We start from the raw sequence: 249292 nt of genomic DNA on the forward strand, positions 1-249292 counted from the left end.
GCCATGAGCTCCCTCTGCTCAGTCCATCCTCACCTGGCCCCCAGGGCCATCCATTGTCTGAGGGGCTCAAGATCCCAGCCCCCATCATCCCCTCCTGCCCCCGCTCCCAGGAAAGGTCCTCAGTGTCTGGTCCCGTTGGGAGGAGGTGAGCCCTGTAAGTTTGCTCTTAGGATTGTGCCTGCTTCTTGGATTCAGGTGCACGGTGGCTGTGGAGGGGTGGGGGAGACCCCGGGCAGAGCTTGGTGAGAGCTGGGGTGACACGGGGCTGTGGAATCGTGTGGACCACTGTGGACTGCGGAGCCTGGCCTGGCAGGAGGCCCCGCGGAGGGTGAGTGGGAACCAGGTGCTCGGGCCTGGCTGGGAGGGGCCGCAATGGGTGCCTGAAATGAAACTGTCCAGGAAGATTCACCGTTCTGTGATTTCCTTTTCTTAGTTATAAACTTGTTTCCAAAATGAGCAGCCTCAGAAGCATAACACTTCCTGGGCATGCAGGAGCCTCGTGTGGAATCGAAGTGGTTTCGTAGGGCCCCATTTTCAAAGAAGATTAAAATTAAAGTTTGAAAGCGATTTCCAAAATGCGCAAAGTTAAAGAAACTCTGAGCAAAGTGTCAGAGATGTGGAAAATAATTCAACCCATCAAAGGCTTTCAAAAAGTCAAGAAATGATTCACGTGTTAATCCCTGCTGCGATCTTTCCCACGAAACGGCTCTTTTCTGTCAGATCATCTGTTTTATTTCCTGAATAAGGAAACCAAAGTCAAAAGTGGCTGCTCATCGTTGCTCTGTTTGCTGTGTTGGCCTCACAATATTCTGTTGTCCTGAGCACTTCCGTGAACTTCTGGGAGGTACAAGTCCTTTCTGTCAAAAGTGAAAATGTGCAGACATTTGACCCTGCAATTCTGAAAATCTCACTTCTGAAGACTGATTCTAAGGAAATCATTGTGAAAAACACATGGGCCAGGAGCATCTGTCAAATAGCAAAAAGCTAACTAGAAAGCCCTCAGCACCTGGCTGGGCAGGTGAAGAAATGACCTGCCCGCATGGTGGTTTACTTCTCGGCATTGCGGAGAGCTGCCCACGTAGTTTCAGATGCTGGCCGCGACCTCAGGTACACTCCAGCGCGGCAGCAGCTCCCAGCCCTGGGCAAGGCCCCACCGGCACCCCCAGGGAACATCTGGCAAAGTCTGGAGATGAGACGGTTCTGATAGTCTCTACTGCAGGGGAAGCTACCAGCATCCGTGGGTGGAAGCTGGGGCTGCCAAAGACCCTGCAATGCACGGGGCACCCACACAAGGAATCACTCCAGCCAAAATGCCAACAGTGCCAAGATTCAGAATCCCTGAAATGTGCATATCAAAATATCAGAATGTCACTCCCCACACTATTGACAGAGTTGAAATCTGAAAGAATTGCAATTAGACTCCCTTTCTCTATGTCATTTAATTTTCAATATTATTTGGAAAAGCAGGCCAGGCGCAGTGGCTCACACCTATAATCCCAGCACCCTGGGTGACCGAGGCAGGAGGATCACTTGAGCCCCAGAATTTGAGACCAGCCTGGACGACATGGCAAAACCCCAACTCTACAAAAAACACAAAAATTTGCCGGGCATGGTGGCCTGCACCTGTGGCCGCAACTACCCCGGCTGAGGTGGAATCACCTGGGCTTGGGAGGTCAAGGCTGCAGTGAGCTGCGATCGTGCCACCGTTCTCCAGCCTGGGGGCTGGAGTGAGACAGTCTCAAAAAAGAAACAGAGAGAAAGAAGGGAAAAACAATACAAGATTTGTCTCAAAAAAAGTAGGCCGAGCCCATTTCTCTTGAAGCTCCTGGCTCGGCCCAGGCACATACTGTAAATGACGACCCGCCCTTCCACTGCTGGGTTCGTGTCTTAAATGTTAGGATAAAAACTTGCGCCGGCTGCGCATGGTGACCCACACCTGTAATCCCAGGAGTTTGGGAGGCTGAAGTGGGAGGATTGCTTGAGCCAAGGAGTTGGAGGCCACTCTGAGCAACATAGTGAAACCCCATCTCTACGAAAAAAGAAAAGTTAGTTGGGCATGGTGGTACATGCCTGTATTCCCAGCTCTCAAGAGGCTGAAGCTGGAGGATGGCTTGAGCCCAGGAATCTGAAGTTTCAGTGAGCTATGATCATGCCACTGCACTCCAGCCTGGGTGAGAGAGCGAGACCTTGTCTTTAAAATAATAGAAAGAAAAATAACAAATTTCTTTTAAGTTACATGTGCTGAGGATGTGTTTACTTTTTTACTCCATTTTTAGTGGCCTCGCCCATTGAAAGTATACAATTCAATGATTTTAACATATTTACAGAATTGCACAACCGTCACCATAATCTGACTTGAGAACATTTTCATCATCCCCAAAAGAAACCTTGTGCCCACTGGCGGCACCCCATACCCCCGACCTTCAGCCCCCGGCAAGCGCAACGCTCCTCTCTGTCTCCTCAGGTTTGTCTACTAGGGACAGTTCGTAGCAACAGAGCCAGAGTGTACACGAGCTCTGTCACTGGGTGCCCACCCTTAGCGCCTCGTTCTCAAGGTCTGTCCACATGGCACGTGCCAGCGCTTCACTCCTTTTTATTGCCGAGTCATACTCCAGCGTATGGAGAGGCCACGTTGTACTCAATCACGTACCTGTTTATGGACATTTGAGTTGTTTCTCCTTTTTGGCTTTTATAAATAATGCTGCCAAAAACATCTGTGGACATATGTTTTCATTTCTCTTGGGCCCATACAAGTTGAGAGTCCCTTATCTGAAATACTTGAGACCTGAAGTGTTTGGGTCCTCACATGTTTTTAAGTTTTGGAGTATTTGCATTATTCTGGTAGGTTGAGCATCCTACATCTGAAAATCAGAAATTCTAATTGTTCCAATGAGCATTTCCTTTGAGCCTCATGTCATGTCAGCACGCAACAAGCTTTGAATTTCCAAGTTTGGGATTTGGGATGCTCAGTGTGTTCCTCGGATGGAGTTGCTGGGTGGTGTGGGCACCTGGTTTAGGCTTTAGAGGAACTGCCAGGCTGCTTTCCACCACAGCTGCACCCCGCCCCCAACACACATGAGGCTTCCTGTCCCTCCAAATCAGAGACAGGCCTGAGCCTTACAGGACAGTAATGCTCTTGGGATCAAGGGCTGTGGTTTTAGCTGAGTGGCCACAGCAGGCCCGGCCAGGAGAACATGCCCAACAAGCACTGGGTGAAAGTCACCAACAGCCACAGAAATATCATCATCAATAAGAAGAGCAATAACTAGACGGCAGTGCATACGCGGTTTGTGCAGCATCCTGCATAAGCCAAGGCTGCAGACCCCCACAGCCTCTGCACAGCCCCAACCCCACACCAGGCAGGCAAGGGACTTGCCGGAGGCCACAGCACAAGACAGGCTGATCAGCCTTCTGGACTTTCGGGCCAAGGGGCTGGAGGGCACTACTAGTCCCAGCTGGGCAGATGCTGCTCACAGGCCCCAGGAGGACAGTCAAGCAGAGACATGCCAACCTGGGGCTCTGGGACCAAGCTGGCCCCAGGCCCAAGCACAGCAGGAGGAAGGAATCTTTACCAAAGTAAAAGGGGCCTTGAATGATTGAAATGGCACAGTGGGTCCCAGAGAACATTGTACAGTCAGCATCAACATGTATCCTCCAACATACTTACTGGACTTCTCAAATACAGACAGAATCCTAAAGAAAGCCAGCCTCTCTCCTTCCTCCTGCCCCCTCCAAAATCAAGTCACTAATGAAGGGAAAATCTGATCAGCTTCAGACGGCAATATTCTGTTAGAAGACAGTTGAAATTTAAGTATAAAGGTGAAAAAGATTTTTTAATCATTCAAGCACTTAAGAAACACGGTTTCTATACATTCTTATTGAGAATTTACTATTGAAATGTACTACTATAAATTTCAGCCAAAGCAAGATGTAAGTAGAAAGACCATCGCAAAAAGAATGAAAATGAGCATTGAATCTATTTAATCACAGAGGTAAAATTAAAATAAACACAGAGGTTATTATGGCAAATAAGGATTTCAAACGTGAAATGTTCTCAGAACTTAGAAAAGATGTTGGCTGGGCAAGGTGGCTCCTACCTGTAATCCTTTTGGGAGACCAAAGAGGGTGGATCATTTGAGACCAGGAATTCGAAACCAGTCTGAGAAATATGGCAAAATCCTGCCTCTATAAAAAAATTCAAAAAACTAGCGGAAGGTGGTGGCACATACCTGTAGTTCCAGCTGCTGGAGGGACTGAGGCAGGAGGACTGCTTGAGCCTGGGAGGTAGAGGCTGCAGTGCGCAATGATGGGAGGATGTTAGGTGCATTGATTTCCTCATCTTTCATAGCTGAGGATATTGTTTGACGCTCGTGATATGGTGTGGATTTGTGTCTCCGCCCAAATCTCATCGAATTGTAATCCCCAGTGTTGGAGAAGGGCCTGGTGGGAGATGGCTGGATCACGGGGCAGACTCCTCCTTGCTGTTCTCATGAGAGTGATGAGTTCTCACAAAACCTGGTTGTTTAAAAGTGTGTGGCACCTCCCGCTTCACTCTCTTGTCCATGCTCTGGCCATGTAAGACGGGCCTGCTTCCCCTTCGCCTTCCACCACGATTGTAAGTTCCCTGAGGCCTCCCAGCCATGCTTCCTGTACAGCCTGTGGAACTGTGAGCCAATTAAACCTCTTGTCTTTATAAATTACCCAGTCTCAGATAGTTCTTTATAGCAATGCGAGAAGAGACTAATACAATTCCTAAATTAAGTAAAAAAGATGAGAATATGCAAAAATATAAAAGTAAATATTAAGAATTGTAATATCAATTATGACTACATAGTAAAGAAAAAAGGGAGTAGGAAAAAATAAATATTCTAATTTCATTATTGCTACTAGTAGTGAAGTAATAAATACTATTGGAAGAAATTAGGGGTTCAAATATTCTGTAGATTTGTTGATAATACTTGCACACACTGTACTCACACAAAGAAAACAAGCCACATGGTGAAAGGTTTTGGAAGGTCAAGAAACACGCATGATGGAAACATTATGGCAAAACGAAGAGCAAATGTGTCATCATATCAATGTACAAAGATGAGCTAAATGCATCTATTAGAAAAACGAGACTATAAGGATTAATCATAAAACAATACCTAACCGCCAGCTGAATATTCAGATTCAGACAGGCTGAAAATAAAATAAATAAAAGGATTGACAATGTCAGCAAATCCAAACAGAAACAAAGCAAGCAGCGGTTACAGTCTTCATACCAGGAAAGGCTGAAGTTCCGCCAAATCTCTAAACAAGACCAAGAGAGGCTGAAGGACGGTAAAGGGTGCAACTCACAGTGAAGCTACAAGAGTTGGGAATATTGCGCCCCGCAATGACATGGTATCAGCATTAATGAGGCAATGTCACCTAAGAAAGAGGAAAGGCAGGCCAGGGTACGGGAGTCTTTTCTCACCTCTCTGGGCCAGTCACAGATCAAATGGCCTAAAAATCAGGAGTATAAACGACAGAGGTAAGATCGTAAGAAAGGCCTGATTGATACCTCTTAAATGTTATGTTCTGAAAACTAAAAATTCACCTTCTTTTAAAGTCCTTCTGAAAGAGTCATAAAAATTAACATGTTGCACTGCTTAGGAAACAAATTCCAGAAATTCGAAATTATACAGTCAACTTTACGTACACAAGATATAAAACCAGAATTTACTAATACAAGCAGAAAATTAACAGTCCCTGCCTCTGCCATCTGTACGAAAAAAAAATGTACTTTTCATAAATCCCTGGGAAAATGGAAAAACCCAAACTGAAATTGCACAATATCTAGAAAACAGCAAAAAGAATAAAGTATATTATATATAGAATAATAAAAAATAATAGGATCACACGTTATTCGAATCTATAGGATACATCTAAAACTGTTCTCACAAATAAATGCTAACATTAATTAGGAAGAATAAATGAAAATAAATGCTATATGCATCCACCTCAATTTTTAAAAGAACAAAAAATATGCTACAGGAAAAAAAGGGAAATAAAATTTTTAACCTCCTAAGTAGAATTGATGGGTTGAAGAATTGGTAAAAAAATAACAAGAAATAGTAAAATAGATAAAATGTTAGAAACTCAAAAGAAAGAAATATGAAAATACACAAAAATAAGAAAAGATATGGTGAAAATAACAGAGTAACTTAAAAGAAACATAAGTAAGCAACTATCTTGTTCAACTCTATGCAAATAAATGTAAAAAAAAACAGATAAAACAGATACTCTCCTAGGCAACATAGTTTACCAAAACTTTAGTAACTAAAGAGAGATAGAAATCTGAATAGAGCACCGTAAGAAAAAGAGAGAAGTTGTCAAGCAGCTAGTTTTCCAAAAGAACCAGGCCTAGGTAATATAACAAAGGAATTCTATCAAACCCTCAAGGAACAGGGCATTCCAATGCCATTCAACAATTCTAGAGCATAGATGTAGAGGAAAAGTTCCTGAATTCTTATATAAGGCAATCATAAGATGGATTTGAAAACCTAACAAATATTATGCACAAAGATCAAGGTCTTCTATGAGTATCCATGCAAAAATCCTAAATAAAATACTGGCAGATGGAGTCCAGCACACATTTAGAATATCGACCTCCAAGAGAAGTGGGCTGATCTCAGGGGGAAGTTGCTGGCACGGTTCGTCCATGTTGAAGAAGGCACTAGATTAAATTCAACATTCATTCTCACTTAAAGTTAAAAACAGTAATGAAATAGAAACAGATGGAAGCCTCCCGCATGAGACGGAGAGGCCAGCGTTGCCCCAAACCAACGTCATGCTTAATGGGAAACCCATCCCCCAGTCACATTAAGAGTAGAGTGAAATGAGAAGGCAGCCATCAGCACTATTATTTAGCCTTGCTACAGAGGTGCTGGCCAAGGCCATGAGAAAAAGGAAGAACTAGAGCCTTCAAAACTGCAAAGAAAGAGATAAAATTAGTACTGTTTTCAGATTATATCACAGTGTACCTGGAAAAACAAACAAGAAAATCAACTAAACATTGTTGTAAACCAAAGGAGAGTTTTGCCTGACAGCTGAATACAAAATAAATACAACTAAGTAATAACAAATTCAGAAGATAAAACGGGGGAGAATATCCCATTTAAAATTGCAATAAAATCAATAAAATCGCAAGGAATAAAATTGAAAAGAAATGTAAAAATTCTACATGAAGAAAAACTGTAAATGCTCTGTGAGACACAGATATATTTTAAACAAATGAAAGATCCGATTACACCTGTGAGGAGACAGATTTAACATCAGGAGTATGTCAACCCTCCATAGCTTCATCTAAACGTTGCGATTCCCATAAAACACCAACAAAACATTTAAGACAAAAAAGCAAAAGTTTACGTGAAAACATATCATGAAACAACATCAGTATAATTAAACCTATGAGGTGGCGTCACATGAGTAAACAGATAAATGGCTAGACTGGGATGTCAAGATGTCAACACACACGCATATTTTCAACGTGTTTGAAAATATGACATTTTCATATTGTGAAGAAGGAAATGTCTCAAGTAAGTGCCGGGAAACCTGGGTCATTCAATATAAGTGCTGTAGGGACAGCAAGAGCTATCTGAGGAAAAGGGTCAGATGCGTATCTCACGTTCAACACCAAAACATCAGAGTTATAAACAATGCAATCACGTAGGTATTCAGAGAAGCCATGGGGGGGCTGCTATATGTCTCTATCTTACAAGGAGACCTTTGTGCACAGGACAAAACCAAGAAGCCATTAAAAATGTGTTGCAAATTGACAACTGATTGGGGTTTTTGCTTCTGTGAGGATGGAAGAAGCCACAAGAGACCATCACTCCCACACTGACAAGAACAAGCCTTCAAAGTCTTATATTTTGGAACCCACTGGGGAGCTGAGGGGGGCGAGACAGCCTGGTGAACTGAAGCCCAAAGATGACAGCCCCCAGGAAAGAGGAGACACCGTCCCCCTGGGCAAGCGGCAAAGCAGGTAAGCAGAAAACAGCCGGCAATTGAACATTCATAAGGGCCAGTGTAGAAGGAAGAGCACCCAAGCGAGGGAGGCGGCCCCCACCATGGCAGGTGCAAGGGAGGCGGCCCCCACCATGGCAGGTGCGAGGGAGGCGGCCCCCACCATGGCAGGTGAGAGGGAGGCGGCCCCACCATGGCAGGTGCGAGGGAGGCTGGCCCCCAGCATGGCAGGTGCGAGGGAGGCGGGCCCCCAGCATGGCAGGTGCGAGGGAGGCGGCCCCCACCATCGCAGGTGCGAGGGAGGTGGCTCCCACCATCGCAGGTGTGAGGGAGGCGGCCCCACCATCGCAGGTGCGAGGGAGGCTGGCCCCCAGCATGGCAGGTGCGAGGGAGGCGGCCCCACCATCACAGGTGCGAGGGAGGCCGGCCCCCAGCATGGTAGGTGCGAAGGAGGTGGGCCCCCACCATCAAAGGTGCGAGGGAGGCAGCCCCCACCATCGCAGCTGCGAGGGAGGCGGCCCCACCATCACAGGTGCCAGGGAGGCCGGCCCCCAGCATGGCAGGTGCGAAGGAGGCGGGCCCCCAGCATGGCAGGTGCGAGGGAGGTGGGCCCCCAGCATGGCAGGTGCGAGGGAGGCGGGCCCCCGCCATCGAAGGCCCAAGGGTGCCCCCACCTGGGGAGGACACGGGAAACGAGAGCAGCTGCTCCCCTGAGGGGGTCTGGGGGACAGGAAGCTGCAGGGCTGCGCATTCTCGCCCACGGTCACTTCTGGGGCCTCGCTGCCTATCCTGGGCCTGCACTGTGGGAACCCAGTCCCAGGACAGCGCTGACCACCCACCAAAGAAGTCGGTGTGCAAACACCAGCATTCACTCTGCCACCCTGTGGCCCAAGAGGCCCTCACCCCCCATGCCATCCACCCTTGCCGCTGCCTCACCCCCACTTCCAGGCTAGTAGCTGCATTTTGGGGTCCAGAGCCAGTCCCCGCTCCCTGATCTGTGCCTTTCTAGGGTCTATCCAGCAACCTCCATGACACATCACTGTAGGCAGCCCTGCAAGGTACGGCATGTCCTGCCCCCAGCCCCCATTCAGTCCCCATCCAGCCCTCAGTGGACCCTCATCCCTTCTAGGGCAAAGCACCTGCCATGGGGCAGCTTGGTCCTGCCCAGGTCCCAGGTTGCCAAGAGGGAATAGGGGAGCTAGGAGACGTCTCCCAGAGCCACCAGGGACTTGGCACACCATGACGTTCCAAGGCCCCTGTCCCCTGCCCCATCCATCTGCACTCCGAGGAGACACCCCTACCCTCCCCCCGTTCTCCTTCCCCGCACACAGGACACAGTTCCTTGATATGTCAAAGATCAGGAGCCAGCCACCTTCTCCCGGATCCTCCAGGGAGGGGCCTGCAGAGACTTCCCTCACCATCCCCATGGCTGCTCCTTCCCTCCGGGTCTCAGGCTGAGCCTGAGGGTCAGATACTGGGGAGCAGGGCCTGGACAAAGGGACAAGGCCAGGCCTTGGGGTGAGGTAGGGGTCTGTAAGAGTGGTTCTCATCCCTGGACAGAGCCGCCAGCTCTGACTGAGCTCAGGAATCCGAGCCCAGGGCGGCGGCTGGGAGGTTTTCCAAGCAGCTTCAGAGGAGCTTGTCCCCAAGCCCTGGAGGCCCCACTGGGGGATTCTGGCTCCGCCCCACCCCCCAGGCTTTGGGTGTGATTGACAGGCATGAGGATGAGGCAGGGCCAGGCCAGGCCCGGTCTTCCTCCTTCCGAAGGCTTCTTGCAGCTGCTGCCTGGGTGGAAACCAAAGCCAGGCCAGACAGGCCCCACAGACCTCGGGCAGCTGGACCAGTGGCTGTCCACCCTGGTGGGCCGGGCGCCTCAGCTGGCCAATGGAGCATCCATGTGGGGCTGGCCCAGCTCTGCGGCCGTGGCAATCTAGGCCCTGTTGTTTGCTGTGGCCAGTCCAGGGCCCAGGGTTGGAGATTCAGGTCCCATCTCTGGGCTGTGTCCAGCTCAGACCAGGCACCAGCCCAGTCCTTCTCCCACACCCTGCCTGCCCCCGGCTAGGGTCATCACTGCCCACATCCACCCCGGGATGGAAGGTGCCTCTCCACCTCCCATCCTATCTCTTAAGCTCTCTGAAGATGGAGCCCACTGCCTCATGTCTCTGCCCCCTAGTTCCCAAGGGCCGCAGACCATCCCAAAGGACCGCCTGTCCAGAGTGTCACAGACGTGCAGTCCACCCTGGGGACAGGCACTGTCCTCCCCTGCAGGCCCACCACACTGGCCAGAGAAGGGGTGAGGCCAAGCCTCACCTGGCTCCCGCTGAGGCTGGAGCATCCAGGGAGGGGCCAGAGGCCAGGGGTCAACCTGAATGGACACCAGTGGGGACTGGGGGGTGCCTAAGGCTGCCAGGTGGAAATGGGAGGGCTGAGAGGAGCCAAACCACCCTGGTGGGGGCCTGCAGTACCCCTCAAGTCCGGAGGAGGCTGAGCTGCAGTACCCCCCAAGTCCGGAGGAGGCTGAGTTGGGGAGGGAGCCTGACACACTGCCCGAAGTGGCACAGGGGAGTGGACGGACGCGCAGGAGTGCCACGCGGGGCCAGACAGTCTGTGTTGCGTTGCACTGGGCTCCTCGGCTCCCTCACACGGAGTGGGTGGAGCTGGGAGGACTTGGGTCCAGTCGGGACACCCGGCTCTGGCCTTGCCCTCCCCGACCAGCCATGGGGTCCTCTGTGTCCTCACATGACAGCCAGCCCCACTCGCTTCTGCTATGATGTCTGCCAGGGGCCGCTGGATCCAGTGACGCTGAACCCCAGGGAGGGGTTCTCAGGTGCATCCTGAGACAGCAGGCCTCATGACTCCTCCCCACTCCCTCTCTCTCTCCATCGGCTTTGTGGCCGTGTTGTCATGGGATGGCTGCATTGCCCACAGTCCCGCGTGAGATCTGAGCTACTCTCCATGGTGAGAGGCAGGAGAGGTGCAAGGTGTCAGTGTTGGCGGGGGCGCTCCTCTCCACCCCTAGATGAGGCCACTTGGTGGGTGGGAGCCCAGGTCAGCCTCCACCAAGAGCAGGGTGGGACAAGGATTCCACCTCACTCTTGGGCAGAGTGCTACACAGGGAGGGGCCAGCAGCTCCCAAGACCTCTGCCCATTCTTAGAGAAGCAGGTAACCAGAGACCCTCAGGGTGCCGGGAGCAGAGGCCCCTGCAGATGGATCCTGAGTGCTCTGGAGCCTGGAGGTCCCTAGGGGGGGGCCACCACAAGGGCAGTGGGACTGATAGGGCGGAATGTGGGGTCCCCTTCCATGCTGTAGCCCAAACAGCTTCAGCTTTGTCCACTAAATACACCATGGGTGAGGGGTCTATGTAAGCTATTTGTTTAACTAAGCACGTGCTACTAAAAATAAAGTTCACAAAGTACTCACAAGTCCAAACCTCATCAGTGTCCAAAATGAGCTGAGCTGGCCAAGATCAAGGCTTAGGGAAGCCCAGGCTTACATATTTTTGGTCTCTTATTAAAGAGGAGTCAGAGATATGTGGGTCCGTGGGTAAGTATGTCCTGTGCTATGAGGATGCACAGGCTATTGAAAAATTATGAAATCATGTACTTCCTAATTTTCACTAGATATGAAGGATACTGATGATTAAGAATTTTAAATAATATATGTAATTGAAACTACTAGAAATAATAGGGCTAAAAGAAAACTGTATGTGAAAAATGCACAAAGAAAGTACAATGTGGCTTCAGTAAGGGAAGGTATACAAGGTGTGTGTTTTCGTTAAGGAAAAAAGAGTAATTTTGTCTTAAAGCAAGATAGATTGTTTCAGAATGAAAAAGAAGAAAAAGAGTGAGACAAAAACTGAACAGATATAGAAAGTTGTAGAAGGCCGGCAAAAGAGGAATGTTAGGTGTGGTCAAACTACTAATATTAGATAGTTTTTATTCATAAGATCTTTTTTAAAAAAATAAGTTCAGGGCCAGGCGCGGTGGCTCACGCCTGTAATCCCAGCACTTTGGGAGGCCGAGGCGGGTGGATCACGAGGTCAGGAGATCGAGACCATCCTGGCTAACACAGTGAAACCCCGTCTCTACTAAAAATACAAAAAATTAGCCGGGCGAGGTGGCGGGTGCCTGTAGTCCCAGCTGCTGGGGAGGCTGAGGCAGGAGAATGGCGTGAACCCGGGAGGCGGAGCCTGCAGTGAGCCCAGATCGCGCCACTGCACTCCAGCCTGGGCGACAGTGAGACTCCGTCTCAAAAAAAAAATAAAAAATAAAAAAATAAGCTCAGTAATGTACGGTCCAAAGTAAGAATTAGGTTTCCCCTCTGCTAAAAGGACAAAGCTTTCTTGGACTATTGTTCTGCTTTTGATTATGAAGATATTTTTTGCTTTACTTTTAAGCAACAGGCCCAGGAAACAAAGATGTGTTTTATCAGGATAATTTCTCATGCTGCATGTTGCCTTTCATAAAGTCTTTTATCATTTAAGAAAAGTGAGACTTTTCAATATTAAAAGAGCTGTTTTTTTATGCCTATGTAAGTTTCTATATTTGCCTTTAAAACCTTTTGTATTGGTATTATTTCACAATGACCTGTAATCTTACTTAATTAAGTGTTTTAACCCTTTGGGCATTTTTGACAACTTCCCAAATTCAAATTCTAAATTAAGTCTTTTTTACCTCAGATTAACTTTGTGAGTTTCTCTGGGCTTCTTCTTTGTGAAGGATGTCTGGACTATATCAAAAGCATTTATTTTCTCTCTTAATAAAAAGAGATGTTAAATTAACTAGGCTTATCTAATACATTAAATGTCATGGGAGGCATTGCCAAATAATGAGTGATAGGTACTACACCTTTTTAAAGTTATATTTATTATTGATCTGACTATTCCAGAAATTATTTGAAATTCCTAGAAATATGATATATCCTAGTATGTTATCATCCATAATTCTAATTATGTTGAAATGTTATATATCACCAAAACAACCAAATTTCTCGTCAGTTGCATGATACAAAACTGCAAGAGCTTCATGAAAAAGACTGACAAGTACAGGTTTCTGGTAACCTTAAGCTCACACTCTCACAGGAGGGTAAGATTTTCCAGAACAGTCATGAAAAATTGATAGATTCATAAAACGACTAACCCAATATCCAACAAAACATGGAACTAAATTAGCTGATGACAATAATTATAATTTGTATCACCTTTTGTTAGAAACATTGTTGGTTCTCTAATGTCTTATTTTTCAGATTTTCGAAATCCTTTTTCTCTTAAGCTACCTATAACTTGTAGAAATTTAATAAAATATATTTTGTAAACAAAAAAAAATGGAACATTTATATTTTTCTCCCTATCTGATTGCTCCAGAATTTGGGAACTCTTATTAAATATTCTTATTTTCAGAGCAATACCAGTATTTGCATAAGTTCAATAGGGATCTGTTCTCCTTGTAACAGGGCACAATTGGACAAGTCCTTGGCTTGGCTTCTTAGCCTAGAGAGGTTTTTAAAGGTCTAATCTGAGATTTCTCATTACTAAATAATTCTTTAAAATGAAGGTTGAGTGATACAAAATCCATAAAGCCCCTTAGATATTACCAAAGCTCTGACTAAAATATGATATTTTTGAATATACATAGAATTACTATTCTTGTTGTACTTATATAAACAGTCAGGTCAAGCTTAATGAAATGACTTATTTTTAAAAATTGGCCAGCCTTGTTGCCTCATGCCTGTAATCCCAGCACTTTGGGAAGCCAAGGTGGGAGGGTTTGAAACAGCCTAGATAGGCCCCATCTCAATAAGAAATTTAAAAATTAACCGGGCATGGTGGTATGCACCTGTGGTCCCAGCTACTTGGGAAGCTGAGGGAGGAGAACTGCTTGAGCTCAGGTGTTGGAGGCTGCAGTGAACTATGTTTGCACCACTGCACTATAGCCTGGGTGACACAGAAAGACCCTGTTTTTTAAATATATATATATTATTTTTGACTATAAAAGATTGTATTTCAATAGGAAAGTGTAGTGCACCCATTATCAAATTCTAGTCCTGTTTATTTTCTTTGAGATTTTGTTATCCATCTATAAACTGGATTGAATCCTGAATTCTTCTACTTACACAAGAAAATAGAACTTCCCTTTTCGCATGCCCCGAGGCTGAAACTGGATGACTTCAAACTTCAGAAAAATCACTACAAGAGACCACGTATGGACAACCTTGAGGCCTGCTGCTCTACAGGTCACTTAGAGAGTTCACCCAAACACCCCATGACCTCATCAGAGACAGTCACACTGCCAACCAGGAAAATCCATCAGGACTGCAACTACCATCCCTCACTCCACCATCTAGAGATGTTTTTAGCTCTAGAAACGTAGAAATCTTCTCAACTAGCTGTCCTCTGCACTCAAAAAACTACAATCATATTTCAGTTCAAATATTAACCATTGATTTTCTTTTGTTTTCATAGGACAGCTAAATGAACAATTTAGCCTCAATCATACTACAAAATAAAAGTTATTGATATCTTAACAGCTGAACAAGAATGAGCTTGTTCTCTTATAGATTTAAAAAAATGTTTTTTCTATCTTAATAAATTAGAAATTGTTGCCAAAACTTAAAGGCTTTGGAGAGACAAACACTAGTCTCACCAGACGGGTGCTGCCTCCTCCACTGATTGATTTCATTGGTTAAATCTGGCTTCTGGGAATCTCTGCCCCAGGAAAATGTTCATTCCTGGCTGTGACTCTCCTTACAGTCATTGTATTCACCTCCCAAGTGCATGGTATCCTCTCAAGTGTTTTTTTTTTTAATTATACTTTAAGTTTTAGGGTACATGTGCACAATGTGCAGGTTTGTTACATATGTATACATGTGCCATGTTGTTGTGCTGCACCCATTAACACGTCATTTAGCATTAGGTATATCTCCTAATGCTATCCTTCCCCACTCCCCCCACCCACAAATGCTTTCCAGCAGCCACTCATGCATGGAAAGATTGCCATCAGAATTAGACAACTCAGAGAGTTCCACAACTCAGCAACTCAAAGTCACAATGACTGTGTAATTTTGTATAGCAATGACTGTAAGACCTTATATCTCAATGCAAGTATTGAGATGATACAGGGACTACATCCATAGTGGTAACCTAGAGTAATGCTATGCTGTTTGGTCCCGGTCTCAGCTTGCTGAGAGGGTGCCCAAAAGTTGGGGGGGCATTGTTAAAGTAACTGTTACAGAGGCTAGGCCTGAAGAGTCCCTGAGTAGACAAAGCCAGTTAGGCCTCATAAGTGCAAACTGCTTCATTTGCAGACATAAGTGAAACTTACTGTGAACCTTTTCATGTAAATACCTACATTAAAGAAAAACAAAACTTAAGCTCCACCAATCAGAAGTAGCCAACAAACTTATAATTCTATAACTAGGGACTTTGCAACAGGATGGACCCAACAAGGCACTTGCACAACTGTGAACAATCAGATATTTTATTTGTGTTACTTCTGTATTCATTCTGTAAAAACCTCCCTCTTGTTTTCTCTTGATGGAGCTCCTAAATCATTTCTGGTTTTAAGCTGAGTCATGAGTTGTCTCCTCAAATAAACCTCTTTTAAAAATTTTATGGTTCCTCAGTTTACCTTTTGATGGCTCTACATCATCTCCCTCAAGCTGGGACCCCACTGACATCCCTAGCCATCCATCTAGGACCCTCAGGTGGAGGGTTGGCTGGTGCCCCTGCAGGATGTAAGGGATGCTGCCTGCCCCCCGGGTGGCACAGCACTGGGCCCTCCATGGCCAGCCCTGGAAGGAAGGCCAACCCCATGCCTCCCACTCATACAGTTTCCCCACTCCATCCTCCATGGAATCCAGTGGAGGTGAGGCTTCAGAAAAAGCTTGGAATGACAACTGGGAGATAAACACAGAGTGGAGGGCAAAACCATGCTGTCTGGGGGCCGCAGGAAAAACATGCTCATCTTCAACAGGGTTCTCTGCCCCTGCACACCCCTAGAGCATACCCATATAGGAAAGAATTTAACTTTGTCCAGAAATCAGTGTGGCATTGGCCCCTGATTCCTAGGAGGTGACACTCACCCTGGAATGTCATGCCTGATAGGACTGTCTTTGTTGGCCTGGGGACCTGAGACCATGCCGCATGATCACAATGTGCTTTGCAGAGTGTGGGCGGGCAGTATCTGGATCAGGTGATACCAGTTGGCCTTGGGAGGGGACAGAGACTGAGATAACCACACAGACAATCAATCAGTGGTGCCTGTGAATTGGAGCCCCAATAAAAACTCTGACCACAGAGGCTCAGGTGAGCATCCCCAGTTGGCTACGCTCCAGGTGTGCTGTCCCACAGAGATGCCGGGAGAGTGACACTGTCCTGACGCCACGGGGAGAGGACACAGGAGTCTTGAGTTTGGTGCATCCCCAGATCCCACCTCTGTGGTTCTTCCTTTGGCTGACTTCATCCCTGATCCTTTCCCTATGAAAAACCATAGCCTTGTATACGACAGCTTCTGTGAGTCCTGTGGGTTTTCTGGCAAGCTGCTAAGCCTTGAAAGTGGGGTCTTGGGGCCCCTGAACATACCACTACAGTCAGAAGCAAGGGCAGTCTGGTGTGGACTGCGCTCTCCCACTTGTGCCCGGAAAACTCTGGGCAAGCCTGGCCCCGACCCCCACCTCCCAGAGCACCTGAGCCCCACGAGGAGGCTGGTCCTCCTGGTGCCCAGGGAACTGCAGACATAGGGGCAGCTGGAGACCCACCCCAGCTCCTCTCCACACCCACGAGTGCACTCCCAGGTAGGGAGTGGGGTCTGCACACATCTAAGTGAGCCTCAGCCATCGGCCCTCAGGACCCAGCTTCCTGGGTCCTGCATGGCTCATGTCCTAGGACCATACTGTGGTCACACTGGGGGGCCTAGCCTAAGCCCCCCCCCATGCCAGTGGCCAAGCTTGTCTTCAGGGCCATCTGCACAGACCTCAAATTTCAAGCAGAATCAAAGCCTTTTCAGAGTTTAGGCAAAAATCTTGTGATTTTTTTTTTTTCCAAATAGTTTGGGCTTGGCAGGTCCCATGTTGCACTTTGCCAAGCTCTCCTCCCTCCTATAATTTAAAGAAGAAAAAAGCACAAATTCAAAACCACTGTGCATTCCGGAGGAGACGTGGTCTGCAGGCTGCTGACTCTGCCACAGGCATCAGAGCATCTGCACCATGTCCACACAGCCTCACCCAGCCTCTTCCTGAGTCCTGCAAATTTTCATTTTACATTTTATTTCATTTTGCAATCTGACAATGAGGCAGAATCTCTGCAGGGAGTTAGAGCCAGCCTGGCCCAGGCCACAGATGGCCAAGTGAGGCCCGTGGAGACCCCCAGCTCCCAGACCATTAAGGCCAGTATCTGAGAGCCATAGCCAGGCCAAGCCCCAGCTGGTGGCAGAGGAGCCGGGCAGCCTGCAAGGGGCTCCTGGTCCCAAGGAAGCTTGATGGGGGGGCCATGGACTGAACCCTGCCCCCACCCCACAAGTCCGTTTCAGAGACTGCACACTGCTCAGGCACCCAGAAGACCCTTTCCTGACCCCCTCAGTGGGCCAGGGGCAGACATAGGCAAGCAGACACCACCCACAGTGCCCGAAGGCTCAGCACCCTTGGCACACATTGGGAGGGTCTGGTCCACTTCAGAGTGGGGGGCTGGGGGCATGGAGAAGACCTAGAAAGGCACGGCTGATACTTTGGCCCGAGGCTTGCCTTATGGGAGTACCCGGGAGAATGGGAGGGCTGAGGGATGAAGAATGGAAGGACGACCTCCTGGGCAAGCAAACGGCCCCAAAACCAGAGTTGTGGGCAAGTCCTAGGCTGTGGGACCCCAGAGGGACCGGGAATCTGGTCTGGGCCCTCAGGATAGGCAGGCAGGGTCCTGGGGCTGCTGCCCACTATCCTATCCCCTCAGCACAAATGGCCTGGCTCCTCCGGTTCCTCTGGTGTGCGTGCCCCGACATTAGGGGCTTCCTCGGCCCACAGGGAAGGACAGTCAGGTCCTCACAGGGCCCCACGCCCTCTGCAGATGGGAACCACCCCCACAGTAGCCACTCAGCCACATGCCCATGTGGAATGACAAGGCCATCAATCCTGTTCCCCAGGGCTGGAAGCCACGTGTTGACAATTTTGAGCAGTGGGTTTAGCTCGGTTTCGGAAAGGATAAGAAAATTAGAGGATGGGTGTCTTTGCTTCCAAGAGTGTCCCATTCTGCGGATCTGCCCAGGAACACAGCAGTGGTGCCAGAGGCCTGCCAGGGACACTAGGCCCACAAAAGGCCCAAACTAGCATCCAGGCCTCATGTGAGGTGGCAGCCTCCACCCCAAAACCCCCAGCCCTCAGGCAGCACTCACTTGTGCATTTCCAGCTCAATCTTCCAAATTACCAACTTTAAAGAGATATTGCAGGAGGAACACCCAGGACCCTGGAAGGCAGCTGCTGGGCCTGGATGCAGAGAGTGGTGATTCCTCCCAACTGGGATGCACAAGACCAGGATGCCCCAGGGTCAGGGAGGAAGCCAGCTTTACAAGTATGCTTTTCATGACATAACTCACGGGTGTGGGTGCCTTCTCCCCAAGCAGATGAAGGGTGTAGAATCCCATCAGAAGCACCCCTGTCCATTTCCAGGTCCCCCTGGACAGGTGTGGCCAGCAGGCAGGAAGGCACAGTCAGCAAGCACAAGCAACACTGATGCGGGGACACTGAGCAGGCTACAAGGATCCCAGAGGGGGGATGGAGCAGGCCCTGGCTCCCCAGGGCCCATGCCAGGCCATGGGACATGCAGCCCCAGGAGAAGCTGGCCAGGGCAACCCAGGCCTGACAAGTGTCCTCGTGCCACACAGGCCAGGAAAGCCACTGCTCACGCCTCATCAGAACAGCAGCCAGTGCAAGGCAGAGACAGCATCACCTGTGCTCTGGCCTTGCTGCCACAGGAGTGCTCTGAGCCCAAGGAGACCCCCACAGCAGGAGAGCCCTGCAAGACCATGGAAACAGACAGGGCTTAGGGCCCAGCCTCAACAAATCACATCCAGGATGGCATTGCAAATGCTTCCATTGCAGGTAGGGTTTAGTCCTGGAATGCAAGGATGGGTTAATAGCAGTAATTCTAGATGCATAACTCACTACACCAAGAACTGAGTTGAGGAAAATGATACGATCATGGAAACAGATGTTGAAAAAATTCCATATCCTTCCCTACTAGGACTTTAAAAAGAAACCTTGTAGCAAGGAAAGAATAGGAAACAACTTCCCCAACTTGATAACAGTTTGTTCTAGAAGCCTTTAGTCAATATTGTAATTAATGATAAAACTTTCAAAGCATTAGTCTTAAGGTCAGGAGAAAACATGAGTGTTTTCATCATTACCAATTTTATCTTTACTATTATACTAGAGATCCTAATAAGGATAGTAATGCATTTATTAAAAAAAGAAATGAAAGGCATAAATACCTGGAAATTAAAAGATTAAGTCATCACTACTTTCAGATGCTATGATTGTCTACCTAGAAATCAGAAGGCAGCCAACTGAAAAAGTATTAGAAGTAAGGAAACAATTTAGCAAAGCTGTGACTTGAAAGATCAATGGAGCCAATGACTTCCCTAAACACAGCAATTACCAATGAAAACGTATGCTCAGAAATACTGCTCACAATAGACAAAGCCTTAAAACAACTAAGAATAAACCCCAAAATATAAAAAGGGCTAGATGATGAAAAACGTGAGACTTTACTGCAAAGCAATTTTTTAAATTGAATAAAGGGAGAATTTGAAATACCTAGAATACCTGGATGTCTGAGAAAATATCAATTCTCCCAGAACTAATCTATGAGCTCCAGACAATTCTCATCCATTATTTATGGATCTTGACGGATGAATCCAATGTTCATCTGGGGGAGACACTGGAAAGAATAGCAAGAAATTTTGAATAAGAAGAAATGTACATCCTACAAAACTACATTATTCAAAACAGTGTGGCCTTAGCCCAGCAATATGCAAAAAAGATCCAGGGTGAGTCTAGAAACAGGCCAGTGTATGCTGGAATGAGTATTTACTGGCATTTCACATAAGTGAACAGGGGAAGGAGGAAATATTTGCAACACAGATTCCAGGCAAAGAGCCTAATCTTTAATCCATAAAGACCTCCTCAAAAATCAATACCAAAAAAAAACAACAAAGGTGAAAAATGGCAATGGACTTGAATAGACAGGCCATAAGAAAACCTGACAGTGGCTGGTAAATGCATGAAAAAATGTTCAGTTTCCCAGGGAGCAGGGAGTACAAACGGAAACACTCCCGGATCTCACCCCTCGAGCCTCAGGTCAGCAACATCGAGAGGTGTGATGACCCCTGCTTTGACAAGGGCATGAGTCACCAGGGACTGTGCCTGACTTTGTCTTTTTGAAGGACATTAGGCCACCTCTTTAAAATACTGAAATGTGCACCCTGTAACTCAGCAGATGTGTTTCTCATCATCTGTTCTATAGAAGCCACCGCTGCCATTTTAATATCACTTTGTTTGAAATAAAAACACTCTTGAGCTGAGGCATGGTAAAACAGAGGCTGCAGCCCTTTTCTGGAATAGTGACAATGGGTTGGAACAGAGGTGTGGGCGGAGCTTTAGGCCCTGATGTGGAGAGGCCACCAAGGCTCGCTCAGGGTTCAGTTAGAAAAACAATGCCGCACACAATGGGCATCAGATGCTTGAACAGGGCCATTTACGAACCAGAGAAAGTTCTAGAAAGATGCGCCCACAGTGGCTCACCCTGATCACTCTGGGTGAGGGTGTGAATGGGAACCCTCTTTTTTCTTTTTCATATATTTCAGAATGTGATGTGTTCTATTTTAACCACTACTAGAGATTTTTCAAGCTTTTCAAAAGCTTCCAGTTCTGGTTGTTGGTCCCAAAAACTGGATCCTGTGGGACAACACGGTCTTCAGCTGATCTAGCCCTGCCTCCAACCAGCGACAGTCCCTGGCACCTGCGTCTCTGCTGCTAACCCTCCTGATGAGTGCGCCAGGAGTATTCCGACCAGTGACAGTCCCTGGTGCCGGCATCTCTGCCACTAACCCTCCTGATGGGTGCACCAGGCATATGGCCTCCGACCAGTGATAGTCCCTGGCACCGGTGTCTCTGCCACTAACCTTCCTGATGGATGCACCAGGCGTACGGCCCTCGGGCCTCTCGCGTTCAGCCCAAGCTCATTGAGTGGAAATCCCCGGGTTACCAGCCCTCCCACTACCCTGTACCCAATGCCACTCCGGGTGCCACGCGCCAGAGTCAATTTCCGCCCAACACCACGACTGTGTGTGGCTCTGGCATTTCCAACCACTAGGAGGGCAGGAGGGCTGGCCAGCAGGCGAGGTCTCTGTGTGTGATTTTGAAATGCCTTTTCCCACAATGGCAATTAAAGTGCAATGCCTAATTCTGGACAGCTTCAGAACGAGCTTTAGAAATGGATGAGCTTTAGAAATGGTCACGTAGCAAGAAAATCTCCTTCCAGAAAACCTGCAGGCATGGAGGGAGACTGAGGTGGGGCTAGGGCTGGGGCTGAGGGCTGGGTCTTCCTGAGGCACTGTGGGGGCAGAAAGCAGGAGGCTGGCTGGTGACTGACGCTGCAGAGGAAGACAGAAAGCTTGCACTTTCTCCACGATTGTGTTGAGCAACATTCTAAACACAGTCCTGAGGCTCTCAGTGAATACAGGAGTCTTCACGTTGGGGACAGAATCTCGGAGGGCAGGCCTGTTGGTCTGGACCAGGGGCATGGGGGAAATGTCCAGGCCCTTGGGGCCACACAAGTGCAGTGCCCGGCTCCGCCAGATTCACACTTTTCCAAACACCCCTGCTCCTTCTTAGCTTGAGGGTTAATGGCAATGCCACCTCACGTGGTCATTCATTCATTCAACAAGCATTGGTCACTCCTACAACAACCACTCACCACCCAGCCGTGAAGACCCGAGTCTCAGCGGGCACTGCCCCACCAGGCACATTCTGGTGCTTCGGATACAGCAGAACCAACAGCTGCCCTTGCCCTGGTGATGCAGTTACCTTCCAGGGAGAGGAAGCCAGCTCATCCATGAAGAGATGATTTCTTAGGGCAGCTGGTGCTGGTGAGGACACCAGGCGGGAAGCCCAGCCAGCAGTCACTCTGTGAAGCGGCTTAGCGGACTCTGCCTAGCCTGGTGCCCAGCACCTCTGACCCCGCAAAAACACGCACCCATGTGCCCCTGGTGGCAGAGACAAACACAGCTACAGCAGCGCTCTTGAAACCACACGATTGTCCAGCCACGGTGGCCTGGGCATGGAGACCACAGGCGCTCACAACGGAAGGCCACCTGAGGACGAGAAGTGGGCAGCAACGCAGGTGGTGCTCAGGATCGAGAGACCGAGGTCAGCGCCAGGGAGAGTGCCAGGCCCGGCGGCCCAGTCCATGGGTCAGGGTCGAAGGCAGGGCACCTGTCCTGTGGCAGGGGAGCTTTGGGCAGGGGGACTTCAGGGTGCAGGACAATGTGGAGAGGACGTGAGGGGTCCCTGGGGCAGGGCATGCTCTGTTTCTCAATCTGGGTGCACTTTAAGAGATGCAAATTCATCAAGCCCTACCGTCAGGCTTGCACACTGATCTGCGGTATACCACACAGCGTGGTGACTCACACCTGTGATCCCAGCACTTTGAGAGACCAAGGCAGGAGAATTACTGGAGGCTAGGAGTTCAAGAGCAGCCTGGGCAAATAACGAGACCCTGTCTCTACAAAAAAAAAAAAAAAAAAAAAAAAAAAAATTAGCCAGATGCGGTGGTGTGCACCTGTAATTCCAGCTATTCAGGAGGCTGAGGCAGGAGGATTGCTTGAGCACTGGAATTCAAGGATGCAGTGAGCTATGATCGTGCCACTGCACTCCAGCCTGGGCAACAGAGCAAGTTCTTGTCTCTAAACAACAACAACAAAAATGGTTAAAATATCACGGGCAACACCTTGGAAACCAATTCATGCACAAGGATTGAAGATGCTTCCAGTTCACTCAGACCTCTGTAAACTGTGGCAGTTCCACCTGTCCAGAGTCAGCCCAGTGTTCCTGCTGGGTGGGAGGGAGCCAGGGCTTGCCTGCTGGAGACCTGGCGCCTCCCCTTCCAGGTAAGGGCTCTGTCTTCAGGGTCTGCCCACCTTTTCCAAGGCATGAGATGATGGGAGGGGAGGATGTCGCTGGAGAACGTAGTGATAAACAGGGAGGTGACAGGGCAGGGACGATCACAAGCTGTTGTGAACTTGTGTGAATTGTTAATACTTAACCTCCCTGAGCCAGGTGCTTTTCTATAAGCTGGATGCAAACAGACCCACCTCTCAGGGAGACTGTGCACATCTGAGACAGTCTTCAACTGCGTTCCCCCAAGAAGCAGATGCTGAGACAAGGTTCGTTTACTGGATGGTCCCAGGAAACAGCAGCAGGGGCGTGAGGAAGAGATGAGGAGGGAAGTAGCAGGATGGGTGATCGGTGCAGCTCACTGTGACCTGGCTCAGCCACAAGAAACCTCAGGAGACAGCGTAGAGCAATGGTCAAATAAAAACGACCGTGGCCACTGGTTCAGAGAAGCTCCTGCCCCAAACCCAACACCCAGACCAAACCAGAATGGAGTCACTCATGCTTCATGTCACATCATCAAACTGAACTTAGAAAGGGCCCCTTTTCCCAAAATGAAGAGATTCACCGCAGCCAATCAGTCTACCTGAGTCAGGAGACTCAGGAAGTCCCTCCGTGTTAGTCTGACAAGGAAAGTGACCCCACAATGCCCAATCACTTGCTGTCCTCTTATTTCTGTTTCTTCAGCCTTTTCTGCCTGTAAAGCCCACCTCTTCCACTCAGCTTATGGGAACACCCTTCCTAACTCTCCAAATGCGATGCTGCCTGATTCGTGAGTCACCAGGGATAGCCAATTAGATCTTGCGCGAGTCGGCTCTTCCATTGCTATGAAGAAACACCTGAGGCTGGGTCGTTTATAAAGAAAAGAGGTTTAATCAGCTCAGGCTGTAGAGGAAGCACAATACCATCATCTGCTTCTGGTGAGGGCTCAGGAAGCTTCCACTCATGGTGGAAGGCAAAGGGGGAGCAGGTGCGTCAACGGCAAGAGCAGGAGGAAGAGAGAGAAGGGAGAGGCCCTAGGCTCTCTTAAACAACCAGCTTTCTCGTGTGAACTAACTCAGCGACAGCTCACTCATCGCCAAGGGGATGACGTCAAGCCATTCACTAGGGTCCCACCCCTGTGACCAAACACCTCCCACAGGGCCTCACCTCCACCACTGGGGATCACATTTCAACAGGAGATTTAGAGAGAAGAAACTTTCAAACCATATCAGATCTTAACTAAATGTGTTGAAAGTTTGTTTTGTAACAGCACACACATGCCTGGGTTTCCAGCTGTGTAGCAGGAACTGGTGCCTGTCCACCAGCTAAGGGATACGTCTAAGTCATTTTCTTTCTGCCACTTCCAGGTTACTCTGCCAGGGGACCCAGGGAAACCCAGCAGGCAGCGGTCACTGGCGACCTTGAGTGTGGAGAAGGGAGCGAGGAGGAGCCTGGGTGGACACCTGCAGCACCTGCTTCAGAGGCGAAGTGGGTACAGGTACTCACTGCACTCGCCTCCCTGCACTGGGTGGGTCCTCATGGGTGGGCTGCCATGGTTCTGTTGCAGGCACATGTGATGTGTGGTGGCAGTGGGAGGTGGCCAGGTGGCTGGATTGAGAAATGCAGCTCCCAGCCACCTGGCCACTCCAGCCTCATGATGCTGAGGTTAAGACAGGGTCGCTCACTGGGGGACGGCGCCTTGCCTCTTTCTCTGCACCTCCAGCAGCCTGAACTATGCCCACTTGGGAAGGACGAGATCGTCGGACGCTGGGAGAGGCTCCCTCCATGTCAGGCCTGCTCTCGGGCTCCACGTGGATAATCAGCTCCACACCTCATCCCTCATGGCAATTCTGCTTGGCTTTGGTTTCTACTGAGGTAAAATTCATGTAACATAAAATTAACCACTTTAAAGTGTCCAATTCCGCAGCACTTCATCTGCTCACAGTGCTGTGCAGCCTCACCTCTGTCTAGTTCCGAAACATCTCATCTCCCCACAAGGAAACCACTAAGCAGGCTCTCCCCATCTCTCCGTGCCTCCAGCCCCCACAACCACGCACCTGCTGTCTGCTGCTGTGGGTTCAGGGGAATGTGAAATGCTGGTTATTTCACAGAAATGGAGTCACATAGCCTGTGACCTTTGATGTCCAGCTTTTTTTACTTACCGTGATCTTTCCAAGGCCCCTGCACACTGCAGCAGGAATCGGTGCCTGATTCCTTTTTATGGCTGGAGAACATTCCCTTGCATGGATAGGTCAGTTTTGTCTGCTCATTGGGTGGATATTTGGGATGTTTCCATATTTTGACTACTGTGAATGGTGCTGCTGTGAACATCCATGCAAAAATTTTTGTTTGAATACTTGTTTTCAATTATTTTGTCCATACCCCTAGCTGTATGTTAATTCTGTTTTACTTTCTGAGGAACCACCAAACTGTTTTTACAGTGGCTAAGCCATTTCATGTTTCCACCAGCAATATACAAGGTTTGTCATTTTCCCACATCGTCGCCGACACTTATTTTCCGATTTTTGGTGCTAGCTATCTCGAGTGTGGTGTGTGACATCCTGTTGCTCTGATTTACATGTCCCTGATGACTAGTGATACTGAGCATCTTTTCATGAGATTATTAGTCATTTGCATATCATCTTTGGGAAGGTGTCTATTCAAATTCTTTGCTATTTTTAAAACTGACTTTTTGCTGTTGTGTTGAAGAGTTTTTTTTTTTTCTTCTGGAAACTAGACATTCATGAGATATATGATGTGCAAAAAAATCCTACCATTCTGTGGTTTGTCTTTTCACTGTTTTGATAGTACCCTTTGAAACACAAAGGGTACTATCAAATTTTCATAAAGTCCAATTCTTCTGTTTTTTTCTTTTATTGCCTGTGTTTTTTGTTTCATATCCAAGAATCTCTTGCCAAATCCAATGTCATGAGATTTCCCCAATATTTTCTTCTAAGAGTTTTTGCTCACTGGGGGTTTTGGTCCATTTTGGGTTCCCTGTTGTGTATGGTGTGAGGTAGGGTCTAGCTTCATTTGTCCCTGTACCACTTGTTGAAGAGACTACTCTTTGTCTCATTGAATAATCTTGGCATCCTTGTCCCAAAAAATTGACCACAGGTGTGTGGGTTTGTGTCTGAACTCTTCTATTCCATTTGTCCACATGTCCGCCTTCATGCCAATATCAAACTGTTTTGATTACTGTAGCTTTGTACTGTAGTAAGTTTTGAAACTGGGAAACTGAGTCCTCCAACTCTGTTTTTGTTTTTTAAGACTATGTGGCTATTCAGGGAATATCCTTGTTTCATGCCCATTTTTCCTCCGAGAAAATGAAGAGAGAAGAAGACTGAGTGACCTAAGGGGGTGGCTCAGCTGGTCAGCACCAGCAATGACAGAGGGAGTGACGGGGCTCAGGGGCCAGAAAAGGAGCAGGATGTCCATAGGGCAGAGGTCCTGTGGCTGTGCCTGGCCCTGACCCAAATCTACTGTCCTCACCTGGCTGACAACCCTGCCCTCACAGGCTGCAATCACTCTGCTCATGTGACACTTACTCAGGAAGCCCTGCACCTGCCTGAGAGTCACCTCGCCTCCCTAAAATGAGGCCCAGAGGCCAGGTGTCTAAGCCTCCCTTGGCCGCCCTCCCTGGGCCGCAGCCCCAGGTCTGGGGAGCACTTTGGCCTGAGGCCCTCTGGAAGGGCAGGGCTTCCCTCTGTCACCTTCTCAGGATGCCTTTGCCAGACTTTCGTTGAAGGTAGGGGACCAAGGCCAGGTGGGCTGGTCAACGCCACCTTTAGGGAGGGGCCTCGCCACCACTAGTGCCTGCCCACTCCCCAGCACGGGTGGGCCAGCCAGAGCTGACCCGATGTGGCTGAGCTTGGCTGTAGGTGTGACCCATGGGCCAGGCCATGGTTGCAGGGTGTGGTCAGGGCCTCTCCTCCTCCCTGGTCCTCAGCCGTTGTCTACGGCTTCAGCCTCTCCTCCTCCCAAGTCCTCGGCTGTGTCTTGTTCCAGCCCCCCTCCTCCTTCCCTCCCTGGACACTCCCACTGTGTCCAGGAGGGCCCTGCAGCTGCCTTCACCTCTGGTTGTGCCGGTGGCTGCAGGGCAAATAAAACCAACCCTTCCCCCATCCCCCTCCCCAGGGACCAGGCAGCCTGTCCCTGTCCCCAGAAGAGGCCTTGCACCACCCCTTCCCTCCCACAGGCCTCAGGGGCTCCCTTGCCCTTCAGCCGTCCAACGCTCAGGACACCTGTCCCCTGCCACCTAGCGGGGCATTACTATTGCACAGAGAAACAGACACTCGGATGCGGCAGTTTCGCCTCCTCAGGAAAATAGGATTCCCAGAGAGGACCAGCAGGCCAGGGAGGCTACAGTCCTCCCTCAGCTGCACCATGCAGGTGCCTCTCTCGCCTGTGACTCAGCCTCACCTGCCAAGGTTGCAAGACCCTGCTCGGTGGGCCCTGGCAAGGCCTCCCCCTTAGGAGACGGCTCTTCCACTGAGCCCCTGGATTCCCTCCCACCCAGCGCAGGCCGGCGGCACACAGGGCAGGCCACTGTGAGCACTCTGGCTGCTCTAGGCCCTGACACAGTACAGGCCTGTGTCCTCCGCAGCCAGGTGTGCAGGCCCCCAACCCCCCCCACCCCCAGCCCATGGCTTGCCAGCCAGGGCCATGGAAGCCACAGCCACCTCCCCACATGCAGGCTGGTGGCTCCTGCCCAGGAGGACAGATGCCTGCTGTCTTGTTCTCTGGTCTTCCAGAGAAAAGGTTGGCTGAAGAGGGTGCCCCGGCCATGTTCCTGTCACCAACTGGACAACTCCCCTCAAAGGGCCTTGAGCATCCCAGGACACCCTCCCCAGGAGCAGGGAAGGTTGGGAGTGTGGCGTGGACAGTGCCACCCTTCCAGGCCAGCATGGTCCAGAGGCAAACCCTTACCTGCAGAGCAGCTCAGAGGATGCCTCCAGTTGGCCTCACCCTGGAAACGGCTCTTTGCTTTGGGGACCAAGCAAGCTCTTCAGACAAGCCTGCAGAAGGGCAGTGGGAGGCGGGACAGGGCCACAGTCCGACCCCCTCAGACCTTAGGAGCCTCATCTACAGGGAAATGAAACCCTTCAACTCCAGACCTCTGGAGCTGAAGGCAACTTTAGGCCTTCCCTAAGCTTAGGGGAAGGTTTGAGGTGACCCTGGAATCTGAATGGGGAGGGGAAGAACGTTCAGCTTCCTGGACCCCTTGAGAGGAGGGGGAGGCTCAGGGGCTCCTGCACTGTGGCTGAGGGCAGCTGCATTCTGATCTTCAGAGTCCTTGCAGGCTTCGGATTGAAGCTGGTTTTCAAATGATCAGCCAGGCAGTATGGACTGCAGGAGGAATAGGTCAAAAGCCAGCAATGGTCCAGAAGGGGAGAGGTGGAGGGAAGGGCAGGAGCCACACACAGAGCAGACAGGACCTGGCAGGAAAGCCATGAGCTGCTGGTGCTGGGGACACCAAAGCGTGCACGTGGGTCTCTGAGCTCCAGGTGTGTGGGGTGCTTTGTCCTAACATAGCAGACAGTGCCGGAGTGCCCCCATCTGCTCCCTCTCCTCAAGGAGACCAGGCCAAGAGTCAGGGTGGGGAGGGGCAGGAAAACAGCCACAGGGAAGGCCAAACCCAGCTCAGCCCAGAGTGGAGTGTTTGGGGTCATCTCTTGCTACCAGGGTCCTCAGACTAGAGAAACAGGTGCCAGCTCTTGGAGGGGCCACAGGTGCATTCTTCTGACCCCACCTACCACACGGGTGACCCAGCCTCACTGAAAAGGCTTGCTCTCCTCTGACCTGGATAAGGGAGGCCAGCCCAGACTTCTGCTGATCAAAAGGACCCAGCAGAGCAGAGCAGGCTCCAAACAGCTTCACCTTCAAGTTGACTGCCCCACGGCAGGGGCTTGGAGAGAGGTGGAGGGAGGTGCAGGTATGACCTCCTTTGAGAATAATGGTGCCAGGTTTTCTCAGTCCTGCAAACTCTGCCCAGCTGGCGCCCTTGTCCACCCACCCTCACTGCCCAGTGGCAGCCCCTAAGTTGGGGAAGCCAGGGCAGCCCTAGGGTTCAGACTCAAAGCCGAACTCCTGTAGATTAGGGTCCTGGCTCAGGGCTGGAAGACCTTCCAGGGTACCACTGAGTGTCCAGGCAGAGCAGGGACCAGCACCCCACCTCACAGACCCCACACGAGTACAATCCTGCAGGGTCGTCTGGAGCCGAGCTCCTTCATGAGATGACAGCGGCTCCCTGAGCCAGCACCAGAATGAGAGACCGGATGAATGTTCCCCAAGTGTCACCACCAAAAGGCAGGGCAGGAAGCACGGGGTGAGCTGGAGGTGGAGTCCATGGGCCAGAGCAGGCCCTGGGGCAGATCCCCTCCCCATCGCTAAGCCCTGTAGAGCTGCCCAGAGCCCCGCTTCTTTCTGGCAGGCACCCTGATTACCATTTGCAGAAAGATCTCCAGCTCTGCAGGCAGGCTGTCCTGCCCACCCTGCTCTGCCCAGGGCTGCCAGCCACTCCTGGGGACCATGTTCCCTTCATCAGCCACATGCTGGGGTATCCACTTCCTCCTTCAGGCTGCTGCCCAAGGGGTCCCCAGACCCCCACAGAGGTGTGGGGACCCTACATCCTCCACTATGCCCCAGGGCACCAAAACACCTCCTGGGTGCTCTAACAGATCAGATGCCACATCCCAGCCAGCCCTAGTCCACGCCCTTGAACCCCTGCTGTCTGCAGGCACACGCGCGCACTCCTGCCTCCCACGGCCAGTAGGACAGGGCTCTCGTAGGTAGGGATGCTACAGGCAGTGACATTCACAAGAAGGCAGCCATGGATGGCAGCGACAACAATCGCTCAGTCTGTTTGGAAACTTACTTTTGGAGTCTCCGAAAGACAATCCCTGAAACCAAACAGAAAGGGAAGCTGTCCGTCCATGGCAGCGGGCAAGGGCGTGCACACTCACGAGGGTTCCACGGAGCAAAAGTAGGATAATTTCTGGGCAGACCTGCCGTCCGAACGGCTGGGAGCTGCGGGCCCCCCGGCGCTCCCTGTGTCTTCTGAGCAGAGACCAGGCTCAGCATCCCGCAGACCCCCACCCTCCCTAGGCAGAGGCAGGAGTGGGCCCTAAGCCAGCAGTACACGCCCTCCAGGACCTGGGGTCCTCCACAGAAGATGGGGGCATGGAAGGGAGGCCCCCACGCCCTGGCCCAACAGGCACTGCCTGCCTCAGCCCGTCAGACAATGCTAAGTGTCCTCTGCCCTCACTGCACCTGTGGAAGAGCAGGTCCAGGCTGCGCCACACGCCCACTCTCAGGGACAAACTTTTCCTCTCAGGTGTTTCCTCACTTGCTCATTCATTCCTTCTTTGTGTCGCATACGTGTGCCCCCACTGTCTAGCCAGGCAAAGACACCAAAGCAGGAGGGGGTGGTCTTGGTCAGAGCCACAAGGGTCACTGTGGTGGCTGGGATTCGAGGCATCAACTATGTCCTCAAACCCATCCACGTGTCCTGTGTGGAGCGGCCCCAGGGACAGCGGTGGAAGAGGGGGCTGATCAGCCTTGCCCATCCTCCCAGAGTCCCAGTCTGGACCCTGCACCCGACTAGCACGGGCAGCCTGGCGGCTCCTGCCCTGGTGACAGCGGGCGTGTGCAGCATTGCCAGGAGGGAAGCAGGGGTAGCTGCAGCTGCTCAGGATCCTGCGGCTCCTCCCAGGTGCAAACACGGCTTTTGCTTCCAATGCCCCCGGCGGCATGTGCATCCTCTCCAGGGAAGGCCCTGGCTACAGGTCTCCTGGCCTGCGGAATGGGAATGATTCCAGGACCTGCGATGGTGGTAAGGACTTCCTTAGGAGATGAAGCCACCCAGGGGTCACCAGGGCCAGGCAGAGGCTGCCACCATCGCGTTCTAAGCCCTGCTGTCCACACTGCCATCCAGAGGCCCAGAACTAGGCTGGAGGAAGGACTTGCCTGGAGGAATAACCCAACCTGGTCAGATTAAGAGGAGGCGTAGACAGTGACGGGGTAACTATAGAGCCTCAGGCCGGGTTAACCTCAAGTCCAGCTTCCTAGGCCCAGGCAGCCCTGCCTGATCCCGCAGTGCGTGAGACCACACAGAGAGAGAGCGGGATCGTGGGCCCAGGCTCCTGACCGTGCTGGATAAGGTGTGCAGGCAGCCACGCCAGGCCCAGGCAAGAAGGAGCAAGCCTGGAGCATGTACTGAACAGGGGTCTGTGAGTCACAAAATGTGACGCAGCAGAGGGTATGTGGGGGAGGGCAGGGAAATGCACACTTGGATTGGGTCCCCAAAGCCTCCCTCTCCAGCAATGACTCAGTGTCTCTGGGTGAAGGAGCAACCTTCTCTGGGAGGCAGGGCAGGAAACCCCAAGAGCCCAGGGGGAGGGCACCCCACCTTCCTGCTCCAGCCCCACACAGCGGCTGAGAGCCCCAGGCACAGAAGGGGTAGGGAATGTTGCCACCACCCCCACCACGGACCCCGCTGCAGCTTCCAGGTGATGCCACAGGCCCTGAAATCAGGACACCCTTGCTGTACATGGGGGTCATCTTGAGGTTCTCTGCCAAGGATACTGACCTCTATGCCTGCCCCCAATTCTGCAGCTCAGGCACCTGGCTTCACCGCCAGGCCTTACCATGTGGAGAACAGGGGGCCGGGGTGGGGGGTCTGGGAGCCAAGGAAGGAGTGAAGCCCTCCAGACACCAACATCGCAGTCCTCGCCCCCTCCCTACAGACCCCATCCAGCCCAACTCCCCATGTGCAGCTAAAGCCACGCGCCCTCCTACCATACAAGGTGCAGGCAGCCCTCCCGCCTTCTTCAAAGAGGCATCTGCTCCGGCTCACTCCACCCTCCTCCCCCAGTGGCCTAACTAGTCGCCGGGTTCCAACCCTATCCCTTCTCCAGAGGTCATCTGGCCCCACCCAGCAGCCCAAACCAGTAGACCGGCCCTGCCCCATCACTTTGGTTTCTCCAGCATCCAAAGAACGTGGAGGGTCACCCCCCCAAAACAGCTGTCAAGGTCCAACAATTAAGCCATCTGTTGCCGCTCCCTGGGACTGGGAGAGGTGAGGTCGAGTTTCTTGGCGAGTTTCCTGCGTGCAGCCCCCACACCACAAAAGCCCCCGGTGCGAGCCGGAGCCCAGCGCGAGACGGCTGGAAGGGCGCGGGGAGGGAGCCGCTGCGGGGTGCAGGCGGGGAGAGGGGCGGCGGCTCGAGGCGCGGCCGGCGGGCGGAGGGTACGGAGGCGCCGGGAGAGCGTTCTCGGGGCGCGCTGCCAGGGTGCAGGAAGCCGGAGCGCGCGGGAGGGAGCGGGGAGCGGGATGCCGATTTCGGCTGGGGGCGGGGAGGCCCCTGATTGGGGCGCGGGAGGCGTGATGTCACGTCCGGCGGGGGAAGCCCTGCCTCGCGCACCCTCCGCCCCCGTCCCCGCCCCCACAGGTGGTGCCACCGCCCTGGGCGCTGGGCGTGGGGGGCCGCCCTCGGGGACCCCGGCCGCGGCCCCGCGCTGCCCGGCTCCGCCGCCTCCCGCCGGGGATCGATAGAGTCGCGCGGCCAGGCGGGCCCTCTGGGTCCCTAAGAGCCAGAGGAGCGCCCAGTGCGCCCCGGCCCGCGCCCCCGCGCCGCGCCCCGCCCCGCCCCGCCCGGTGCTCCCAGTCCCTCCCCCACCCCTGCGCTCCCACCCTGCCCCGCCCCTCTCCTCTCCCGCGGCCGCCTAGGGGCCGGGCCGGCGGCGGGGGAGGCGCCGAGCCGGGACTGCGCTAGCCCGCCGCGCTCTGGGCTGCCCGAGCGAGCGTTCGGACCTCGCACCCCGCGCGCCCCGCGCCGCCGCCGCCGCCGGCTTTTGTTGTCTCCGCCTCCTCGGCCGCCGCCGCCTCTGGACCGCGAGCCGCGCGCGCCGGGACCTTGGCTCTGCCCTTCGCGGGCGGGAACTGCGCAGGACCCGGCCAGGATCCGAGAGAGGCGCGGGCGGGTGGCCGGGGGCGCCGCCGGCCCCGCCATGGAGCTCCGGGCCCGAGGCTGGTGGCTGCTATGTGCGGCCGCAGCGCTGGTCGCCTGCGCCCGCGGGGACCCGGCCAGCAAGAGCCGGAGCTGCGGCGAGGTCCGCCAGATCTACGGAGCCAAGGGCTTCAGCCTGAGCGACGTGCCCCAGGCGGAGATCTCGGGTGAGTGAGGGCGCGGCGCCGGGAACCCGGGCCTGGCCGGGCTTTGGGCTCCGGACCCTGGTCTTCCCGACGCGGCTACTCGCCCCCGGCGCGGGATCCTGCCGCCTGCGCCCCGCCGCCCGGGCCCCGAATGGCTCCCTGCGCTGCGGCTCCTCTGCAACCCCACGGCCCTCGCCTCCAAGCCCCGCGCCGCACTCCCTCGCCAGGGTCTCCTCCGCCCCGCTCGGTCGTCCTCCGCCCCTCCCCGCCCCCCGCACGCCGGCTTCTTCCCTGCGGAGCTGATCTCGCCGGGCTGCGGGCTCGGGGCGCTCCTCCCGGGCCACGGCTGGAGCTGGGCGTCTTCTGCCCGCCGCTCGGCCCAGCGCGCCTGCAGGCCGGGAGTCCCAGCCCCGGGGCCGGCTGTCGGGGCGCTGTGGGGCTCGGCGTGGCCGGGCTTTCGGGGCGCCGCTGACGGTGGCCGCGGACCCCTTCTGCTCTGTACAGACCTCTCTGGGAGGCGTCTCCGGTCCTGCCCGGGGATTCTCGTAGGGTCTCCAGCAAAGGCAGCCTAGGTGGGTTTTATAAGCTGACCCCCTCGGGGGGTAGTGCGGAGGGGTGGGGAGGGAGCTGGGCACTTATCCGCGGGCGGAACGCCGCCGCCTCGTAGAGATTCCTGTCGAAGAACTTGTACGCGCCGGCCCCCGCCTGGCGCTTGGGCAGCCTCGTGCCGCGAGTCCAGCTGCAGGTGGTCGGCGCGTTGGATCCCGCCCAGGGGCCGTGTCATTTCTTTGTAAGAACAGCGGCCCTCTTGGCGCCCCCTAAGCCCTGCAGCCGCCTGCGGCTCTGCCTCTTCCCTCCCTGTGGTCCCGGAGGAGCTTTGGGGACAGAAGTGTACGGGTGGGTGGAACGGTGGGCTCCGTGTGCTAAGGAACTCTTGGAACCCAAGCTTCACCTTTCCACGTGTGGGAACCAACCTCGGTCTGTACCGCGTGCCAGGGACCCAGTGGGCAAGAACAAAACAGACTAGGTTCCTGCTCTGGGGGGCTCCTCTGAAACCAGGGGAGTGGGAGTGCGGGTGGAGGGCTACTCAGATGGGGACTCAGCGCAGAAATGCCCATGGTCCTGGGGATTCTGAGCAAGAAGGATCCGTGCATCTGGGTGAGGGGGGTCTGTGGCCATGCCTTGCCGCGGGGGGCGGAGTGGTGGGAGGAGGCAGTCGGGCTCTGGACCCCTGCCCCTCCAGGAGGAACAGAACCCACAGACAGCCCCTTGCCCTTGGTGGATCTCCCGATGCCCCCAGCCTGAGGTTCTTGTAAGGGCCCCCTGACCGCCCCCCACAGAAGGAACAGAACCCGCAGACAGTCCCTTGGCGGATCTCCCGATGCCCTCCCCACCAGCCTGAGGTTCTTGCAAGGACCCCTCCAAAGTCCCCAGGACAGGCCTTCCTGTGCCTCTGCAGAGGCAACCCTGTCATTTCCAGGCTGCCCCCCTCACCCCACTGGGCTCTGTCTGTCCCAGGTAGGGGGCACACCTGGATGCCAGGCAGCACAAGGCCCTCGGCACAGTTGGGTTCGTTCTCTGCCCCTCTACTCACACATAAAGAGGCATCCCTGGCCTTCCTGGTGAATCCCTCCCCAGGCACCAGGGTAGCAGAGTGGCTGAGTGGCTGCCCCTCCCAGCCCAGAGTCTTGAACCCTGCTCCTTTGGAAACCATTAGCCCCCAGCCCTTCTTAGCACCTCCATGTCCTCTGGGCAGTTGCATCCTTAGGAGCCAACCTAACCTTCCTTGCATCCACAGGCCACTGTTGCCAGTTAGAGAGACAGAGTGGCAGAGTTTGGCCATCTCCCAAGGGTGAGAAGAGAGGGCAGGACAAGATGGAGAAGTTGATGTGGGGCTGGGCCAGAGAGTGTGGGTCGTGCTGCTCTTGGGTTGGGGAATGCAGTGGGTTAGGGACCCAGGACAGGCAGATTGTGTTGATTTCTCTGTGTCTGATGGGGCAGGGGATGCTGTCCACCCCGCGTGGGGAGTACGAACGCCCTGCAGCTGTCTAACCACGGTGCCAGCCATGGGCCAGTGCCTGCTGCCAGGGCTCGGGGTGCCACCCTCCTCCAGACTTGCAAGGCCAGGACTGCACTGGGCAGGATTACTGCCTCTCCAGTCGGTGCCCCTCCGACAGGAACCTCTCTCCCTGCACCCCCTATGGCTGCAGAAGTGGGGAGTAACCTTCGGGACCCAGGGTACAGAAGACAGTGTGGGAGCCACGTGGGCTGAGGGAAACAGGGTGACTCCCTCGGGTCGCAGCAGTCCTGGGGCAGCCAAGCCCAGTGTCCCCTCCTGCTTTGTCGGCTGGGCCTGGGCTCCGTGGAACGGGCGCCCTCTGGTGGCCCCTGGGCGGCAGATCCTCCCAGGAGCCCTGGACCCTCTGTGGCCTAGTAGGCACCATTCTCAGTCCCCTCTCTCCTGCATCCAGACTTCTCCAGGGGGACCTCCTCAGAGGGAATGCGAACCCCCTGGGGTTGGGCACCTCGCTGGCCCGGAGCAGGTGGGGTAGAGATCTGATACTTCCTCGTGGGAAGGAGAGCAGTTGGCCCTGGGTGTGTGGCGGGCCTTCCCAGCCTCTGCCCCAGGGACCAGAAAAGGCAGTGGGTGACAGGAGACTTAGCTCATGAAAGAGGGCAGTGTCGGGACATATTGGGCTCCCTTTTGAGACTTCCTTTGTCCTCTGGACAGCCAGGCCAGGCTGCAGTGACAGCAGTGGTCATCCCATTTTATGGGCAAGGAAGCAGGCCTGGGTGCCACCAGCTGGACGGTGGCACTGCAGCAGGGCACCCGGCCACCCTCCCTTTATGCCAGGGCACGGCACAGAAGGCAAGGGCGGAGCCGAGTGGCACCCCGGGTGCCCCTGCGCTGCCAGGAGCCCTCATGCTGAATCACTGCCCGCGTGCCAGCAGGCCTCCTGCTTTTGCTTGCAAGGTTGTGTCTGGGCATAGGTGTTCCCAGAGCACCTGTCTGGCCTCCTGATGTCTGATGTGATGTGATGTGTGTCTGTTTGCTCCTTTGCTGGGGTCTCAGCGCCCCACCTTGGCACCTGAGCTCCCTGGTCGCTGGGACCACCTCTAACTGTTTCCCTGTTGTAGCCACAGAACCCGGCTGGCTCCCGGCCCAGGATAGCTTCTCGGAGGACACCCCCAGGCCTTCCTGGCTTTATACCTGGCTGTGCTGGGTGGGGAGCGGGACATGGAGGGTAGAGGAGGGTCTCCTTGGAGCAGACACCCCTGTTCTCAGGGTCTCCCAGCCTGAGGCAGAGGAGGGGCCCTAAGGTCTAGTTTTGGGGGCAGAAGTCAGAGTGGGGCATGGGACTGTCGGTGGCACAGAAACTGCCCAGCCGCTCCTGTGCCCAGAGTGGCAGCCCGCCTACCAGCTGGAGCGGGCACCAGCGTGCCCTGGAGCCTGTACCAAGCACCCACTCGTTGGGCCCCTCCGAAGGAATCTTTTCTTCTCTGTGCCACTTTTGACCGCCTGGGTGGTTGGCACACAGACTCTGGGGAACCATCCTCAGAGGGCCTGGACCTCTCCTTCCCACATCCCTGAAAGGGTGTTTCCGGCTGGGCCCGGGAGAGCCCACCAGCATCTGCTTCTCAGTCCTGCTCAGCGGGCCTCTCGGAGGCTGCCTGGCACACAGCCCCTCACCAGACCAGACAGTTCCCTGTGCCCTGTCCTGTCCAGGTGGCTCAGCGTGGTTCCCAGGTGGTCCTCAGCCTTTGCTGTGTCGCTGCTCTTCCCTCCATGAGAGGAGCTCATCATCCCCAGCGTGAGGACCGAGCGGAGCCCAGGGGAGCCCTGATCCGACAGGGCCACCTGCGTGATGCAATGGCCTGGGTCCCTGCTGGACCGCCAAGCCTCCCATGCCAGGCAGGCCACAGCACTCCTCAGGCACAGATGCCCCCACCCCCATCCCATCCCCGGTGTCCCCGGGCCTTTTCACAGGAGAGAAAGGGAATAATCGTGACCTCCTGTGAAGGTGGCCAGGAGGGAGAAGGTGCTGGGGCTGTGCACCTCGTGGGCAGCCTCGGGCTGTGTCCCCCCTCTCCCCGGACACCCTCTGCAAAGGCCCACACACACCCCTCTCAGTTAATGGCATCCGGTACCCTAAGAGCACTCATGAACCCGGGTGCTCTTAGAACACGGGGAAACCCGGCTTGTGGAGCGTTTCCCATGACTGTCTGGTTAACACATCAGACGGAAGGGGTCTTTGTAGACCTGTTTTACAAATGAGTAAACCGAAGCCTGGTGAAGCGCTCCTCTTAGGGCCAGATCTGGCTACAGCATTGACCACTGCCCAGTAAAGCCAGGCCAGGCTGCTTGTCCCAGGCTCTGCACTTCTTGGAAGGCTCGTGCTTTTCCCAGCCCGCTCTCCTGTCCTGGGCCTGGGCTCCATCTCTTAGGCTCATTTAGAACGTTTAACCGGGACTCCTCCTGGCCTCCCTGCCTCCGGTCCTGCCCAGCTCCTCCTGGCCTCCCTGCCTCCGGTCCTGCCCAGCTCCTCCTGGCCTCCCTGCCTCCGGTCCTGCCCAGCTCCTCCTGGCCTCCCTGCCTCCGGTCCTGCCCAGCTCCTCCTGGCCTCCCTGCCTCCGGTCCTGCCCAGCTCCTCCTGGCCTCCCTGCCTCCGGTCCTGCCCAGCTCCTCCTGGCCTCCCTGCCTCCGGTCCTGCCCAGCTCCTCCTGGCCTCCCTGCCTCCGGTCTTGCCCAGCTCCTCCTGGCCGTGCCGCCCAGAGAGTCGTACTTCCACACAGCTGGGCCTCACCCTCCGGCCTGGCTCCACTGCCTGTGGGGGGCAGGACTGCTAGGAGGGCTGTTCCCAGCGTGTGCCACGAAGCCCTGCATGTCCCCAACAGGGCAGACCAGCCACCCACACTGGGCCAAGTGCCCCAGGATTAGTGGACAGGTACCCTATTCAGGTGCCCACAGGTGCCAAGCCAGGGAGATAAGGCAGTCCAGTCTGTTGGGGCTTGTACCTTCACACCAGCAATCTCTAGGGACAGTGTGAGCCTGTGGTTAACGCGCCTTCCCAGGTACCGAGGACGCCTCCCTACAGCAGGACGGGGGGCATACCTACCTGGTGGCCGAACCGCAGGGCTGCACATCAGACCTCGGAGGAGAGCTTAGTGGGTGTCTGAGCATGCCCATGTCTGTTCTATGGCATCCATGTGCATGGCACAGGTGTCAGCCATGGGCTGGCACTAGACAGGAGACGAGCCAGGGGAGGGGCTCACCCGAAGCCACACTGGTCAGGTCTGGCCTGGGGCCCCACATCTGCCGTGCCCGGGCCAGTGAGAGGCTGGACGCCTTTTCTTAAGCCAGACCGTCCTCACAGGGCCTGGCTCAGTTATTTCAGATCAAGACTGGACCCGTGGTGGAGGCTGGGGTGGGCACTCCTACATGCGGGGCCTCTGCCCAGCCCTGGCCCTGTCCAGTGTCGACGTGCCCAGAGCCCTGAGCCGGCCTGGATCTTGCCAGTCGCCAGCACAGCCCTGTGGGGCCCGGGATCTTGCCCACTTTACGTGGGGGCTCCAGACAGGAGCCGCCTGCCCGGAGCCTGGGCTCCTCGCTGCCGTGCCTGTGGTGGCTTTTCTTTGTCTGGGAACAGGCCTGGGCAGGTGCCCTGAGCCGCTTGAAGTCTCCTGACGGGGTGGGGGGTGCAGTGTAGGGTGTTGAGGCTTGGGCCAGGGAAGCGGGCGGTTCTCCCTCCACCTCCAGGCCCCACACCCAGGCGGGAGCACGCAGCAGCCAGGTGTTGGGTGAGGGCTATGCTGAGGAGCAGGGCCCAGAGCTGCAGCCTCCTTGGCTGCCCTTGGCCCGCCGTGGGTGGCGGGGAAGTACAGGTGTGAGGGGCATACCCCACTGCCCCAGGCTCGGTAGCAGTCTGGAATCCGGGTGGGTTTAGGAGCCCCTGAGAGGGCCAGGCCAGCCTCACACCATCCCCTCTCCTGCCTGTGGCCTCAGCTCCATCTCCCGCCAGCTCCTGCTGACCCACCTTTCTGGCACACCTGTCCCCTCCCTCCACGGTGTCCTCCCTGTGCCCACCCACAGCACCCGCCTCCTCCGGCCTTTCCCCACAGCTTGACTTCCCGGGCATCGGCCAACACGTACCCTCCCTGTTGCCGGGGCCCCCGCCTGGGCAGGCCTGAGCTCCACACAGGGTGGGGAAGGCCCCGAGTCCCTCCCGGTACCGGGTGGGGCTGGGTGCCGGGGTTGGGAGCACAAGTGTTTCCAGGGCTGTCGGAACAGTGCCACAGGCTGAGCAGCTGCAGCTGCAGACATGGGTCGTCCGTGGTTCTAGAGCCTGGAAGCCTGAGATCAAGTGTGCGTCCACCAGGCTGGCCCCTTCTGAGGCGTGAGGAAGTCTGCTCCACACTGCCAGCTTCCAGGTGTTCCTTGGCTGGTAAATCCCACCTTGGCCTCCACAGGCCGCTCTCCCCGTGTGCGCTTCTGTCTCCGAATTCCCCCTCTTCACAAGGACACAACTCTAATTGGGTCAGGGCCCACCGGTACCATCTCTTCTTAACGAGAGGTGTCACACAGACTCCACACCCAAAGTCACATCCTGAGGAATCGGGGTTAGGCCTCAGCCATGTGGGTTTTGGGGGTACAGTTTAGCCTGTAGTGGGGAGCTAGCCCAGCCCGGCACACCTACATCTTCCCATCAGGTGGCAAAGACCCCGAGGCTCTGGGTGTTTTGTGATTGTGGCCTCCTGAGCACTGGGCCGTGTTTCTGTAATGGGCTTAGAGCTCAGCACAGATGTGCCCGAGACCCTGGTGACAGTGTGAGGGAGTGACCACGCCCCAGCCTGCCACTCACCCCCGTCCACCTGAGGCGCTCTCTGGGCACAGCCTGGTCCCCACAAGCCTGGGAGGCCTCAGCGTCAGGCCCTGCACAGCTACTGGGTCCTTGGCCAGCCCCTCCTGCCGTGGGCCTCCGCTTTTCCCTCAGGTCCGGGTGGCAGGGCCGGGCCACTCAGGTGATGTTCCAGGTCTAGTGGTACAGCAGTGGCTGAGGATGCCGCCGCCTGTGCCGTCACAGAACTGGGGTGGGGGGCAGTGGCCAGGCTGGCCTGAAAACCTTCTCCAGGTTGCGTTGCGGGAGCCCAGGCTGGGAGAGTCGTGGTTCAGTGGTGTGAGTGTGCCTTGGACAGGCCCCAGTCTCCCACTTGTCAGGGGGCAGAGCCCTTCAGGTGGACTTTGGGCGGGGAGGCAGTGGGACTGCAGGGCGAGGGTTTGGAGATGTAGAGATGAGGGAGGCCTGGGGGCCAGGAGGCTGCACCACTGCTGTCTCCTGAGGCGGTGGCTGGCCGAGGAGGCCCGCTGCTCTCTTGTGCTGAGTGCCCCTTGGGTCCTGCAGGCTTGGCAGGGTGACAGGGCAGCCACCCAGGGGCTCCACCTGTCCTGCTCCTTCAGGAGGAGGAGACCTCCCAGGGCTGTGGTGGGGAGGAGGGCCAGCCACAGAGCCACTGCAAATCATCCCTGAGGCCAGGCGACTCGGAAGCAGAAACCCTGAGCCCAGCACGGGGCAGTGGGAGGTGAGGCCCAGCGGCATCTGTGAACTAGGCCTCCTGGTGGGCTCTCAAGGTCTTTGATGGGGCGCAGCCGGTGGACAGGGAGAGAAGGGTCCCTCTTTCCCCAGGCCCTCCCTCCCCTGGTCCTCTCCCACCTTTGAGGTGCCCCAGGAGTTCCCAGAGTCGGCAGCACCAGGGGCTGTCTACCGGGTGGGCTGAATACCACTTAGTTTGCAGATGGGAAAGCTGAGTCCCAGAGAGGGGTTCCCAGGGCTCAGAGCTGAGAGGCCTCGCCGCCTGGGGCCAAGCCCCACACTTGCTTGCCGAGTGACTCACTCCTGCTCTGGGCCTGGCTAGCAGGGGTGAGGCTGGGTCAGAGGATGGGGAGCTGGGCCAAGGCCACAGACTACCCCGCAGGTGCAGGCACCCAGAGGCCTGAGGGGCACCGGGAGCGCACAGGAGGGGAGGCTGTGAACACGGCCCGGCTTCTTTGCAGCTCCGTGTCGGGGCCATGTGAGGACACACACCGCAGGAGGGCCCGGCCAGCCTCAGCCCAGCCCAGCCGCCACGCCCGGTGGGTCTCCTGAGGTCAGAGCCAGCCCCACAGTGGGCACCACATGCCCGCCTGCTGTCCTGGCTCCTCCTGAGGGACAAGGGTGAGCTGGGCGGGCCAGGAAGTACAACGCTGCTAGGCTTCTGCTCTCGCCCCACAGAAGTTCAGGTTCTACTGAGAAACTTGGCTGGGGCTTCCGGGGACTCCCAAATCCAGCCGCCCAGGACCCTGCGGCACTGTCCATCCTGAGCCCCGTCCTCACCCGCTGGTCCATCCTGGGGTGATGGATCTGGCTGCAGTGACCCCGATGCTCTGAGGCCCAGAACAGCACGTCTCCCTCCTGGGAACAGCCAAGCCTTAGGCCCATGCAGCAGCGACCGGATCCCTAGCCTCCCCGGCAGGGGTGCTTCCTGGGTGCGCCATCAGCAGTGGGACCTGTAGGGAAGTCTGTGGCCTGTGCGCACCTTCAGACGATTTCCCCAAACACCGACGACAGCTGTCCAGTGCGTCACAGAGCTGTGGCCTATGGGTGATCGTCTCAGCCTGTCCCTGCATCTGGTGCAGCCTCAGTGCCCACTGTGGACCCCGCAGCCCACCCGTGTCTGGCGCATCCTTGGTGACTGGGGCTCCCTGTGGCTGTCTGATCCCATCCCTGTGGTAACCCATGTGTGACGTCCAAGTGTCTCCTCAAGAACCGGGGCCAGGAGGCCCATCCTTGGCTCTGGAGACTGCAGGGAGAGCATCCCACCCACCTGTGACCATCTACCAGGCCCTGGGGACAAAGCTGATGCCACCTGCCACCAGGGTTGGCTCAGGCGTTTACATGCATCTCCAGTTGTCATGGAGCTTGGGACACACTGGACCCAAGGAGGTATTTTAAAAGGACAAGTCTCTCACGTAATCCAGCCCCACTGTTCCTGAACGCGATGCCCCCTCCCCGAGCCTGGCGGGGGGCTGTACACAGAACACTGCTCAGCATCTTCAGTCTCCCTCCTGTGGCCTCACACCCAGGATGGTAGGTGTTAGAACAGGTGCCTCCCTGTTCTATGTGCGTGGCCTCATCCTGTGGGCAATTTGGGGTGAGGGGTGGCTGCAGGTCAGACAGATACCTGGGAAGGTCCCCTGGGATAGGGTGGCTCCCAAGCGGGAGCAGTTGCCCTGGGCACTTGTGACATCCCAGTGATTGAGGAGTGGGGGTGCTCTGGTGTTTAGTGGGTGGGGCCAGGGAGCCCAGTAATCCTGCAAGATGGAGGTGCCCTTCCACAAACGCCAGTAGCACCCCCAAGAGAAATACTTGAACTGAAGCTATAGGCAGAACCACGCCAGGGGAAGAGGGAGCTCAGGGGAGGGGGCACCACTCAGCGCCAGGTGCTGGGATGGGAGGAAGGGCAGACTGTGGTGGCCAAACACCAGCATGCAGGAGGGTTGTTCTAGATGCATCCATCCTTCTGTGGGTGCACGGATGAGGTTCTGGATGTAATTCATGGGCTTCATGAACTTGGCTGAGAAAGAGATTACATCTCCATCGTTGCTAACCTCTAACCAGAATTTAGCATTTTTTCTTACTCGGAACGATGGTGTTCCGGGACCTGGGGCTTGGTCACCAGTAGACGTCGCCGCTGTTTATGCCCCTCCACGTTCGTAGCAGACAGCTTGGAAAACGGCGTCCTCTCACTGTGACTTTGAATTGTAGTCAGTATTAGGCCCGTTGCGGCTCCTGTGAAACGGCTTCCCGGGGAAGCACGTGCGTTGCCACCTCACAATTCGTTGTATCACATTCTGGTAACTGCTGTGTGATGAGTGCTTCCTCCATGGTCCTCTGTGTAGTTGTATGCTTCAGAAACAAGCATCGTCCTGAGAAAGCGTCTGCGGCTTCACCAATGGGCAACGGGGCCCACGGCACAGAGAAAGTCCGGCTGACCTGAGCAGCAAGTCGCCCTCGCAGCAGAGAAGGAGAGGCTTGGGGCCCAGTGTGTCTGCGCCCAGGAGGGCCCACGGTGGCCTAGGGTCCGAAACGGGGGAACGTCGTGGGGAGTCCCCAGGCACCTTGGGCGGAGCAAGGAGCAGGGCCATCTGCCTGCCGTGCGAGTGAGAGGGACACATCCCAGGTCCTCTGCATCATTGGAGGCTCCGTGAGCTCCTACTGGGTGCTGTTCTGGGTGCTGAAACGCAGCTGCAGACAGAGCCCTTGCTCTCTGGACGCAGTTAGCGCAGAGACAGGGCACGTATGAGAGGATCCACACAAGCTGTGCCTGTGCTTGGCCACCATGAGTGTGTAGCTTGTGTGAGTTACAAGTAAAGGGGTGTGACATGCAGGAATCTAGGCATCTGCATGTGAGGTTTGCAACCACTCACCCATTTGAGTCATGTGAACCCTGAGGGCCGAACCCTAAAGACCACTCCCTGGCTGGGGACTGGCCCAGGGCTCCCAAGTGCAGTTTGGCCCCTCTCTTGCCATGGCCATCTCTTGTCCTGTCCTCGGCCTCCCATGCTGCCTTACAGGACCCTCAACTGGGGCTGGCCACCTGGGGCTCCTCCCCAACCCAAGGAGCCTGGAGCATCTGGGTCCTGGAGCACTGGGGGCCAGCTCATTGAGAGGACCAGAGAGGAGACTTGGGGAGCAGATAGGAAGGGCTGGGTTCTTCCAGCCCACATCATTCGGCCCGCAGAGGACGGAGAGGGGACCAGGGTGGGCAGCCCCTGGGCAGTGTGGAGAGACCTGCCTGAGGGGAGCAGTGGAGCTGCACGGCTGGCATCAGAATCCGGGGTGGACTGGTGCCCCGAGCCCGAGCATCTCATCCATGGGGGGATAAGGGGTGTCCATCCACAGCCGTGTTGGGAGCCCAGCCTGGCATGGCCGAACCCCTGGCGTCTGGCACCCAGGGATGCCCAGAAGGGGTGGGCTTCACCCCGTTTCTGAGTAGCAAAGGCAGTGAGTGGGCCAGGCAGAGACGGGGCTGGGGGCTTGGTAGGCAGGGTCTGAGGGCATTAAGGCTGGACCCCAGAGCCAGGAGGGGCGTGACCAGAGGTCTGAGTCGAAATTGAGGTGTCGTAGATGACCCCCATGTTCGTTCCTCCCTCAAGCAGAGATCCCTCGAGCTATGCCCCGACACAGAGGCTGTTCTGGGTACCGGGACACAGCAAAGTCCCTGTACTCCCTCCGGGGCCTCTGTGTGGTTGGGGCGACATTGACAGTCATTTCGGAAGGTCAGGAAGGCTCAGCGCCGTGAGGAGGGTGTGGCAGGGCTGCTCTGAGGCCGGCGTGGAGCCGGCGGATGGAGGGGGAGGGCACGTAGGTGTGCACACACTGCCTGCGCCCCTGTCCCCATGGACCTCGGGTTCCCAGGGAGGCGGCCTGCCGGGCCTCTGGGGAAAGCCACACCCTTGGCCGAGGGCTGGCTCTCTTGAAGATCATGGCCGTTCCTGGTGGCCGTCGTCTTAGCAAAGGGGCGGGTCCTGAGAGAAGCCAAAGCCAACCTGCTGGGGGTCAAAGGGGGTCAAGGGCCGGCTCCACACCGGCTGTGTGCCCCTGGCCCTGCCCACAGTCGCTGTGTACCCTGGCAGAAGGCTGGCCCGCCCTCTGCCCAGCGTGTGTCATGTCAGGGAGGCCTATTCTTTCTCTAAGTCCCATCTTCCAGAAGGTGGGCTGTGGATGAGGGCACTCCATGGGGAGGGAGGAAGGCCAGGCTGGGGAGCCACATCTGCCTGGACAGGAGGCCCCGTCATTGTCACCGGCGCAGCTGCTTCCTGGTTGTCACCCTGAGCGCTCACAGCACGCAGTGTCGGCGCTCCCATTCGCTGGCTCTGGGTGTGAGATGGTGGAAATGGCAAGAAGAGTTGCTGCCAGGCCATTCTGGGTGGAACACAGTGTCCCCAGGGCACAGTGACAGTGGAACGGCCGGAGGCGCTCTCGAGCCCGCCTTGAGGGTGGCAGCTGGTTTTCAGGAAGAGAGTCAAGGGTGGAGAGTTCAGGAGGCACCGCAGGCCCTGTGGAGAGGCAGGAAGGGCAGGAGATGCTGGCCCCGGGTCTGGACAGCTGCCCTCATAGGGGCCTCTCCCTTCCCCTACGGGATGGGGCTGGTTCGTTCCCCCAGGCTGTCTGCCTCCTGGATCTCATGTGCCCGCCCCAGGCAGTGTCCCCAACCTCTGCCCAGAGCCATCTCATGGGATCCTGGCATCCCTCTGTCTGCCAGGCAGTCCGGGTGTAGATAGTCCCTGCCAGGCAGTCCAGGTGTAGACAGTCCCTGCCAGGCAGTCCGGGTGTAGATAGTCCCTGCCAGGAAGTCTGGGTGTAGACGGGGTGGAGTCAGGACTCCAGGTGCCTGGGGGTGGAACTCTGAGCCTCCGGCTCTCCTCCGGCAGGTGGCTTCGGGAAATGGGTGGGAGTCACGGAGGCAGGGGGCCCCCATTCCCACCTGCTCCAGGACCCGCAGGGCCCACAGGAGGTCGAGGTCGGAGCTCACCTTTGGGGAGGCGATCAGGCAGGCACATGACAGGACCACCTGCTCAGAGTCTCCCTGGGCTGGGAGCCCTGGGCGTTCTCGGTGGTGGGCTGTGTGACCAGCAGCGTGACCGGCAGTTATCCCTCCCCGGACGTGGCCTTGCAGACACCAGCCCAGCTGCCTGAGGCCCAACTAGGTTTCAGCAGCACCTGGCCAGCAATGGGATAGTCAGGCCAGCGAGGGTGGCCAGGCCTGACCCTAGTTTTGCAAGAGTGGCCTAATCTCCATACCTGGGCTCGGGGTGCCCAGGTATCAAGCCTGGGCTTCTCATTTCCTCCCCTTCAGTGAGGACAGGGGGACACTCAGGCCAGTGGAAGGAGATCTGCCTTAGGGAGAAGTCTGAGACCTGGGGGGGAAGCCACCTAACCTCCGTGAGCCTCAGTCTTCCCATCTGTAAGCTGGGGGTGGTCCTGTCTGCCTGTTAATTGAGATAGTGCTGATTTCAGGAGAGACCCACTGCTCTCCAAGGAGGCTGGGGACAGTTCAGAGTTGAAAGCGGCCTTAAACCTCCTGCTGACAGCCTGGACGGGGTCTGAGACCTGAGTGGGGGAGCCAGGGATACGTGGGTGCGCAAGCATGCATGGGTGCCCAAAGGTGGTGGGCTGCTGCGGGTGGGGAGACCTGTGTGATTCCGGCAGGCGCCCCCCCCCACCCCCACGCTGCAAAGGGCCGCCGGACTTAGCGGATGCAAAGACAGGACACGAGGTACATGGGAATTTCAGGTAGACCCTGAATCATTTTGTAGTGCAGTGTGTCCCAAATACTTTCATTTCAAATAAGGAAATAAATGTTGAGAGTAAATATGCCCTACATATTTAGTGTAAGTACACCCCAGATATTTTTGGGGAGAAGAGTTGTTTGCTTTTTGTGGCAAAATATGCATAACAAAATTTGCCAGTTTAACCATTTTCAAGAGTTCAGTTTTCAGTGGCGTTCAGTCCATTCATGCTGTTGTGCGGCCGTCACCCCCATCCAGCTCCAGGACCCTTTTCATCTTGTAAAACTGAAACTCTGTCCCCATTAAACAGTAACTCCCCATTTCCCCTCTCCACCGCCCCTGGTGCCCGCCATCCTTTCAGTCTCTATGAATCCGACTCCTCTAGGGACCTCACATAAGTCGAGTCTTGCCGTATCTGTCCTTTCGTGTCTGGCTTCTTTCACTCAGCGTCGTCCTCAAGGTTCCTCCACGCCGGAGCATGTGTCAGAATTTCTTCCTTTTCACGGATTAATCCTATTCCATTGTATGCACCTACAGACAGTTTGTGGAAACAATCTATTCGACTGTGGAGAGACATCGTTTCTACCTTCCGGCTCTGGTGAATAATGCTGTGAGCATGGGTGTATGAGGAGCTGTTCCTTTTCCTGCTTCCAGTTCTTTGGGGCCAAATACTTTCATACTGTACTAAAATAACAATTCATTGTTTATCTGAAATTCAGATGTAACTGGCCCCCGTGCTTTATCTGCACTCGTCCCCTAATTGTGGCTGTGGGGCAGGGCTGGGCAGAAGCTCCAGCCCACACACCTGCCATGCTGGGCAGGCAGGCAGAGGTGCCTGGGCGGCCACCAACTCATCAAAGCCCTAGGGAGACGCCCTCCTGGGACCGCCCAGACCTCTCTGGGCTCAGCAGGGCTTGTCAGCTCCTGCTTCAGCCTTTGCCTGCAGCTCAGGAATTCCCCTGGGATTGGAGTCAGGGCAGGCTGCAGGGTTGGGGAGGCGGGGGATGCTAAGGCTGTTCCTCGTGCTGGGCCCCGTGCTGCTACTCCTAGCCTGTGACCTTGCACAGGTCACTTTAGCTCTCTATGTGTCAGCTATGTCAGCGGGACCTACAGCTGCTGTGAAGATGAAATGACTCGGCTTAACCCCCTGCGAGGCCCATAGTGAGCTCTGCATCTTAGCAGGGAGACAGCTAGACCTCTGGGAACAAGGGAGCCCTCACCATGTGTGACCTCCCATTCAGGGGCGTGCCCCGTCGAGCCCCGTGCTTCCTCTGGGGAGGAGGTGCTGGCTTGGGGGGGTGTGGCTCGTGGGCCATGCTGGCAGTGGGTCGTGTTCGCTCCAGTGCCAACACTGGGCAGATTCCCCCCGACATCATTTAGACGTGTGCCTTTATTCAGTACCAGGGTACCAGGGCCGGCCTGGGTGCCAGGTAGGGAGGCAGGAGCAAGAAAGTGGAGGCTCCCCTGGCAGAGGTTCCCTCTGGAAGGAGCATGGCTTGTTGGGACTGGAGGCCAGAGGCTGGGGAGGCTTCCTGAGGGAGGTGAGGGGAAAGCATGTGAGATGGAGGGAAGTGGCAGGTCACAGCTGGGTGGGGTGACTGGGTGGAGTGACTGGGTGGTGGGGGTGGGCGCAGGGAGAGCCAGGCCTGGGACCACCATGACCACAGAGATGGCTTCTCGGGAAGTGGTTGGGTCGGAGGTGAGCGGCCGAGTTCCTTTGCTCCCTCCCCTTCTGTTCCTTCCCCAGTGTTTATGAGCCATCCCTCTTGGCGGGCTCCCTCCAGAGGCACCCAAGGGTTTGCTCTGGGATCCGGCCCAGCCTCAGCTGTATGTGTGTCTCTGCCTGGTTGGCATTCACGGGGCAGATGGACGGGCCTGCGCGGCGTCTTTGTGGACTGGAATGTGGCTGCTGCGTCCCCTTCTGCGTTTCTAGCGTGCCCCCTGTGGGTGTAGCAGACAGGGAGGGCCAGTCCATCTTCCAGGCCTCCTTGGGTGCCTGTGGCCCCTGCAGTGGGTGTACGGGAAGCTAGATGGGAGAGCTGGGCAGAGCCCCAGGAGGACAACCCCACCCTCCCACAGCCTGCCTGAATTTCCACCCTGCTGGCAGGGTTGGGCATAGAGATGTGAGTGCCCTCTTCAGCTCCACCAAGCCAAGGAGGAGAAAGGCTGAGCCAGGCCTGGGGGCACGGCCTCTGGGGAGCACCTCATCCTGGGTTCGAAGAGTGGGCTCTGCCTTACAGCCAAGACACCGGGTCCTGGGTGTGGCAGGAGGTTCGTGACACAAATTCTGAATCCCCTTTCATCCCCAGTCTGAGGCCACAGCATGAGCCTCAGACAGTGGAGCAGGCTGGCATGGGGGGAGGCCTGCACAGGGCACGCGGCTTCTTGGCCCGAGCTGTGACTAGGCTCCCATCTGATGGACCCCTGCCGTCGTGCCATGCCAGGGCCGGCACCGCCCAGACCTGGCGTCTGCCGGCAGGATGGCCTGCTCAGGGGTTCCCCAAGCAGGATCTGGGCAGCTTAGAGAGCAGTCTTATGAGTTGCCTGGTGAAAGCCCCGTCTTTGGGGGTCTCCGGTGTTGTGGCCTGCCTTGGTGGTCTGTCCAGCAGCTCTCAGTGTGCCCATTGCAGACCGGCCGAGAGGCCGGAGTGCGGCCAGAGGGGAACTGGTGTGAGTGGGTGGTTTTGTCTGGCTGGGTCAGCAGGCCTGGGGAAGGTGGGGAGCTGGGCCGGGACAGTGGGAGCCACGCAGGACCTGGGCTGCAGGGAGGGGAGGGTGTTGGCGGGAGGCTGTCCCTCTGGTGTCCAAGGAGGGGCCAGAGGCGCACAGCATAGACCTCCCAGGCTGGGGGCACCTGGGTGGGAGACTTGGTGGAAGGATGTGGCCTGTTGGGTTTGGTATGTCAGAGGGAAAGCAGGTCAGGATATAGGGGCAGGGGGGTCTGGAGTCAAGGCCCGGGTGCCATTGGACTGGGGGCTGGAGGGGGCAGGTAGAGGATGTGGAATGACCATGGCAGCTTTGCGTGAGGACAGCGGTGGTCAGCTGCCACCTTCAGCACAGAGAGAAACCCGACACCCCGCCCCCATTACCCTCCGGGGAGGGGCCCCGGCTCCCCCGAGCGCCGGCCCTGCTGAGACCCAGGAGCCCCTGCACCAAGGCCTGGGCCCGCTTAGCTGCAGTGGGGAGCCTAGGAGGCCCGGACTGCCCGCGGAGAACAGGAGCAGCACCCGCAGGCGGGAGGGAGGGGCCCGGCCTCGGCGGCGGGCAGGAAGGCGGGCGCAGGGCGGCGGGGACCTGGCCGGAGGGGCCGGGGCGGCCGCCTGCGGTTTCCAGGGAGACGGGGGCGGTGCCGAGCGCGGCGGGGCGGGGGCTGCGGGAGGACGCTCGTCCCCGCGCCGGGAGCCACCGCCCTCGGCCGTGCGCGCCAGTGCGGCTGCGGCGCTGCCCGGGGTGGCTGCGGCCAGAGTCTCCCGCGCGCCCGGCGGACCGCAGCCCGCCCTCGTCCCCCGCTGGCTTTTCGCCTCCTGCGAGCCCTTCCGCCCGGCCCCGCTCCGCCGCCTTTCCCCGGCCCGAGCACCTGCACCCAGAGCCCGCGCGCCGCCCGGAGCCGCTGGAGCCGCCGCTGCGAAGGGGGTCCCGCGTCCGCCGCCGCGCTGGAAGCCAGGCCCGAGGACCTCTCCCGCAGCGCCACCGTACCCGCATCCGCAGGCGCGCCACCCCCATCTCCACCCGCTCCTCGTCCCCACCGCCTCTGTCCCATCCTCCGCTCCGTCCTGCCCCGCTTGGCCGCCGCAGCCCCATCCCCTTTCCGCCCCTCCTGTCGGGAGTCCGTGGCCCGTCCCCAGTCCCACCCCACCCGTCGCCCCAGCTGCACCTACCCCTACCCCTCCCGGGCCGCATCCCGGCGTCCCCGCCCCGCTCCCACCGCCCGCCCCGCTCCCACCGCCCGCCCCGCTCCCACCGCCCGCCCCGCTCCCTCCGCCCGCCCCGCTCCCTCCGCCCGCCCCGCTCCCTCCGCCCGCCCCGCTCCCTCCGCCCGCCCCGCTCCCTCCGCCCGCCCCGCTCCCGCATCGCCTGCCGCCGCCCCGGGGCCCCCCTTCCTCTTCCGCCAGGCCCATCCCCCTCCCCGGGCCGTCGCAGCCCTTCGAGCCCCCTCCCCCACCCCCGTGCCTGCCGCACCCGCTGCGACAAGCCCCTTCCCCGCCAATCGCGGCGCCCCCCTCCCCTCGCCTGCCCGCCGCAGCCCCCTCTCCCCGCCCGCCCCCTTCCCTCCCCGCCGCGCCCACTGCACCAGTGCCCCCTCCTCGCCGGGCCGCCGGCGCTGCTGCGTGTCCAGACCCCTGCGCACCCGCTCCGGCTGCGCGGTTTGCCGTCTTCGTCCCTGGCCGCGGCGGCTGGCGACTGGCATCGGGGCGCCCGGGACCCCCAGGGCGGCGACGCTGCCGCCGGTGCCGCCGAGCCTTTGTTCCGCCGCCGGGGCCGGTTTCACGCCTGTCGCCCTCGCAAGCAGCCGCGGGTGACAGGAGCCTTAGCCGGCCTGGGGCGCGGACCCTCCCACCCGGGGCAGAGGTGTCCCTACGACGCCCCTCGGTTTCGGGTCGCAGTGCGCGGCGGAGGTTCTGCGGCGGCGGAGGGGCTCCTTGGCGACGCTGTCATTTGGGTGAAATGGTGGCGGGGGGGCTTCGGGCAGACGGCAGGGGTGTGGGGAGGGGAGGGAAGCACGATGGGGTGAGTCTGGGGGCCGTGGATGCCGTTGACGAGGAGCTGAGATGCCGTGGCCGGTCCACCTCGCAGGTGGGGCCAAGGCTGCCTCTGGCTCAGACGTCAGGAGCCCAGGCGGACAGGGACTGGCCAGGGGCGCAGGCTTCTTAGAGGATGGGGCAAAAGTGAGGAAAAGATCCTCTGCAGCCTGGGCAGTGGGTGGTCCCCAGGAAACCCCCTGGGTCGTTTGTCCAGTGCACCCTCACCCCAGGAGGCTGCTGGACGTGCCGGAGGATGCCACAGCCACCGGAGCTGGTTGGGGTCCGAGAGCAGATGGGCCAGGGGCTGGGGCAGGCTTCGAGAAGAGGGTTCGGGCTTGGGGAAAGCCTTCGCAGCCATCGGCCAGCCAGGAAGGCCCCGTTGCCGGGTGCAGAGCTGAGTAGAGGGCAGGAGCGGGGAGGCCTAGGCTCTTCCCTTGCGTGTTGGGGGGCTGCGGTGCCTGGAGCTCTGCACACAGCCCTACTCCAGCACCGTGGGAGGCAATGCAGGCTGACTGTCCACGCCAAATTCCGGTACCTTAGGCATTCGAGTCTGTTGACACTGAGTGTCTAGGACGAGGCTGTAAAGGTGGATAAAGCCGGCTTTACAGTCTGCACCTCCTGTGTGAGCCGTGGAAGCTTCTGGAGGGATGGGCGTGGCGTGGCGCCATCATCTCTCTGCATTCTCCTTGGGAGGGCTCCAGAGCCACTGGTCACGGGCAGCTGCCAGGCTGGGTCTGGACAAATGAGGTCTGGGTCCATCATTGGGGATGGGGGCCACTGTCAGGATGGGAGTCTCGCCTAAAGCTTTGGGGTGAAGGTGCTGATGACCAAGAGGAAACTGCGGGGTGGGGACATGTCAGCAGGGGACGAGAATGCATGACCTAAAAGGTATCCAAAGTTAAGGCTGGTGGGGGCTTAGTGAGGAGCAGCAGAGTGGGGTGGTCCAGAACCGTCAGGATCGGGAGGGGGAAGATGGAACGAGACAGCAGCTGCCTACGAGCCAGGGAGCAAGAGCTCTGTGCTTTAACCTGAGGAGCAGGAGCCTGGGAACTGGAGACTCTGGGTTTGAGGTGGGGGATGAATCTGCCATTAAACAAATAATCCCCTTCCCCCCCAAAAAAATCCTCAGAGCACTGGGGAAGGGAAGTGTCCCAGTGACTGAGGGAGGGGAGCGCTGTGGAAGGATGGGTCGGCTACAGCAACTTCAGCCCAGGGATCAGGGAAGAGAGGGTCCAGTCCCTGGCCCAGCGGGGAGCAGGCCCGGTGACCTTGACCTGAGCAGCCCCAGGGCCAGAGGGAGGGGTGGGCCGGAAGGGCCCAGATGCCTCCCTGCACGGGGGGAAGGGGATGGGCTGCCGGGACTCACCCCCTAGGTTGGAAAATGCCTCCCTCTGGGTTGGAGGAGGAGAAAGGCCAGGAAGGAGAGGGAGAGGGACATGGGGAGGGTTCCCTCCTGGCCTGAGGCCTCTCTATCCCCAGGTGTTGAGCTGAGAGAAGTGGTGGGGAGGCCCCTGGGGGTGGGGAGGCCCCTGGGTGGGGAGATTTAAGATGACAGCTGGTCTTGGGCACATTGCTCTCCATTCAGAAAGGCCCCAGCCCCTGGCATTCTTCCAGGAGGGGGCTTGCTTTGCCGCCCTGCAGGGGGACTCTGCAGAGCCGGCCTCTGCCATCTCATGTCCAGGACCACAACCTGTGGCCCCGGCCTGCGCCGGGCCGGAGCTCCGCAGAAGGAAGCCAGCGGGAGGCCTCCTGCCTTTGACTGCCGTGCGTCCAGCCTGCAGCGGGCCTCAGGGGGCCGCCTCGATCCAGCCTGCCCGAGGCTCCCAGGCCTTCGCCCGCCTTGCGTCCAGCCTGCCGGGGGCTCCCAGGCCGGCGCCCGAGCTCTGGCTCCGTGTCTTCACTCCCGTGCTTGTCCGAGGAGGGAGGGAGGGACGGGGGCTGTGCTGGGGCAGCTGGAACAACGCAGGTCGCCGGGCCGGCTGGGCGAGTTGGCCGGGCGGGGCTGAGGGGTCGGCGGGGGAGGCTGAGGCGCGGGGGCCGGTGCGCGGCCGTGAGGGGGTGTGAGAGGTGGCTGACGGCGCCGAGGAGCCCCTCAGAACCTGCAGGTGGGGGGAGCTCCCATATCTTACGGGTGTTTCGGGCCTCACCTCTCCATGCCTCTCGTCAGCCTCTCCCGTCTGCGTGGTGGGGGCTGGGGAGTGGGTCCGCCGGGACCTCGCGAGGGAGGGGCACAGGAGGAGCCGGCGGGGGACGCCACCCACCCTCCTCCCTAGGAGTGCTTGAGCCCTAGTCCTGAGTCTTGGACCAGCTCACTCGGTTCCTGTGGCCCAGCCAGCCTGGCCTGGGTGCCCCGTCACAGCTGAGCCCATCTCAGCTGAGCCCAGGGTGTGTCACCGGGAAGCTCAGCTGGCACCTGCCACCCCCTCCCCCAGGCACGTTTCCCTCCCACTGCCCAGCCCATTACCATCATGTGTCCGGCTGACCTGTGCTCTCCTGGTCTGGGCAGCCTGGATGGGTGCACAGGGCCCCATCACAGCCCACACCCTCGGAGAGACGCCTCCTGAGTCTGCTCAGCCTGGCACAGGCCCCAGGAAAGGACCCGGAGGGGCGGTTCCTGCTCTAAATCCTGCCCCCACGGGGGTGGGACTGGGGCAGAATCCCATCAGTGAATAAAGGCTGCAGAGTGAAGGATGGTCCCTGGCGAGTGTACCTGTGTCCCAGTCTTCTTGCCTGAGGGCGCCTTCCCACCCATGTGAGGAGTGGGGAAGGAGCACCCCTTCTCTACTAGGCCCCAGGGCTCTCAGAGCCGGGCTCTGTCCTCACCCCAGCTGGCTCCCACAAGGCCCTCCTGGCCCCAGACTCTGTTGGACCCCCAACTCCCCCTCCAGCAGGCATCTGGAGGTAAGGAGGGGCGGGGGGCGCAGGTGCACTTGCCATTCCCGCTCTGTCTGCAGCATGGGCACATGTAAGTCCAGGCCCTGGGGAATCCCTGGACCTGCAGCCCCTGCGGAGGACTCCCTCCCCCTCTAGCTCAAGCCAGAGCCCCCTGCATCAGTACATTCCAGAACTCAGACAGGAAAAGAGGGCAAGGAGGGAGCGCTCCAGGATAAGAACCCCTACCTCGGCCCTCCCTCGCTCTCCCAGGCCCCTCTGACAACCTGTCTCCTTGCTGTCATGTCAGCAGGCACAGAGGCTACAGGGGCCAAGCGGCAGCCGCCCAAGCCCGGATTCGGGTTCTCTGTTCCCTTCTCTTGTCTCGGGCTCCTCCCTGAGTGTGTGTACTTAGAGGGTGCGGAAGATCAGCAAACTCAGTCTGACCCAGGCATTCAACCTCTGGGTAGTTACCTAGTCCTGGGTCCCCACCCCAGATGGCCTCTAGTGGGTAAGGGCTTCCTGGACCCCAGGCCTGAGGGGTGACTTCTCTTGCAGTAAGCGGGTAGGGCACTGCCTGCGCTGCTCCAGGCCCTGCCTGCAGTGGGGCTACAGATCCCTGCTCCCACCTCCAGGCAGGGCTGGAGCTGCTGCCAGCTCCCCCAGGACAGCCTCGAGCCAGGTGCCTCTGCCCGGGCTGACCCCGCCCTCGGTCCCGGTCCTGGCTCCCTCTCCTGCCTCTCCTCCCTGGCCTGGCCTTCACTTCCTGCTGACCCTCAGGAGGGCGTAAAAGAATGCAGGACCTGCTGCATTCCAGCCACCCTGGCCCAGGGTCCCAGAACAGGATGAGACAGGCCCCTGAGGCGGCAGTCCTGAGGAAAGTTGCTGGAATTCCTGCTGACAACGCCCCCCCTTGACCCCACCCCTCTGACCAAGCCAGGCTCCTGCTTCCACCTCTCCACTGTGCCTGACCTAGGCCAGCACCAGGAGGGCCTTAGAGGCGGGGGACGAGGCCCAGAAGGAACAGTGTGGCCCCGTCAGTGTGGAGTCCTGAGCTTAGGCAGCCGGAACCACTTGCCCCCTCACTGTATAGCTGGGACGAGACCTCATCCCTGTAAGCCCCGGTTTTCTGGTTAATAAAATGAGGATTGCGGCAGCCTTCATCACAGTGCGATGCACACCCTTTAAAAAATGCAGTTTTTCCTGATGCCACACACCCATTCCAGGTGGGCCCTGAGGTGTGCACAGCAGGGCTGAGAGCTGACTCAAAGCCTGTCCTGTCCCCACTCCCCACAAGGAGGTGAAGCTGTCTCTGATGGCAGTGCCGCTGTCACTGCCTCGGACGCTGGAGCAGAGTAGCTCATGGCAGGCTGCAGAGGAGGGGACTCCACAAGGACACCAGGAGGCACAGGGTGCACCCTGCAGGGCTTGGGGCATGGTCCAATGACCCTTTCATGGGGCCTGCCAGCTGCACCAGAGCACACCTGCCCCCATACCAGACTCGTGCCTGGGGTCCTGCAGGGCCACTGCCTCTGACCAGCCCACTGTTGGTGGGATCTGCCGTCCTTGCAGTGGGAGCTTGGTGCCCCCCAGGGCTGGTGTGGGAAGAGAGGGGGATTGGATTCCTTCCTCCTTCCCCATCCTCAGACATGGGCCCAGGCAAGGGGTGCCTTTCGGGCCTGGGAGCCTTCTCCACACTTGCACACAGGAACCTGAGGCCAGTTCTTTGCTTGCAGCTGCTGGGACAGCAGGCTGGGGGGCAGGACTTGCCCAAGGGGCCTCCTGCCCTGTAGAGGCAGCCGTGCTCTTGTGTCACGTGTGGGAAGCTACGGGACCGAAGCCAGGCCTTTTCCTCCCTCCACACCCCGACCACTTCTGCCTTCACCCAGGGCACCCCCCAGGCTGGCCCACCCCTGAGCTGTGCTCCACCCTGGGTCTGCCATCCTGCCCAGGAGAGCCTGAGGGTGCCCTCCTGGCTCCCAGTGCTGTCCCAGCCCCTCTCCCTCACACTGGCCTTTCCCCACAGGTGAGCACCTGCGGATCTGTCCCCAGGGCTACACCTGCTGCACCAGCGAGATGGAGGAGAACCTGGCCAACCGCAGCCATGCCGAGCTGGAGACCGCGCTCCGGGACAGCAGCCGCGTCCTGCAGGCCATGCTTGCCACCCAGCTGCGCAGCTTCGATGGTGAGTGCCTCCCACGGGCGCTCGGGGCCCGCAGGGTGCCGGTGCATCGGGGGAGGGGCACACTGGGCCTTGCCTGGTGTGTCAATGCCAAGGGTGGGGGATTGGCAGGAGGAGGTGGGGGAGTTAGTGCTTTGGGGCTAGGGCGCTGGGTTGAAGCCCCAGCTGGGATTTGGGGGCTGCCCTCAGGCAGGGATCTGCAGGGTTTGACACCCCCCTGGGAGTGTGCACAGCCCATTCCCAGTGCACATTTGGGGACAGAGGGCCTATCCCATCAGCCCCTCAGAGGCTCCTGTCACCAGCAGATTCTCCTGAGCACCTGCAGGGAGACAGGCCTTGGCCAAATCCTGCCTGCAGCTCGTCAAGTGCCCCAGGCCACTGCCCCTGGGGACCAGGTGGCCTGGAGCCAGGGAGCTCAGTGCAAGGGCTGAGACTGGGGCTGGGGACAGGGCTGCAGAGTGCAGGGCCTGCCTGGGGTGGCCGCCACTCAGCCCTTTATATCGGGGCAGGAGTCTGGGGGCCGCGGGGAGTGACCCCTGCAGGCCTTGAGGCCCCGCCAGCTGCTGCATTAGAGCCACGTACTCCTCGGCCCAGGCTGGGCCTCGCCTTGTGTCTGGGCAGAGAGTGGCAGCCACCCCCAGGGGGACAGTGTGGGGTCAGGAGGTCCTCCATGAAGTGACCTCTGATCAGAAACACGAGGACTTGGTGGAGGGAGGCGGCCCGGGCTGAGGTACTGCCCCTGTGTCCGGGCGGAGCCAGGGCGCCGGGACAGTGAGCCTGGGCAGACAGGAGGGAGGGAGCGCTGAGGCTGCAGGGCTCCATTGTGGCTGTGAGGGACGGCAGCTGCTGCTGGGGCCCTGGGGTTTGTCTCAGCGTTCCTGCTTCTCCGGCTCCTGGACACCTGCTGTGGCCTCCCAGGCTCCCGGGAGAGTCTGCCTGTCCCCAGGAGCCCCCAAGGCCATTTCCACAGGGCTGTGGGACCTCAGCTGTTGGCGTACACCTGGGTAGCAGTGGGTCAGAAGCTCCCTCTCTGTGACTTGGACATCGATGCTCAGAGCTCAGCCCTCCCCGCTGGTGTGGGGCCCGTGGGATGCGCGTGGCCCCTCTGGGACTCTCCTTCCTCCTGCCCAGCTGGACCCGGGGAGCGAGCCCCTGCACCCTGAGTCAGGAGCCTTCCTGAGCCACTTGGTTCTGTCCCATGTGTAGGGACCCGGCTCACCTCCTCCACTCTATCCTGGGCCTCAGTTTCTCCCCAGCGCCGCTGAGCCCTGGCTCCCGCCCCAGCGTGCCACCCAGCCCTGCCCCTTCCCCTCTCCTGCTAATACCCTTGCCCATCACACCATCCTCCTGGCCTGGGGACATCCTGCCCGCCTGCTTCCTCCTGGCTCTTAGGGGGTTGGTGTCGCTGCCCTGCTCTGGGGCCTGTCCCGTGTCAGTGCCCTGCCGCCGCCCTCCCTCTGCTGCCCTCTGGAAGCCTCCAGCCTTCCTGTTCAACTCTCCTATCTTTGACCTGAAAACACAGACACCCTTTGGGGACATTTGTATTAAAAATGACCCACTATGTGATGTGCCCAAGGCCCACCTGTGCCCCTACCCCAGGGAGTCTTGTCCAACCCCCACCTCCTATGTCCTCCCCTCCCACCCCTGCCCATGGCAGCTGCTGTCCCCTCCCAGCCTCCGGGGCAGCTGAGGGCCCCTGGGTCTTTGTCTGCAGTGCTGGTGGGAACCAGTGGGAGGCGGTAGGAGGGGAGCCTGGCTGGACCTCTGGTTGCTGTGTTCAGGGATTTGGAGCCCTGTGTCCGCCCCCCCACCAGCCTTCAGGAGCAGCTGAATGGGTTCTGGCAGGAGGTAGAGCTGGGGACTGCACCTGGATTTGGCCCATGGCCCTCTAGGTGTGTCTGGGCTAATGCATGAACCACAAGCCGCCCCTTTCCGGGACAGGCCAGGGCGTTCCAGGCGCCAGGACCCAAGGTGGACACTGGACAGCTGTGTGGCCCGTCCACCCTCCCCACAGCGGCCTGGGAGCTCTCTGTAGCCCTGCCAGCCCTGAAGCCCCAGGCCTTGCCAGGGGTCAGCGTGGGGGCTGATCCAGAGATCTCAGGCTTGACGGCCCCCGTGCCTCAAAGGAGAGCCTCTGCCCTGCTACCCTGGAGCACCTTGTGGTGGGCCATCGAGCCCCCGGTACCTGTGGGGCAAAGCCGGCCACAGCCCTAGGGACGCTCTGAGCAGTTACAGACCTGGAAGTCCCACTTCCAAATGGGATGGGGAAGTCCAGGGTCCCATCTAGGCCCGGGGTACGGGGGCTTTTCCCTAAAGCCCCTGCAGCACATGTGGAGGTCTGAGGGTGAGCCTGTGCCTCCACACCCCCTGCCCAGCAGGGGAGATGTCTGGGGTTCTAGGCTGCAGGAGGCCCCCCAGAGCCCTCAGACAGGCCCGGGGTGCTCACAGCTGAAGCTTCTAAATCGCAGAAGCTGAGAGAAGACAAGAAGCCTAGGAGAGCAGCCGAGACAGGGTGGCGGGAGGGGCAGCAGCCCTGGAGACTCGCAGGGCAGGCGGCTGGGGCCACGGGGAGCACAAGTGGGGACCAGTGGAGAGAAGGAGCGGCTGGCAGGGGGGCACAGACCGGCCCTGCCCCTCTTACCCCAGTGAGTCCCCATCTCCACCAGCAGCCCCTCCCTGGGTGTTCTCAGGGGGTCACTGAGTCACAGAGCATCTGTTCTGCCCAGGGCTCAGCTCAGAAACTGCCACTGGAGCCCCAGTCAGAGGCCCTGAGACCCGAGAGGACCCCCTGCCACCTGGGCCCCTGCTCCCCAGGCCAGGGGGTGAGGTCTCGGGGCGCCCCATGGATGCCCACAGGGCCCACAGCCGCTGCAGTGTGGCGTCCGACTCCGAGGTCCTCAGAGTGTATCCTCAGAGCTGAGTCTCCCGGGCTGAGTCCCCTGCTCTGGTCCAGCTGCCACGGCGGGGGAAACATGGTCCCGATCACGCCCCCTCCCTGTGCGCAGACCACTTCCAGCACCTGCTGAACGACTCGGAGCGGACGCTGCAGGCCACCTTCCCCGGCGCCTTCGGAGAGCTGTACACGCAGAACGCGAGGGCCTTCCGGGACCTGTACTCAGAGCTGCGCCTGTACTACCGCGGTGCCAACCTGCACCTGGAGGAGACGCTGGCCGAGTTCTGGGCCCGCCTGCTCGAGCGCCTCTTCAAGCAGCTGCACCCCCAGCTGCTGCTGCCTGATGACTACCTGGACTGCCTGGGCAAGCAGGCCGAGGCGCTGCGGCCCTTCGGGGAGGCCCCGAGAGAGCTGCGCCTGCGGGCCACCCGTGCCTTCGTGGCTGCTCGCTCCTTTGTGCAGGGCCTGGGCGTGGCCAGCGACGTGGTCCGGAAAGTGGCTCAGGTGCGCACAGCCACCCAGGGCTCTCAGAAACCCCTCCAGACCCCCATGCTCTGCCCAAGGGACTTCCTCTTCCCCCTACTTTAACCCTGTGCCCCTGGGCCTCTGGGCCAGCCTCTGACCTCAGCCCCACAGCCTCAGTCCCTCCTGCATTGGCTGCTGCCCATGGCCTGCTAACAGCGTACCCACAGATGTGAGCCTTGCTCTGGGCAGGCGGCTCTGGGCTGGCCCATCCCTGCCCAGAACCATCATGGGCCAGGATGGGAAGGGCCAGGGGCTGGGGCTGGACGCTGAGCCAGGCTGTGGAGTGAAAGTGCAGAGGAGACAGAAGAGAACAACATGCGTGGGGGCCGGGCAGGGTGGGGCCCCAGAGCCTCGCAGGCCAGGGGGATGCCTTGGTCCCTTGCGGGGCACGTGTCAGACCCAGCTAAGCTGGGACATAGGGAGGGCGTCAGCCTCAGACCCACATGCCCTGGGTGGGAACTGCCCCCACCTCCAGGCTCCTGGGCAAGTCATGCCTTGGTTTCCTCAGCGGCATGCGGGTGAGGATATTCTTGCCTCCCTGTGACCCTCGAGATCATTAAAATGAGGGCCGTCTGGGCTGGCAGGCCCTGCGAGTCAGGCAGCGACCACCACGAGCTGGGGCAGAGCAGAGGCCTCCCCTGACTTCCCTCCAGAGCCCCCTACCCTGGGGCTTCGTTAGGGGCTGGCCGGGGCCAGGCACCCCCAGGGCCTCGGGGCCTGGCTTAGGGTCCCTTGCTCCCCAGGTCCCCCTGGGCCCGGAGTGCTCGAGAGCTGTCATGAAGCTGGTCTACTGTGCTCACTGCCTGGGAGTCCCCGGCGCCAGGCCCTGCCCTGACTATTGCCGAAATGTGCTCAAGGGCTGCCTTGCCAACCAGGCCGACCTGGACGCCGAGTGGAGGAACCTCCTGGGTGAGCCCCCACCCGCGAGAGCGGCCTGGAACTGTCTTGGGGAGTGCACGACTGGGGGTCCTGGGGGGCGGGTGGTCCCTAGCTTAGAGCTTGGACCCAGGGACCTGATCAGGGATGCCCTGACCCGGGCCAGATCTGGGTGGTGCTGCAGGGTTGAGGGGCCAGGGTGCCTTTTGAATGTCCTGAGTGATGTGTGACTTGGGGCAGCTGCCAGGGAGGGAGCCCTGTGGGGTCATAGTTTCTTGTCCTTCCCCACTTAGCAAGCACCTCGGTGTGCATACATGCCAACACGTGTGACTCATCGAGGACCGGCACTTGTTTAAGCTAACACATACATGCACCGTCACATGACAGGCTGACACATGCGAACTGGCGTGCTCACTTGCTGACACACAGTGGGCCAGTGCCCACCAGTACAGCGTGTGCTCCTGGGCGCATGTGATGACATGAGCTGGGCTGACCCGCATCAATGCCAACACGTGTGTGGTAATATGTACATGCTTATCCAGATCCACTAACATGTACACATGCTTACATGAGGGGGGACAGCATGCATCTGTGCCAACACGTGCTAGCATGTGCTGACACGGGGCCAACAGGTGTGTGCTAACGTGATGGGAGCTGACAAAATGCATGAGCTTTACTTGTACATGTGCTCACCGTGCACGCAACACACACATGAACTAAGGTGTACATGGGGGGGGCATGAGGTAAGCCAGCATGCATACACACCAGCTCACACGGGCTCATGTGCACACAAGCTGGACCAAGGTGAGCCAGCGTATGTACATGTCAACACCTGCATGAGCCAGCGTGGACATACGAGACACGGCAGGCCAGCAAGCATGCAGAATGGCCTCTGTGTATGTGCGTGTTCACCTGTGCCCGTGGCACAGGTGCACACGTGGGTGTGGGCCAAGCTGAGTGCACGTGGCCTGCACATGTCACACGGGCCAACCTGAGTGCACACGTGGGATCTCCCATGCTGACCCGTGCTGTCAAGACTGCATTAACATGCACACGTGGTGACGCCTGCGTGTGCGTGTCAACGCCTGTGTGCGCGCGTTAACGCCTGTGTGTCCGCGTGTTAACGCCTGTCCTAGACTCCATGGTGCTCATCACCGACAAGTTCTGGGGTACATCGGGTGTGGAGAGTGTCATCGGCAGCGTGCACACGTGGCTGGCGGAGGCCATCAACGCCCTCCAGGACAACAGGGACACGCTCACGGCCAAGGTGCGGGCAGGAGGACGTGACGAGCACAGCGGGGTGGGGGTCCTGGATGTGGCCCCATTGGGCTTGAGGGGCCCCACTACCCCCCAAGGACCCTGCAGTGTCTCTCCAGGTCATCCAGGGCTGCGGGAACCCCAAGGTCAACCCCCAGGGCCCCGGGCCTGAGGAGAAGCGGCGCCGGGGCAAGCTGGCCCCGCGGGAGAGGCCACCTTCAGGCACGCTGGAGAAGCTGGTGAGTGGCCCCTGCGTGTCCACTGGACCAGGCATGAGGGAGGCAGACAGGCAGAGGCGGGCGGGCCCTGGCAGCCCAGTGGCCTGACTGCTGCCCCACAGGTCTCCGAAGCCAAGGCCCAGCTCCGCGACGTCCAGGACTTCTGGATCAGCCTCCCAGGGACACTGTGCAGTGAGAAGATGGCCCTGAGCACTGCCAGTGATGACCGCTGCTGGAACGGGATGGCCAGAGGCCGGTAGGTGCCCACCTGGCTGGCACAGCCCTCCCTCCCATGCCGCCTCCATTGGGCTGTGCCTGGGCCAGGTGCTGTCTGCACGGGGCCACGTCCCTTGCTGGAGGGCTTGAGCCCCACTTCTCTGCGGCCTGTGTGGGCTCTGCTCGGTCCCTGGAAGCTGCTGGGCATCTCAGGCTCAGAGCGTGGGAGAGTGTCCTGCTCAGGTGATGGCCCTTTGCAGGGGCTGGAGCAGTGACCTGGGCTCTGCCTGCCTTTCCCCCAGGTACCTCCCCGAGGTCATGGGTGACGGCCTGGCCAACCAGATCAACAACCCCGAGGTGGAGGTGGACATCACCAAGCCGGACATGACCATCCGGCAGCAGATCATGCAGCTGAAGATCATGACCAACCGGCTGCGCAGCGCCTACAACGGCAACGACGTGGACTTCCAGGACGCCAGTGAGGGCAGGGCCTGGCCGGGCGGCCAAGGGGCCAGGGTTGGTGGGGGTGCCACAGGGGTGTGACTGCCCTCCGGGTTCCCCCACCCGAGGGGCCCTCTGCTCCGGCATCACCACAGTGAGTCTGAGGACGCTGTGCTGCCCAGGCACGATCACCGAGCCCTGCACCTCTGCGGCGCCCTGGAGGCCTGGCCGGGATGTCTGTTGGCTTTGGCTCCAGGGACCAAGGGAGGCAGCCCCAGGGAGTGAGAGTCTCCCAGCCTCAGGGGTCAGCGGGGATCAGGTGCTGCTGGTCCTGGGATTCCACACCGAAAGGATGTTGGGGTCACCTGGCACGGGCCCTTACAGGGTGGTGCTGCACTGGGGTCTCCTGTGGGGACCTGCCTGCCGGAGCCTCCTCTCCTTCCCAGGTGACGACGGCAGCGGCTCGGGCAGCGGTGATGGCTGTCTGGATGACCTCTGCAGCCGGAAGGTCAGCAGGAAGAGCTCCAGCTCCCGGACGCCCTTGACCCATGCCCTCCCAGGCCTGTCAGAGCAGGAAGGACAGAAGACCTCGGCTGCCAGCTGCCCCCAGCCCCCGACCTTCCTCCTGCCCCTCCTCCTCTTCCTGGCCCTTACAGTAGCCAGGCCCCGGTGGCGGTAACTGCCCCAAGGCCCCAGGGACAGAGGCCAAGGACTGACTTTGCCAAAAATACAACACAGACGATATTTAATTCACCTCAGCCTGGAGAGGCCTGGGGTGGGACAGGGAGGGCCGGCGGCTCTGAGCAGGGGCAGGCGCAGAGGTCCCAGCCCCAGGCCTGGCCTCGCCTGCCTTTCTGCCTTTTAATTTTGTATGAGGTCCTCAGGTCAGCTGGGAGCCAGTGTGCCCAAAAGCCATGTATTTCAGGGACCTCAGGGGCACCTCCGGCTGCCTAGCCCTCCCCCCAGCTCCCTGCACCGCCGCAGAAGCAGCCCCTCGAGGCCTACAGAGGAGGCCTCAAAGCAACCCGCTGGAGCCCACAGCGAGCCTGTGCCTTCCTCCCCGCCTCCTCCCACTGGGACTCCCAGCAGAGCCCACCAGCCAGCCCTGGCCCACCCCCCAGCCTCCAGAGAAGCCCCGCACGGGCTGTCTGGGTGTCCGCCATCCAGGGTCTGGCAGAGCCTCTGAGATGATGCATGATGCCCTCCCCTCAGCGCAGGCTGCAGAGCCCGGCCCCACCTCCCTGCGCCCTTGAGGGGCCCCAGCGTCTGCAGGGTGACGCCTGAGACAGCACCACTGCTGAGGAGTCTGAGGACTGTCCTCCCACAGACCTGCAGTGAGGGGCCCTCCATGCGCAGATGAGGGGCCACTGACCCACCTGCGCTTCTGCTGGAGGAGGGGAAGCTGGGCCCAAAGGCCCAGGGAGGCAGCGTGGGCTCTGCCAATGTGGGCTGCCCCTCGCACACAGGGCTCACAGGGCAGGCCTTGCTGGGGTCCAGGGCTGTTGGAGGACCCCGAGGGCTGAGGAGCAGCCAGGACCCGCCTGCTCCCATCCTCACCCAGATCAGGAACCAGGGCCTCCCTGTTCACGGTGACACAGGTCAGGGCTCAGAGTGACCCTCAGCTGTCACCTGCTCACAGGGATGCTGGTGGCTGGTGAGACCCCGCACTGCAGACGGGAATGCCTAGGTCCCTTCCCGACCCAGCCAGCTGCAGGGCACGGGGACCTGGATAGTTAAGGGCTTTTCCAAACATGCATCCATTTACTGACACTTCCTGTCCTTGTTCATGGAGAGCTGTTCGCTCCTCCCAGATGGCTTCGGAGGGCCGCAGGGCCCACCTTGGACCCTGGTGACCTCCTGTCACTCACTGAGGCCATCAGGGCCCTGCCCCAGGCCTGGACGGGCCCTCCTTCCCTCCTGTGCCCCAGCTGCCAGGCGGCCCTGGGGAGGGGTGGTGTGGTGTTGGGAAGGGGTCCTGCAGGGGGAGGAGGACTTGGAGGGTCTGGGGGCAGCTGTCCTGAACCGACTGACCCTGAGGAGGCCGCTTAGTGCTGCTTTGCTTTTCATCACCGTCCCGCACAGTGGACGGAGGTCCCCGGTTGCTGGTCAGGTCCCCATGGCTTGTTCTCTGGAACCTGACTTTAGATGTTTTGGGATCAGGAGCCCCCAACACAGGCAAGTCCACCCCATAATAACCCTGCCAGTGCCAGGGTGGGCTGGGGACTCTGGCACAGTGATGCCGGGCGCCAGGACAGCAGCACTCCCGCTGCACACAGACGGCCTAGGGGTGGCGCTCAGACCCCACCCTACGCTCATCTCTGGAAGGGGCAGCCCTGAGTGGTCACTGGTCAGGGCAGTGGCCAAGCCTGCTGTGTCCTTCCTCCACAAGGTCCCCCCACCGCTCAGTGTCAGCGGGTGACGTGTGTTCTTTTGAGTCCTTGTATGAATAAAAGGCTGGAAACCTACAGCAGGGCGAGGCCTCGGGGGGAGAGAGAATGTGTGCGTATGTGTGTGTGTGTCTGTCTGTCTGGGGCTTGGGCATGGACCACACTTCCGTGTTTGGGGTGAACGTGCAGCCCCTGCCAGCTGCGCCCTTCAGCCTGTCTGCAGCTCCACCTTGCCCTGGACAGACTCCGGTCTGTCCGCCCCTCTCCTTGGTGCAGGGGAGAAGGAAAAGGCCAGGGCACGGAGACCCAGATGGCCTCCAGCAGGCCCCACCTCCCATCTACCTCTTCCTGCCTCCTGCCCCTGCTCTGGGCACACACAGCACAGAGATCCTCTACCCCTGGAAGGTTCTGGTTCCTGCCAGGTGGCCTCAGAGATGCCCAAGGGGCTAGAGAGAAGGAACCAGCATTGTCCCAAGGATGCCCTGGTGGTCCAGTTTGTCCCCAGCCACCTTTCTCTCGAGGCGGAGGGTCCTGTATAACCCTAGGGGCTCCCTATAGCCCCGCTCCTGTTCCTGTGGGGTCATGGCCAGAGGCTAAGTGGCACGGCGGCACTGGCAGAAGCGCCCACTGTTCTGGGTGTGTCCCTCAACTGCTTTATTGAGAATTGCAGCCAGTACAGGTTGGTCTGGTGAACATTTTTAACATTGCGTTTCCATCATCTGGGACCCAGGAATAGAGGGCCCCCTAGCAACTGGGACCTCCAGGCCCCTTGTGAGCGTGAGAGCACAGAGGGGTGGGTGGGCACCCCAGGAGGGAGATGCAGCTCCACCCAGCCCTGCTGAACTCCACTGCTTAGTAGGTCCCAGCTCCGGGCAGGACGAAGGGCTGCACACAGGCCTCCCACAAAGCATCTGCAGCCGCCAGGTCCCTGGTAGCCACGGTCCTCACTTGCAGGCCCCTCCGCAAGTCCCAGAGGCCCGGCTCCTCCCCTGGGAAATGAGGGTGGGGTGGAGTCCTCTCCGTGGCGGGCCAGGGGATGCAGCCTGGGGGCTCAGCGGGGCCCCTAGGGGACAGGTGAGCAGCCAGACACTCATCAGCGGCTGTAGTTGTGGACAACGCATTTGGTCCAGCCGGCAGGATCTCAGGCTTCCAGGCACCACCTTGCCCAGCTGCTTCAAGACTTCCACAAGCCCTTTTTGAACCTGGGCAAATGCATCTTTCATGTCAGGGAAAGGAGGACACAGGTGCGTGTGCACTCTGTGCAGAGCCGACACCACGCCAGGAGTGGGTGGGCAGGGGCACCCGGCTGGTCTCAGCCCTGCCTTCCCGGCCACACCTCAGACCACCAGGGAGCTCCCAAGTTCTGCCCACCCTAGTGCTGCCCCAAGAGGCTGCTCAGGGAGAGACCCCTTCCAGCCAGGGCTGGCTCTCAGTCCCTCTCGGTTCCTCACAGGAATTCCAGAAGCCACAGACAAACTGACCCACCCACACTGATGGGCAGAGAGCAGCCCCTCAGTCAGCCTCCCTTGAGCAGCTCAGCCCAGCCGTGGTGGGTGGCCCCAGCGTCTCCCACACCATCTGCAGGCAGCCCCGGCAGGCCAGCATGGGTGTCTGCTCCACACGAACATACACCCATCACACGGTGCACACACATGCACATGTGCACTCCACATTTACACACACAAACGAACACATACAACACCCTGTACATGCACACACAAGCACACATATCCATACACGTGCACACACTTCTGCACATGCACGTCCTCACATGCCCACATGCCCATGCACATGTGCACACTCCTACACATGTACACACATGCACACACATAGGTATGAACACGTACAATGCCCTGTGCATACACACACAAGCACACATATCCATACACGTGCACACACATCCTCCTGCACATGCATGCACTCACATGTACACATGCCCATACACATGCATGCACATGTGCACAGGCCTATGCACGTGCACACATGTAGACAGGTACACATGCCCATACACACATGCACACATTACATACATGCACAGTATACACGCATGCACTCACACAGAGACAGACACACCCGTGGGTGCACACACTGCTCCTGTCCAGGTGACCCTAAGTATTCTTTATCTGGGGACAAGGCCCTCTGTCGAGAAACACCATTTATAATCGCAGTGCTCCCTTGAGTTTGGGACAGACGACTAACTCCCACCTCTCAGTCCACCTTCCTCCTGCCCTAAGCCACTACTGAAATCATGGAAGGACCATAACTGGGCGTCCATCTCTCCAACAGACAGCATGTGTCACAGCCATCAAAGAAGTGGGTAGAGTCTAGGGAAGGTGGGATTCTGAGAGACCCCAACAAGGCCACCACAGCTTTCCTGAGGGGAAAGCACACAGGCTTCACAGACGCCAGGGCTGTGGATGAGCCGGAGGCAGTCACTGCCCAGCAAGCTCTCCCCGTGTGCACAGCAGCCCCTCCCAGATGAGACCACCCCACAAAGCAAAACCAGTGAGTCTAAACATTTCCCTCCTTCTTTCATATGGCCTGGAAATATGAACAGGAACCCTCATGGTTTCTAGCACAAACCCATGTTTACACTCAATCTGGGAAAGCACAAAAAAAGAGCCAGTAAAAAACTCATAGGAGACGTCAAAATATGCAGCATCGGCCTGGGAAGTCAGACCAAGCGTCCTGATGTGAGAATTAAAAGAAACAGGAGGAAACACTGGGAAATGTTGACTTTGAAAAGATCACAGCAACACAGTAGACTCAGCTAAAATAACCCCCTCTCCTCACAGACACGTTGAAATTCTGGAAAAAGTCAGTTTCGCAAAGTTAATACCTATCTGAGGTCACAGGAGAGCTAAAAACCTCATGTGCTGAAAAGAAAAACAAAGTGAGAGGCTTCAATGAATGGGAAGTGGGGAGAGTGGTGTATCAGGCACAGAAATACCCTCTCAGGATAGAAGCTTGGGGTGAGGGGTACCCACAGACCTGGGTGAGGGCTGGGAGCTGGAACTGGAACCCCAGGTGACCTGGAAACCGCAAAGAAACGAAGTTCTCCCTATTGCCAGAGATGGGCCAGGGAAGCTTTTGCTGCCTAGGGATCTGGGCAGGAAAAAAAAAATCCTCCTTTTTGAAGAATCAGTGGCTGGTGACAAAAGATAATGAGTAAATACAAAAGTACCTAGAGGGTTTGTCCACAGTGAGGAAGTGAGATTCCCTCAGAGAAATCACAACGCCTCAGGGACAGGAACTCAAATTCTTTTTTTTTTTTTTTTTGAGACAGAGTATCTGTCTGTCACCAGGCTGGAGTGCAGTGGTGTGATCTCAGCTCACTGCGACCTCTGCCTCCCGGGTTCAAGCGATTCTCCTGCCTCAGCCTCCCAAGTAGCTGAGATTACAAGATTCTTTAAAATTTCAAAATGAAAAAATAAAATAAAATCTGCCACCAGAGCCAGCAGCACCCTGAGAACTTTAGATGACAGAGCAAACTGAAATGGTCTATAAAATAAGTATTTTGTGTTATCAAAGCGAAAAGGGGGAGAAATAGAAACCATAAGGATAGAACAATTCCATTTTTAAAAAGAAAAAACAAGGAGATTGGAAAAAGTACCAAGTGGAAGTAATGTCAGCAAGATGGCAGAACAGGGGACCCCCTGCTTTTAGCCACCCATTGCAACAAGAATTTGGCAGCCATCCACACACAAAAGTGCCTTCGTGGGAGCCTCAGGACTCTGGTAGGAGGCTGGGAAATCCTGATGGAGCCCAACTGAGAAGGGCTGTTTTAAGAGGGCAGGTTTGCACCCAGGTTGCAGCTCGCCAAATGGGGTCCTTTGCAGATCCAGAAATGGCCTCATCCCCCTATGGACTCAATGGCAGCCTTGTTTGGCTCTCCTGACACAGGAACCATCTGCCCAGGGATCTCCTGGAAGATACCCCAGTCCATCCCCCCTGAAGGCAGGCCCACCAACCTTGGTTCCACTGCAGATCCCGAAATAGCCCTGTAAGTCAGCTCCAACCCCTCAGCTGCAGTCTGAAAGCAGTCCTGCCTTCCCAAGGACGTGCTGGGAGACACTCGTCTGAGTTAGGCCACAAAATCCCAAAAGAAGTGTTGAAATGGTTCTGAGTTTACTCCATCCTTCCCCAGTCACAGTCCTGGAGCGGTCCTGCCCACCCAGGGATACTGAGACAAGCCCAGCTGTACGCTGGGAGGCAGGCCTACCAATCCACGGCCGCACGCGGGGAGGCAGGCCTACCAATCTACGGCCGCACGCGGGGAGGCAGGCCTACCAATCTACAACTGCACAGGCTGAAGGAGCCCTGTGACCCAGCTCCAGCCCCACTCTGCCATGGTCTGAAGGCAGTCCTGCCCTCCCCAAGAACCTGACAGGAGGCATGCCCATCTGTGCCCCCAAAGGCAGGCCTACAGACCTCAGTCTCAGCTGTGAGCCTTAAACCAGCCTTGTGACTTGGTTTCATCTCCTTTTAACCACAGTCTGGGGTCAGTCCTGCCTGTCAGGGACTCACGCAGTGACTGAGTGCACCCTTGTCCCAGAGCTAGCCCTGTTCCTCAAGGTCTTAGAGGCAGTCCAGTCTGCCCAGGGACCAGACATGTTCAATGCCTGCTCCTTCCCTGAATAGACTCACCAACCACAAACCCCACTGTAGACTCAGCAGCAGCCATGTGACTAAACTAATCCTGGAGGCAACCCTTCAGAGACCCAACAGATCTTTATCTGCCAAAAATCAGTCTGTAAAGGCTGAAAGAGGTGTTTGCTGCTTCAAATTGAGACACCAATGCAAGGCTCTATGAATAATAAAGAATCAGGCCAACATGATGCCACAGCTGGGCATGGTGGCTCATGCCTGTCATCCCAGCACTTTGGGAGGCTGAGGCAGGTAGGTTGCTTGAGGTCAGGAGTTCGAGACCAGCCTGGCCAACACGGTGAAACCTCGTCTCTACTAAAAATATAAAAATTAACCAGACATGGTGGTGCATGCTTGTAATCCCACTACTCAGGAGGCTGAGGTGGGAGAATCTCTTGAACCCGGGAGACGGAGGCTGCAGTGAGCTGAGATTGTGCCACTGTACTCCAGCCTGGGCGACAAGAGTGAAACTCTGTCTAAAAAAAAAAAAAAAACAAAAAAAACCACCAAAAGAAACTAGTAAAGCTCCAGTAAGTGATCCCAAAGAAATAAAGATCTATAAATTGCCTGACAATTCAAAACAATCATCTTAAAAAAACTCAATAACATGCGAGATAACTGAGACAACCAAAAAAATAAGAAAAACAAATGCATAAAATGTAAAGTTTAATAGAAAAATGGAAACCATAAAAAAGAACCAAATAGAAGTCCTAGAGCTGAAAAACACAATGACAAAATTGAAAAATTCAATAAAGAGCTTCAACAGACTCGATCATACAGAAGAAAGAATTGGTAAACTTGAAGACAAATTATTTAAAACTAACCAATTAACCAAAAAAAAAAAAAGAATAAAAAGGAGTAAGTATTAAAGAGTGAAAAAAGCATACGGGACCTACGGAGACCAACAAGAAAATAAATATGTGAATTATAGAAGTCTCAAAAGAAGACAGAAACAAAGGGGCAGAAAGCTTATTTAAAGAAACAAAGGCGGAAAACTTTCCAAAGTTGGGGTAGATATGGACAGATTCCATATGGATGTGGATATATGTTGATGCAAGGTTCAACATATGAAAACCTATAAATGTGATACACCATATTAACAGAATAAAGGATAACAATCATATGGTCATCTCAATAGATACAGAAAAAGTATTTGACAAAATTCAACATCCTGTTTCGGTAAAAACTCTCAACAAACTAGATACAGAAGGAATATACCTCAACATAATAGAGGACATATACAACAAGCCTACAGCTAACATTACACTCAATAGTGAAAAGCTGAAAGCATTTCCTCTAAGATCACGAACAAGACAAGGGTGCCCACTTTCACCACTTCTATTTAATGTGTTATTGGAAGTCCTTGCCAGAGCAATTAGCAAGAAAGGAAATAAAAGGCATCCACATCAGAAAGGAGGAAGTTAAACTGTCTCTGTTTGCCAATAACATGATCTTTTTTTTTTTATTTGAGACAGAGTCTCACTCTGTCGCCCAGACTGGAGTGCAGTGGCGCAATCTTGGCTCACTGCAAGCTCCGCCTCCCAGGTCCATGCCATTCTCCTGCCTCAGCCTCCTGAGTAGCTGGGACTACAGGCGCCCACCACCATGCCTGGCTAATTTTTTTTTTTTTTTTTTTTTTTTTTTAGTAGAGACGGGTTTCACTGTGTTAGCCAGGATGGTCTAAATCTCCTGACCTTGTGATCCACCCGCCTCGGCCTCCCAAAGTGCTGGGATTACAGGCGTGAGCCACCGCGCCAGGCCAACATGATCTTTTAAAAAACAACTTTTAGGTTCAGGGGTACATGTGCAAGTTTCTTATATAGGTAAACTCGTGTCATGGGGGGTTGTTGTACAGATTGTTCCATCACCCAGATACTAAACCTAGTACCTAATAGTTATTTTTTCTAATCTCTCCAACCTCTTACCCTCCACCCTCAAGTAGGATTCAGTGTCTGTTGTTCCCCTTTTTTGTATCCAAATGTTTTAATCATTTAGATCCTACTTAATATAAGTGAGAACATGTGGTATTTAGTTTTCTGTTCCTGCGTTAGTTTGCTAAGGATAATAGCCTCCAGCTCCATCCACATTCCTGCAAAGGACATGATCTCATTCTTTTTTATGGCTGCATAGTACTTCATGGTGTATATGTACCACATTTTCTTGATCTAATCTACCACTGATGGACATTTATATTGATTCCATGTCCTTGCTATTGTGAATACAACTACAATGAACATATGTGTGCATATATGTCTTTATGGTAGAAAAATTTATATTCCTTTAGGTACATACCCAGTGATGGGATTGCTGGGTCAAGTGACAGCTCTGTTTTTAGCTCTTTGAGGAATCACCACACTGCTTTCCACAATGGCTGAACTAATTTACATTCCCACCAGCAATGCATATGCATTCCCTTTTCTCTGCAATCTCACCTGTATCTATTAATTTTACTTTTAATCATAGCCATTCTGACTGGTGTGAGATGGTATCATATTGTGGTTTTGATTTGCAGTTCTCTAATGATCAGTGATATTAAGCTTTTTTCATATGCTTGTTGGCTAGATACATATGTCTTCTTTTGAAGAGTGGACATGATCTCTTACATACACAAAATTCTAAAAGTTCCACCAAAAAACCTGTTAGAATAAATGAATTCATTAAAGTTGCAAGATACAATATCAACATACAAAAATTAGTTGTGTTTTTATGCACTAACAATGAACTATCTGAAAAGGAAATTAAGAAAACAATCCCATTTACAATAGCATAAAAATAACAAAATACTTAGCAATAAATTTAAGCAAGGTAAAAGATCCTTGCTTAAATACTTAAATAAAATACTTAGCAATAAATTTAAGCGAGGTAAAAGAACCTTGCTTAAATACTTAAATAAAATACTTAGCAATAAATTTAAGGGAGGTAAAGGATCCTCACTTAAATTTATTGCTAATTATTTTATTATTTTTATGCTATTGTAAATGGCATTGTTTTCTTAATTTCTTTTTCAGATAGTTCATTGTTAGTGCATAAAAACACAACTAATTTTTGTATGCTGATATTGTATCTTGCAACTTTAATGAATTCATTATTACGTCTAACAGGTTTTTTGGTGGAACTTTTAGAATATATACTGAATACCATAAATATATAAATACTATAAAATATAGAATATATACTGCAAACTATAAAATATTGATGAGAGAAATTAAGGTACAAACAAATGGAAGACATTTTATGTTCATGGATTGGAAGAATACTGTTAAAATGTCCATACTACCCAAAGCAGTTTACAAACTCAATGCAATGTCTATCAAAATTCCAATGGCATTTTTTTTTACAGAAATAGCAAAAACAATCTTAAAATTTGTGTGGAATCACAAAATACTCTAAACAGCTAAAGCAATCTTGCAAAAGAACAACAAATCTGGATATATCACACATCCTGTTTTAAAGTATATTACAAAGCTGTAGTAATCAAAACAATATGATACAGTCATAAAAACAGATACAATGAAACAGAATATAGAGTCCAGAAATAAACTCACACATATGCAGCCAACTAATCTTTGACAAGGGGACCAAGAATATACAATAGCAAAAGGAGCCTCTTTAGCAAATGGCGCTTGGAAAGTCGGATATGTACATGCAGAAGAGAGAAATTGGACCCTTATCTTACACCATATACCCTTATCTTACACCATATACCAAGTGACCACAGTATCATCTCACAAGCCAGAAAACTCTGCTCAAAAGATGCCAACTGTCTGCCAATCAAATGAAACAAGATAATTGCTAAGTCCCAACGAGACATTTTAGAACTTGACACACACTGCACAATTCATCTGGAAGAAAAAGCACATGGTCACCGCAGGGCCTTTCACAGGGCCGGTGAAGAGGAGGGTGGGCCTGTCCTGGCAGATGTGAAAAGGCCACAGAGCTGCAGGTGGAGACAGCAGAGCACAGAAGGGGCCCCTACGGCAACTAAGAGGCAGGCATATGCCCACCAGGGAAAAGAAATGGATTACTCGATCACGCCCATTGTTTGGGGATAGATCTAGATAGCTGGCTCTCAAACCTTACACAAAAATTAATGCTAGATTGGTTATACAATTACAGGTTAAGCAGTAATTCATTAAAACGGTGGTGAGAATCTGGGCAAAGGCTACCCTTGCATACATAAGCCCAGCAAGGGACTGCTCTCTACGCACTCCAGCAAGCCAGGCCCTGAGGAAAGGACACGTGGATTTCACAACACGAGAAAAACTTCCACGTGCAAACTGCAAACTGCAAGACAGTTATTTGCACACAAGGCATAGGAGAAGTTGCTGTGCTTTAGAGAGTTCCCATCCATCAGGAAGAGCAAACATCTCCAATGAAAAGGGACCAGTGGAGGCCGGGCGCAGTGGCTCACGCCTGTAATCCCAGCACTTTGGGAGGCTGAGGTGGGTGGATCACGAGGTCAGGAGTTTGAGACCAGCCTGCCCAACGTGGAGAAACCCCATCTCTACTAAAAATACAAAATTAGCTGGGCGTGGTGGCGCATGCCTATGATCCCAGCTACTTAGGAGGCTGAGGCAGGAGAATCGCTTGAACCCAGGAGGCAGAGGTTGCAGTGAGCCAAGACCCTGCCATTGCACTCCAGCCTGGGTAACAAGAGAGAAACTCTGTCTCAAAAAAAATAATAAAAATAAAGAATATGTTCCCCAAAATGCTCAGAATGCTTATCCCTGAATTTTAAGATTAAGATGATTTTCTCATTTTTAAAAATTAGTTGTTAGCATCTTTCTCTCATCCAGGCCAGAGCACAGTGGTGCCATCACAGCTCACTGTAGCCTCACACTCCTAGTTCAAGCAATCCTCCCACCACAGCCTCCTGAGTAGCTGGGACTACGGTGTGTGCGACCACACCTGACTAAGATCTTTTTTTTAGAGACAGGGTCTATGTTGCCCAGGCTGGTCTGGAACTCCGGGGCTCAAGCAATCCGCCTGCCTCGGCCTCCCAAGTCACTGGGATCACAGGTATATGCCACCTCCCCCAGTTATTTTTATCACTCTTGTCTTTGCTGTCTTCTTTCTTAAATAAGCGTATATTGCATATATAATAAAAAATAAAGCTATATTCATTTGGGGAAATTATGTTGCAGAAAAATATTTAATAACATAGATGTTCATGGCCTAGTTCAGAACAGAGAGGATGCTCCCACTTTTAGATACACGTCTGTCTGTGTGCACTCATGCCTGTAGAGATCAGAAGGACACACACAAAGCGTTGGCCATGGTAATATCCAGGTGTCTGTGATACGCTTTGGATCTATGTCTCTGCCCAAATCTCATGTTAAATTGTAATCCCCAATGTGGGAGGTGATTGGATCCCGGGGGCAGACTTCCCCATCTGGTGCAGTTCTCGTGGTCATAGAATTCTCACGAGATCTGGCTGTTTTGAAAAGTGTGTGGCAGCCCCTCCCCTTCCTCCCGCTCCAGCCATGCGAAGTGCCGGCTTCCCCTTCTCCTTCCGCCATGATTGAAGCTGAGCACATGCCGCCATGTTTCCTGTGCAGCCTGCAGAACCCTGAGCCAATTAAACCTCCTTTCTTTATACATTTTCCGGTCTCTGATATGTACGTGTAGCAGTGCGAGAATGGACTAATACAGTGCGGATAATTGTCACTTACAGGTTCTTTCTTTTGCTTTGTAGATATTCTCTAACTTTTATAGAATTAAGTGTACCATCAAATAAGTATCCATTAGCAGCTTTTTCCTTTCTAGCAGAGGTAGTGGAAGCCGGGGGTGCCTACACCCACCCAGCATCCCAGACCCCCCTGAGCAGGAACAGCTCTTGGCGGCAGGGAGCCAGCTCACACAGTTACGACCCTCCCAGGGGCAGCCTGTGGCTGGTGACCAGCCGATGCAGGGGTACAAAGGCCTGGTCCCTGCGTCCGTTGGGAGCCCCTATGAAGAGCCACCCAGCGGTCAGCTTGTCCCTCTGCCCAGGCTCACTGCTGACCCCTTACAGAAGCCTTTCCCAGGGCACCCCCAACAAACCCCCAGCATGGAGCCCATCTTTGGCGAGACCAGGAAAGTCAGTAAAAAAAAAAAATCACTGCAGGTGCAGCTGCTTTGACAGCCACAAGCCAGCCTGGAGCGGGGTCTCACCTGCTTGGCTCCAGCCCCGACACAGGCTCCCACCCCCCACACTCCCAGCTATTCTGCCCTCAGCAGCAAACCCCCATCGTCCTCATCCCTGGACGCTGTCCCCTTGTCTCCGGGGATGCTGTCGTCCTTCTCCAGGTCCGCCCCTCACTGCGCATCTTCCCCTGCCCTCTCCGTGAATTTCCACGCAGGCCACCCTCGAAGGCAACACTGCTCCCTGTCATGTGCTCCAGGCCCTCCTTCCTCTCATTCCCAGTGATTTCCACAAACACCATCGTCCCCAGAACACTCAGCACACAGCAGACACTCCGTAAGTGCACGGGGAACAAACGAGCACCGCAAACCCCAGTAGGAGCCTTGCACCCATGGGCACCTGAGCAGGGAGTGGAGCCTGCTGCCGCGGGCTCCTGGCAAGGTCCCAGAACAAGCTCCAGAGACCCAGGAGCTGCCCCCACCGCCATCTCTGCAGCAGGCTCCGAGTCCTGACCCTCACCTGCCTCGTCCATCAGGATGGCCCAGGCCATGCCCCATGGGAGGCCAAGCAAGATCAAAGCCAGGGGCAGAGGCAGGCACGGGCTCCACAAAAGCTCTGGGACTTTGCCCAGCTAGGGGCAGAGCACAGCACAGACTGTCAAAATCACCCCGTGGGGCCAATTTATTGCGAGGTCGCAAGGGAGACACTGCTACAAAGCATGACCCCAAAGGTGCAGAAATGCCTGCATTAGGCTGGAAGATTCCCTGAGGTGGCTCAGGCAGGTAAGAAACCCACACAGTCCTGGGTCCTCCCCAAGCCTCGGACGTGCAGCTGCTGCTTCACTGGAATTCTTCTCTCCTCCTGGAAACTTGCTCCAGTTGTGTCACTGGAGGAGGAAAAGGTGTGGGGGAGGGGGAAGAGGGGGCTGGAGCTGGCCTCCCCCGAGGCCTGGCTCCAGAACTCGGGCTGTGTGGGGCGGCTGAGGACTGTGCTCTGTCTAGAGCTTTTGCAGGCAAGGAGTCGGGATGCAGCAAGGACTGAGGGCTATCTGCCGTGACTCTTCAAAGAGGGGCCTGCCACACCCACCAAGTCCCATCCTGGAGTCTACAAGCCAAGGAGCTGCGACCTCACCGAGGGCGCCTGTTATTAAAAGCCCCATTGGCTGCGCGCGGTGGCTCATGCCTGTAATCCCAGCACTTTGGGAGGCCGAGGTGGGTGGATCACCAGATCAGGAGATCGAGACCATCCTGGCTAACACGGTGAAACCACGTCTCTACTAAAAATACAAAAAATTAGCCTGTAATCCCAGCTACTCGGGAGGCTGAGGCAGGAGAATCACTGGAACCGGGGAGGCGGAGGTTGCAGTGAGCCAAGATCATGCCACTGCACTCCAGACTTGGCGACAGAGCAAGACTTCGTCTCAAAAGAAAACAAAAAGCCCCATTTTATGGAGGGGGAAGGAGGTCAGCAGCCATTCACTTCAGGGCACAGGCCTAAGGGGGCAGGGGCTTTCCCAGACCCACTCCCGTCCCCACCAGGCCGGGAACCCAGCCAGGTCCCAGTAGAGCGGTCACCACTGCACAGCTTCGCACACCAGCCTCGGCAATGCCCGCCACCCTTGCGGCACCGGGCCCTGTTCACACCAAGGAGGTGAGGAGGGGCTTGCGGGAGACCAGAGTGTTTCTAGAAGCAGACACCTGTTGACGTCCACACTAAGACAGACATCTGAGACGGCAGGCTGGGAGGAAATTTCCTGAAGGAGCCCCAAGGCCAACTGCCCTGTGGTCCAGAGGCACTGGTGACCAGCAGAGCCCCCAGGTGTCAGTGAAGCCTCTGGATGTCAGCAGAGCCCCCTAGGAGTTCAGTGAAGCTCCCAGGTGTCAGCAGAGCCCCCAGGGGTCCATGTTCCAGCTCTGCAGGGATGGGGTGGTGTCCCCTTCCAGGACGAGGACAAGCATTATGCTGCCACAGTAGGTGAGGAAGAGCCAGGCTGCCTCAGTGGCCCCGATGCCCACCTCCCAACAGGCCGATCTGGAAATGTTGGGAAAGTGGCCTGAATCTGGAGAGATTTTGGGAAATGAGGGTGCCCCTCACCAGCACCCCAGGCCTGCGCCTTCGCCCTCAGCAGCAGCGGAACCCTTGCCTCCCAGCCTGAGGGCCGACCTACCGATGGCCACCAGGTCCCCGCAGTCCTTCTTGTGGAACTCGGTCCAGGCCTTGGTCTTGCAGTACTTGCTGCAGGTCAGGATCCCGTAGCAGCGAGGGCAGGGCAAGAGGCGGACCCCGATGGAGCGGCCACACTGGTAGCAGAACTTGAAGAAGGGAATTCTGCAACAGAGCCTCACCGTCAGCAGGCGGCCACTCCAGAACCTGCTTCCCCACAAACAGCCGCTGCCTGGGAGCTGTGCCTGGCCCTGAGCTCCTGGGCTATTCCCCACCGTCCCGCACTGTCCCCTGCATTGGGCAGCCTTCACACACAGACAAAAACCCCCAAGTCCTCGTCCTGAGGATGTTCAGCACAGTGATATTTAGAATAGGAAACCAACACATTCCGAGCTCTGGGAACCACCTGTGCCCACCAGTAGGGGCTGGTTCAGTGAATGCACATCCATTCAGGAGACCGCCGTGGGGCCACACACACGATGGTGCGGAACTCCTAGGCACATAGGGAAATGTCTGTGGTACAGTGTTGCATGGGAGAAGTGACTCTTCGAGGGCAGGGCATGGAGGCTGCCTTTGGGGTGAAACTCTAAGCACCAGTCTCCTCTGCTTTAGGAGGAAAAAGAGCCTTCCTGTCCTGCACCAGTCCCCTCTCCATCACCTCGATGGGTTGCTCAGGGTTTATGAGGTGGGGATGCCAACAAGAATAGGGCCTGGTTCCTGCCCTCTCATCTCAGAGGGGCACACAAGCATGTAAAGAGACTGTTCTGGAACAGCAGAGTGAGTGCAGGGTTGAGACTCCAAGGAGAGGCCAGTGGTGGAGGGAGGGGCTAGGAAGGTGCAGGTGTGCAGGCTCTGCCGCATAGCCAGCAGGCCAGGCAAGCCTCCACAGGACATCTTGCAGAAGCAAAGCCTGGGCTCAAACCCCACTCAGCGGCCGTCTCTGGGATGGGAGGTGGCCACCCTCCTGCAGGACATGGAACCCCTGTCTGTGACCCACTCGGAGCAGCCCAGGGCAGCTCCATGAGTGTGCCCTATGACTCTGCACCCTCATCTGCAGGGTGCATCATCTGCACCTCATCTTGGTTGAAGCCCACAGCCTGCAAGCAGGACTTCCTAGAGGAGGCCATGCCACTTGGGGGTCAGATGGCATGGAGGCTGTCCCGGGATGAGGTGGTCAGGCCAGGCACAACAGCACTGTCCAAACCACAGGCTGCCATCCTGGAAAGAACCCAGCCTGCAGACACACTTACTGCCCCTGCTCCTTCACATCCAGGCCCCTGGGCAGGCTGGGGCCCTTCTTCTTCATCCTGTGGCTGGGGATCAGCTCCGCTGCATGAGAGAGGGTCCCGCATTAGTACCCACGTGGCAGGGTGGGGGCCACCACTGCAGAAGCCACCTCCTTGCGCCCTCCCTGTGGTGCCTGCCTGCACTACTCGGGAGGCGGATAGGGGGAAGCAAGCCTTTGATGGCTCCATAGTGGGTGCGAGGACGCAGAGCGGGATGTGGACCTGGAGGCGCAGGGCAGTCCACAGGCTCCAGGGAGGGGCTTCACTCTTCAGTCTGCTGCTTCGCCTGTGTTGTGTCTTCTTTTTAATTCATTTCAAAGTGTTTCAAATTTCCCCTTTGGGTTCTTCTTAAACTTGTTATTTAGACATGTGTTATTTTATGTGAGTTTCCCAAATGTCCTTCTGTTAGTCATTTCTAATTAAATTCTACTGTGGTCAGAGGATATGAAATGTATTATTTCTATTCTCTTAACATGATTAAGGGATTATGATCTATATACAGTCTGTCCTGGAGAATGTCTCCAGTATGCTTGAGAAGAACACAGGTTCTGTTCCTGTTGGGTAGAGTGTTCTAGAGATCTGGTAGGTCTAATAGGCTTGTATGGTTCAACTTCCTGTTCCTTGGTGACCTTCTGCCTAATTTTTTGATCAGTTGTTGAAAGTGAGGAGTTGACATTTCTGACTATTATTGTTGAGTTATCTGTTTCTCCATTTCTGTGGCTTTTTGCTTCATGTATTTGGGTGTCTGTGATTAGGTGCATATGGGTTTATAATTGTTACATCTTCCTAACTGATGATCCTTTTATCATAAAATGTCCCTCTTTCTCACCAGTAGCATTTGTAAATCTATTTTTTCTGATATTAGCCATTCCAGCCTTCTTGTGATTGCTGTTCCCATGTTAGTTTTTCATCCTTTTACTTTGTCTGTTTGTATCATCGAATTTTTTTTTTTCTTTTTGAGACAGTCTTGCTCTGTCAGCCAGGCTATAGTGCAGTGGCATGATCTTGGCTCACTGCAACCTTCGCCTCCTAGGTCCAAGTGATTCTCCTGCCTCAGCCTCCTGAGTAGCTGGGATTACAGGCTTGCACCACCACACCCAGCTAATTTTTGTACTTTTAGTAGAGACAGGGTTTCACCGTATTGGCCAGGCTGGTCTCAAACCCCTGACCTCAGGTGATCCATCCTCCTCGGCCTCCCAAAGTTCTGGGATTACAGGCGTGAGCCACCGCATCTGGCCTGTATTATTTAATTTATCATGTGTCTCCTGTAAACAGCACATAGATGGATCTTGTGTTTTTATCCAATGTGACAATCTCTGCCTCTTGTTTAATCTCTTCACATTTAATGTTATTAATGATATCCTGTAGTTGGATTTACATTTGATATTTTGCATTTTGTTTTCTATATGTCTCAGAATTTTCCTCTTCCTTTATTCTTCCTTTACTCTTCCGCATCAAGTGGATTCTTTTTCTTCTTATTATTATACTTCAAGTTCTGGGGTACATTTGCAGAACGTGCAGGTTTGTTACCTAGGTACACACATGCCATAGTGGTTTGCTGCACCCATCAACCTGTCATCTACATTAGGTATTTCTTCTAATGCTATTCCTCCCCTAGCCCCCCACCCACCAACAGGTCCCAGTGTGTGATTTTCCCCTCCCTGTGTCCATATGTCCTCATTGTTCAACTCCCACTTATGAGTGAGAACATGAGGTGTTTGGTTTTCTGTTCCTGTGTTAGTTTGCTAAGAATGGTGGTTTCCAGCTTTATCCATGTCTCTGCAAAGGACATGAACTCAGCCTTTTTATGGCTGCATAGTATTCCATGGTGAATATGTGCCACATTTTCTTTATCTAGTCTATCATTGATGGGCATTTGGATTGGTTCCAAGTCTTTGCTATTGTGAATAGTGCTGCAATAAACATATGTGTACATGTGTCTTTATAGTAGAATGATTTATAATCCTTTGAGTAGATACCCAGTAATGGGATTGCTGGGTCAAAAGGTAGAGCTTGTATAGCGAAGACAATCCTAACCAAAAAGAACAAAGCTGGAGGCATTACGCTACCTGACTTCAAACTATACTACAAGGCTACAGTAACCAAAACAGCATGGTACTGGTACCAAAACAGAGATATAGACCAATGGAACAGAACAGAGGCCTCAGAAATAATGCCATACATCTACAACCATCTGATCTTTGACAAACCTGACAAAAACAAGCAATGGGGGAAATGATTCCCTATTTAATAAATGGTGTTGGGAAAACTGGCTAGCCATATGCAGAAAACTGAAACTGGACCCCTTCTTTACACCTTATACAAAAATTAACTCAAGATGGATTAAAGACTTAAATGTAAGACCTAAAGCCATAAAAACGCTAGAAGAAAACCTAGGCAATACCATTCAGGACATAGGCATAGGCAAAGACTTCATGACTAAAACACCAAAAGCAATGGCAACAAAAGCCAAAACTGACAAATGGGATCTAATTAAAATAGGGCTTCTGCACAGCAAAGGAAACTATCATCAGAGTGAACAGGCAACCTACAGAATGGGAGAAAATTTTTGCAGTCTATCCATCTGACAAAGGGCTAATATCAAGAATCTACAAAGAAGTAAACACATTTACAAGAAAAAAACAAACAACCCCCTCAAAAAGTGGGCAAAGTATATGAACAGACACTTCTCAAAAGACGACATTTATGCAGCCAACAAACATGAAAAAAAGCTCATCATCACTGGTCATTAGAGAAATGCAAATCAAAACCACAATGAGATACCATCTCATGCCAGTTAGAATGGTGATCATTAAAAGCCAGGAAACAGCCAGGCGCGGTGGCTCATGCCTGTAATCCCAGCACTTTGGGAGGCTGAGGTGGGTGGATCATGAGGTCAGGAGATCAAGACCATCCTGGCTAACACAGTGAAACCCCGTCTCTACTAAAAACACAAAAAATTAGCCAGGTGTGGTGGCATGCACCTATAGTCCCAGCTACTCGGGAGGCTGAGGCAGGGGAATGGCGTGAACCCGGGAGGTGGAGCTTGCAGTGAGCCGAGATCGCGCCCCTGCACTCCAGCCTGGGCGACAGAGCGAGACTCCGTCTCAAAGAAAAAAAAAAAGAAACAAAAATAGTCAGGAAACAACAGATGCTGGAGAGGATGTGGAGAAATAGGAATGCTTTTACACTGTTGGTGGGAATGTAAATTAGTTCAACCATTGTGGAAGACAGTATGGTGATTCCTCAAGGATCTAGAACAAGTGGATTATTGTTAATGTAATGTCTTAACTTATCCAATAATTTTAAACTATATTTCGAGTTCTTTCCTTAGTGGTCACATCAGCCTTTACCACATGAATCTTCTTTTTTTTTTTTCTTTTCTTTTTGAGACAGGTTCTCACCTTGTCACCCAGGCTGGAGTGCAGTGGCATGATAGTGGCTCACTGCAGCCTCAACCTCCCAGGCTCCAGTGATCCTCCCACCTCAGCCTCCTGAGTAACTGCGACTACAGGCCCATGCCACCACGTGGGGCTCATTTTAAAAAAAATTTTTGTAGAGACAGGGTCTTGCCATGTTGCCCAGGTTGGTCTTAAACTCCTGGGCTCAAATAATTCTTCTGCCTTAGCCTCCCAAAGTGCTGGGATTATAGATGTGAGCCACCATGCCTGGCCTACCATATGAATCTTGACTGGTCATAATCAGCTTCAGACCTATACTAACAGCAGTGAGATATTAAAAAGTTATTCCTATATAGGTCTATTTCCTTTTCTGCCTTTTTGTGATATTATTACACATTACATCTATAAAGGTTATAAATCCAACATTATAAGATTATTACTTTATATAATTTTATGTATTCTAAAGAAGCTGAGAGAAGGAGAAAATGTATATATTTATAGCTTTGGTTATATCAAAATCATTTACCATTTCTGGATCTCCATTTCATCTTCTCAATTTGAGTTACCACTTGGAGTCATTTCTTACCACAACAGAACTTTCCTCCTGCCCACTTCCTTTGTACTGTTATTGCCAAATATAATACATTTCTATATGTTACAGGCATACACACATATGCAACCACACACGCATGCACACACACACATAATATATAAATTCAATGCATACATATATATATACAAATTGCTTACATATAAATTATTTTTAAATTGCTTTTAAAGTCAATTAACAAAGAAGAAATATGCATTTATATTCTTCTTTACAATTAACTTTTCCAATGCTCTTTGTTCATGTGTATCATTTAATTCCTACCTTAAGTTACTTGCTTTCAAAATACCTTTAGTATTTCTTGTAAGGGAAGGCTATAACAACCAATTCTCACAGGTTTTATCTGGAAATATGTCAATTTCACTTTCATGTTTGCAAGTTAACTTGCTGGATATAAGATTCTCAGTTAACAGTTTATCTAACTCTGAGCACTTTGTTTTTTGTTTGGTTACTTTTAATTTTCTTTAAATAGAGACTGGGTCTCACCATGTTGCCCAGGCTGGTCTCAATCTCCTGGGCTCAAGCAATCCTTCTGCCTCAGTCTCCCAAAGTGCTGGTATTACAGGCATGAGAGCCACCATGTCCAGCCATCTTTGAGCACTTTGAATACGTCATCCCACTGTCTTGAGTCTCCTCTAACAACCCTCCATTGCATCCTTTTATTATTATTTACACAAATATTATTATTATTATTTACACAAATTTGTGGAGCACATCAAAAAGTTTTGTGACATGTATATACTGTGTAGTGATCAAGTTAGGGTATTCGGGTGTCCATCACCTGAATAAAATACATTTTTGTTAAGTATAGTAATTCTACTCTGCTCTAAAACATTGACTTTATTTCTTCTATCTTACTGCATCTTTGTACCCTTTAAACCTCTTCTCTTCATCCTACCCACTTTCTCTACTCACCCTTCCCAGTCTCTGTTATCTATTTTTCTAGTCTCTACCTCCATGTGTTCAAAATGTTTAGCTCCCACATATAAGTGAGAACATATGATATTTGTCTTTTTGTGCCCGGCTTATTTCACTAAGATACTAATCTCCAGTTCCACTTGTGTGGCTACAAATGACATGATTTAATTATTGTCTATGTCTGAATAATATTCCATTGTGTATATATACCACATTTTCTTTATCCATTTATTTGCTGATGAACATTTAGGTCAGTTCCATATCATAGATAGCTATTGTGTATTGTGCTGCAATAAATAGGCAAGTGCAGATACTCCTTTGATATACTGATTTTTTCCCCTTTGGGTAGATAGTAGTGTGACTGCTGGATCAAATGATAATTTTTTTTTTTAGAAATCTTCATACTGTTTTCCATAGTGCCTGTACTAGTTTACATTCAACCAACAGCATATAAGAGTTCCCTTTCCTTGGCATCCTTTCTACCGTCTGTCATTTTTTGTCTTTTTATAATAGCCATTCTGACTGATTTGCATTTCTCTGATGATTAGTGATGTTGAGCTATTCTTTTGTTTTTTTTAGGCATAAGACGAACAGATGAGCATTTTTTCATACACCCACTGGCTGTTTGTACGTCTTCTTTTGAGAAATGTCAATTCATGTCATTTACCCAAGTTTAATAGGATTATTTTTTCCTGTTGAATTGTATGAGTACCCTGTATATTCTGAATATTAGTCTCCTGTCAGGTAAATAGTTTGCAAATGTTTTCTCCATTCACCAGGTTCTCTTCACTATGTTGATTATTTCTTTCATTATGCAGAAACTCTTTAGTTTTATTAAATCCCATTTGTCTATTTTTGGTTTTGTTGCCTGTGTATTTGAAGTCTTAGTCATACCTTCTTTGCCTAGATCAATGTCCAGGAGAATTTGCCCTAAATTTTGAATATTTTTATAGTCTCAAGTCTTGTGTTTAAGTCTTTAGTCCATGTAGAGTCTATTTTTATATATGGTGAGAGATAAAGGTCCACTTTCATTCTTCTGCATGTGGCTATCCAATTTTCCCAGCACCATTTACTGAAGAAAGTGTCCTTTCCCCAGTGTATGTTCTTATCAGCTTTGACAGAGATCAGTTGGCTGTAAATATTTGGTGTTATTTCTGGGTTCTTTATTCTGTTTCATTGGTCTATGTGTCTATTTGTACATCAGTACATGCTGTTTTGGTTACTATAGCTTTGTAGTATATTTTGAATCCAGGTAATGTGATGTCTCTAGCTTTGTTCTTTTTGTTCCAGACTGCTTTGGCTATTTGGGATTTTTTTGGTTCTATATGAATTTTAGGATTGTTTTTTCTGTTTTCGTGAAGAATGGCATTGGTATTTTGATAGGGATTGTATTGACTCTGTATATTGCTTTTGGTGGTATGGCCATTTTCACAATATTAATTCTTCCAACCCATGAACATGGGATGTCTTTCCATTTTTTTGTGTGTCCTCTTCCATTTCTTTCATCAGTGTTTTATAGTTTTCCTTATGGAGATCCTTCAACTCCTTGGTTAAATTTATTCCTAAGTATTTTTTTGTAGCCATTGTAAATGTGATTGCCTTCCTGATTTCGGTCTTGGCTAAGTCATTATTGTTGTATATAAATGCTACTGATTTTCTTGTATTTTAGTTTTGTATCCTGCAATTTTACTGAATTCATTTATCAAATCTAAGAGTGTTTTGGTGGAGTCTTTAGGTTTTTCTAGATATAGAATAATATCATCAGCAAAGAGGGATAATTTGACTTGCTCTTTTCCATTGTGGATGCCTTTTATTTCTTTCCCTTGCCTGATTCCTCTGGCTAGGACTTCCAGTACTAGGTTGAATGGGAGTGGTGAAAGTGGGCAACCTTGTCTTATTACAGTTCTTAGAGGAAAGGCTTTTAATTTTTCCCTATTATGATGATGTTAGCTGTGGGCTTGTCATATATAGCCTTTATTATTTTAAAGTATATTCCTTCTGTGCCTTGTTTCTTAAGAGTTTTTATCAGGTGGGCATGGTGGCTCACACCTGTAATCTCAGCACTTTGGGAGGCCACGGCAGGCAGATCACCTGAGGTCAGGAGTTCGAGACTAGCCTGGCCAACATGGCAAAACCCCGTCTCTACTAAAAATACAAAAAAATTAGCTGGGCATGGTGGCAGGCACCTGTAATCCCAGCTACTCTGGAAGCTGAGGCAGGGAGAATTGCTTGAACCTGGGAGGCAGAGGTTGTAGTGAGCTGAGATTGTGCCACTGCACTCCAGCCTGGGCAACAGAGCAAGACTCTATCTCAAAAAAAAAAAAAAGAGTTTTTATCATGAAGATTTGTTGAGTTGTATCCAGTGCTTTTTCTGCATCTATTGAGATGGTTATATGGTTTTTGTCCTTCATTCTGTTGATGTGATGTATCACATTTATTAATTTGCATATGTTGAACTATCCTTGCATGCCAGGTAGAAGCCTCACCTAATCTTTTGAAAGTGCTGTTGGATGTGGCTTGCTAGTACTGTATTGAGAATTTCTGCATCTAGATTAATCAGGAATATTGACCTGTAGATTTTTCTGCATGTGTCCTTGTCTGCTTTTGATATCAGGGTGACACTGGCCTGATAGAATGAGTTAGGGAGAATTCCCTCCTCCTTAATTTTTTGGAATGGTTTCAGGAGGATTGGTATTAGTTCTTCTTTATATATTTGGTAGAATTCAGCTGTGAATCCATCTGGTCTTGGGCTTTTCCTTGTTGAGAGACTTTTTATTGCTGATTCAATCTTGCTACTCATTATTGCTCTGTTCAGGTTTTCTAGTTATTCCCCATTCAATCTTGGTAGACTCGATGTTTCTAGGAATTTATCCATTTCCTCTGGGTTTTCCAGTTTGTCATATAGTCTCTGATGATCTTTTGTATTTCTGTGGTATCAGTTGTAATATCTCCTTTTCCATTTCTGATTTTATTTACAGAGATTCATTTCTTCAAATAAGATATGGAAGGAGAAATTTATTCTCTCTTCTTGGTTAGTCTAGCTACCAGTTTATCAATCTTGTTTTCAACTTTTTAAAGAATCAACTTTTTATTTCATTGATTCTCTGTATTTTTTCTCTATTTCATTTAGTTCTGCTCTGATCTTTATCTATTTTCTTCTAATTTTGGATTTGATTTGTTCTTGCTTTTCTAGTTCCTTGAGGTGCATTGTTAGATTGTTAGTTTGTAATCTTTCTACTTTTTTGCTGTAGGCATTTATTGCTATAAAATTCCCCTTAGCCCTGTTTTTGCTGTATCCCACAGGTTTTGGTATATTGTGCTTTTATCTTCGTTTGTTTCAATACTTTTTTATTTCCATCTTAATTTCTTCGTTGACTCAATATTAATTCAGAAGCATGTTTAATTTCCATGTTGCAAATTTGTATATACATAGTTGTATATATTTGTATAGTATACATATTTAAATAGTAGAAATTATGCATTTGTATAGTTTACAGAGTTCTTCTTGGTACAGACTTCTAATTTTACTCCATTGTGATCTGAGAAGATACCTGGTATGATTTTGATCTTTTAAGTTTGTTGAGACTTGTTCTGTGGTCTAACGTATGGTCTATCCTGGAGGATATTCCATGTGCTGATGAAAAGAATATATATTCTGCATTTGTTAGATAAAATGTTCTGTAAATGTCTGTGACGTCCATTTGGTCTGATGTCCTGTTTCAATTCAATGTTTCTTTGTTTATCTTCTGTCTAGATAATCTGCCTAATGCTGAGAGTGTGGTATTGAAGACCCCCATTATTATTGTATTGCAGTATATCTATCTGTCTTTAGATTAGTAATATTTGCTTTATGAATCTGGGTGCTCCAGTGTTGGGTGCATATATATTTAGCATTGTTATATCCTCTTGCTAGATTTATCCCTTTATCGTTATATAATGACTTTGTCTTTTTTTTTTTTTTTTTACTCTTCCTGACTTAAAGTCCATTTTATCTGATATAAGTATACCTAGTTACTCCTGCTCACTATTGGTTTCTGTTTGCTTGGAATATATTTTTTCATCCCTTTATTTCAGTCTATATGTGTCTTTAATGATAAGGTGAGTTTCTTGTAAGCAGAATCATTTTTTGATCATGGATCATTTTTAATCCACTTAGCTATTCTAGCTTTTAAGAGGATAATTTAATTTGTTCATGTTCAAGGTTATTCTTGATATGTAAGGCTTTGTTCCCGTCATGTTGTTTTCTCATTGTTTCATATACTTCTTGTTCCTTTCTTATACTTTGGCATTGTGCTTTGGTGGATTTCTGTAGTGGTAGCATTTGAGTTCTTTCTCTTCCTCCTTTGTATAACTGCTTTGCCAGTGACTTTTATACTTTTGTGTGTTTTCATAATGGTAAATGTTGTCCTTTAGCTTCTATGTTTAGGACTCCCTTGAGCATTTGTAGAACTGGTCTAGTAGTAATGAATTACCTCACCATTTGTTTGTCCGGGGTGACTTTATATCTCCTTCATTTATGAAAGATAATTTTGCTGGATATAGTATTCTTGGGTGGCAGCGTTTTTTTTCTTTCAGCATGTTGAATATACCACCCCATTCTCTTATGGCCTGTAATGTTTCTGCTGAGAAATTTGTTAGTCTTAAGGAATTTCCTTTATGGGTGACTAGATGCTTTTCTCTTGCTGCTTTTAAGATTTTCTCTTTGACTTTAGACAGTCTGAGTATAATGTGCCATGCAGAAGATCTTTTATCATTGTATCTTCCTGTGGTTCATTTGAACTTCCTTTATCTGACTGTCTATATCTCTTCCTAGACTTGAGAAGTTTTCATCTATTATTTCATTAAATTAGTTTTCTTTTAAAAAAAAAAACTGATTTATTTTTAGAGATAGGGTCTTGCTCTGTCACCCAGGCTGGAGTGCAGTGGCACAATCCTAGCTCACAGTAACCTAAAACTCCTGGGCCCAGCCTCCCAAGCAGCTAGTACTACAGGTGCATGCCATGACACCCAGCTAATTTTTTTCTTTTTTGTAGAGATAGGGTCTTGCTATGTTGCCCAGGGTGGTCTCAAATTCCTGGCCTCAAGCAATCTTCCCACTTGGCCTCCCAAAGCACTGGTATTATAGGCATAAGCTACCACACCTGGCCCTACTTCATTAATACATTTTCTAATCCTTTGTTTCTTTGCCCTTAAGGATACCAATAATTTGCAAATTTAGTTGCTTTATGTTGTCGTAAATATCATGAAGCCTTTGCTTATTTGTTTTTATTCTTTTTTCTTTACCTTTGTCTGATTGGATTATTTCAAAAGACCTGTCTTCAAGTTTTGAGATTTCCTCTGTCTCATCTAGTCTATCGTTGATGCTTTCAAATGTATTTTGTATTTCCTTCCATGAATTCTTCAGTTCCAGAATTTCTGTTTGGTTATTTTTTAAAATGTCTCTTTGATAAATTTCTCATTCATATCCTGAATTGTTTTTCTAATTTATTTGTATTGTTTGTTCAGTATTCTCTTCTATTTCAGGTCCTTTTAAAATCAATTATTTTGAATTTTTTTTTAAATTTGAGACAGAGTCTCACTGTGTCGCCCAGACTGGAGTGCAGTGGCACGATCTCGGCTCACTGCAACCTCCGCCTCCCGGGTTCAAGCAATTCTCCTGCCTCAGCCTCGCTAGTGGCTGAGATTACAAGCATGCACCACCACACCCAGCTCATTTTTGTACTTTAGTAGAGACAAGGTTTCACCACGTTGGCCAGGCTGGTCTGGAACTCCTGACCTCAAGTGATCTGCCTGCCTCAGCCTCCCAATGTTGGGATTACAGGCGTGAGCCACCTCACCTGGCCTAAAAATCAGTATTTCAAATTCTTTATCTGAGATCTCAAAAGTTTCTTTTTGGTGACTGGGTGTGGTGGCTCACACCTGTAATCCCAACACTTTGGGAGGCTGAGGTGGGTGGATCATCAGGTCAGGAGTACGAGACCAGCCTGACCAATATGGTGAAATCCCATCTCTACTAAAAATACAAAAAAAAAATTAGCCAGGCATGGTGGTGCATGCCTGTAATCCCAGCTACTCAGGAGGCTAAGGCAGGAGAATCATTTGAACCCAGGAGGCAGAGGTTACAGTAAGCTGAGATTGTGCCACTGTACTCCAGCCTGGGTGACAGAGTGAGACTCCATCTCAAAAAAAAAATTCTTTTTGGTTAAGACCTATTGCTGGATAATTATGATATTCCTTTGAAGGTGTCATATTTCCTTGCTTTTTCATGTTTCCTGTGTCCTTATGTTGATATCTGTATGCCCTCTTTAACAGTTGCTTTTTCCTATTTTTATTTTTATAGGAGAGGACTTTCCTGAAGATGCATTTATGGTGTTGGTTGGGTAGGGTACTTTGGCTTTGCTTCTCAGCGTGTGCAGTAGTGTAGTCTCTGTGTGGTTTCTTTGGCTAGTATCTGTAGCCAAAGCATTGGTAGTATCTGTGATTTTCTTGGTGGGTTAGGGTGTGTTTATCAGTGGAGGCTGTGGCAAGGTTGTGTGCTAGGGCCTGGGATGCCAGGTAGGCCAATCTTCAGGCCCCAGAGGTGGCAAGGATGGGGTAGGCATGCCTATCTTTGTGCCCCAGAGTGGTGTACACTGGCACTTGTGTTGGCAACTACTGGCAGGTCAGTTCTTAGGGCTCCAAATGGCTTGTTTAGAATGCCAGCAGTGGCTGCAATGGAGTAGGTGGGCAGGCAAATTCTTGGATCCCTGGGCAGCTGAGCTGGCACAGCATGGGCAATGGCAATACCAATGGCATGAAAATTCTCTGGGTCCCAAACAGTGTGTACTGATGTTGGCGGCTGTGATGAGTTGGGTGGATCAGTCTCCAGGCCTGCAAGTGGTGCTGGCAGGTAGGTGCCAGCTGAGGTGGTGGTAGCAGGGAGGTTAGGTCCAACCTCAGGCCCCCAGGAGGAGTGCTCTGTCTTGAAGCCAGGCTGGGTGGGCTTGTGCTCAGGCCCCCCACTGGTGAAAGTAGGCACCAGCTGTTGTGAGTGGGCATGGAGTGATCTTCAGGCAGGTGGAGTGCTCAGGTGAGAGATGGTAGTATCCACACTGAGGCTCTGCTACTGGAGAGGGTGGGGCCAACTTTGGTGGCCACAGCCTGGACCAGTGGTGGAAAATGCATGTCTCCTTCATGCTCCAGCATCACTGGGTCTCACCCCTGCCACCCTGACTGCATCAGCCCATGCCCAGCTCACAACCAAGTCCCAGAAGCAACTCAAGCCCCACTTACATCCCTGTCTCAGATCACAGCAGTGCTCACTTCCCAGACCCAGCCACTGCCACTCAGGCCTTGCTCACTTCCTAGCCCCTACTGTGGGAGCATACCTGGCTTGCTCCCCTGTCCCAGCAGTGACAGCTTGAGTTTCCATAATACTCCACAGTCCCAGGGCCACTGGGTCCCAGGACAGCATGTAGTTTTCCAGAGGCTAGTTTTGAAAATGGTGACTTGCTGAGGCCACTTAGGTCTCAGAAAGGGTGTGGAACCCAGTGCAACCTTCCTTCCTGGAGCTCTTCCATCCCACAGTCTCCTGGAAGCTTCCTATATTCGCTTCAAGGGTTGGGAGGGTCAAGGGGTTGTCTTGCCAGGATTGCATGATTCCATGGTGAGGAAGTGGGCCATTAGAAATCTCCTACTTGTGGGTGGCAAGCCACCCAGGTGCCGAGGCAAGAGACAGAGGGCACAAGCTGTTCCAGTGTAATAAAACATATAAAATAACAAGAATTATACTAGATACAGATCATAGATATGATTATATATAAATATCATTAATCATTACTTGGTAGTAATTACTCTTTATTCCAATATTGTAATAATCCTCGATCTACAATCATAACCTAGAAAAAACGAGGCCATACAGAGATAGGAGCTGAGGGGACATGGTGAGAAGTGACCAGAAGACAAGTGTGAGCCTTCTGTTATGCCCGGACAGGGCCACCAGAGGGCTCCTTGGTCTAGCGGTAACACCAGTGTCTGGGAAGACGCCCGTTACCAAGCGGACCGTGGTCTAGCGGTAGTGTCAGTGCCAAGGAAAAGTACCCACTACTTAACAGACCGGGAAAGGTAAAGGGAGTCTCCCTTTCCCCAGAGGAGTTTAGAGAAGACTCTACTCCACCACCTCTTGTGGAGGGCCTGACTGATGTCAGGCCCGCCCACAGTTATCCGGAGGCCTAACCGTCTCCCTGTGATGCTGTGCTTCAGTGGTCACGCTCCTGGTCCACTTTCATGTTCCACCCTGTACACCTGGCTCTGCCTTCTAGATAGCAGTAGCAGAATTACTGAAAGTATTAAAAGTCTCTGAAATGCAGAAATAATGGCGTAAGCTGTCTCTCCTCTCTCTCTCCACCTCGGCTGCCAAACAGGGAAGGGTCCCCTGTCCAGTGGACATGTAACCCATGTGACCTTACCTATCATTGGAGATGGCTCACACTCCTTACCCTGCCCCCTTGTCTTGTATCCAATAAATAACAGCACAGTCTGGCATTCAGGGATGCTACCGGTCTCTACGTCTTGGTGGTAGTTGTCCCCCGGGCCCAGCTGTCTTTTATCTTTTTGTCTTGTGTCTTTATTTCTACAATCTCCTGTCTCCACACATGGGGAGAAAAACTCACAGACCCTGTAGGGCTGGCCCCTACACCTACTCACCTCTTCCCTATATTGGGAATTCACTCCTGATGCCCAGCCGAACCCAGCCAGAGAGGCTGCCTCTCCTCCTCCTTCCCCACTTTTGGTGTTCCCTGTCACTTCTCTGTTGAGTTCCAGCATTCTCTCTTGGATAATGTACTTTGAGTGTGACTGTCTGTACACTGCTCTGGTTCTACTAAGTGGAAGAAGTGGGCATGAAATGCTTATCAGCCATCTTGACCACCCTCCAACCAATTTCTTCTGATGAGATGCTGGCTAGCTGTTAATCTTACTGGGATTCCCTTGTAAATTTTGAGTTATTTTTCTCTTGCTGCTTTCAATGTTTTCCCCTTGTCTTTGACTTTCAGTATTTTAACTCTGATGTGTCTGTTTTACAAATCTCTGTTTTATCCTACTTGAAACTCCATTAAGCTTCCTAGATAGATAAATTATTTTTAAATATGTTTAGAAAGTTTTTATCTATCATTTCTCCAAATATTCTTCCTGCTTCTTTCTCTCTCACCTCTGCTTCTGGTACTCTAATTAGATAGATAGATAGATAGATAGATAGATAGATAGATAGATAGATAGATAGATAGATAGATGTGCTTGATGGTGTCCACTTTCCCCTGATGATCTCTTCATTTCTCATCATTCTTTTTTCTCTCTTAGTCTCCCACTTTTCTCTGAGGACATGTTCATTTTCCTTCATTCTTCTCCCTTGGGGCTGGATATTACTATCTGTTTGCTTATTTGGTTAATGACCAGCTGGGTTAATTGTGTGAAATCCATTTCTCCCCTGCATTATAAAGCTTCTGAGGTTCCTTCTCATGGAAGGCAGCCTTGGGTTTGTTCACAGTGACCCTAAGGTGACGGTGGTTTGGACAAGGATCTCTTTGACTGTCTCCTTCCATGACCAAACGCTCCTGTTTAGTTCTGATAATTGCTGGCTGATTGTTCATAATTTGCAACAGTGCCCTGGGGTATAAATGGCTTCCTAGACTGATCCAATTAGAATTCGATCAGAGCTCATTGAAGGGATAGTTCCAAAGGTCAGTATTGAAGATTGGTTCTGACTACAGGAGGGCTCTTCCCAGCTATCTTTCCTTATTTTTCTCTGGCATAATTTATAGTTAATACAAACCATGGTATATAATTGCTGGCAGATTATAGTTTCACCTATATTTCCAGTAAGTTTACCAATCTTCTTAATATTGCCCATCATAACCTCCAGTAATTCTGAGTGCACCACTTCCTGGCCATCTTGGAAGCTGAGGATAAGAATGGAGCCGCCACCTCCTCGCCATCTTGGAAGCTGAGCATAAGAATGGAGCCGCCACCTCCTCGCCATCTTGGAAGCTGAGCATAAGAATGGAGCCGCCACCTCCTCGCCATCTTGGAAGCTGAGGATAAGAATGGAGCTGCCACCTCCTCCCCATCTTGGAAGCTGAGCATAAGAATGGTGCCGCCACCTCCTGGCCATCTTGGAAGCACAGTAAGTCTGAAGCAACAGGAACTTAGCCTCAGCAACAGGTAGCTGGGGGCAGGATGAGAATTATTGACATCCATGCCCTCTTCTACTGTGTTCTTGGCTGTACTGGTCTGGAATAGAGTTTCTGCCTCCCTGAGCTGGGAGGGTGAAAAGGAAGGTAGACCTTGGTTTAATACCACAGACATTCTCTGTTCTTACTGAATTTTAAAAGATTTTATTGAATAAATGTTTCTTTGTATGCTGTGTGCTCTTTAGATCAGTCCTTGGGGTGTGTGAGACTTGTTATGACCACAGGAAGGCTTCTCCTGTCTCTCTTTTCTTAGTTTTCTCTAGCAATTAGCCAGTCTATAGTTTAGTCTGTTACTCCAGTGAATTTACCAATCTCCTTCCAAATGCCTCTCAACATTAGGCTTGAAACTGTCTTTGCTCTGTTAAAAATGAAATCGGTTTCTTTGTGATGAGGTGTGAAGCTCACTGTTTTATGGTGTGTCTCTCCCCTGGGCAAAAATCACTGAGCCAAGGCTGTGGAGCTGGGGGTCGGGACAATGGGATACTTCTCCGTAAGTGACACCTCCGTTTTAGGACCTAATCTCTGATGGAAAGGAGGAGGCAGTAGACATGGGTCTTCGCAACTTGCCTCTCCCTGCCTGGTCCTCCGCTCATGGGCCAGTACAAGCCTGATTAGAACCCCAGTATCCTCAGGGGTGTCATGCCCAAGGCAGAGCCTGTATCCCCCAAGTGGGGCTCTACACAAATGGAGGCCTCACCTTGCAGGAACCCTGGCCAGGAAGTAGCCTCAGCAAAGGTGCATTCATGTGTGCTGGTGGGCGAGCCAGGTGGGAAGAAGTTTATGTTTGTGTCGAGGGGAGGTTAGTATGTTTGTGTTGGGGGGGGACATATGGGAGTGGCTTGTGGCTGTGTGCATGTGTAAGGCATGGGTGGCAGTGGGTGAGTTGGTGAGGGCTGGGGTTGGATGGGGCAGGTGTTGGGGGTGGGGGGGGTTTATGCATGGGTGGGCACATGTGTGACGGCACATAAGTGAGTTTGGGAGGTGGGTGTGGGGTGTCCGTATGTGTGTGGAGATGTATGCAGATTGTGGTTGGGTGGGATGCGGGGAAGCAGTGTGCTGTGTGGGTGGGGACAGGCACGTGTGTGGGTAGGTGTGCAGACAGCTGTGGGGGTGGAGCTGAGGGGGGTGTGCGGGCAGCTGTGGGGGTGGAGCTGAGGGGGTGTGCGGGCAGCTGTGGGGGTGGAGCTGAGGGTTTCAGGGCGTGTGTCCTGAGGAGTATGCAAGCGTGTGGGTGGGCCTGTGGCTGGCTAAATATTTGTGGGGACACAAGCATGCCATGTAGTTTGGATGTGTGTCCCCTCCAAATCTCATGTTGAACTGTGGGCCCCCCTGTGGGAGGTGGGGCCTGGTAGGAGGTGACTAGATCGTGGAGATGGATCCCTCATGAGTAGCTTAGTGCCATCCCCTTGGGGACGAGTGAGTTCTCAGTTAGTTCACATGACAGCTGGGAGTTTAGAAGAGCCTGGGACACCCCCGCCTTCTCTCTCTCCCTCTCTCTCTTGCCATGTGATGGACAGGCTCCCCTTCGCCCTCCACTGGGAGTGGAAGCTCCCTGAGGTCTCTCCAGAAGCAGATGCTGGTACCGCACTTCCTGTGCAGCCTGCAGAACCACAAGCCTATTAAACCTCTTTTCTAATTACCCAGTCTCAGGTGTTCCTTTACAGCAACGCAAACGGACTAACAGCACGTGGAAGTGTGTGGGGCGGAGCACTGTGTGCTGGGAAGGCACCTGGGGTGTTGCTCAGTGGGGGACTGTGTGAGGCTGCAGGAGGCTACTGCATGCTGAGGGCTCGGTGTGGGGGCGGGATCAGCAGGTTCCGGTGTGTGTGTGCACACACGTGTTAACACGTGACAGGTTTTTATGTGAGGAGAGGATGGCTGTGGGTATCAGTGTGTGTGGATGTGTAAGTGGGTCTGTGTGTGCGAGGTAGACAAGAGTAGGTAAATGTGAGGGTGGGAACATGAGGGGGTATGTGGGGGTGGGGGTGAGTAGGTGGGTGGGGATGTGGGGGTAGGGAGTGACTATGTGGGGGTGGGGGTGACCAGGTGGGTGGGAGGTGGGTATGTGGGAGTGACTAGGTGGGTGGGGTTGAGTACGTGGGTGTGGGTACATGGGGGAGTAGATGTCAGTAGGTACTGCGTTTGTGGAGTGGGTGCATGTGGGGAGCTGGGGACATGTAGGGGTGTGCAGGATGCACCCTGTAGGGAGGGGTGTGACCATGCAGGGGAGCAGCACCCCAGGCCTCGGGCCCACAGTCCCTGTGCCGGATAGACTGGCACTCCTGACAGGGCTCCCGCAGCAGTGCCTAGTTCTCTCCTGGGCGTGGGGCCCCTCTGACCTGGGCCCTGGCCCTAGGCCACCAACTCCTCTTCCCAGGGACATCTCCCCAGTCCAGACCCCACTTCTCAGTCTCTCCTGGACGAGCTCCTTGGACGACGGGACACAAAGGGGACAAGCCGACGAGCCCAGCCCCAGGAAGGCCCCTCCAAGAGCCCCAGGGGGTCCAGATCTCCAGGGATAACAGCCCCAGGCACGAGGCCGGAACGCCGCCCTGTGGAGCAGAGCAGAGCAGGGCCCACTGCTCACCTCTCTTGCACAGGTACAGCCACGTGGGGTCCCACTGGCTCTCCTTGGCAAAGACAGCCTGCCGTAGCTGCAAGCCCATGTACTCCAGGAGCCGCTTCCGCGCCAGGAACGTCTCGCGCTCTGCTGGCATCAGCGTGTGGAAGGGGCAGCGGGCAATCCTCCGGTCCTGCGGCACAGCACCAGGGTCACCACAGGGTCCCGGGCCCGCCCCTCACTGCTGGGGTGACTCTCGGTGATCGAGGGCTCCTGTCAGCTCTTGTGATATATAACTGAGGACGAACCCAGACAGACACACAAAGCTGGGAGCACATACAGCTGCACCTGGCATGAGCTCAGCACTTTGGGGGGTTCACCTCTGCAGCCAAGGGGCTGCTCTGGGGGCGGCGCTAGGAACCTTGAGCCCAGCTTTGCCCCAGAGAAGCTAATGCCCCAGCCGGGGGCCCTGCACGTGACCCACACTCCCCCTCCTTCCTCATGGGAGGCTCACCACCTACCTGGAAGAATCTGAAGTAGCCATAGTCCACGGCTGTGCCCACTGCCTCCTTTTCTCCCTGCCTGAGCATTACAGGCTTCAGGATGTCGGCCCCGTGACTGATGAGTCGGTCAATCTGTGGAGAACAGAACCAGGTCAAACACGCAAGGACATCCCGGCTACTGGGAGCAGCGGAAGCACCGCCTGAGAAGGGCCATGGTCACCTGCAGTCCCCACCAAGGCCGCCCTTGCAGTGTGCGGGAATGCCCATGAGACAAACGGGGAGAGGGAGATGGAGACGGGGCTGACCTCAAGGACAAGGAGTTGGGGCTGAGCCTCGCCCTAATGATGTCACAGCGAAGTCAAGGCTAGGCCACGCCTCGGGGAGCCCTCCCTGGCACCCGACTCCCAGCACCATAGAATCGACAGAGTCTGTGACATCCATTACAGTCCTGCTCCCCTCAGGCTGTCAGTGACATGAGGCAGACACCGGGCAGCTCTTGTTCTTCATCAGATCCCAACACGCCAGGGGGCATGTTGCTCAACAAGACAGCGAGTGCACGCGTATGCTTGTATGTAGATGTGTGTGGGGCGGGGGGCCAGTGTGTGTGCATGCATGGGTATGTGTATGTGTGTTCATGGGTGGCTGGGTGTGTGCCTGCGTGTATGTGGGTGTGTGGATATGTGTGTGTGTGTGCAGGTGTGGGGCTAGTGGGTGAGCGTGTGTGGATATGTGCATGCATGTTCATAGGTGGGTAGGTGTGCAGTATGTGTGCGTGCATGCGTGTCTGTGCATGAGTGGGGGCCAGTGTGTGTGCATGTATGAGTAAGGGCATGCATGTGTGTTTGTGAGTGAGTGCAAGTATGCCTGACAAATGTGTGAATGCATGCACCTATGTGCATGTGTGCCTGACTTGTGGCAAATATACCACAGCAATGGTCTCTGGCTCAATAGGTACAACAATCCCATCCAAAGCAAATATCATCTAAAGAGGCTGCCCCACCTGACATGGGAGGAGGCAAGTTCTATCAGGGGGCCTGGCAGGCTCAGGGCAGCCTGTGTGAGTGGATGGAAACCAGGCCATCATCTGTGGAAGGCTCACTGCTGTGTGCGTGTGTGCCTTGCTAGCCAAGTGCAAGCACGGCCAGAAATCAGGGATACACAACTCCCCCAGTGAGATCCTCACACTCTGTGACATGCGTAACACACATTCCACGCAAACACTGGAGCCCTGCATTCTCAGCAACACATGAGCACAACGCCTCGGGCATGGCACCAGGCACAGTGCGGGACGGTGGAATGGCCAATGCCACCAACACTAGTGGCCAGCCTGGCCTGAACGGCTGACTCCCTGGCACATGGGGGCATGGGTGGAGTTTATACAGATTCCTCAAGGCCAAGTGAGGCCAGGCAAGGCCTACGCCAGGCAGAGGAGGAGGCTGCTTTCCACTGCTCCTGAGGATGGAGCCAGCCAGATCCACCCATGAGACCCCCATCGTCTTCACTCTCCTTCCTGCGGAAGCCATGATAACTTGCCAAAAGTCCCATGAGTCGGTTCCCTGCTGGACATCCCTCCGAGGCCCCACCACCTCATCAAATCTTTTTCAGGAAAAGGTGGGCAGATGGTTGGTAAGCGAGGGCTGGGTACAGGCTGCCACAGGGGTGTGGTGATGGACAGGTGGGTGGATGATGGATCGACCTTTCCCTGCCCAATGTTGCTGGGGGACTTGCCAGCCCACCCCCACCCCCCAAGTCTTGTCTACGTAGGGCACCCAGGCCTCACTCAGTCCTGGCACCGGGACGGCTTCTCTGGACAGCTCTGCCAGGGCAGTGATGCAGCCACCTACCCCACCCCACCCCCAGGCTCCCAGGACTGGCTACTCAGCAGCACCTGGGATTCACCTCTTAGTCTCACCCTGCTGGGCACCTTCTCCCCTCTGGCCCAACATCTCAGCAGAAGCCTCTGCCCAAACATCATTCCTGGGAACCTCTGCATCCCCACAGCTCCCACGTCTCCACAGACCCTTCCACACTGACCCCAACCCCTGGGAGTCACTGGGGACAGCCAGCCCCAGCAGGGTATGCAGTGTGTGCTTTGGCCTGAGGCTTTCTCGCCCCAGGTCCCATGTCCTCACCCCTTCCTCCCCAACCACAGCCCCTCCCCATCTGCTGACCTGCCCGTCGCTCACCAGGAGTGTCTTCCCACCCTGGCCCTGGCTGCCCAGAGTGACCACCTCATCCACGGTGAGAACTGAGATACACTTTGCTGTCCCAGTGCTATACCATTCACTCACCAACGCTCTCCTCCAGACCCTCCCCTCCCAAGCCCCCACATCTGAACTATGACATCACTGCATCCGCCCCTCACTCACCAACACTCTCCTCCAGACCCTCCCCTCCCAAGCCCCCACATCTGAACTATGACATCATTGCCTCCGCCCTACACCCCCAGGCCCCCTGCCCCACCTCCACGGCCCAATGACCCCGTTCCCCTGCTGAGGCTCCCCAGGCATGCCCTCGGCTGCAGCTGGATGAGCTGGCCCCTCCATCCCCAGAGCCCGTCTCTCCAGTGGCCCTGTCCTCCACACCTCTTTAGACCCCAGCAGCATCAGCACACTCTAGAAACCAGCCCTGCCCAGGGGCTCTGCCTCTGAGACCACAAACCCTGCTGAACGGCACCGGGAGGGAAGGCTGGGACCTTTCCGGTAAGAGGAAGGGGCGGCCTGAGGCTGACCAGCCCAGCGTGTGTCTCTGAGGAGTTTCTCAGGATCAGTGGGCTTGAACATGGATCTTTCAGTGGGATTTGCTCTGCTCTCAAATTAGGGAAATTTGGGGCCCCATATCTCAGCAGAGGCTGCCCAGTGAGAGGAGCTAGAAATGTTCGTGAGAAGAGGATTTTGTCCCCCTGGAGGGGACTTTCTGAAGGTCCCCTGGCTGATGAAAGCTCCTTTCTGCAGTGGCTTTTCTCCAGACACTGCTAACCCATGTTCTGGCAGCCCCTTCCTTGGCCGTTCAAAGACAAATGTGGAACCCATGCCTGGTGCTGCAGCCATCCAAATGGCGGGGCCCAGGGAGTCAGGGGGGCCCAGGGTCAAGGTTCGAGCTTCACGCGTTCATTTCTGGGACAATCTTTAGAAAGTTTAGTGTGAGAATATTCAGGAGGCCTGGTGACCCCAGACCCTGAACAAGCTCCACCTCAGGCCTGTGCATCCCACAAGCTCACCATGGGCCGAGGCCAAGAACAGTAGCCAAGGAGAAAGGAGAAGAGGACTGAAAACGCCGAAGCCATGTGTGGTGGGTTCACCTGGGTCCCCTAAAAAGGTAAGTTGAAGTCCTAAACCCCGGGATCTGTGAACGTGACTTTATTTGGACATAGGGTCGTTGCAGACGATCAAAGTAACATGAGGTCCTTAGGGTGGTACCTGGTCCAATATGACCATTGTCTTTTAAGAAGGGACTTTTGGCTGCAGAGACAGACATGCATGCAGGCAGAGCACCATGAGCTGAGGAGGGCAGAGGTGGCCACCAAGCCCCCAGAAGCCACAGCGAGGTCTGCACCAGGGTCACAACCCTGCAACACCTCGATCGCGGCCTCCATCCTCCAGGACCAGAGCCAGCTCATTTCTGTGGCTTCAGCCGCCCAGGCTATGGTCTGCTGCAGCAGCCACAGGAGTGCCCAGAGGAAGAGCCCCTGAAACAAGGTTCTGCCACAGCCTGAACAGCAAGACGTGGTGGGAGATGGAGGCTTCGCCAGGACCCAGGCAGCCCAGGCCTCTAGCAGAAGGGTCCTGCAGCACCATCATTTATGTATACCCCCAAGCCAGGGCACCCCTAGGGTTTCAGGGACTCTCTGGACTCAGATCCCATGAAACCATCATAGAGAAAAGCACCAGATTCTCCAGGAGGCTACGGAAAAGTATTCGTGAAAGGTCCTAGCTGAAACTATAAAACTCTTAGAAGAAAACACAGGAAGAAGCTTCATGACGTTTCTTGGCTATGACACCAAAGGCAAAGGCAACAAAAGAAAAAATAGACAAGCTGGACTTCATGAAAATTAAAAACTTTTGTATATCAAAATATTTATAAATTACATACCCGATAAGGGATTAACATCTAGAATAGATAGAAATGTCCTAAAACTCAATAATATTAAAAAAAAAGATTCAAAAATTGCCAAAGGAGTTGAATAGACATTTCTCCAAATAAGATATAGAAATGGCCAATAAGCACATGAAAAGATGTCCAACATCACTAATCATTAGGGAAATACGAATCAACAAAACCACAATGAGAAGGCCGGGTGTGGTGGCTCACGCCTGTAATCCCAGCACTTTGGGAGGCCAAGACAGGTGGATCGCTTGAGGCCAGGAGTTCGAGACCAGCCTGGCCAACATGGCGAAACCCCATCTCTACTAAAAATACAAAAATTGGCTGGGTGTGGTGGTGGGCGCCTGTAATCCCAACAAGAATCACTTGAACCCGGGAGGTAGAGGTTGCAGTGAGCAGAGATCACATCACTGCACTCCTGCCTGGGCGACAGAGTGAGACTCTGTTAAACACACACACACACATACACACAATAAAATACCATCTCGCATCCATTAGGATGGCTACTATCAAAAAAACAGAAAATAACAAGTCTTGGTGATAGTCTGGAGTGACTGGAACTCTGTGCACTGTTGGTGAGAACATGAAACAGTGCAGCTGCCGTGGAAATAGTATGGAGGTTCTTCAAAACATTAAACGTATGGCCGGGCGCGGTGGCTCAGGCCTGTAATCCCAGCACTTTGGGAGGCTGAGGCGGGCGGATCACCTGAGGTCAGGAGTTCAAGACCAGCCTGACCAACATAGTGAAATCCCGTCTCTACTAAAAATATAAAAATCAGCCGGGTGTGGTGGCGCACACCTGTAATCCCAGCTACTCGGGAGGGTGAGGCAGGAGGATTGCTTGAACCTGAGAGGCGGAGGTTGCAATGAGCTGAGATCACACCTCTGCACTCCAGCCTGGGTAACAGAGTGAGACTCTGACTCAAAAAAAAAAAAAATTAAACATAGAATGATTATACCATAGGACCCAGCCATCCCACTTCCAGGCAAGTTCCCAGAAGAACTGAAAGCAGGCTCTTGAAGAGAAACGTGTCCATTGGCTGAGGGGGAGGGCAGGGGAGACAGAGACAGAGACAGACAGGGCCAGAGTTGGGGGCATGGTCAGGTACTCAGAAGTGGTGAGTCTAGGTGAGGGCTCAGGGTGTCCTTGTACTGCTTTCAACTTTTCTGTGAGTCTGAAAAGAATTAAAATTAGTAAATAAACAAACAGTAATGAAATAAAGAAGTCGAAGCCCAGTCAGCTGATTTCAGGTCTGGGGTGAGAATATACGTGGTATGTAGGGGTCACCTGGATGCCCCAGAAAGCCAGGCAGGAGTCAGGGCCAGGATCACAGCAAAGGACCAGGAATCAGCTCACAGCACACAACAGTCAGAGATGAGACCATTTAAGGGAGGTTTAAAAAAAGGAGCCCTTCCCCTTCCTAAATATCCAGTGGAAGCAGACAGCATGGTTAGGGTTGGCAGCACTACCAGGTTCCCTAACCCCGGATGAGGCACCGGGGAGCCTCCTAACCCCGGACAAGATGCTGGGGAGCCCCCTAACCCTGGACGAGGTGCTGGGGAGCCCCCAACCCTGGACAAGTCGCTGGGAAGCCCCCTAACCCCGGATGAGGCGCTGGGAGCCCCCAACCCCGGACGAAGGACTATTCTGTATGTTCAAGGCACATTCAGCGTCCACACACAACAACGCTGCCCCCTGAGCTGCCTCTCCCGTCTCGCGTCCTTTCTCTATTTACTCAGACTTAGATGAACAAGAGACTGGTCATCAATCCTGGGCCCTATGAAGCTCCGAAAGAACATTAGGGGGCCCCTCCCAGCCCCCAGGTCCAGAAATGGTGCCGACTACCCACACACACTGTTTCATTCCATCCTCTGCCGCCTATGGAAAACTGACTTCTGCGTCCTCACTTAGTCTATCCAGACAGAACAGGGTCTTAGGAAGAAGGACAGGAGACTTAAAATCAGATCTGGAAACAGCATCTCAAGATAAGTCTCAGTTCTTTTAAGTAAAGCTACCCTTTTGTGACGTCAAACAACCTTCCAGACGCCTGAGTCTCGCCCTTCCCCTTCCAAATGCCTGGGTCTCGCCCCCCATTCCAGACGCCTGAGTCTCACCCCCCTCCTCCTTCCCCCTTTTTCTCCCTCAGACAGGTAAGAACCAAAGTGTGTACCAAGATGGATTGAGGAAAGCAAGGTCGTGGGTGGTGCCCACAGCGGACACAGGAAGGGCTGGCATGGGCGGAGGGCAGCAGGCAGCAGGGCACAGAGGGAGGCCCTGCCTGAGCCAAAGCCACTGAGAGTTTCCCAGAGCCACATGGGAGGGACACTCCAGGGACGTGCCTAGGGCTCAGGACAGAAGGTGTCTCCAGCGCGGGCAGGATTTCCCGACTGTGAGCTTCCACCTAAGAAAGCCGCTCCCTGTGGCCAGGAGACAATGCCCCAAACCCCCGCCCAGCAGCTGCGTGGACCACTGAGAAAGCCAGAATTGTGCAGCTGGACCAAGGTGAGGTCTATGTCTATCCTGAATCTTGTTTTCACCGAGACAAATTTCAGGGAACTTTTTTGTCTGGTCTGCTGAGTGGATTTGCCACTTCATATTTTTTAAGGCCTGTAAAATACTAAAAGCAGACAATATTTTGTCCTTTCTCCACTATTTAGACCACCAAGGCTTGGAGAACACAGAACAAATGACCCACCGCCCGCCAGGAATGACAGCCAGGCAGAGAAGTCCATGAGGACCCCACCCCCAGACCCCACATTCCCCATGCTCAGGGCCAGCCCACCTCACACTCCTCCCTCCCCTCACCCAGGGCCACCCCAACCTCCCGCCCCCCCTCACCAGGGCTACCCAGCCCTCACACCCCTGCCACCCAGGGCCACCCAGCCCTTATACCCCTCACCCAGGGCCACCCACTCCCCTCCCCGCTCATCAGGGCCACCCAGCCCTCACACCCCTCACTCAGGGCCACCCCACCACCCTCAAACCCCCTCACCAGGGCCACCCCAGCCTCCTGCCCCTCACCAGGGCCAGCTTGCTGTCCATGTTCCTCTGGTGCTCGTAGGTCAGGTCACAGGCAACACACAGGGCACTGCCCAAGCCTTTGGTCAGGGGCAGGTTGGGGTCAGCTCCCTGGGTCAGGAGCTCCTTCACAACCTGAACATACACAGACAGTCTCATCAGTGGCCACCATGTCACTTCCCCTGACAGAGGGGAAGGCCCCAGGGCTGGGCCACTCCAGAACTAACCCCTGAAAGCAGGGGCTTCACGGAGGCCACCGCTGGCCCTTCCCACGGATCCTACCCACAGTGGGTCCCGCTGCTGGCCTGTCCCACAGAGGATGATGCTGGGCGGGGAGGGGTCCCATGGCTGGTCTGTTAGGGAGGAGCTGGAACTCCACCCAGGTGGGCCAGTTCCAGCACTTTCTCTGTCCCCTGACAAAATGGGGATTCTCCAGCGTGGTTCCCAGCTCCCACCTTGCTCTTCAGCCCCAGACAGAGCCAAGCCCAGGGGCCAGTCCCAGCACAGGGTTAGGAGCACATTTGCCTGGTGCCCAGGCTATCTGCCTCTGCACCGGGGCACCAGTGTCAATGTGACCACTCGGCCAGGCACAGAAAGAGGCACACCTCCCTTCTCCCTGCTGTGTGCCCAGCCGCCAGCTCAGATTCCACCCAGGAAGAAGGACAGCCGTGGCCAGACACGGGTCCTTAGTGTTTGGCTCTCACAAGCTTCTGCCCCTCAGAACAAAGCTCTCTTCCCTCCACACCCCTGCCTCTAACAGGGCCTAGCCCTGAGCAGGGGCCCCACATGACTTATTGAATGGATGACTCCGTGCAGGAGAGAAGAAAGCAGGGAGCAGAGGTGCTGGCCTCTGCAGAAGCACCTGGAAGCCCCATTCTACGTCAGCTTTCACAAATTCTATGAATGCCTTCAGCTTTTGCAGACCTCTGCTGAAATGTCACCTCATCTGAGAAGCATTTCATGCCACCCTGCTAAAGTAGCCTGCCTTCCCATCACTCTCCATCCCCTCACTAAGCTTTATTTTCTTTATAATACTTGTCATTTCCTGAAACTGTGTTACATACTAGTTTATGGCCTGGCTCCTCCAACGAGAATATAGGATCCTTGAGAGCAGAGACTGTTTAATTCAACACCTAGTGCCTAGAATGGTGCCTGCCAGGTACGTAGCAGATGCTCAGTAAATAACAGTTAAATGATAGATGGATGAATGAATGAATGAATGAATGAATGGGTGGACGGTAGATCCTTCCAACTGGGTGAATGAAGGATGATGATGTCTAGGTAGGTGGGTGGGTGGGTGGATGGATGAATGGATGGATGGATGGATGGACAGACGGATGGGTGAATAGGTGAATGAATGGATGGGTGAACGGTTGAGTGGATAGGTAGTTGGGTTGATACATGAGTGACTGGTTAAAAGGATGGATGTATAGATGGATGGATGAGAGGATGAATAAGTGGGTGGGTAGTTGGGTGGAAGGATGGATGAATGGATGAGTGGAGGGTAGATGGATGGGTGAGTAGATGGATAAGTGGATGAGAAGTTGGGTGGACAGGTGGATGGATGGATGGAAGAATGGGTGGATGGGTAGACAGGTGAGTGGAAGAGTGAGTGAATGGGTAGTTGGGTGGATAGATGGGTGGGTGAGTGGATGGGTGGATGGATGAATGGATGGATGGATGGATGGATAAATGGCCAACAACTTCAAATCCCAATGACGGACTGGTGGGGTGGGCACTGGAGACGGAAACACATAGGTGCACAGGTCTGTGGGTACAGAACATGCTCACCAGCTCATTCCCACTGGCAATGGACAGGGAGAGCGGGGAGTGGCCACTCCACAGCAGGTTAGGATTTGCTCCGTGGGATAGAAGGAGCCGGACTATGTCCCTGGCACACTGGGTGGGGAGAAATGACAGGTTAGAGAGGCACCCCCACCCATAAGCAGCACCTGATGGTAGTCATTAATTTAAATGCCATGAAATCAATGTAGTCACTCAACGGCTACTTCCTGCCAACCATTACCTTGCCTGACACAAGGTGTTCAAAATTGTGGATGCATAGATGGATAGGTGAATGGGTTGGGAGGTGGATGGATCTTCAAATGGAGAAGATATTTTCTAAGCATTCATCACTTCCAAATGAAAAGTAGGAGGACATTGATGCATAAGTTGATTTAAAGTTTGTTTTCAGAGGACAAGGGACAGTCCAGACCACATGACCACGTGGCAGGTCCTGGCATACAGCAGGTGTGACTGGAGGAGCACCTCCTCCACCAGGGCTCAGTGATCGTAGAGGACGGCCTGAGTGTAAAGAGCCCCACCCTCGGCTGGTGGAGCACTCTCTGCACCAGGAGGGCAGCCCCGTCCATGCCTCCCTGCCCTCCTCCCCCATCCATGCCCTCCCTGCCTCCCTGACTCCTCCCCTGTCCCTGCCCTTTGTGCCTCCCTGTCCTCCTCCCCCGTCCCTGTCCTCCCTTCCTATCTCCCTGCTCTCCTTCCCCATTCTTGCCCTCCCTGCCTCCCTGCCCCCCTGCTTCCCTGCCTCCTTGCCCTTGTCTTCCCATCCTTGCCCTCCCTGCCCTCCTCCCCAATCCGTGCCCTCCCTGCCCTCCTCCCCCAGTCCTTGCCCTCCCTGCCCTCCTCCCTAGTCCGTGCCCTCCCTGCCTCCCTGCCCTCCTCCCTACATCCTTGCCCTTCCTGCCTCCCTGCCTCCTGCCCTCCTCCCCACATCCTTGCCCTTCCTGCCTCCCTGCCTCCTGCCCTCCTCCCCCGTCCCTGCCCTTCCCGCCTCCCTGACTCCTCCCTGGGAACCCCTCTGTTTTCCTGTCCATTCTCTCATCCTTGCTCCCCTGTCAGAACGTCCCATTGTGCAATCCTCAGCTGCTCCCTTCTCTTCCTCCTCTTCTCCCAGAAGTGTTCACTAGGACCTGACCTCTGCGACTCCTCCTCCCCCACTGCAGGGACTCTTCTCTGGCCCAGCTCCCTATCCCAGTGCTCTGCTGGGACTGTGCCCCTCAGATGCGGCAGACCCTGTGTCTGGCTGGCCCAACCACCATGCACACTCCCCTTTCCCGCAGTCTTGCTGGCCAGGCCAAGGAGGTGCCCACAGAAGTCTGCTGAGGGGCTCCTGGGAAAGGGACCCCTTTCCCCTCCCTTCTGGGATACAGATGTGATGGCTGGACTGCTGCAGCCGTCACGCCTGCAGCACTGAAGTTCCACCTGCCAGTCTGTCCTGTACCCAATGATAGTGTCACATTCAGTGTCTCCTTTTATTTCCCCACAACTTTCCCAATCTGTCATCAGGACACAAGTGTGCGAACAGAAAGCCCTGTGTTCACTGCCCAGGCCTCGTCCTTCACGGTGGGAGCCTTGACCAGCCGCCTTCCTGGAGCCTCACTGTTCATTCCTAACGTGAGTTCCTGCCACCCTTCAGGTGGTCTACTCAGGGCAGAGCGCCTGGCCCCAAGAAGACCCAACAGACCTGCTCCTTCTCCCTACCCTCCAAGGAGGCTCTGACCAGACAGGGATGTTCTGAAGCAGGGAGGCCTGTCAGTGCCCCCACCTCCCCACCTCCCTGTCTGCCCATCCCCATCCCAGTGTCACCCGCATGCCCACTAGCACACATGGCACTCCTGCACACTCATCCTCACGCTCATGTCAGGACCACACAAGTTACCACCTTGCTGAAGGCCCAGGATCATTAATTTCATTTGTAAGTGGGTAAACTGAGGCTCGGTGTGCCATGTGCTCCGTGGCCAACTGGCTTGGGCTGCATCTGCTGCCACACGGCAAAGCTGAGACTTGGCCTCAGTTTCCCCGCATCCACCCCAGCCGCTGGGCATCCTCGGAGTGGTTCCCACACCCAATTTGGTAGGAATTAACCCTCGAGGCAGGCAGGAGGCAGCGGCCACAGGGCCAAAGGGGCACCGCCCAGGGCTCTGGAAGATAAGACCAACCCTGAGGTCCTGAGTCAGAGACACATGAGGATGACAGAGGAGGGTCAGCAGCACCAGACGGTCACAGCCCAGGCCAGAGGCTCCCAAACACGTCTGACCAGGCCCTGTGGTAAGAAGTAGACTTCATGCCGCCACCCAGGCCCCGTGCGCAGGCGTGCGTGTGTGCATGTGAGTGGGAAATCCCGTCCTCCCGCCTTGCCTTGCTTCCCTCCCCATCCTTCCAAGCTCCCTGGCTTCTGCCTAAGACTCAGCATGAGAACACATGCTTCCGGGGGCACAAGGCCCTGGAAGGTGGCCCCACCGCTGGGCAGCCCTGTGCCCCCGCCAGGCCCTGGCTGCCCTCACCTTGTTGTCATCCTCCCGCTCGCAGGCCATGTGCAGAGCCGTCCTGCCCCCCTCCTCCGGGAGGGCTGTGTCCGTGCTGTAGTAGGCTTGGGGAGGGCCTGGCTCATTGCTGAGCTTCAGACTTGAGGGCAGCAGGTCCAGCTGTGTAAAACGGAGGGCTCCGCCAGCGCCCACGGACCTGCCGTGTGCCCACGGGAAGGCAAACGGAGCAAGGGAGCTTCCTCCCCAGCCTGCGGGTCTGGAGTCTCACCCTGCGAAACCCTCTTGAAGGCGGATGCCTGACTTTGTTCGAGCCTCTCCCTGCATGCCTGTCTCTGAGACACCCCAACATCCACAGAGGTCAGAGCCATTCTGTGCCCTCCCCTCCCACGTCCCCCACGCAGTGGGTGAGCTGCGCACACCATGTCCAGCATGTTCGTGCGCTCAATGGCTCCTGCTGTGTGCTGGCGACTGAAAGCCTCAGAGCTCCTGCCCTCAAGGGGCTCAACCCCTTGTGGAGGAAGGAAGACATGGCCTTGCGGCCCATGACTGGGGGTCTTTTGGAGCTTGGCAGGGCCTGGTGGGACAGGATGGCTTCGGCCTGGAGGAGGCCCTGGGGACATGGAACTGGCCTCTGTCTGCAATTATGAACCTTCGGAAAGGCGTGAGATGGAGTTACCTGCAAAAGGTCCGCATGGGGACCCCCACGCCCTGTGGACTGCCTGAATAATCAAGTTCTTAACTCATTCCAATCAACAATTTTTGCCTCTTGATATCAAAACAAGCCCACTGGCTAAGGTTCTCATCTGGACGGGTTGTTTCTATGCAGGATTTCCACTGCCCAGGCCCCAAGCCAGGAGGCCCATCATGCTCGGCAAGCACAGGCTAGGCAGAGTGTGTGAATCCATCCAGGCACACCTGGCCAAGGCCCCATACCCCTATCCAGGTCGCGAGGTACACACCTTGCCGGGCTTGTAAGTGTCGTCCTCGTCGGATGCCTTGGCGTCCACATCGGTGATGGCATGCAACAGCAGCTCCACAATCTGTACCCCCTCCTCCCCAGGAAGGGCGGCAGCGATGTGGAGTGGTGTCAGGGTGCTCAGCTGCAGAGGAAACACCGGGGCGGGCAGTGAGGCACATTCTCGTAGGGAGAGACAGGTGAGGTACCTGAGGGACCCAAATGCCAGGGAAATGGCTGAGACTCCAAGGGCACCATTCTCAGCCTCACCTGCCTCACAACGTGCAGGCTACTGGTCCCTGAAGGCAGTGTGGGCAAACTCCCAACACGCTGAGCAAGACATACATGTTGCTTCCAATGCCTAATATGCCTCTGTCTGCCAGGGCCACAGGTAGGAAGGCCCACCCTGAACCAGTGTGATTTTAAGCCACTGTCCACAACTTCCTCTAAGAAAAGCCTCTCCCTGCCCTGCCAGGCCCACCACATTAACAGCCGTGCAGCTCCTGAGTGGCCTCCTGACTCCAGCCCCTGACCTGTCCATTCTCCACTCACAGTGTCCCCAGCCATCAGCTGACAGCATCCATAGAGGCCACTGCTGTGCAGCAGTGACGCAGAGGTGTTCACAGGGGCCCTGGCCTCTGGAGGCAGCCCTGCCGTCCTAAGGGAGAGCCCGGCTGAGAATGGACAGTGGGCTTTGGGTCAAGAGATGCTCCCCAGTCCCTTAAAGACCAGCCTCGCTCCAACAGGAAAGAGAAAAGAACCCAGGAGGGACCCCTGAGGGGGAGACAGGTGAGCCTGGATGGTGGGAAGAGCCACCAGCATGAGGACCAGCCACAGGAACTTGGGGAGAGCAGCCGGGTGTGCCCATGCATGCCCATCCACCGGTGACCAAGGGACATGGCACCTGAGGCAGAGGGCAGGGCAGGTTCCAGGCAGCTGCTGACTCCCAGGAGGAGCAGTACTATCCCAGCTTGACAGCAGCCCCTGCGACCTCCACACAGCCCAACACCCACAGCCTCAAGCATGACCAGGGCCAGCAGCGTCCATACCCAGCAGAGGCATGCAGTGAGAGGACAGAAAAGAGAATATAATGCAGGCATCGCCTGATGTTGGGGAGGCCGGTGCTGCAGGCAACAATCTACTGACCCCAGAGGGACGCAGACCCAAGCAGGCAAGTGGAGAATGGGCAGCCCGCTGCTCCATGGTAACCACAGCCCAGGCCACCAGGAGGCGCACGGGGCCGTGCATCTACAACAGTCAGCCGGAGGCCACACCCTCCTTACATGTTATGTCACCCCTAAAACAGCAGCAGCAACAGCAATAACTGAGCTAATAACAGAACCAACCCAGCTGAGGGGTGAATCAGGAAATGATTAAGCTGAGGAAATTCCCCAAAACAGCAGAAGCACAAAGACATATAAAGCACTCCAAAACAAAATCAGGGTACATGAGAGAGAGAGCTGGGGTTCTAACGTCTCTCAGGTAGGAGCTCCAGGCCAGTAGGGAGAGCACAATAGAGAGAAATACTAGAGAAATAATGCAAGAAAATTTCACAGACCCACAGCTCTGACCCAGTGCTAAGGTGACTTAATAAGGAGGGAGGGAATTAACCCTTACACAGACACAGGAGGCAGGGGGGCATCACACTTCTCATTAAGTCCCACGAGTCCCAGAAGGACAGAAGACAGTGAGACAGGACCTTCAAAGGTCTAAGGGAAAACAGTTTGGAACCAGAATTCTGTATCTAGCTAATCTATTATTCAATCAAGAGGGTAACATGGTGACATTTTCAGTAACATGAGGGCTCAGTTTCCCACCACGGATCCTCTCCACGAGGATGTCCAATGACACTCTGCAGAGAGCACAGAAGGAATCCAAGAGGAAGCTGCAAGGTGCAAAATGCATTGAAGAGCAAAGAAACCCCTGGACTACTGCCAGGTCCAGGTGAGACTGGCAGTTAGAGTGGGACTTGAAGCCACAACTGCGCAGCATGGTGGAGGGAGGCAACCCCGAGAGTCCCATTCCTCCTGGGAGTCAGCAGCTGCCTGGAACCTGCCCTGCCCTCTGCCTCAGATGCCCCAGCCACCTCCCTGGGTTACCAGTGGATGGGCATGCATGGGCATGAGCACTGGGACTTGTGTCTGCCACAGTGCTGATGTTCTGCTCTTGCTGGTCTTCAGACCTGGGAGAAGGTGTCAATCAAGATGAACTGCTCTTGTGAGACACAGGGCCAGAAATTAAAACTATTCAATCCCTCTAGGCCCAGAGACTATCGTAAAAGAGGTGAGCACATGAGATTGCAAGGGGCAATTCTGAGGGATAAAACTAGTTCAGAGTTTTTCTATAAATTAACATTAATATCAAAAGTACGTGGTTACAAGGCCAGTGTCTGGGCCCCAGTGTCAAAATAATAGGGTTTTCTTTGAGATCTGATTTGCTCTTTAATAGAAAATTGTTGGCTGGACGCGGTATCTCACACCTGTAATCCCAGCACTTCGGGAGGCCAAGGTGGGCGGATCACTAGGTCAGGAGTTCAAGACCAGCCTGGCCAACATGGTGAAACCTCGCCTCTACTAAAAATACAAAAATTAGCTAGGTGTGGCGGCAGGCGCCTGTAATCCCAGCTACTCAGGAGGCTGGGGCAGGAAAATCACTTGAACCCAGGAGGCGGAGGCTGCAGTGAGCTGAGATTTTGCCACTGCACTCCAGCTTGGGCGACAGAGTGAGACTCAGTCTCAAAAAAAAAGAAAAAGAAAATTGTAAAAGGTTATAAACGTTTTATGGAAGTCTTACCTTGTGATGTTTAAACTGACTAAAATAGACTCGTTTACAAGGTTTTATTAAAATTAGCTTTAACATTCATAATACAAGGGTAAAATTTGTTTTTCTCTTTTCAACAAAATTTTTGTAGAACATTAATAAAAGATAATTTTTTTTTGAGACTTAGTCTCACACCATTGCCCAGGCTGGAGTGCAGTGGCGCGATCTCGACTCACTGCAAGCTCCTCCTCCCAGGTTCACACCATTCTCCTGCCTCAGCCTCCCGAGTAGCTGGGACTACAGGCACCCGCCACCATGCCCGGCTAATTTTTTTTTTTTTGTATTTTTAGTAGAGACAGGGTTTCACCGTGTTAGCCAGGATGGTCTCTATCTCCTGACCTTGTGATCTGCCCACCTCAGCCTCCCAAAGTGCTGGGATTACAGGCAATAATAAAATATTTTTGTTTCCCTTTTGAGTAAACTGCAGGGAAAAAAAAAGGAGGGACAGATTCAGTTGGCCTCATGCTGTCTTTATTAGGTCTTACTGTTTGGGAAACTGATTCTCCAATCAAAGAGTAAAGGTTTTTGTGGGGTTTTTTTTTTTTTGAAATATTTGAATTATTTTGGCTAAAGGATTGGCAATTGTATAGTGACCTGTGAACCTGTTTTATAATATCAAGTGTCTTTAACCTTTGATATATGACAAACTCCAAAAGCAAAATTTCAAGTTTTAAATTCAGTCTTCTTTACCTCAAACTACCTTTTTGGGGGGTATTGGGTCCCTAAAGTCCTAGAGAGACATATTAGGCTTATTTGGCACGTTAGAATTTTACAGAAAGTATTGTCAAATGCAAAGTGGTGTTTAACCTTCTCTAGGTTATATGTATACAGATACGTTGTTCCTATGTGTTCCAGGATTGCATGACATTCCTGAAATTCTGATCTGTCTTAATATATGTTGCCAGTGGTTATCCTAATTATTGTTAAGTTGTTGTCTGACACAGAAATAACCAAATTTCCTTGTCAACTGTGTCTTTAACTATGGCTGTCCTAAAACTTTTGTCATCCACAATTATTGTTTTGTTTTCTTTTCACAAAGTGACTTACAATCAATCAGCTACCATCCAGGGCTTACTTCTTTGGGGGAGTTCATGGAAAGGACTATTGAATGCATGTTTCTGATAACTTTGGAGATTGTGCCATTGGATTAGAGAGGAAACTTCCAGGACTCTAACTAAAAAGCTGGTGTTAACCCGGTATGACTGCTAACCCAGTGTGAAGCAAAGCAGGAGGTGACTGCATGGACTGAGGTAACGGAGGACCGAAATAATTGTTAATGGCTTCTTTTTGAAACACTGCTGTTTCTTTTTGTTTCATTTTTTGGAGTCTGGAAAGCTTTTCTCTTTTAAGCTGTTTATATCCATTAAAAATTGAGTAGAGTATATACTCTTGCAAACAGAATTTGAAGCTTTTTTCTCTGTCTTCCTGACTTCTCCAGAATTTGGAAACTATGCAAATATTTTTAATTCATGGCAATGTATTTGTTTGCATACATTTATTAGGAATCTGTTTTTTATAATGGGACAAAGTTGGAAGAACTGGTTATTCTCCCAGGGCTTTGACTGGAATGGCACATTTTCAGAATAAGCAGATTGCTTTGAGAAATTGAGATTGACTTTATAGAGTCAATGAGAACCTCTTAGAATAACTGGCCTCATACCTTGTCTATGCAATTCCTTTGCACACTTCCGGGCATGTGGTAAGTGGACCGTGTCACTTTCTGTCAGGCCCAGGAACCTCAAGTTGTTTTGGGACCTTGAGAAGACTGGTTCTCCCAATTCATGCAGGGATCTGAAGGTACAGATGGATCCTTGGCTTGGCCTGAGAGGTCTTTGAGGTAGAGTCTGAGATTCCTTGTGAAATATTCCCGCAAAGCCAACTTAGGATAGCCTGTATAGGCAATGACTCTTGGCCGGGCACAGTGGCTCATACCTGTAACCCTAGCACTTCGGGAGGCCAAGGCGGGAGGACTGCTTGAGTCCAGGAGTTTGAGACCAACCTGGGCAACATAGTAAGACCCTGTCTTTACAAAAAAATTTAAAAATTAGCCAGGCCTGGTGGTGCCTGTAGTCCAGCTACTCTGGAGGCTGAAGTAGGAGGATCACTTGTGCCTGGAAGGTGGAGGCTGCAGTGAGCCATGATTATACCACTGCACTGCAGCCTAGGTGACAGAGTGGGACCCTGCCTCAAAAGAAAAAAAAGGACAATAATTCTTTCTGCACTTTGTGTGGGTAATCAGGCCACTGAAGCTTATTTTGCAGGTAGGTTGTTCTTGCTGTGATTTGCCTTTGGTGGAAGTGGGGGATTGGAAAGAAAGATTGCATTTTAGAAAAAAACTCTAGTATCAGATTAACCTTTGATTCTTGGGAAGCCGCAGGGACACCCATGGTGTGCAGCTGCCCACGACGCCCCTCCTCAGCATGAAGCAGCGAGACGGATGCGTGGCCTGATTCCTCATGATTGAGGAATTGACGAATGGGGGGGAAGGGTGTTGAAACGGGCCCAATTGTCCCATAGAACTGATGTCTATGGTTTCTTTTAAATAAACATAGAAATTGACCCTTCCATTCTTTAAAACTTGGGAACGTTACATTTGTCTTATCTGAGCTCCTTCCTCAGGAAACCAACCAGCAGTCCTCCTAAATAGTATCAAGGAACAGAGACTCACTAGATCACAGCATCTGGACAGTGAGACCCTAGACCCCTCACCCATCATGCCTGCCTCTGGGACCACCAGCTTCTTGCTGACCAACTCTTTTTTCTTAGCCCTCCTAATTCCTGCTTTCCCACACGTGGTTATATTTCTTCCCTGCTATGAAACCCCCAATTTTAGTCGGTTGAGGACAGGGTTTGAGAACAATCTCCTGCTCTCCCTGGTGCAGCACCCAATTAAAGCCTTCTTCTCTGGCAGTACCTGTCATCTCACTGATTGGCTTTCTGTGCAGTAAGCAGCAGGATCTAGACCGAACCCCTGGCGTTTTGGTGACATGTTCATTTCTGAACCCACTCAAATATTTTAATTTTTAAAAACTTTCTATTTGAAAGATAAATGTGTAAATAATACATTCCTGATCAGCTATGAACAGGTGAATAAACATGTGACACAGTGAAGGATGTCCGTGCCCAGTTTAAAGGTTGTGACCTTAATCAGTTTCAAAGACGGAGTCCAATCAGTAAACCTAAAAAGGTATGAAATTATCCTGAGTCTTAAACCAAAAATTCTGTTTTCTGTGTAATCTTACACTTGGAAGAAAAGTTTAATTTCCAAGCTGAAAGGCTGTGCACTAAGGGGCCTGGACAGTGAGACCCGCCTGCCCTCAAACACTCAATGCCGCCTGAGTGACAACTGGCAAGGCTGGTGCCCAGAGAGAGCCATCAGCTCTCACCCCATCAACACCCTGTGAAGAAGGTAAAGTGCTGAAACGATGGACGAGTGTTTACACAACCGGAGAAGAAAAACAAAATCTACAAATAAATTTCACAGCCAAGTGGACAGAAGCCCATCATGGGTCTGCATAATGGGCCCCCTGTTCTGGGGGCACCCAAAGGTGGCCCTGGTGCCAGTTCGTCACCCATCTGGAATCTTCACAGCCACTGTGGACAGCAGTGGTTTCTTGAGTGTGGATGGGTGGATGCACTGAACGGAAAATTGTGATGGGGTTGGTCTAGATGTTAAATTAGAGAAATGATTGTAGGGTCCTTCAAAATACAAAGAGAAAGAATGACAACAAGGGTTCAGGCAAAGGGATGAAATACAACAGATAACGTCACGTTAAAGTGAACAGGAAACGCCGCAGTGAGCCCACGCTTGCTGTCATACTTCCATCTCGCCCCATCCCCTGTGAACCTAACGAGGCCCTCATGGACTGACGGAGCTGCGAGAGAAGCCTGGCCTCACCCCAGACGCCTCTGAGAGGAGGAGCAGTCATGGGCAGCGACCGATTCCATTCCAGAGCAGTGGAAATTCGGGAAGGAAGCCCTTCCAGCAGCTGTGCTGTGGGAAGGGCTGCAGGAATCTGGGGCCAAGCACGGGGGTACACACTGCCCAGGGGGACAGGTGGGAAAAGGAGAGTTGTTTGAACGAGCTAAGCCCATAAAGCCCTGAGTCCCCAGTGAAACTCAGCAGAAACACTAAACTTTCTTCGAAGAACTAGCAGGCTAATTTATTCCAGAGCAAAATGCCCTGTGAAGCCGCTTGCTCACGGGTGGGTGTGGCCTCAGAGAGGGAAGAAGCCGTCCGCTGGGAAAGGCACTTCTTAAGAAAAAAAATATAAAATCAGATTCCCCTTCGAAGATTTTTTCTCAGCTAAATATTTTGCGGCTGGATCTGTTGAGCTAAAGATAAAACCTCAGCACCAAAACCCTTTGCCTCTCCTGCCTGCGTCCTTGTGATGCTGAGCGTGGGTTGAAAGGAGGCCCGCCTCCTCCTGAATATAAGTCTCCCCTTTCCAAGGGGCCTTCAGGATGCGCTTCCCCTTAGTTTGCTTCAACACTGGGAAAAAAATCACACGGATCGTGAAGTACTCTAAAAACTAGCTCGGTGTCCAAATCCTGTCTGGGGACATGGGTGAAAGAGCGGGCTGTGGGACCCCCCACTGCGGCGCGCCGTCATCACTCACAGCCCAGGTGGTCGCCTGCAAGAGCCCACCCCTCTCTTCCGCGCCTAGGTGGAGCGAGGAGCTTCCCGGCCAGTGCCCGGGAGTCTGCTGCGCTCGTCCCGGCGCCCGCCCGCCGCGGCTCCTACCTGCGGCGGAAAGCAGATGTCGGTCCTCGCCCCGTGCTCCAGCAGCAGCCTCACCCCATCCACGTCCCCGGCCTTCACAGCAAGGAACAGGACCTGCATGGGCACGCAGCACAGGTTGGGGTCCGCGCCCCGGCGCAGCAGCAGCTTGATGGTCCGCCAGCGCTTCCTCCGCCTGAAAAAGACGGTGCGCCCGTGGGCCCCTGGAGGGCAGGCACCTGCACTGCGCCCAGAACGGGGCCATGCCAGCGAGGAGGCTGGGGAGGGGCGCGTAGGGAGTATGTGTGTGCCGCAACTACACAATCACACACACAGCACACACCCACACACGCAGACACACCACACAGCACACAACTACACACAAGCCACACCAGAGCGCACACACACGGCACACACAGCACACCACACAGCACACTCACAACCACACCCACAGCACACCACACAGTACACACAGCACACAACCCCACACACAAGCCACACCAGAGCGCACACACCATAGCACAGCGCACACCACACAGTACGCACACGGCACACCACACACCAGAGCACACAAACCACACTACACATACAGCACACAACCACACAAACCACACACACACCACACACACCACTCACACCACAAAGACACAAACACACAGGCGCACACACACCTCTGAGGGGTCACTGAAAGGCTGGCCAGGTCAGGAGTAAACTGTGCCTCCAGAGAAAACTTGGGCCTCAAGAGAGGCTGGGACCAGGTGGGTGGGGGTTGTGCAGCCGCGCAGGGCTGAGGGAGGAGGGGACTGGGGGTAGGGGGCCCAGATGGCAGCGGGAATGACCATGAGGGCAGGGCAGGTGTAGGATCGAGCCAAGCCCACTGGCCCTGCAGTAGGCACAGAATCGGAGCCGCGGGAACTAGATCGTCCTTGAGCACTTGAGCAGCAGCCTCCAGCCCAGTCTCCAGACCCGTCTCCAGACCCTGACCACTCGGAAGCCCAGGGAGCTGCGTTGACGTGGGTGCTGGCTCTCCTTGTCTGCCGCTACCATGTAAAGCTCAAAAACTGTCAAAACATGTCCAGGATCTATGCCTTTCTGGTGGGTTGTTGGTCTCGCTGACTTCAAGAATGAAGTCGCGGAACTCGCGGTGTTACAGCTTTTTTTTTTTTTTTTTTTTTTTTTTTTGAGACAGTCTCGCCCTGTCGCCCAGGCTGGAGTGCAGTGGCGCGATGCCACTCACTGCAAGCTCCGCCTCCCAGGTTCAAGTTATTCTCCTGCCTCAGCCTCCCAAGTAGCCGGGACTACAGGCACCCGCCACCACGCCTGGCTAATTTTTTGTATTTTTAGTAGAGACGGGGTTTCACCGTGTTAGCCAGGATGGTCTCCATCTCCTGACCTCGTGATCCACCTGCCTCGGCCTCCCAAAGTGCTGGGATTACAGGAGTGAGCCACTGCGCCTGGCCCCCCTTTACAGCTCTTAAACATGGTGTGTCTGGAATTTCTTCCTTCCGGTGAGTTCATGGTCTCACTGACTTCAAGAATGAAGCTGTGGACCTTCACTGGCAAGTGTTAACATCTCTTAAAGGTGATGCGGACCAAAAAGTGAGCAGCAGCAAGATTTATTGTGAAGACTGAAAGAACAAAGCTTCCACAGCACAGAAAGGAAACTAAGCAGGTTGTCGCTGCAGGCTGGTGGGGAGCCTGGCGGTGGCCAGCTTTTATTCCCTTTTTTGGCCCCGCCCACATCCTGCTGACTGGTCCATTTTACAGACCACTGATTGGTCCATTTTACAGAACGCTGATTGGTCAATTTTACAGAGTGCTGATTGGTGCATTTACAATCCTTTAGCTAGACACTGAGCATTGATTGGTGCATTTACAATCCTTTAGCTAGACACAAAAGTTCTCCAAGTCCCCACCCAACCCAGAAGCTCAGCTGGCTTCACCTCTCAATAATGCTCACCAACTTGTTAACCATAACAAACCCACTGCATGTTACTAATAAGTAACACTGTCACAAAAAGTTATTTTACAAAACAAAACCAGTTGGGGAGAAGGATGGCACTGTTTTCCACCTTTGCTGGATTCCCCTATCTGCTCTGCACAGCCTTGGTGGAAGTGAGTGGAGATTCAGCCTCCCCCAGGTACGCGGCTGGACGAAGGAGTATTTGAGCAGCCTTTCTGATCATCGTGGTCTTCCTATTTGAACTACATGAACCCAGGCTGGGGGTGGTGAGCTAGCTACCTGGCGGAGCTGGACACTCATGAACCAGCCTTCTGCGCCTGGCTGCACTGAAGCCCACGGGCCCACCTCTCACTGTCAATGGATCTTCACCCACCTGGCAATGGTTCAACATCAGAACTTGGCCGTGTGGGAAAAGCTGGCTCACCAATAGAAGAGATCTGGGCACTGTCGGCATGTCTTCAGGCAGTATCACAAAACTGCGCTGCTAACGCCATCTCACGTGAAAAACCTCTGAACACCCATGTCTCAAAGTTAAGGGAAGCTATGAAGGTCTTGGTGGTGGTGGCAAGTGTCCAGAATTCTGCTATTCACTTGAAAATGTAAATTTCGCCAGCAACAAATAGTGTCATATGTTTTCCTTAAAGTGGCAGGCTGTGTTCAGGAGAATGAACAGCCACATACCAGTGGTCATTCTTCCAATCAAAAATGGGGCAGGAGGTTGGGAAGATGCCGCATTCTGTTGCTACTCTGGCCCTGGGGGAAGCGCTTCTTGCGGGGAAGCGGTGTGCCTTGGTCTGTGGCAGACACACATCAGTGTCCTTCCCATGTTTTCCGACCCAGAATATTCGAGGGGTGTGTACGCAAGGAGCAAGATTTAATGCAATTTGTCATTGCTTTTCTGCTTTGTCAAAGGCATTCTTCAGTGAGACAGGCATCCCCGCAAGTGCACACCGTGGTGAAGGAATACCATGCCCCCAAGCAGGCCGGGCACTGCTGCCCTGCACGCTGGGGGCTGGTGGTCTGCACGGCCCTGTCTTCATACCATCCACCAACATCAACACAAGGAGAAGGCTAACAGAGTCTCAGGGTTATCAAGAGAATCATTTTGACCCCACAGACTCCCTGAAAGGGTCTTGGACCCCCGGGGGTGCATAGACCACATTTTGAGACACACTGGTATAGACAGGGTGGACAGCAGGGGTGTGAGAGCTGCCCAGGCAGGTGTCACTCACGTGCACTATGGCTAGGATAGGACCCCTGACAGTGGCCCCTGCTGAGGCTCCCACAGAGACACTTCAGGCCAGTGCCAAAGGCCAAAGCAGGGCTGGCGTGGTACTGAAAACAGCCCGTCACCGTGGCACCCCCACAGGGCTGGGGTGGCACTGAAAACAGCCCGTCACCGTGGCACCCCCACAGGGCTGGCCATGGCGTGGAGCCACCGACACAGGGATGCTCACACATTCAGACACACATCTCCAGACACAACGCCTCCCACTGGCACAGGGAAGAGACGTGGGTCTGCTGAGCATAGGATTCAGCCCTGATGGTGGCCCTCCACCCCCACCAGCTGGTGCCAGGACCTACTCGATCATGGACAGCGCCATCCTCCGCATGGTCCCTTTGTCGAAGCTGCTGGTGCACGGTGAGGGCGAGGCCATCTTCAGCAAGCTGTGGGACTGGGCGCTTCTCTCCAGCATGGCCTGCGAGAGCTCGATGGAGAAGTCGCACACACACACGTTGGACTCAAATTTCGTCTCAGCACTGCACAGACTGCCCCGGTCTGTGTTTCCCAACACGTCCTCAAGCCCGCTTTCCACATGGCCAAGGCTGCCCTTCACCAACGGGGAGTCCCCCTTCAGAGAGCTGCTCCTGTGGTCTATGGACCCCCCACACTGCCCGGTGTCCTGGAAGTGGCCGCCCTCGTGGCTGCCTGAGACGCGTGGCAGGAGCAGTGGTGCTGGCGGTGGCCTCAGCTCATAGCTACCCTGGGAAGGCACGTTCACCTCATAGTACAGAGACTCCAGGTTTGTGTCCATAAATGATGATGAAAGGATTGGAACAACTGGGAATTTTGGAGGTTCCTTTGGAAAGAACCAAAAAAGTGTCATTAGAATAAATTGGAGTGATAACCTCATTCTAGGACCTTCTTCAGCAAGGACCAATGCCCGTGGCCTAGAGCTGTCTTCAAAGCAGCTAGGCTGAAAAGACCAGGGCAGCTTTCCCCAAACCCTCAAAGAGAAAAGAACACCCCTGTGAAGGCATCGGACAGAAGCCTGCACCTGACCAGGCCACACCTCAGGCTGCATGGCCCTATACATGGCTGCTAAGCTCACAAAATGTGGCCTGTCCGCACCCAGGTGCTTAGAAGTGAAGGAGAGGTTGGAAAACGAAGGCAAATGCCTTAATGATGCTGCTTATATTGATCACACACCAAAATGATAGGATTTTTAATACATTAGGCTAAATTAAATATATTATTAAAATTAATTCCACCTGTTTTACTTTTTCATGTGGCTACCTCCCAAATTTTAATTACACGTTTTATTTCTGTCACATGGCACTGCCCTGGATCTGTTTGTGTTTTGAGCCATGGTTCCCAAAGTGTGGTCCCTGGACCAGTGGCATCAGTGAAACCAGCCCAAGAGTCCCACAGACAGTTGTTTTTGGATAAACATAGAAATCGACTCTTCTGTTAAAGCTTGAAAACTGTATTTGTTTTATCTGAGTTCCTTCCTCAGGAAAGGACCTTCAGGAAGCACCAGACAACTGCAAGCCACAAGATCACCACACCAGATGCCTCCTTGCCTTGTCCTAGTTCCTGTTTTCTTACACATTGTTACATTTCTTTCCTGCTACATAAACTCCCAGTGTTAGTCAGTCAGGGAGATGGACTTGAGACTGAGCTTCCAGCTCCTCAGCTGCAGCACCCGATTAAAGCCTTCTTCCTTGGCAATACTTGGCATCTCAGTGATTGGCTTTCTGTGTGGTGAGCAGCAGGACTGAGACCGAACCCCTGGTGTTTCAATAACATCGGTACTGCCAGGAAACGGTTAGGCATGCAGATTCTCAGCCCCACCTTGGGGGCATTGTCATGGATGCCCACTCTCCCTCCACAGCACCCCTTTCCTGCACAGTGCTGGCAGGGCAGGTCTCGGGGCCCCAGGCTGCTATGCAGGAGATGAGTAAAGAACACACATACCTTGGCATCTGCTCAGGGTCCCTTAGGGGATGCCCAGGCTCTGTCTCTCTTGCCCACTCCCTGCCTTATAACTCACCCTGTACAAGCCTGGTCCACACAGGAGGGAGGAGGCTTGGTGGACATTTACAGAGACAGAGAAGACTACAGGAGACAGTTGGTGGTGCAGTGGCCACCGGGGGGCTTACCTGGGGCTCAGGTATGGTCCGTTCAGCAACATTGGGCTTGAAGGACTGGGCGGGGTAGTGGAGGAGGAAACACATGCTGAGTGCCGTGAGACCCTCATCTGAGCACTTGTTCACGTCGGCCCCACAGTCCAGGAGAAGGTTGACAATGTCGTTGTGGCAGTGAGTCTGGAGGGAGATGAGGCAGGACTCAGGATGATGCACCTGGCCCTCAGGGGTGGGAAGGGTCACTGGGTGTCCTGATGCCCTCATGAGGCCACCCTATGGCAGGGCAGGAACCAGTGCTCATTCGGGAGCTTGGCAAAGGGACAAGTGTGGGACAGAGGAATGGAACAGGCACTCTGCCCCAAACCCTTCTGCACTGGACCACGAGTGTCACACTCAGCTGAGTGGGTTTCTGCTGAACGGCGAGGTGGAGGTGTGGACAATCAGTGTCCCCATGTACCTCAGCTCTGCTCCTGCAGAGGGGGCCACAGAGGGCCACCCACATGTGTGACCCTCACAGCTAAGCTCCTGCGGGCACCAGCTGGGAGGGTGTGGGGCTTACAGCAGCCGCAGCAAGCACAGTGTAGCCCTTTGCGTCCGCCACGTCAGCACTAGCAAAGTTGTCCTTCAGGATCCTACAAATCCATTCGTGGTTCCCTTCCTCAGCCTTTAGGATCATCTCCATGGAAAGTTGCTCTTTGGGCCCACAGGGTGCAAAGCCACTGCGCTTCCCCTCCAGGATGGCGCCCATGTTCCAGCTGGTGTGAGCTGGCTTGTTCCTGGCAACACAACAAGTTTCAGTGGTCCTAGACCAGGTTCTGCACCTCCCACGAGAAAGGGTCCAGCTGGACCACCTCCCTCCAATGCCTCTCCCTCTTGTGGCTCAGCCCCCCACTGTTCACTCCTCAGGTACCCTGAGTGCTGGCAGCTGCACCCGCAGCTGCTCACAATCCACTAGGTTGCACACGGTGGTGCAGACATGCCACCTGGAGGTCAAGATGCTTGGGCTATATGTCTGTCCCGACAGGAATGTGCTGGCTGCGAGTACATCCATGCATCTCTGATTCATCTGGGTGTTTGCTAAGAAATGGGCTGTAACAGCAAAGGCCCTGGGTAGGATGGAGACCAACATACATGTGGTTCCAGTCTCAGCACCAACACCCACATTCCACCCTCTGCTCATCCATTTTTGTCTGAGTAGACAACATGCATTATCTCATGGCTTACTCATCACACAACACTGATGCCTCCTGGTGTGTACACAACCCCTTTTCACAATCGAGAACCTGTGCATTATAGATGCTTCTGTACCTAACAGTCTTCAACAATTACAAGCCCAGTTGATGTCTGCATGATGGATGGATGGATGGTTGGGTAGGTGGATGTATGTTGCATGAGTGAATTGATGGATGAATGGATGGGTGGGTGGATGAATGGATGGGTGGGTGGGAAGATGGATGGATGGGTGGGTGGATGAATAGATGGATAAGTGGGTGGGTAGATGAATAGATGGATAAGTGGGTGGGTGGATGAATGGGTGCCGCATTGGTGGATTGATGGATGAATGGATGGGTGGGTGGATGGATGAAAGATGCATGAATAGATTGATAGATGGATAGATGGGTAGGTGAGTGGATGACTGGGTAGGTAGGTGGGTAGATGAATGGATGGTTGGATGAATGGATGGTTGGATGAATGGATGTTGCATGGGTAGACTGATGGATGAATGGATGGGTGGGTGGGTAGGTAGATGAATGAGTAGGTAGATGGGTAGATGAATGGATGGCTGGATGAATGGATGTTCCATGGGTGGACTGATGGATGAAGGGGTTGGTGGGTGGATCAATGTTGCGTGAGTATACTGATGGATGAATGGATGGAAAGGTGGGTGAGTGGGTGAATTAATGGGTAGGTGGGTGGGTAGATGAGTGGATGGCTGGATAAATGGATGTTAAGTGGGTGGACTGATGAATGACTGGACGGGTGGGTGGGTGGACAAATGGGTAGGTGGGTAGGTAGATGAATGGATGGCTGCATGAATGGATATTGCATGCATGAATTGATGGATGAATGGATGGCTGGATGGGTAGATGAATAGGTAGGTGTGTGGGTAGATGAACAGATGCCTGAAAGAATGGATGTTGCATGGGTGTGCTGATGGATGAATGGATGGTAGGTGGGTGGGTGATTGGGTGGGTGGATGGATTGATGAATGAAAAAGCAGCCACTTATTCTCAGAAAATATGCATTCTGAAACAGTTTAGTGACATCTGAGGTCAATATTTAGGAAAGGAATTAAAGTGTTCTTGAATATTTTAACTTTTAAAAATTAAACACTTCAACCGGGCACGGTGGCTCACGCCTATAATCCCAAAACTTTGGGAGGCTGAGGCGGGTGGATCATGAGGTCAGGAGTTCAAGACCAGCCTGGCCAATATGGTGAAACCCCGTCTCTACTAAAAATACAAAAATTAGCTGGGCGTGGTGGCAGGCACCTGTAATCCCAGCTACTCGGGAGGCTGAGGCAAAGAACTGCTTGAACCCAGGAGGCGGAGGTTGCAGTGAGCCAAGATCACGCCACGGCACTCCAGCCTCGGTGACAGAGTGAGACTCTGTGCCTGCCCCCACCCCCCCCCCAAAAAAATTAAACACTTCTCCTTAGGTAGTGGCTGACTTTTCTGGAGCTCTGGGTAGGGTAGGAGGGTTTTTGGAAGACCAACAGAGCAGAGCATCTTTTCACGCCATCCTTGGACAAGTCAAAGGCCTGCCTGGGCCCCAACACCACTACTGCCCTGTGCTCCCACCCTTAGCTCTCATGCAGATCCCTTACCACCATATAACAGTAACAACAAACCCTGCTCTCCATGTCAACCGAGAGGAGACTTGGCCCATAGAACACCTAGGCGCTGATGCAACGGTGGGGGCAGGGCACTAGCTATGGCCTGCACAAGGGGAAACGCACAGGGCCCAGGGCCAGGACTCACCATTAGCTCCACGGGCTCAGGAGATTCTCCCCAGCCACATCCCCCCACCAGGTTCTACACCAGCCTCGGGACTCCCCTGGCTGCATGTTCACCAAACCACCTTCTGATCACTCCTGTCCCCAAGAGTGGGCAGGTGGGATCCTGAGACCCTCATTCCCCTGCACAGACGTCCAGGGCCCCAGGACCCGGCCTGCCTCCCAGCTCGAGTCAGCAGGGGCTTTCCCTCCCTTCATTATCGCCCACATCAGTCACTTAATGGGAGGAGTGTGTTTAGGTCACCCTGAGGGAGCACTGTCAGTGGCAGCTGGCCGGGGACCTCAGGAACCTGCCTAGGGCAGCCTGCACAGTGCACGGCCCTAGGGGAGGAGCAGTAGCAGACTAGTCACCTGAACTTGTAAGTTTGCTTCTGGATTTTGACCAACAAAGGGGTCTCATTGATTATGAACCATGGTTCTCCATCCTCAACGAACGGAGGAATTTCATTGAGGAAGATGCGGGCGTCCAGCTCTTTGCGGAAAGAGCTTGTCATGGGCAGGTGGTCACTGTTGGTCGAGTAGACATACATTTCTGGAGGCAGCGTTAGGTTGTCATTCAGAAGAAACCGCTTATAGTCATAGAAAAAGGGATCCTGTCCCTCCTGCAGTCCCCACTCCGTTTTCTCCTCTTCTGAGAGGCTGATCCTGGCAGGGCTGTGGGTGATGAAGCTGGAGAACTCAGGGTATCTGAGGAGGGAGAAGCCACTGGGGATCTGGGTGCACAGCTTGATGAGCTGCTCTCGGAACCACAGCCCCACGTCCTGGCTGCCATCGGGGTAGGTCTCGACACCTGGCCCAAACCGCTGGTCCGCTTTGTATAGCCCCTGCCAAGGAAGCGCAATAGACCGAGGAGAGATAACGCGACCCAGCTGCACATGTGATCATGTTTGTAACGTCAAAAGAAATCCCAAAAAAGAAAACTTTCCCAAGAAATGCATGCATTCAGCCAGTAAACATCTCTGGAGGCTTAGGCTGTGCCGCCCAGGGACCGAGGCGGACCAGCTCTCCCGAGGAACAGGAAGGAGGGCACTCCAGAGAGTGCATGGAGGGGCAAGGGGGCAGCCAGGGAGGTCTCAGTGGCCTCTGAGGTGAGGACATGATGGAAGTCTCATGGTGAAAGCGTGTCAGAGGTACCAGGTCTGGGTTCAATTAGGGAACCCAGCCCAAACACCCCAACAGGCTGGGGCAGCAGTGGGTGGGGAGGAAGTATGCAGGCAGCAGGTCAGGTATGACCCAACAAGGGGCAGGAGAAGGAGGAGGAGATAGAGGAAAGGAAGAGGAGGAGGAGGAAGAGGAAGGAGGGAAGAGCAGGAGAGGAGGCCAAAGGGAGGAGGGGAGGAGCAAAGGGAAGGAGAAAGAGGGGGACAGAGGAAGAAGGGGAGCCAATCCTTGCTTCCAGGAACCCAGCAGCTCCCACGCCTTTGCCTGTAGGCAGTGGAGGCCACAGTGCAAGAGAGGAAGAAAGCATCCAGGAGGGCCTCACAAAACAACCAGTGAGCGGCCACTGCCAGGTGCCCAGGGGAGGGAGCACAGTCAGGGGCCTGCTGCCCAGGGGAGGCGCATCTTCCTGAGATGGCATTGTCCCCACCCAAATCCCAACCCACCCAAATCCCATGTCAAATTGTACTCCCCAGTGTTGCAGTGGGGCCTGGTGGGAGGTGACTGGGTCACAGGGGTGTGTCCTTCATGAACGGTTCAGCACCGTGCCCTTGGTGCTGCCCTCCTGATAGGGCATTCTCACGAGATCTGCTTGTTTAAAAGCATGTGGCACCTCCTCCCCCACTTGCTCCTGCTCCCACCACATGATGTGCCTGCTCCCCGTTCACCTTCCAACATGACCGGAAGCTTCTTGAGGCTGTCCCAGCCATGCTTCCTGTACAACCTGCAGAACCATGAGCCAATCACACCTCTTTTCTTTATAAATTACCCAGCCTCAGGTATTTCTTTGCGGCAACGTGAGAATGGCCTAATACACCACCCATGCTACACACCCGCCTGAGCATCCAAAAAGAGAAACTAACACTCTGATCGCCATTGAAGGGTGTCAGGAGACCCAATCTCCACAAAAAAATTTACAAATTGTGCTGGTGTGATGACGCACACCTGTAAGCCCAGCTACTCAGAGGCTGAGTTGGAAGGCTCGCTTGAGACCAGAAGTTCAAGGCTGCAGTGAGCTATGATCACACCACTGCACTCCAGCCTGGGCAACAGAGTGAGACCCTGTCTCAATAAATACATAAATAGAATAATAAAATAAAGTAAAAAAAAAAAAGTCATTGTTAAGAAAAGTGAAAAGGTAAGCCACTACTGGGATAAAATATTTATAAGTATCAGAATATATATAAAGAACTCTGTAAGTCCATAAGAACATAAATAACCCAATTAATAATCAGTAAAACAAATAAACACTTCACCATAGAAGATATGTAGATAACAAATAAGAATATGAAAAAATGTCCAACATCATTAGTCACTGGAGCACTAAAAATTCAAACCATAATAACATACCACATACACCCATGAGAATGGCTAAAATAAAAAGACTGGCAATACCAAGTGTCGACAAGGATGTGAAACAAGTGGAACTTTCGTATCTTGATGACTAAATGCAAAACGGCACAGTCGCTTTGAATGACAGTTTGGCCATTTCTTATAAAATGTACCATACACTTACTGTTTTGACCAGCAACCCCACTCTTGGGTATTTATCCAAGTGAAAACAAAGATATATGTCCACTTCCAATCAACCGTTCTGGGCAGCTTTATTCATAGAAACCAAAAATTTGGAAGAAGTCAAATATGCATTTATTGGTGAACCAATAAAAATTTTGTGTTATATCCATGCAATGGAATACTACCCCATAATTTTTTTAAATTGACTGAAATATGTAAAACATGTATGAGTCTCAAAAGAATCATGCCGTAAGCAAAAGAAATCAAACATAAAATACTACACCCGGTAAAATTGTATGTATATAAAATTATAGAAACAGGGAAACTACAATGACAAAAAGCAGATTAGTAGTTGTCAATGGCTAGAGGGTGGAGGTAGGGGTTTACTATAAAGGAGCTGGAAAAAATTCTGGGGGATGATAGAAATATTCTAAATCATGATCAAGGTGGTAGTGAAATGACTATATGCATTTGCTCAAAATTCACTGAGTTGGTTACTTAAAATCAGTAAATCATGTTGCATGCAAATTTTATCTCAATAAAACTGACTAAAAAATGGAAAAAATACTAAGAAAATAATTTTAGTGGAAGAATAGCATGTTCAATATATAAAAATGGAAGACACAGAAATGAGACATAGAGGGTATTGTGAGTAGGTCTAACATACCTGCAATTCGAGTACCAGAGAGAGAGGAGAGAGAATGAGGCACAGGCAATATTTGAAGAAATAACAGTTGAGAATTTTCCAGATCCACAAATGGAAACATCACATTGAAACTGTAGAAAACCAAAGAAAGACAAAACCTCAAAGCAGCCAAAGAAGAGACAGAATATATTCAAAAGAGCAATAGGCTGACAGCTGACTTCTCAACAGCAAAGATGGAAGCCAGGAAACAATGGAGTAGAATCTTCACTGTGCTCAAGAAAATAACTGTCAACCTAGAACTCTGTCCTGTGGGGATATTCTTCAAGAACTGAGGCAAAAACAACTGATTCTCAGACAAGCAAAAACTGACAGAATACCATCTTCAAATACACATTCAAATTCTAAGGGTATTCTTCAGGCAGAAAGAAAGTGACACTTTGGGGAAGGCAATTGTACAAAAAAAGTAATTAATTAAATTCAGGGAGAGTGACTCTTGATAAAAGACCAGAAACACAAGAAGGAGTAAGGGCAGAGAAGGTGACAATACCTGGGTAAGTCTAAAAATGCTGACTATAATAAGTTCTCAGAGAGACTAGATAGATAGACATAGATATAAAGCCACTCTTATTAGGGGTATGACTAACATGTAAAAAGCTGCACATACATGTATACACTTGATGAGTTTAGGAGTAAGTTTACAGCCATGAATCCATCACCACCATGAAGGCCACAGAAATATCCATCACCACCCAAAGTTTCCTCCAATCCCCCCTATATATGTCCTCAAATTCCTGGGCTCAAGCGAGCCTCCCACCTCAGACTCCTGAGTAGCTAGGACTACAGGTGCACGCCATCATGCCCAACTAATTTTTCTTATTTTTATTTTGTAGAGATGAGGTCTCACTATTGCTCAGGCTGGTCTTGAACCCCTGGCCTCAAGCGATCCTCCTGCCTTGGCCTTCCAAAGTATTAGGATTACAGGCATGGGCCCCCACACCTGGGCCCCTTATATATTTTTAATGGATCCCAGTAGCAGCATAGAATTCAAAAAGGGATAAATGGAGTTAAAAAATAGTCTAAGTTTCATACATTTTCCTGGAAAATTAAACGTATCTATAAATACTAGAATTAGTGTATCAAGAATGCATGCTGTAATTTTTAGGGTGTTGCTAAAATAATAGAAAAAGAGTGTATAACTTTGAAACTGATAATGTGAAAACAAGATTTTTTTTAAAATACCATATCGACCCAAATGAAGATGAGAAAAAAGAGAAGAAATGTATAACAGGTGGAACAAAGAAAAACTGCATAATAAGATAGCAGACGTAAAGCAAGTATATTACTATGAGATGTACATGGTCTAAAATCAGAGTTGTACAAAAGAAAAATCATGAGCTAAGTATATAATTTAAAATTTTTACACAGTAAGTAAATGGAAGCTGGTAGAATTATTTTTTAAAAATATTTTTATTTAACTCAATCTTTCTAAAATATCATTTCAACATATATTTAATATTCAAAATTGTTGATGTATCTTACATTCTTTTTTCTTAATAATTCTTCAAGATCTGGTGTGTGGTTCACATTCACAGCACCCCTGAACTTGGCCCAGCCACATTTCAAGTGCTCAGGAGACATGCATGGCTAGTGGCCACCACGTTGGACAATGCAGGTCTAAATGACCAGTGACAATTATTGGGCTGGATTTCAATAAACACACACACACACACACACACACACACACACACACACTTTTTTTAGGTAGAGTGATGCGTCATGAAAAAAATACAAAAAATGTAAAATGAAGAAATATCTAAAACATAATGAAACAGAAAGGTTGAAAGTAAAGTTACAGAGAAAGACGCATCACAGGAAAAATACTGGAGTCCTTCCGTATCTGCAGTTTTGCTTTCCACAGTTTCAGTTACTCATGGTCAACCATACTCCAAAAATAATAAATGGAAAATTCCAGAAATGAACAATTCATAAGTTTTAAATTACATGCCATTCTGCGTATTGAGATGAAATCTCACAGCATCCTGCCTAGTCCTGCCTGAGATGTGAATTGTGCCTTTATCCAGCTTCTCCATACTCCACACACTGTCCACCCACTCGTCACTTAAACCTAGTATATATAAGGCTTGATGCTATCCACAGTTTCAGGCATCCACTGGAGCTTATCCACAGTTTGGGGCATCCACTGGGGCTCTTGACATGCATCCTCGCCTAGAAGGCAGGACTTGACTCCTGTAATCCCAGAAAGCTAATGTAGCCTTGTTAATATCTACAAATTAGACTTTGGGTCATAAAGCATGACAAGAGATTTTTTTAGTGGCTCATGCCTGCAATCCTAAACCTTTGGGAGGCTGAGGCAGGAGGAACACTTGAGCCCGGGAGTTTGAGACCAGCCTGGGCAACATAGTGAGAACTCTACAAAACATAAAAGAATTAACCCAGCATGGTGATGCATGCCTGTAGTCCCAGCTCCTAGGGAGGCTGAGGTGGGAGGATCACCTGAGCCCAGGAGGTCAATGCTGCAGCGAGCCGTGGTCACACCACTGCACCCCAGCCTGGGCAACACAGCAAGACCCTGTGTCAAAGATGATCACTTCATCATAATAATAGATTCAACCTACAGGGAGATATACTAATTCAAAAGTTTGACTCTTCTAACAATATGGTCTCAAAATAAATAAAGCAAAATTTGACAGAATTATAAGAATAATAAATCCACAATCACAGTGAGAGATTCTAACATACCTTTCTCAGTCATCAATGGAATGAGCAGTCAAAAAAAGCATATCGGATTTAGACAAGATGGGGCATGGTGGCTCACACCAATAATCCCAGCACTTTCGGAGGCTGAGGTGTGAGGATCACTTGAGCCCAGGAGTTCAAAACCAACCAGGGCAACATAGCAAGACCCCATCTCTACAAAAATAAAATTATCAGGGTGTGATGGTGCATGCCTATGGTCCCAGCTACTCAGGAGGCTGAGGCAAAGGATTGCTTGAGCCTGGGAGGTCAAGGCTGCAGTAAGCTGTGTCGATGAAAAAAGTCAAACTGTGTGAAATGTTTTAAGAGATTTATTCTGAGCCAAATGTGAGTGACCATGGCCCATGACACAGCCCTCAGGAGGTCCTCAGAACATGTGCCCAAGGTGGTTGGGGTACAGCTTGGTTTTATATGTTTTAGGGAGGCATGAGACATCAAACAAATACATTTAGGAAATACATTGGTTTAGTTCAGAAAGGTGGAACAAATCAAAGTGGGGGCTTTCAGGCTGCAGGTAAATTTAAATATTTTCTGGTTGACAATTGGTTGAGTTTATCTGAACCCAGTTTACTTGGGATCAATGGAAAGGAATGTTCAGGTTAAGATAAAGAACCAAGTTTTATTGTTCAGAGAGAGAGCAGGTTGTAAAATGTTTCTTACGGGACCTAAAAGGGTGCCTGGCTCTTAGGTGATTATCTCCTGCATCTGGAAAGAAAGGAAGGAAAACAAAGGGGAAAGGGGATTCTCTAGAGAACGTGGATTTTTCCCACAAGAGACTTTGCAGGGCAATTTCAAGGTATGACAAGGAAATGTATTTTGAGGATAAATATTCTTTTCTTGTCACATAATGTTATACCAGAGTCAGATTGAAAGTAAGTCATGATATATAGGGTCAAACAAAACCCATCTGGTAAGAATTTATGGTTTGTAGGACATGACTCCCTAGACCCCTTAGGTAGGAATTTGGGCAAGATTTTTAAAAAATCAGAGTTTAGTCCTCAGCTGTGATCATGCCACTGCACTCCAGCCTGGGTGACAGAGCAAGACCCTGCCCCCCAACCCCACCACACCCCCCTAAATAGTAAAGACTAACACAAATAGTAAAAGTGACCCAAGCACATATAAAGACTATGCTCACTAACTGCAAAATGCATATTCTTTTCATAAATACAAAAACATTTAAAAAGTTGGCCAAAGTCTGGGTCATAAAGCAAGTCTCTAAGTTTCAAAGAACTGCAACCATACAAGGCACACAAGAATGCAGAAAATCAATAACAAAAAACTATCTAGAGCCTGAACACTAAGCAATACTCCTATAAGATAAACCATGGGTCGAGAGGAAATCACAACAGAAATGAGAACATATTTTGAACTGAATGAAAATAATATAACCAAATTTTGGATTACAGAGCCATGCTTAGAAAGAATATATATCATTAAATATGTACATCAGGTAAGAAGAAAACTAGAATATCAATAAGTGAGAAAAGAAAAGAAAATTCTTTTTTTTTCTTTTGGAAAAAATCGATGAACTGGATAAGAAAATAGAATCAAATGGCATGCTCAACTGAGCTGAAGGCTGTTTCTTTGGGGAAAATGAATAAAATTGACACCTCCCTGGCAAGACTAGCCAGAGGAAAAACGGAGGGCACAGAAACATGAAAAGGGGCACAGCAGCGCCACTCATTTAGGGAAAGGCCATTTCAGGCCACAGTGCAATGCCACTGCATGACTACTAGAGAGGCTAAAACTAAAGTAACAGTGACAAGACCAGGTGGTAATAAGAATTCAGAGATTCAAACCCTTGAAGCAACAGAGCAAGACCCTGTCTCTAAAAACAAACAAAAAACAATTGAGCAGTAACATAAGATGTATCGCATTGCCTTTCTCTTCTCTACAAGAAAATATTACATATGAAGAGGCAGCTAAAGATTAGACAGTCAAAAAATATACAAGAAGTCTTATAGAGGTGGATCAGGCAGTTAATAAAAAGACTATGCTTTTTCCCTGGATTCTATAATATTTATTGAATGCAGCCACTTTCTTAAATGTATAATTTATTGTAATTTTTTCTCATGCTAAATATTCATTTTGATTTTTTAAAATTATTTTTCTTTTTAAAATAAATAGAGAGAGGGTCTCACTATGTTGCCCAGGCTAGTTTCAAACTCCTGAGCTCAAGCAATCCTCTTGCTTCAGCCTCCCAAAGTGCTGGGATCACAGTCGTGAGCCACCGTACCCATCCAAATATTCACTTTCAACGAAAAAGAAAAAAAGAAGAAAAAGAAAAGAAAAAAACAGCACAGCAAGAAAAACTGTATCTCACAGCAGCCTGAGGAATGTGAGGTTGGCTAAAGTGATGAGGCCCAGAGAGACCAGCAAGAGACTTCAGTCAGGCCCCCACCCTCACCTGCAGCCAGGCCCAGGGTAATTGTTTCAAGGCCTTTTGTTTTTCCTTTCTTTACCTATAGTTTCCAGATTTGCTGATAAGTTACCCAAAATGTTATCATAAGTTCCATAATGTGACCCTCGCCTATTGTCTTCATGTTCGTAGGATTTCCGATACAAAAAACAATATCCAGTCAATAGCTCCTGTGATTTTAATGTAAATTCTTGGTAAATAACTTAAGAATTTCCCCTTTTCCTTTAAAACCTCACTTGTAACTGCTGCTAATTGGAGCGTCTATTCAGGGCAACTTGAATGTATTTCTCTCTGGCTGCAGTCCTCAAACCTTGCAGTCCTCAAAACTCTACTTACATTAAATTTTGCCTCAGTCTCTTCCTTTAGGGTGACAACAACCATTTGGTTAAGCAGTCACCACATGACCCCACAGTCCCACTCCCAAGTATCTTCCCAAGCGACACGGAGGCCCGTGTTTCATGTTGACATGTACAAAACAACGAAGTGTGCATGTCTATAATGGTGTCAAATCAAGTGTAGCCTCAAGCTGCCTCCTTACCTGTTTCAGTTTGGCCTAAAGGTTCTTCTGCACGCTGTAAACCACAACAAGTGGAGGTGTAAACTGGTCATAGCCCACACCTGCGCCAATCGCTGAGTTTTGGCCAATCAAATGTAGCCACTGTTCAAACCATGTTCAAATAAGGCAAACACTGAGCTGCAACCAATCCAGCTGCTTCTGTACCTCGCTTCTCTTTTCTGTATTTCACCTTCCTTTTGCTGTCCATACATTGTCTTCCACCACGTGGCTGCGCTGGAGTCTCTCTGAATCTGCTGTGATTCTGGGGGCTGCCTGATTCATCAATCGTTCATTGCTCAATTAAACTCCTTTAAATTTAATTTGGCTTAAGTTTTTCTTTTAACAATGGTGAGAGGTGACAACGTGCTAGCAGCCCTCGCTCACTCTCGGCGCCTCCTCTGACTCCGCGTCCGCTCCCGCCGCGCTTGAGGGGCCTTTCAGCCTGCTGCTGCGCTGTGGGGGCCCCTCTCTGGGGCTGGCCGAGGCCGGAGCCGGCTCCCTCTGCTTGCAGGGAGGTGTGGAGGGAGAGGCGCAGGCGGGAAATGGGGCTGCGAGCGGCGCTCAGGGGCCAGCGCGAGTTCTGGGTGGGCGTGGGCTCGGGGGGCCCACACTCAGAGCCACCAGCCGGTGCCACTTGCCCCGGGCAGTGAGGGGCTTAGCACCTGGGCCAGAAGCTGCGGAGGGTGCGCCAGGTCCCTCAGCACTGCCAGCCCGCCAGCGCTGCACTCAAATTCTCGTGGGGACTCAGCTGCCTCCCCACGGGGCAGGGCTCGGGACCTGCAGCGTGCCATGCCCGAGCGCCCCCACCTCCTGCACTGCCCCAGCCTCCCCGACAGGCGCCGCCCCCTGCTCCACAGCTCCCCAGTCCCATCCACCACCCAAGGGCTGAGGAGTATGGGCGTGCAGTGAGGCACTGACGGGCACCTCCCCCAGTGGCCCTGGCGTGCGATCCACTAGGCAAAGCCAGCTGAGCTCCTGAATCTAGTGGGGTCTTGGAGAACTTTTGTGTCTAGCTAAAGGATTGTAAATGCACCAGTCAGCACTCTGTGTCTAGCTCAAGGTTTGTAAGTGCACCAATCAGCACTCTGTGTCTAGCTTGGGGTTTGTGGATGCACCAATCAGTACTCTGTATCTAGCTAATCTGGTGGGGACTTGGAGAACTTTTATGTCTAGCTAGAGGATTGTAAATGCACCAATCAGCACTCTGTGTCTTGCTCAGGGATTGTAAACGCACCAATCAGCACTTTGTCAAAATGGACCGATCAGCTCTCTGTAAAATGGACCAATCAGCAGGATGTGGGTGGGGTCAGATAAGGGAATAAACGCAGGCTGCCTGAGGCAGCCAGTGGCAACCCACTGGGGTCCCCTTCCACACTGTGAAAGCTTTGTTCTTTCGCTCTTTGCAATACATCTTTCTGCTGCTCACTCTTTGGGTCCGCACTGCGTTTATGAGCTGTTAACACTCACCGCAAAGGTCTGCAGCTTCACTCCTGAGGCCAGCGAGACCACAAACCCACTGGGAGGAACGAACAACTCTGGACCAGAGGAACGAACAACTCCGGACCGGAGGAACGAGCAACTCCAGACGCACCACCTTAAGAGCTGTAACACTCACCGTGAAGGTCTGCAGCTTCACTCCTGAAGCCAGCGAGACCATGAACCCGCCAGAAGGAAGAAACTATGAACACGTCCAAACATCAGAAGGAACAAACTCCCGACACACCATCTTTAAGAACCGTAACACTCACCACGAGGAGTCCGCGGCTTCATTCTTGAAGTCAGTGAGACCAAGAACCCACCAATTCCGGACACAATAGGATTATTCATAATTGCCAAACACTGGAAACAACTCAAATGTCCTTCATCAGGGGAATAAACTATGGTAGCTCCACACAATGAAAATGTATTAAGCAATAAAAAGGAACCAACTCCTGGAACAAACAGATGAATCTCAGATGCATGATGCTAAGTGTCAGATGCCAGACTCAAAAGGCTGCACATTGTGTGATTTCATTGTAAACTAAAAGTAAGATCCTAATCCCTCTGAACAGACTGAATGGACCCCTCCTGGCCAAGAGGACCCCAGAAAAACCGGAAAAACTGTGTGCTTAGCCATAGCAGGAAGGGAAGTCAGACATACCTTGCTATACCCCCTCCCTTTTGGAGTTTAGACACAACTGACCAGCACTAATGTTAAAATAGAGACCAGAAGGCTGACAAAACAGACTCTCTATAGCAATAAGATACCCAGTTATAAACAGGACCTAAAGCCATGCATGGCAAGGCCACACCTGCAGGCCATCAATCTTGCTATGTAGCATCCTTAACTTAAAACATTCCTTTGTGCTGACTCCAAGTGTTAGAGCCTTTAACCAACTGTAAATTACAGAGTCCCTGAATCCACCTATAACCTGTAAGCCTCCTCTTCCAGACATCCCACCTTTTTGGACCTAACCAATGTGTGTTTTCCATGTATTGATTTAGGTCTTTGCTGTAGTTCTTGTCTCCCTTAAACACATAAGACTGATCTGACTGCCTCAGGCACACTTTCTCAGGACTCCCTGAGATTGTGTTTCCCTGAGCCATGGTCATGAAACCGACCCAACAGCCCCATAGACAGTTTTTAGGATAAACACAGAAATTGACCCTTCTGGTCTTAAAGCTTGAAACTTTGTTTTATGTGCTTCTTTCCTCAGGAAAGGAAGCCCAGGTCTCTCAAAAAGTGTCAAAGAACTGAAACTCACCAGATCACTGCATCCAATGAGACTCCAGGCCCCTCATTCACCATGATTGCTTCCTTACCCCTCCTGAGTTCCTGTTTTCTTACCCATTGTTACATTTCTTCCCTGCTATCTAAACCCTTAGATCTAGTCAGTCATGGAAATGGATTTGAGACTGAGCCCCAGTCTCCTCCGCTGCAGCACCTGATTAAAGCCTTCTTCTTTTGCAATACTCCTGGTCTCAGTGACTGGCTTTCTGAAGGGTGAGCAGCAGGACCTAGACTGAACCCGTGATGTTTCAATAACAGATTTTGGTTCCCTGACAAGGAACGCATTGCTCGTGCATCAGCATTGCTGAAGGCCTGAAGTCTCAGAAGCCCTCCTAAACAGCTGCCAGCCCAATTTTGGCTGGAGGTGAGAGTCTCCGTCTCTCTCTGCCAGCCCCAGAAGCGTTCCTGATTGCCTCAGAAGCACTGTCTTTGAAATTTGACATCTGCATCAAGATAGGTGAGTGTCCTTTGTGGGCCCAAACAGCAGGATCTGCTCCTCTCAATTTGGGAAATTTTTAAAGGAAATTCCATTTGCAGGTTCAACAAGCCCAACTGACTAAGAGAGGAAAGCACCCCAACTGTTTCAGTATGGACACTCCTGAGGGCTTGTTTGTAACTGTGTGTTGTGTGTGTGCCTGGGAAAGTGAGTATCTTTTGTGAGTGCCAGACAGTAGGATCGGCTCTTCTTAATTTGGGAAATTCCAAAGGAATTGTTGTTTGCAGGGTGACCAAGCCCAATCCATGAAGAGAGGAAGCACTCCAACTGTTTCAGTTGGGACACTCTTGGGGCTTCTTTCTTGCTGCAGCAGTTGGATTGTGTTTTGGTGATTGTTTGTGTGTGTGTCGTGGGAAATTAAGCTTCAGTAAACTGATATTCTTTTGTAATACTTTTTGGCCCCAATATTCTTTGGAATTCAGAGTTTGCTGTTCAATGGGAAAGCAAGATTGAGTTCCATGTGGCTTTTATGTTGTTGCTTTTTTTTTTTTTTTTTTTTGAGACGGAGTCTCACTCTCGCCCAGGCTGGAGTGCAATGGCGCCATCTCAACTCACTGCAAGCTCCGCCTCCCAGGTTCATGCCATTCTCCTGCCTCAGCCTCCAGAGTAGCTGGGACTACAGGTCTGTGCCATCACACCTGGCTAATTTTTTGTATTTTTAGTAGAGACGGGGTTTCACCATGTTAGCCAGGATGATCTTGATCTCCTGACCTCGTGATCCACCTGCCTCGGCCTTCCAAAGCACTGGGATTACAGGCGTGAGCCACCACGCTGGGCGTATGTTGCTGTTTTAAGCAGGGTTGGGCCAGATTAGTCTGTTTCAGGTGATGTTCTTCTGGGGTGCTGTTTGGCCCAAGTGCTCTTTGGGGTCTGGGGAGGTTTGGCCTTTAAAAATCAAACTGCTGGCCAGGCACAGTGGCTCACGCCTGTAATCCCAGCACCTTGAGAGGCCAAGGTGGGCAGATCACCTGAGGTCAGGAGTTTGAGACCAGCCTGGCCAACATGGTGAAACCCCAACTACTAAAAATACAAAAATTAGCTGGGCGTAGTGGCGTTCGCCTGTAATCCCAGCTACTCAGGAGGCTGAGGCAGGAGAATTGCTGGAACCCAGGGGGCAGAGGCTGCAGTGAGCCAAGATTGTACCACTGCACTCTAGCCTGGGTGACAGCAAGACTCCATCTCAGAAAAAAAAAAAAAAAAAGGGCCAGGCATAGTGGCTCATGCCTGTAATCTCAGCACTTTGGGAAGTCAGGGCAGGTGGGTTACAAGGTCAGAGTTCAAGACTAGCCTGGCCAAGATGGCAAAACCCCATCTCTACTAAAAATACAAAAATTAGCCGGGTGTGGTGGCAGGCGCCTGTAATCCCAGCTACTCTGGAGGCCGAGGCAGAGAATCACTTGAACCTGGGAGGTGGAGGTTGCAGTGAGCTGATACCGCGCCACTGCACGCCAGCCTGGGCAACAGACCGAGACTCCGTCTCAAAAAAAAAAAAAAATCAAACTGCCATGGAAACTGCTTTACCTAAAATTTTGGTCCACAGCCTTCACTGGATTACCTATTGAGGCTAATAGAGTTCAGACATGTAAACAAATTCGTAGACTGGTGAGTTTGTATTGCTATCTCACGGAGTTCCAAGGTAAGAGCTATTGAATCTTTGTATCTGTGTGTGTGTATACATGTCTAGATATGTTTATATCTATATATATATATATATATGTATAAATTTATTATGTTATAGGTTGAGTCTACCAAGTTGGTTTATAAATAAAAGAGCACTTATAAATTAAGTAAATAAGTCCAAGCAATTTTCAACTCATAAATTAAGGTAAATTTATGAATTGAAATTAAGTAAATTATTTAATTACTTAAGTAAATTATTTACTTAATTTTCATTAAGTAATAAGTAATTACTTATAATTACTTAATAAAAATATAATTAATAATTAGTTAAGTAATAATTAGTATTAAATAAGTCCAAGCAGTTTTCACGAGATTTAAGTAAATCTTCACTAAACAAACTGGCTTTGAAATTATAGGTAAAATAGGCTGGGCACAGTGGCTCATGCCTGTAATCCCAGCAATTTGGGAGGCCAAGGCGGGCAGATCATGAGGTCAGGAGATGGAGACCATCCTGGCTAACACGGTGAAACCCCGTCTCTACTAAAAATGCAAAAAAAAAATTAGCCGGGTGTGGTGGCGGGCACCTGTAGTCCCAGCTACTCGGGAGGCTGAGGCAGGAGAATGGCATGAACCTGGGAAGCGGAGCTTGCAGTGAGCCGAGACCGTACCACTGCACTCCAGCCTGGGTGATAGAGCGAGACTCTTTCTCAAAAAAAAAAAAAAATTATAGATAAAATAAAAATAGAAATGTCTTCAGAATTGCCAGCATATATTTTTATCTGGGTTTTATATTTGTCTTTGCTAGACATTTTGAGATATCAGGGTTTGGCACAGAAGGTTATAAAACTATATACCCAGCCAAAACAAAATTATCTTTCTGTGAATTTTTTGATAAGTACGACTAATTTAATGTTGTTACTTTAATGAAAGCAGCTGAATCTTCTGAGTTATTGGTGAAAATACCCATGTAGTTAACTTTAAGGTTCTTATTTAGATGAATACCTAATATTCACAGGTTATAAAATGGTTAACAAGGAAATAAATGATACATAAATAATCTAGATAAACTGCTAAAAATAAAATATATTTATATACATTATATAAGTGCTATAGGGGAACTTTTTGTGTAATTTGAAACCTTATAATTATTTTTAACGTTCATTAGATACCTAAGTCATTTCCAATGAAGAAAAGGTTATGATATGGGGAAATATGTTTCTAAAAATTGTGGAACTGTTCTCATCTATAAAATGCTAACATCTGATAGTTTGGGATTTCTTGCTTCCTAGGGTTTCACTAAAATGTAAGGTTACTAAGAATAAAAGTTGTAGTTAATTATAATTCTGTATATAAAATATACCAAAGAAGATGTGCTGTGAGAAAAAGAATAATTTTGTCCAACTTAGACGTTATCTAAAGGTTAGTTCAAATTATAGAGTTAAAAGGTTATTCATGAAACAAAGTAGAAAGGAACCAGTAAGTAGGGGAAAGAGATGTGAAGAAAGTTATGAATATGAAGATATATATTTGTTAAGGAAGGTTATAAAGAAAAAATAATAATTTTTCATGAGAAAGAAATCTTGTGCGGTAAATTTTTGTCCTAAAATGATTGGTTACTTAAAAAAGAAAGAAAATTTAGGACAAATCAGAAAGTCCAAGCATGTCACAGATGGTCTTGTGTAAAGCATATGTAATTTTTTCCTGTTTCTCTGTGTATCTATCTTCATGCACATGCAGAGAAAATAGAAAGTTGAAAAAGTTTAGATAGTAAAATATTCTTTAAAACCTGATAGAACATTGGAGAAGTTTGGCTAATTAACATTGCTCAAAGTTAAAGGTCTTACTCTTGGGGGGGGAGGAGCCAAGATGGCTGAATAGGAACAGCTCTGGTCTACAGCTCCGAGCATAAGCGACGCAGAAGATGGGTGATTTCTGCATTTCCACCTGAGGTACCGGGTTCATCTCACTAGGGAGTGCCAGACAGTGGGCGCAGGTCAGTGGGTGCGCGCACTGTGCGCAAGCCGAAGCCGGGCGAGGCATTGCCTCACTCAGGAAGCGCAAGGGGTCAGGGAGTTCCCTTTCCTAGTCAAAGAAAGGGGTGACAGACGGCACCTGGAAAATCGGGTCACTCCCACCCGAATACTGCGCTTTTCTGACGGGCTTAAAAAACGGCGCACCAGGAGATTACATCCCGCACCTGGCTCGGAGGGTCCTACGCCCACGGAGTCTCGCTGATTGCTAGCACAGCAGTCTGAGATCAAACTGCAAGGCGGCAGCGAGGCTGGGGGAGGGGCGCCCGCCATTGCCCAGGCTTGCTTAGGTAAACAAAGCAGCCGGGAAGCTCCAACTGGGTGGAGCCCACCACAGCTCAAGGAGGCCTGCCTGCCTCTGTAGGCTCCACCTCTGGGGGCAGGGCACAGACACACAAAAAGACAACAGTAACCTCTGCAGACTTAAATGTCCCTGTCTGACAGCTTTGAAGAGAGCAGTGGTTCTCCCAGCACGCAGCTGGAGATCTGAGAACGGGCAGACTGCCTTCTCAAGTGGGTCCCTGACCTCTGACCCCCCGAGCAGCCTAACTGGGAGGCACCCCCCAGCAGGGGCAGACTGACACCTCACAGGGCCGGGTACTCCAACAGACCTGCAGCTGAGGGTCCTGTCTGTTAGAAGGAAAACTAACAAATAGAAAGGACATCCACACCAAAAACCCATCTGTACATCACCATCATCAAAGACCGAAAGTAGATAAAACCACAAAGATGGGGAAAAAGCAGAGCAGAAAAACTGGAAACTCTAAAAAGCAGAGCGCCTCTCCTCCTTCAAAGGAACGCAGTTCCTCACCAGCAACGGAACAAAGCTGGACGGAGAATGACTTTGACGAGCTGAGAGAAGAAGGCTTCAGACGATCAAATTACTCCAAGCTACGGGAGGAAATTCAAACCAAAGGCAAAGAAGTTGAAAACTTTGAAAAAACTTTAGAAGAATGTATAACTAGAATAACCAATACAGAGAAGTGCTTAAAGGAGCTGATGGAGCTGAAAACCAAGGCTCGAGAACTACGTGAAGAATGCAGAAGCCTCAGGAGCCGATGCGATCAACTGGAAGAAAGGGTATCAGCGATGGAAGATGAAGTGAATGAAATGAAGCGAGAAGGGAAGTTTAGAGAAAAAAGAATAAAAAGAAACGAGCAAAGCCTCCAAGAAATACGGGACTATGTGAAAAGACCAAATCTACGTCTGATTGGTATACCTGAAAGTGACGGGGAGAATGGAACCAAATTGGAAAACACTCTGCAGGATATCATCCAGGAGAACTTCCCCAATCTAGCAAGGCAGGCCAACATTCAGATTCAGGAAATACAGAGAACGCCACAAAGATACTCCTCAAGAAGAGCAACTCCAAGACACATAATTGTCAGATTCACCAAAGTTGAAATGAAGGAAAAAATGTTAAGGGCAGCCAGAGAGAAAGGTCGGGTTACCCTCAAAGGGAAGCTCGTCAGACTAACAGTGGATCTCTCGGCAGAAACCCTACAAGCCAGAAGAGAGTGGGGGCCAATATTCAACATTCTTAAAGAAAAGAATTTTCAACCCAGAATTTCATATCCAGCCAAACTAAGCTTCATAAGTGAAGGAGAAATAAAATACTTTACAGACAAGCAAATGCTGAGAGATTTTGTCACCACCAGGCCTGCCCTAAAAGAGCTCCTGAAGGAAGCGCTAAACATGGAAAGGAACAACTGATACCAGCCGCTGCAAAATCATGCCAAAATGTAAAGACCATTGAGACTAGGAAGAAACTGCATCAACTAACGAGCAAAATAACCAGCTAACATCATAATGACAGGATCAGATTCACACATAACAATATTAACTTTAAATGTAAATGGACTAAATGCTCCAATTAAAAGACACAGACTGGCAAACTGGATAAAGAGTCAAGACCCATCAGTGTGCTGTATTCAGGAAACCCATCCCACGTGCAGAGACACACATAGGCTCAAAATAAAAGGATGGAGGAAGATCTACCAAGCAAATGGAAAACAAAAAAAGGCAGGGGTTGCAATACTAGTCTCTGATAAAAGAGACTTTAAACCAACAAAGATCAAAAGAGACAAAGAAGGCCATTACATAATGGTAAAGGGATCAATTCGACAAGAAGAGCTAACTATCCTAAATATATATGCACCCAATACAGGAGCGCCCAGATTCATAAAGCAAGTCCTGAGTGACCTACAAAGAGACTTAGACTCCCACACATTAATAATGGGAGACTTTAACACCCCATTGTCAACATTAGACAGATCAATGAGACAGAAAGTCAACAAGGATACCCAGGAATTGAACTCAGCTCTGCACCAAGCAGACCTAATAGACACCTACAGAACTCTCCACCCCAAATCAACAGAATATACATTTTTTTCAGCACCACACCACACCTATTCCAAAATTGACCACATACTTGGAAGTAAAGCTCTCCTCAGCAAATGTAAAAGAACAGAAATTATAACAAACTATCCTCTCAGACCACAGTGCAATCAAACTAGAACTCAGTATTAAGAATCTCACTCAAAACCGCTCAACTACATGGAAACTGAACAACTTGCTCCTGAATGACTACTGGGTACATAACGAAATGAAGGCAGAAATAAAGATATTCTTTGAAACCAACGAGAACAAAGACATAACATACCAGAATCTCTGGGACGCATTCAAAGCAGCGTGTAGAGGGAAATTTATAGCACTAAATGCCCACAAGAGAAAGCAGGAAAGATCCAAAATTGACACCCTAACATCACAATTAAAAGAACTAGAAAAGCAAGAGCAAACACATTCAAAAGCTAGCAGAAGGCAAGAAATAACTAAAATCAGAGCAGAACTGAAGGAAATAGAGACACAAAAAACCCTTCAAAAAATTAATGAATCCAGGAGCTGGTTTTTTGAAAGGATCAACAAAATTGATAGACTGCTAGCAAGACTAATAAAGAAAAAAAGAGAGAAGAATCAAATAGATGCAATAAAAAATGATAAAGGGGATATCACCACCGATCCCACAGAAATACAAACTACCATCAGAGAATACTACAAACACCTCTACGCAAATAAACTAGAAAATCTAGAAGAAATGGATAAATTCCTCAACACATACACTCTCCCAAGACTAAACCAGGAAGAAGTTGAATCTCTGAATAGACCAATAACAGGAGCTGAAATTGTGGCAATAATCAATAGTTTACCAACCAAAAAGAGTCCAGGACCAGATGGATTCACAGCCGAATTCTACCAGAGGTACAAGGGGGAACTGGTACCATTCCTTCTGAAGCTATTCGAATCAATAAAAAAAGAGGGAATCCTCCCTAACTCATTTTATGAGGCCAGCATCATCCTGATACCAAAGCCGGGCAGAGACACAACCAAAAAAGAGAATTTTAGACCAATATCCTTGATGAACATTGATGCAAAAATCCTCAATAAAATACTGCCAAACCGAATCCAGCAGCACATCAAAAAGCTTATCCACCATGATCAAGTGGGCTTCATCCCTGGGATGCAAGGGTGGTTCAATATACGCAAATCAGTAAATGTAATCCAGCGTATAAACAGAACCAAAGACAAAAACCACATGATTATCTCACTAGATGCAGAAAAGACCTTTGACAAAATTCAACAACACTTCACGCTAAAAACTCTCAATAAATTAGGTATTGATGGGACGTATCTCAAAATAATAAGAGCTATCTATGACAAACCCACAGCCAGTATCATACTGAATGGGCAAAAACTGGAAGCATTCCCTTTGAAAACGGGCACAAGACAGGGATGCCCTCTCTCACCACTCCTATTCAACATAGTGTTGGAAGTTCTGGCCAGGGCAATTAGGCAGGAGAAGGAAATAAAGGGTATTCAATTAGGAAAAGAGGAAGCCAAATTGTCCCTGTTTGCAGACGACATGATTGTATATCTAGAAAACCCCATTGTCTCAGCCCAAAATCTCCTTAAGCTGATAAGCAACTTCAGCAAAGTCTCAGGATACAAAATCAATGTACAAAAATCAAAAGCATTCTTATACACCAACAACAGACAAACAGAGAGCCAAATCATGAGTGAACTCCCATTCACAATTGCTTCAAAGAGAATAAAATACCTAGGAATCCAACTTACAAGGGATGTGAAGGACCTCTTCAAGGAGAACTACAAACCACTGCTCAAGGAAATAAAAGAGGATACAAACAAATGGAAGAACATTCCATGCTCATTGGGAGGAAGAATCAATATCGTGAAAATGGCCATACTGCCCAAGGTAATTTACAGATTCAATGCCATCCCCATCAAGCTACCAATGACTTTCTTCACAAAATTGGAAAAAACTACTTTAAAGTTCATATGGAATCAAAAAAGAGCCCGCATCGCCAAGTCAATCCTAAGCCAAAAGAACAAAGCTGGAGGCATCACACTACCTGACTTCAAACTATACTACAAGGCTACAGTAACCAAAACAGCATGGGACTGGTACCAAAACAGAGATATAGATCAATGGAACAGAACAGAGCCCTCAGAAATAACGCCGCATATCTACAACTATCTGATCTTTGACAAACCTGAGAAAAACAAGCAATGGGGAAAGGATTCCCTATTTAATAAATGGTGCTGGGAAAACTGGCTAGCCATATGTAGAAAGCTGAAACTGGATCCCTTCCTTACACCTTATACAAAAATCAATTCAAGATGGATTAAAGACTTAAACGTTAGACCTAAAACCATAAAAACCCTAGAAGAAACCTAGGCATTACCATTCAGGACATAGGCATGGGCAACGACTTCATGTCTAAAACACCAAAAGCAATGGCAACAAAAGCCAAAATTGACAAATGGGATCTAATTAAATTAAAGAGCTTCTGCACAGCAAAAGAAACTACCATCAGAGTAAACAGGCAACCTACAAAATGGGAGAAAATTTTCACAACCTACTCATCTGACAAAGGGCTAATATCCAGAATCTACAATGAACTCAAAACAAATTTACAAGAAAAAAACAAACAACCCCATCAAAAAGTGGGTGAAGGACATGAACAGACACTTCTCAAAAGAAGACATTTATGCAGCCAAAAAACACATGAAAAAATGTTCACCATCACTGGCTATCAGAGAAATGCAAATCAAAACCACAATGAGATACCATCTCACACCAGTTAGAATGGCAATCATTAAAAAGTCAGGAAACAACAGGTGCTGGAGAGGATGTGGAGAAACAGGAACACTTTTACACTGTTGGTGGGACTGTAAACTAGTTCAACCATTGTGGAAGTCAGTGTGGCGATTCCTCAGGGATCTAGAACTAGAAATACCATTTGACCCAGCCATCCCATTACCGGGTATATACCCAAAGGACTATAAATCATGCTGCTATAAAGACACATGCACACGTATGTTTATTGTGGCATTATTCACAATAGCAAAGACTTGGAACCAACCCAAATGTCCAACAATGATAGACTGGATTAAGAAAATGTGGCATATATACACCATGGAATACTATGCAGCCATAAAAAATGAGTTCACATCCTTTGTAGGGACATGGATGAAATTGGAAATCATCATTCTCGGTAAACTATCGCAAGAACAAAAAACCAAACACCGCGTATTCTCACTCATAGGCGGGAATTGAACAACGAGAACACATGGACACAGGAAGGGGAACATCACACTCTGGGGACTGCTGTGGGGTGGGGGGAGGGGGGAGGGATAGCATTGGGAGATATACCTAATGCTAGATGACGAGTTAGTGGGTGCAGCATACCAGCATGGCACATGTATACATATGTAACTAACCTGCACATTGTGCACATGTACCCTGAAACTTAAAGTATAATAATAATAAATTTAAAAAAAAAGATCTTACTCTTGATGAAGGTAAATTTTTGATCTTAAATTAACTTTTTTTGGATATTAGGCTTCCTGAAGTCCAAGAAAGACATATTAGGCTTATTTGTTATATTAGAATTATACCGGAAGCATTGTAAATTGTGAGGTGGTATTTAACTTTCTTTGGGTTTTATTTATATACATGTTATTAATATGTGTTCCAGGATTTATGACATTCTTGAAATTCTAATATGTTTAAATATATGTTGTCAACAATAGTTAATGATTATTATGTTAAATTGTTGTATGACACAGAAATAACCAAATTTCCTTGTCATCTCTATCTTTTGACTATGGCTGCCTTAAGACTTTTGTCATCCACAATTGTTTTGCTTTGATCTTTCTCAAAAAAAGTGACTTGTAATCAGCTACCGTCCAGGGCTTGCTTCTTTGGGGGAGTTCCTGAAAAGGACTATTGAATTCAGGTGTCTGATAACTTTGGCGATTGTGCCACTGGATGAGAGAGAAAACTTCCACTGCACTAATTGGAAGGCTGATGTGTTCATAAACATTGCTCACCCAATATGACACAGGGCAGGAGCTGACTGCATGGACTCAGCTAACAGAACACTGGAATGCTTTTTATGTTTTTTTTTTTTTTGAAATATTGCTGATTCTTCTTTTGTCTTTCAGAGTCAGGATAATTTTTTTCTTTTGAGCTATTCATAACCTTGAAATATACTTTAAGTGTACTGAGTAGAGTATACATTTGTAAACAAAATTTGAGTCATATTTCTCTCTGCCTAATTTCTCCAGAATTTTTAAACTATTTGTGAATATTCTTAATTCATGGCAACGTGTTTGTTTGCATATGTTTAATAAGAATCTGTTTTATTTTATAATGGGACACAGCTGGGGGAACTGGTTATTTTCCCAAGGCTTTAACTGAAATGGCCTTGCGAGAGGTTCCGGCAAAGCCAGTTTAGGACAGCCTATGCGAACCACAGTTCTTGCTGTGCTTTGTGTGGGTGATCAGGGCACCAGGAAACTGAAGCTTATTTTGCAAGTAGGTTGTCCTACTGTTATTTGTCTTTGATGCAAGTGGGGGAATGGAAAGAGATTGTCTTTTAGAAGAAAACTCTATTTAGATTAACCTTTGATTCCTAAGTGACCACATGGTCACCCATGGTATGGAGCTGCCCACAACGCCCCTCCTCAGCATGGAGCAGCCAGAAAGACCCACAACCTGATTCCCCATGGTTGAGGAACTGATAAACAAAAAGGGGGGACTGAAACCAGCCCAGTAATCCTACAGAGAGTTGTTTCCAGATAAACATAGAAATTGACCCTTCTGGTCTTAAAGCTTGAAACTTAAATTTGTTTTATCTGAGTTTCTTCCTCAGGAAAGACCTTCAGGCCTCTCAAAAAGTATCAAAGAGCTGAAACTCCTCTCAGAAAGTATCAAAGAACTGAAACTCACCAGACCATGGCATTCAATGTGACTCCAGGCCCTTTGTTCACCGTGACTGCTTCCTCACCCCTCCCAAGTTCCTGCTTTCTCACACATTATTACATTTCTTCCTTGATATATAAACCCCTAGTTTTAGTCAGGGGGATGGATTTGAGATTAAGCTCCCATCTCTTCAGCTGCACCTCCAAATTACAGCCTTCTTCCTTGGCAATACTCATTGTCTCAGTGATGGGCTTTCTGTGCAGGAAGCGGAAAGATCTAGAGCGAACCCCTGGTGTTTCAGTAACAGCCACTCATATTGGCTCAGAATAAACCTCTTTAAAATATTTTGCAGAGTTTGTTTTTTTTCTGTTGACACCATTAATATGGCATTCTCACAAGGGCAAAATTCTAGGCCAAAATAGATCAGCCACAGTTTGTTGAAGGAGACATTTATTACAAAGGCCATGGCAATATTTTGAGGGTGATGGAACTGTTTGTATATCCTGACTACAGTAGTAGTTACACAACCCTGTAATTGTCAAAAATTTCAGAACTATATATTAAAATGGGTGAATTTTACTGTAAATTATACTGTAATAAAAGGGGGAAAGGCATCTGTATTTGAAAGACTAGGCATGTTCTCCATTTAAAAAGGCACATTTCAAACATTATGTGTACAGTGATCCAGTTTACATATTTAAAAATAAACACGTGCGTTTCTTAAATCTAAAGGACATGTAACAATTTGCTGGTATCCCTCTGGGGAATAAAATGCAAGGAGGCTTTTATTTTCAGTCTATATCCTTATTATTGGTACCATTTTAATCATTAAAAGTAAAAAAGCTACTTGTAGCTAAACAAATAAACTTCCCCAGGACCGAAATATCTTTTTGTCCAGTGGCTTAGACACACACAGCCACTTCGACCCCAGCTGAACACATGGCAGCCCCCTCACCTGGAAAAGCCGTGTCTTCATGTACATGGTGCCGTAGCCTTCTCGGTGGCTGAGGTAAAATGTGCCCGTGAAACTGGAGCCATCTGGCCACATGTAGGTACCCAGGCCATGGCAGTGGTCCCGGTAAAACTGCCCATGGTATGACTGTGAGATGGAGAAGTTGGTGAGAAATTGCTGCTCTTCCAGAACCTGACGGGATGCCCTTGAGGCTGAGCCACCATGCCTGGTTGGCAATGAATGGGGACCACCCAGGGCTGTGGCAGAACTCAGGGATGCCTGGCATGCGACTATTAGAGTCGGCAACTGAAGCACCCAGAGGGGTTACCAGGCAGTCAGCCTGATAGCCAGGCTCCCTCTCTGTCTTCTCCTCAGGTGGGGGACTGTGGGGAGGCTTAAAACTACCTAGACATCCTGAGTCAGGAGAGCACGGACATGCCTTCTCCCTGGTGACCTTGATCTTAGGTTTGGAGGGTCCTGTCCCCACTCAGGAGCCCCATGCTGCTGAGCTCCCTGCCAGGTTCACAGGTGACAGGCTGGCCCTGGAAGGCTGGCTGTAGGCCCCAGTAGGCACAGGGGAGGACTCTGATTTATAACTCTTCAGCACTGGTTGGACACGTGAGCTCCACAAACAACAGGAGTGAGTGTATCAGAGCCTGCCCCTTTACCAAGGCCCCCAGAGGGAAAAAGAATGTGACATTTGGCCGGGTGTGGTGGCTCACATCTGTAATTCCAGCACTTTGGGAGGCCGAGGCAGGCGGATCATCTAAGGTCAGGAGTTCAAGACCAGCCTGACCAACATGGTGAAACCCTGTCTCTACTAAAAATACAAAAATTAGCTGGGCGTGGTGGTGCATGCCTGTAATCCCAGCTACTCAGGAGGCTGAGGCAGGAGAATCACTAGAACCCTGGAGGCAGAGGTTGCAGTGAGCCGAGATTGTGCCATTTGCACTCCAGCCTGGGCAACAAGAGTGAAATTCCATCTCGAAAAAAAAAAAGAATGTGACATTCATGACAAGGGCTTCCAGCCAGGAGACCTCATGCTGAGTGCCAAGCACCACCTTTTTCTCAGAAACAGGGTGGGCCTGGAGTGCCCGCACAGCCATCCATGCTCACAGTCCACCCAGACCTGACCCCGACGTGAAGGGCATGGCAGTTTTCACAGCTTAGTGTCCCTTCCCTTTCTTCTGACAACAGATGCCCTCTCCCTACAGAGAGGATTCCCCAAGGGACCCAGCCCCAGTGCCTGGGCCAGGCCTGGCCAACCAGAGGACGCCTTACCCCTGCCCCATCTTGATGCACTTCATGCATCCCCAAGTCAGACCAGCGTCCTGCTGGGGCCTTTCTCTTTCCCAGGGGTGTTTGATGCCACCCCCAGGGGCTGGGCAGATGGAACAAGGTCAGTCTTAGAACCCCCTCGTGGAGATGGAAAGAGAGAGGACCTAGTTACATCATTAGAATCCTGGATCCAGCCAGGCCTGAGGCTACCTTACCCCTGGACTTTCCATGGCAAGCGCCAACAGAGGCCTTTTCAGTTTCAGCTGCATTGAATGTGGGCTCAGGACCTAGCCTGGGGGTGCAAAACTTGTTCTCATTTTGTCTTTTAGAACATTCGCTGCCTTCTGCTTAAGCCTAGACACAGGCAATTTCACCAAGGTAAATATACGAGTTGCTATGGCAATTCATAATTTTAAAACGTCTGCCCAGAATAAGAACTTATCTTCTTAAGTCACAGCTTCCCAAACCTCATCCTGGGACCCCAGCAAACCATGGGTGTGATTTTGGAAGTTGGGAAAGATGCTTTTCTCTGGACATTTCTCAAGGAGGAAAAACTTTAGCCTAGCACCCTTCCTGTTGATGGGCCTAAAAGTTCCCGTCCCATCACTCTTGGAAGGATAAAGGCCAGCCACCAGAGGCCCTAGGGGAGGAGGCGGAGAAAGTGTGGAAGCAGTTACCTCGCCTGTGGGCCAAGAGAATTTGCCATATCCAAGCTTCATGTTCAACCCAAACTCCCCCTGGTACATGCAACCATCCTGCCACTCCTGCACACCCTGGACGAGCTGGATGTAGGACTCCCTCAGGTCCTGCGCCCTCAGCGGGCCCTCAGCTTCCTCCTCTTCCTTCTCAGGGGCTGCTGAAACATCCCTAAAAGGACAGGAGCAGAAGGAGGGAAGAGTGAAGTGGCTGCAGTGCCTTCAGTGACTGCTGAGCACAACCCCCGAGCACAACCCAGCATCTCATTTCATCCCACAGTCCCGGGGCAGGTGCCGCTGCATCCCCACTCCACTTGGAGAGAAAACCGAGGCACAGAGGGTGCAGCGATTGCCCAAGGCCACACAGGAAGTGGAATGCACAGTAAGGCTGCCAACGGATAGGAGAGATGCTGCCAGGCTCTAGAGGCAGGACCAGTCGGCCTGTCCAGCCCGGGCCTGCTGGCGGCATCTCCTGAGATCGATGGCCCTCTGTCCCACTCCAGCTGCCTGCAGGACGTGGGTGCCCACAGCAGGGTCCTCATTCAAGGGCCAGGAGTGCCAGCCCCAAGCTGGACAGAAAACAGACTGCCCACACATGTGGACCCATGGAAGGTCGGAAGGCAGCTCGAGAGGCAGCCAGCTCATACTAGGATGGACAGGTGGATAGGTGGACAGATGGATGGATGCAGGGCTGGGGAGTATGCTGCAACAGCGGGGAGCACAAACCAGGGTGGATTTGCCGTAACTCATAGGGCGTCCACAGACAGACAGGGCATGTCAGACCCCCCACAGATGGACAGGGCGTCTCAGACCACCACAGACGGATGGGGCGTCTTAGACCATCACAGACGGACGTGGCATCTCAGACCACAAAAGGCGTGGTGCCTCAGACCTCCACAGATGGATGGGGTGTCTCAGACCCCTACAGAAGGACAGGGCATCCCAGACCAACACAGGTGGATGGGGTGCCTCAGACCATGAAAGATGGACAGGGCATCTCAGTTCCCCCCCAGACGGACAGAGCATCTGAGACCCCCACAGATGGATGGGGCGTCTCAAAGGGCCTTCCGTTCTCAGCTGTGCAGGGCGGCCGTCCCTGGCCAAGGTGCCAGCAGCGTCCCTGCCTAGGGAGGGTCCTCTTCCTGGCCTGTGGAGCCGCCTTCTCATTGGCTCCCCACATGGTAGTGAGAGAGGATGGGGGAACTCTGGGCTCTTCTGCTTCTCATAGGTACACTCATCCCATCATGGGCTCCATCTTCACCACCCCATCTAAACCCAGCCACCTCCCAAAGCCCATTGTTGGGAAAAGGGCTTGTGGGAAAAGGGCTTGTGGGGTGCCTGCATAAACAGGCCATGAAAATATGGGACAATAAGTTGTGGAAAGCCACAAGAGGCCTCTGAGGAGGAAAGCCTCCTAATTGCCATCATGTTCCCATGCCCAGAGCGAGATCCGCTCTCTTATCTGTAAACACTGTGTTCAAGGAGAAAGACTCTCCTTTGAAGCCCTGGACTGTGGACAGACATGCAGGCTCCTAGCTAAGCCCGCTCCCACCAGTTACTCTCCGATAAGTTAAAAGATATGCTGTTTGAGCACAAAGGAGATTCACTGAAACCAATATTGCTATAGATTACACCTATGACACACTGCCACCCTTTCACTGTTTCGCCCTGAACATCTGCTTCTCAGATCTAAGTGTGCTCAATAAACAGTGTGGAGACCAGAACTCTGAGCCCTTTGCAGCCTCCATTTTGCAACTGGCCCCCTGGCTCCCCACCTTTCAATTCTTAACCTGTCTCTTCTCAATCCTTTGTCCCCACTAGACTTTGGGCACTCTACGGGTGGTGTTGAGGCTGGTCCCCAACACCCATCACACTGGGCCAGGGCTGGGACTGAGTTTTGGAGGCCCACAAACAGGGACAAGCACGATGGGGTGACAGGGGGACCTCGTGAGATGCTGCAGTGAGACTCCAGGGCAGCCCCTGGCTGTGAACAACAGAGCTGTGAAGATGGAGACAGCTTGGGAGCCCCATCTCGTGAGGGAAACGTTCCCTCCCTCCACTAGGCGGCGACACGGGTGGCAGAGTGTGCAGGCAGGAAGGGACATGAGAAGGTTCCAATTACCATCTATTGTCGTTTTCCTCAGTAGGTTGCTGACACAGTGTTGAGGCTTTCAGATTTCTCCAGAAACTAGTTTCTCAGGGAGTAACACAGTTCAGGGATTTTTACTGCTTGCCTTAAGGAGAATCCCGGCTAACCCTGGGCCCCAGGTCAGGGTCGGACCTCCCCGCTGGAGGGTCCCCCGCACCTTGTGGCGAAGACAGCGTAGTTCTTCAGGGACCCCGGCTCCTCGGCAGCAGGGGTCTCGCCGCCCTTCCCCTCTAGCGGGCGTTGGCGGCTGCCAGCCCCAGAGACTTCGTCCTCTAAGCTAAGGGAGGCATGGGCCCCTTCCATGTCTGTGGTCTTCCAACCTGCAAGCGACGTCAGGACCGCACATGTGCCCCCAGGGCTCCCGCCGCGAACTCAGAGGGCGCCCGAGGCCCGGCCCGCGGCCCCTGAGCCTCAGAGAACCCAAGCCCCTCCCTGAACCGCGCCGGAGCCTGGGCCGCCACCCACAGGTCCCGGACCACCATCCCTGGGAGTCCTCAGGGAGACCTGTCGGAACCATGGGTAAACTTCACCCGCGTCCCCAGGTGTCCCTGTCCCTTCGTGGGCGGGAATCACAGCAAGGGCGGTCGCGGCCACGTGGCCAGGCCAGGCCCGCACCCACTATCGCCCAGGAGGCGCCGCTAACAGCGGGTCTCAGCCACGGGCCTCTGAAGCCAGCGCTCGAGGGTGGGCTCGGGAGACGCCGCGCCCACCTAACCCCACGCCCCCAGCCCCTCGGCCCCTCCCTGGGGTGGGGACCGCGAGCCTGGCGCCCCCCCGCACCCGCCGCCCCACGGAGCTCCGGGATCCCCCTAGCCCCGGCTCCCAGCGCTCCTGTCGCGAGACCGCACCAAGCAAGACTCGAAGAGCTCGCGCCGGACAGCAGGGAGACCGACGGGACTGCAGCCACCGCGGACGCCCGCGCTCCCGTCCCGACTGCTTGCCAGCCCTGCGCCTACGGAGAGCGTCGCGTTTCCCTGGAGACAGCCCCGCCCCATGCCCGCTGCCACTCTCCGGCTCCGCCAATCCCCCCGCCAGGACGCACCCGGCCCCGCCTCCGGGCGTGCCCGCCCTCTGTGACTTCAGGGGCTTGGGGCCGACACCCCGCGGGCCTCGGTGCCAGCCTCCCGCTTACCCGGTCAGCCCCTGGGCCGAGTACCCCTGGGAGAGAAAGCGCTAAATTCCCCCAACACTCCCGTGATGGGGGCACAGGGAGCGCCGTGGGACACCTGAGGAAACTGAGGCCCAAGTGTTAATTAACTTGCCCTGATCACCTAGCACGTGGAGCCACGACTTGCTCAAGCCCTGCCTGATTCCAGCCCCGGCCTTTGTTCATTCAGTAAATGTGGAAGGCGCAAGGGTAACTCGAGGCCTGCGGAGGGAACGAGATGAGGGAGGCCGCAAGAGTCACCGCAGAGAAGAGGGATTGGCTGTCTTGGACCCTCCGAGGGCCTCGGGGAAGGACTGCAGGAGAGCGGATTCTTGATGGGGCTTCACAGGATGCGCAGGAGCTCTCCAGGCTACAGAGCGCATTTCAGGAACTGGACTGGGATGTACAGAGGCACCATGGTGGGAAACAGCTGGGCCTTCCTGCAAAGAGGGGAGAGGCTCTTGGAGGTGCAGGGCTTGCGTTTTCTCAACCCAGACTGCCTCTGAGAACAGGGCAGGGGGTGTGAAGAGCTGATGCCCTGGCCCTCCCCACTGGCTAGCTTTCCGGGGACTAAGGACTAAGGCTGGGCCAGGATTCTGGGGTTCTAGGGGCTCTGCCTCCACACGCCAGTGCCTGTCTGTTGAGTTCACTTCTCTCTAAAATCTCATTTTACACCACGACCCAGTACAAACCACTCAGAAAAATGTTTCATTAAAAGTTCGGCATACTACATGCATGCACTCTAATATTTTCATGTAGTCTATTATTTCTCTAAAAACTAAAATGCTGATCATGACCCACAGAATTGATTTCACAACCCACATTAGTTGTGAATTACAACTTGCTAAGGAGTCAGAACCAACATGTAGAAACCCTCTGTTCTTAGCAAGCACATTCTGGTTACACTGTGGGGGACTAGCACCAAGTCCAGGAGACAGAGGCTGGCCCAGACTAAGTGTGGCAATGAGATGCAGAGACACTTAGGATGAATTGGTTCCCAATCCATTACCTCAATGGAGTGGGAGCATGATGGTTCAAGTAGCAGGCTTTGGAGCAGAAAACCCACCTCAACCATCCTCCAACCGTAAAGGGTGATGATGATTCATGAAACAGTCCAGGAGGAGGAGGGACTTCAGGTTTTGTTTGATTCATTTCAGTGGCCCAACAGTGGCATCAAGGACCTTGGCTCTCCCATCTCCTCTGCTTTCACCCAAGGCTGGCTTCCCCTTATGGCCATGAGAGAACAGAGGAGCCTTCCAAAGTGCTCTCTCCTTCATGGGTTATTAGACACCAAGCTCATTCCCAGAGCAGTCACGGGAGTGTGGCCTTCACTTTTGGCCAGAGACAGAGCCAACTCCTAGAAAGCGGAGGGAGACAGTGTCCCAACCTAATCAATGGCTCCCATGAACGCCAGGGAAAAAAAGGGAATTCCACTCCTCCATCCTAGGAAAGTTGGAGTCCTTCCTTAGGGTGGAGGAAGTGGGAAACAGATGCTGATAAGACCTCCACGGAGGTGATGTCTGGAGCTGCAACCAGGGAAGACCTGGCTGCAGACATATTTGAGTCTTTAGCTCAAGAGTGAACCCCAGGCTGCAATAAAGATCTGACAGTTACCAATGCTAGAAGGCTGATGGACAAAGCAATGACGATAACCCAGAGAGAGACTGTATGCAACTGAAACTTCAATTGCTAAATGTCTGTAGGGCTGTTGAGACAGTTGCTTTTCAGTGTATCCATTGCCTGAAAATTACCAGATGTCAGAAAAATTGAAGGAGTCTTAAATGGCAATTTCATGGACATTAAGTGATATTAAATTTTTTAAAGTTACAATGCTGACCCCAATAAATTACTTAGAAACAGCAAAAGGAATAGTGTGGTCTATGAAGAAGTGATGAAAATAGAAATTAGTTTTATTTTATGAGCCATGTGTTATAATACATAGAAAAAAATGCACCAATTACAAAGCGGGCCACAAAAAGGAATAAACGTAAAGCCGACAACGCAGTCACTAGGGAAAGGGTGAAGACACGGGAACCACGCAGCCCGCCGTCCACGTGCACCGGGTAGCCACGGGGCCCTAGCCGAACGACGCGGACGCGAAGTGGGCGGGCCCGGCCAAGCCACGCCTCCGCGCCAGACGCCGCAGTAGAGCGGGCAGGGCGCTGCGCCCAAGAGCCACAGACGCAAGCCCAGTGCCACAGGCCGCGGGGGCGGGGAGGACGGCGCCCGGGGACAGAGAACATGGGACGCAGAGCGGTCCAAGGCCCCGGCGCCCTGGTGAGGCCCAAACCTCCCGCCATGCCCCGGCCCCAACGAGACCCAAGCCCCCTGTCCCGGCCCAGCGCCCGCGGGGGACCCAAGCCCCAGCCTGGTCCACCTCGGAGGCCTCTAGGACCCGGGGGCGCCCGGCGGCCCGCCCGGCTCCCACAAATAGACTCCTGGGCGGGCGCCTGAGCCCCCAAAATAGATCCTCAGGGCCCAAAAGCAGACTCTTCGGCGGGCGCCATGGGACCGGCAGAAGCTGGGCGCCGCGGGGCCGCCTCGCCCGTACCTCCACCGTTGGTGCGCGTCGCGCCCTCACTCTTCCTCGGGAGCGCGCGAGCCGCGGGCGCGGAGGAGCAGCTGGCGCGCGCGGGAGTCACGCTGTGCGTCAACGTCTCCCGCCAGCAGCCCGGCCCGCGCGCGCCCGGCGTGGCAGAGCTGCGCGTGCCCGTGTTCGACGACCCGGCTGAGGACCTGCTGGCGCACCTGGAGCCCACGTGCGCCGCCATGGAGGCCGCGGTGCGCGCCGGCGGCGCCTGCCTAGTCTACTGCAAGAACGGCCGCAGCCGCTCGGCCGCCGTCTGCACCGCGTACCTCATGCGGCACCGCGGCCTCAGCCTGGCGAAGGCCTTCCAGGTGGGCGGGCCTTTAGGGGGGCGGTGTTTCGAGAGGGGCGTGTCTTCCGGGGACGAGTTTTCCGGGCGGGGCCGGCTTCGGGATTGGGACAGGCACTTCCGGGAGGGGCGGGTCTCTCTCGTGAGGGCGGGCTTAGGGAAGCAGAGAGGCACTTCCGGGTTGGGCGGGGCCCACTCTTACAGCTGGGCCCGCCTTGGCCCCTGCTGGCCATTAGCGCGACTTGGGGTTATTCAGTACACTTCTTGTTTGCAGATGGTGAAGAGCGCTCGCCCGGTAGCAGAACCGAACCCGGGCTTCTGGTCTCAGCTCCAGAAGTATGAGGAGGCCCTCCAGGCCCAGTCCTGCCTGCAGGGAGAGCCCCCAGCCTTAGGGTTGGGCCCTGAGGCTTGAAGCTTGAAGGCCTGCTGCCTGGAGGAAGGATGTCCCTGCACTGATACAGAAGGCTGGTCTTTACCCTTCTTCCTCACTGTCATATCGAGTTTTCCTTTGTGTGTGTGTGTGTGAAACATAGTGCTTTTAATTTTATATTTCCGGCTGAGGTGATGCACAAATTATCTTACAGACACAAAAAGAAATACATTTGGTAAAACATCGAAGACAAATTAAGAAAAAGCAAATAGGGATCCTCCATTATTTACACTCCAGAATCTTGAGTGTTTGGGGGTGCCGGCGCATTCTACCAGTCTCAGGGAAGGACATGAGTACAGACTACAGTAATCAGAATCTGAGTCATAGGTGAAATCAGGAAAAGCAACTCTTCTTGTGTTTATTTTTAGTAGTGTCATAAGAACGGACTAGTTCTTCCTGCGTGACCACGGATGCTTCTGTTTGAGAAAATGCATACCCACGTGGGACATTTAGATCAAGAAAGCTGTTGATGAAGACATTGTTGAAGGGCAACTTGGGTGATTGGGGAATTATTCTCTTCATCAGCCCCTCTGCAATACAGCTGGAGCTGTCCCATAGGAGTTCGGACAATTACGGACATCCTTTTTCTTTCTCTCTTTCTTTTTTTTTGTTTGTTTGTTTGAGACAGAGTCTCTGTTGCCCAGGCTGGAGTGCAGTGGCGCAATCCCGGCTCACTGCAACCTCCGCCTCCCTGGTTCAAGTGATTCTCCTGCCTCAGCCTCCTGAGTAGCTGGGACTACAGGTGTGTGACACCAGACCCGGCTAATTTTTTGTATTTTTAGTAGAGATGGGGGGTTTCACCATGTTAGCCAGGATGGTCTCAAACTCCTGACCTCGTGATCCACCCACCTCAGCCTCCCAAAGTGCTGGGATTACAGGCGTGAGCCACCGTGCCCAGCCTCCTTTTTCTATTACTAGAGAACTCCAGGACATTAAGAATTTCAAAAGTGATTTTTTCACCCATGGCTTCTACGGTGACAGAGTATGGTGTTCCTGTAGGGAAACAAAGCCAAGTTTTTTTGCTCCTTTCACTAAAGCTGCTTCATCCGGGGAGGAAGCCTGGTAGATTATAATATTTCCAGGGATAACAGTGTGGCACACAGATAACAGGGTAAGAAATTGGTCTATATAGTTTTCTGTGGGATGGCCATTCTCAATGTTCTCCAATAAACTGGGGTAATTAAAATATCAGGGCTCGGATGGAAGGTGTTGCACCATAAATGACACCTGCAGTGGTACTTGTTAAATGTCTTAACATTGCAAGTGAGGGTTCCCATTTTATCAGAAAATAGAAATTTTACCTGCCCAAGTTCTTCACTGAGATTGAATGTGCTGGCCATGGTGTGGACACTATTTACTTTATAATGCACATCTTGATCCCAGTTTATAAACTGGGCCTGAATATATTTCACAATTTCCATAGTGACCAGCAGACTAATGGGGATGAGGTACTGTTATAAGATGATGAACACCAGTATGTCAAACACAATGCTGTGAGCTGGAATCCTCTTTCAGGTACCAAATGTCACCATACTTTTTATTCCATAGCACGGCTCCCACGCAGCTCACTACAGACATGACCAGAGCAGCAGGAACCAAAGGGAGACCCGCCCATTGTCACTTTCTTAATCTCTGATCTCTTGAGGTGATTTGACAGAATTCTGCAGGAATTTGGTTTCAAAGCCAGTGTAAACAACTATGCCAGTGATCCACTGAGCATTTCTTTTTTTTTTTTCTTGAGACGGAGTCTCACTCTGGTGCCCAGGCTGGAGTGGGCGCCATCTTGGCTCACTGCAAGCTCCGCCTCCCGGCTTCATGCCATTCTCGTCCTTCAGCCTCCTGAGTGGCTGGGATTACAGGCGCCCGCCACCACGCCTAGCTAATTTCTTTGTATTTTTGGTAGAGACGGGGTTTCACTGTGTTAGCCAGGATGGTCTCAATCTCCTGACCTCATGATCCTCCCGCCTCGGCCTCCCAAAGCGCTGGGATTACAGGCGTGAGCCACCTCGCCCGGCCAATCCACTGAGCATTTCTAAGCTGTGTATCTCTTAACAAGACCCAGTCAGGCCCTATTGGAACAGGGCTTTTACCACCTAGGCGGAAGCTCAGCCATTGAAATGACGATCAGGTGCTTCACGGTCTATTTTTCCAGATAGGCCTAACAGCTGGTTTTCTGTTTGCATTTCAGCTGTTTCTGGCAAAGCCTGCCGTGTCTTACATTTGTCTCTCTATCCGGATTAGATGTTGCTATATGAACACATCGGGACTGTGTCTGCAGGAAGGAGCTCCCCATTCGAGGCCTTCACAGTGTCACCCACATTCACCTCTTTCCACTTAAACGTGTCCCATGAATCTTGTCATAACAGTTTTGTGTTCCTTAACTATTTTGTCTGCCATGTCATTTATGATGTATATAACCTCTTTAATGCCTGAAATCATAAGAATAATCATCAAAGGCAAGAGGGTTGTATATTTTCCCGTTGGAGACACATCTGGAATTTGCTGCAATAAAATAATAATAAGAAAGCATTGGCAGCTTTGGTAAACTGCAGATTCAAAAATCGAGGGAGAAATGAGCACACGCTGTACTTGGCTGTACATATAATTGCTGACTGTGGGTTGCAGAAATTTCTCTCAAGCATCATCACCACTTTTGCTCAGTTATCAGTAGTAATAACAGCAATCAAAACTGAAACTGCTCCAGATGCCTGTCTAGGAAGTATGGTTTTCCATCCTTCCTACTGCTTTCTTCACAAGAGAATCCTCCACCTCAGTGGCCCTGAAGTGGCCTGAAGGGCCCGCTCTGCGGTCCTGCCACCAGTGCCCTCTGAGGTCCATGGTCCCACGGCACCACGGCCGCCCAGTGCACTCGCCTCCACACTGAGTTTTCATTTTTCCCAGTTAAGCCCCATCTTCCGGAAATGCAGCTCCAGAGGGTCTCTGTCCCCTCTTGCTGGTGGGGCAAGGGTCTGCGCATCAGACCACATGGACCCCTGCACCACCATCTGCTCCGTCCTCTCCCTCTGGTCAGCTCAGCTTATTAAACAAGCCTTGGTCAGGAAAATCTAAACCACTTAAGGAACTGGGCAGAAAGAAACTGAATGCAGGGAGAAGAAGGCTGGGGAGCCAAGGACAGGAGAGGAGACATAGGGGAGTCACAGGGACCTGCCACCCAGATCCCCACTGCCTGATGTCCTGGCTGTGGAGGGCACCTGGAGCTGCCAGCAGAGCCTCCTGCCCACCAGCTGCTGAAGCCACAGTACATCTCCTTCCTCCCACCTCCCAGACCTCTCACTGGTCTCATCTGGGCACCGAACATGGGAAGCCCCTCCTGTGACAGGCAGGGGAGAAGGAGGCTGTGCTGACAGACGGCCTGGTGAGGGAACCCGGGAGGCCTCCAGCATCTGCACCCCTCTCCTACTTTGATCTCTGTTTCACCAACATTGCACCCCAACTTAAGGTCACATAGCTACTGTCAAGCCAACAAGGTGCTGCCTCTCCCGCCGTGTGAGGGTGGAACCCCATAAGCCACCACTGGAGGCATCCAAGCATGTTGATTCCTTCTCTAGTTCAGACACCACCTCTCCTGGACATCCTGTGGCCTAAAGACTATCCTAGAATCAACACTCCTTAAATAGGAGTGGGGAAAGAAAAGGAAAATGTGTGTAATACATGTGAATCACAGATAACGTAGTCATTGGTTAATATATACAACTACGCGTATTTACATTCTGTATGCGTCAATGAGTAAAATACTGTGGTTGGTGCTTATCTGCCTTTTCCAATACTCGTTCCATGTTCTACCCTCAGCCAGTGCCTAAGCTGCTTATGGCCTTCACCTGGTGGCATGACTCGATCCTTCATTTTTAAGGCCCCAGGCCCTGCATGGCTGCCCACACAGGTGCTGTGGCCTCCGTTACCTGTACTGCACCACCAGAGAGAAGTAGGAGGCACCACTCTTCCTGGCCCCCAAGCCTCACAAAGCCTCATGCCCACCTGCCAGAGCCAGCCCTGTGTTGTCTCATGCTTCCGTGGCTGGGCCGTGTCTGAGCCACCCTCCCAGTGAGACCCGATTGTGTTCCTAAGCAAAAGCATCCCACCTGGGGACCGAACATCTCTGATGCGGCAGAGCCCAAAGCTGGGGGGATGGGAAGCACGGGTTTTGTCAGCCAAGCGTGGGGGTGGTAGTGAGAAGGGCCTTCTCCCTCCCCACGCCTTGTGTACCTGGGCCTCAAGCATAGGCCACACCTTGTTGGTCGCTGCCCCTCTATGCCGTGTCACCAGCCGGCACCACCCATCGCTGTGGACCGCGGCCCCCATCACAAGCTGGTGCCCAGGGCAGTCCCCATCTCTGTGGAGGGCTTGCCTGCCGCTGGCCTCTCTAGATAAGCTCCTCATGACTCATGCAACCTTTTCATCAACCCGGAAGGAAGCAGCCGCCGGTCGCCACTAGTGGGTGAGGAACAGTGGCTTGGAGAGGAGGGAGGACCTGGGTCTGCGGTTTCCCCCGCGGCTCAGCCCTGCTCACAACACCCTGATGAAAACCTCGGCTGCCCTTGCCTCAGGGCAGGGCACACCCTTTACCTGCTGACCTGGCCCTGGTGACAAGGGGACAAGGGCAGCAGGGCCCCGGCCAGGTTGAAGGACACCTGTGGGTCACATCAGACCTTTTTAGCCCACCAGCTCCATCTGAGAACTGGTAGCTCCCTGGTCCTCTGTCGGGGTTGGGCGCGGCCCTGTCTGAACACTGCTTCTTCCTGGAAGCTTTGCTGCCCTCCCCAGCCTGCTAAAACGCTCCATGCCCACACCCACCTCCTAGTGGGTGAAGCCAGGAACCCCTCCCTCGGGTGCATCAGGGGAAGGCTGGGGTGCAGATGCCGCGCAGCCACTTCACTGCGCTGATCACCAAAAAGCTGGAGTATGAAAACTCCTGTGGGAGAAAGCCAGGGCTGACAGTCGCGACGTCCAGGCTCCTCTGCCAGGGTTAGAGAAGTCAGAGGTGTCTGCCCAGGCCTGCATGCGGCGTAGCCTCCCGCCGCCAGGGGGCGTCAGGCCGGCGGGGGCGGGGCCTCCTCGGGCGGGGCGGGGCGGGGCGGGGCCGGCGCGAGAGGCTCCCGCGGCTCAGTTGCAGACCCCGCCCCCTCGGCTCAGCCGCGCCTCCCGCTCCATGGGGTGCAGTAGGGCAGCTCCTCACATACGTGCGCGGTGGGAGGCGCTCCCTTGGGCCCCCGGGGAGGAGGTGCCACAGCAACTCTGGACTCCTGTGTGCAGAACTGGCCGCGGAGAGGTGCCCAGGGCGAGACCCCAACCTCTGCTCCCTGAGCCCAATGCGGGGCTCTGGGTGGCAAGACCCCAAGCTCCCTGTGGTGACTTGCCCCCCGGACGGCCAGGCCCAGCTAGTGTGGCACCGCGTGTGCAGAACTGAGGTTCTTCCAGCCAGGAACATGGCCCGGTGGGCTCTGGAGAGCCCCGTAGAACTGGGGGTGCCATCGAAAACAGTCTGCCCTTGGCACTGCAGGGCCCCACCGGGCAGGGCGCTGGGGGCAGTGAGGAGGGTCCCATCTCAGCTGTCTTCCCTGTCAGCCTTGGATGCGAGGCTGATCCACACCTCTGAGTGACTGTGTAAGCCTAGGGGTTCCTGGTGAGTTTGGGATGGGTGCCCCAAGATCGTGGCCGTGTCCCTAAAGAGGGCACGTGGGGACCTGAGGTCCTACGGGAAAACTGAAATGATGCCTCAGTGCTCTGTCCCGCAAACGTGAACGCACACTCTCCCTCTCAGCCTTCCTTCCCGCCCCACGGAAGGAGGGTAGACACAGAGGGTTACACAACGAGGAGACTGAGTCCAGACACAGGAAACACTACTCAGGGCTGACGCTGAGTCGAGTGCGGTACCCGAGTCCAGCCCTGCACGGCCACACCTCAATGGAGCAGAAGAGAGAGGTGTCCTGGGTTCCTGGATAGTTCCCCAGCCCCAGAAGCCCCTTGTCCCTAGGAATTTGAATTCTTACTTGATGACAACAGCGACATCATGGTGGCCCCTGTTATTCCACAGCCTCAAAATTTAACCGCTGTGAGCTCACTAGCAGCTTCTGCCAGGCGAGCACCCCTTCCCTCGGGGCTCAGGCTCCTGGACAGGCTCAGCCTTGGGCAGCCTTCGCCAGGTCCACAGAGAATGGCGTTGGGAAGGGTGGACCTGGCGGATGGGGTGGGGACAGGCGGGCCAGACCCTCCTTCGTACCCCAGCACAGGGCTCCCAAATGAGAGGTCCCCAGCACTGCCCAGAGGAACTTCTGCGATTGTGGAAATGATTCCTGCCTGCTTTGTCCATTAGCCACTCCTCCCAGGAAGACACACACACTCACTCACTCCACCTGCCACGAAGGAACTGAACTTCTAACTGTATTTAATTCGCATCTAAATGGCCACACGTGGTTGGTGGCTGCTGTAGTTGACAGCGCTGCGTGAAGGCTCCGGCGCTTCTCGCACCGCAGGGCCCACAGCACAGACCACACCTGTAGACTTGGAGGAGTGGCAGGGGTGCCAGGAGAATCCTGCCCTGCCCGTAGCCCCGGATGAAAGGATGACATTGAGTTCGCGACGCTGCGCTCCTCGGGAACACGAACCACACCTGGAAGCAGCCTGCCCCTGTGGCCCCAAGGTTCCCGGGTCCCTTCAGCGGCTGCCCCAGGGGCCTGGCCGGCAGTGTCTGGGAGGGAGCAGCGATCCCGCCTCCTGGGATCTCCCGGGCGCCGCCCGGGGAGGAAGCGAGGGGCTGGGGGTGCTGCTCACCCGCTCCGCGCGCCTCGGCTCCCAACACAGCGCCCCGGCCCCGCGCCGCGCTCGATTCCCCGGCTCCCCGCGCCCCTGGCTCCTGGCCCTCCCCGCCCGGCGCCCCGGCCCCGCGCCCCGGCCCCGCGCACAGCGCCCCCGGCGGCGGCCGAGCGGAGCCCGAGCGGGGCGGCGCACGGCGCGGGGCCGGGCCGGGCGGCTCCCGGCGCGACTTCCTGTTGTGCCCGCGCCCCGCCGCCGCCGCCGCCCGGCGCCCCTCGCCCGCGGCCCGGCGCGGCCGCCGCCCATGGATTTCACCTAGTGCCGGCGGCCATGGCCGCGCAGTGCTGCTGCCGCCAGGCGCCCGGCGCCGAGGCCGCGCCCGTCCGCCCGCCGCCCGAGCCGCCGCCCGCCCTGGACGTGGCCTCGGCCTCCAGCGCGCAGCTCTTCCGCCTCCGCCACCTGCAGCTGGGCCTGGAGCTGCGGCCCGAGGCGCGCGAGTTGGCCGGCTGCCTGGTGCTCGAGCTGTGCGCGCTGCGGCCCGCGCCCCGCGCGCTCGTGCTCGACGCGCACCCGGCTCTGCGCCTGCACTCAGCCGCCTTCCGTCGCGCCCCCGCCGCCGCCGCCGAGACGCCCTGCGCCTTCGCCTTCTCCGCCCCCGGGCCGGGGCCCGCGCCGCCGCCCCCGCTGCCCGCCTTCCCCGAGGCGCCCGGCTCCGAGCCCGCCTGCTGTCCGCTGGCCTTCAGGGTGGACCCGTTCACCGACTACGGCTCCTCGCTCACCGTCACGCTGCCGCCCGAGCTGCAGGCGCACCAGCCCTTCCAGGTCATCCTGCGGTACACCTCGACCGACGCCCCCGCCGTGAGTCCGGGGCGGGCGCCGGGGCTGCGGGCCGGTCCGCAGGGCGCTGCTAGCGGCCTCTCGCCGCACGGCCAGGCTGAGGGACGCGAATCTGCGCCCTACAGGTGCCCCCCTCCCCCCACCCCGGTGATTCCCAGCTGTTGCCTGTGAGCCCTTAGGACCCTCGGATAGAAGCCGGAGTCCTGCGGGGACACGGGACAGCATGTCACTCCGGGAAGCCTCCCGTTCAGGTGTCTGGTCCCTGCCTGGGGACATGAGCAGCTTCTGTCACCCACCGAGGTGTACATCTGCAGGATCCTGGCACCAAGGGTTGGGCTGGAGTGTCAGCTGCGGAAGGGCCTCCATGTGACCAGTGCGTGCAGATGAGTCCAAGCCAGAGGCAGAGGAAAGGGCCATGGAGATTGTGATGCTCGGTTTGGGGCTTCCTTGGCCAGCACTGGTGGAGTGTTGAGACCAGTGGGCCCCGCGACCCCAACATAGACACACATAGGCTCTGCAGGGCTTGCACACTGGGTACCCACCACTCCAGAGACTCTGCAAGAAAGGCCAGGTGGCTGAGGCTGGCGCTGTGGCTGCAGCACCCCCTCCACCTCCACCAGTGGGGATGTGTACAGGATGGAGCAGGGCCTTTCCTGCCTACAGCATGGGGGTTCATACTGCATCCCTAGGTGGTATGGACGGCACACATGTGACACCCGACATATGCAAGACACACACAGCTGTGGAGGCGCTGGGAAGTCCAGCTGTCACTGGTCACGGCACATAAATGGACAGGGTGGTGGAGAGGTGGTCGAGAGGCTTCAGGCCACAAAGAGCCAAGGTGACATCTGGGCAGGAAGAACCCAGACCAGTGCACCCCTATGGGCTTCCTGTACATTTCCCAGGAGCCCTAAGCAGGACCTGCCACCTCACCTTTTTCCCAGAACCCCTGTGGGTGTGCAGGCCGCTGGCTAGCCGGCCCCGCCCCTGCTGTGGTATTCCAGGGCTCTGACCGGTGGCAAGTATGCCTCCCAGTATGACAGGTGAGAACTGAGGGATGGGCTTCTCCTTGGCCTTGATCCGTGTTTGGAGCCCACGTGTCTGGTCCGCCCAACACTGGCCTGCAGAGTGGCCGGACCAGGGCCCTCAGCAGGCTGCTGTGAACGGGGCCCAGTGAGCAAGGGTGGCCATTGTCTCTTGGCTTCCTATGGCCTACTGGGTGGCCCTTGGGTACTCTGGGCAGGGAGAGTGGCATAGTCCCCCAAGTCTGCGTGGTGTCAGGGTTGGCAGGCTGTGGACAGGGGGCCTAGCGTCACCTGGCCTGTGAGCCGCCCTACTTGCAGAAGGCAGAGTATTCGACTCTAACCTCAGGCATGCACCTTTGTATGTGAGCGCCATGGGGCTGGGGCCACACGTAGAGTCCCCTTCTCTTCCTGCATGTTCCAGGGACTCAGGCCCAAATCCCTAAGCCTGTCCCTGTGCCAGGGAGGATGCAGCGGAAGCTCCCTGGGAGGCCCTGCCAGTGGGCCCCAGGCCCCCAGAGGCTTTTTGGAGGTGCTGCAGATGCTTGGGCCCATTCCCGCACCCCCACCCCACCCCAGCAAGAACAGCGTTCTTCCTGCCCTGCAGCGTCTGGAGCCCTTCAGCCTTGTTCCTTTTCCACCAGCCCATCAGCACCTGTGCCCGGGTGCCCTGACGGGGATTGGTGCCCCATCTGTGGGGCAGGGCCTGTCCTGTCTGGGGGTCTGCCCCAGCCCCTCACTTCAGGGCAAGTGGGGAGCTGTGGGCCCTGCTGGTATCTGGGAAGACACCCAGGCTACTGAGGCTGTGGGGTGGACATGGGGCAGTAGGGAGAGGTGTGAGTGGGCAGAGCCTGAGAAGGGCCTCAGGAGGGTGAGGCAAGGCCACAGGAGAGGAGTAGTTGTGAGGGGGCCGTGCAGGCTGAAGGGTTGGGGAGACTCCTGCAGGGAGGTTCCTTCATACAGATTCCCAGGTCCCAGCCCCCCCCAAGGGGGAGGCTGCGTTTGTGAATGGCTCCCCAGGTGGGCCCTGAACACCCTGGCAGCCCAGGGCTCAGCAGGAATGGGAGACGCCTGTGCTACCTTGCTGCCCAGCAGGGCCAGGGCACCAACAGGAAGTTTGGAAGAGATCTGAGAATGCTGGCAGGGGTCTGGCCGGGACTGCGGGGGAGGCAGCCCTCCTGGTCTGGGATCCTCCAGGCCTCAGCTGTGGATTCCACTTGTCCAGTCTTAGAAGCATGTTGGGGGCACCTTCTACTCATGGTCATGGGAGGGCCTCTGCACGAAGAGCAATTCAGTTTGCCTTGACTATCTCATTCCGGCAGAGGGGAGGGTGGATACGACGTGCAGGGCTGACTTGGGACGAAGGTGATGTGGCTGTGGTTGGAAGAGGGTCCCCCTCCCAGACTCTGAGCTGCCCTCACTGGAGAGGTCAGAATTCCTGGAAGGAAGATGAGACGGGTGCAGCAGGATAGTGGCAGGAGGGCCCCGGGTGTGCAGGCTTCTCAGTGGGGCTGGGGCCTGGCCTCGGCATCTAGGGGTGAGGAAAGCCTCAACAGCTTTGGTGCAGATGAGAGGTTTGCCGGGGGGGTGACCTTAGGTGGGTAGCAGCTGCTGTGAGCGCACCCATTCCACAGCACTCACCGCAGCCCCCGGCCTCCAGGCAGCGGCCCCAGCCATCCTTCCCTTGGCCGCTCCTGTCCCCTGCCAGCAGGGTCCTCTGGCCTGGCCTCCACTCCCTGCTTGCTGTCCCCTGGCTTGGAGCCTGTCTCTTGCAGGGTCCCTCCAGGCGAGGCTGCCTGGGCTCAGGGTGGCTCTGGGCCCGGGCGTGCTGCCTGCTAGTGCGTAGCCATCAGGAGGCTCTGGCTTCCCAGGTTCCACATCCCAGCCTCCTTTTCCTGACCATGACCAAATCAACTGCTGGGAATTTGGACTGAGTGTGTCCCTACTGTGCCTCAGTTTCCCTATGGAAGCTAAGATAATGCAATGATGGGCTATTCCCTTTTTTCGCCTTGGCGTTAGCTGGGAGATGCCCCTATCGGCTACCTGACACAGGGCCTCCTGCCTGGGTTGGGGTCTGGCCCTGATGACACAGTGCAGGCCACACCCTGGGTCACCTGCCCTGGATGTCTCCCTGCCCAGGCAGGCAAGTGAAGGCTAAGGGGTGGCTATTGGCCCTCGAACCCAGCAAGATAATCTGGCCATTGTCCCCTCCCAGAGCCTCCTGCCTTCTCTCAGGCTGCTGCCCAGTGGCTAGGGCCCAGCACCCTAGCTGGGTGGCCGTCTGCTGATGGGCCATCCTGCCCACAGATCTGGTGGCTGGACCCAGAGCTGACCTATGGCTGCGCCAAGCCCTTCGTCTTCACCCAGGGCCACTCCGTGTGCAACCGCTCCTTCTTCCCGTGCTTCGACACACCTGCCGTGAAGTGCACCTACTCTGCCGTCGTCAAGGTCAGGGGCCGCCAGCTGCCGTCACCTTGCTCCCAGGACAGCCCAGTGGCCTGGCCACGCCGCCTCCCCCTTGCTCCTACCTGCCTGGGCTGTGGCCCCAGCTGCCAGCAGGCCACAGTGCTAGCAGGAGCCCACCCTCCCTACTCTATGGGAGGAGCCGCTTTGCAGGGAACGGGGGAAGCCGGGCTGCCTCCAACGGGCCTGAGGGGTCGGGGTCCTGGACCCGGGGTGAGTCCCCAGTGGCACTGCAGGGTCCCCAGACAAGGGGTCTCCCGACAGAGCTGCTGATCCCCAGTGGGGTCTGTGGGTCACCGGGCCCGAACTTGGCAGCACCCTCTGTGCTGGGACGAGGTTTGCAGGCTGGGAGCTAGGGGTTCCGAATGGAGGGTGGCAGTTCTTCGGAGAGAAGTTCTCTGACAGAAACGTTCCCTGATGGGGATGTAGGGTTTCCTGCTACGAATATGGGGCTGCCTGACAGGCTCCCCGGCCGGGGCTATGGGTGTGCTGACGGTGGGGCCACCCGGTCTCAGTCCGGCCTCCTTACAGGCGCCATCGGGGGTGCAGGTGCTGATGAGTGCCACCCGGAGTGCATACATGGAGGAAGAAGGCGTCTTCCACTTCCACATGGAGCACCCCGTGCCCGCCTACCTCGTGGCCCTGGTGGCCGGAGACCTCAAGCCGGCAGACATCGGGCCCAGGTAGGGCCTCCTGCTGGGGCCTTCTGGGGCTGCGCAGGCCTCGGGGAGAGCCCCACCGGGGGTCTGTGGCCTGTGTCCACGGCTGCCCTGCTGAGGACCCCCACTGGCCTCTGGGTGCTCTGGGCCAGCCCTGCCCCTGCCTTGGTGCCACCGCCAGGGCCCTGCCACCCATGTGCCCTCAGACCCGGCAGCCTGGCCCACCCAGTGCCTGCCCTGCAAACTGGTCCTTCCTGCCAAGGCCCCCGCACAGCCTGGCACCCTCATACCTTCGTTGGTCCCTTCAGCCCAGAGATAAAATGAGCTACGTGGCCCCTGGAATGCAGCTCTGCCCTGCTGTGGGAAGGGCCAGGGTGGCTGCCCATCCAGTGAGGCAGGGCGGGCTGTAGGCTGGGGTGGTCAGCCAGGCTGGGTGAGGTGTGGGTGTTACTGGAGCCCCAGGGCAGTGGGAGAGCCTGGTGGGGTGAGCGGGGCTGGGGCTGCTCGGCCTCAGCTCACCCTCTCTGCATGCACCAGGAGCCGCGTGTGGGCCGAGCCATGCCTCCTGCCCACGGCCACCAGCAAGCTGTCGGGCGCAGTGGAGCAGTGGCTGAGTGCAGCTGAGCGGCTGTATGGGCCCTACATGTGGGGCAGGTAGGCCCCGGGGACCTGTGGACCTGGCTGGCTGGAAGGAGGAGTCAGAGGGGGAGCCCCTCGTCTGACCCCTGGGGTGTCCTGTCCCCATCTCCTGGGGAGGAAGCGGAGCTCACCGCAGGGGCTGGGCTGATCCCTGCTGGGTGGAAGGTGGGGTGCGGGTGTGCAGGGTGGGAGTCTGAGCCCCGAGGTCTGCCACCCTCACCGCCCTCCCGGTGCAGGTACGACATTGTCTTCCTGCCACCCTCCTTCCCCATCGTGGCCATGGAGAACCCCTGCCTCACCTTCATCATCTCCTCCATCCTGGAGAGCGATGAGTTCCTGGTCATCGATGTCATCCACGAGGTGGCCCACAGTTGGTTCGGCAACGCTGTCACCAACGCCACGTGGGAAGAGATGTGGCTGAGCGAGGGCCTGGCCACCTATGCCCAGCGCCGTATCACCACCGAGACCTACGGTGCGGCCAGGGCCGGGGAGGGCAGCCACGGGGGGCCCTGGGCACTGGTCCAGGGGCAGAGAGCCTAGCCTGGCCCCCCTGCCATGCTGCAGGTGCCCACACCTCCTGCTTCCCCCGACGACCCCTACACCCCCTCACCTCTCCTCTGTCTCCGGACCCCATCCAGGTGCTGCCTTCACCTGCCTGGAGACTGCCTTCCGCCTGGACGCCCTGCACCGGCAGATGAAGCTTCTGGGAGAGGACAGCCCGGTCAGCAAACTGCAGGTCAAGCTGGAGCCAGGTACCTGCTCCTCAGGACCCGCTCCCACAACTGGGGATGTCACCCCTCAAGGCCTCCTTGCCTGCCCTTCGTGTGTTCTGGCTGTGGCTTCTCTGTCCTGCACTGTGCCTGGACCCCTGCCAAGGCCAAGCTGGGAGCCCCTGGCCAGGGCAAGGCCTCCCCAGGCTCCCACAGCCACCGCCGCTTCCCTGGCTCTGAGCAGCAGTCACAGTGGTGTGTGAGTCCTCAGTCTTCCCCGAGGCCCTGCCGCTGCACGCCCAGGGCATCAGTACACATCTGGACATGTGAGGGACAGTGGCGCTTGGCCCTTGCTGCTCCTCGGAGCCTGACCACTGCCCCTCCCTATTCCACGGGACACTGGTGGTTTCGGACGCCAGCCCAGGTGGGTGTTCACCTTGCAGGAGTGAATCCCAGCCACCTGATGAACCTGTTCACCTACGAGAAGGGCTACTGCTTCGTGTACTACCTGTCCCAGCTCTGCGGAGACCCACAGCGCTTTGATGACTTTCTCCGAGTGAGCAGCCCCCTGCCCGGGACGGCCCTGCTGCCATCTGCCCCCAGCCCCTCCCCGGCTCACAGGGCTGCCTGCTCTTGCGGCAGTTGGGGTGGAACTGGCAGGGGCCTGTGAGCCTGGCTGGGACCTAGTCTGCCTTTCTTTGTGGGGAGTGCCTGGGTTGCCACCTCCCCTTCTGCCACCCTGTTTGCTCCCTTGGCAGGGCCTGCGTGCCAAGTGCTGGCTCCGCAGTGCCCACTAGCTGCCCCTGTGCCCAGCACGTACCTTGGCGCACGCCCTGCAGTGCCCTGCAGGCCTCTGGTGGGGCTGCCTGTGCCCCACCCTTCCAGGCCTGCTGAGGCCCCACCTCTGCCACACAGGCCTATGTGGAGAAGTACAAGTTCACCAGCGTGGTGGCCCAGGACCTGCTGGACTCCTTCCTGAGCTTCTTCCCGGAGCTGAAGGAGCAGAGCGTGGACTGCCGGGCAGGTGAGGCTGACCCCCAACCCTGCAGCCAGGGAGCCGTGGGTATGATGGCAGGCGGGGCCTCTGCTGCCTGAGGGGCCACTCCACCTGGAGGAAAGCCCTGTCAGTTCACTGTCTGTCCTTCAGCCAACCCTTGCTGGACCATGTGGGCCCCAGGCTGGTATGCTATGAGAACAGGGCTGGGGTTGGGGGCCTCCCTGGGGCCGGTGGCACAGGCTAAGCAGGCCGAGTCAGGCACTCCCAGGAAGCGGGCCATGGAAACCAGGTGTGCAAAGGGCCTGGTGCAGGAAGGGCGGGTGACGGGGGTGTCCTGGAGCTGGAGAACAGCAGCCAGCCCTGTTTATGTGTCACTTGTAAAGGTGTCCCTGAGGGTCTGAGGGCTTGGGGCCCAGGAAGGCACTGCAGGGTTCAGACATTGAGGGAGAGGCCAGAATTGCTGGAGGGTGGTGAGGTGCCACTGGGAGGGCTGTGCATGGTGACACCAAGTTTTGGAAGGTACAGCAAGTGCATCAAGAGCTTTTTGTGGGTAGGGAATGGGCACTGCCCTTTAAGAGCAGGAATATCATCTTAAGAGCCTGTTGCCCCCATCCCGCCCCTGCTGGTTCATGGCGCAGGTGGCCTCCACCAGCACTGAGGTTGGGTTTAGACTACTTCATTGTCTTCCACCCAGGAGAGGCGTGGAGTGGGTGCGAGTCCCTTGGTCACCAACCCAAGTCTCTGCTTCCCTGTACCCCTTCACAGAAGCCCCTTCAGTGGCTTCAAGTGGCAGTGCTGGCTGGAGCTGACTCCGCCTTCCTGAACAGCCCACGTCCCTGGAACAGGCCACCTGCCTGGAACACACTCAGGGTCTGGGGTCTCCTGGGCAGATTGCTCAGGCAGCCCCTTCCTAGCCTGGGCAGGGACCCCAGGGTCACTTCTCCCCTCTAGGGCTGGAATTCGAGCGCTGGCTCAATGCCACAGGCCCGCCGCTGGCTGAGCCGGACCTGTCTCAGGGATCCAGCCTGACCCGGCCCGTGGAGGCCCTTTTCCAGCTGTGGACCGCAGAACCTCTGGACCAGGCAGCTGCCTCGGCCAGCGCCATTGACATCTCCAAGTGGAGGACCTTCCAGACAGCACTCTTCCTGGACCGGCTCCTGGATGGGTCCCCGCTGCCGCAGGGTGAGTCCCTGCAGCTGATGGGGGCGGCCCAGGGGCTGGGGTGCAACAGCGGCCCAGCCCTGACCTGCCCCCTGCGCTGCAGAGGTGGTGATGAGCCTGTCCAAGTGCTACTCCTCCCTGCTGGACTCGATGAACGCTGAGATCCGCATCCGCTGGCTGCAGATTGTGGTCCGCAACGACTACTATCCTGACCTCCACAGGGTGCGGCGCTTCCTGGAGAGCCAGGTGCGGTCACCTGCCCAGGGGGCCAGCCTGGAACGGCCTAGCCGTGCGGACTGGGAGTCCCACCCGACTCCCTAGTCTGAGCCCTTGGGGCAGGCCAGGCACATTCTGGAGAATGGGGCGGGGAAGACGTAGGGGTCTGTTGGGAGTGGGGGCATGCACCGGGTGCAGGTACCAGAGGGCAGCCTGGACTCCACCAGTTCTTGGAGAAACTGTGGAAGGGACCAGCTGGGAGCAGGAGTTTAGGGTCCAGGCCACCACAGCCTGCTGGGCCCTGGGCCTTCAGCGTCCTGGTCTGGGCAGAGGGGACGTCCCAGCTCCTCAGAGGGAGGCCAGAGCCCTCAGGCCCGTGGGCCCTGGCTGCCCTGCTCCCTGTATGTGCTCCCTCCAGCCCAGGTTCCCTGGAGATGGGGCCTCCATGGTTGGCCTGGAAGGGCAGGGTGGAGGTGGGAGGCTAATGGTAGGCCTCCTGGCCACCGGAGTCCAGGCCACAGCCCTAATGATGAAGCTGGGAAGCCAGGGGCAGGAGGGCCGCCTGGCCGGGCTGGCAGGGTGGGCTGGCTCGAGGGGCCTGGGGAGCCCACCAGTGTGACCGAGTGCCCCTCCTGCAGATGTCACGCATGTACACCATCCCGCTGTACGAGGACCTCTGCACCGGTGCCCTCAAGTCCTTCGCGCTGGAGGTCTTCTACCAGACGCAGGGCCGGCTGCACCCCAACCTGCGCAGAGCCATCCAGCAGATCCTGTCCCAGGGCCTGGGCTCCAGCACAGAGCCCGCCTCAGAGCCCAGCACGGAGCTGGGCAAGGCTGAAGCAGACACAGACTCGGACGCACAGGCCCTGCTGCTTGGGGACGAGGCCCCCAGCAGTGCCATCTCTCTCAGGGACGTCAATGTGTCTGCCTAGCCCTGTTGGCGGGCTGACCCTCGACCTCCCAGACACCACAATTGTGCCTTCTGTGGGCCAGGCCTGCCATGACTGCGTCTCGGCTCTGGCCATGAGCTCTGCCCAGGCCCACAAGCCCCTCCCCTGGGCTCTCCCAGGCAGGGAGAATGGGGAGAGGGACCTCCTTGTGTCTGGCAGAGACCTGTGGACCTGGCCTCCCCACTCCCAGCTCTCTTGCACTGCAGGCCCTGGGGCCAGCCCGCACACACCATGCCTCCTGTCTCAACACTGACAGCTGTGCCTAGCCCCGGATGCCAGCACCTGCCAGGTGCCGCCCCGGGGCAAGGGCCCCAGCAGCCCTATGGTGACCGCCACACTGTGCCTTAATGTCTGCCGGGGGCCCAGGCTGTGCTGTCCCTGCAGCACGCCTCCTTGCAGGGATCTGAGCCACCCTCCCCGCACAGCCCTGCACCCCGCCCCTGGGGTTGGCAGCCTCAGTTGGCCCCTGGCAGAGGAACAAGGACACAGACATTCCCTCAGTGTGGGGGGCAGGGGACACAGGGAGAGGATGGTTGTCCCTGGGGAGGGCCCTCTGGCCCCAGGCAACCTTAGCCCCTCAGAACAGGGAGTCCCAGGACCCAGGGAGAGTGTGGGGACAGGACAGCCTGTCTCTTGTAGCTTCCTGGGGTGGGAGGCACAGGGGCAAAGCAATACCCCAGGGAAAGTGGGAGGTGGTGCTGGTGCTCTCTCCAGGCCCACCATGCTGGGAGAGGCGGCCAGAGCCTGGGGCCTCCAGCCTGGGACTGCTGTGATGGGGTATCACGGTGATGGTCCCATTAAACTTCCACTCTGCAAACCTGATCTCCTGCGCTCTTTCTCGCGACTCTTGTCCTCTGCATCTTCCTGGCTGTGTAGGGTGGGCTGGCCTGCCGGGACTTGGGGCCTGGAGCTGGTCAGGAGCTGGGTGTGGCCCCCTCCTCTGATACATAAGCCCGAGAGCAGGCTCCCCGAATCCTGCCCAGCCCCTTGGCTGGACCCCCTGGGCCTGAGTAGCCTCTGGATGTCACAGGAAAGCCATGTGTCACCTTCACTCTGGGCCTTCACCTGTGGCTTAAGCCAAATCCCGGCCTCAGTGGTGATCCTTTCCCAAGATGGGTACAAGGTGACAGGCATGTTTTGTTTTGGAGAACTGAGATTTCCATTTTCCCAGGCGATAGGTGTCGCTGCCCTTCACAGTCCCCAAGGATGTGGCGCCACCATCTCAGTGCCACGCACACCTGGCCAACATGCCGTGGCCCAGAAGCAGCACGTCTCTTCTCCCAACCCGCTGGCCAGGCCCAGTCACAGCCCCACTCCACACATGGCAGCCAGGAAGTGGGGAGGGCAGGAGGTGCTGGGCAAATAACCCTGATACCATCACTGTCCAGTCCCCAGTCACCAAATGTCCCACTCACCCTCCTTCCTGTTCTGGATGCCCCGCCCCTCCCCTCCCCTCCCAAGGACATATGAGTCCCCTCCAGTGGCGGTGGCAACTCTGGTCTAGGGTCTGGGGCCGTCTCTACATGTGTTGCTTCATGTACCTTCTTCACATCAGGTCTGGGGGAGGCGCCACCCCATCCAGAGACCTAGGAACTAGAAGACTGCCACTGCCCCTCACACCCAGGGATAGGATGACTGCAGTAACCCCTGTGAAAGCGGGTATGGAGGGCACCTGGCAGCCCCTGCTGCATGGCCATCTAAAGTCTTGCCAGGCAGGCACAGCTAGGGCCCCTGCCTGGGAGTGGACACCCCACTCCCCCAAGTCATGTTCTCTGTGGCCTGGGGCTCCAGCCTTGGGAGGACCCCTTTCCTGTTTCTTAACCATGCTTGATGGTGTCCTCAAAGGAGCCCTGCTCAGTGGCAGAACTGCTTTCTCAGCCTCTTCCCCGCCAAGGTTGTTTTCAAGTCCCAGCAGTCACAGACTTTCATCCTGGGCTCTTCTTTCTTTTGCAATTCAGCTCTCGAAATGACTCTGTGGTCTGCGGGTGACTCCACTCCACGTGCCTACAGCCACGCCCACAGCGCCACCTCCGGACGCTGCTGAGCTGCGCACCTGTGCCTGACACCTGGCTTTGGGAAACTCAGCAGCAGTGCCCAGCGTCATGACCCTGGGGGCAGGAGGGCATCTGGATCCAGGATGGCACCCTCACCACAATCTGTCTTGGCTCTGTGCCCGCCCGTGGGGTACACAGGAGGGCTCTTTCAGCCCTAAGTCCTTGTGTTCCTGACCTTTGTTCCTCTTCCACCCAGCTTGCAAGTGCAGAATTTTTTTTTAGCTCGTCGCTTCCCTGCAGTCCCTTGTCCAATGCAGCCTCCGGCCGATACTCAGGCCAGTGTTGTTTCCCAACCTCTCCACTAGATACGCACACTTAGCTCACGGTCTGCCTCATGAGTCATCCCAGTTGAGCTTTACCAAATGTTTTGCCCCACCTAACAGCCTGCCCACATTCCAAATCCTGGCAGGTCGCACGTTTTATTAGCACAGCACCCCTCTCCTAGCGGCCAGCTTCTCTATTAGGCCACGTTATGCTCCAGCCACACAACTATGAAGCGCAGACGTCTCACACAACAAAGCTTTCTCATGCTGCAGGCCCACCTCAGGCTGGCAGGGGAAGGGGGGATTCTCTTCAATGTGACCACTCTCGGACCCGTACCGATGAACAGAGATCTCAAATGTTTCCAGGCACCTTGCCAGGGATAAGAGAGCTGTTGAGGGGCTCACACTGGCAGTGGAAGTTCTAAGGGGCCTACAACCACAGGGGCTGCAACCCCACCATATGCACAAAAGCGGGGGCAGATGGCAAACAGCACTAATGACAACGACGGAGCTGAGGCCAGAATGTGAGAGAGATCTGCATTTTGGGGATTAGGGCCTAGTCAGGCAGGTAGGAGATGATGTTCAAAAAGGGAAAAGAAGCGTGATGAAAGACTGGTTTCTACAGAGATAGATTAGAAAGCTGAAGCCTGAAAAAACAGTGAAGGAGACCCATGCAAATTTCTAGGCCCTGGAGGTCCAAATAAGGTTTTCTAAGTCCCTCAGGCCATGACAGGTTCAGTCCAGACTTGTCTCCCAGAGTGTTTCTCTGCCATCCCTACTCTAACTGGGACTTATTGGTGGTGTTTCTCTCCTAAGGCCAGATGCTTTGCACAGAACATTAGGAAACTCCAGATGTAAAGGTAAGGCACAACTGAGAATCACCTGCCCAGGGCAGCAACACAGTGTGAAGGAAAACAGGCCACTCAACCCAAACTTACACCTGAGACAGAGGCAACAGAAAAATCAGAAAAGGACTTTAGAACACATATAATCAAAATCTCAGACCTAAAGACGACTTTTGAAATAAACCATAACATATGAAGAGGCACTTATGAAACAAGAACAGGTAGTTTATAAAAAAGAACCAGTCAGAGACCCTGGAAATTTTTTAAAAAGCAATTACTAAAATAAAAAATGAAAACTCAGTCAACAGTGCTCTGGTTTGGATGTTCCCTCCAAAATTCATGTTGAAATTTAATTGCCATTGTGATGGTATTAAGAGGTGGAACCATTAAGAAGCGATTAGGCCATGAGGGTTCTGCCTTGATGAATGCATTAATGTCATTATCAGAGTGGGTTCGTTATCATGAGCATGTGTTGTAAAAATGAATTTAGCTGTCTCTTGCTGTGTGTCCTCTTGCTCTTCCATCTTCCCCCATGGAATGGTGTGGCAAGAAGGCCTTTACCAGATGCCAGCCCCTCGCCCTTGGACTTCCCAGCCTCCAGAACTATAAGAAATACATTTATTTTCATTATAAATTACCCAGTCCGTGGTATTGTTATAGGAACAGAAAATGCACTTGGGGATATTAGGTCGTGGAGAGTAAAAAAAAAAAAAAAATAAGTTCCAGTCAATCAAGGCATCCTCATTCTCAACATTGCCTGCATTCTACCCTCCAGGGGTCCCCTCCATGGCCCTTCATCTGCCCCCACCCCGCAACTCAGCCTCATTTCTTCAGCCATTTTCTCCCCCACATCTCTCTTCCCTTCCCATCAGACCTTCACATCCTGCAAGCTAAGCCACCTCAACTAGCCATGCCCTCAGGGCTCTTACTCAAGCACCCACCAAGATGTTTTTCCTAACAAAGACTGTCCTTTTACTAAGAGGAATCTGATGTCAGCTGTTAGTCTCCGCTCCCCCCCACCCCCCATCTCTCGGAATAATCACCTGGTCAGAGAGAAGCCCAAGAGCACGGACATGCCAGCTAAAGGTGGAGCTTGGCAAGGGTGTCCACAGAGTGGCCAGGCCCAGCACAGATCCGAGGGGCTTTTAACAGGCACAGGCAGAGTGCTAAGGAGATCACTACCACCCACCCACCCATCCAGCCAGGCCCAGATAAACCTCTCCTTGTTCCAAATGAATGAGCAAACAGAAAAATTCCAGTGTGGAGGGAATACAACACCCACAATGCAGAAAATAGCCCACATCCAAAATATGCTCCCCTCAGATAACTAGTCAACTGTGCAAACTATCTGCATAATCCTCACAATAAAGTTGAAGAACACAAAACCACTTCATACAAAGAGTTAGGAAAAAAATTCCTATAAGGAGGAGCATGTACCATATTTATTCCCACTCTGTTTACTAAGCATGTATTATAATGAGAAAAAAAGCTCAATCTAAAATATTGCCAACAAAGAATCCATTCCTCACGTTGCAGTAAATGAAGCGGGCTGAGGTCAGCCTCCTTTTATGCTGGCTGCCCCAACTCTAAGGAGTTGATGCGTCCTACTGTTAACAGCGGAGGATGTCCAGGTTCTTGGCGTCTTAAATAAAGAATTGGACAAAACACACACAGAGAGCAAAGAAGGAATGAAGGGATTTATTGAAAATGAAAGTACACTCCACAGTGTGGGGGTGAGCCTGAGCATAGGAGCACAAAAGCCCTGTTACAGAACTTCAGAGAGTTTAAATACCCTCTAGGTGATTCCATTGGTTACTTGGGGCACACGTTATGTAGATGGAGAGCCTGTTACAGAACTTCTGAGAGTTTAAACACCCTCTAGGTGATTCCATTGGTTACTTGGGGCACACGTTATGCAGATGGAGAGGATGAAGTTACAAAGTCATTTGCTTGGCCTATGTCCTATGGAGAAGGTATTTCCTATCATAACTGAAGTGTGAATCAGCCTATGTTCCCTGCACTCAGACCCTATTTTCCTGCCTCCTACCTACAGCTGTGTGGTCCTGAGCTGTCACCTCTTCCCTTTGAAGCTCAGGTTCCTCATCGGTAAAATGAGGCAGAAATACTCACTGCTGAGATGTGTGGGGATCGCACAAACTCAGTGTCTCAACATGTTGTACGTGTGTTTTGGCCCTCTGAGCCCTTGAGGGCTGCCCCAGGTGGAACCCTCTTCACTTTTCTTGGAGAACTGACCATGGGTTGCAGCAAAGCCTAAAATGGTTCCTGTTTCAGCCCTGCCTGGGAAGATTCAGCTGGAACCTTTAGGCTAGGAAAAGGTTCGAGAAGGACCCTACCCCCACTGTGCCCGACCTGAGACAAATCCACAGAAAAGCAATCCTTGCTAACTCTGGGCAGTATGTGGACAAGATACTAATTTTTAATCTCTGCATCTCCATGAGAATGCAAGGACCAGCACAGTGAAGTGCCCAATGATTGCCCCCTGAACAAACGGAGATGTCAAGTTCAGAAAAAATCCTGGCTGAGGAAGACAGGGAACATTCCCTTGAAAAACAAGGGCAGTCATCCAGACAGAGCAAGAGGAGTGGCAGGATAAGAGGAGGCAGACAGGGTTGATTCCACAGGGCTCCTCCTCAACACCCATGAACCTGAGAAGTGGTCAGATGCGTTTCAGGCCACTGGCCAGCAGTGGGGTCATGGCGGGAACTAGTCCCACCTGAAGGACTCTCATCTCCCTACAATCCCCAAACGCTGAGGCATGGGGATGCTCTTCCCTCCTTGAAGTGAGGGCCCCGAGGCTCTCATACTTTAATTACAGTACTTCAGACCAAGAGCCTGCAGTTGAGGAGGCCAGGGTCATGAATCAGCTGCCCCCCAAACTCCTTATCTCACCAACCCAAGCTGCTTACAACCCCTCCAGATATCCCAGGAGCCGGGGGGAATGTCATTCTTCAGGGCTGAGGGAACATCTTTGCACCCTGGGGTAGCAGATGGGACCACAGGGCATGTGGAATGTCTTAGTCTGTTTCACACTGCTATACCTGAGGTTGGGTTTGTTTTATTTATTTATTTATTTATTTAGAGACGGAGTCTCGCTCTGTCGCCCAGGCTGGAGTGCAGTGGTGCGATCTGGGCTCACTGCAAGCTCCGCCTCCCGGGTTCACACCATTCTCCTGCCTCAATCAGCCTCCCGAGTGAGGGGCTGGGACTACAGGTGCCCGCCACCACACCTGGCTAATTTTTTTGTTTCTTTTTTTTTTTCAGTAGAGATGGGGTTTCACCGTGTTAGCCAAGATGGTCTCGATCTGACCTCGTGATCCGCCCGCCTCGGCCTCCCAAAGTGCTGGGATTACAGGCGTGAGCCACTGCGCCCAGCCAAGGTGGGGGAATTTATTTTTTTAAAAAAGCAAAACAGGTTTATTTGGCTCAAAATTCTGGTGGAAATTTCAAGATTGGGCAGCTGCACCTGGTGAGGGCCTCATGCTACTTCAACTCAAGGCAGCAAGTAGAAGGGGAGAGGCATGCACAAAGAGATTACGTGGCCATATGGCGAGAGAGGAAGCAAGAGACAACCGCAGGAAGGCTGACTCTCTAACCAGCTCTCATGGGAACTCACCCCTCCACAAAGGACACTAACCTATCCATGAGGGATCCACCCCTATTACCCAAACTCCTCCTACTAGGCACCACCTCCTAACACTGCCTCATTGAGGCTCAAATTTCAATACCATTTTGGGCAGGGGCAGACCACATGCAAATCACAGCATGGGGTAATAGTGGGGGCAGGTTGACACAGGGCTGCTGCCTACCCAGCACCAGCTGTCTCTTGGCCCCTTCCAGATCCTGGCAATCTGGCTACAGGCATGGGCCCAGCCTTGGACACAGATGTGGCCACAGGAAGCTGTTAGCTCTCCAGATCTGATCAGCCTGGGAGAGCGGCACAACAAAGGCTCCCAAAGGAGAGTCGGGATCCTCAGCTAGCCTCAGCTCTGCTACCCACCCATATGTGCCCAGAACAGGAAAGATACGTGTTTCTTACTCCTCCGGGACTCCTAGGTGAAGCTGAGACCAGGCTCTTCTTGAGTCCTCTCAGCTATGGTGCAACCACCAGCCTAGCAAGGAATCAGAAACATCTTCCGGAAGAGTCAGCACCATAGAGGGTGCTGAATGGGCAATGAAGCATCCCGGAGATGAAACATCTGGGCAGTGAGGCATCCCACAGGTGTTGGGCTATGCAGTCACTCCCTTTCTCAGACCGAGGCAAGTACATAAGCACTCTGGGCCCCTAATCAGGGGCCTGGGGCCAGGTGGGATGAAAACAGCAGTGTCCTGCCACCTGAACAACTGCTACTCACGCAGGCCCCACCTGGCCTCTCAGAGGGAGGAACCTGGGACTCCTGAACCAGATTCAGTTTCTCCTTCAACAGCCGGGACTTTTCGCTCCTGACTGCAGAAAAACAGCTTCAATGTGACCATCCTTGATAGTCCGAGGCTGAGTAAAATGGCCTGAGGAGGCAAAATCTGAAAAGCTCTATTAGGTGGCAAACTGCTGTCACTAGAAGAGTTGAGGCCCCCTTCTCCTCCCCTGCCTGACCGCCTTCATTCCTGGGAATGGAACAGGTTCTTGGGGCAAGGGTGAATCCTCGAGCAGGTCCCAGGATCACTATCCTCACCTCCCCGCGGCACTGAATGGCTATAGCTGTAAATGTGCGTCCACGGGGTCACTGTCCAGCCACCAGGACCAGGTGCCTGGCCATCTGGGGAATCGGAAAACGCTCAGCGGGATGCTCTGGCCACCTCCCCTGCCCCCAGTTAAGATGTAGAGCGTTCAACCTAAAATGCCTAGAAACAAAGCCCAGGCCCGGGAAGGTCGAACGAGTGCGACGCCGCTCCCTCAAGCTCTTCCCTCGGAGCCGTCTCATTTCCCAAAACTCCCAAACACATCACAGAGAGAGGTGTTGAGCCAGGTGGTCACTCCCTTTTCCAGAACCACAGCAAGAAGTTGAGCCTGCTGGGCTCCTAACGAAGGCCCTGGGGCCCGGTGGGATGAAAAGCCCTATTAGGTAGCAAACAGCTGTCACTAGAGGGGTTGAGGCCCCCTTCTCCCCTGCCTGACGACGACGGCGGCAGGAACTCGACCGGCGCCGGACAGCTCGCAACTTGCCTTACCAAGCGTAAATCTCGGTTCCTCCCAACTACCCGCGGCCACGGCCTCCGCAGCAGAGCGCCGGAAGCAGAGACGCGTTTCGGGAGGAAGGTGCATGCTGGGAGCGGCGGCGCATGCTGGGAGCTGTAGTCTGCGACGCAACTCGGCCGAGGTGGCTCCCTGGTCCCTGAAGCTCCCAGAGCCCGCGTGTTCAGGCGGTCCCGACACCCCGGCCCGAGCCTCACCGGCTGGAGGACTGAACGCCTGCCGGCCCTCCGGGTATGAGCGGAGGCCGGGATAGCCCTGGGCTCCGCCGCCCCCGGAAGGAAAAAATACAGTGCGGTCCGCCGCCCGACCACGAAAGAGCGGAGCTCGGGAGCCCCGCCCCCTGGGCCTCCGACGTCCGTGGCGCTTTCCGTCGCGCGAGTGCGATTGGGCCGCCTGTCACGTGACCCGAGACCCCACGCCCGGTTGGCTGCCGCCTGGTTACCAATGGGAGACTAGCGGGCCGGCGTACTGGCCTGGTCCAGCACCTGCGGGGCCCTCGGGCTTGGAGGGCTGGGCCGGGCGGGGAACGGGCGGGGCGGGCCGGAGGCGGCGGCGGCTGACTCGCCTTCTCTCCGGGGCTGCGACCCCGAGGCAACCGGCTGCAGATGGGAGCCCGCGGAGCCGAGGATGCGGGCGGGCCGGGGCGCGACGCCGGCGAGGGAGCTGTTCCGGGACGCCGCCTTCCCCGCCGCGGACTCCTCGCTCTTCTGCGACTTGTCTACGCCGCTGGCCCAGTTCCGCGAGGACATCACGTGGAGGCGGCCCCAGGTGGGGCCGTGTGGGGTGCGGTGGGCGCCGTTTCTGGTTTCTGAGATCTCCGCTCCTCGCAGGGAGCGGGGCGGGGTGGGCGGCCAGGGTAGCTCCGAACGCAGGGTCCGCCGTTGTTCTCCTCAGAAGTGGGCGCCCGGCCCCCTCTTTTCGTACCTCCTTCATACCCCCGCCCAGAACGAGCAGGACTCGGCGCTACCCTAAGGACGCTAAACTAGGTCGTGGCCTCCGCCTGCGAGAGCTCCAATCCAGGAGGCTCAGAGCGCTGCGAGAGGCGTTTTAACAGAGCCCCAAACCCCGCCCCACCTGTTTGCTTTCGCCCTGAAGAGCGTTTGTGTCTGCTCCTCCCGCAGAGAGGGCCGCTCGTGCCCCTCTGAAGTGGCTAGGCCGAGCCCACAAAGCAAAGCGTGATAGAATTTCAGTTTTGGATTTTGTGCACCTGCCTTTCCAGTTGTAACACCTAGAAATGGCACCTCCAAGGGATGCCCTGGCCGAGTGCTGTGTTCATATTTTTAGAAATGGTTTATCTGCTGAATAAGACTGCCCAGGGAGCAACCTTGCCCTAAGTGGATGCGGTCTTAGCGGAGACAACTGATGGCCGCCAGTCTTCGAACAGAGCTGGAACTTCTGGGCTCTCGTGACTGAGATGGCTTTGACAGGCCACCTGGTTTCCTTGGACAACACTGAAGGGCCTGGGAGGAGGCAAGGGTCAGACCATGTAGAGCCTTGTCATTGGAATTTGGGTTTTATTTTGTTAAAAGATTGATTTTAGGTGCAGCTGGAGGCCACTAGAGGGTTTTGGTAGAGGAGTGGTTCTCTTGGATGTGTGTTTTTACAAGCTCACTCTTGCTGCTGGGTGGGAAGTGGGTTGTCGGGGCAAGAATGCAAGGGTCCATTGTAGTGGTCCTGGAGAAAGATGAAGGGGCTCAGATTAGCTTGACGACTGTTAGGATGTGGGTTTGGAGTAGATTGGTTTGAGACGTACCTTGCAGGGGGGATCGAGAGGCCATAGTGACTGATTGAAATAGAGGGTGAGGATAGTGGAGGGATCAACATGCCTTCTGGGTTTCTGGCCTGAACAGGTGGGTGGATGGTGGTCCTGGGACAGAGCCTGGGGGTGACCTAGAGTTGGGCTTTGCTCTCACGTCTTCAGGTGGAGCTGTCCTGGAGGCAGGTGGATCTGTCCTGGAGGCAGGTGGATACGGAGCAGGGATAGGCTAGAGGCATTCTTCTGGGAGGCGGAGCATATTAGATGGTTTACAGTCCACAGCCTGGGAGAGTGTCTCGGGGGAGTATCAGTAAAGAAGAAGGGGGCCTTGGGGCTGAGCCTTGAGGAACCCTAACATTTCTTGGGGTCAGGCAGGTGCCCTGACAGATAGACTTGAGAAGCAGCAGGCAGTGAGGGAGAGGACACCCGGGGAGCATGCGGCCTCACAGAAGCTGAGTGGGGACCACCTCAGGGGCAGCAGATGGCTGTTCTGCTGTTGTGAATGCTGCTGAGTAGTTGGGGAAGAGAGTTGGGACCAAGAGAAGCCCAGTGGGTTTGATAACATAGAGGTGACAGCGACATTGATCGAGGCAGTTTAGGGGCCATGATTGGCTCAGAAGCTAGAGGAGCCTGTGTGGAGAGTGAATGGGAAGCAGGTAGTGGGCATGGCAGCTCTTTCAAGAGCTGTAATGAAGAGAAGCCTGAAGGAGACTATGGTGCTGAGAGATAATGTCTTAAAGAACATGGGGGTGGGATTCTGCCCGGGGAGCTGGAAGGGAAGGAGTTGTGAGAGGAGCCCAGGCTCTGAGGGCAGGAGAGAGGGTCAGGTCCAGAAGCAGGAGGCAAGGTCGAAGCTCAGAGGGGTGGGCAAGGGCAGTGTGGATGTTTTGAGTAGACGGGGAGAAAGGGGAAGGTATATGATAGTTAGGGGGTGTGGGAAATGGAGCCTGCTAGAGAAACAGATTTCCAGCAGGATGGAGGACACATTTGAGATTTACCAGCATGAGTAAAAAGTGAAACTTTTCGAAGCCAACATTTAGCTGTTTTGAGAAGGAGCTTGCTAGAGTTTGGGATTTTTCCAGTAAGGAAGGAAGGCACCCCAGAATTAAGCTGGACAGAGGCATTTGAAGCCAGGAGCTGAAGGACACCCGCTGCAGGAAACCACCTTCCTGTCCCTTTTTGGGTAACACTGATGATCGGAAAAGCTCCACCCCAACTCCTGTCATCTAGAGCCTTGGGTTCTTAGTTTGAAGGGTTCCACAGCAGGCATGATCTAACTCTGGACAACTTTCTGTATCTCAGGAGATTTGTGCCACACCCCGGCTGTTTCCAGATGACCCACGGGAAGGGCAGGTGAAGCAGGGGCTGCTGGGGGATTGCTGGTTCCTGTGTGCCTGCGCCGCGCTGCAGAAGAGCAGGCACCTCCTGGACCAGGTGCGGGGCCCCTTCCCTGTGTTTGTCCTGGAGCCGGTTTCTTTTTGCGTTTCTCCAGCCTGCTGAGTACCAGGAGGCCTTGCGAAAGCAGAGCTGTGCCGCAGCCGGATCTCCTGCTGTGTTGGGGGAAGGCAGGAGAGTTCCAAGGCAGAGGCTGAGGACTGCACTCTGTCCCTCTGCTGCAGGGGGGGGTGCCTTGGCCTCGCCAGAAGGCTCCATCAGGGAGGTTCGCCCTGCTCTGTGCTCTCCTGACCCCCGGACTCCATGGAGTCAGATCACCACGTTTAGAATAAAGAGACAAATGTGCCAGCTCACAGGAGGACGGGGCTGGCTGGCAGCCTCTGCCTCAGATCTCTCCTCAGCTAGCTCGCTGGTTTTCTTACAGGTTTTGAATATAAGTTTGCAAAAAGTTATTAAACCTGTTTCTGTGGGTAGACAGATACTCTGGGAGGAGAAGGCCTTCTCAGGTTTTCCTTACCTGGGAGTGTTCACCGTTTTATGCTTGGCTTGTTGCTAAGTGTTGCTGATTAATGCAGCGGCGTCAACAGTGTGACCTCATTCAGAGTTTCACTCATGTCCCAGGCCCCATGGTAAGCGTGTCACAGTCACTGGCTTTCAGACACATGGTCTTACCAGCTTTGACTTTTTTTTTAAACGAGAGTGCTAAAATCACTGCCATTGTGTTTCTGGCCGTAAAGTGGCAGAGCCAGGACCGCACCAGGTGCCTGGTGCCCAGCCTGCACTCCCCCGATGCTGGGTCAGAATGCTTACCCCTGAAGGAGCCCTGCGGTGGACGCTGTGGGTGCAAGCAGCTGGCCCAGTGTCGGGGCGCCAGGCTCCCAGCAGCAGGAGGGGCTGCTGTTCCTGTGGTGACGTGTTGCTTGCAGCCAGCTCGGTCAAGAACTGGGTCACTCATGCCCTTGAATGTCACATTTGTTTTGGCTTCAGGTCAGATGCTTTTAGTGAGGGCAGCAGAGTGTGTCCCGGGATATGTGGCTCCCTCGGTGTGGTCCTCAAGTTTTGCAATGAGAGGTCTGTTAATTTCATGTGGGTGATGCAGCCCTGTGCAGGCGCCGACATCCAGGTGTGCCGAAGAGTTCTCTGCGACATCCAGGTGTGCCGTAGAGTTCTCTGCGACATCCAGGTGTGCCGTAGAGTTCTCTGCGACATCCAGGTGTGCCGTAGAGTTCTCTGCGACATCCAGGTGTGCGTTAGAGTTCTCTGCAGACCGCGGTGCCTGTGGAGCACTCAGCTGTGGCCACACCGCGGCCGGGACACTGGAGTAGCGCCGGGTGGTGCTTATATCACGCTCGCCTTTTGCTTCTCCCTGTGCATGGCAGGTCATTCCTCCGGGACAGCCGAGCTGGGCCGACCAGGAGTACCGGGGCTCCTTCACCTGTCGCATTTGGCAGTTTGGACGCTGGGTGGAGGTGACCACAGATGACCGCCTGCCGTGCCTTGCAGGGAGACTCTGTTTCTCCCGCTGCCAGAGGGAGGATGTGTTCTGGCTCCCCTTACTGGAAAAGGTCTACGCCAAGTGCGTGTGCTGGGGGCTGAAGGGCCTGGCCTGGGGCAAGTGGGAGCTGCCACTACCATGGGCTGCCCCAGGAGGGTCTCTGCTCACTCTGGGCTGCAGAGCCCCCTTCAGTTCTGAGGGTCTGGCAGCTCATTCTGTGAGTCAGGCTGACAGGCCAGGTGCAGAGATTCTTCTTTTGGGCCTGTGGATTGCCCACTCCCTGCTTTCCCTTCCCTTGTTCCAAAGCCCAGCGTGGAGTCGTTCTCCACAGAGAACATGTGTGCCGTCCTCCTTATTTTATCGGCCCCAGCAAGAAAGATGCTTCTTTATATTTGTTGTGGAGTGGTTGGGACAGGCAGACTCATTGTGTAGTCGTTGGGGAGGAATGAGGCTACCCCAGCATACCAACACTTGTGTATCACGGTGCTTGCTGGCTCAGGGGACCAGGACCCTCACCATGAGTCATAATTGAATAGCCTTCCCTCTTAGAATGCATTTGTCTTCTTGCCAAAGGCAACTGGACTGACAGGCAGGCAGGGAAGCTGGTGAACATGGGAAGGCTGGCTGGTGACATCAGTGCCCAGTGAGCCCTTCCATCCCAAGGGCTGTTTTAGGAAAAGCAGGGTTGGAGCTTGAGAGCCAAGGGATGTGGGCATCCATAGCTTCCACGCCTCCTGCCCTGCTCCTGTGCCCACACCGGATGCCAGAGAGTTTCTGTGTGTGGGCAGAGGACTGCAGGGCGCTCACGCTTGCTGTGAAGTAAGGCGTTTGAAGGTGAGGCTAAGCCTTGACTTGGTGAGGATGAGGAAGAAGGCAGAGGGGAGTAAAGAGGTGGGATTGAGGCAGCGGTTGGACGATTTGGGGTGCTACAGACCATGGGAATCAGAGAGGGGGCCATGCTCAATGCCAGAGGCTCACTCCCATGGTGATTGTGTCCCCTAGGGTCCATGGGTCCTACGAGCACCTGTGGGCCGGGCAGGTGGCGGATGCCCTGGTGGACCTGACCGGCGGCCTGGCAGAAAGATGGAACCTGAAGGGCGTAGCAGGAAGCGGAGGCCAGCAGGACAGGCCAGGCCGCTGGGAGCACAGGACTTGTCGGCAGCTGCTCCACCTGAAGGACCAGTGTCTGATCAGCTGCTGCGTGCTCAGCCCCAGAGCAGGTGAGGCACGTGGCCAGCATGGGAGGGCTGCAGCCAGCGTGCCCCCCACTGCCAGGCCTCAGGCACACTGTAGCTTTTTATGTGACTGGCTACACAGCCCTGTCAGGACTAAGTGGGAAGAAGTAAGCTTGTTCTCAAGGGTGGTGTCCTCAGTTTGTGACCTTCCCCTACTGTCCTCTTCCAGAGGGACGTGGCCCTTCTCTCCCCTGACCAGTCCTTTCCACTAGTGCGAGGCAGGAAGAGGTGGCACCGAGTCAAAGCCCACTGTCTGTGCCATCCCTGGCCCAGCTGGCAACCTGGCAAAATCAAAACCTGTTTTTTATTTTAGTGATAGATAACATTCGTTAAAAACAGTTTGTCTCCAAAAAATGAAAGGGGCCAGGTGTGGTGGCTCACACCTGTAATCCCAGAACTTTGGGAGGCTGAGGTGGGAGTATCGCTGGAGCCCAGGAGTTCAAGAGACCCGCCTGGGCAACATGGCAAGATCTCATCTCTACAAAAAATGAAGGAAAAAAATCACTTAGATGGAACCACATGTGACTTTTGAGTGCGCTCTCAGTTTTCCATGAGCACGCACGGTTTACGTGTTCCCTTCCGCACCGCTTCTCACACTGCCACACACGCGCTGTCAAATGTTCGCCCCATGAGCGGGTTTGCCACAGTCTCTTAATCATTCCCCTGATGTTGGATATTAAGATCTCTCTGGTTTTATATAATTATAAGCAGTATCAATGAACATCTTTATCATTTTTTTCATACTTAGGATTATTTTAAAAATATGGGTTAAAGAATATGAATATCACAGTAAACTGAAACAAGTTGTCATAGGCCTTGGTCTGGGTCCCCCATAAGCAGACCCTGAGATGAGGTTCAGGAGCACGTTGAGAGGTTCAGAGAGCCTGGAGGGCGTGTACTCCCCGCCAGCCCCGCTGGGGTGCCAGGAAGGACGCTGGCCTCAGAGCCTCCCACCTGGGAGTGAGGGCGCTGGTCTGGTGGGCATTAGCTCGGGGAGCTGTTGGTTTTGGGTGCTCCAGGGTGGGGTAGCGCTAAGTCCTAGCACTTCAGGCTTTAGAGGAAGCCCCCAGGCAGAGAGAGATGGCAGCTGGCACTGACTGGAGGTGCATTGGAGCCTGCTGAGGTGGCAAGGGGCCGCGGCGTGGGCGAGACTGAAGTCCTTCCAGGAGACCCTCCTCTCTAGACCGTTGCCCCGCCACAGATGTGGCCTTCCTCTCTGTTTGGCTCTTTCTTTTCTATGCCCATCTGTCTCAAGGTCTCTGGCCAGGTGGAGCTGTTGCCCCCCTGGGCCTCCATGCCTCCAGTGGGCTTCTAGCCAGGGCACTATCTGAATGTCCTACCTCTAGCAGGCTTTGCCAAGAGAAACACTCTCTAGATTTCTGGCAGTTGCAGATGCATCTGTGCAGCATGTTTGAGAACTGGTGCTGTGCCAGGCATCGTGCACAGATGGGTACGGACGATGACTGAGGCCTAGAGAAGGGGATGACTTACCCAGCACCAGACCCGGATGGCAGCCGAGTCAGGCCCCGTGTGCTTGCTCCTGGAGATGCTCCTGAGCTGATGGGTCACAGCTGCTAAGAAAGGAGCTCTCGTGGTCCATGGGGATCTGGGGTCTCCCGTGTAGCCATAGTGGGGTGGGCTGGAGCATCTCCAGAGGAGGAGGCAGAGGCCTGTGTGTCCTTGTCAGTTTGGGACTCCATGGTGCCCTTCCTGCCTGTGCCTGCGCCATTCCTCATGCAGGTGCCCGGGAGCTGGGGGAGTTCCATGCCTTCATTGTCTCGGACCTGCGGGAGCTCCAGGGTCAGGCGGGCCAGTGCATCCTGCTGCTGCGGATCCAGAACCCCTGGGGCCGGCGGTGCTGGCAGGGGCTCTGGAGAGAGGGGTGAGTGCTGGGGCCTGGACCATGCTGCTGTCGGGAGGGGGGCCCAGTGCCAGTCTGGCCTGTGTCCTGGTCACCTTCAGCTGTCAGGACTGTACTTGGCTGTCTCCAGCAAGGCCCCTGAGTCCCTGCTCTCGTGACACCATGCTTGTCTTGGCTCCAGGCAATCCTTGTGAGGCCTGGGACCAAGGTGGCCATTGGGCCTGGGGTTTCAATAGGGCAGACATCATCACGGGCTCGGGCAGCAGTCCTGGGAAGACGCATCCAGAGGCGTGAAGTTCCTCTGGGAAAAGAGAGGGCTCCAGGGTGGCCGCTGCCCAGAAGGCCCTGTGCTGCAGAGCTGCTTCGGGTGTGGGAGGGGCTGCAGAGCTGGGGCACGGGGTTGCTGGCAGGAACTCAGGGCTCTCTGGGTCCCCTCCAGGCTTCCCCCCAGCCTGCCGGCAAGTTGACACTACCAGTTCTCGGGAGGGGCTTCTGCTGAGATGAGGTTTCTTCCAGGGGTGAAGGGTGGAGCCAGGTAGATGCAGCGGTAGCATCTGAGCTCCTGTCCCAGCTCCAGGAAGGGGAGTTCTGGGTGGAGGAGGAGGAGTTCCTCAGGGAGTTTGACGAGCTCACCGTTGGCTACCCGGTCACGGAGGCCGGCCACCTGCAGAGCCTCTACACAGGTAGTGCCCCGAGGGGCTGTGCTGGGCACGTGCTCTGCCTGCCGAAGTGAGGAGGCTGGGCAGGTGCCTGGGTTCCCCCTGCCCAGGCCCAGTTTGGTTCTCTTCAGCGTGGAGAGATGATTCTGTCCCAGGAGCCGGGAGGAGGGTGATGATTCTGTCCCAGGAGCTGGGAGGAGGGTGGGCTTGTGGGAGGGGCTGGCTCTGTCTGTGGCCGTAGCTGCTGCTTAGACCCTGCCAGGGTTCATGAGGCCACCATGGCGGGAGGCCAGCGAGGAGCCGTGTCCCACAGCTGATGCCTGGTGTTTTCTCACTAGAGAGGCTGCTCTGCCATACGCGGGCGCTGCCTGGGGCCTGGGTCAAGGGCCAGTCAGCAGGAGGCTGCCGGAACAACAGCGGCTTTCCCAGCAACCCCAAATTCTGGCTGCGGGTCTCAGAACCGAGTGAGGTGTACATTGCCGTCCTGCAGAGATCCAGGCTGCACGCGGCGGACTGGGCAGGCCGGGCCCGGGCACTGGTGGGTGACAGTCATACTTCGTGGAGCCCAGCGAGCATCCCGGGCAAGCACTACCAGGCTGTGGGTCTGCACCTCTGGAAGGTAACTCAGCCCCGTCTGGCTCACGCTCGGTTCAGCAGGTGGTGTGGAGGCCCATGGAGGTCTGGGTTCTAGGACTGGCTCTGCCGGGACACATGTGACTCTGCCACGGGCCCCACCAGTCTCCCCCCTCCTTGGGCTGTTGCACGGGGTTGACGTCTGCTGGTGCTCCCAGACCCGGCTCTGACCTGAGACTGCAGGTCTTTCTGCCTTGCCGTGTGCCTCATTGGCCAAAGGAAAGCAACAGAGTCTGCAGCCAGGGCAGGACCCGCAGGAGGGGCCTGGACCCGGGGGGCTCCTGGCAGCGCCGTGCCTTTCTGAGGCAAGGAGGTAGAGCCAGCGGCTGAGGACCTGTCAGGGCCAGTCCCAGCTCTGCAGCTTGCTGTGTGACCTGGCACACATCCTCTCCCTGCCTCCCTCAGTCTCTTCCCCTGCAAGACGGGGTCCTGACACGGATCTCATGGGATTGCTCTGAGGCCCAGGCAGTCCCAGGCTCAACCACTGGTTCACAAAGTGTGTTGTTTCCAGGAAGAACAGATGGGGGCGCCTGAGGGCAAAGGGCCTGAGTGTGGGTCGAGGATATGCCGGCTGCTCGCTCAGGGGCTGGGTTTTCATCTTGTGTGTCTTGACAGGGTGTGACACTTGGCACCACACTGTTCCCTGTCCCTTCATGGATGTGGCCCACATGATGTTCCTTTCCTCTTGCAAAAGAAGTTGCTGGAAGGCCCACTGTCCAGCAGCCCCCAGGTTGCCTGGGCCACGGTGCCTTTGTGGGCCCAGCTACAAGGAGGACTTGCAGGCTCGTGTCTGGGACAGATACTGGCGCCAGGGCCAAGTGAAGCCCGGGATTGGTGGGCATCTCTAGCTGGTCCCTGAGAGAGGGTGGAGGGTGCTGACAGGCCTTGGCGCTTTCATCTGTCAACTCCAGAGGCCCTTGTGCTTGCAGCAGGGAGGTCAAGGCCAGGGCGTCTGACCCCGGCCGCTCCTCCACACTGAGCCTCCTGCACGTGCTCACAGGTAGAGAAGCGGCGGGTCAATCTGCCTAGGGTCCTGTCCATGCCCCCCGTGGCTGGCACCGCGTGCCATGCATACGACCGGGAGGTCCACCTGCGTTGTGAGCTCTCACCGGGCTACTACCTGGCTGTCCCCAGCACCTTCCTGAAGGACGCGCCAGGGGAGTTCCTGCTCCGAGTCTTCTCTACCGGGCGAGTCTCCCTTAGGTGAGAGGAACCGCGCAGTGCTGCTGGCTCTCCGAGGCCACAGGCCCTTCCAAGGCAGGATTTGGGCACTTTCCCTCTGTGGTTGGCAGGTGTCCATGTGGGAACTGAGGCCACCGGGAACCTGCTGCCAGCGCCCTCCCATGTTTGTCTTCTTGGCAGCGCCATCAGGGCAGTGGCCAAGAACACCACCCCCGGGGCAGCCCTGCCTGCGGGGGAGTGGGGGACCGTGCAGCTACGGGGTTCTTGGAGAGTCGGCCAGACGGCGGGGGGCAGCAGGAACTTTGCCTCATACCCCACCAACCCCTGCTTCCCCTTCTCGGTCCCCGAGGGCCCTGGCCCCCGCTGCGTCCGCATCACTCTGCATCAGCACTGCCGGCCCAGTGACACCGAGTTCCACCCCATCGGCTTCCATATCTTCCAGGCAAGCTCCTTGCCCCAGGGAGGGAGGGGGAGCAGAAGGGGCCCTCAGAGAATTTGCATCTTGGCCTCCATTGTCCCAACAGAGGGCTCTGGGCTCAGTCACTTGGGCTCCCCCTGCCCTTCGAGGCGCTGCCTAGAACCCGCACAGGGCCCTCTCCCATCTCCAACCTCTCAGAGGCAAGGCCGAAGATGGCCTCTGGAAGGGCCGGGGGCCTGGGAGGTGGGCAGGGCTGATCCAGGCAGGGCAGGTTTCCAGAGGAGGTGGTGAGTGGGGAGGAAGGGAGAAGTTTGGAGAGGACAGGAGGCCGAGGTTGAGACCAGCGGGGGTGGGTCGAGCCCTGGCTTGGGAACGCAGGGGGCTGATGGACTCAGGAGTGAGAGGAGGGGAGGCCCAGGCTGGCTGGCCACAGCAGCCCCTCGGGTGTGAGGAAGTCCACAGTCACTGAGCTCAGCCAGCAGCCCCTTGTCCACTTACCCTGACTCAGAATGACTGTGTCCCAAGGTTCATTCTCTGCAGACATGTGTCCCCTGGAATGCAGGGGCCCTGACGAGGAAGGCACTGCAACCCTCGGTTCACAGTGGGCTGCCTGGGGACCCTTGGACCCTCGCTGTTTGCCCTGGGCCACCGGCTCAGGTCCCCTAGAGCTCTGAGGAAAACACATGCCAGGGCCAGTGGGAGCCCTTGGGGCGGGCTGGGCAGTCACAGGTGTTAAAGCCCCTGATGATGTGACAGGCCTCCAGGCGGGGGCCCCACTGCCGGCACCTTCTGGCAAGGGTGGCCAGGCCTTGGTGAGGAGGCGAGTCCAGTGTCCAGGCCTGGCAGCCCCTCCTCAGAGAAGGGGCTGTATGTGACTCAAGAGGGCCAAGGGCATCCGAGCAGATGGCCCTGGGCTGGGCTCCCTACCCCAAGGCTGGCCCCCTCAGTCTGAGCCTGCGCTTTCCTCAGGTCCCAGAGGGTGGAAGGAGCCAGGACGCACCCCCACTGCTGCTGCAGGAGCCGCTGCTGAGCTGCGTGCCACATCGCTACGCCCAGGAGGTGAGCCGGCTCTGCCTCCTGCCTGCGGGCACCTACAAGGTTGTGCCCTCCACCTACCTGCCGGACACAGAGGGGGCCTTCACAGTGACCATCGCAACCAGGATTGACAGGTGGGGCTCTGGGACTTGGGGGCGGCCAGCTGGAGGCTGGGGTGCTGGAGTCTTAGTGCTCGCCTGTCCCCCCACGTCTCCTGCCTGCCCCTCACCCTCAAGCCCCTATCTGTCCTGGCAGACCAGGGCTGTCCTGCCTACCTGGGGACCCTTCCTTGCTGGTCTGAGCCTGGAAGGAGAGTCTAGTGGGAGGTGGGCCAGGAGCACACAGCCACTTGTGTGACAAGTGCAGTCTGGGAGCGCTGATCTGGTGTCTCTCCACAGGCCATCCATTCACAGCCAGGAGATGCTGGGCCAGTTCCTCCAAGAGGTGTGTATGCAGCCCCGCCAGCCCGGCTCACCTGCCTGGGGCTGCCTGGTGGCCTAGGGTCTACCTGCAACCTCAGGCAGGTGGTTTCTGCCTGGGACGTGAGGTGCCCTTGACTCTTCCTGTGAGAGCCCCGGGCGGTGCCTTGAAGGGCAGGGGGAGCTGAGGCTGCGTCCCATTCCCTGGCTGCACTCGGGGTGGGGTGTGAGAAGGGGCGAGTGCCACCGCTGCCCGGGCCCCCCATCTGTCTTTGCAGGTCTCCATCATGGCAGTGATGAAAACCTAACAGGGTGGCCCCCTGTGCCAGCTCAGGTGACTGGAGCCCGAGGGCCTGACAGGTTCCCAGCAGCTGGGCCGGCCAGCCTTGCACTGTGGGGGCTGGTCCTGAGTCTTGGCCTGCCTCCCAGCCCTGCCAGGAGGCTGCGGCCTAGGGGTCCACGGGAAGCCTCCGTCAGGAGAGACGCAGCCCTGGGGGCCAGCTGGTGCTGCAAGGAAGGGTGGGAAGCTTGCTGGCTTCTGTTGCGCCACTGAGACGGCAGAGACCCCAGGATCCCAGAGCTTCCCAGGATCCCTCCCAGATCCTCTGCTGACTCCATATGGAGGCCTCACACCCAGAGGGTAGGGCAGCAGATCTTCTTTATAACTATTTATTGTTCGAATCACTTTTAGGATGTAACTTTATAAATAAACATGAGCGCTGATGATTTGCAGATCAGTCTTGCTCCAGGTAGTTCCAGGCTGTGCCTGCTCTTGCCAAGCAGGCTGTGGGGAGGGCTGGGTGCCTGCCGAGATGGTGAGGATGAGGATGGCCTCTGGAGGGGCTGGGGGCCTGGGAGGTGGGCAGAGCCAACCCAGGCAGGGCAGGTTTCAGGGGGAGATGGTGAGTGGGGAGGAGGGGAGAAGTTTGGAGGGGCGGGCCCAGGGCATGCCCCAGGCCAGGGGGCTGAGGTTGAGGCTGGCCGGGGCAGGTCAAGCCCTGGTCTTGGGGGACACAGACTGATAGACTGGGGAGTGAGGGGTGGGGAGAGCCAGCGAAGGCACTGCCAAGGCTGTGGCGAAGAAGGACATCTCGGAAACGGGTGTTAGAACCGGAGTTGCGCAGAGGGAGGAACCCCAGGTTCACATGGACTGGGAGCCTTGGATCTGGACGGCTCCTCTGCCTCCAGCCAGGGTTCACCTGCGCAGTGTCCTAGGATTGTTTATTTCCCCAGGCCTCTCTCCCTCGTCCCTCACACCAAATGCTGTGATGAGAGCTGTAGTGTCACTGAACGGTGCAGAAGACAGTTCCAGACATGGGTGGGGAGGGCTGTCACTAAGCCCTTTTGTTTTAGAGACAGGGTCTTGCTCTGTTGCTCAGGCTGGAGTGCAGTGGCATGATCATAGCTCACTGCAGCCTCGACCTTCTGGGCTCAGGTGATCCTCCCTCTTCAGCCTCCCAGGTGGGTAGGAAAACAGGCGCACACTCCATGCCTGGTTAGTTTTTTCAAGTTTTGAATGCTTAGGGGTCTTAGTATGTGGTTGCCTAGGCTGGCCTCAGTGATCCTCCTGCCTTGGTCTCCCAAAGCACTAAGATTGCAGGCATGACCGCCAACCCCAGCTCTAATCCCTTTTAAATTCCATTCGCTTCCTGAGTCCCTTTGTGCCTGGGGAGACCCCGTGTATTGGTCCTTTTTCACATTGCTGTAAACAACTCTGAGACTGGTAATTTATAAAGAAAAGAGGTTTGATTGCCTCAGTTCCGAAGACTGTACAGGAAGCATGGCTGGGGAGGCCTCAGGAAACTTAGAATCATGGCGGAGGGAAAGCAGGCAGTCTGCAGGTGTCTGGAGAAGGAGGAAGAGAGCGAAGGGGAGGTGCTGTGCACTTTTAAATGACCAGATCTTAGGAGAACTCACTATCACCAAAACAGCAAGGGGGATATCCGCTCCCATGATCCAATCATCTCCCACCAGGCTCCTCCAACACTGGGGATTATAATTCGACATGAGATTTGGGCAGGAACACAAATTCAAACCATAGCACCCAGTGAGCCTGATTTGGGCCTTGCTGCCGGATCACGACCATCTCTGGAGTCCTGGTGTCTGTTCCCACTGGGACCTGTGCCGCTGTCCCCCTCTCCACGCCCTGGCCACGCCAAGCCACCCTCCTGACTCACCCACAGGAAGCTGCCCTGGCCCTGGAGCCTGCCCCGTGAGCCCCTCTGCTTGCTGGTTCAATGGCCCTCCAGCAGCAGTGGCTGTGGCAGCTGGGTTCTCGGCATCTTCAGACACGGATTCTTGAGCAGCAGGATGGGGCTCCATCTCCCTGCGTGCAGAGCCTGCCACAGATCTCCCTCATCCACTGGCTTCTGTGCTGACTTCGGATGAAGCCAGTGGTGCCGCCTATTGGGGTACAGCAACTCAGGGCGAACAGTGAGGGGCGGCTCACCAAAGAAATACCCCGCAGGGCAGTGCCCAAGCCAGAGGCTTGAGCTGGGTCGGAGCTGCCCTAGATCCCTGGGTTTGTGGGCGGACAGGTCCTGTGCAGGGCGCCTGATGGTGCAGGTTGAGGTGGGACAGTTGGGGTCAAGGTATTTCTCAGGCACAGTGCCTATGAAGGGAAGACAGTTGCAGGGACTGTGTCCATGTCAGGATAGACTGGTGGGGACCCCGTGAAGAGTTCTGGAGCAAACCCTGCCTGCAGGGCCCCACCTGGGCTGGCCAGGCCCTTATGTTGAGCATCCCTTCCCCCAGGCCCTCAGGAGCCACTGTCCCCGAGGCAGGCCCTGAAGGTGGCGGCCACACCCTCCTGCTGGGCAGCTCTGCCCAAAGGCCACAGCCAGGACCTGCTTCCCGCGTCCCAGGCTACTGCCTGAGAGGAGGCCTCGAAAGCGCAGGGTTCCGTGACTTTAGAGGCCATGGTTGGCACCCATCATCGCCCCAGTGTAGATTGGCTCCACTCGACCTGGCTGCTTTGGCCATTTGGTCTACCAGCTGGAACCATGTTCCTGGGTGTGGAAAACGCTCCCTCCGAAGCCTGCGGAGAGCCCTGAGGCCTTGTGCTTCCTTCTGATGGGAGGTTCCAGATGCAGTTGGAGGGGATGTCTGGCAGGGCTCTAACCCCCAGCCAACCTAAACATTTCTGGTGCAGAAGGCCCCGGCCTGGTGTTGTTTGTCCCTGGCTGCCTCCTGCTCTGACACCATCAGCATCCTGTTGCCAAGGTCATGGATCAGTGCGGTGCTCTTCAGGGTGTCCGGCCAGCTGGGGTCTCTGTCCTGTATTCCGGCAGAGGCCCCAGGAGAAACAGCAAATGCCTTTGTCCATTCCATACAAATTTCATATAAATGTGAGCAGCTTCTGATCTTCCGTGGCGTATTCGTCCAGTTGATGGCCAACCCTGGGTACCTGGACCTCCAGGACCTGCTGCACTGGGCTGCCCCTCGGCTGTGTGTGCACTCGCCACGTGGCCCTCCAGGAATCCCATCCCACGGGGCCACACTGAACCAAATGGAGAGAGCAGGGCCACCACCCTCTCTCCGCATGCCACGGCTGCTCTGGGACCCGGGCAGGAGGGGACAGTCTTGGCCTTCCAGTGTCCCTCTTGGCCTTCCCACGGCCATCTCTACCCCAAGGATGCAGCAGAGATATCGGTCGCTCCCCAGGTGTCAATCCCAGTCACAGGCTCAGAGACCGGGACATGGCCCCGGGTGGGTCTGTAGGCCCTGTGGGCTCATGTGAGCTGGTCCTGGGCAGGACTCCATTATTAACTGCCTGTGATGTGTCCCACTGTCATGGAGCCCTGGTGACTCTTGGGGACCAGCATCAGCTTGGGGCCTGTGTGCTCAGTGGCTCCCAGATGCCTGGATATTCTCTTCCTGGTGCACATAGTCCCCGGGGAGGTCCTTGTCATGCACACTTGCTGATGTGGGGAGTGTCCTTCATCTTGCAGGCCTGGCCACCTCTTCAGTCAGCAGATACCTGGGCTGAAAACCGACTCGGGCAGTGTGGGCCCAACTGGGGCTCTATCGGAGTGACCACCCTCAGCCCTCCTGGACCCCTCTGCCGGCTCCACCTGAGCGCTGCCCTCGCTGGCAGCCCTGCCTTGCTCTGCTGCCATTCCGTAAGCCCTGCAGGCAGGCCCCTTGGCGCCCTTCAGCCGTGTTCATGATTGTCTCCTGGCCTCTGCTGTTTAGAGGTCTAATGCCCTCCGCCCCCGGCGAGCCAAACCCAGTGATGGTGGTTCCTGCCACCAGCTTCCTGTGGCACCGCTGCCACTCCCGCCAGGCTCCTGGGGCACCGCCACCACTCCCGCCAGGCTCCTGGGGCACCGCCGGCCACTCCCGCCAGGCTCCTGGGGCACCGCCGCCCACTCCCTCCAGGCTCCTGGGGCACCGCCGCCACTCCCGCCAGGCTCCTGGGGCACCGCCGCCACTCCTGCCAGCCTCCTGCGGCACAGCTGCCACTCCCTATTAACCAGCATGGCACAGGTGAGCGGTGTGACCTTGGTCTTCCCAGGGAACCAGTGCTTGGCAGCTCACACCACACACGCCTACGCCTACCCTCCACCAGCCACAGCAGTTGTGGCATCTCTACCCTGCCCAGCAAAAGTGGAAGTGTTGCCTGTGCCGCTAGGAACCTCCAGGTTTGCTCCACCTCCAGGGGCCTTGCCAGGGTGTCAAACCTGTGTCTCGGGACACTGCTGTTAGGTCTCCAGCTTCCCTATCAGGCGCCTCAGCACCCAGTCCTACCAGTGCTCCCGCCTCCCGTCCCCAGCTGGCTGGGCCTGCAGCCCCCTCCTGTGCCCCGAGCTGGCCGGGCCCGCAGCCCACTCCCTGGTCACTGGATGTTGCTGACACTTCACTCGGTCAGAGCCCTAGCACCCAAGGGGGGCCAGGGCCTGACGGGGGTGGAGCGAGGGGTGGGCCGCGTCTGTGCAGGCTCAGAAGCTTCCTAAGAGGCTGGAGAGTGGAACCTTCAGGCACCACGCACTGCCTCCTCCCTGCCCACGGTCCTGGTTTCTCCAGATGGGGCCTTGGCCTTGGCTAGGTGTTGATCAGGAGCTGGGAGTGCTGCGCCCCGCCCAACTTCTCCAAACTCCAGCCAGGGCACCTCAGTGAGGCCTCAGCCACCTGCGCCTTATTTGCTTCCTCCTTGGAGGCCCTCGTGTCTGTTCATTCATCAAACAGCAGCTGGGGCCCCCAGCAGACCCCCTTCCCCAACTTTCCCACTGGACACTGGAACCAGTTTCACAACTGGACTGGACAGGACGACCACCTTGTGCCAGGCGCCAGCTATCTCCCCTGACCAGTGATGGGTCCTCATTGCCCGTGGGCCGTGAGTGACCCAGTTCCAAATCCCAAATTAGTGACTCTCTTCTCCAATGGGGGTTGGATTCTCCAGAAGCAGAGGCAGACATAGAATTTGGGTGCAAGGTATTTCGGAGGGAAGGTGGAAGAGGTGGGGTTGGTGAGGGAGAAGCCTGGAGTGTCGGTGGCCGGGGTGCCCCCACCTGGCTGAAACGCCTGGTCTTTGTGCCCTGCCTGGCTCAGCCTCCCCAGGCAGACTACCCCATGGCATCCCTGGACAAGGCTGCCCCCAAGAACGCTGCCCACAGCCCAGCCATGGGCCTTCCCTTGGGGCTACCGCCCCGGCTCACACCTGCTGGCCAGCGTATTTACTCCTTGCTGGCTGCACCCTCTCAGCAGTGGCTGTGTAGACCATAACCCTGGGAACACCTGCGGGGAGAAGCGCCCTTGGCCTGGCGGCTTGGGGGAGACACCTGGGGTGTCAGGAGGGAAGGAAGGCAAGCAGGGGTGAGGCACTGTGGGACTTTTCCTGCTTTCTGGGCCAGTGGCCACAGGCCACCCAGTGACATTTCTCTCTCAGCGTCTGCTGGGGTGGACTCTGCAGCGGCTGCAGCCAGCCTGGATCGGCTCCTCGCACAGCTCTGCTTGAGGGTGAAGGCCATCTAGAAACCCTCAGTCCCCTCTCAGCCTCAGAGCTGATAGCGCTGCCTGACCATCAGCAAGCTTGTAATCAGCACCACCTCCAGCATGCCTGCTCCTGGATCTCCGTGAGGCTCCCCTGCCTGTGTCACCCAGGGGCCTCTAGGGGTGCTCTGGAGCTGGGAGCCACTGTCCAGCACTTCCTGCCCTCTCCGGCCTCTCTTGGCTGTCTGCCAAGCAGTCACTCAGTCTCCTATTGACCACTCGTTTTGCCGCAAGGCTGCTGGTTTACGTGAAAATAGAGAAAGCCAAAGAGTTTCCTCACCCCTGTAAGATTTACTGGCTCTTCTGGCATTGCACCTGCCTGAGTTCCTTGGTGGGGCCCCTCTTTGAGTTCCTTTGGGCTGCTGTAACAAAGCACCATAGCCTGGGCAGCTCGTAAACAGTGGAAATGCGTTGCTCTTTGTTCTGGAGGCTGCAAGTCCAAGATTGAGGCACTGGAAGACCTGGTGCCTGGTGAGGACCTGCTTCCTGGTCCAGAGACAGCACCTTCTCTCTGTGTCCTGATGTGGTGGAAGGGCAAAGGAACTCCCTGGGGCCCGTTTTATGTGGGCACTCATCCCATTCGTGACGCCTCTGCCTTCATGACCTCATCACCTACCAGAGGTCCCCACCTTTTCATTCCTCACCTTGGGGATGAGGACTTCAGTATGTGAATTTCGGGGACATAAATGTGTCATCTATAGAAGGGCCCATCTCTTACACAAATGCTGGGTCCCCAGTGGCCTGTGTCCTAGCAAATGAGAGCCACCCTGAAAAATAAAATCCTGTCTCCCCAACGCCAGCCCTGGCAAGGCACCCAGAACTCTCCGGAATGCTTGAAGGCAGGGCCTGGCCTTTCCATGGGGTCCAGGGCTGTGGGGTCCCTGGCGGTACTGTGGGCCTGCAGAGTGGGGCATGTGGGCTGAAGACCGTCTCCCCACCATGGTGGGAAGGGACAAAGGGTGGCCCTGGCAGATCCGGACGGGCAGGACTGGGTGTGTCCCATGAGAGCACCTCCTTCCTGGCCTTTCCTGTGGACTTTGTCCCACACCACCTGCCTGGGTTCCTTCCTTTAGTCACTTCCAGCTCCAGGCACAGCAGTTGGTGACTCCTTGGTGGGAGCCGTGTCCCACCCGGTCCTGATACTGCCGTCTTCTCTTTCACAGTCCTCCAGGCTTGGGCCAGCCTTGGGGGCAGCAGAGCTTCTGGGGTGAGTGTCGAGATCCTGTGTCCTGAGAGCGGTAGTCAGGGAGAGGGCTGGTCGGGGCAGGGCTGCCCGGGCAGGACACAGGATGCGGCCGGCCAGGCTGGGGCCAAGGTGTTCAGACCTGGACTTTGGGCTCGTGCTTTCTTCATGGTTGCGCCTTGCTCGCTGTCCCTTGGAGTCTTCATTTGGTTTTGCTTTTTTTGTTTGTTTGTTTTCACCTAATTTTTGCCAGACTTAAGCTAGTTTTGCTGCCTTTTGAAACTAGTGGAAGAATCATTTTATTCCTGGGGATAATTTGGGGCCTTTTGATCCCAACGTGAAGCCCTGCACATGGCTGCTTCATCAGGGGAAGGGTCTTTTCTGCTTTGGAGGAAAGGCTTTGGCAGGCAGGCTGACCTGGGAGTCTCCGGAGCTCTCGGCTCTCTGTAGCATCCTGGGGAGCTCAGACCATGGCTGCAGGGCTCTGGCCATAGCTTGCAGGCCATCTGGTTAGTGCTGCCCCCCAAACCCGGCCATTCCTCTCTAGTCCCCAGCAGGTATAGCCAGTGTCCACATAGACAGCACTGCCTCAGATCTGGGCTGGGACCACAACACTCACTCAGGGATCCCAGGGAACATGGCACCAGGTTTAGTAGGTTTAGTCGGGCATATGCAGTGTCCCTTACCCAGGTCAAGGCTCAGGCTGGGCCCATCTTAGCTGCCTGGGACACCCAGTCCTTTTATGAATCTGCCAGGGGAGGAGCAGCCAGGCTTGGGCTGGGGCCTGGATGGACGTGACATCGGGCACTGTGGCATTGTGTGCCTGTCTCTGTGTTGCAGCTGACATGGGCTCATTGCTCCTTCTCCAAGCCCTCTGAGGACATCAAAAGCGTGGACGCATCACTTTCCACCATCTTGCTGCCCACTGTCCCTCCATCCTGAGGCCTCCTAAGCACATGTGTGGGGTGGCAGGCACACTGCTGATAGCTGTGGATGCGGCCGTGACATCCTTCACCCCTGCCCCCATGGCATGCATGATCCATTAGGGAGGACCGTCTGCACAAAGGTAATCCATTGACTCAGACAGGGGGTTCATAGAAGAACAGGTGAGAGTGGCAGGGGGGGTATTCCTTGACCAGCTGAGGGTCAGCCAAGGGCAGGAAAGGGGCTGGGCACCCTCAGGGAATTGAAAGAAGCTCTCTGTGCCTGCAGTGCGGGGAGTGGGCTTGGAGAATATGGCAAGAGCTGAGGCTGGAGATGTAAGCAGGGGCCTTAAGTGTTGTTTAAGGAGCCTGAGTCTTATCTCCTGGGCAATTGGGAGCCACTACATAGTTTAAAGCAGGGCCTAACATACATATGTTTGAAATCTTTCTCTGGCTGAAGTCTCGAGGATGAATTGGAAGTAGAGGACCAACTAAAAAGTTGTTGCAGACATTAAGGTGGTGTCCTGGGTTAGGTGGGAGGTGATGGAGAGGAGAATAGGCTAGTGTTGACATATACCCAGGAAGCAAAACCATTGGGGCATGGTGCTTAATGCTTGATTGGATTGATCACATAGATGACTATGAGGAGGACTGACATATTTCAATCTATGAACGTGGTATACCCATCCATTTACTTATTTTTAATTTTTTAAAAATTTTTTTTTTTTTTGAGACAGGATCTCACTCTGTTTGTCCAGGCTGAAGTCCAGTGGCAGGATTTCAGCTCACTGCAGCCTCAACCTCCTGGGCTCAGGTGATTCTCCCACCTTAGCCTCCCGAGTAGCTGGGACTACAAGCACAGATCACCACACCTGGCTAATTTTTTGCATTTTTGTTTTTTAGTAGAAACAGGGTTTCGCTATGTTGCCCAGGCTAGTCTCAAACGCCTGGACTCCAACAATCCACCCACCTTGGCCTCCCGGAGTGCTGGGATTATAGGCTGGGGCCACTGTGCTGAACCCTGTCCATTTATTTGGATCTTCTTTAATTTCTCCCAGCAATATTTTGTAACTTCAAGCATACGTTTCCCACTTGTGCCTAGGTACTTTGTTTTCCAATGCTTGTAAATGGTATTGTATCTTTAGTTTTATTTTCCAATTGTTTTTTGCTAGTATATAGAAGTGCATTTTTTGGTATATTAATCTTGTATCCTGTAACCTTGATAATGCATTTATTAGTTCATAGTGTTTTTTGCTTCTTTTGTTCTTTTCTGGTAAATGCCTTAGGATTTTCTTTTTCTCCCGACTCCCCGCCTTCCTCCTCTTCTTTTTCTTCTGCCTTAGGATTTTCTTTTTCTTCTTTCTCCTCCTTCTCTTCCTCCTCCTCCTCCTCCTCTTCTTTCTTCTTTCTTCTTCTTCTTCTCTTTTTTGTTTTTAAATTGAGACAGGGGCTCACTCTGTTGCCCAGGCTGGAGTACAGTGATGCAATCTTAACTCACTGTAGTCTCAAACTCCTGGGCTCAAGTGATCCTCCCACCTCAGCTTCCCAAGTAGCCAGGACTACAGGTGTGCACCATCATGCCTGGCTAATTTTTATATGTTTTGTAGAGATTGGGTCTTGCTATGTTGCTCGGGCTGGTCTTGAACTCCTATCTTCAAGCGATCTTCTCACTTCAGCCTCCCCACATGTTGGGATTACAGGCCTGAGCTACTGTGCCAAGCTGAATTTTCTACATGCATGATTATGTCACATGTGACCATAGGTAATTTTACTTCTTCCTTTTCTATCTGCTTTTTTCCCTTGCCTTATTTCCTCTGGCTGGGACCTCCAATACCGTTTTTAATAGAAATGTGAGAGCCACTTCGTTTGTTTCTGAGTATAGTGAGAAAGTTTGGTCTTTTACCATTGCCCAGCTTGAAGTTTCCTATAGTTTATCTATAGGTGATCTTTATCACGTTGAGGAAGTTCTCTTCTCTTTCTAGTTTGCCGAGAGTTTCTATTATTCATGGATGTTGCATTTTGTCAAATATTTTTCTGCATCCATTGAGATAAATATATACATTTTACCATTTATTCTATTAATTGATGTTCTAATGCTAAAATAAACCTTTTATTTCTTGCATACTTTTTCATGATGTGTTATTTGTTTTATATATTGCTGGATTTGATTTGCTAATATTTTATTAAGGATTTTATGTCTATGTTTATGCATGATATTGGCCTGTAGTTTTCTTTTCTTGTAATATCTTTGTCCAGTTTTGGTACAGGGTAAAACTTGACTTAGAAAATGAGCTGGCCAGTGTTTCTCCTTTTTTCTGATGTGGTTAAGATTGGTATTATTTTATTCTTAAGTGTTTGATGGAATTCATCAGTAACACCATCTGGGTGAGGTATTTTCTTTGTAGAAAGGCTTCAAATTATGAATTCAACAACTTTAATAGATATAAGCTTGTTACATTTTATTTTTCTTGTGTAAATTTTGGCAAGTTGTGACTTTCAGTAGATGTTTTTCCATTTCATCAAGATGTCAAATGTAATTTCATGATGTTCTTACTAATATTCTTGTATTATTCTTCTGATGTCTGTAGGGTCTGAAGGGATGTCTCATCTTTTATTCCTGATATTAGTAATTTGTGGATTTTTTTTCTTTGATCAATCTAGCCAGAGCTTTCTCAATTTTTTTTTCTTTTCAAATAACCAATCTCCATTTTATTGATTTTCGTTTTTTTCTGCTAGTACATCAAATTTTCACTCTTTCTTATTTCTTCTGCTTACTTGGGTTTCATTTGTTCTTGGTGTTGTTGTTTTCTAGATTCTCAAAGTGGAATCTTAGGTAATGATTTTAGACCTTTCTTCTTTCCTAACATGAACACTGAGAGCTACAGATTTTCCTCTAAGCATCACACTAACCTTATCTCACAAAGACCGGAAAGTTGCATTTTTATCATCACTTAGTTCAAAGTATTTTCTTATGTCTCCTTGATTACTTCTTTGATCCCTGAGTTATTTAAATGTGTTGCTTAATTTTCAAATATTTGGGCATTCTTTGTGTGTCTTATACCTTGTTGCTATTGATTTCTAATTAAGCTCTGTTGTAGTTAGAGAACATATTCTGTATAACTTAAATCTTTTTAATTTTATGGAGGCTTAATTTATGGCCTAGCAGATGGACTATTTTGGAAAATGTTCAATGTGCACCTGAAAAGATTATATATTCTGCTGTTGTTGGGCATAGTGTTCTATAAACATCAGTTTGGATAAGATGATTGGTGTTGCTCAGGGCTATCATATTCTTACTAATTTTTGGTTTACTTGTTCTGTGAGTTACTGAGATGAGGGTGTCATAATAACCGATCACAATCATGAATTTGTCTGTTTATCCTTTCAGTTCTATCAGCTTCCTTCATTTTTTGGATTCTTTGTAATTAGGTACATACACATTTAGAATTGTTAGATATTCTTGATGAATTGACCCTTTTTTCATATGAAATATCCTTTTTTTTTTTTTGAGATGGAGTCTCGCTCTGTCAACCAGGCTAGAGTGCAGTGGCGCAATCTCAGCTCACTGCAACCTCCGCCTCCTGGGTTCAAGTGATTCTCCTGCCTCAGCCTCCTGAGTAGCTGGGATTACAGGTGCCCACCACTGCGCCTGGCTAATTTTTGTATTTTTAGTAGAGACGGGGTTTCACCATCTTGGCCAGGCTGGTCTCAAGCTCCTGACCTTGTGGTCTGCCCACCTCAGCCTCCCAAAGTGCTGGGATTACAGGCGTGAGCCAACACGCTGGTCCGTGAAATGTCCCTTTTTTTATTTTGCAATATTCCCTATACTAAAGTCTACTTTGATGTTAATATTTTTATTCCTGCTTTCTTATAATTAATGCTTGCATTTTATAAATTTTTCCATTCTTTTACATTGTTTTCATTCTTTTACTTTTAACTTTTGTTTATATTTAAAGTATATATCATATCAGGCAGACAGCATATTGTCATTTCTTGCTTTCTTTTCCCCTAAGACGAAGAGTCTCCTGTCACTCAGCCTGGAATACAGTGGTACCATCAGGGCTCACTGCAGCCTCAAACTCCTAGATTCAAGCAATCCTCCCATCTCAGCCTCCCAAGTAGCTAGGACTACAGGCATGTGGCACCACACGTGGCTAAGTTTTTAACTTTTTTTTTTCTTTTTTTGAGACAGTCTTGGTCTGTCACCCAGGCTGGAGTGCAGTGGCATGATCTCGGCTCACTGCAACCTCCACCTCCCTGGTTCAAGTGATTCTCCTGCCTCAGCCTCCCAAGTAGCTGGGACTACAGGCGCCCGCCACCACGCCCGGCTAATTTTTTTTTTTTTTAGTAGAGATGGGGCTTCACTGTGTTAGCCAGGATGGTCTTGATCTCCTGACCTCGTGATCTGCCTGTCTCGGCCACCCAAAGTGCTGGGGTTACAGGCATGAGCCACTGCACCCGGCCTGTCTTTTTGTTTTTTTGAGATGAGGTCTCACTGTGTCACCCAGGCTAGTGTGCAGTGGCATGAACTCTGCTCACTACAACCTCCACTTCCCAGGTTCAAGTGATTCTCATGCCTCAGCCTCCTGAGTAGCTGGGATTACAGGTGCGTGCCACTACGCCCAGCTGTGTTTTTTTGTTTGTTTGTTTTTGTTTTTGTTTTTTTTCGGTAGTTTTAGTAGAGATGGGGATTTCCCTATGTTGGTTAGGCTGGTCTCGAACTCCTGACCCCAAATGATCCACCCACCTCGGCCTCACAAAGTTCTGGGGTTACAGGCATGAGACACCGTGCCTGGCCAATAGTCTTTGTCTTTTAACTGGATTGTTTACCTCAGTCACATTTAATGTAATGGTTGATATGGTTGGGTTTGAACCTACCATCTGCTATTTGTTTCCTATTCATCTCCTCTGTTCTTTGTACTCATTTTCCCTCCTCTTTTTCTGCCTTCTTTTGGATTAGTTGACTATTTTGTATTTCACTTATCTCTTCTAGACTATTATACTTCCTTGTTTTATCATTTCATTAGCTGCAATAGGGTTTATGATATGCATATTTAACTTATTTATGATTGATTGGATGTAGGAGGAATGGGGGGAGAAAGATTCCAAAATGACACTGACATATGTGGCCTGGGTAACAAGAGGAACCACTCTCTGAGATGGAGACTTTGAAGGAAGATTAGTTTGGGGAGTGATGAAAGGGCTGGATGATGTGGTCAGTTTTGGACAAGTTGCATTTAAAGTGCTTCTGAGGCATCCAAGAGGAGATACCTGGTAGACATTTCTTTACAAGGTCCAGAGCTCAGGGCAGTGTCCGGGGCTGGAGCTGGCTCTAGGGGTGAAGGGCAGAGGGGTGACTGTTGAATGAATGGGAACAAGGTAGTCTGTGGATGCAGAACGTGCGATGGGACAGGAAGAGTCCAGGACCAAACCCTGAGGAGCCCCAACATTTTAGGGACCCAAATGCAGGACAGTAGAGATGAAAGGAGAGGCCAGCGAAGGAGCAAAACAAGGAAGCGTGTGTCATGGAGGCCACACGAGGAAGTGGCTTTGTGGTTACTTCTGGGACATTGGCAGAAGGATGTTTCAGGGCAAAGTGCAAGGGGGCCTCAAAGATCATCTTAAGTTCTGTTCCTTCACTTTCACGGTGGGTGCATTGGTGTTCATTTAGATCTACTCAACATCTTATTAAAACATTTTTTAAAAAGGACTAGGGACTGGGAGGCCGAGGCGGGCGGATCATGAGGTGAGGAGATCGAGACCGTCCTGGCTAGCACAGTGAAACCCCGTCTCTACTAAAAAAAAAAATTAGCCGGGTGTGGTGGCGGGCGCCTGTAGTCTCAGCTACTCGGGAGGCCGAGGCAGGAGAATGGCGTGAACCCGGGAGGCGGAGCTTGAAGTGAGTGGAGATCACGCCACTGCACTCCAGCCTGGGCGACAGAGCGAGACTCTGTCTCAAAAAAAAAAAAAAAAAAAAAAGGACTAGGGACTTACTGACTTGGCCAAAGGCTGCTGGTGGGTGCGTGGAGGTGCTGCCTGTCAGCTGTGCTCTGGGCTCTAGGGACATGGGAGTCCAAAGGGCTCTCACCTCCTCAGTGAGAGGTTCTGGTGGGCTGACCATGGTGGGATCCAGATTTCAGCAGGTGGACCCCGAGGGGGTGTGAGGAAATGGACTCTGTGAGTGGGAACTTCTCTTTCAGAGGAATTTGCAAGACTGGCCTGAGCCGCACACGGCTCTTCAGCAGGGCTTGGCAGCCAGCGGGGCCTCGGGAGGAGGCAAACAGCTGATCAAATCCGGGCTTCTCCAGAGGAAGAAGGGGAAGGGCAGGTCTGGGGAGGTCAGAGCGTGGGTGAGAACCGTGGCCATGGGTGGGATCCACATCCCAGCCTGCAGGGCCTCCTGGTGATGGTTCTCCAGAATTCTGCGATTGGAGCTGTGCTCACAGAGTCACTGTCCCCGACCTCCCAGGGGCGCGGACATAACCCAGCCTCAGCTGCAGACAGCAGAGACTCTGCACAACTGCAGAAGCTGAGCAATCAGCCTCATCAGTGGCAATTCCTGGAACTCCAACCTCAACTGTAACATGAGCTGTGGCAGACCTTCAGTAACCCCAGACAAGGAGTGAGGCAGAGCCTGATAGCTCAGGGACCAGCTGGGATGCTCAGTAAACAAGAGCTCCAGAAGATACGCGGAACAGGAGAAGGTGAAGTGTGGGGACAGCAGGCGCTGCAGGCCACCCAGAAGGAGGAGGAGAGGGGACAAGAAACACTGACCAGGCCTTCAAGATGAGGAGTGAGCAGAGAGGACAGCAGAACATGGGAAAACCTACCTGGCACTATGAGGGTGGAGAGGGGAGTGTTGGAGGGTGTGCATTTGAGTGCAAGTGTGTAAAAGAGGCCCTGGACAAGGAGTGAAGAATCTCATCAGATGGTTAAAGTGAGGGAGCACCAAGTAAACCATAATGAACCATAAGTCATGTGGACCCCAACCCTAATGCTAATCATAAACCTAAACCTCGTGTGGCCTGGAACCCTAACCTGAACCCAAATCCTAACCATAACCCTAACCATAACCATAAATCATGTGGACTCCAACCCTAATGCTAACCATAACCCTAAAATTCAGGCAGAACCGAACCTAACTCGAACCCAAACCCTAACGAAAACTCTAACCCTAACCCTAACTCAATTCAAACCTTAACCCTAAACCTAACCATAACACTAACTCCACCCTATTCCGAACCTTAAAGCTAATTAACAATGCCTCATATGGACCCGAACCCTAACCCTAACCGAAACCCTAACTCTAACCCTAACCCTAACTCAACCCAAACCTTAACCCTAACCATAACACTAACTCCAACTACAACCATAACCCTAACCAAAACTCTAACCCTAACCCTAACTCAACCCAAACCTTACCCCTAACCATAACACTAACTCCAACAACCATAACCCTAACCGAAACTCTAACCCTAACCCTAACTCAACCCAAACCTTAACCCTAACCATAACACCAACTACAACCCTAACCCTATCCCGAGCCCTAAACCTAATTAACAATGCCTCATGTGGGCCCTAACGCTAACCCTAACCATGCCTCATGTGGACCCGAACCCTAACCCCTAATTCCAACCCTAACCCTAAGCCTAACCCTAACACTAACCCTAGCCAAAACCCTAGCACTAACCCTAACTCCAACCCAAACCCTAATCCTAAGTCTCATGTTGACCATAACCTGGCTCAAACCCTAACCTGAACCCTAACCCTAAGCCTTGTATTGACCACAGCCTGGCTCTAACCCTAACCCTGACTCTAGTCCTCACTGTAATTCTACCTCTAGCCTTAATTCTAACCCTAACTCCAATCCTAACCCTAATCCAAATGCACCCTCTGATCCAAACAACTCTTCAGCCAATGTCAGACCTCACCTTAACCGTCACCTTCACGATCACCATTCCAGTTCTCCCTTCAGACTTCCCAGGGACTTGAGCCAGCCCCTGGCCCCCAGGCCTTGGTTTCCCCACCTGTGCAGCATGGATTTGGGGCTGAGGGTACAAAGACTGGCACCCACCTGAGCCGTTGGAACAGGCCTGCCCCTGGTCCTGAGGAGGACTCTGCTCTCCCGGTTCTCCCCTTGCCCATGTGGAAGGGGGCTCATCCCCCAGCATGGGTGCTTCCTGCCTGGTGTCCATCTCTGTGTGAGTTCCTTTAGGGAGGGACCGGGTAGGCGCAGTTGGCATGGCACCGCCATGCCCCTGGCTCGGGCTTATGCGGGCTGACAGTCCTGTCCCTCCACCCAGAGGCCCCTCCAATGATGTAGCTTATCAGAGTGTGTGTGTATGTGCACATGTGCATGTGTGTATGTTGTATGTGTATATATCTATGTATGTATATGTAGTATCTATATATATGTGTATGTGTATATATGTATATATGTGTGCATATATATGCATTTGTGTGTGCTTGTGTGTATGCATGTTTATGTGTGTATTTGTATATGTATCTATGTGTGTTTATATGCGAGTGTGCATGTGTGTATGCAGTGCTTGTGTGATGTGTCTGTTTTTATGTGTGTGCATGTGTATAGTATATGTGCATGTGTGTATGTTTACATGTGTCTGTGTGTGTATGTATATGCCTGTGCTTGTGTGTGTGTGTGTGTACACATACACGTGGACAGGCGAGGGAGAAGCTGTATTGCACCACCACCCAGGCCCTTCGAGCCCAAGTGCAGTCTCCCCAGGGCTCACGAGGCCCCAGCACGCTGCCCTCCTGCTCAGATGGTGCCCAAAAGCCCCTTGCCGAGTCCTCTCTAAGCCTCATGTAGACCCGTGAGTCCCTTCTCCGTCTGTTTCCCCTGCCTGTGATGCTTAGGGATCGTTCATTTCAGGGCCAGTGAGGAAACCCCATCTTCTCCTGCACTGCCGTGGAGTTAAAGGAGAAGGCCACAACACACTCCCACGTTTTCTACAGACTAGCAGTGGGGTGTTTGGCCACCTTTGGTTTTGACCTTTTATTTTGGAAATGTTCAGACTGAAATAAGCAGAAGTGTAATAACCCCTTGTGCCCATCACCCCACCTTTGGCAAGAGCCAAAGAGTCACAACTGATTGTGCTTCACCACACTCCATCTATGGGCTCAAAATGTTTTGAGATAAGTGCCAGACATCATATCCTTCTATCTACAAAAAATGCCACATGAATAAAAGATAAGGACTTTTAAAAACACATGACCACAGTAAGCATTATCACATCTAGCCAAGAAATGAACCTTTCCTTAATTGCAACAAACAGGAGTTAACTTTTACATTTTCTCTACTTCTACAATTTTTTAGAGAACAGTAAGGTAGACTTTATTCAACGGAGGCTACCACAATGGAGTTTTGCAGCAGGGAAGGGAGATGAGGCTCAATTCCCACCTTATACGTTTTTAAAAAGAGCTTATTTGGTTGAATTGGATCTGAGGAGTCTGGCTGCAGGCCAAAATCCTCTGTGTGATCATTCAGGCCCAACCGCAGTTGTTGCCAGCAGGCCCCACAGGAGAAGCAGCCCTCCTGCCCCAGACGGCACTTTCCACCCTTAGCCTCCTCCACGGTTCCCCAGGCCAGATCCTTTTGTTTGAGCCTTCTGTTTCGCCTGCTTGGTAGTGAGATCATCTCCCCATCTGCCTGATGTCATCCAGGGGGCAAAAATGGGACGTAGAGGAGCCGGCACCTTTTTCCTTCTGTTTGCCTCTTGCCTGCACTATTGCAGTCGTGAATACAGGCCTGAGGGTGACCTTCCATTGGGCTCGTGGTCCCAACCTCGACAGCAGTGGCTCCACAGGATGCATACGAGGTCCCCGCGGTCCCGGCCGACATACCTGTTGGGTTCTTAGTTGGCAGCTTCCTCCTCCGTCTCTCTATTCCCCTCCTAGGTCTCTTGCCCTGTGCAGCTTCCTGCAGACTGGACTTGCAAAGTCCAGCCTGTATGGCTGGAGTTCCCATGCCTGCCAATCTCCTGTCGACTGCGAGTCAGCTCCGATACTTCACCAGATTCAGGTGAGAGTTTTGGTTTTTTGACAAGCCCACTTCATCAGCAGGGCATGCATTTCTGCCAGGGGGCTCATGATATCTGGTGGTCTCTTTGTGAGGCCAGCAGCCACCAATGATCACGAATGTGGCAGGAAGCTGCCAAGAGACCCCCCAGTGGGTGATTCCTGCCTCCTGCTGTCATGCAATTCCCTCCTGAAGGGTGGCTGGACTTACTCACTTATAACAAACAATACAGTAAAAAAAAAAAAAAAAAAAAAAGTGATGTGTTGTCTCTTCCGTGATTAGGTTGAAAGAGACCATGGCATCTGTCTTGGATGCATACTCTCTCTCGCTGGCTCTGGGGTAGCCAGATGCCATGCTGTGTGCTGCCCTGTGAAGAGGCATGGCCAGTAAGGAACTGAGGGCAGGAACCAGGGAAGATTTGGGGTCCTCAGGCCAGCTGCCCATTGGGAATGAAACTCTACCAACAGCCACCTGGGGGAGCTGGAAGTGAATCTCATCTTAGCTGAGCCTTCTGATGAGACTGCAGCCCCAGCTGACACCTGGATTGCAGACTCATGAAAGACCTGAAACTCTACCAACAGCCACCTGGGGGAGCTGGAAGTGAATCTCCTCGTAGCTGAGCCTTCTGATGAGACTGCAGCCCCGGCTGACACCTGGATTGCAGACTCATGAAAGACCTGAAACTCTACCAACAGCCACCTGGGGGAGCTGGAAGTGAATCTCCTCGTAGCTGAGCCTTCTGATGAGACTGCAGCCCCGGCTGACACCTGGATTGCAGACTCATGAAAGACCCTGAGCAGAGGACCCAGTTTGGCAGAGCCCGAATTCCTGACCCACAGGAACTGGGAGATAAAACTCTGTGGTTTTAATCTTCTCATTTTAGAGGTAATTTTTTTGTGTAGCAATAGGTAGCTGACAATGCACAGCTAAAATAATAGATAATTAACCCTAATGCTAGTTTCATTCATCCATCAGGGTTTGCAAAGTAGTGATATTCTACTTCTGTCTTCCTTCATTATTTATTAGCAGAAATGTATCTATAAAAAGAAGTGTTCCTTCATTAACTCTTTGGTCATGTTGAGGTACAGTTTGCATAGGAAAGGCAGGGCAAATGCTTGATTCTTTCCCTTCCTTTCCTCATTTATAAAATAATGAACTGTTTTCCTGGCATCTTTCAACAATGACTAATGAGTTTTTAAAGTATAATTACAAGTTCATGAGTTTAAACATTTTTTGATGTTCCCATTAACATTATTATCCTTATTGATATTCAGATCTTCCTGTCTTTGTCCAGTGCCAGCCTATTTGATTTAACTCCTGAGCCCCTTTGGCACTGCCCTAATAATCTTTGACAGCTACTTTGTTCTCTGGCATAAGAAGACATTCCAGAATTACATTAGACATTTCCTAACCCAGATTGGACAGCATACACTTCTCTCCAAGAGCCCCTCTTCCTCTTCAAGAGAAATGGTACTTAGAGACCACAGTCTGGGTGTTAGGTGTGCTTGTGGTTACTGGATTTGTCGTCATTTTTAGGCCTTGTCAGTGGACAGAACTAAGGCTTTTTTTTTTGAAAGACACATTATGAGTACAAATGGATACTTTCTATTTAAATTCGGATTTACATAGTTTTTACTTAATCTTATTGATAATATATCTGCATCTCCTTTCTCCCACACCAAAAATCTCAAACAATACCCAACATAGTTATTCATTTGTTTTATCCTGTAACACACACAATATTTTCAAAATGACTTTACCAACACTACCATCAACAGTATATAACCACTGAAAATAGTTTAAAATTATTTTTAGATACTTTTAAAGTCCTTGGGTTGTGTCGACGTACAGACAAAACAGTGTTTTAAAATTATTTGGAAAATGATTACTTAAAATAATGAAAACTTCTTTTGCCATTCTTTCTTGTTGTCAGGCTATATGGATATACATCCAAATGACTGGATTTTAAAATCACTTGGAAGAGTTTGGTAGGTTCATATTGTCAACCCATAATGCAAGTCAGTTAGTTTCATTTTGCTTTCAATTTTAAGAATTCCTTTTACAAGTTAATTTAATTAAATTAAGTAATTACACAAACATTTGACATGAGTCTAAATCCAAATCTAGAAACCAAGATATGGTCACAGAAGTCCGTCCCTATCCCCATCCCATTTCCACCTGTTTCCTACAGGTAACAGTTTAATTTAAAGCAAATTTTGTAGCTTATCTTTCCATTTGTAAAACATACAGCTGATGGCTCCATCTAAAAACACATCAATTGTCTATATGTACATAAACATGCTTTTTTTCATTTACAAATACATTCTGGAGATGACCATATGACAGTGTGTAGAAATATTTCTCCCTCCTCTTTGCAAGTGCTCAGTGTCCTGTGGTGTGAACACGCTTCATTCAACCTGGGCCCTTGGGAGAGATGCTGAGTGGTTCCCGGGCTGTCCCCACTCCACACCGTGGCAGTGAAGAGCTGCTGAAGTACATGCTTCATAGTCCTTGCGTCTCTCTGTGAGTACATTCCTAGAAGTGGGGTTATTGGGTCAAAGAGTAAATGCATCTCTAATTTGGCTAAAGATATTGCCAAATCCACCTGCCTGGGGGTTTGTGCCACCTTAGAGATCAGTGATCAATGGGTGATATCCGAGGACGTCTTTCTATTGTGGTCAGACTCTTGGATTTTGACCTGACTAATGGAGGAGAAATGGTGTTGCAGTGAACTTTTGATTTGTGTTTCTCTTTTTATGATCGTTTTGAGCTTAATTTGTGTTTCTCTTTTTATGATCGTTTTGAGCATCGTTTCGTATCTTTAAGGAGCAATTTACATCTCCTCTGTGAGCGTCTACTCCCATCTCTATCAGCAGGCGTCTTGCCTGGCTCCGGAGGAAGTGTCTCTGAAGGCTGGTGGTCCCAGGATAGGGCAAAAGAACGGGAGTGAGAACTCTCCACACAGTGCTTCTTCTGGGGTTAAGGACCCTCTGCCTCAGTGGCTCCTGGGCGTGATTAAACTTGCCATTTCCTGGGCCCATCCTAGACAGGCTGCTGCAAGCCAGCCAGGCCGGGATCCTGCTGCCCCGGGGAGGACGTGGGGAAAATCCCTGCTGGAGGGACTGCCCCTTCCTTGTCCAGCCACTGGGTGTTTATGGTTCAGTTTAGGGCGGGGATGACAGCACACGACACACACTCCGCTCTCAAGAGTTACTCCTCCCTCCCCGCCAGACTCCCCCAACCGGAGGTCTCCCCAGAGTGGAGGACCTTCCAGCGGCTGGCAGGCGGCCTCAGGCAGGCAGTGGGGAGCCTCTGCAGGTTCCCGAGCCAGGAAGTGGCACTTAGGAGTGAGGATCTTAGGAGCGGGGCTCTTGGACAGGAGGGCGAGTGAGTTGGGAGGGCCTCAAGCGGGGGCCCGATGGCTCTCTCTGCTGAGAAGGGAGGGCCCTAGGGATGGGGACAGAGAGCTGGCAGTTGAAGGGCCAAGGAGCAGGCAGCTTCCCAGTCACAGAGCCTTGTGCAGAGGAAGGGGAAGGAGTCCGAGAGGGTGGCCCTGCTGTCCAGGGCCAAGAAAAGGGAAAGCCGCTGGAAATAGCAGAAACCTGGCTGGGGCAGCACCCAAGGCCCACCCCGAGGCCAGGTGGGGACCCCAGCGGGGCATCTGGCAGCAGTGGGTCCCCAGGAGCAGGCAGTGGGAGCCATCAGGGTGAGTGAGCTGGCGGGGGTGGCCCAGGGGCTGGGGTCACCTGCCCTCAGCCCAAGGAGCCTCTTCTGGCCTTTGGTGGCCAGGGCTGGGATCTCCCTGCTGGTGGCCAGATGCCTCGACACCCCATAGGCTGGGTGAAGGTGGGGCAGGAGTTCCAAGGCGTGGAGACGGCCCCTGAGTGCCCAGGGGCCTCCTGCTGCAGGTGGGCAGAGCTGGAGGCTCCACTGTGAGGGTGCCTGGTGAAGGGAGGCGTGGGCACGGGGGAGGCAGGGAAGGGCCCTGGGTGCGACTTGCAGCCCCTCAGACCCTCTCAGGACCCCTCCTGCCCCCATCGTGGTCCTCTCAGGGCCCCTCAGGATCCCTTCCAGACCCCTGGGACCCCGTGTCCCCTGCTCGTCCTGCGGTGGTGCCCAGCTCCTGCCAAGGGCCCTGCACTTGGGCTGTGGGGACCCCCTGTGGGGATGGGGCCATCACAGGAGGCTGAGCACAGGGCGGGGTCTTGGCTGGAGGGGACCTTAGGCCACAGGTGCTAGTCTTCTGCAGCCACCCCCCAGGACCCCTGCCCGCTACCTCCTCTGCCCCACAGCTGACAGGCTTTGCCCTCCCCTGCCCCTCTGTGGCCACACACTCAGTTCTCTATACACTTTTATTATGGAAAACATCAAATACACACAAAAGCAGGGCATCTAGGACAGAGACCCTGTGTCCTGGTCCCCAGCCCCTCACAGTGACACCGCCAGGCTTTAGGCAAGATCAGTGGGGGAGGGGAGTTTCCCAGCAGGACGTGCACTTCCAGACCTGGTTCTGTGAAGAGGGGAACAGAAAGTGCTGAGGGTGACAGGGAAACCTCGAGAAGAGGGAGGTGTACTCACATCCTCTCTCGGGGTCCACAACTGAGCCCCCACACAGAGGACCCCACTGGTCTGCCTGAGCTGCTGGGTGGGCAAGTGAGGCACTGGCCTCGGGGGCACAGCGCTTGAAGGGACACCAGAAAAACAGTCATAAAGATAAACCGTAATGTGTTGTTTTATTTCTTATTTATTTATTTATTTATTTTTGAGATGGAGTCTCCCTCTATCGCCCAGGCTGGAGTGCAGTGGCGTGATCTCGGCTCACCACAACCTCCGCCTCCCGGGTTCAAGCAATTCTCTTGTCTCAGCTTCCCGAGTAGCTGGGACTACAGGCACGCGCCACCACGCCCAGCTAATTTTTGTATTTTTAGTAGAGATGGGGTTTCACCATGTCGGCCAGGCTGGTCTTGAACTCCTGACCTCGTGATCCCCCTGCCTCGGCCTCTCAAAGTGCTGGGATTACAGATGTGAGCCACTGCACCCAGCCAATGTGTTGTTTTAGTAAACCAAAACTATGCAAAGGACGCATGAGGATCCAAGCGACTCATTTAGGATGGCAGCTTCACTGCAAAAGGAGTCTCGATTCAGACCTCAAGACATGCTTCGTGGGTCTCACTCAGGAAGGAAGTGGAGGCAAGTCAGAATGTGGTGAGAAGAGAGGGTTTATTGAAAGTTGCTCCATTACAGAGCAGGGTGTCGTCAGAAAGCAAGAGGGGGAACACCCCAGCTTTAACTTTTTCTCATACAGGGGTCTCGTCTGTGTAAAGACTAAGCTAAACTGTGCCTAACATGTATTATTCTATTGATTTAAAGAAAACTGTCTGTCACGGGGTCTTGCTCTGTTGCAACCAGGCTGGAGTGCAGTAGCACGATCTCAGCTCATTGCAATCTCTGCCTCCCAGGCTCAGGTGCTCCTCCCGCCTTAGCCTCCTGAGTAGCTGGGATTACAGGCATGCACCCCCATGCGTGGCTGATTTTTTTTTTTTTTACTTTTTGTAAAGATGGGGTCTTGCTATGTTGCCCAGGCTGGTCTCAAACTTCTGGGCTCAAGCCAACCTCCCACCTTGGCCTCCCAAAGTGCTGGGATTAGAGGCCTGAGCCACCGCGTCCGGCCAAGGGTAGTTGTCTGGAAAGCATATATTGTTCTGGATACCAGGGCACTTGGACACTTTGCTGTCATAGAAGTGTGTCCACGCAGGCGTCACTGGCTGCTGCTTTAGCTGTAAACATCGTATGACCATGGGCTGTGGCTGGCAGGTATGTGCCTCATTGGTCTCAAGGTGGAGCTGAACGTAAACGGCTTTTCTCTGGCTCTCCCAGGCTCCTGCTTCCCTGACATCGCCTCACAGACTTCCCTTCAAAGCAGGGCTGTCCAATCTTTTGGCTTCCCCGGGCCGCATTGGAATAAGAAGAATTGCCTTGGGCCAAACATGAAATACACTAACACTCACGATAGCTGATGAGCAAAAAAAGGTCTCTGCGTAAATCTCATAATGTTTTAAGAAAGTTTACAAATTTGTGTTGGGCCACATTCAAAGCCCGCAGCCCGAGTGTTGGACAAGCTTGCTGCAGAGGCTCCCCTAGATAGGGCTGCAGGGGTGGCGTCCGGCAGCTCTAGCTGGAGAAGCAGGAGGAGGGGCAGGAAGGAATCCTGTTCGGAGCTCCTCGCGTCACACATACAGCCCAGCGGGGTGAAGTGGGAGGGGCTGGCGCTGCTGCAGGGGGCTAACCTTGGGGGTGAGGGGGCAGCCTCGGAGAGGAAGCTGCCCAGGAGCAGAGGCTGGGGGCGGAGGGCCCCGGGCAGTGCCCCCGTGCCCACAGCAGGACCCTGGCTGCCAGTTCTCCGCAGAGGGCCAGGTGGTCTGAAGCTGCCCAGCAGGGAGAGAACAGGCCTGGCCTGGACTGGAAACCTGCCATCTGGCCTCTCGAACCTGGGGACTCCGGGTGTCCTCGAAGAAGGGCCTGAGCAGCAGCAGAGGACCCCAGGCGACCGTGCCTGAGCCGGGCGCCGACGACGACTGAGCACCTGATATGTCCCCGGCACTCGCAGCCCCGCGGCCGGAGTCGCTGTGGGTGAGCGGTCGTCGAGCTTCACAGAGGCCGGGCTCTGTGCCAGGGCCCCGACAGGGCAGGAAGCAGATAGAGTCCCACAAGCACAAGCCCAGTGCGCAGAAAGGGTTACTTAAAAAATAAGTTCTGTGATAAAATCAAACAGGGTGAAGGGCTGGAAACAGGTCATGAGGGCGCAAACAGGTCGTGAGGGCGCAAACAGGTCGTGAGGGCGCAAACAGGTCGTGAGGGCGCAAACAGGTCGTGAGGGCGCAAACAGGTCGTGAGGGCGCAAACAGATCGTGAGGGCGCAAACAGGTCGTGAGGGCGCAAACAGGTCGTGAGGGTGCAAACAGGTCGTGAGGGCGCAAACAGGTCGTGAGGGTGCAAACAGGTCGTGAGGGTGCAGCTTTGGGGAGAGAGGGGCCCTGGGGGTGAGCGGGGAGCTAGGAGAGAAACAGCGCTCTGGAGGGGCCCGGGCAAGGCCTGCCTGAGTGGGAGGGGGCAGAGCACGAGGGCCCAGGCTCCAGGCTGGGTGGGACTGCCCTGAAGTGCCTGCGGAGACAGCCAAGGGGCAGATGGAGAGAGGTAGGGGGTGGGCTGGGGACAGCGTTTCCTGTACACAGGTGGAACCTGGTGGCAAGGGGCCCTTCCCAGAGACAGTCAGAGTCTCTAAATGTCCAGTTTCTTCCCCAAGTCCACACAGCCCAGAAGAATCCGCTGGGACCATGTGGCCCTGCCCAGTGGGGCTTCCCTTCCAGTGTGTGAGGAGCACAGGTGCCAGGCCACGTCAGGGAGGCCAGGCCTGGTGGGGACGGGGTGCCCCAGGCCACTGCTGGGGAGGAGTGATGCCCAGCAGAGGGGGCACGGTGGAGTTCATGGCTGGCCTGGTGGTGGGGGGGGTGGGGGAGCTCTGCAGGGCCCTGGCTCTGGTGGGCTGGGTAGGCCTGCTTGGGGCACCATCTGATCTGCCAGAGGTGGAAGGAGCACTCCTGGGAGATGCCGTGCCCTGCACCTCCAGTCCCTGCTTGACGGCGGCCGGGCTTGGACTGATCAGGTGCCGTGCCTTCTGCTGACCCCAGAGGCCAGACCCTGTGGCCAGAGTGAGGGATGGATGAAATCCCAAATCTGAGCCTCCTGCCCGAGGATGAGGCCCCTCTCCAATGAACATCATGGCCCATGGAGACTGGGCAGGGAACCCAAGGGCGCACACTGGGGACTGGGCCTGGAGGGACAGCCGGGGAAGCAGGAGGAAGGGCAGGAAGGACAGCAGGAGGAAGCAGGAAGAAAGGGACAGGAACCAGGCCCGGGATGACAGCAGAGAAGGACCAATGCCCAGCCAGGGCTTCCTCACGTGCCTCTGGGTAGAGAGCCCTGGTCTGGCTCAGGAGGCCCAGGCACTGGTCTCAGACCTGCCACCACCTGTGTGACGCTGGGCCAAGCGCTTCCCTTCCCTGGGCGTCCGTTTCCACCGCTGTAAAGTGGGGAGGGGTGAAACTGAAGCTCTCCCCAGCCTATCCCAGCCGTTGAGGAGGGAGAGGCTGTGGTCAGGGGCTGTGGGGCCCACGTTGAGGAGACGAGGCTCCTGCCCTCAGGGTGGACAGGGCCCAGGAAGGGGGTGCTCTGCACCATGGGGGCGCAGCCTGGGCCTACGGGCTCCCCCACCATGAGCTCAGAAGGAAGATGTCCGCTGAGGAGTTGGGGGCCAGGGAGAATATTCTAGACCAGATAGGGGTGGTCTGGGTAGGCTTCTGAGGGGGTGGGCTTGGAGGAGGGGCCGGTGGCCAAGTCGGGGGGAAGCAGGGGAGGAGCCAGCCTGCCTGCGTGTGCCTCTCACCTGTGTGCATTGGCGTGTGCATGTGTGTGTGCATGTGTGCCAGCGTGTGTGTGTGTATTGGAAGGCGCCCACGGAGCGTGTCTGCATGAACCAGGATGAGTGTGCGTGCTGCACCCTGTCTTGGGGCTGGGCATGAGGCGCTGGGGAGGGCGAGCTGACCGCAGACCCTGGGAGGGCTGGGCCCTGGGAAGGTTTCCGAGATGACAGGGCAGAAGTGGGCTGGGGAGGAGGAAGGCTCCGTGGGCGGGGCTGGAGCGTCTCTGGTTTTGCTGTCTGTCTCTCACGCTGTTTCCAGAACAAATGTGTGCCCTCAGCAAGGATGCTGGCTCTTCAGAGGTGTCAGCACAGGCAGCCGGCACCCCACTTCCCTCCCAGAAATCCCCCACGCCCTCTAGCTGGGGCTGGTGCAGGAGCAGTGGGGAACTCCTGTTACCCCTGACCTGCTGCCGTCAGTCAGCCGCCCGCCCCCCCACCTTAAGGAGGGGCAGAGTCAGGGACCAGCCCTGAGGGGTGGCTCACCCCAGCTTCACTTCCCCCAGCCCTTCTCAGACAGCCACTGTGCAGGCTTTGGCAGCGGGGGTCACACACTCCACCCGGGAGGCCAAAGCTGCCTGCAGGTCAGTGCCGCCCACTGCCCTAGGGGCCTCCCAGCGGGGCAGGGGCATGGTGGGGGTCTCAGAGTGGGGTGAGGCTGTGATGGGGTCTCAGAGCAGGGTGAGGCTATGATGGGGTCTCAGAGTGGGGTGAGGCTGTGACGGGGGTTCTCAGAGCGAGGTGAGGCTGTGACAGGGTCTCAGAGCGGGGTGAGGCTGTGATGGGGGTCTCAGAGCAGGGTGAGGCTGTGATGGGGTCTCAGAGTGGGGTGAGGCTGTGATGGGTGTCTCAGAGTGGGGTGAGGCTGTGATGGGTGTCTCAGAGTGGGGTGAGGCTGTGATGGGGGTCTCAGAGTGGGGTGAGGCTCTGATGGGGTCTCAGAGTGGGGTGAGGCTGTGATGGGTTCTCAGAGCAGGGTGAGGCTGTGATGGGTTCTCAGAGCAGGGTGAGGCTGTGATGGGGTCTCAGAGTGGGGTGAGGCTGTGATGGGGTCTCAGAGTGGGGTGAGGCTGTGATGGGGGTCTCAGAGTGGGGTGAGGCTGTGACGGGGTCTCAGAGCGGGGTGAGGCTGTGATGGGGGTCTCAGAGCGGGGTGAGGCTGTGATGGGGGTCTCAGAGCGGGGTGAGGCTGTGATGGGGTCTCAGAGCGGGGTGAGGCTGTGACGGGGTCTCAGAGTGGGGTGAGGCTGTGATGGGGGTCTCAGAGTGGGGTGAGGCTGTGATGGGGGTCTCAGAGCGGGGTGAGGCTGTGATGGGGTCTCAGAGCGGGGTGAGGCTGTGACGGGGTCTCAGAGTGGGGTGAGGCTGTGACGGGGTCTCAGAGTGGGGTGAGGCTCTGATGGGGTCTCAGAGTGGGGTGAGGCTGTGATGGGGTCTCAGAGTGGGGTGAGGCTGTGATGGGGAGTCTCAGTGAGGTGAGGCTGTGTTGGGGTCTCAGGTGGGCTGAGGCTGTTGGGGTCTCAGGGGTGGCTGAGGCTGATGAAGACTTGGAGCCTGTGTCTGGGTAGCAGCTTGTTGGAGTGTGGGATGTGACATTTAAAAACAAGAATGAAGAATACCCCGTGCTGTGGCCCCGAGGTGAGCAGCTACTTTGGTGAACTCGTGTCACTCACAGCCCCATCCTGGGTCCTGGGGTGTGGTGTGCTGTGTGGGGCCCAGGCCCAGTGGGGTCACAGGTACGGGGGACTCTGGTGCCTGGGCCACAGGGATCTGCACCTCACTGCGTGCCCCCACGTCTTCAGCAGTGGTTGGGGCCTGTGGTCTCAATCCCAGGCCAGCCAGGCACTCTGGGGTCTGGGCGGGTCCCGGGTCCAGACAGGGGGAAGGGCTGGGGAGGGGCTCTGGTGTGGCTGGATCGCCCGTCTATGGCCAGGTTTCTCTCCTGGATCACTCAGTGCAGAATCAAAGGGCACTTTTCTGCTTTTGTGTGCAGAAGCCGAGGGTGACCTTGTCATCAGAAGGGGAAGCGGGGCCTCAGAGGCGTGCTGCTGGCTCCAATCCCCAAAGCCTCCTGGGCAGGAAGTGGAAGGGCCCCATCCCCACGGTCCCCGGCAGCGGGAGCTCCCTGAGGCTGATGGTGCTGGTGTCTGTCGAGGAAGACAGGCCTGAGGAGCTGAGGCGGGAGGCCAGCTACGGTCCACGGCCTGGACACAGATTCCTGTGCGGGACTGGGGCAGTAGGTGGGCATCTGTGCTGGCCATGTTAGCTCCCAGGGGCCCCATGCCATCTGGGCTAAAGCCTGGGCCTTGATTTCCTGAACTTTTCTGGGAGGCACTCCACGGGCGAGACAAGGACCCATGAACAGGGCACTTCTTCGAAGCCTACGTGCACCTCGAAACTCTTGCAACATTTGCATTTTTCTCCCTAATAGTTCAGTGTTTGTTTTATTATAAACAGGAAAATTTAAATGTTGTAGTTAGAGTTTTTTTCTTCTTCTTAGAGATGGGGTTTCACTCTGTCTCCTAAGGCTGGAGTGCAGTGGTGGGATCATAGCTCACTTCAGCCTCAACCTCCTGGGCTCAAGCCGTCTTCCTGCCTCAGCCTCCCGAGTAGCACGCATCACCAGCCCAGCTAATTTTCTGTCTTTTTTTTTTTTTTTTTTTTTTTTTTTGTAGAGACGGGGTCTCCCTGTGATGCCCAGGTTGTTCTTAAACTTCTGGCCTCAAGTCATCCTCCTGTCTCAGCCTCCCAAAGTGTTGGGATTACAGGCATGAGCCACCGTGCCTGCCTGCAGTTAAACATTCCCCCACAAAATACTGGGCCACACCGAGGCTAGTATGAAAGTTGCAGCCCTGGGTATGTGTGACCTGAGAGCCCCTTGGCAGCCATGGGGAGCGATGGGGGAAGCTGGGGCAATGGGAAGGGGTCTAGGCACACGAGCCCTCGGGTCCTCACCTCCCACGAGGCAGGGTCCCAGGCTGCCTCTACTCAAGGTGGGGCAGCAAAAGAATCGCCCTCTAGCTGTGCAGACCCCCTCCCCCTCCAGGTCTGCACACCGCCCAAGGCTGGCCCTGGACTTCTGGTGGATTCAAGTACTCAGGTGGGGAGAGTAGGAGGCCAGTCGCACGGAGCCCTCCCCAACGCACAGTGCCTGCCCAGCTCAGGTGCCTCTGAGGTGTAGATTCTGAGCAGGTTCTGGGATCTCCTGGCCCCCAGCGGGGGCTGCCACAGGAGTATAGGCCCAACAGGAAGGGAAGATCCCAGCGATTGGTTCCAGTGGGTTCTGGGGATGTCCTCGGAGCCTGGCCTGGCTCAGGGTCCCTCCAAAAGTCCCTGGAACGAGGGTGAAGTGTTGCTCATGAATCAGAGAGAAAGCAAGCAGGACCCTCAAGAAGGGAGGAGAGAGACCACTGGGCGTGCAGCACTTTGCACTCGGGGGAAGGGCTCCTGAAACTTGGAAGTCAGCAAATATCTGCTGTACTTCACCAGAGGTGGGATCTAAGGAGACAGAATGAAGCCAGGGGGCAGAATGTTTCGTTTCTGTCTGAAACCTGTGCCCTCCATCCCTCATGGACTGGGGACCTGGAGTTCCCGGGGACCACCGTGGGGAAATGCGTCCCAGCACTAATGGTCCCCAGCAGCTGCAGTCACGGGGTTTGGGCGCTCTCCCCTCCTGATTTGGGGGACCTTTTGTGCTCCTCTGGGCAGAGGGAGGAGGCAGAGGGAGGAGGAAGGCCCTTCGCTGTGGGCTGAGTCCTTCCCACCTTCCATACCAGCCCAGCAGGAAGCCACTGCAGGATGCCCCAGAGGACAGCCTGATGGTTGGGGGAGAGGCTTCTCCCGCCCTCACCCCTCCGGGTTCTTCCTGGACCCACTGAGTAACCCAGGTGGTGGGACGTGTGGCTGTGAGTCCTGGACTCTGGGCGCTCACCAGCAGCTCCGTCTCACACCTGCCTGCGTGTGACACCAGCACCCCTTATGATGAGGAAACAAGTTTGCCCAGCTGCAGGGGTGGCCGAGTCAGGATGACTCTAGCCCGTGTCCTGGACACCAGACCCTGCCCAGGTCCAGCCGGGGCTGGTCTCAGCCTTCCTGGGCTATGTCGCGGAGGGTGTTGGGGACAGCGAGAGGCTGGCGTGGACAGTGGAGGGGTGACTTTGTGGGTGGTCCTGATAGTGACGGAGAGGAGGATACTCAGCTCCACCCCTGGGCGGCCCCTGAGCAGCACGACTGGGCCTGAAGGGGCAGGGCTGCCGTCACAGGCTCTGGCCCCTGGGAGCTCAAGGGGTGAATCCCTGATCCCAGGTGTGGGACTGGGATGGGGCCTCAGGCTGATGCAGGCAGGACCTCCAGAGCTCAGGACTGGGTGGGTGGGCTCACAGGGAGGTAGGGGCAGGCCAGAGTCCCAGCTGTCCTGGACTCTGCTGTGGGGAAGGGCTGATGCAGGTGTGGAGTCAAATGTGGGTGCCTCCTGCAGCCGGGTGCCAGGAGGGGTGGAGGGGCCACCCTGGGCTTTGTCCGGGAGCCTGGTCTTCCCGTCCTTGGGCTGACAGGTGCTGCTGCCTCTGAGCCCTCCCTGCTAAGAGCTGTGTGCTGGGTAAGGCTGGTGGCCCTTTGGGCTCCCTGTCCAGGATTTGCGCTCTGGAGGGTAGGGCTTGCTGGGCTGGGGACTGGAGGGGAACGTGGAGCTCCTTCTGCCTCCTTTCCTGCCCCATGACAGCAGGCAGATCCCAGGAGAGAAGAGCTCAGGAGATGGGAAGAGGATCTGTCCAGGGGTTAGACCTCAAGGGTGACTTGGAGTTCTTTACGGCACCCATGCTTTCTTTGAGGAGTTTTGTGTTTGTGGGTGTGGGGTCGGGGCTCACCTCCTCCCACATCCCTGCCCAGAGGTGGGCAGAGTGGGGGCAGTGCCTTGCTCCCCCTGCTCACTCTCTGCTGACCTCCGGCTCCCTGTGCTGCCCCAGGACCATGAATGGCACCTACAACACCTGTGGCTCCAGCGACCTCACCTGGCCCCCAGCGATCAAGCTGGGCTTCTACGCCTACTTGGGCGTCCTGCTGGTGCTAGGCCTGCTGCTCAACAGCCTGGCGCTCTGGGTGTTCTGCTGCCGCATGCAGCAGTGGACGGAGACCCGCATCTACATGACCAACCTGGCGGTGGCCGACCTCTGCCTGCTGTGCACCTTGCCCTTCGTGCTGCACTCCCTGCGAGACACCTCAGACACGCCGCTGTGCCAGCTCTCCCAGGGCATCTACCTGACCAACAGGTACATGAGCATCAGCCTGGTCACGGCCATCGCCGTGGACCGCTATGTGGCCGTGCGGCACCCGCTGCGTGCCCGCGGGCTGCGGTCCCCCAGGCAGGCTGCGGCCGTGTGCGCGGTCCTCTGGGTGCTGGTCATCGGCTCCCTGGTGGCTCGCTGGCTCCTGGGGATTCAGGAGGGCGGCTTCTGCTTCAGGAGCACCCGGCACAATTTCAACTCCATGGCGTTCCCGCTGCTGGGATTCTACCTGCCCCTGGCCGTGGTGGTCTTCTGCTCCCTGAAGGTGGTGACTGCCCTGGCCCAGAGGCCACCCACCGACGTGGGGCAGGCAGAGGCCACCCGCAAGGCTGCCCGCATGGTCTGGGCCAACCTCCTGGTGTTCGTGGTCTGCTTCCTGCCCCTGCACGTGGGGCTGACAGTGCGCCTCGCAGTGGGCTGGAACGCCTGTGCCCTCCTGGAGACGATCCGTCGCGCCCTGTACATAACCAGCAAGCTCTCAGATGCCAACTGCTGCCTGGACGCCATCTGCTACTACTACATGGCCAAGGAGTTCCAGGAGGCGTCTGCACTGGCCGTGGCTCCCAGTGCTAAGGCCCACAAAAGCCAGGACTCTCTGTGCGTGACCCTCGCCTAAGAGGCGTGCTGTGGGCGCTGTGGGCCAGGTCTCGGGGGCTCCGGGAGGTGCTGCCTGCCAGGGGAAGCTGGAACCAGTAGCAAGGAGCCCGAGATCAGCCCTGAACTCACTGTGTATTCTCTTGGAGCCTTGGGTGGGCAGGGACGGCCCAGGTACCTGCTCTCTTGGGAAGAGAGAGGGACAGGGACAAGGGCAAGAGGACTGAGGCCAGAGCAAGGCCAATGTCAGAGACCCCCGGGATGGGGCCTCACACTTGCCACCCCCAGAACCAGCTCACCTGGCCAGAGTGGGTTCCTGCTGGCCAGGGTGCAGCCTTGATGACACCTGCCGCTGCCCCTCGGGGCTGGAATAAAACTCCCCACCCAGAGTCAGTCCTAGTGGGGCCCTCTGTGTTTCGCACTCGTGTGGTGGGAGGCAGGGAGGGAGCGCGTGGCTCAGAGGGCTGGCGGACATCTTCCAGGGACCCTTCGGGGCTCTTCACTTTGAGGTCCCCCTTGGACCCTTTCACCCCTTCCCACCCCCACCCACCTGGAGCGTGAGCAGGGGCTGTTGGAAGCTCCTGGCAGGACCACAGTAGAGGCCCCCAGCCCAGGTTTCCTTGCTCAAGACAGGGCTGGGAGCAGCTGATCTCCATGTAGGGGCTGCACAGCGGTGCAAGGGGGGGTGACCAAGGTCAAGCAGGTGAGGGTGGGTTGGGGTGGGTGGCAGTGAAGGGGGTGGCCAGGGTCTGTCAAGGAACCCAGCCCTCTTCTCCTTCCTTCAGGGAAAGGCTGGAAACCATGTCTGGCAGGGGCAGGGGTTGGGTGCCCACTCAGGTAAAGGCACGATGTCCTGCTGGTTTCTGCCTCTCCTGTACTCCTGCATGGAGGGCATCTCGAAACCCAAGCTGGAAGGACAGGGCACTCCAGAGACCTCCTGTGAGTGTGGGCCAGCACGGCCTGGGCTCAAACCCCATCCTGTCATCCCATATTGCATGTCCACAGGCACCGCCCCACCCTGTTCCATGTTCCACAGGACTGGAGAGAGATGGCAGTCATGTTCTGGCAGGGACATGGCACAAGCATGCGGCTGATGGCATCTCACAGGACCCAGGCTCCGGAGGGCCCATGCCCAGGAGAGCCCCATAAGGGCTCTGTGCCTAAAAGGGTGCATGCCCAGGTGGGCCCATGCCCAGGAAGGTCCATGCCCAGGATGGTCCATGAGCAGGAGGGCCTCATTCCCAGGAGGGTCCCGTGCCCAGGAGGGCTCTATGCCCAAAAGGGTCCCATGTCCGGGAGGGTCCATACGCAAGGGTGTCCATGCCTGGTTGGGGGGGGTCTATGTCCAGGAGGGTCCCATGCCTGGAAGGGTCCATGCTCAGGAGGGTTCATGCCCAGGAGAGTTTATGCCCTGGAGGGCCCCATGCCCGGGAGAGTCACGTGCACAGAGGGCCCTGTGCTCAGGAGGATACATGTCCAGGAGTGTCCCTGTCCAGGAGGCTCCATGCCCAGGAGGCTCCATGTCAAGAAAGATTCATGCCTAGGAGGGTTCATGCCCAGGAGTGTCCCTGCCTAGGAAGATCCATTACCAGAAGGGCCCATGTCAAGGAGCGTTCATGCCCAGGAAGGTCCAGCCCAGGAGGGTCCATGTCAAGGAGGTTCCATGCCCAGGAGGGTCCATGCTGAGGTGGGTCCATGCCCAGGAGGGTTCATGTCCAGAAAGGTCCATGCCTAGGAGGGCCCATACACAACAGAGCCCTGTGCCCAGGAAGGACCATGTCAAGGAGAACCCCATGCCCATGAGGGTCCATGCCCAGTAAGGGCCATGCCCATGAGATCCTCATGCCCAGGAAGGCCCATGCCCAGGAGGGTCCATGCCCAGGCCAGTTCATGCACAGGAGGGCCCCATGCCTAAAAGTGTCCATGCCCAGGAAGGTCCATGTCCAGAAGAGTCCATACCCAGGAGGGCTGATATGGTTAGGCTTTGTGTCTCCACCCAAATCTCATCTTGAATTGTAATCCCTATAATAACCATAGTCCCCATGTGTCAAGGGAGAGACCAGGTGGAGGCAATTGGATCATGGGGGCTGTTTCCCACATGCTGTTCTCATGATAGTGAGTGAGTTCTCATGAGATCTGATGGTTTTATAAGGGGCTCTTCCCTTCACTTCTCCTTCCTACTGTCTTATGAAGAAGGTTCCTTGCTTCCCCTTCACCTTCTGCCATGATTGTAAGTTTCCTGAGGCCTCCCTAGCCATGCTGAAGTGTGAGTCAATTAAACCTCTTTCCTTTAAAATTACCCAGTCTTGGGCAGTTCTTTATAACAGTATGAAAACAGACGAATGCAGTAAATTGGTACCACAGAGAGTGGGGTGCTGCTGTAAAGATACCCAAAAATGTCGAAGCAACTTTGGAACCGGGTAATAGTCAGAGGTTGGAACAGTTTGGAGGGCTCAGAAGAAGACAGAAAGATGTGGGAAAGTATGGAACTTCCTAGAGACTTGTTGAATGGCTTTGATCAAAATGCTGATAGGGATATGGACAATGAATTCCAGGTTGAGGTGGTCTCAGATGGAGATGAGGAATTTGCTGGAAACTGGAATAAAGGTGATTCTTGCTATGCTTTAGCAAAGAGATTGGCAGCATTTTGCCCCTGCCTTAGAGATCTGTGGAACTTTGAATGTGAGAGAGATGATTTAGGGTATCTGGCAGAAGAAATTTCTAAGCAGCAAAGCATTCAAGAGTGCTCTTAAAAGCATTCAATTTTATGCATTCACAAAGAGATGATTTGGAATTGGAACTCACATTTAAAAGGGAAGCAGAGCATAAAAGTTTAGAAAATTTGCATCCTGACTATGGGATAGAAAAGAAAAACTCATTTTCTGAGGAGAAATTCAAGCCAGCTGCAGAAATTTGCATAAGTAACTAGGAGCCACATGTTAATAGCATAGACAATGAGGGAAATGTCTCCAGGGCATGTCAGAGGTCTTCACAGCAACCCCACCCATCACAGGCCTGGAGGCTTAGGAGGAAAAAATGGTTTTGTCGTTGGGGCCCAGGGCCTTGCTGGTTTGTGCAGTCTCAGGACTTGGTGCCCCACATCCCAGCAGTGGCTAAAAGGGGCCAATGTACAGCTTAGACCTTTGCTTCAGAGGTGCAAGCCCCAAGCCTTGGTGGCTTACATGTGGTGTTGGGCCTGCAGATACACAGAAGTTTGCTGCACTGGTGGAACCCTCATGTAGAACCTCTGCTAGGGCAGTGTAGAAGTGATATGTGGGGTTGGAGCCCCCCCACACAATCCCCACTGGGGCACTGCCTACTGCTACTGGAACTGTGAGAAGAAGGCCACCATCCTCCAGACCCTAGAATGGTAGATCCACTGATGGCTTGAACCATGCACCTGGAAAAGCCACAGACACTCAACACCAGCCTGTGAAGGCAGCTGGAAGGGAGGCTGTACCCTGAAAAACAACAGAGGCAGAGCTGCCCAAGGTCATGGGAGCCCACCTCTTGCATGAGCCTGACTTGAATGTGAGACATGGAGTCAAAGGAGATCATTTTGGAGCTTTAAGTTTTGACTGCCCACCTGGATTTCGGACTTGCATGGGGCCTGTGGCCCCTTCATTTTGGCCAATTTATCCCATTTGGAATGGGTATATTTACCCAATGCCTGTACCCCCATTCTATCTAGGATATAACTAACTTGCTTTTGATTTTATAGGTTTGTAGGCAGAAGGGACTTACCTTGTCTCAGATGACACTTTGGTCTTGGACTTTTGGGTTAATGCTGGAATGAATTAAGACTTTGGGGGACTTTTGGGAAGGCATGACTGGTTTTGAAATGTAAAAGAGACATGAGATTCGGAAGGGGCTAGGAGCAGAATGGTATAATTAGGCTTTGTGTCCCCACCCAAATCTCATCTTGAATTGCAGTCCCCACATGTCAAGGGAGAGACCAGGTGCAGGTAATTGAATCATGGGTGCAGTCTCTTCCATGCTATTCTCATGATAGAGAGTGAGTTCTCATGAAATCTGACAGTTTTATAAGGGGCTCTTCCCCTTTGGCTTGGCACTTCTTCTTGCTGCGTTGTGAAGAAGGTGCCTTGCTTCCCCTTCGCCTTCCGCCATGACTGTAAGTTTCCTGAGACTTCCCCAGCCATGCTGAACTGTGAGTCAATTAAACCTCTTTCCTTTATAAATTACCCAGTCTCGGGCAGTTCCTTATAGCAGTATGAAAACAGAATAATATAAGGCTGCATGCCAGGCAGTCCCATGCCTAGGAGGGTCCATGTCTCGGGGTCCCTCCCAGGAAGGTCCATGTCCAGGGGTCCCTGCCCAGGAGGGTTCATGCCTAGGAGGACCCATACCCAGTAGAGTCATGTTCAGGAGGGTCTATTCACAGCAGAGTTCATGCCCAGGAGGGTCCATGACCAGGAGGGGTCTGTGCCCAGGAAGGTCCATGCCAACCAAGGAGGATCAATGCCCAGGAGGACCCATGTCTAGGAGGGTCTACGTCCAGGAGGACCCATTCCCAGGAGGGGCCATACCCAGGAGGGGCCATACCCAGGAGAGGCCATACCCAGGAGGGCCTATACCCAGGAGACTTCATGCCCAGGAAGGTCCATGCCCAGGAGGGCTCATGCCTAGGAGGACCCATGCCCAGTAGAGTGTCCACGAGGGCCTATTCACAGGAGGGTCCACACACAACAGAGCCCTGTGCCCAGAAGGGCCCATGCCCAAGAGGATCCATGACCAGAAGGCTCTATGACCAGTAGGGTCCATGCCAACCAAGGAGGGTCCATGCCCAGGAGGGTCCATGTCCAAGAGAGTCGATGCCCAGGAGGACTCATGTCAGGAGGTTCCATGCCCAAGAGGGTCCATGCCCAGGAGGACCCATGCCCAGGAGCGTCCATATCCAGGAGGGTCCATGTCCAAGAGGGTCGATGCCCAGGAAGGCTCATGTCAGGAGGGCCCATGCCCAGAAGGGTCCATGCCCTGGAGGGTCCATGTCCAGGAGGGCCCATGCACAGTAGGGTCCATGGCAGGAGGGCCCAGGCCCAGGAGGGTCCTATGTCCAGGAAGACCCATATTCAGTAGGGTCCATGCCCAGGATGGTCTATGCCCAGGAGGGTCCATTCCTAGGAGGGCCCATGCCCAGGAGAGCCCATATCCAGGAGTGTTTATGCCCAGGAGGGCCTGCACTCTACAGGGTCCCATGCTCAGGAGGGCCATGCCCAGGAGGCCCTGTGCTCAACTGGGCTGTACCTACTTTAATGCACCACTGTCCTGAGCTTCCTGATTTTTCAGAGGCCCTGGGTTTTTGTTTTGCGGGGCCTGCATTTCCTGTGACCTGCAGAAGTAGCTCAGGACTAGGCAGTGTGGTCCCAATTCCAGAAGCTCTGGAGGCCTCTGTCCCCCTCTGCCTTCAGGTGGGCTGGCTCCCTGGCCCATGCATGCGTCCAGGCTTCTGCCTGCAGCTGGAAACCCTCCTGTCCCTAACTCTGGGGCATTGGAGGCTTCAGGGACAAGTTGGACCCAGAACCAGCTCAGGGAGCCAGGGTGCATTTGGTGGGGGGGTCGGGGGACCAGCAGCCCTGGGCTCCTCCATCTCTGTTCTTTCCCCTCCCCACAGCACCTATGGCCTTTGGCTGAGCCAGATCTTTCCAGGGCTTTGGTGATCCTCAAAGACCAAAGTCAGGAAACACCACAACTGTATCAGAGCCCCCATCGTTTTCTGGTACCCAGGTCCTGGGGGTCTGCCCCTGCCACTGCACACGCATCCAGTCCTGGCCCATTCCAGCGGCTCCCTCTCCCCACCTCCCCACAACCATCCGCATGGAATGAGGGGGTCTTGAAAACCGTACACCTGGCTCCCGGGCCTGGCTGTGTCCAGCCCTGCGGTGTGGCCTGTGGTCACGGCACCAGCCTCTCCCCACCCTCCCCCTTCTGTTCCTGCATTCACCATCACGGGGCACACTGCCTAGCCAGGACCAGGCCTGCTGCCACCCCACCCACGAGGAGCTCACCTCAACCCCACTAAGCCTCTCAGGCTACCCTCTGCTTGGAAGGCCTCCCTATGGGGTTCCCTGCTCATCTCCCCCTCCTCAGGGGCCCGAGCCCTTGGTTGCCCTTTATACAGGCCATGCCCAGCCTGCCCATGACTCTCCCCAAACCCTAGATCTGCACCAGGTGGGACCAGGTCACACCATTCTGGAAAGGCCCATGAAGGTGACCAACAGTTACTGGTGGAGTAGGGATGGGGGACGCACCTGCGTGAGAATGAGGGCAGCCCACTTGGGCTTTTGCACCCTCTCCTCTCTCCATCCTGCCCCCACCACCCAGCCCGGTTTCCCTCCTGTGTTACAGGAACCCCTGGAATGGGTCCTGGCCCTGCCACTGGCCCCATATCCCCTATTCAGGGCTTCCTGAGGACTCTTGCACCTGCCCTGGTCCTCCAGACCTGCTCCCACGGCCCTGACACACCTCCTGCTGTCACCAAAACCCAGCGTCTCTGGGGCCCACCCCATGGCTTTGTCCAGGGCACAGCCAAGCAGATAGTTTCCATGTCCCTGACTTCTACCACCCTGGCCCTCTGGGACTTTCATTTCCAAGAGATGGAGGAGTCCATGGAACAATCCCAGCCCCAGGGTGGATTCCTGCGAGGCTGACCAGCTGAGCCAGGACGGAGCGCAGATGTCCAGTCTTGTCCCCAGCCAGGTTTGGGGATCAGGGAGACAGGAAGAACTGGGCCTGGGACTCGGCTCCAGCCTTACCCATCTGAGGGGCACTCAGATGGCCGGCGTAGACCAGCAGCGGCAAAGAGCTTTAGATGGAAAGGTGAACTCTGGCCAGGTGGTAGCTTCCGACAGCCCTGTGTCAAGAAGGATTCTGAGGCTCCCTCGGGGCTCCAAGGCACAGAGAGGGGTGCTGTCTGCAGAGGCACCGTGCCTGGTCTGGCAGAGCCCCACCCTGCCCCTGTCTGTGCCCTTCGGGAAGTCCTTGCCAGGGTGGAGTAGAGGACAGCAGTGGGCGAGGCAGACGATGCTCTTCTAGAGCCTCTGCAGCAGGTCCTGGTGTGGGGGCTACTTGGTGGTGGACGGAGGAGCCCTCAGCTCTCCAAGGACCCCCCGCAGCCCTGGGGGGTGCACAGAGCTTTGGGGCACTACTGCCCCACACTGGCTGTCAGGATACGGCCCCTCCACAGTGGATGGCTGGGACAGGGACTACACACACCCACTCTCCCTCCTATCCCCTCCTGGCTCCCAGCACCATGGAGGCGGCTGGACTTTCACAAAAACCCAAGGACATTGAGAGGAAACAGAGGCAAAAGCACGACCAGTCAGGCGCCCAAGAACTGACTTCAGAGCCCCGATCACAACTACACACTCTGAGCACCCACATCCGAGTCTGGCCTTTGGGCTGGGCCAGGCCAAGCAGAAATCCTCTTTCTCAAATGAGACCAGGCACAGACCCCAGAGGGCTTAGGAGCAGCCCACACACTCATCACCACAGAGTCACCATTAACTAGCAAAACCATTAATTAGCAAAGAACAAGCATTAGAAGTCGATTCCAGTTGAGGCTGCATCAACAGGAGTACAGGGTCTGGAACGTGGGAACACAGAAGCGCATCCTCCCTTGCTAGTGAACACCTGGGGAATTGTATCTGGCAAGGGACACGTTCTGTATGGGGACCACAGTCATCCTGGGGAAGGTTCTGGAGTTGGATGCAGGGTAGCAAGGGCTTGGCAATTCAAACTACTTGGGAACAGAAGGGGAACTGTGGCTGTTAGCAGACGGCGAGCTGCCTCCCAGAAAGTGACGGCCCTCTGCAGCCACTGACGAGCAGAAGGTCCAGATGACTGCCGAGGACGGACCCAGGACTGGCGGGGGACCCAGCACACTGCCCAGAACCGAGAGGCTTCTGGTCAGGGACACGGGTGTCTACTTAGGTTCTCGTCATTGGATTCTTAGTGCTCTGTGCTGTCTGTTTGCTTCTCCCAGTCTGGAAGCTTTTAGGGTAGATATGTATTTACACTGAGAGCGTGAGGATTTCACCACGATGCACACCAGGCTGGATTTTCACTCAGTTACTGTGCTGGGAACATGGTGTGCTCTTCCAGTCGGAGGACCGCAGCTGTCTGGGCTTGATTCCCTTCTTGGATAATTTCCTCCACCCGTGAGCCAGAGTTTGGAGTTCTTAGACCGACCTTCTGTTCCTTATTGATTCATTTTTCGTTTCCTTTTGTCCATCTCTTTGACCTTTTGTTCTGCCTTCAGGGGATACCATCTCATCTTTATTTTCCAAGTGTTTTACTAAATTTTTATTCCAGTGATTATTCAAGAGTCCTTTCTTGGTTTTTGGTCATTCCTTTTTATTTATTTATTTATTATTTTTTGAGACGAGGTCTCACTCTTGTCACCCAGTCTGGAGTGCAATGGCACGATCTCGGCTCACCACAGCCTCCGCTTCCCGGGTTCAAGCAATTCTCCCACCTCAGCCTCCCAAGTAGCTGAGATTACAGGCGCCCACCACCACAACTGGCTATTTTTAGCCTTTTTAGTAGAGACAGTGTTTCCCCATGTTGCCCAGGCTAGTCTTGAACTGTTGACCTCAAGTGATCCTCCTGCCTCGGCCTCCCAAAGTGCTGGGATTACAGGCGTGAGCCACCGCGCCCAGACTGGTCATTCCTTTTTAAAAATACTATCCTGTTCTCACTTTGTGATGCCCCGTCTTCTCAGGTCTCTCTGGGGACGTCACTTGTGGTTGGCTTTTTATTTCATTTTTAAACAACTGTATAGGGGTATAACTTCTGCACAGTAAGCTGAACTGAAGGTGCACAGCGTGATACGTTGGACCAACGCCTCCGCCCATCGCCTGTCACCGCGCTGTTGTCCCCAGAGCTCCCCCTGCCCTGTGGCCCCTCCACTGGTTGGCTGCATCCCCCACTTTGCATTTTCTGGGGCTCCACATGGATGGGGCCTGCGATGTGTGCGCACTCTGCAGTGTCCTCCCCGGCGGGGTGACTTCGGAGCCCGTCCAAACAGCCGCACTCTGCTTCCTTCATTTCATTGCTGGGTGGGTTCCGCTGACACGTGTTTTCAAGTCCCCTCTGCTCCCCATGATCTCTGTCTCCTCTGATTTCCTCGTTTTCCTTTGTTCTGATTCCTTCCTTCCTTCCTTCCCTCCCTCCCTCCTTCCTTCCTTGACCTACCTTCCTTCCTTCCTTCCTTCCCTCCCTCCCTCCTTCCCTGACCTACCTTCCTTCCTTCCTTCCTTCCCTCCCTCCTTCCTTCCCTCCTTCCCTGACCTACCTTCCTTCCTTCCTTCCTTCCTTCCCTCCCTCCCTCCTTCCTTCCTTGACCTTCCTTCCTTCCTTCCTTCCTTCCCTCCTTCCCTGACCTACCTTCCTTCCTTCCTTCCTTCCCTCCCTCCTTCCTTGACCTTCCTTTCTTCCTTCCTTCCTTCCTTCCCTCCCTCCCTCCTTCCTTCCCTGACCTACCTTCCTTCCTTCCTTCCTTCCCTCCCTCCTTCCTTCCTTCCTTGACCTACCTTCCTTCCTTCCTTCCTTCCCTCCCTCCCTCCTTCCTTCCTTGACCTACCTTCCTTCCTTCCTTCCTTCCCTCCCTCCTTCCTTCCCTGACCTACCTTCCTTCCTTCCTTCCTTCCTTCCCTCCCTCCTTCCTTCCCTGACCTACCTTCCTTCCTTCCTTCCTTCCTTCCCTCCCTCTCTCCTTCCTTCCCTGACCTACCTTCCTTCCTTCCTTCCTTCCTTCCCTCCCTCCTTCCTTCCCTGACCTACCTTCCTTCCTTCCTTCCTTCCCTCCCTCCTTCCTTCCCTGACCTACCTTCCTTCCTTCCTTCCTTCCCTCCCTCCCTCCTTCCCTGACCTACCTACCTTCCTTCCTTCCTTCCTTCCCTCCCTCCCTCCTTCCCTGACCTACCTTCCTTCCTTCCTTCCTTCCTTCCCTCCTTCCTTGACCTACCTACCTTCCTTCCTTCCTTCCCTCCCTCCCTCCTTCCTTCCCTGACCTACCTTCCTTCCTTCCTTCCTTCCTTCCCTCCCTCCCTCCTTCCTTCCTTGACCTTCCTTCCTTCCTTCCTTCCCTCCCTCCCTCCTTCCTTCCCTGACCTACCTTCCTTCCTTCCCTCCCTCCCTCCCTCCTTCCTTCCCTGACCGTCCTTCCTTGCTGAAGGTGCTCAGGCAGCTCCTTCCATCCCCGGCCATCCAGGCTCCGGCGGTCCAGGAGAGAGCTGCAGTCAGCCTGGGCAGCCAGGAGGTGGCGTCGGTCATGGGGCGAGGGGGCAGCTGGCCGGGCTGCCAGCGTCTGTGCGCCTTTCCTGTGGAACAGTTTAGTTTCTTCGTGAAGGTTCTTCTTGTTCCTGCTAGGGGTGGAGCCTGGCTGCAGGTGGTCTGAGGGAGAAGCGGGTCTGGGTAGAGGGAGCCTCGGTACTGACCGTGGGCAGGCGTCTCACCGAAGCTCCTACACGCTCGGTCGGGGCCCAGTGGCACCCCGAAGCTCCTACACGCTCGGTCGGGGCCCAGTGGCACCCCGAAGCTCCTACACGCTCGGTCGGGGCCCAGTGGCACCCCGAAGCTCCTACACGCTCGGTCGGGGCCCAGTGGCACCCCGAAGCTCCTACACGCTCGGTCGGGGCCCAGTGGCACCCCGAAGCTCCTACACGCTCGGTCGGGGCCCAGTGGCACCCCGAAGCTCCTACACGCTCGGTCGGGGCCCAGTGGCACCCCGAAGCTCCTACACGCTCGGTCGGGGCCCAGTGGCACCCCGAAGCTCCTACACGCTCGGTCGGGGCCCAGTGGCACCCCGAAGCTCCTACACGCTCGGTCGGGGCCCAGTGGCACCCCGAAGCTCCTACACGCTCGGTCGGGGCCCAGTGGCACCCCGAAGCTCCTACACGCTCGGTCGGGGCCCAGTGGCACCCCGAAGCTCCTACACGCTCGGTCGGGGCCCAGTGGCACCCCGAAGCTCCTACACGCTCGGTCGGGGCCCAGTGGCACCCCGAAGCTCCTACACACTAGGTGTCCCTAGTGTCCCCGCTGTCCCCACCATCTGCAGGCCTGTGGAATTTTTCCTAGGAATACATCTCCAGTCTTCTGTGTGGGAGAGCGTATCATCAGGGCTCAGTGCAGGGAAAAGAATCTTCCTCAAGCACAATGAGAGTAAGACCTGAGACGCTTGGGAGGCCTGGGAAAGGAATATGGGGGCTCTGAGGGGGGTTGTGGCCTCCAGGTCAGCCCAGCGCAGCTGCAGGGCCTTGCCTGGCCCAAGCGGGCCCTGCTGTGAGGGAGGGCGGCGGAGTGCAGCGTCTAGCACCCAGGACGCCAGTGCAACGCGGGGCTGTCTCCCCAGAGCAGCCATCTAGACGACGGCACGCAAGGCCCGACCTCGCTGGAGCCCGCACGGAGAAGCCACGCGTGGGGCCCTCACCTGGCCCTGGGGAAGGTCAGCCCCCACCTCCCCACCCACGTCCCGGCCCCACGAGCAAGGAGGTCTGGGGAACATCAGGCTTCCAGACCTTGCCACCCAGAGAGCTTAGGAGAGGGCAGAGATGGGCACCGGTGGTCAGGAGACCCTCTCGGGGGTGGAGGAGGTGCCACGGGCCCTGCTCTCAGAGCCCCTCCTATGCCCTCTGGCTGTCAGATGGACTTGTTCCTGACCGGGCCCACCGGTGCCAGCCTGCGGCATCACCCACGCCCCTCCGCCCCCATGGCTCACAGGAGGGCGTGCGTCTTCCTGACATCCCCGGACCTCCCGAGGTTTCCACCAGCAGAGGGAGGGGGCGCCGCTCTCCTCACCTCCTGTCTCCTGGAGGCCAGCCTGGCTGGGGTCTCCAGGCGAGTCCTGCTGCTGCACTGTGGCTGCTGGCCAGGTGAGCAGACCCTCAGGCCCTCTCGGCCCAGCACTGAGCCACCCTCCCACCTGCCGCCCCCCAGGGGGCTGCCGCCTCTGGGACTGGAGTTTGCATGCAGGGGTTTCACCAGGTGTTCTTGGGAACACCACGCGAAAAAGGGCAGGCGAGGCAGTGACTTCACTGTGACCCCAGGATGCTCTGGAGCTGAGATGACCCTCAGAGCTGACCACCCTGGGATAGTCTCTGGACACAGCTGCCTCCGCTGAACCGCATCACCAAAGGTGATGCGCGGAGGGGTCTTCGGTCATGAGCAGGCCAGTGAGCCGTGTGTGCCTCAGTCCTGAGGGGTCTCTGTGCAGCATACCACAGAGGCTGCCACACCCTCCCCAACCCTGCCAGGCCCAGGAACCTGCCCCCCACCAGCTGCAGCTGCCAGGACCGTGTGTTCAGGCCACATGCAGTCAGCCCTCCCTGAAAGCCCTCTTTGGACCCCGAGGCCCAGGGCAGGTCTGGCTTATTGGCTCAGACTCCAGTGTCCAGCAGGGAGGGAGAGTGGGGGCTGCTGGCTGAGGGTCTACAGGTTCTCCTGAAGGGCAGCTGGCCTGCTGTCCCTGGAACTCCCCAGCCAGCCCAGATGCATGCAGGTCGGGGAGGGCGGCCCTGCAGCCTGCACACCCCACAGTCTCCCCACTCCGCCCACCTGCCTTTCTGCCTTCCTTTTGCTCCACACATTGCCCATCACCCGGATTCTCCTTAAGAAATGAAAACCTGAAACCAGTCCAACAAGCAAACAGCCCTCCAGCTCGTCAAGCCAGGTGGCAGAGGGGCGGCGGGGGGGTGCCTGACTCCTCTTTGGCCAGGCCGTGCCCTGACGGCCCCAGTACCCTCAGCCCCCAGCCCTCTCTGTCTCCTGTCTGACCACTCACTCCTCTGTTGCTGGCCAGGTCCTGGGGATTCTGCAGAATTCCCACCCCACTTAGGAGCTGTTCCTGGGAGGGTGGTGCAGCAGAGAGGCCACGCACCCCGCCCTGCTTACCCTGGGGAAGCTTCCTCTCTGTGCCTCACCTTCTTCATCTGCAGAAGGGTGCGTGGCCGGTGCGACGGGCCATGGCGAGCATTTCCAGGCTCAGAGCTGCACACGGTGGGTGGCGGAGATCATCTGTTCCATTCTTTCATGGACGGGGGCTCCAGCTGAGCTTTAGTTTAATGAAGATTCCCACAGTGAGAGGTCTGAACACCGCTGTCCTCACGGGTGGAAGCAGAGCTGCTTTCAAGCCACTCCCACCACGTACCACTTCTGGCCTTCGATCTCTAGGTGCTGGGCAGACCAAGCCATCCGCCATCCCTACATCTATCGGGCTGCCCACTTATCGGACCAACTCAACCCTCAAGCCTCAGCCTGGTAACACCTCCTCCTAGGAAGCCCTCTCCAGGCTCAGACAGGTCTGGTGCCTCCCATGGTCCTCACACTCAAGGCTGGCTGAGCTGAGTGGCCCAATCTCCTGTCCGTGACCCCCGTGTCTTGATTCCTCAGAGGAACGGCTAGAGAGGGGCTGGGAGCCAACCCCAAGGTCCCCTGCCTCCCCCAACAGCGGCCGTGGGTTTCGGGATCCATTTACTCCTGCTCTGAGGATCTGGCATGACTGAGCTGTGGGATTAGCGCAGATGCTTCCCTAACAACCGGGCAGTGGGTTCCGGAGAGAAGCCCAGGCAGGAGGCAGTCCCGAGGGACTCTTGCTGGCTGCAGGGCTTCGAAATATGCTGGGGATGCCTGAGGCGAGGGAGCAGGGTGGGTGTTCTCGACAGCCTCTGGTGAGCCTGGGTGAGGGGAGTAAGGAGTTGGGGGAGGCCCAGGCTCAATGCCCTGCCCCACTCTTCCCCCAGGCGCACCAGCCCCTGCACTGTTTGCAGATCTCCTCCCTCTCTTCCTTCCTCTCTCCTCCCCTCCCCTCCCCTCTTCTCTCCTCTCCCCTTCTTTCCCCTCCTCCTGTCCCAGCCTCTACAATCCTGCCCAGAGCATCAGCGGAGCATCCCACCCTCAGGGCACAGACATGGGCCCCTTTCAGCCTCCCCAGCTACACAGGAAGATGTTGGAGGTCAGGGACCTTCTGGCCTCTGCAACCCTCATCCCAGCCGTGGTCCTGAGGACATGGGAACCCACACTGCCTGTCAGAATCAGCCTGTGCAAGGCTGTCTCACACGGGGAGCCAGTCGTCTCTGTGGCTTTGTGGCCAGGGGAGTCTCCACTTGCCCCAGACAGCAGGGGTCACCCCAGAGCCTTGCCGTGGGGGATGGGGAGAGCCAGCCCCTGTCTGGGTTTCAACAGTGCTGTGGGTGGGACTGGGGATGGTGGTCGGCCCGAGTCAGCCACAGCCGTCCTTGCCTTCTGCTTCCATGTCCTGTTTGGGCTGGAGGTCAGCCTGGCTCATGGTTCCCAAGCCTTTGGGAGACATTCCCCTGAGCACCTGACCCCTCTGCCCCGAGCCTCTTGCCTGCTGCTCACCTGGAGAGAGGGAAGGAGCCTCCTGCCCTACATTCTCAGCCATGCTGGGGAGAGGTGTCTCTCAGCCCCTGGCTCTGCTCCCCTGGGGTGGTGGCCAGGAGAATCGCAGGGTCTGACTTAGGAAGGAGCCGTAGCCTGGACTTGCCACTGGAGCCCACCTCAGAATTGGGGCCCCAGCACCAGGCCCTAAGGACTGGGGCTTCCAGGCCACACTCAGGCCTGGAGATGGGGCTCAGCCACCTGATATCATGGCTGGGCGCAGCTTCCCTGCTGGGAGCGCAGCCTGGGTGGCAGAGTGGGCGGGCGATTCCCACCTCCCAGCTCCAAGGGGGCGGCGGGCATCCTGGGGTGGCTCCCAGGCGAGGGATGACTGCTTGCCTGGACCCTCCCTTCAGGTGATCTGCGAGTCAGCTTCCAATGTTTCTCCAGTCTCAGCCCTGTGGGAACTGCTGGGGCTGTAGGCCTTGGTCCCTGTCTTTGTCGCTGTCCAAACATTAGACTAATATTGCCCCAAATCGTCACTAATTCATAGCCAAAATATCGCAGCAGCTCCATATTAGACTTCAAATAAGTAGTCCGAGGGTCTGGAGGGTCCCAGGAATAGCCCGCTGCCCATCGGAATGACGCGGCACTGTCTTCGGGATCTGGACGTGAGAGGGGATGGGATGCATGGCCACCATGCCATGTGACAGTGATGCCTTCGACAGAACTGTCACCTGTATGGATGCCCACCTGCCAAAGCCTGCCAGGAAGGCACCTGCCAACAGCCAGTGCCAGGTTTCTTGCCTGCTGGAGCTAAAGGTTGCCTGCACGTCTTGGGAAATGCTGTGCAATGAGCCCTCTAGGTGGAGAAGGGCAGGAGCACTCGTTACAGGAGTGGGCTTGTGTTGGGTGACAGGGCAGGCTCTGAAGAAGCAGACATTGGCTCTGGATTGGGTGTGTCAGGGATGGGCGGTGGTGACAGGTATGTGTCATCTTTGATGGGCAGGCGGCACAAAGCCAGGCTGGAGCTGTCTCTGGACAACAAAAAACAGTCCCTCACCTGGGCCAGGGCTGTTTCTGCAGGTACCTGATGGTGTCTTTCGCTTTGTTTCCTCACAGACGCAGGCTCCTGGTGCTGTCTTCCTGTGACGTTGTCTTCCTGTGACGTTGTCTTCCTGTGACGTTGTCTTCCTGTGACGTTGTCTTCCTGTGACGTTGTCTGTAGCCAGCAGGAGACACGACGGCACGGTGGCGTGCCCGGCTTCGGGCTGGGTGTCCTGGGCGTCCAGGCAAGTGAAGGCTCTTTTCTTCTGGTTGTGCCCCCTTCTGCCAGGGCAGCTGCAAGTAGACAGAGAACACACACCAGTGATGTCAGAGCTGCCCTTTGTCGAACTTCTGCTTTTTCCCAAGGTCTCCTGCAGAAGGTTGTCCATAGCTGGACTGGAGCTGTGCAGCTGGCTCCTTTGCAGCAGGATGCAACACGGAATCTTTTCACCAGACACCCGCGGGGTGGGCGCTCACCAGAAACAAAACCGCCCTGGTGCTTGCTGGGCCACGAGGCCGGGGGTCTGCGTTGGCGGCCGGCAGCCTCTTCTGTAAAGGGCCGGTCGGTGAACGTCTCCAGCCCCCTCAGCGAGGAGACCACGCTGTCGGCGGAGGGTGAAGGCAGCCGCAGACAGCGGAGGATGACACGGACAAAGGCCAGGCTGAGCTCCCGTGACCCTGTTTACAGAAATAGGCAGTGGCCCATCTGGTTGTAGTTTGAGACCCCGGCTCTGTGTGTCCCAACCCAGGAGGGGCTGCCTTGGAGGCTCTTCCCGGCTGCCCTGCATGAGCTGTAGTGTTCATGGAAGCGCGGGAAGAATCTTTGGCCAAAGCCCCGGCTCCCCCTTGGCTCCAGGAAGAGGCAGCCGGAGCCCTGCGCGTGTCCCTGACACCTCGGACCAGGGAGTGGAGGAGGGAGAGTGGCTGGGCTTCCAGGGCAGAAGCAGCACCCCCAGAAGAGGTGGCCCATGAGGAGCACGGGGGGCTTTGGGGTGCGTGGTTCCTCTCGGAGCCAGCGGCCCCTGGTCCCGAGCGAGTGTCCTCTGAGCGGAGGCTCGGGCCCCTGCCCTGGGCGCACTCAATGCCCCGCCCGCTGGTACCCTGAGCAGAGCAGCTGCCGGTGGCGGCGCGGGGCCTCCTGTCACACCCCCTCTGCATGAGCTGGGCTTCGTTGATGGAGCTGGAAGCTTCGCAGTAGCGGAATTTGTTCGTACAGGACCAAGCCCAGCTTTTCTAAGGGCTGGGGTGAAAATAGGAGGGCAATTTAAGTGCCGTTCGAGTTGTGGAAAGGATTAGCTGCTGAGCGTCAGGCAGCAGGCTCCGCGTACGGTCCTGGGCAAGGCCAGCAACGCAGCAGGGGCAGGAAGCTCCGGGCCGGGAACAAACAGGACACGCGCTCTGGCATCTCGGGGGGAAGTCGGCCTGGAATGGGGCAATAGGGGGGTTGGGATGAACTGGAAGGCAGAGAGGGGCTCTGAATTACTGGCGGTGAAAGCCCTGTGTCCGCCCCCTCAGAGGCAAGCATCCCTGTAGGACCATCTGGGGTCCTTGTGAAGCAGGCCTGTGCCCCCACAGGTGATGTGACTTTCGTCTCTGCTAGTGACAAGCTCTGACAGCGCTTGAAGACTGGAGGGAAGTGGACATTGGCGACTGAGTCCAAGTCACACAGCAGCCCCACTGACGCAGCTTTGAGAGCCGTGGCTGCCTGTGCCCCTGCACACGCTGGAGTCTCCAGGCCAGTGCCCACTCTGCCCTGAAGGAAGCAGAATTGTCAGCTCCAGCTGTCACGGGTGTGGCCAGGCAGTGGCTTGGGGCAGAGGTGGCCAGAGAGGGGGTGGGGGTGACAGTTTAACCTCTGAGGTCCTTTCCACACCCAAGACCAGACATAGGAAGCGGGAGGTGAAGGCCACATAACAGGGAGGGTTGTCAGGGATCCTGGAAAGTCTTTGTCACTGTTGTTTTGCCTGGGGCAGGACAGGCTGAAGAGGGGCAGGTGTGACCTGTGAACTCTGCTCAGGGCCCCTGGGCACCTGTTGTGTTAAGGTTAGGGGGGCCTCCCAGCAGAACATCCCAGGGAGATTCACTGGAGGAGAACGGGCCCCACGCCCTTGGGGTCGCAACTGAGTTCAGGGTCCCTGCTGGATGTCCAGTGGCCTGTCCCAACTCTAGGCACCCCCTAAAGCATGCTCTGGGACACCCTGGTCCTGAGAGATGATAGGGTGAGCGGCCTGGGAGAGGAGAGGCACTTTGGGGAAACAAATCTGGGCAGCTGGTTTGCCTGGGGAAGACAGTGAATGGGGCTGGCTTCCAGAGGTACTCAGAAGCCGGTACTGTGGCACCAGGTTTAAGAAAAGACAAGCTTTGCTGTGGGTCAGCAACAAGGAGACAGGATGCAGCTCACATCCATCTCCCCTTCCTGGCCTTAAGGCAGTGCCGTCATTAGGAAAGGTCTGGGGTGGGTTCTGGGATTAGCGGGTGATTGCCGGAGGGAAAGGGGAGGTCTGAAATGTCCCCTGGGCATGTGCAGCTGTGTCTTCGTGCCTCTGCAGGGTCACATGTGCTGATTCAGGGGCAGTGAGTATGAACGTGAGGTGGAAATTTGGGCCGTGATGTCAGCAAGCTGCTGCCCACTCCAGCCGGCCCTTTGGGTCCCCAGGATCTCAGGCAGTTTTATTCTCACAAGGAGGGAATTTCCAGCACGCTGCTGCTGTTCTTACCTGCCGTCATGTGAGCTCAGGAATCCCCGCTGTCAGTCACCGGTCTTTTTAACCCTTCGGGGCACGGTGTCACCTCCCCTCCCCGGCCCCAGCTGCTTCTCCTCCAGAGCTGGATTCAGGACTGAAGGAGGGAGGGAGGCAGCACCGAGGCCAGGTCTCCCACAGGCAATCCCCAGCACCCGCGATGGATGGACGAGGGAAGGATGTTTTGTGGAAACGGTATTTCCCAAACATTCCTAAAAATCAAGTTTTAGTGAGTTGAACATAACTGGTCTTCTAACTACTGTATATTCATCTCTGGGTCCATAGAAGAGAACAGTGTTTCTGCATCTCCCCAGATGTGAGACGGCTCCTATAAAACCCTCACCGAACTTCCCTGGTGCAGGGTCTTAAAAGGCGGCCACACCCAAATAATGTCCTTCCCTTGTCAGAACAGAAGGAAAGGAAACAGTGCCCCCAGGAAATTCACTTCCAAATGAGCTTCGTGTAGAAATCACTACCCCAAGAACTAGAATTCCGTCCAGCTTCAATAGGACCAATTGTGTAATCAACTCACCACCACAGTGGAACCAAAGGAGAGGGCAGGACAGGCTGAAGAGGGGCGGGTTTGACCCCCGTACTCTGCTTAGGGCCCCCAGGCCCCTGTTGTGTTAAGATTAGGATGGCCTCCGAGCAGAACATCCCAGGAAGATTAACTGGAGGAGAAAGAGGCCCCCAGCTGCTTCTCCTCCATGTGAGGAAGATACATATTAGCTCCAACAGGAGGTCCAATATTAGCTCACAAGAGAGGGAAAATGGGTTTCTGACTCACTGAAACTTGCGATTTGGGAAAAAGATCAATGAGAGGGCAGGGGATGAAGGACCTCTGGTTCCTGGATGAAGAGACTTATTAAATAACAATGACACAAATATGCTTCTTGCAGTATTCGGAAATCAAATAATGTGGAAATGGTTTACTAAGATTCACATTTACATAATGTACATTTATAAAACACTACCCTAAAAATTACATTAGGTCTCCATTTGAGATATTGTGTAACCATTTCATAATAACAAAAAAAAAAATAAAAGAGAAAAACATGGAAATTATTTTAGAAGACAAAGTTCTTGCTGTGTTTCTGGATAACTTTATTACACTAATTAACAACAACAAGATAATGTAATTACACTTCCCACTAGTGGGAGGGCATGAAAGCCCTTAATCACTGGGAGTCATGTTTGAGGAACCTGCAGGACATTATAGAAGAATTATAATCTGTTAGATTTCCACTTAAGTCGCTGAATGATCACTCAATAGCCACAAAACTAACAGAGAAAAAAATCAGCATCGCTTTAGTAGAGAGCAAAGCGTCTTGCGGTGGTTCTGGGTCTTTGGAAGTGGGCTCACCGGAAAGTGGGGTCACTCGGAGGCGAGACACTTCTGCTGTCAGGCTGTGTGGACAGCTCTTGGTGTAGGCACATTTCTCTGCTCTTCAGTGGAGGAGATTCTGGGCCAGGGCACCCTCACAGGGGAAGACTCCTAGCAGTGTCTTCCTCCCTTTCTGGAATCTGGAAAAGGACAGAGTCCTCTTCCTAGGAGCTGCACCCCAGAACCCTTAGGACCCTCTAATATGTGGCAAGGGGATGAGGAGAGGATGGAGCTGGGTCAGCAGCACCCTTTCCTGTGGGAGGGTTGGATCAAGGCAGCCAAACTGTAGGTGGTTCCGGGAACACAGGATCCACAGCCTGAGTTCTGGTGCCTGGCCTCTGGGGTGGGCCCACGTGAGGCTCTGGCTCCTGGGCCTGGGATGTGTGGTCCACCCTGGGCCCTGGAACCCAGACCTCACCTGCCACAGCCAGGTGCTCCTGCTCCTCAGGCTTCCATCACCGCGAGGGGCCTCTGGCAGATGCACCCCATGCAGCATCAGGGACATGAGGATGCTCTGGGAATCCTAAACTCCTTCTTCCATAATTTTTATCTCACACGTTGTGCGGTAAAGAATTTAACCTTATCCAAAAAGATGTCTAGCCCTTCCCTTGGCTTCTGGAAGGTCATGTCTAAGCCCTTAGAATGTCATGACTGATAGGAGTGTCTTTGTTTACCTTTGTTTGCCTTGGATAATGCCAGATAGTCTAACAAGGTGATTTAGGGTGGTGGCGGGCCACACTTGATAGTATTTAGGTGGGGGCTAACCACCAGAAAGACCGACAATGTGATTTAGGGTAGGGGCTTTTGGTCACACATCTCAACCTCCTGAGGGCTGGAGTCTAAGGTCAACTATGTGAGCAATCAGTCAGTCAACCAATCAATCAACCATGCCTACATATTGGAGCCCCAGTAAAAACTCTGGGCAGAGAGCATCAAGTGAGCCTCCCCAGCTGGCCGTGCTGCAGGTGTGTCACCACACGTACATGCCAGGAGAGCAAAACTGGCCTGACCACACAGGGAGAGGACAACAGAAGCCTCTTGTTCTCCTGGATTCTGCCCTGTGTGCAGCTTCCTTGGCTGACTTGAAACTGTGTCCTTCTTCTGTGATAAACTGTAACCACACCTATAACAGCTTTCGGTGAGTTTTATGAGTCTTTCTATCAAATTACAGAACCTGAGGGTGGTGTGGGGTTCCTGGAACTTGTAATTGGTGTCAGAAGTGAGAGTGCTCTTGAGGACTGTTTTCTCTGTCGTCACATTTGGCTAAAGCTCTTGGAGTTGGAGTTGGAATTGGAAGTGAAATTCACTAGAATGACCCTGACTCACTGAAACGTGTGGTTTGGGAAAAGGATCAATGAGAGGGCAGGGGATGAAGGACCTCTGATTTCTGGATGGCCATGGGTCACGTGTGGTATGGAGCTGCAGCCCTGCTGTGGTCAGTTGCAGGAGGTAAAAGTTTCCAACAGAATTTGGAAATGATGGATCCAGATCCCCAGGAACTGGCTGGCCGGATGAATAAGGAAATACAAAGTAACAAAAACCAAGCTACATATGCAATCTCTTGGTTATTGTGTTCCCTAAAAGCTAAAACAAAAGTTAAGAGAGGGTGAAAGTAAAAGAGAGATCCTTCATCCCCTGCCCTCTCATTGCTCCTTTTTCCATACCACATTTTTTAGCGAGTCAG

At 54.0% G+C, this 249292-nt stretch overlaps 6 protein-coding genes, 2 long non-coding RNA genes and 1 other non-coding gene across 98 annotated transcripts, besides 60 other annotated features; 6 read left to right on the top strand and 3 right to left on the bottom strand.

Annotated features, from left to right (window-relative positions):
• Window positions 9139-9724: an enhancer, noted in NCBI's record as "H3K4me1 hESC enhancer chr2:241351335-241351920 (GRCh37/hg19 assembly coordinates)". NCBI's record gives its function as "activates a minimal SCP1, AML or CMV promoter by ChIP-STARR-seq in naive H9 embryonic stem cells {active_cell/tissue: H9 hESC(naive)}" and the evidence as "EXISTENCE:reporter gene assay evidence [ECO:0000049][PMID:30033119]".
• Window positions 24131-24632: an enhancer, noted in NCBI's record as "H3K4me1 hESC enhancer chr2:241366327-241366828 (GRCh37/hg19 assembly coordinates)". NCBI's record gives its function as "activates a minimal SCP1, AML or CMV promoter by ChIP-STARR-seq in naive and primed H9 embryonic stem cells {active_cell/tissue: H9 hESC(naive and primed)}" and the evidence as "EXISTENCE:reporter gene assay evidence [ECO:0000049][PMID:30033119]".
• Window positions 24633-25132: an enhancer, noted in NCBI's record as "H3K4me1 hESC enhancer chr2:241366829-241367328 (GRCh37/hg19 assembly coordinates)". NCBI's record gives its function as "activates a minimal SCP1, AML or CMV promoter by ChIP-STARR-seq in naive H9 embryonic stem cells {active_cell/tissue: H9 hESC(naive)}" and the evidence as "EXISTENCE:reporter gene assay evidence [ECO:0000049][PMID:30033119]".
• Window positions 31253-31547: an enhancer, noted in NCBI's record as "tiled region #14717; HepG2 Activating non-DNase unmatched - State 20:ReprD, and K562 Activating DNase unmatched - State 8:EnhW". NCBI's record gives its function as "activates a minimal TATA promoter and a strong SV40 promoter by Sharpr-MPRA in HepG2 and K562 cells {active_cell/tissue: HepG2 | K562}" and the evidence as "EXISTENCE:reporter gene assay evidence [ECO:0000049][PMID:27701403]".
• Window positions 31947-32523: an enhancer, noted in NCBI's record as "H3K27ac-H3K4me1 hESC enhancer chr2:241374143-241374719 (GRCh37/hg19 assembly coordinates)". NCBI's record gives its function as "activates a minimal SCP1, AML or CMV promoter by ChIP-STARR-seq in naive H9 embryonic stem cells {active_cell/tissue: H9 hESC(naive)}" and the evidence as "EXISTENCE:reporter gene assay evidence [ECO:0000049][PMID:30033119]".
• Window positions 31947-33012: a biological region, named in NCBI's record as "H3K27ac-H3K4me1 hESC enhancer GRCh37_chr2:241374143-241374719".
• Window positions 32353-33012: a silencer, noted in NCBI's record as "silent region_12509". NCBI's record gives its function as "represses an Ori minimal core promoter by ATAC-STARR-seq in GM12878 lymphoblastoid cells {active_cell/tissue: GM12878}" and the evidence as "EXISTENCE:reporter gene assay evidence [ECO:0000049][PMID:35858748]".
• GPC1 (glypican 1) lies at window positions 32884-65297 on the top strand. 2 transcript variants are annotated; one of them, NM_002081.3, is made up of 9 exons: window positions 32884-33305; window positions 56251-56409; window positions 59412-59803; window positions 60568-60733; window positions 61837-61967; window positions 62077-62196; window positions 62298-62431; window positions 62694-62869; window positions 63279-65297. In NM_002081.3, exons 1-9 carry the CDS (start codon window positions 33140-33142, stop codon window positions 63509-63511), a joined length of 1677 nt encoding a protein of 558 aa, NP_002072.2. In that variant the 5' UTR covers window positions 32884-33139; the 3' UTR covers window positions 63512-65297. The 2 variants fall into 2 exon arrangements, with proteins under 2 accessions (NP_002072.2, XP_047299917.1); XM_047443961.1 differs by lacking the exon at window positions 32884-33305 and adding an exon at window positions 52053-53458.
• Window positions 33073-33132: a silencer, noted in NCBI's record as "silent region_12510". NCBI's record gives its function as "represses an Ori minimal core promoter by ATAC-STARR-seq in GM12878 lymphoblastoid cells {active_cell/tissue: GM12878}" and the evidence as "EXISTENCE:reporter gene assay evidence [ECO:0000049][PMID:35858748]".
• Window positions 34257-34833: an enhancer, noted in NCBI's record as "H3K4me1 hESC enhancer chr2:241376453-241377029 (GRCh37/hg19 assembly coordinates)". NCBI's record gives its function as "activates a minimal SCP1, AML or CMV promoter by ChIP-STARR-seq in primed H9 embryonic stem cells {active_cell/tissue: H9 hESC(primed)}" and the evidence as "EXISTENCE:reporter gene assay evidence [ECO:0000049][PMID:30033119]".
• Window positions 34885-35386: an enhancer, noted in NCBI's record as "H3K4me1 hESC enhancer chr2:241377081-241377582 (GRCh37/hg19 assembly coordinates)". NCBI's record gives its function as "activates a minimal SCP1, AML or CMV promoter by ChIP-STARR-seq in naive H9 embryonic stem cells {active_cell/tissue: H9 hESC(naive)}" and the evidence as "EXISTENCE:reporter gene assay evidence [ECO:0000049][PMID:30033119]".
• On the bottom strand, window positions 46600-53921 carry GPC1-AS1 (GPC1 antisense RNA 1). The gene is made up of 3 exons (NR_161169.1): window positions 53818-53921; window positions 47832-48143; window positions 46600-47142 (listed from the first exon to the last, which is right to left on the bottom strand). It is a non-coding gene; the product is annotated as a GPC1 antisense RNA 1 (long non-coding RNA).
• Window positions 49977-50026: a silencer, noted in NCBI's record as "silent region_12511". NCBI's record gives its function as "represses an Ori minimal core promoter by ATAC-STARR-seq in GM12878 lymphoblastoid cells {active_cell/tissue: GM12878}" and the evidence as "EXISTENCE:reporter gene assay evidence [ECO:0000049][PMID:35858748]".
• Window positions 52522-53172: an enhancer, noted in NCBI's record as "H3K27ac-H3K4me1 hESC enhancer chr2:241394718-241395368 (GRCh37/hg19 assembly coordinates)". NCBI's record gives its function as "activates a minimal SCP1, AML or CMV promoter by ChIP-STARR-seq in naive H9 embryonic stem cells {active_cell/tissue: H9 hESC(naive)}" and the evidence as "EXISTENCE:reporter gene assay evidence [ECO:0000049][PMID:30033119]".
• MIR149 (microRNA 149) lies at window positions 53222-53310 on the top strand. The gene has a single exon (NR_029702.1). It is a non-coding gene; the product is annotated as a microRNA 149 (primary transcript).
• Window positions 55125-55776: an enhancer, noted in NCBI's record as "H3K27ac-H3K4me1 hESC enhancer chr2:241397321-241397972 (GRCh37/hg19 assembly coordinates)". NCBI's record gives its function as "activates a minimal SCP1, AML or CMV promoter by ChIP-STARR-seq in naive H9 embryonic stem cells {active_cell/tissue: H9 hESC(naive)}" and the evidence as "EXISTENCE:reporter gene assay evidence [ECO:0000049][PMID:30033119]".
• Window positions 55777-56426: an enhancer, noted in NCBI's record as "H3K27ac-H3K4me1 hESC enhancer chr2:241397973-241398622 (GRCh37/hg19 assembly coordinates)". NCBI's record gives its function as "activates a minimal SCP1, AML or CMV promoter by ChIP-STARR-seq in primed H9 embryonic stem cells {active_cell/tissue: H9 hESC(primed)}" and the evidence as "EXISTENCE:reporter gene assay evidence [ECO:0000049][PMID:30033119]".
• Window positions 56427-57077: an enhancer, noted in NCBI's record as "H3K27ac-H3K4me1 hESC enhancer chr2:241398623-241399273 (GRCh37/hg19 assembly coordinates)". NCBI's record gives its function as "activates a minimal SCP1, AML or CMV promoter by ChIP-STARR-seq in naive and primed H9 embryonic stem cells {active_cell/tissue: H9 hESC(naive and primed)}" and the evidence as "EXISTENCE:reporter gene assay evidence [ECO:0000049][PMID:30033119]".
• Window positions 65298-65852: 555 nt separating the features above from the next.
• ANKMY1 (ankyrin repeat and MYND domain containing 1) lies at window positions 65853-158285 on the bottom strand. 84 transcript variants are annotated; one of them, NM_001354023.3, is made up of 19 exons: window positions 157952-158010; window positions 155525-155840; window positions 154411-154573; window positions 152087-152276; window positions 150135-150278; window positions 126258-126730; window positions 123450-123666; window positions 122906-123070; window positions 121106-121602; window positions 117583-117754; window positions 110023-110163; window positions 109082-109222; window positions 106569-106676; window positions 104781-104912; window positions 97673-97786; window positions 97179-97344; window positions 79404-79482; window positions 78158-78318; window positions 76643-76876 (listed from the first exon to the last, which is right to left on the bottom strand). In NM_001354023.3, the coding sequence occupies exons 3-19, from the start codon at window positions 154554-154556 to the stop codon at window positions 76830-76832; spliced, it is 3093 nt and encodes a 1030-aa protein (NP_001340952.1). In that variant the 5' UTR covers window positions 154557-154573; window positions 155525-155840; window positions 157952-158010; the 3' UTR covers window positions 76643-76829. The 84 variants fall into 84 exon arrangements, 71 of the variants coding, with proteins under 71 accessions (NP_001380393.1, NP_001380394.1, NP_001340952.1 ...); XM_047444650.1 differs by lacking the exon at window positions 155525-155840 and having other exon boundaries at window positions 157952-158285; NM_001393462.1 differs by lacking the exon at window positions 154411-154573.
• Window positions 75417-75926: an enhancer, noted in NCBI's record as "H3K4me1 hESC enhancer chr2:241417613-241418122 (GRCh37/hg19 assembly coordinates)". NCBI's record gives its function as "activates a minimal SCP1, AML or CMV promoter by ChIP-STARR-seq in primed H9 embryonic stem cells {active_cell/tissue: H9 hESC(primed)}" and the evidence as "EXISTENCE:reporter gene assay evidence [ECO:0000049][PMID:30033119]".
• Window positions 75927-76436: an enhancer, noted in NCBI's record as "H3K4me1 hESC enhancer chr2:241418123-241418632 (GRCh37/hg19 assembly coordinates)". NCBI's record gives its function as "activates a minimal SCP1, AML or CMV promoter by ChIP-STARR-seq in primed H9 embryonic stem cells {active_cell/tissue: H9 hESC(primed)}" and the evidence as "EXISTENCE:reporter gene assay evidence [ECO:0000049][PMID:30033119]".
• Window positions 76437-76946: an enhancer, noted in NCBI's record as "H3K4me1 hESC enhancer chr2:241418633-241419142 (GRCh37/hg19 assembly coordinates)". NCBI's record gives its function as "activates a minimal SCP1, AML or CMV promoter by ChIP-STARR-seq in primed H9 embryonic stem cells {active_cell/tissue: H9 hESC(primed)}" and the evidence as "EXISTENCE:reporter gene assay evidence [ECO:0000049][PMID:30033119]".
• Window positions 97173-97673: an enhancer, noted in NCBI's record as "H3K4me1 hESC enhancer chr2:241439369-241439869 (GRCh37/hg19 assembly coordinates)". NCBI's record gives its function as "activates a minimal SCP1, AML or CMV promoter by ChIP-STARR-seq in primed H9 embryonic stem cells {active_cell/tissue: H9 hESC(primed)}" and the evidence as "EXISTENCE:reporter gene assay evidence [ECO:0000049][PMID:30033119]".
• Window positions 101263-101763: an enhancer, noted in NCBI's record as "H3K4me1 hESC enhancer chr2:241443459-241443959 (GRCh37/hg19 assembly coordinates)". NCBI's record gives its function as "activates a minimal SCP1, AML or CMV promoter by ChIP-STARR-seq in primed H9 embryonic stem cells {active_cell/tissue: H9 hESC(primed)}" and the evidence as "EXISTENCE:reporter gene assay evidence [ECO:0000049][PMID:30033119]".
• Window positions 111093-111387: an enhancer, noted in NCBI's record as "tiled region #11390; HepG2 Activating DNase matched - State 12:CtcfO, and K562 Activating DNase unmatched - State 12:CtcfO". NCBI's record gives its function as "activates a minimal TATA promoter and a strong SV40 promoter by Sharpr-MPRA in HepG2 and K562 cells {active_cell/tissue: HepG2 | K562}" and the evidence as "EXISTENCE:reporter gene assay evidence [ECO:0000049][PMID:27701403]".
• Window positions 111519-111638: an enhancer, noted in NCBI's record as "active region_17396". NCBI's record gives its function as "activates an Ori minimal core promoter by ATAC-STARR-seq in GM12878 lymphoblastoid cells {active_cell/tissue: GM12878}" and the evidence as "EXISTENCE:reporter gene assay evidence [ECO:0000049][PMID:35858748]".
• Window positions 125499-126000: an enhancer, noted in NCBI's record as "H3K4me1 hESC enhancer chr2:241467695-241468196 (GRCh37/hg19 assembly coordinates)". NCBI's record gives its function as "activates a minimal SCP1, AML or CMV promoter by ChIP-STARR-seq in primed H9 embryonic stem cells {active_cell/tissue: H9 hESC(primed)}" and the evidence as "EXISTENCE:reporter gene assay evidence [ECO:0000049][PMID:30033119]".
• Window positions 149095-149194: a silencer, noted in NCBI's record as "silent region_12512". NCBI's record gives its function as "represses an Ori minimal core promoter by ATAC-STARR-seq in GM12878 lymphoblastoid cells {active_cell/tissue: GM12878}" and the evidence as "EXISTENCE:reporter gene assay evidence [ECO:0000049][PMID:35858748]".
• Window positions 152403-152903: an enhancer, noted in NCBI's record as "H3K4me1 hESC enhancer chr2:241494599-241495099 (GRCh37/hg19 assembly coordinates)". NCBI's record gives its function as "activates a minimal SCP1, AML or CMV promoter by ChIP-STARR-seq in naive H9 embryonic stem cells {active_cell/tissue: H9 hESC(naive)}" and the evidence as "EXISTENCE:reporter gene assay evidence [ECO:0000049][PMID:30033119]".
• Window positions 154036-154105: an enhancer, noted in NCBI's record as "active region_17397". NCBI's record gives its function as "activates an Ori minimal core promoter by ATAC-STARR-seq in GM12878 lymphoblastoid cells {active_cell/tissue: GM12878}" and the evidence as "EXISTENCE:reporter gene assay evidence [ECO:0000049][PMID:35858748]".
• Window positions 155149-155368: a silencer, noted in NCBI's record as "silent region_12513". NCBI's record gives its function as "represses an Ori minimal core promoter by ATAC-STARR-seq in GM12878 lymphoblastoid cells {active_cell/tissue: GM12878}" and the evidence as "EXISTENCE:reporter gene assay evidence [ECO:0000049][PMID:35858748]".
• On the top strand, window positions 157275-162477 carry DUSP28 (dual specificity phosphatase 28). Of its 2 annotated transcripts, NM_001033575.1 has the most exons (3): window positions 157275-158298; window positions 158551-158740; window positions 160895-161235. In NM_001033575.1, exons 1-2 carry the CDS (start codon window positions 157906-157908, stop codon window positions 158686-158688), a joined length of 531 nt encoding a protein of 176 aa, NP_001028747.1. In that variant the 5' UTR covers window positions 157275-157905; the 3' UTR covers window positions 158689-158740; window positions 160895-161235. The 2 variants fall into 2 exon arrangements, with proteins under 2 accessions (NP_001028747.1, NP_001357394.1); NM_001370465.2 differs by having other exon boundaries at window positions 157578-158298; window positions 158551-162477.
• Window positions 157427-157836: a silencer, noted in NCBI's record as "silent region_12514". NCBI's record gives its function as "represses an Ori minimal core promoter by ATAC-STARR-seq in GM12878 lymphoblastoid cells {active_cell/tissue: GM12878}" and the evidence as "EXISTENCE:reporter gene assay evidence [ECO:0000049][PMID:35858748]".
• Window positions 158017-158066: a silencer, noted in NCBI's record as "silent region_12515". NCBI's record gives its function as "represses an Ori minimal core promoter by ATAC-STARR-seq in GM12878 lymphoblastoid cells {active_cell/tissue: GM12878}" and the evidence as "EXISTENCE:reporter gene assay evidence [ECO:0000049][PMID:35858748]".
• Window positions 158163-158304: an enhancer, noted in NCBI's record as "conserved acetylation island sequence C08". NCBI's record gives its function as "activates a minimal heat-shock promoter by reporter assays in Jurkat T cells {active_cell/tissue: Jurkat}" and the evidence as "EXISTENCE:reporter gene assay evidence [ECO:0000049][PMID:17135569]".
• Window positions 158337-158406: an enhancer, noted in NCBI's record as "active region_17398". NCBI's record gives its function as "activates an Ori minimal core promoter by ATAC-STARR-seq in GM12878 lymphoblastoid cells {active_cell/tissue: GM12878}" and the evidence as "EXISTENCE:reporter gene assay evidence [ECO:0000049][PMID:35858748]".
• Window positions 158437-158796: an enhancer, noted in NCBI's record as "active region_17399". NCBI's record gives its function as "activates an Ori minimal core promoter by ATAC-STARR-seq in GM12878 lymphoblastoid cells {active_cell/tissue: GM12878}" and the evidence as "EXISTENCE:reporter gene assay evidence [ECO:0000049][PMID:35858748]".
• Window positions 161842-161991: an enhancer, noted in NCBI's record as "active region_17400". NCBI's record gives its function as "activates an Ori minimal core promoter by ATAC-STARR-seq in GM12878 lymphoblastoid cells {active_cell/tissue: GM12878}" and the evidence as "EXISTENCE:reporter gene assay evidence [ECO:0000049][PMID:35858748]".
• Window positions 162122-162201: an enhancer, noted in NCBI's record as "active region_17401". NCBI's record gives its function as "activates an Ori minimal core promoter by ATAC-STARR-seq in GM12878 lymphoblastoid cells {active_cell/tissue: GM12878}" and the evidence as "EXISTENCE:reporter gene assay evidence [ECO:0000049][PMID:35858748]".
• Window positions 163672-163911: a silencer, noted in NCBI's record as "silent region_12516". NCBI's record gives its function as "represses an Ori minimal core promoter by ATAC-STARR-seq in GM12878 lymphoblastoid cells {active_cell/tissue: GM12878}" and the evidence as "EXISTENCE:reporter gene assay evidence [ECO:0000049][PMID:35858748]".
• Window positions 165422-165681: a silencer, noted in NCBI's record as "silent region_12517". NCBI's record gives its function as "represses an Ori minimal core promoter by ATAC-STARR-seq in GM12878 lymphoblastoid cells {active_cell/tissue: GM12878}" and the evidence as "EXISTENCE:reporter gene assay evidence [ECO:0000049][PMID:35858748]".
• RNPEPL1 (arginyl aminopeptidase like 1) lies at window positions 165705-178593 on the top strand. Its single transcript, NM_018226.6, has 11 exons — window positions 165705-166335; window positions 169644-169784; window positions 170331-170482; window positions 170996-171112; window positions 171334-171569; window positions 171736-171849; window positions 172251-172363; window positions 172723-172831; window positions 173756-173986; window positions 174069-174211; window positions 174820-178593. Exons 1-11 carry the CDS (start codon window positions 165808-165810, stop codon window positions 175111-175113), a joined length of 2178 nt encoding a protein of 725 aa, NP_060696.4. The 5' UTR covers window positions 165705-165807; the 3' UTR covers window positions 175114-178593.
• Window positions 165712-165771: a silencer, noted in NCBI's record as "silent region_12518". NCBI's record gives its function as "represses an Ori minimal core promoter by ATAC-STARR-seq in GM12878 lymphoblastoid cells {active_cell/tissue: GM12878}" and the evidence as "EXISTENCE:reporter gene assay evidence [ECO:0000049][PMID:35858748]".
• Window positions 165912-166101: a silencer, noted in NCBI's record as "silent region_12519". NCBI's record gives its function as "represses an Ori minimal core promoter by ATAC-STARR-seq in GM12878 lymphoblastoid cells {active_cell/tissue: GM12878}" and the evidence as "EXISTENCE:reporter gene assay evidence [ECO:0000049][PMID:35858748]".
• Window positions 166152-166790: an enhancer, noted in NCBI's record as "H3K27ac-H3K4me1 hESC enhancer chr2:241508348-241508986 (GRCh37/hg19 assembly coordinates)". NCBI's record gives its function as "activates a minimal SCP1, AML or CMV promoter by ChIP-STARR-seq in primed H9 embryonic stem cells {active_cell/tissue: H9 hESC(primed)}" and the evidence as "EXISTENCE:reporter gene assay evidence [ECO:0000049][PMID:30033119]".
• Window positions 166152-166841: a biological region, named in NCBI's record as "H3K27ac-H3K4me1 hESC enhancer GRCh37_chr2:241508348-241508986".
• Window positions 166342-166391: a silencer, noted in NCBI's record as "silent region_12520". NCBI's record gives its function as "represses an Ori minimal core promoter by ATAC-STARR-seq in GM12878 lymphoblastoid cells {active_cell/tissue: GM12878}" and the evidence as "EXISTENCE:reporter gene assay evidence [ECO:0000049][PMID:35858748]".
• Window positions 166662-166841: an enhancer, noted in NCBI's record as "active region_17402". NCBI's record gives its function as "activates an Ori minimal core promoter by ATAC-STARR-seq in GM12878 lymphoblastoid cells {active_cell/tissue: GM12878}" and the evidence as "EXISTENCE:reporter gene assay evidence [ECO:0000049][PMID:35858748]".
• Window positions 166791-167429: an enhancer, noted in NCBI's record as "H3K4me1 hESC enhancer chr2:241508987-241509625 (GRCh37/hg19 assembly coordinates)". NCBI's record gives its function as "activates a minimal SCP1, AML or CMV promoter by ChIP-STARR-seq in primed H9 embryonic stem cells {active_cell/tissue: H9 hESC(primed)}" and the evidence as "EXISTENCE:reporter gene assay evidence [ECO:0000049][PMID:30033119]".
• Window positions 176433-176727: an enhancer, noted in NCBI's record as "tiled region #11586; K562 Activating DNase unmatched - State 5:Enh". NCBI's record gives its function as "activates a minimal TATA promoter and a strong SV40 promoter by Sharpr-MPRA in K562 cells {active_cell/tissue: K562}" and the evidence as "EXISTENCE:reporter gene assay evidence [ECO:0000049][PMID:27701403]".
• Window positions 177225-177344: an enhancer, noted in NCBI's record as "active region_17403". NCBI's record gives its function as "activates an Ori minimal core promoter by ATAC-STARR-seq in GM12878 lymphoblastoid cells {active_cell/tissue: GM12878}" and the evidence as "EXISTENCE:reporter gene assay evidence [ECO:0000049][PMID:35858748]".
• CAPN10-DT (CAPN10 divergent transcript) lies at window positions 179971-183537 on the bottom strand. The gene has a single exon (NR_103792.1). It is a non-coding gene; the product is annotated as a CAPN10 divergent transcript (long non-coding RNA).
• Window positions 181702-181771: an enhancer, noted in NCBI's record as "active region_17404". NCBI's record gives its function as "activates an Ori minimal core promoter by ATAC-STARR-seq in GM12878 lymphoblastoid cells {active_cell/tissue: GM12878}" and the evidence as "EXISTENCE:reporter gene assay evidence [ECO:0000049][PMID:35858748]".
• Window positions 182142-182511: an enhancer, noted in NCBI's record as "active region_17405". NCBI's record gives its function as "activates an Ori minimal core promoter by ATAC-STARR-seq in GM12878 lymphoblastoid cells {active_cell/tissue: GM12878}" and the evidence as "EXISTENCE:reporter gene assay evidence [ECO:0000049][PMID:35858748]".
• Window positions 183502-183681: an enhancer, noted in NCBI's record as "active region_17406". NCBI's record gives its function as "activates an Ori minimal core promoter by ATAC-STARR-seq in GM12878 lymphoblastoid cells {active_cell/tissue: GM12878}" and the evidence as "EXISTENCE:reporter gene assay evidence [ECO:0000049][PMID:35858748]".
• Window positions 183733-184027: an enhancer, noted in NCBI's record as "tiled region #5965; HepG2 Activating DNase unmatched - State 1:Tss, and K562 Activating DNase unmatched - State 1:Tss". NCBI's record gives its function as "activates a minimal TATA promoter and a strong SV40 promoter by Sharpr-MPRA in HepG2 and K562 cells {active_cell/tissue: HepG2 | K562}" and the evidence as "EXISTENCE:reporter gene assay evidence [ECO:0000049][PMID:27701403]".
• Window positions 183733-184792: a biological region, named in NCBI's record as "Sharpr-MPRA regulatory region 5965".
• CAPN10 (calpain 10) lies at window positions 183955-196325 on the top strand. 2 transcript variants are annotated; one of them, NM_023083.4, is made up of 12 exons: window positions 183955-184273; window positions 186564-186695; window positions 188036-188232; window positions 189154-189371; window positions 191127-191268; window positions 191764-191930; window positions 192245-192525; window positions 193540-193742; window positions 193902-194163; window positions 195109-195308; window positions 195573-195618; window positions 195872-196325. In NM_023083.4, exons 1-12 carry the CDS (start codon window positions 184133-184135, stop codon window positions 195899-195901), a joined length of 2019 nt encoding a protein of 672 aa, NP_075571.2. In that variant the 5' UTR covers window positions 183955-184132; the 3' UTR covers window positions 195902-196325. The 2 variants fall into 2 exon arrangements, with proteins under 2 accessions (NP_075571.2, NP_075573.3); NM_023085.4 differs by lacking the exons at window positions 193540-193742; window positions 193902-194163.
• Window positions 183966-184792: an enhancer, noted in NCBI's record as "H3K27ac hESC enhancer chr2:241526162-241526988 (GRCh37/hg19 assembly coordinates)". NCBI's record gives its function as "activates a minimal SCP1, AML or CMV promoter by ChIP-STARR-seq in naive H9 embryonic stem cells {active_cell/tissue: H9 hESC(naive)}" and the evidence as "EXISTENCE:reporter gene assay evidence [ECO:0000049][PMID:30033119]".
• Window positions 183992-184221: a silencer, noted in NCBI's record as "silent region_12521". NCBI's record gives its function as "represses an Ori minimal core promoter by ATAC-STARR-seq in GM12878 lymphoblastoid cells {active_cell/tissue: GM12878}" and the evidence as "EXISTENCE:reporter gene assay evidence [ECO:0000049][PMID:35858748]".
• On the top strand, window positions 202651-230380 carry GPR35 (G protein-coupled receptor 35). 4 transcript variants are annotated; one of them, NM_001394730.1, is made up of 6 exons: window positions 202651-202791; window positions 203608-203833; window positions 213609-213732; window positions 214197-214614; window positions 216109-216252; window positions 227170-230380. In NM_001394730.1, the coding sequence occupies exons 5-6, from the start codon at window positions 216164-216166 to the stop codon at window positions 228101-228103; spliced, it is 1023 nt and encodes a 340-aa protein (NP_001381659.1). In that variant the 5' UTR covers window positions 202651-202791; window positions 203608-203833; window positions 213609-213732; window positions 214197-214614; window positions 216109-216163; the 3' UTR covers window positions 228104-230380. The 4 variants fall into 4 exon arrangements, with proteins under 4 accessions (NP_001381659.1, NP_001182310.1, NP_001182311.1 ...); NM_001195381.3 differs by having other exon boundaries at window positions 214311-214614; NM_001195382.3 differs by having other exon boundaries at window positions 214425-214614.
• Window positions 218775-218834: an enhancer, noted in NCBI's record as "active region_17407". NCBI's record gives its function as "activates an Ori minimal core promoter by ATAC-STARR-seq in GM12878 lymphoblastoid cells {active_cell/tissue: GM12878}" and the evidence as "EXISTENCE:reporter gene assay evidence [ECO:0000049][PMID:35858748]".
• Window positions 218855-218994: an enhancer, noted in NCBI's record as "active region_17408". NCBI's record gives its function as "activates an Ori minimal core promoter by ATAC-STARR-seq in GM12878 lymphoblastoid cells {active_cell/tissue: GM12878}" and the evidence as "EXISTENCE:reporter gene assay evidence [ECO:0000049][PMID:35858748]".
• Window positions 221898-222047: an enhancer, noted in NCBI's record as "active region_17409". NCBI's record gives its function as "activates an Ori minimal core promoter by ATAC-STARR-seq in GM12878 lymphoblastoid cells {active_cell/tissue: GM12878}" and the evidence as "EXISTENCE:reporter gene assay evidence [ECO:0000049][PMID:35858748]".
• Window positions 222655-223161: an enhancer, noted in NCBI's record as "H3K4me1 hESC enhancer chr2:241564851-241565357 (GRCh37/hg19 assembly coordinates)". NCBI's record gives its function as "activates a minimal SCP1, AML or CMV promoter by ChIP-STARR-seq in naive H9 embryonic stem cells {active_cell/tissue: H9 hESC(naive)}" and the evidence as "EXISTENCE:reporter gene assay evidence [ECO:0000049][PMID:30033119]".
• Window positions 227333-227627: a silencer, noted in NCBI's record as "tiled region #3769; HepG2 Repressive DNase matched - State 17:Gen3', and K562 Repressive non-DNase unmatched - State 23:Low". NCBI's record gives its function as "represses a minimal TATA promoter and a strong SV40 promoter by Sharpr-MPRA in HepG2 and K562 cells {active_cell/tissue: HepG2 | K562}" and the evidence as "EXISTENCE:reporter gene assay evidence [ECO:0000049][PMID:27701403]".
• Window positions 229219-229719: an enhancer, noted in NCBI's record as "H3K4me1 hESC enhancer chr2:241571415-241571915 (GRCh37/hg19 assembly coordinates)". NCBI's record gives its function as "activates a minimal SCP1, AML or CMV promoter by ChIP-STARR-seq in primed H9 embryonic stem cells {active_cell/tissue: H9 hESC(primed)}" and the evidence as "EXISTENCE:reporter gene assay evidence [ECO:0000049][PMID:30033119]".
• Window positions 238829-239366: an enhancer, noted in NCBI's record as "H3K27ac-H3K4me1 hESC enhancer chr2:241581025-241581562 (GRCh37/hg19 assembly coordinates)". NCBI's record gives its function as "activates a minimal SCP1, AML or CMV promoter by ChIP-STARR-seq in naive H9 embryonic stem cells {active_cell/tissue: H9 hESC(naive)}" and the evidence as "EXISTENCE:reporter gene assay evidence [ECO:0000049][PMID:30033119]".
• Window positions 242301-242800: an enhancer, noted in NCBI's record as "H3K4me1 hESC enhancer chr2:241584497-241584996 (GRCh37/hg19 assembly coordinates)". NCBI's record gives its function as "activates a minimal SCP1, AML or CMV promoter by ChIP-STARR-seq in primed H9 embryonic stem cells {active_cell/tissue: H9 hESC(primed)}" and the evidence as "EXISTENCE:reporter gene assay evidence [ECO:0000049][PMID:30033119]".

The sequence above is a fragment of the Homo sapiens genome, chromosome 2 (assembly GCF_000001405.40).
Source record: "Homo sapiens chromosome 2, GRCh38.p14 Primary Assembly".
Taxonomy (NCBI): domain Eukaryota; kingdom Metazoa; phylum Chordata; class Mammalia; order Primates; family Hominidae; genus Homo; species Homo sapiens.

Excerpts from the sequence above, each read along its gene's own strand:
- GPC1 (NM_002081.3), top strand. The coding sequence starts at position 33,140 with ATGGAGCTCCGGGCCCGAGGCTGGTGGCTGCTATGTGCGGCCGCAGCG. Across the intron at positions 62,197-62,297 it reads CAGGCACGCTGGAGAAGCTG|GTCTCCGAAGCCAAGGCCCA; the intron begins GTGAGTGGCCCC and ends GCTGCCCCACAG. Across the intron at positions 62,432-62,693 it reads AACGGGATGGCCAGAGGCCG|GTACCTCCCCGAGGTCATGG; the intron begins GTAGGTGCCCAC and ends CCTTTCCCCCAG.
- DUSP28 (NM_001033575.1), top strand. The coding sequence starts at position 157,906 with ATGGGACCGGCAGAAGCTGGGCGCCGCGGGGCCGCCTCGCCCGTACCT. Across the intron at positions 158,299-158,550 it reads GCCTGGCGAAGGCCTTCCAG|ATGGTGAAGAGCGCTCGCCC; the intron begins GTGGGCGGGCCT and ends TCTTGTTTGCAG.
- ANKMY1 (XM_047444649.1), bottom strand. The coding sequence starts at position 158,171 with ATGGCGGCGCACGTGGGCTCCAGGTGCGCCAGCAGGTCCTCAGCCGGG. Across the intron at positions 150,279-152,086 it reads TCTCTTGGCCCACAGGCGAG|TCATACCATGGGCAGTTTTA; the intron begins GTAACTGCTTCC and ends TCCATCTCACAG. Across the intron at positions 104,913-106,568 it reads TTGCCAGTGGGAATGAGCTG|GTTGTGAAGGAGCTCCTGAC; the intron begins GTGAGCATGTTC and ends GTGTATGTTCAG.
- RNPEPL1 (NM_018226.6), top strand. The coding sequence starts at position 165,808 with ATGGCCGCGCAGTGCTGCTGCCGCCAGGCGCCCGGCGCCGAGGCCGCG. Across the intron at positions 166,336-169,643 it reads CCTCGACCGACGCCCCCGCC|ATCTGGTGGCTGGACCCAGA; the intron begins GTGAGTCCGGGG and ends TCCTGCCCACAG. Across the intron at positions 171,850-172,250 it reads GCAGGTCAAGCTGGAGCCAG|GAGTGAATCCCAGCCACCTG; the intron begins GTACCTGCTCCT and ends TTCACCTTGCAG.
- CAPN10 (NM_023083.4), top strand. The coding sequence starts at position 184,133 with ATGCGGGCGGGCCGGGGCGCGACGCCGGCGAGGGAGCTGTTCCGGGAC. Across the intron at positions 189,372-191,126 it reads CGTGCTCAGCCCCAGAGCAG|GTGCCCGGGAGCTGGGGGAG; the intron begins GTGAGGCACGTG and ends TTCCTCATGCAG. Across the intron at positions 195,619-195,871 it reads TGGGCCAGTTCCTCCAAGAG|GTCTCCATCATGGCAGTGAT; the intron begins GTGTGTATGCAG and ends CTGTCTTTGCAG.
- GPR35 (NM_001394730.1), top strand. The coding sequence starts at position 216,164 with ATGCTGAGTGGTTCCCGGGCTGTCCCCACTCCACACCGTGGCAGTGAA. Across the intron at positions 216,253-227,169 it reads CATAGTCCTTGCGTCTCTCT|GACCATGAATGGCACCTACA; the intron begins GTGAGTACATTC and ends GTGCTGCCCCAG.